The 247,972-nt window shown below is 42.4% G+C and overlaps 3 protein-coding genes, 1 long non-coding RNA gene and 1 pseudogene across 4 annotated transcripts; 2 read left to right on the forward strand and 3 right to left on the reverse strand.

Moving 5' to 3' along the window:
- The first annotated feature begins 13,333 nt into the window (after positions 1–13,333).
- LOC110137287 (antigen WC1.1-like) lies at positions 13,334–82,473 on the forward strand. Its single transcript, XM_070454159.1, is given in 23 exon segments — positions 13,334–13,447; positions 24,020–24,340; positions 36,150–36,470; positions 37,788–37,976; positions 39,830–40,150; positions 44,352–44,672; positions 47,315–47,488; positions 47,573–47,626; positions 52,691–53,011; positions 56,531–56,851; positions 61,943–62,251; positions 62,343–62,660; positions 73,878–73,937; positions 73,940–73,969; positions 74,080–74,394; positions 75,451–75,645; positions 75,648–75,764; positions 76,089–76,130; positions 76,218–76,532; positions 77,702–77,839; positions 78,547–78,666; positions 80,844–80,987; positions 82,202–82,473. Coding segments are annotated over 23 exon segments (4,665 nt in total). The 5' UTR covers positions 13,334–13,374; the 3' UTR covers positions 82,348–82,473.
- On the reverse strand, positions 17,714–17,893 carry LOC139030654 (DNA-directed RNA polymerases I, II, and III subunit RPABC4 pseudogene; annotated as a pseudogene).
- A 2,308-nt stretch (positions 82,474–84,781) lies between the features above and the next one.
- On the reverse strand, positions 84,782–157,232 carry LOC110137274 (antigen WC1.1-like). The gene is given in 29 exon segments (XM_070454160.1): positions 84,782–84,900; positions 86,152–86,232; positions 86,235–86,297; positions 87,266–87,412; positions 88,688–88,771; positions 88,982–89,077; positions 89,483–89,596; positions 90,706–91,025; positions 91,087–91,123; positions 91,479–91,793; positions 92,854–92,940; positions 92,943–93,164; positions 93,241–93,333; positions 108,668–108,710; positions 109,114–109,222; positions 124,412–124,526; positions 125,788–125,934; positions 127,779–127,862; positions 128,072–128,167; positions 128,574–128,711; positions 129,898–130,212; positions 130,299–130,340; positions 133,396–133,710; positions 134,989–135,303; positions 135,375–135,467; positions 141,954–142,262; positions 142,372–142,680; positions 148,342–148,671; positions 157,120–157,232. Coding segments are annotated over 29 exon segments (4,611 nt in total). The 5' UTR covers positions 157,193–157,232.
- A 12,666-nt stretch (positions 157,233–169,898) lies between these two features.
- On the reverse strand, positions 169,899–234,406 carry LOC110126270 (antigen WC1.1-like). Its single transcript, XM_070453075.1, is given in 23 exon segments — positions 169,899–170,198; positions 170,823–170,966; positions 171,480–171,527; positions 171,796–171,888; positions 172,971–173,003; positions 173,355–173,669; positions 173,755–173,796; positions 178,014–178,328; positions 179,410–179,724; positions 179,801–179,893; positions 188,891–189,199; positions 189,281–189,425; positions 189,427–189,590; positions 195,666–195,980; positions 205,255–205,569; positions 206,800–207,114; positions 207,191–207,283; positions 210,287–210,336; positions 210,338–210,420; positions 210,423–210,601; positions 210,682–210,990; positions 229,034–229,354; positions 234,300–234,406. Coding segments are annotated over 23 exon segments (4,215 nt in total). The 5' UTR covers positions 234,373–234,406; the 3' UTR covers positions 169,899–170,052.
- A 5,275-nt stretch (positions 234,407–239,681) lies between these two features.
- Positions 239,682–239,921, forward strand: LOC139030535 (uncharacterized). The gene is made up of 2 exons (XR_011482868.1): positions 239,682–239,744; positions 239,842–239,921. It is a non-coding gene; the product is annotated as an uncharacterized lncRNA (long non-coding RNA).
- The last annotated feature ends 8,051 nt before the right edge of the window (positions 239,922–247,972 follow it).

Consider the following 247,972-nt stretch of genomic DNA (forward strand, 5'->3'; position numbering starts at 1 on the left):
ATATTTGTTCTGGAAATCAAGAAGAAACTGAAGAGGTTTAGAAAGCATGTGCTGCCTTTTCATTAATATAGTATTGGTGGAAGGGTAAGAATAAGATCAAAGATTAACTAACTCAGAAGAAAAGAGAGCTGTTTAATAATGAAGGTCAAGATGCTAAGAGTCAACCTGAGAAAATGGGAGCCTGACTGTCAGCACTGACTGATCTAAAGAGAAAAGGAGGTGTACCAGGTGTGGGTATTCTTAAACAGGACTTAGATCTTGTTGTTGATCAGTCCGAGGTGGCGACTGGGAACCAACCAAGCCCAACAGAGGAAGCAAGATGAGACCTGAGGGAGCAGCTTGGGATGAAGATACAGAAGGAAGAGGAGATCCAGGAAAGTACCTGCTTCATGTGACAGATTCTGTCTTCTTTTAAAGTGTTCTTTCTCCTTTGTATCCACCAGAATAGACTCTGCTCTGCTGCTGGAACAAGTGATCCCCAAATCTCAGTAATATAAACACACACACATATACATACACACACATACACACACATTCATCACATCCTACAGATGTCTGTGGTCAGTGAGGCTCTTGCACCTGCACCATCTGGAACGTGTAGCTTCTGGGGCAGGAAGGAGAGAGACTAGAGTCACACTTGGGCTTTTCATGCCTCCACTTGGAAGTGACACAGGTGACACTACCCACGATTCATTGCTCAGAATGAGTCACTGAGGACTAGAAATGCAACCACTGGATGAGTATTACTGTCTATCCACATCCTTCAGTAGAACTCTTGATAGCAGTGCTGTCAGTTTTTTCTCACCTTGGGGAAGCTTCTGAGGTACAGTTTTGGGCAGAAGTTGAATGTGATCTGGTCCTCCCCGAGTAGGATTTGAAGGCATTTTCTATTTGATTGCTTCATCTGGTGTGTCTTTGACTCCTTACTCCACTTAAGTCTGTGCTGAGTGGGATTAGTCACATCTGTGTCTCCGCTGTCTCCCTCTTCTCCCACAGTTATCACTAACTGCAGGGTTATTTTCAGCCTTTGTTCTTGCATTCATTCTTTAATTATCCAATATTTCTTAAGCGGTTACTATGTGTGTTTACTTGGCCTTAAAGAGATATTGAAGAATAAGACATAGTACTCGCTCCCAAGTACTTGCTCCAAGTACTTCTCACTGTGGAGACAATAAGCAAGTTTTCATAGACTAAATAGACACAGCAGTAATTTTGAGCTAGAATGATCAGAAAGAGCTTCACAGAGGTGACAGCTCTGTGCATTTAAAAACATATGAAGATTTAGAAACACCTATTTGTAGTGGACTTGAAAATGTGTCTTCCAGAATTTACATATGCATAAATGTAGTATTTTCTGTTTTTTATAATTGATTTAATCTTGCTCACCTATAAGGGGTATTTGTATAATTACAATTTTCATTAAAGTTAACAGATTCTCCAATATTGTCAAAATGGCTATCCTACCGAAAGCAATCTATAGATTCCATGCAATCCCTATCAAGCTACCAATGATATTTTTCACAGAACTAGAACAAATAATTTCACAATTTGTATGGAAATACAAAAAACCTCGAATAGCCAAAGTAATCTTGAGAAAGAAGAATGGAACTGGAGGAATGAACCTGCCTGACTTCAGACTATACTAAAAAGCCACAGTCATCAAGACAGTATGGTACTGGCACAAAGACAGAAATATAGATCAATGGAACAGAATAGAAAGCCCAGAGATAAATCCACGAACCTATGGTCACCTTATCTTCGACAAAGGAGGCAAGAATATACAATGGAAAAAAAACAACCTCTTTAACAAGTGGTGCTGGGAAAACTGGTCAACCACTTGTAAAAGAATGAAACTAGAACACTTTCTAACACCATACACAAAAATAAACTCAAAATGGATTAAAGATCTAAATGTAAAACCAGAAACTATAAAACTCCTAGAAGAGAACATAGGCAAAACACTCTCTGACATAAATCACAGCAGGATCCTCTACGACCCACATCCCAGAATATTAGAAACAAAAGCAAAAATAAACAAATGGGACCTAATGAAACTTAAAAGCTTTTGCACAACAAAGGAAACTATAAGCAAGGTGAAAAGACAGCCCTCAGATTGGGAGAAAATAATAGCAAATGAAGCAACAGACAAAGGATTAATCTCAAAAATATACAAGCATCTCCTCCAGCTCAACTCCAGAAAAATAAATGACCCAATCAAAAAATGGGCCAAAGAACTCAACAGACATTTCTCCAAGGAAGACATACAGATGGCTAACAAACACCTGAAAAGATGCTCAACATCACTCATTATCAGAGAAATGCAAATCAAAACCACAATGAAGTACCATTACACGCCAGTCAGGATGGCTGCTATCCAAAAGTCTACAAGCAATAAATGCTGGAGAGGGTGTGGAGAAAAGGGAACCCTCTTACACTGTTGGTGGGAATGCAAACTAGTACAGCCACTATGGAAAACAGTGTGGAGATTTCTTTAAAAACTGGAAATAGAACTGCCATATGACCCAACAATCCCACTTCTGGGCATACACACTGAGGAAACCAGATCTGAAAGAGACACGTGCACCCCAATGTTCATCACAGCACTGTTTATCATAGCCAGGACATGGAAGCAACCTAGATGCCCATCAGCAGATGAATGGATAAGGAAGCTGTGGTACATATATACCATAGAATATTACTCAGCCATTAAAAAGAATTCATTTGAGTCAGTTCTAATGAGATGGATGAAACTGGAGCCCATTATACAGAGTGAAGTAAGCCAGAAAGATAAAGACCAATACAGTATACTAACACATATATATGGAATTTAGAAAGATGGTAATGATAACCCTATATGTAAAACAGAAAAAGAGACACAGATGTATAGAACAGACTTTTGGACTCTGTGGGAGAAGGCAAGGGTGGGATGTTTCAAGAGAACAGCATAGAAACATGTATATTATCTATGGTGAAACAGATCACCAGCCCAGGTTGGATGCATGAGACAAGTGCTCGGACCTGGTGCACTGGGAAGACCCAGAGGGATCGGGTGGAGAGGGAGGTGGGAGGGGGGATCGGGATGGGGAATACATGTATATCCATGGCTGATTCTTGTCAATGTATGACAAAAACCACTACAATATTGTAAGGTAATTAGCCTCCAACTAACAAAAAATAAAAAAAAATTTTTTTTAAAGTTAACAGATTCTCTCATTTAAAATGTGTCCTTCAACTTAATTCAGTAATAATTATCTCGCTGATTCTTGGTTCCCTGCCAAAATTGGTTTTTCCATGGATATCTTCCACAGATATCTGTTTCTCCTCCCAAGATCGTGTCTGGGACAAGGGAGTTTCTTACTCTCCAGTGGCAGTGGGGAAGCATCCTTGGTTTGCAGGTTCTCCATATGGAATCAGCTTGTCTTTGATTTAGTAGCTTTGATCTGTTCTGGTTTCTGGGCATCAGAAGATGGGCCTCTGGAGAAACGAATGAGGCCAATTCAGGGCCAAGCACTTTGTTAGATGTTGCTGATCATAGATGGCAAAGTGCTGAACAATGATGATGGGCTGGACCTCAGCCAGCTCATGACCTTGCTCCTTCCTTCATGCCCTTGTGATGAAGTGGTCATTGATAAATGAGCCTTTACTAAAGCTTGTAATATCCATTCAAGAAACACAGGTGATGAGGTGAGTATCCAGTGCTTTGGTGTGTCAACCCAGACCCTCAGCAGTAAAAGTATGGGGTCCTAACCACTGGACCACCTGCCAATTCTATAATGTTGTATAGATAAATTTTAAGTCAAAACTATTTTGTATTTTAGTCACTCTGACTGGTCCTGAGAAATGTCACTTGTGCAAGGATGTTTAATTATTACCTTCCTCAGAAAACAGATGAACTTAGCCTCTTAAACCTCCTTTTTCTCATGTGTAATTTGGGAATAATAATGCTACATTATAATGCTGCTGTACTGTGCTGAATTGCTTTACAATCCATAAGGCCAATCAAATAGTTATCCTAAGTGAAAGAAGGGAATTCTTTTTGTTCTTTACTTCAGCACTTCTAATTCACTATAGAATCTGTTGAACTTTTTTATAACAAAAATTTTCTTCCTTTTACAGTCATGTGTTGCTTTCACTGAAAACGTGCCAATTGATATATCAACATCCTGCCCACCCCATCATATCTGATTAAGATCAGAGCATGAGACTTCATGATCTTCACTGTCAGTAAGCTGTGGTTTTTCTTCTGTATCTTCAGATACAAGGAAACTTGCAGCATCTATACATTTTTAGAACTGGCTATCTCAACCCTGCTCTGGAAATGGGTTGTGTTCCTTTCTGGATATTGGAATTTACTGCATTCACTGCAGAAAGGTGTTGTTGTGAGCCATGCATAGCTCATATCTTTTAATAGTTTTGAAATACACTTGCATTGTGTTAAGTTCGCACAGCAAGTTGAATTATGTTTGCAAAGAAAAACAGTTCTTTTTGATAGGAATGATCTGTGTAAAACATCTATCAGAGTACCATTCATTCTTTCATTCATTTATTCATTAGACATAGTTTGACATTTTTAATTAACAGGCATTGGGGATACAGAGGTGAATTAGACACAGACTTTTACCAAGTAGATTCCAGCTTATCAAATAAAATTAGCAAGGAAGAAGTTTAATTCATGATGGTAAGGTCAGGCTCATGAGCAGTAGAATGGGGTACAGAGAGAAGGGATGAAGTGTGGAAGACTCACAACTCTGATTGGCACCAAATACAATCACAATATGTGGTTTCTGGGAGACTTCTGACAGTTCCAGTCAAGGCTTCAGGTGAAAAGTGAAAGTGAAAGTCACTCAGTTGTGTCCAACTCTGTGACCCCATGAACTATACAGTCCATGAAATTCTTTAGGCCAGAATACTGGAGTGGGTGGCCTTTCCCTTCAGGGGATCTTTCCAACCCAGGGATTGAACCGGGTTCTCCTGCATTGCAGGCGGATTCTTTACCAACTGAGCTATCAGGGAAGCCTGGGCTCCTGGTAGCAGAATTGAATTCCTGTTCTAGAGTGCTGTGATTCCCAGGATGGGATAGAGAGAGATGCCCTAATACTGCTTCTCTACCACTACTATGTCCTACTGCTAACTAGTGATTATAGTATCACTACTAATGCCAACTCATTTAACCCTCACCAAAATTCTGTCATCTAGGCCCAATCAAAACCCTCCTTTTGTAGAGGAAACTGCTACGCAGAGAGAATGCAAGAACAGTGTTCAAGGTTGCGTGCATGGTGTGTGGCTGAGCTGTGAGTCACGACAGGGCAAACTGGCTCCCAAGTCTGTTCTCCTGACCCCTGCACTGCACTCTCTCAAGTTCATTGCAGACACAGCTGGTTGCAGTCCTCCCTAAAACTTTCTTTCTTCAAATCTTTGATGAGATTGGACACTGACATTTCCTTATGTGTCAGAGAAGATGTACCTTCATCCGAGGGTGAGTTGGTCCATGCTGAGCCTGCACCCCCAGCTCTGGGGTACAGGGAGTTGTGGGGACCACATGTCAGCCCTGTTAACTCCTCCGTGTTTGGGGAAGATCACCTGGAGAAGAATACTCCAGTATTCTCGCCTGCAGAATTCCATGGACAGGGCAAACTGGCGGGCTACAATCCATGGGGACACAAAGAGACGCGACTGAGAGACTAACACTTTCGCCTCACTTTCCAGCCCACCTTTCTCTATAACAGGGTCTGGAGCCTTTAAGAGTGTCTTACCTGTGAGATCTTCATCCTGAGGCGAGACCGTGTGTACCTGGTTCTCTAAACACATCCCTGTGTCATCCTGTGGGAGGGATGACTGGACCCCAGGAAGCACGTCCTGTGTTCTAGGTGTCTGGCCAGTGGTTTCTGGTGATAGTGTGGAGTCCATACTGGGTAAGGAATGATGAATCTGGGCCTAGAGAGAGTAGAGAATCAACTCTAAGTGATTCAGCAGGTCCTGGCCCTATTCCAGCACCTGAGTTTAAATTCTGATACTGACATTTATGATCAGTTTTTATCATTAATGTGTTAAAGGTCCAGATATAGAAGGAAATAGAGCTCCAGTCTTGGGGCCTGGGAGTGAGAGGACCAGATGAAAAGTAAGTGACTCTTGTATGTGTGCTTAGTCGCTCAGTTGTTTCTGACTCATTGCAACCCCATGGACTGAAGGCTATTTACCAGGCTCCTTTGTCCATAGGGATTCTCTAGATAAGAATACTGGACTGGGTTGCCATGCCCTACTCCAGGGATCTTTCCAACCCATGCATAGAACCAAGGTCTCCCACACTGCAGGCGGATTCTTTACTGTCTGAGCCACCAGGAAAACCTGATTCTTATATAAATAATGGGTAAATATTAGCATATTTAGAGAGAGGAAGTTGCTCAGTCATGTCCAAGTCTTTGCTACCCCATGGGCTATACAGTCCATGGAATTCTCCAGGCCAGAATACTGGAGTGGTTAGCCTTTCCCTTCTCAAGGGGAAGGACTAGAGATCTCTTCAAGAAAATTAGAGATACCAAAGGAACACTTCATTCAAAGATGGGCACAATAAAGGACAGAAATGGTATGGACTTAACAGAAGCAGAAGATATTAAGAATATTAAGAAAAGGTGGCAAGAATACATGGAAGAACTATACAAAAAAGATCTTCATTACCCAGATAACCTTGGTGATGTGATCACTCATCTAGAGCAAGACATCCTGGAATGCAAAGTCAAGTGGGCCTTAGGAAGCATCACTATGAACAAAGCTAGTGGAGATGATGGAATTCCAGTTGAGCTATTTCAAATCCTAAAAGATGATGCTGTGAAAGTGCTGCACTCAATATGCCAGCAAATTTGGAAAACCCAGCAGTGGCCACAGGACTGGAAATGGTCAGTTTTCATTCCAATCACAGAGAAAGTCAATGCCAAAGAATGCTCAAACTACCACACAATTGCACTCATCTCACACGCTTGGTGGCTCAGATGGTAAAGCATCTGCCTACAATGCGGGAGACCTGGGTTCAATCCCTGGGTAGGGAAAATCTCCTGGAGAAGGAAATGGCAACCCACTCCAGTATTCTTGCCTGGAAAATCCCATGGACAGAGGAGCCTGGTGGGCTACAGTCCACAGGGTCACAAAGAGTCGGACATGACTGAATGACTTCACTTACACTTTAACACGCTAGCAAAGTAATGCTCAAAATTCTGCTAGCAAGGCTTCAGCCGTACATGAACTGGGAAGTTCCAGATGTTCAAGCTGGATTTAGAAAAGGCAGAAGAACCAGAGATCAAGTTGCCAAAATTTGTTGGACCATAGAAAAAGCAAGAGAGTGAAAGGTTGTTGCTGAACGATTAGACGTGGGATTCTTGGCCTCCGGAGGAGATGAATTCAATCCGGGGCCAGAGACGAGGCTGGATCACTCAGAGCTTTTGTGTAATAAAGTTTTATTAAAGTATAAAGGAGATAGAGAAAGCTTTTGACATAGGCATCAGAAGGGGGCAAAAGAGTACCCCCCTCCTAGTCTTTAGCTGTATGTTATATAGTCACTCACAATCTGTTACTGAAAAGAAAGGCATGTCATAAAATTTAGAATGGCACCATATAATTCATCCCTGGCCATAAAAACGATTCAGAAGGGCAGAATACCAACAAATAGCTTCATTTACATAGATTAGGGGAACAATACCTGAGTAAGTAATTTAGGCTGTTTGAACCAACTTGAAGATAGAGTCTGGGGTTCATTAACATAGCTTAAGACAACATTTCCATACGAAAAAGAAATGTATTGGTTAACTCGAGGTTTGAGAGTAGTTAGCTTCAGGTGAGACCAGGTGTCATGGCCCACACAGCATATTGAGAGAAACCTCCTTTTAAATTTGTATAGAGAAGGAAAGACATATCGCTGGTTTGTTTCTTCCTGCCACTTAAGAGAGATAAAAATGACTGGCACCTGCAGCCTCTTTTCTCCATTTGGAGACCCCTGGCCTTCCTGCCTGTTACCCTCTCAAGAGTTCCAGGAAAACATCTACTTCTGCTTCATAAACTATGCCAAAGCTTTTGACTGTGTGGATCACAACAAACTGTGGAAAATTCTTGAAGAAATGGAAACACCAGACCACCTTACATGCCTCCTAAGACATCTGTAAGTCAAGAAGCAACAGTTAGAACTGGACATAGAACAAAGGACTGGTTCCAAATTGGGAAAGGAGTATGTCAAGGCTGTATATTGTCACTCTGCTTATTTAACTTATATACAGAATACATACTGTGAAATGCCAGGCTGGATGAAGCACAAGCTGGAATCAAGATTGCCAGGAGAAGTATCAATAACCTCAGATATGCAGATGACAATACCTTTATGGCATAAAGCAAGGAAGAACTTAGGAGCCTCTTGAGGAAAGTGAAAGAGGAGAGTGAAAAAGCTGACTTACAACTCAACATTCAAAAAACAAATATCATGGCATCCAGTCCCATCACTTCCTGGCAAATAGATGGGGAAACAATGGAAACAGTGAGACACTTTACTTTTGGGGCTCCAAAATCACTGCAGATGGTGATTGCAGCCATGAAATTAAAAGATGCTTGCTCCTTGGAAGAAAATCTATGACCAACCTAGACAGCATATAAAAAAGAAGAGATTACTTTGCCAACAAATGTCCATCTAGTCAAAGCTACGGTTTTTCCAGTAGTCATGTATGGATGTGAGAGTTGGACCATAAAGAAAACTGAGTGCCAGAGAATTGATGCTTTTGAACTGTGGTGTTGGAGAAGACTCTTGAGAGTCCCTTGGACTGCAAGGAGATCAAATGAGTCAATCCTGAATATTCATCGGAAGGACTGATGCTGAAGCTGAAGCTCCAATACTTTGGCCACCTGATGGGAAGAACTGACTCATTGGAAAAGACCCCGATGCTGGAAAAGGTTGAAGGCAGGAGGAGAAGGAGATGACAGAGGATGAGATGGTTGGATGGCATCACTGACTCGATGGACATGAGTTTGAGCAGGCTCTGGGAGTTGGCGATGGACAGGGAAGCCTAGCGTGCTGCACTCCATGTGGTGGCAAAGAGTTGGACCCAACTGAGCAACTGAACTGAACTGAACTGTGAGGGAGCAATGCAGATGTTCAACTGTCTTTTCTCCCTTTTTATTTACCCGAGTCTCAAGGATGAAGCACGGACAAGGTAGGACAGAGAAGCTGTGGCTGCTGACTGCTTTTAGGGGTCCTTTCAGTGGGGATGTGACAGGGCTGTGGACTGGCCTGCAGCTGTTCTCTGTGTTCGCCCCACTGAGACCTTATGGTGTGGGAGGGGGAGGGTGTGAAACTGTCTCTGGGCTTTGTGGGGTCTCTGGGGTGTGTGTGTCACAGATGGGTCCTCCTCACATCTGTGCTGAAATGATGAGAGTCAGGGTGAGCGGGCCTCAGGGTGGGCTTGTGTGGGCTTCAGGAGTGCATCATGGGAATCTTGAGCCTCAGAGGGTGTGAGGAATGCAGGGTAGCATGTTAGTGACCTTGAATTTTGTCAGTGTCTTATATCCCTTTATGGCCTTTCTCAGTCTCTCTACTCATCCCAGCACTGCACTCTGGGGACCATCTGGGAGCTTCTTCTGATCAGTGGAAACAGAACAAGGCAGCAATGGCCACACTGAACCTCAGTCCCTTCTGCTTGGATCTGTCCCCTCCACCCACCTTCACTTCTATTCTTGCCACCACCATTGCTCTTAAATGCAGAACAGAGGAGGTGGGGTCACTGATGGCTGCAGACAGCATGAATCCTTTCACTTTTCTGATTCACTAGCCTCTTCTTTGCCCCCTGACTTCAGCCACCCACTAGCAGAAGGCTTTCTACTTCCCCTTCTTTGTTTTTTGGATTGCTGCACTTTTATTCTTTGACAAATCACCAGGTAAGACCCATAATTTACCATTTCTTTGAAACAGAGTATATTGACATCTGAAATGTAATTGACATGGACTTTGAAATATTGACTCTGCTTATATTTTATTCTTCAAAAAATTATCTAAAGGAAAATGCACCAGTTTCATAATAATGAATCTGACAAGCGTATGAAAAGCATCAATTTCCAATAAAATAAAAGTCACTGGACAGTCTTGTACTGGGCCTTCAGCTTCATCATTTAGTAGCTTTATGGCCTTGGACAAATAATTTACCCATTGAAGTTTCAGTTTCTTCACTTCTTCTTTTTTTCATTTATTTTTATTAGTTGGAGGCTAATTACTTTATAATATTGTAGTGATTTTTGCCATACATTGACATGAATCAGCCATGGATTTACATGTGTTCCCCATCCTGATCCCCCCTCCCACCTCCCTCCCCATCCAATCCCTCTGGGTCTTCCCAGTGCACCAGCCCTGAGCACTTGTCTCACGCATCCAGCCTGGGCTGGTGATCTGTTACACCCTTGATAGTATACTTGTTTCAATGCTGTTCTCTCAGAACATCCCACCCTCGCCTTCTTCCACAGAGTCCAAAAGTCTGTTCTGTACATCTGTGTCTCTTTTTCTGTTTTGCATATAGGGTTATTGTTACCATATTTTTAAATTCCATATATATGTGTTAGTATACTGTATTGGTCTTTATCTTTCTGGCTTACTTCACTCTGTATAATGGGCTCCAGCTTCATCCATCTCATTAGAACTGATTCAAATGAATTCTTTTTAACGGCTGAGTAATATTCCATGGTGTATATGTACCATAGTTTCCTTATCCATTCGTCTGCTGATGGGCAGCTATGTTGCTTCCATGTCCTGGCAATTATAAACAGTGCTGCGATGAACATTGGGGTGCATGTGTCTCTTTCAGATCTGGTTTCCTCAGTGTGTATGCCCAGGAGTAGGATTGCTGGGTCATATGGCAGTTCTATTTCCAGTTTTTTAAGGAATCACCACACTGTTCTCCATAGTGGCTTCTACTTCCCTTTCTGTCGGGAGCTGTTCCCTTAAGTTATATTTTGCATCTTCTTTAGTTATGGTTTATAATACAATTATGTTCAAAATCCTATCAAACAAAACTTTCAATATACAATGGGGAAAAATGGGAAGTTTAGAAATCTTTCATCTTTCTAAATTATATGTTTTTTTCTTGGGATTCCAAAATACTACCTTGGAGGGTTAGAGTTAAACCATCACTCCTACCTTCTCCTTATTTCCTGTAGCAGCAACCTCTCCCTGAAACCTCATTTGGGGACTAGTTGAAATGCAATAAAGGAAAAGGGATTTAGCATGTCTAAAAAGCCCTTATATATACCTATTGTGTCTCTATATTTACTTATTAATCTATTAGTCCACCACTGCCATCATCGTCAATCCATCATCCAATCTCCTTTATCTATTTCTTTGTTGTTGTTCAGTCACTAAGCCATGTCTAAATTTGTAACCCCATGAACTGCAGTACAGCAGGCTTCCCTGCCCTTCACTATCTCCTGGAGTTTGCTCAAGCTCATGTCCATTGAGTCAATGAGGTTATCTAACAATCTCACCTGCCACCCTCTTCTCCTCTTGCCCTCAAGCTTTCCCAGCATCAGGGACTTTTCCAGGAAGTCGGCTCTTCACGTTAGGTGGCCAAAGTATTGGAGCTTCAGCTTCTGCATCAGTCCTTCCAATGTATATTCAGGGTTGATCTATTTCTTTAGTGTCTATCTACATTTCTATTTTAATTAGTTTCTTTATAGTTCAAACAATGACTCTGTTGTATTCATCAATAGACTATTCTAAGATGTTTAAATATGAAAATAACATTATTGTGATATTTTAAAAAATTAATAACACTCAAGTCTTACTTCACTCTTTTGCTATTGTTGTTACTCACTTGCTTAAGTCATGTCTGACTCTTTGTAACCCCATGGACTGCAGCAGCTAAGGCTTCTCTGTCCTTCACTATCTCCACTGAGTTGGTGATGCTATCTAACCATCTCATCCTCTGTCACCCCTCTCTCCTCTGCCCTCAGTATTTCCCAACATCAGGGTGTTTTCCAGTGAGCAGGTTCTTCACATCAAGTGGCCAAAGTATTGGAGCTTCAGTTTCAGCATCAGTCCTTCCAATGAATATTCAGGGTTGATTTCCTTTAAGATTGACTGGTTTGTCCTCCTTGCAGTCTAAAAGACTCTTAAGATTCTTCTCCAGCACCACAACTCAAAAGCATCCATTCTTCAGCCCCAGATTTCTTTATGCAACTCTCATATCCATACATGACTACTGGAAAAACCATAAGTTTGACTGTATGGACTGTTGTTGGCAAAGTGATGTCTCTACTTTTTAACATGCTGTCTAGGTTTGTCAAAGCTTTCTTTCCAAGGATGAAGTATCCTTTAATTTAAAGGCTGCAGTCACCATCTGCAGTGATTTTGGAGTTCAAGAAAATAAAACCTATGACTCTAGTTTCCAGGTATTTGTCATTCCCAGCTCTATCACCTTGTTGCAGTCCTATAAACTGCACATTTACAAAGTGGAAAATGATGCTATTAGACAAGCAGCATCCATGTAGAAGCTGATACCTTCATGTGTTGGACAAGGACTGCTGCTTCTGGGTGGCTGCACAGAGGGGAAGGGTTGGGTCTCTAAATAGAGAAGACCACATCCCCTCTCACTCTGCAGAAGGTGAAATAGCCCAGGTGAAATGTGCCTGCCAGACAGAGTGGTCTTAGAGGCTAAGAAAGATCCCTGATGGGAAACGTTAGTTTCTGTCAAAGCCCCATGTTATTATGACCCCCATGTGCTCCAGGGTCCCATCTCCAGATCATTCTGAGAAGGGAGGAAAGGCCAGCAATCTCATCCCTGCAACTTGATGGTTTCCACCTCACCCCTCCAAGCTCACCTGTGAGTTCCTGTGCTCCTGTCCTCAGTTTCTGCTGGCCTGACAATTACTCTCATATTTCAAGCCTTCTTGTACTTCTCTGCTTTGGCCTGAACTCAGTCCAGGGGAAGATGAATGCTTGATTCCATCAGAGATATTCTCCACAGGCCAACAAATCCCACATCCTGACCCTGTGAGATAACACAGTCTGTAGTGATCGGCCAGTGTGGTCTGGAGAGAAAAACCACCCATGCTTTCTGAGGCAACTTTTCTGTGCCAACCCCTGTCATGGGGCTCTTAGGGACCACAGAAGCAGAAGGTCAAAGGACCATGTTGCTCATATAAGGAGATTTTGAAGATTCAGAAGCTCATTGGTGTTTGAGCTTCAGAAAGTGGCAGATGCAATCTCCAATAGTGTCTGAAATGGTGAAAGGTGCCGCTATTGGCTCTCAGGAGGGAGGATGTAGGGGGTGGTCTATATAGACCCAGGTCGGCACCCTGACACCTCCTCACAGGCTGATCCTGCAGCTGGGACTGTGACCTTGAGGATGTGGAGTCAGCATGGCTCTGGGCAGACACCTCTCCTTCCAGGGACTCTGTGTCCTCCTCCTTGGCACTGTGGCGGGTGGTCAAGGTAAGGGCTGCCCCTCTGTCCTGGGGACAGGCAGGGGAGTGGACACCTTGATGAAGGGAAAGGTGTCTGAACTTGTGGAACCTGGCCTCAGTGTTTTTTACCAAAAAGGAACCACGGTGACTGAATACTGTTCCCTCTCCAGTGGGGGTTCTACTGGTGGTGGTAGCAGCAGATTTTACAAAGCAGTGAGGTTTGGTCTGGACCGAGCTGGGTCACGCTGAGTCCCTCCAGTATCTCCGTTGTTCTCAGGGAGCTTCTAGGAGTCCCAGTGGCTCCCGGTGTGTGGAAGGTCCAGTGACTGACCTCAGCTGGGACTCTGGGCTGTTCCCACATGCTCCATGTGCCTGGTGTGTGAGCACTGCCCCTGGGTCCCCATGTTTCCTGTGTCTATGCTCCTGTAGGCTCTGTGCTTATGTGTGTATGTGTGGTGTGTCAGGGTGTGTGTTTGTGTGGGGGTGTGTGTGAGGGGATGTGTGTGTGAGGGTGAGTGAGGGTGCACACGCGTGTATGTGTGTGAAGGTGTGTGTGTGTGTGTGTGAGGGTGCATGTGTGTGTGCGTGAGAGAGAGAGAGAGAGAGAGAGAGTATGTGAGGGTGTGTGGAGCCTGTCTGTGTGAGAGGAACAGTGCTGCTGAGCAGGGACTGAGTCTGTTCGTCCGTGAAGCACACAGGGTCTCACAGGGCTGGGTGTCATGTCTGCTGTATGTAACTAGATCAGAGATAATTGTACACCTGCCTGCCTCTCTCTGGCTTCTCTCTCCCCATCCCCTGGGCTCCCCTCTGCTTGTTGATGTGTCTGTGCAGCACTGGGCTCTATGAGAGGCTCAGCCTGCTGGCCTCACCTATTCCCACCAGGTGTCCATTGTGGAGCAGGGGAGTCCACAGCCAGGAGAGGGGACCCCTTGTCTGTAGAGATCAGTTGATGTGCAGCCCCAGGTGTATAAGTTCCCGAGCCCCTGCCCTGGTCCCTGTGATGTCTCCTGATGTGCTGGGGGCCTGGGATGGTCTTTTCCCCTCCCAAGATCTGCTGTGACTCTGTAGGGAGCACTTTCTCTCCCTGGAGAGTTAAAGTTAATTATTATTATTATCCATCGAGTCATGTGTGTTCCTTATATATTTTGGATATTAATCCCTCATGAGATATATGATTTGTAAGTTCTTCTCTATTCTGTACATTGTCTTTTCATTTTGTGTACTGTTTCTTCTGTTCTACAAGAGCTTTTTAGGTTGATGTTAATGTGGTCCCATTGTTTATTTTGATTTTGTTGCTTGTGCTTTAGCTGTCATACCCAAGAATTCATTGCCAATATCCACATCCAGGAGCTTTCCCCTGTGTTTTCTTCTAGGAGTTTGTGGTTTTGGGTCTTAAATAGATTTATGTCTTTGATCTATTTTGAGTCTATTTTTCTGTGGTACTAAGATAGGGATCTTGTTTCACTCTTTTGCATGTAAATATCCAGTTTTCCTAACAGCATTTACTTAAAAGACCATCCTTGCCTCACTGAGTATTCTTGCCTCTCTTGTCAAACATTCATTGACTGTCCATGCATGGGTTTATTTTTGGGATCTCAGTTCTTTTAATTGCTCGGTGTGTTTATTTTCATACCATTGCCATAATGTTTGTTTTTATGTATTTGGCTGCAGCAGATCTTGCCTGCAGTACATGTGATATTTGATCTTTATGCAACATGCGATTCTTCAGTTGCAGCATGCTATGTTACTTATGCCATGTGAACTCCTAGTTGTAACATGTGGCATCTGTTGCAGCGTGGGCTTCTCCACTTGCAGCAGACGGGCTTCTCTCTAGTTGTGGTACACAGGCTCGAGTGCACAGAGGGCTCAGTAGTTGTAGAGCATGGCCTTAGTTGCCCCACATTATGTGAGATCTTAGTTCCCCAACTAGGAATCGAACTCAAGACCCCTGCATTGGAAGGCAGATTCTTTTTTTTTTAACAAAAAATAATATCTTTATATAAGCCATTAATAGATATCTAAATACAGTAAGGTTTTTAAAATGAAATCATATGTATATTGTTGTATTCAAAAGAAGTGAAAGAAGTAAAAGGAATCCAGATAGGAAAAGAAGAAGCAAAACTCTCGCTGTTTGCAGATGACATGATCCTCTACATAGAAAACCCTAAAGACTCTACCAGAAAATTACTAGAGCTAATCAACGAATATAGTAAAGTTGCAGGATATAAAATTAACACACAGAAATCCCTTGCATTCTTATACACTAACAATGAGAAAACAGAAAGAGAAATTAAGGAAACAATACCATTCACCATTGCAACAAAAAGAATAAAATATTTAGGAGTATATCTACCTAAAGAAACAAAAGACCTATACATAGAAAACTATAAAACGCTGATGAAAGAAATCAAAGAGGACACAAACAGATGGAGAAACGTACCGTGTTCATGGATTGGAAGAATCAATATTGTCAAAATGGCTATACTACCCAAAGCAATCTATAGATTCAATGCAATCTATATTAAGCTACCAATGGTATTTTTCACAGAACTAGAACAAATAACTTCACAATTTGTATGAAAATACAAAAAACCTCCAATAGCCAAAGTAATCTTGAGAAAGAAGAATGGAACTGGAGGAATCAACCTGCCTGACTTCAGACTATACTACAAAGCAACAGTCATCAAGACAGTATGGTACTGGCACAAAGACAGAAATATCGATCAATGGAACAGAATAGAAAGCCCAGAGATAAATCCATGAACCTATGGACACCTTATCTTCGACAAAAGAAGCAAGGATATACAATGGAAAAAAGACAACCTCTTTAACAAGTGGTGCTGGGAAAACTGGTCAACCACTTGTAAAAGAATGAAACTAGAACACTTTCTAACACCATACACAAAAATAAACTCAAAATGGATTAAATATCTAAATGTAAGACCAGAAACTATAAAACTCCTAGAGGAGAACATAGGCAAAACACTCTCTGACATGAATCACAGCAGGATCCTCTATGACCCACCTCCCAGAATATTGGAAATTAAAGCAAAAATAAACAAATGGGACCTATTGAAACTTAAAAGCTTTTGCACAACAAAGGAAACTATAAGCAAGGTGAAAAGACAGCCCTCAGATTGGGAGAAACTAATAGCAAATGAAGCAACAGACAAAGGATTAATCTCAAAAATATACAAGCAACTCCTGCAGCTCAATTCCAGAAAAATAAATGACCCAATCAAAAAATGGGCCAAAGAACTAAACAGACATTTCTCCAAGGAAGACATACAGATGGCTAACAAACACATGAAAAGATGCTCAACATCACTCATTATCAGAGAAATGCAAATCAAAACCACAATGAGGTACCATTACACGCCAGTCAGGATGGCTGCTATCCAAAAGTCTACAAGCAATAAATGCTGGAGAGGGTGTGGAGAAAAGGGAACCCTCTTACACTGTTGGTGGGAATGCAAACTAGTACATCCGCTATGGAGAACAGTGTGGAGATTTCTTTAAAAACTGGAAATAGACCTGCCATATGACCCAGCAATCCCACTCCTGGGCATACACACGGAGGAAACCAGATCTGAAAGAGATGCATGCACCCCAATGTTCATTGCAGCACTATTTATAATAGCCAGGACATGGAAGCAACCTAGATGCCCATCAGCAGACGAATGGATGAGGAAGCTGTGGTACATATACACCATGGAATATTACTCAGCTGTTAAAAAGAATTCATTTGAATCAGTTCTAATGAGATGGATGAAACTGGAGCCCATTATACAGAGTGAAGTAAGCCAGAAAGATAAAGACCATTACAGTATACTAACACATATATATATGGAATTTAGAAAGATGGTAATGATATCCCTATATGCAAAACAGAAAAAGAGACACAGATGTACAGAACAGACTTTTGGACTCTGTGGGAGAAGGCGAGGGTGGGATGTTTTGAGAGAATAGCATGGAAACATGTATATTATCTATGGTGAAACAGATCACCAGCCCAGGCTGGATGCATGAGACAAGTGCTCAGGGCTGGTGCACTGGGAAGACTCAGAGGACTCGGGTAGAGAGGGATGTGGGAGGGGGGATCGGGATGGGGAATACATGTAAATCCATGGCTGATTCATGTCAACGTATGACAAAAACCACTACAATATTGTAAGGTAATTAGCCTCCAACTAATAAAAATAATTGAAAAAAAAATAAAGTACACTAATCAAAATCTATACAACATTAACAGCAAATCTAAATCCAAATAAGATATTCCTTTGAACTTCATGTTTCACCAAGCATCTAAAACCACCAGTCTTTTGGTCATCCATAATAATGGATACATTATTCTGTATCCACACTATCTGCATCAGATGGGATCCCTTGATTTTATTTCATTTTCTGTGTGACATTCTCCACAGATATGTATCTTTGGCTGCTGCTTAGGGGGCTGAACATTCTGGGTGTCCATTATTGTCTGTAACACAGAGAAACTTCTCAGCCTTTCCAGACAATTCCAACTTGCCTCTGTGCCACAGTCAACTTCCCCAGAAGGTGGATTCTTAACCACTAGACCACCAGGGAAGTCCCCTGATGATGTGAGCATTTTAAAGTCTCTATTGGATTTGCTACAATATTGCTTCTGTTTTATATTTGCTTTTTTATTATTTATTTTTTTGGCCACAAAGCATTTGGGATCTTAGCTCTCTGACCAGGGATTCAACCTGCACCCCCTGCATTAGAAGGCGAAGTCTTAACCCCTGGACCCCCAGGGAAGTCTCTCCAGCTTTATTTTGTTTGTTTGTTTTTTATTTGATTTTGTTTTATTTTGGTTTTTGCTTAACTGGGTCCTTGTTTCTCCTCACTGGCTTTCTCTAGTTGCAGAAGTTGGGACTGCCCTTTACTGTGGTGCTCAGCCTTCTCACTGTAATCCCTTCTCTTGTTGCGGAGCACAGACTCTAGGTACACGGGCTTTGTTGCTCTGTGGAATGTGGAATCTTCTTGGGCCCAAGATCGAAACTGTGTCCCCTGTATTGGTAGGCAGATTTTTAACTACTGGACCACCAAGCAAGTCACCTCCAGTTTTGGTATTATTTTCTCTTTTTCACTCTAGGATTGCTTTAGCTATTTGAGGTTTTGTGGTTTGACACAAATTTTAAGATTTTTTTCTATTTCTGTGAAAAATGCTATTGGAATTGCTTTGAATCTATAGATGACTTTGGGTAGTATAGACATTTTAGCAGTATTAATTCTTCCAGTCTATGAACATGGGCTCTCTTTCCATTTTATTAGTGTCTTCTTCAATGTCTCTTATTAATCTTATTGATTTGAGTGTATAGCTCTTTCATCTTTTTGGTTAAATTTATTCTTAATATTTTTATGCAGTTTTAATGAGATTGTCTCTTTTTTTCTAGATATTTCCTTGTTAGTGTGTAGAAATGCAACCAATTTCTGTAGATTGATTGTTCTCCTGTGACTTTATTGAATTTATTAGTTCTAGCAGTTGTTTTTATTGGTATACTATTAGAATTTTCCATATATAATATCATGTCTTCTGCAAATGGAGAAAATTTTCTTTTTCTTTTTCTCTTTGGATAATTTTATTTCTTTTTGCTTAATTGTTCTGACTGGGACTTCCAGTACTATGTGGATTAAGATTGGTAACAGAGGAGATGCTTATGTTATTCCTGATCTTAGAGGAACATTGAGTTTGATATTAACTATGGGCTTCTCATATATGATTTATATTATATTGAGAAATGTTCCTTCTATATCCAGTTTTGAGAGTTAAAAAATTTAAGAGTGTTGAATTTTGTCAAACATCTTTTCTGCATCAGTTGAGATTGTCCTATGATTTTTATCTTTCATTGTATTAATGTGGTGTATGACATTTATTGATTTACACATGCTGAACTACTTTGCATCTTAGAGATTAATTCCACTTGCTCACACTATATAATCTTTTTTGTGTGTTTTTGAATGCACTTGGCTAAACTCGTTAAGAATTTTGGCATTTATATTAATCAGGGACATTGGCTTGTAATTTCCCTTTCTTGTAGTGTTTTTACATAGCTCTGGTATCAGGCTAATGCAAAATGATTTGCAGAGTGCTCACTCCTCAATTTTTAGAAGAATTTAAAAAGAACAGATGTTGTTCTTGTATAAACATTTAATAGATTTCACCAGGGAAAATTTCTTAATCATTTTTTCTAGATTATCCAAATTGTTGGCCTATAATTTTCCATAGTAGTCTCTTATGATTTGTATTCTGTTGTATCTGTTTTCACGTCCCCTGTCTCTTATCTGGTTTTATTTATTTGAATCTTCTCATTTATTTTCTTGGTTAGTATAGCCTAAAGTTTGTCATTTTTGGGTTTTTTTTTGTTTTTTTTTTTTTGAGAATGACCTCTGTTAATCTTTTCAATCACTTTCCTATATTCTATTTCATTTATTTATGCTCTAATCTTTGTTTTTTCCTTCCTTGGCTAAATTTTGGTTTACTTTGTTCTCTCTTAATTCTTTGCTGTGTAATATTAGGTTGTGTATTTGAGATCTTTCTTTTTTCCTTAAGAATGCATTTATCACTAAAAAATTCCCTCATAATTGTTTTGGATGCAATCTATAGTGTTGGAATGTGTGTTTCTACTTTTGTTTATCCCAGAATATTTTCAATATGCCTTTGGATTTCTTTTTTATCATTGGCTGTCCAGGAGCTTGTTGTTGAACTTCCACATATTTGTGATTTTGCCAGCTTCCTCCTATTGTTGATTTTTAATTTCAAATAGCTGTACTCAAAAAATATATTTGATAATATTTCTATATTCTTTAATTTGCTAAGACTTGTTTTGTTGCTTAACATGATCTATCCTAGAAAATGTTCTGTGTGTATTTGAGAAGAATATGTACTCTGCTGCTGTTGGATAAAATGTTCTGTATATGTCTGTTAAGTCTATTTGTTTATTAGAGTCTTCAAATCCCCTGTTTCTACCTGATTATCTGTCTGAATGATGTATAATAAATTCAGGTGCTTTGACAACTCTGAGGACTTCGGCAAGCATTGCAGGAGATGTGAAGTGGCTATAAGGATTGTTAGTGTACTCAGCAGTACCCCCAGGTCCAGTGGCTAGGGGCCATGGCAGGCAGTGGCAGTGGCTAGAGTCAGTGCCAGAAGTGTGCACCCAGTTGGCATTGAAGGGCCAGGTACAGGTGCCCATATATGTCAGGGACCAGTTATAGACACACATATGGTATGTATCACAGGCCTGCATTTATTAAAAGGTTCATCTAGGAGTGAACATCGCCCAAACACACTCACCTGGATGTTGGTAGCATTCAGACTTGGTGGACTGTTTAACTGAGAGCACCAGTCCCTTTCTGCCATGAGTTAGAGGTCTCCCTTGATTCCTTATCACGTGGGTCTCTCCATACATAGCTCACAATGTGGCGACTGGCTTCATCAAGACAGAGAAAGCAGGATAGGTCACCAGGAGAAACCAGAATTGTCTTAAAAACTAATCTCTTAAGTGACATCTCATCACTTTTGCCAAATTCCATTCGTTAGACTCATGTTACTAGATACACTCAAGTGTGGAGATTACACAAGGACATGAACACCAGGTGACAGGAAAAACTGGTATACTTTAGAGCCTGTTACCACAGTCCTTTGTTCCTAAGCTGAATGAGATGCTCCCTATGGACAGGGAAGGAGAGGGAGGACTCCTCCCTGGATCCCTGGCCATGAGTTGCAACTGAGATGATGGGGAAGCTGGGCCCTAATAGCCTTGGGCACTTCTACAGGGCAGGCAGCATCCAGAATCTCTGACAGCCCGTCTTCGGTGGTGTCCCTGGAGCTGGTTCTACAGGCTCACAAGAAATACCTGGTGCCTCCCTTCCTGCTCCAGGTTCAGTGGTGACACATTAGGAGCTTAGAGTTGGCCATGGTGGAAATGTTTACCCCACAGACATCAACACTTTCTATTCACAGTGATTTTTTTCCAGAGAATAGAGTATTCATCTTTTAATATTTACCAGCACACCCCTGGTGCAAGTCTGCAAAACCTCTCCTATGTCCTGTGTCTCTCTTGTAGCCCTGGAGGTGAGGCTGAAGGATGGAGCCCACAGCTGTGAGGGGAGAGTGGAAGTGAAGCACCAAGGAGAATGGGGCATAGTGGATGATCTGAGCTGGAGCATGGAAGAGGCAGCTGTGGTGTGCAGACAGATGGGATGTGGAGGTGCCACTGATGCTCCCAAGGGGGCTCATTTTGGACTAGGGATTGGCCCTATTTGGTTTCATTATATTTATTGCAAAGGTTCAGAGTCAGCTATCACAGAGTGTAGTTATCCTTCTGTTAAAGATCATCGCCCTGAGGGCAATTCCCATGACAAGGATGCGGGAGCAGTCTGCTCAGGTAAGCCCTGTGATCTGGGAGGGATTCCCAACAGAAAAAGCCTCAGTCTTATTCACAGAATAGCTATGAGAATATGGATCACAGACTTTAGAACTTACTTGGATGGTGGTCTTTATATTTAACCACTGAACTACCAGGGTGGTCTTTATACTTCATACTTGGATGAAGATTTCAGTCACACAGTGCTTTCTTGAACATTAGGTGCTCAAAGGAACATAAGGTCCAACTTGGCCCTAGACCAAGCTTTCTATAAAGAAAGCTGAGCATTGAAGAATTGATGCTTTTGAACTGTGGTGTTGGAGAAGACTCTTGAGAGTCCCTTGGACTGAAAGGAAATCCAACCAGTCCATCCTGAAGGAAATCAGTCCTGAATATTCATTGGAAGGACTGATGCTGAGCTAAAATTCTAATACTTTGGCCACCTGATGCAAAGAGCTGACTCATTGGAAAAGACCCTGATGCTGGGAAAGATTGAAGGTGGGAGGAGAAGGGGACAACAGAGGATGAGATGGTTAGATGACATCACTGACTCAGTGGACATGAGTTTGAGTAAACTCTGGGAGTTGGTGATGTACAGGGAGGCCTGGCGTGCTGCAGTCCATGGGCTCACAAAGAGTCTGACACAGCTGAGTGACTCAACTGAACTGAACTGGCCCTGGATAGAAAGTCTCCAGATCCATAGTCACTGGTCCTTCCAGTCACTGTGATGTGTCTCATAGGAGGCAGGGAGGTGAGGTCAAATGTTTCATACATGTACAACTGTCAGGTTGGACCTCGATTAATTAGTTTCATCATGGTAGCTTTTTGTATTCTTTCACGAGATGGTCAGACAAGTGCAGCTACCCGATGGTATATAGGAGAGAAGCAGGCAAACAAAGTGTATTATACTCACTGGTCCTAGAGAGACAGAGGCCATAAGATGGGTACATGGGAGAGGGGCCAATAGACCAGGATCCACCTAGCAGTGGGGACCCAATATGGGGTGTGAATACCCATGAAGAAGTGACAATACTGAGGGTCAGGGTGGAGTTATACTAGAAAAAGAGAGATTTCATGGGTGCATTTGAATATCACTAGGTCACAGGGGATGGCAAGAAGGGGGATTTGTGGCAGGGGCTAATCAGACCTGGTCACACAGGAAGAAGTCTCACCTGGATGAAGCAGTAAAGGCTCATGTATAAACCTCCAGCTTGTTCACCTGCTGTTTTCTGACTCTGGAGGGAAGCCCTGCATCAGTTATGTGTTGTTGTGTAACCAATTACTGCTGAATTCGGCAGCTTAACTCAGGAAACACCTAGTATCTCACACTTTCTGTGGGTCAAGAATTGACATGGCTTACCTGGGTCCTCGAAGTCATGATGTCTCACAAGGATGCAATCATCTGAAGGTTCAACCAGGAGTGGTAACTGTCCAAATGTAATCGACTGGGTGTTGGCAGCATTCAGACCTTGGCAGGCTGATGAACTGAGAGTCCTGGTCCATGTTCGCTGTTGGATAGAGGCTTGCCTCCATTCCCTGTCATGCAATTGTTTCCATAAGTAGGTCACAACATGGCAGCTTGTTTTATTAGAGCAAGAGAGAGAGCAAGACAGGTCAAGAAGGGGAAACCAGAATCATCTTGAAATCTAAGTGACATCTCATCACTTTGCCAAATTCCATTTGTTAGATGCCTGTTACTAGGTACATTTGAGTGTGGGCATTATATAAGGGTGTGAACAAAAGGTGACAGGAATAACTTGGACATTTTAGAGGCCGTTACCCAGCCCTCTGTTCCTAAGCTAGATTAGGTGCTCCCTAGGGGACAGGGAAGGAGAGAGAGGATTCCTCCCTGGATCCTGGGCCATGTGTTGTAACTGAGACAGAGAAACTGGGCCCTAGTAGCCTTAGGCACATCTACAGGGAAGGCATAATCCAAAGTCTCTGAAGGCCTATCCTCGGTGGGGTCCCTGGAGCTGATTCTACAGGCTTGTGAGAGATACCTGGTGCTTTCCTTCCTGCTCCAGGTTCAGTGGTGGCACATTGGGAGCTTTGAGTTGGCCACGGAGGGAATATTTATACCACAGAAATCAACAAATGCTATTCATGGAGCTTTCCCCTCAGAGAGAAGATTTTTTTTAATACTTAATAGCACACCACTGCACTGTCTCATAAAACCTCTCCTATGACCTGCGTCTGTGTCTGTCTTGCAGCTCTGGAGCTGAGGCTGATCAATGGAGACCACAGCTGTGAGGGGAGAGTGGAAGTGAAGCACCAAGGAAAATGGGGCACAGTGAATGACCTGAACTGGAGCATGGAGGAGGCACATGTGGTGTGCAAACAGCTGAGGTGTGGAGCTGCTGTTGATGCTCCCAAAGGATCTAAATTTGGACCAGGAATTGGACCCGTTTGGTTTCGTTATATTTACTGCAAAGGGCAGGAGTCAGTTATCACCGAGTGCAGTTATCCTCCTCTTAAAGACCATCGTACCAAGGGCTATTCCCATAACAAGGATGCTGGAGCAATCTGCTCAGGTAAGTCTTCTCTGGTCTGGGAGGAGATTCCCAGTAGGAAACCTTTCAGTTTTATTCCCAGAGAAACTATGAACATGTGGATCACAGTCTTTAGAACATACTTCTTTGAAGACTCCACTCATACACTGATTTCTTGAACATTAGGTGCTCAAAAGAACGTAAAAATTTGCTTGGCCCTGGAGAAAAAAGCTCCAGACCCATAGTCACTGGGCCCTCCAATCTCTGTGGTCTGTCATAGAAGGTGGAAGTGTGAGGTCAAATGTTTCATGCACTGGGGTGGACCTCTATGAATTAGGTTCATTATGGTACCTTGTTGTATTCTTGCATTAGACGTTCAAACAAATGGGACTACAGGAGAGCATATACGAGAGGTAGAAGCAAACTTACTTCACTATACTCACAATTTGTACAGAGAGTATCCTCTTATGAGTATACAGGGTAGATACCAATAGAACAGGCTTAGCCAAGAAGTAGAGACCCAAAATGGGGTGTGAAGATCAATGAACAATTGGCAATAACAAGGTCAGTTATTGACCTTGAAGTTATAGAAAGAAACTATTGAGGGCATTTTACTGGTGCTTTTGAATGTAAATAGGTCACAGAGGAGGACAAGATATGGGATTTGTGGCAATCTCATCACATTGGTACACCTGCTCACCTGGGTGGGGAGATTACATCCTATTTGTGGGGATGTTGAGGCTGCAGGAAAACCTAAGGCTTGAGAATTATAACAGAGTAGCTGAAGCAAAACTAAGGACAGTGAGGTTAAGAAAACTTTGAAATGATAACATAATAACAACTCAGTCCAGTCTAAATGTATTTGACCTGAGCCAAGGGGCAAACTAGAATGTGATTGGGTGGTCACAGTATTTTTCAAAGATATTCCCAGCTTGCTGTGATATTTGATAATATCTTCCTCAATTCCAACTATTGCGGTGGGTTTCTACTCTGGAAAATTCATCAGACATTCTGATAACAACTGGAATATCTTTTCCAATCTTACTGCTAGCAGATCTTTGATGATACTCTTGAGTTGGCTAAGAAAATAATTCTTTTCCTTTTTAAAAATTCCTGTTTGAGGTAAGACTGACATGCAAAAAGCTGTATATTGTTAATATTTACAAAATGATGAATTTGGAGACCCCGTATAATTTTACAGTGGAAGTGACAAAAAGATTCAAGGGAATTGATCTTTGTTGAGGAAGGAGAAGGAAGCTGCTGTCTCCTACATCATCAGTTTCATGATGTCACTTTCCAGGGCTTCATTCTTTTTAAAAAAGGTGATTTTTGAATATAGTTTAAGATTGGCAATTTTTCTTAGCACATTTAGAGTTTTTCTTATGTGACATTGGCTTCTCACGTTCTTAGTGACTTCGGTTTTAGCACAGATGTTTTGCAATTTGAGGTAATATATAAGTCTCTGTCTTAGTATTTTTCTCTTTGTCAATTTCCTTTTACTTCTTATCACTATAGCCAAAGTAAGCTAGGTTTTAATGTATTAATGAGCAGCCAATTTTTTTTTCTTATACGACGCGTTCTATTCAGTTTGCCATGGCAAAAGGGAGAGCAAGATAGATCAACAAGGAGAAACCAGAGTCATCTTGAAATCTAATCTCTTAAATTACATCTCATCCCTGTTGCCAAATTGTTTGTTAGACACGTTACTAGGTACATTTGAGTGTGGGGACTACACAAGGACACAAACACCAGGCAGCTGGAATAATTGGGACACTTCAGAGCCTGTTACCCCAGCCCTCTGTTCCTAAGCTGGATGAGATGCTCCCTATGGACAGGGAAGGAGAGGGATGATTCCTCCCTGGATCCTGGGCCATGAGCTGTAACTGAGACGGGGAAGCTGGGTCCTAGTAGCCTTGGGCACATCTACAGGGAGGGAGCATCCAGAGTCTCTGGAGGCCTGTCTTTGGTGGTGTCCCTGGAGCTGGTTCTACAGGCTCATGAGAAACACCTGGTGCCCCCCTTGCTGCTCCAGGTTCAGTGATGGCACATTGGAAGCTTAGAGTTGGCTATGTGGGAATGTTTATACCATAGAAGTCAAGAAATGCTGAACACAGGATTTTTTTTCAGAAGTCAGAGATTTCATTTTTTAATATTACCACTATACTTCCGCAGCATCTCCTAAAATGTCTCCTGTGTCCTTGTCCCTCTGCAGCTCGGGAGGTGAGGCTGAAGGATGGAGCCCACAGCTGTGAGGGGAGAGTGGAAGTGAAGCACCACGGAGAATGGGGCACAGTGAATGATCAGAATTGGAGCTTGGAGGCAGCAGCTGTAGTGTGCAGAGAACTGGAGTGTGGAGCTGCCATTAATGCTTCCAGAGGGGCTCATTTTGGACCAGGGATTGGCCCCATTTGGTTCCAGTATATTTACTGCAATGGGACAGAATCTTCTCTCATGGAGTGTAGTTATCGTCCTCTTAAAAACTACCTTTCTGAGGGCCTATCCCATGACAGGGATGCTGGAGCAGTTTGCTCAGGTAAGTCCTGTCTGGTCTGGGAGGAGATATTTAGCTGGAAAATCCTCTGTCTCTTTCTGAGAATAGCATGTGAATATGGATCACAGTCTTTAGTACATTCTTGGGTGAGGACTGCAGTCATAGAGCGATTTCTTGAACATTAGGTGCTCAAAGGAACATGAAAACTTGCTTAGCCCTAGAGAGAAAGTCTCATGACCCATAGTCACTGGGCTCTCCAGTTTCTGTGATGTGTCACAGGAGGCAGGAAAAAAAGTAAAAAGTAAAGTAAGTCATTTTCGTCATGTATGACTCTCTATGACCCTATGGACCTGTAGCCCGCCAGACTGCTCTGTCCATCGAATACTCCAGGAAAGAATACTGGAATGGGTTGCCATACCTTTCTTCAGGGGATCTTCCCAACCAAGGCATTGAACCTGAGTCTCCCACACTGCAGGCATATTCTTTATCTTCCCAACCAAGGCATTGAACCTGAGTCTCCCACACTGCAGGCATATTCTTTACCATCTGACCCACCAGGGAAGTCTAGGAGGCAGGAGGCTGAGCTCAAGCACTTTGTTTAGGTACAACTGCTGTGTTGGACCTTATCATGATAGCTTGTATTCTTTCATGAGATGTTCAGACATGTGTGACTACAAGAGGGATTAGAGGAGAGGTTCGGGCAAATACAGTTTATTATGTTCAAAGATACAGAGTATTATCAGGTGGGTACATGGGGGAAGTGACAACAGACAGCCTCAACAAAGCAGCAGTGACACAAAGGAGAGATTGAAGACCCATGGACAAGTGACAATACCCAGGGTCAGGGTGTAGTTACATTACAAAAAAGCATTAGGGGATTTCATTGGTGAATTTTAATATAACTAGGTCACAGGGGAGGACAAGATGGGGGATATGGGCAGGGGACTGTCTCATCACACTGGTGAACCTGCTCACCAGAGTGGGGAGCTCACATCCTATTTGTGGGGATGTTGAGGTTATAGGAAAACCTGAAGTTTGACAATTACAACACAGAAGCTGAAGCGAAACTAAGGGCAGTGAAGAACCTGAAATGATATGTAATAAGGGCTCAATCCTGTCTACATGTATTGGACCTGAGCCAAGGCAGAAAGTGAAGAGGAACTAAAAACCTATTAATGAAACTGAAAGAGGAGAGTGAAAAAGTTGGCTTAAAGCTCAAAATTCAGAAAACTATGATCATGGCATCTGGTCCCATCACTTCATGGGAAATAGATGGGGGAACAGTGGCTGACTTTATTTTTGGGGGCTCCAAAATCACTGCAGATGGTGATTGCAGCCATGAAATGAAAAGATGCTTACTCCTTAGAAGGAAAGCTATGACCAACCTAGGTAGCATATTAAAAAGCAGAGACATTACTTTGCCAACAAAGGTCCATCTGGTCAAGGCTATGGTTTTTCCAGTGGTCATGTGTGGATGTGAGAGTTGGACTGTGAAGAAAGCTGAGCACCGAAGAATTGATGCTTTTGAACTGTGGTGTTGGAGAAGACTCTTGAGAGTCCCTTAGACTGCAAGGAGATCCAACCAGTCCATCCTAAAGGAGATCAGTCCTGGGTGTTCATTGGAAGGACTGATGCTGAAGCTGAAACTCCAGTACTTTGGCCACCTCATGTGAAGAGTTGACTCATTGGAAAAGACCCTGATGCTAGGGGGGATTGGGGACAGGAGGAGAAGGGGACGACAGAGGATGAGATGACTGGATGGCATCACCGACTTGATGAACATGAGTTTGAGTAAACTCCAGGAGTTGGTGATGGACAGGGAGGCCTGGTATGCTGCGATTCATGGGGTCACAAAGAGTCAGACACTACTGAGTGACTGAACTGAACTGAAGGTGGAAATAGGGCTTCCTGGGTTGCTCAGTAGTAAAGAATCTGACTGAAAAGCAGAAGACGCAGGAGATGCCATGCATTCCTGGGTCGGGAAGATACCCTGGAGAAGGGCATGGCAACCCATTCCAGTATTCTTGCCTGGAGAATCCCATGAACAGAGGAGACTGGTGGGCTACAGTCCATAGAGTCACACAGAGTCAGATATGACTGCTGAGCATGAATGCCAGGTGGAAATTAGAATGATTGGGTGGTCACAGTATTTGCCAGAGATGTTTCCAGTTGTTATCAGCATGTTTGATGACCTTTAGCAAACTTTAATGATGCTCTTGAGGTTGCTAAGAAAACAATTCTTTCCTTTGTAAAAACTAATTTATTGAAGTAAAGTTGACCTACAAAAACTGTACATAGTTAGTATTTACCCCTGATGAACTTGATGATCAGTATACATTTGTGAAACCATGAATACAAGCTATGCCATAAACCTGTTCATCTCCTCCAAGGTTTTCTTTCATCCTCTTTTTAACAGTATTACTATCAAAGTAACTATTTTGAAAGGGCATTTGAGCTTCAGTTAGGAATTTTTGTTTTAAGAGAACCCATTTCTTAGCATTTCAAATGACATCCCTTATTGTCACAATGTCTTCATTATGGTTTCAAGTGCAGAAAATCTTGTGGAAACACTGCAGCCTTATTCTGATAAATCAGCATCTGAAATAAAATGGACTGTGTGATGTTGTATTCTGTGTGATACTGGAGCTGCTAATGTTATAATTTCAAGAAAAATAATGTCTTCATATTAATTCCAGTTAAGATATACTTAAAGATAAAAAGATTTGAGAGTGCTATGGGATTTAACACTCATAGTGGTTTATATCCCGTCATTATCTTTGCTCGACTTTTGCTGTTGTTCAGTCACTAGGTCATGTCTAACTCTTTGCGACCCCATGGACTGCAGTAGGCCAGGCTTCCCTGTCCTTCACCATCTCCCAGAGTTTGCTCAGACTCATGTCCATTAAGTTGGTGATGCCATCTAGCCATCTCTTCCTTGCCACTCCCTTCTCCTTTTGCCTTCAATTTTTCCCAGCATCAGGGTCTTTTCCAATGAGTCGGCACTTTGCATCAGGTAACCGAAGTATTGCAGCTTCAACATTAGTCCTTCCAATAAATATTCAGGACTGATTTCATTTAGGATTGACTGGTTTGATCTCCTTGCTATCCAAGGGACTCTCAAGAGTCTTCTTCAACACCACAGCTCAAGAACATCAATTCTTCAGTGCTCAGCCTTCTTTATGATCCATCTCTCACACTCACACATGACTACTGGGAAGAACCATAGCTTGGACTAGATGGACCTTTGTCAGCAAAGTGATGTGTCTGCTTTTTAATATGCTGTGTAGGTTTGTCCTAGCTTTCCTTCCAAGAAGCAAGTATCTTTTAATTTCATGGTTGCAGTCACTGTCCATAGTGATTTGGGAGCACAGGAAAATAAAATTTGTCACTGTTCCCACTTTTTACCCATGTTTTGGCCATGAAGTGATGGGACCGGATGCCATGATCTTAGTTTTTTCGATCTGCTTATCATAATTATTCATGTATCCATATTGTTTAGTGCCCCATCATTTTATTATTAATATGCTACTACTTCACCACAATGCTGCAGGATTTTCTATGGTAGAAAAATATATTGACTCTTAAATATTTCTATGTGGAAGTGACATCATTTGTTCTCACACTTCATTGGATAAGTCAGATCACATGGTTATGTTTCCTTTCAAGTAAGCAAAGAAGTATTAGTATTTCCATGTACTCAGAATAAAAGAATTTTAAATATCACTAAACATTTATGATGTTTACATGCTTGAAGTGTCTGTAATTTAAGTGCTATCTATTTGTGTCCCTGACTTTTTTTCTTTTTGCCACTGGTAGCCCCCTTATCTCACTCTAAGGCTTGATATCTTTCATCAATTCTGGAAAATGCTCAGCCAATGTTTTTCAAATATTTCTTCTGTTCAATTCTTTGTTTTTCTTTGTGTCTCTCTTTCTCTGTCTCTTTCTCTCTCTTTATGCCCATATGTCAGTTTAACTTATTTGAAACATCTTGCTCCATTTTCTATCTCTGATTTTGTCTCTGGATTTTTCATGTTTTGTTGCTGTATGCAGTAGTATTCCTGATGATTTCCTCTGACTTATTATAAAATTCACTAATTCTATGTTTTTCTGAGGTTAATTTGATGCAAATATTGTAATTTTAAGTGTATTTTTCATTCATAGAAGCTCAGTTTAAAATTTTTTTTCTGTGCATTTTTTAGTCCTCTGAAGATCCTTCAACAGTGCTTTTTATTTCTTTAAATATGGTGTATGTGGAAGATAAACAGCCTAGTGTCTGATATTGAACATGAGAAATCTCTGCTTCACCTCAGTTGTTTCTCTTGGTTTGTGTTCATGGACCATTTTCTTGATATACTTTTCTTTTTTTTTGACAATATACTGGTCACTTTCTCTATAAAAATTATTTATAAAGATAATTGAAAACTTGGATGAAGGCAATTTACCATAGAAAGGAATACATAGATACTTTTTCATGGTTTTTTGGTATTATCAATAGTGGGCCACCTTCATACAAGTGCAGAAATGGATATTACCTAGACAATCCAGCGATTCAAACTCTGAATCTAATTCTGTGCAAAATCTGCCTGTTTTAAGTGCCAGCTTATTGTGGAGAATGCCTTCTGCTGGATTCTCATCTGGGTGTGGTTTTCCAATTTGATTTATGTCTCCTTACCACCTTATGTGAATGCGTGCTCAGTTGCTTCAGTTGTGTCTGACTCTTTGTGACCCTATGGACTGTAGCCTGCCAGGCCCCTCTGTCCATGGGATTCTCCAGGCAAGAATACTGGAGTGGGCTTCCACACCCTCCTCCAAGGGATCTTCCCAAATCAGGAATGAAAAGCTCATGTGTTATGTCTCCTACATTGGCAGACAGATTATTTACCACTAGTGCCACCTGGGAAGCCCTTTCTCACACCAAGGACCATAAGAAACACCACACATTTTCCTGAATGCCCTAGAGCCCTCAGAGAAAAAGCAGATTACCCCCTCCATTAATTTCCATTTACTCTTAGATTGCCCTGACCTTTTGTTCTGGTCTTATGAGGTCTTTAGCACTTTTAAAATAATTTTTAGTGAATTTATTCCACTTTATTTATTTTCAGCTGACAAGATACCCTCAATAGCTAAGACAACTGTTACTGAGGTAATCTCCTGGAACTTAACACAGTAATGAAATCACATACTTGCTTGTTTTTGTCATCAACTAGGTAAAAGCTACATGAAAACAGGAACATTTTCTTACTTTTTTCTGCATTTACAGCATAATACCTGCCTCCCAATAGATAATTTTATTATTTTTTGAAATTTTCTTTCATTTTATATTTTAAATTATGAAAGTATGATAACACATTTATAGGAGACTCGGAAAATATACAACAAAATTGCATATAGTTCCACTATATATTACCATTTTTAAAGTAGATGAGTTAAGATTTTCAGTTGAAGTTTGACTATCAAACTCTCAAAAATTTACTGAATGAATAAGCAGAAATGTAGAAGGATATAGTAGACCTGAAAAACACTGTGACCCAATTCAACATAATTAAGATTTGCACAGTTTTCACACAACAACAGGATACAAATTCTATTCAAGTTTCCAGATACTATAAACCAGGAGACACTGGAACATATCCAGGGGCATAAAACAAGGTGCAAAACTTTTCTGATCTAAAAGTATTGGAATCATACAGAGTCTGTTCTCTTATCACAGTGGAATTATTTTTGAAATATTTGAAAATAACCCACATATTTTCAAGTGCAATGTGACATTTACCAGGAGAGAACTTTGATTTAGCCATTGAAATCCTCAAAAAACTTAAAAGACTCAAAAAACACAGAGAATGACTGAAGAGAAGAAAGCCTTTAAATGAGAAAGCAATATCAAAATGAGAAATTAGCATCAATGATACCCTAAAAATCCCATGTAACTGAAGTTACATTAGGGTTACTTATTGGAAATTAAGTGTCCACTTTTAAATAATGGGTGTATCTAAGAAGCCATAACCAGGAAAATTAGAAAATGTTTGTAACAGAAAAAAATAAAAAGAAAATTTATCAGAATTTTTTGCATACAGCTGACAGTGCTCAGTGCAATTAAATATTGAACAATATATGAAAACAAATAGTGGACACTAGCATAAAATTTTATAAAATTTGAACAAATCTGTACTTTGGTTAGTAATATTGTATCATATGTTAATTTTCCTGTTATTTTAAAAACATGGTTAATTTTCTGTTTTTTTAACAACATGGTATCCTCAGAGTGGATTGGAAGTTTCAAGCCTCATTCAAATTTCTTTTAAAAACCACTAAAATAGCTTGCTTTCTAGACTTTTAGTAGTAATACTAGATACCAGAATAAATGGAACTATATCAAACTCTGAGTGAATATAAATTAGAAATCTAGCATTCTATTCATATTTAGTCAAGCAAGTGGAACCAAAATAAATGTTTTAGCTAAGCAAAATTTGAATTTAGCTAATCAAAAATTCAAAAGCTTTCTAAAATATATACAGTACATTATGGGCTTGTGTTCCGTAGCTCAGGCGTGTCCAACTCTTTGTGACCCTATGGAGTGTAGCCTCCCAGGCTCCTCTGTTCATGGGATTTTTCCAGGCAAGAATACTGGAGTGGGTTGCCATTTCATCCTTTAGGGGATCTTCACCACCCAGGGATTTAACCTGTGTCTCCTACACCTCCTGTATTGGCAGGCAGATTCTTTTTACTACATTATACATTATATATGTAAAATTTTCCATTACACTTGATAAAGGCTTGAGACAGAACAACAAAAAAAGAGATGGAAAAATTAACAAACATAAACTAAGTGAAATGAGAGCACTGAACATGAAACAGAAAAAGTGAAACAAACTAGGAAAAGATCATATAGTCCAGTTGTTTTAAACATGGATGGATGTTCATTAGAGTTACATCTGAAGCTTTGGACAAAAAATATACCTGGGCACTTGTATTTTTGAAAAAATTCCAAAATAAATTCTAATGTGCATTGGATTTTAAAGAGTGATTAAGGTTTTTCTCTTAAATGGTAGTTTTAGTGATACAGAATTCCACTACTTTCTGTTGACCAATCATGAAACAGTGGTATTAAAATGAATAATAGCTACATAATCACAATAGTAAAAGATGTTTATCAGTTTTCACAATCAATAGCCAGACAAAAAAATAAAAGATAATTACAATTGCAAGCCATAATAGAAACATGATTAACCTAACAATATGAAATAATTACATACAAATTGGGCAGTTAAATAGAGAGATGTGGTAAATGGAAGTGCATACATGCACATGTTTTCATCCACCCAGCCAGTCTATTTTTAGATATGAACACACGTCCTTCTATGCTGCCATCTTGAACCAATATCCCTAGATAATTTTATTATTAATAAAACTAGCTTCTCATGAACTTTCAGGATCCTATTTCAATCCTTTACTGTCACTTCAGTGTCAGATTCTAAAACATCTGAGTAAGCATCACAGGATATCTCCCTGTGTCTACTGTCTCTTTCATCTCTTCCCCTTCTATTATTATTTCCTTCTGAGAATGAACCTCTGCAAATCTATGGACTGAACTGTGTCCCTCCATAAAGTATATCTTGAAGACCTAACCCCACAGTCACTGAAGGAGATAGGGCCTTTAGGAAGTAATTGAGGTTAATTAGAGTCAGAAGGATGTGGCCTTAATTTAATAGGTGACATTACAGGGAAAGGAAGAGACAGGCCTCCCTCTCTTTCTCTAAGTGCACATGTCCTAGGAAAGGCCAGGTGAGCACACAGTGAGACAGCTATGGCCTGAAAGCCAAAGAAAGAGGTTTTAGGATGAGCATTGCCTTGCCAGCACGCCTGTGCCTTGGACTTACCAGCCTCCAGCACTCTGATAAAATAAATGAATTTCTGCTGTTTAACCAGCCAGTCTGCGCTATTTTGTGGCAGGCACTGTCCTGAGCCATCTACATACCAGGATCTTCTCTAGTTTAACATTTTCCCAGATGTTCCCTCTGTGATGCACCACTTCTGTTTCCAGAGTGAGAGCACATGGGGCAGGGAAGAGACCGGAGCAGTGTGCGTGGTCCCCAGAGACCACATCTTGTTAGATTTTAAGAAAAAATCTCACTTCCTGACCCGAACTCAAAGCTGATGGAGCTGATTCAAGGTCTCAGTAAACTCACTTCTCAATTCCTGACAAGAAGGCAAGAGCCTGGGACACTGGGTGAGATCTTATGTCAGAGAGAGGTGGTTTGTGTCCCAGTTTCAAGTGGGACCAGGCAGTAAACCTGGTCACACAGGAAGAAGTCTCATCTGGATGAAGCAGATAAGGCACATGTATAACCTCCAGCTTGTTCAACCCCTGTCTTCTGACTCTGGAAGGAAGCCCTATATTAGTTATGTGTTGTTGTGCAACAAATTAGTGCTGAATTTGGCAGCTTAAGTCAGCAAACACCTAGTATCTCACAATTTGTGTGGGCCAGGAATGGACATGGCTTACCTGGGTCCTCAGACTCATGTTTTCTCATAATGATGTGATCATCTGAAGGTTTAACCAGTGATGGAGATCATCCAAACATACTCACCTGGATGTAGGCAGCATTCAGAACTTGGTGGACTGTTGAACTGATAACCTCAGTCCCTGGCTGGCTGTTGGCTACAGTCCTGCCTTGTTCCTTGTCATGTGAGTCTCTCCATAAGTTTTCACAAAGTGGCAGCTGGTTTCATTAGAGCAAGAGAGGAAGTAAGATAGGTCAACAATGGAGGAACCAGAGTCATTCTGAAACTTAATCTCTTAAGTGACTTCACTTGGGCAAATTTCTTTTGTTGGACGCATGATACTAGGTACATTCAAGCATGGGGATTACACAAGGATGTGAACACAGGTAACAGAAACATCCAGGACACTTTGGAGCCTGTTACTACAGCCCTCTGTTCCTAAGCTGGATGAGATGCTCCCTATGGACAGGGAAGGAGAGGGACGATTCCTCCCTGGATCCCAGCCATGAGCTGTAACTGAGACACAGAAACTGGGCCCTAGTAGCCTTGGGCACATCTACAGGGAGGGCAGCATCCAGAGTCTCTGGAGGCCTGTCCTCGGTGGTGTCCCTGCAGCTGGTTCTATAGGCTTGTGAGAAATACTTGGTCCCTCCCTTCCTGCTCCAGGTTCAGTGATGGAACATTGGGAGCTTTGTGTTGGCCATGGTGGTAGTATTTATATCACAGAAGTAAAATAGTGCTGTTTAACAAGTGTTTGTTTTCAGACATCAGAATCTTCTTTTTTAAAATACTTGTCAGCATACAACTACATAGTCTCCTAAAATCTCTCCTGTTTCCTGTGTCTGTTCTCTCTTGCAGCTCTGGAGGTGAGGCTGAAGGATGGAGCCCACCGCTGCGAGGGGAGAGTGGAAGTGAAGCACCAAGGAGAATGGGGCACAGTGAATGATCACAACTGGAGCTTGGAGGAGGCACAGGTGGTGTGCAGACAGCTGGGGTGTGGAGCTGCCATTGATGCTCCCAGAGGGGCTCACTTTGGACCAGGGATTGGCCCCATTTGGTTTCATTCTACTAACTGCAAAGGGAAAGAGTCAGTGCTCACAGTGTGCAGTTATCCTACTGTTAAAGACTATCGTCCTGAGGGCCTTTCCCATGATCAGGATGCTGGAACAGTCTGCTCAGGTAAGTCCTGTCTGGTCTGGGAGGGCATCCCCAGTAGGAAAAGCCCTACTCTCATTCCCAGAGTAGCTATGAGACTATGGATCATAGCCTTTAGAATGTACTTGGGTGAAGATTCCACTCAAACAATGATTCCTTGAACATTAGGTGCTCAAAGCAACAGAAGGATGTGCTTGTCCCTGGAGAGAAAGGCTCCAGATCCGTAGTAACTGGTCCCTCCGGTCTTTCTGATGTGTCATAAGAGTCAGAGGGGTGAGCTTAAATGTTTCATGCAGGTACAACTTCCAGGTTGGACCTCTAAGAATTCATCAATTTTTGTTTTCTTTTTGAGATGGTCAGTGAAGTGCAGCTATAAGAAGGGATGCAAGAGAGGTGCAGGCAAACATAGTTTGTTATACTCACAGATCCTAGAGTGACAGATATCATCTTATGGGTAATGAGGCAGGTACCAATAGACAAGGGTCAACCTAGAAGTGAGGACCACAAGAAGGGAGTGGACACCCATGAACAAGTGACAGTGCTGGAGGTCAGGGTGGAGTTACACAAGGAAAAGGTGAGAGGGGATTTCACTGGTGCATCTGAATGTCACTAGGTCACAGGGGAGGCAAGATGGGGAGGTTTGTGTCAGGGGATCGTCTCATCACACTAGTGTAGCCGATCACCTGGGTGGGGAGCTCACATCTTATTTGTGGGGATGTTGATGCTGCAGGAAAACCTCAGGTTTGACAATTACAACAGCTAGAACAAACTAAGGACCCTGAAGTTAAGATAACTTGAAATGATACATAATAAGGTCTCAATCCTATCTATGTGTATTTGACCTGAGGCAAGGTTAAACTAGAATATAACTGGGTGGTCACAGTGTTTGCCAGAGATGTTCCCAGTTCTTTTTAGAATGTTTGATGAACTGTCCAGGACATAAATTCCATCACAATGGCTGGAACTGAGGAAGTTATTATCAGATATCTCAGCAAAGTCACTACTAGAGGTGGTTGGGTCTTAGGAATGGGACCCCCCAGCTGCTAGGAAGCAAACTGGTGATGGGATGAAGATGCAAGAATTGCATGAAGGAAGACTGGGGATCAAAGTTCAGGTCAAGTCCCACATTCACCAGTTTCTGTGTTATACTTCCTTCATGCTCGCATCCTTCCTGATTTGTCTTCTATGTCTTTATGCGGGAGTCACTTCTGAGCTCTGGAAGTTCTGGCCTTTCAAGTTTGTAGAATAGACTATGAGAAACTTTTATAATATGGAATCTATTTCTTTAGCAAATATAAGACCATGTAGAGATCTCTCTCTTTTTTTTTTTTTTCATACCAGAGTTAGCCTATGTGGGGGAAGTGCCAGTTACAGATACACATGTAGTGGTGGGCCCCCAAGAAGGCAGCAAGGGCCTGGGCCATGGAGGGGCTCCCTGGCAGCCGGGGGGCTCTAGCTCTCCATGTGCTCTCCCACAGCTGCAGTCTGATCCTCCGGGCGCGCACACTGCAGTGGAGCCTGCTGACAGGTGTCAGGCTGGGGGGATTCGAGTGCATAGTTGGAGGGTCTAGCCATGAGCACATGTATGGTGCTGGGCTCACACCTTGACTTTAGAGTAGTGTCTTGCCAGAGAACCGAGCTGATTGCCAGTGCTATTCCTGGGCTCTGGAGGAAGTGAAGGTAGAGATACTCTTGGTCTGATGTCAGTGAATGTGCATACAAGGTGGGTAATCTGGTGAAATCTCCAGGAGGTCTGCAGCATTAGTTTCTTCAGGGGTGTGATCTGCTGAATTTGTCTACAGAGCAGGACACTGTGAACTGCAGTTGTTCCTGTTGTGTGGCAGCTTCTGTAGCCCCTTCTTTTCTTTCTTATTCCAGGTCTTTATATGTGTTTCAGCTTTGCAGGTCTGGGTGAGGTGAAATGGAAGAACTACCTTCACATGTTGCCCCACAAGGCCAGGACCCTGTTTACTTGGCCTGCTCTGACGTTCCTGGCAAGGGGAAACTCTCTTGGCATTGAATAATTCTGGCTTGAGGGATGGAATGCTGGCAAAATGATGATATCTTTGTGTTGCTAAAATTTCTGAGGAAGACTACTGTTCACTCTAGAACTGTATTTGTTGGCAGATAACTGTCTAATTGTTGAGGTTTCTATGGGGATAAAGTCTGCTGTTTACTACATCATTTTCATGATGTCACTTTCCAGGGTTTTATTCTTTAAAAGAGAGGTTGTGAGTATAGAGTTTCAAATTTGCATTTTTACACCACGTCTAAGTCTTCAGTCTACTTAATATTGGCTCCTCATATTGTGAGCAATTTAGTGTAGATGTTTTTCAATTTTAGGTAATGCACACTAAGTCTCTATGTTAATATTTTTCTCTGTCAATTTCCTGATATTTCATATCATTTTAGAAAGAATAAGCTAGGTTGTAAAGTATTAACAAATAATCCAAATTTATCTGCACAGGATGTGATCTATTCAGTTTGGCAGGCCCTCTGCTTATGATAATTTTTTAAGCACCCAGGTTGACGAATTCCCCATTATCTTATTATTGTACCACTTCAACACAACCCCGCAAGAAAAATACACTGGCTCGTAAATGTTTCTCTGTGGAAATGGCATCATTGTTTATCATACTTAATTGTATAAGTCAGATCATGTGGTTATGCTTCCTTTCAAATAGACAAGAAAGCATTAGTTATCCCATGTGCTCAGGAAAAGAGAATTTTACTTATCACTAAACTGAGTAGTGTTTACAACAGTGATGTGACTACAAATTAATAGCTTTTCATATGTGTTCCCTTAGTTTTATTGTACTTATTCACTCTAAGGCTTGGTATCTGTCATCAATTCTGCAAAATTCTCAGCCAATATTTTTCAAATATGGTATTGGATTACACAAGGACACGAACACCAGGTGGCATGAATAACCGGGACACTTTAGAGCCTGTTACCCCAGCCCTCTGTTCCTAAGCTGGATGAGATGCTCCCTATGGACAGGGAAGGAGAGGGACGATTCCTCCCTGGATCCTGGGCCATGAGCTGCAACTCATGGGACAGATGGGAAATCTGGGCCCTAGCAGCCTTGAGCAGCATCCAGAGTCTCTGAAGGCCTGTCCTCAGTGGTGTCCCTGGAGCTGGTTCTACAGGCTCATGGCTCATGAGAAATACCTGGTGCCTCCCTTCCTGCTCCAGGTTCAGTGATGGCACATTGGGAGCTTTGAGTTGGCCATGGTGGGAATATTTATATCACAGAAGTCAACAAATGCTGTTCACCAGGACTTTTTTTCCCCCTCAGAGAGATTTTTAAATATTTAATTGCATACCACTGCATTGTCTCCTAAAATCTCCCCTGTGTCCTGTGTCTGTGTCTCTCTTGCAGCTCTGGAACTGAGGCTGATGGATGGAGACCACCCCTGTGAGGGGAGAGTGGAAGTGAAGCACCAAGGAGCATGGGGCACAGTGAATGATTACAATTGGAACATGGAGGAGGCACGTGTGGTGTGCAGACAGTTGAGGTGTGGAACTGCAGTTGATGCTCCCAAAGGGTCTAAATTTGGACCAGGAATTGGACCCATTTGGTTTCACTATATTTACTGCAAAGGGCAGGAGTCAGCTATCACTGAGTGTAGTTATCCTGTTGTTATGGACCATCATCCTGAGGGCCATTCCCATAACAAGGATGCTGGAGCAGTCTGCTCAGGTAAGTCCTTTCTGGTCTGGGAGGGGCTTCCCTTCAGGAAACCTTTCAGTTTTATTCCCAGATTAACTACAAGCATATGGATTATAGCCTTTAGAACATACTTGGGTGAAGATTTCACTCACACTGTGATTTCATGAATGTTAGATGCTCAAAAAAACAAAAGGACTTGCTTGGCTCTGGAGAGAAAAGCTCCAGACCCATAGTCACTGGTCCCTCCAGTCTTTGTGGTATGTCATAGAAGTCAGGAGGAAGAAAGTGAAAGTTTTACTTGCTCAGTTGTGTCCGACTCTTTGCCACCCCCTGGACTGCAGACCACCAAGCTCCTCTGTCCATGGGATTTTCTAGACAAGAATACTGAAGTGGGTTGCCACTCCCTTCTACAGGGGACCTTTGTGATGCAGGGTTCGAACCCAGGTCTGCAGGAGGGTGAGCTCAAATGTTTCATGCATGTATAACTTTTGGATTGGACCTGTATGCATTTGGTTCATCATGGTAGCTTATTGTGTTCTTTCATGAGATGGCCAGACAAGTGTGACTAAAAGAAAGGATACAGAAGAGGTGCAGGCAGACATAGTTTATTCTACTCACAGATCCTAGAGAGAGTATCATCAGGTTGTTATATGGGGGAGGTACCAATAGAACTAGCTCAGCCCAGAAGCAGTGACCCAAAATGGGTGTTAAGACCCATGAACCAGTGACAGTGCTGAGAGTCAGGGTGAAGCTACAGAAAGAAAATGGTGAGGGTTTTCACTGGTGCATTTGAAGGTCACTAGGTCACAGAGGAGGACAGGATGTGGGATTTGTGGCAGGAGCTAGGCTCATCACACTGTGCACCTGCTCACCTGAATGAAGAGCTTGCATCCTATCTGCGGGGATGCTGAGGGAAAAGGAAAACCCGAGGTTTGACAATTACAACACAAAAGCTCAAGCAAAGCTAATGTCAGTTAAGGTTAGGTAAACTTGAAATGATACAGAAGGTCCCAGTGTTGTCTACATGTAATTGACCTGAGTCAAGGTGGCAACTAGAATGTGAGTGGTCACAGTGTTTGCCAGAGATGTTGCCAGGTGTTATCAGAATGTTTGATGAATTTTCCAGGGCATAAATCTCACCACAATAGCTGGAATAAGGAAGATAATATCAGATATCATGGCAAAGTCCTTATAGAGGTGGTTGGATCTCAGGAAAGGATCCTCCCAGCAGCTGAGGTGGTGGGACTGGGGAGCTCTGAGGACATCTGCAGTAGGTCCTTAGCAGGCACAGCCAATCAGTTCTCTGTGTTTTGTTGGGGAAGATCATTGGAAAAGTGATCTTTTCCAACCTCACCTTTAGCAGATCTTTGATAATACTCTTGAGGCTCCTGGCTTCCCTAGTGGCTCAGGTGGTAAAGAAACTGCCTGTAAGGCAGGAGACCCCAGTTCGATCCCTGAGTTTGGAAGATCCCCTGCAGAAGAAAATAGCTACCCACTCCAGTATTCTTGCCTGAAGAATCCCATGGACAGAGGAGCCTGGTGGGTTACAGTCTGTGGTGTCACAAAGAGTTTAGACACAGCTGAGCAAATAACACTTTCACCTGAGGGTGCTAAAAAAGCAATTCTTTTCCTTTGTTAAAATCTCCTTTATTGAGATATGACTAACGTACAAAGAGCTGTACCTAGTTACTATTTGGAGAAGGCAATGGCAACCCACTCCAGTACTCTTGCCTGGAAAATCCCATGGACGGAGGAGCCTGGCGGGCTGCAGTCCATGGGATAGCTGAGAGTCAGATACAACTGAGCGACTTCACTGTCACTTTTCACTTTCATGCATTGGAGAAGGAAATGGCAACCCACTCTAGTGTTCTTACCTGGAGAATCCCAGGGACGGGGAAGCCTGGTGGGCTGCCGTCTATGGGATCACACAGAGTTGGACATGACAGAAGCGACTTAGCAACAGCAGCAGTTACTATTCACAACTTGATGAGTTTGGAGATCTGTATACATCTGTGAAACAATTATCACAACCTATGCCATAAACCTGTTAATCTACTCATAAGTTTTCTTCATCCTCTTTTATTACAGTGTTACCACTAAAAACAAATTTTGAAAGGGCATTTGAGTTTCAGTAGTAATTTTTGTTTTCATAAAACTGGTTTTCTAGCATTTCAAGTATGATGAAACCATTTCTAACAAAATGGTGAAGGGGTGAGAATATAAGGACTGCAGGAGGGAAGACTGGGATCATGATCCAGGTCAGCTCCCACGTTCACCACAGCCTGTGTTACACTTCCTCCCTGTCCTTATTCCTTCCTGCCCTCTCTTCCTTTATCTTGATGTAGAGTTGTTCCAGAGCTCTGTGGAAGTGCTGACCCTTGAAAGCTGCAGTTTTTTTGTGTGGGAAATTTTTATATGAAATCTATTTCTTTCGCAAATTCTTCTACTCAGATTTGTTTTCTGTTTTGGTTTTTTGGGGTACCAAATTCTGCCTGTATAGGGGAGGTGCCAGTTATAGACACACATGTAGTGGTGGGGACCCAAGAAGGCAGCTAGGGCCTGGGCCATCGCAGGGCTCCCTGGCAGCCTGCGGGACTCTGGCTCTCCATGTGCTCTCCCACGGCTGCACTCTCTTCCCCGGGTCTGCACACTGCAGTGGAGCCTGCTGATGGGTGCCAGGCTGGTGGGATTCAAGCGCACAGTTGGAGGGTCTAGCCATGAGCACATCCATGGTATTGGGGTCAGCACCTTGTGTTTAGACTAGTGCCTTGCAGATGATGCAAGGGCCATGAGCTTGGGCAAACTTCGGGACATGGTGAGGAACAGGGATGCCTGGTTTGCTGCAGTCCATGGGGTCACAAAGAGGCAGACATGACTGGGCGACTGAACAAAAACTTGCACTTGTTCAGCCAGAAAACTGAGCTTGTTGCCAGTGCTGTTGCTGGGCTCTGGAGGAAGTGAAGCTGGAGATACTCTGGATCTGACATCAGTGAATGTGTTACCGGGGTGGGTGATCTGGTGAAATCTGCAGGAGGTTTGCAGCATTGGTTTCTTCAGGGGCAGAATCTGCTGAATTTGTTTACAGAGCAGGACACTGTGAACTGCAGTTGTTCCTGTTGTGTGGCAGCTGCTGTAGCCCCTTCTTTTCTTCCTTATTCCAGGTCTTTATATGTGTCTCAGCTTTGTGGGTCTGGGTGAGGTGAAACTCAAACACAACCTTCACGTGTTGCCCCACAAGGCCAGAACTCTGGTTTATCAGCCTGCTCTGATATTCCTGGCAAGGGGAACTCTCTTGGCATCGAATGATGCTGGCTTGGGGGATGGAATGATACTGGAAAAATGATGATATCTTTGTGTTGCTAAAATTTATTAAGAGGATTCCAGATCTGTCCAGAGTTGCTTCTGTCTATAGATAACTGCTTAATTGTTGATCTTTTTTGGGGGGGATGAAAGTGCCTGTCTCCTACACCATCAATTTGGTGAAGTCACTTTCCAGGGCTTTATTCTTTAAAAGAGTGTTTTTTGATTATAGAGTTTGAGATTGGCAAGATTTCTTAGTATATTTGAGGCTTCAGTTTACTTGTTATTTGTTTCTCATGTTCTTAGGGACTTAGGTTTTAGTGTAACTGCTTTGCAATTTGAGGTAATATATGCTAAGTCTCTATCTTAATATTTTCTTTTTCTTAATTTTCTTCTATTTCTTATAACTATAGCCAAAGTAAGCCAGGTTATAATGTACTAATAGCTATTATTTTTCTCATATGATGTATTGTATTCAGTTTTCCAGGGTCTCTGTTTATTATAATTTATCAAGCACCAGGTTGTTGAATGTCCTACCATATTGTTATGCTACCATCTTAACAAAACGCTGCAAGATTTTCCTTAGTAGAAAATATATTGACTGTTAAATGTTTCTTTGTAAAAGTGACATTATTTGTTCTCACACTTCATGGGATAAGTCAGATTACATGGTTATGCTTCATTTCAAATAAGCAAGAAACTATTAGTATTCCCATGTGCCTAGTTATTGTTGTTCAGTCGGTAAGTCATTTCCAACTCTCTGTGACCCCATGGACTACAAAAGGCCAGGCTTCCCTCTTCTTCACTATCTTATGGAGTTTGCTCAAACTCATGTCCATTTTCAGAAATCAGATATTCCATTTTTTAATACTTACCAGTAGACCACTTCATGGCCTCCTAAAATTTCTTCTGTGTCCTTGTCCCTCTGCAGCTCTGGAGGTGAGGCTGAAGGATGGAGCCCACCACTGTGAGGGGAGAGTGGAAGTGAAGCACCAAGGAGAGTGGGGCACAGTGAATGATCAGAACTGGAGTATGGAGGAGGCACAGGTGGTGTGCAGACAGCTGAAGTGTGGAGCTGCCACTGATGCTCCCAGAGGGGCTTATTTGGGATCAGGGACTGGCCCCATTTGGTTTCAGTATATTTACTGCAATGGGACAGAGTCACTGCCCACTCAGTGTAGTTATCCTCCTCTTAAAGACCATCGTCCTGAGGGCCTTTCCCATGACGGGGATGCTGGAGCAGTGTGCTCAGGTAAGTCCTGTCCGGTCTGGAAGGGAATTTCTAGCAGGAAAAGCCTCAATCTCTTTCTGGAAATAACATGAGAATACAGGTCGCACCCATTAGTACATACTTGGTTGAGAATCCCAGTGATTTCTCAAACATTAGGTGCTCAAAGAAACATCAGGAGTTACTTGGCCATGGAGAAAAAGTCTCCAGATCTATAGTCACTGGTCCCTCCAGTCTCTGTGACATATCACAGGAGGCATGAAAGTGAGCTCAAATGTTTCATACGTGTGCTGCTGCTGGGTTGGACCTCTATGATTTAGGTTCACCATGGTAGCCTGTTGTATTCTTCCATGAGATGGTCAGAAAAGTATGGTTATAACAAGGGATAGAAGAGAGGTGCATAAACAAAGTTTATGATATTCACAGATCCTGGAGAGACATCCTAGAAAGTTTTATTAGGTGGCTACATGGGGAGGTGCCAAGAGATCAGGCTCTACGAAGCAGCAGAGACACAAAAGAGAGAGTGAAGACCCATGGAGAAGTGACAATACTCGGGGTCCAGGTGTAGCTATACTATGACATGATGTGAGAGGATTTCATGGGTGCGTTTGAAGGTCACTGCGTCACAGGGGAGGACAAGATGGGGGATTTGTGTCAGGGGCTAGTCTCATCACACTCATCACTCTCCCCACCTGCTCACCTGGGTGAGGAGCTCACATCCTATTTGTGGGGATGTTGAGGCTGCAGGAAAACCTGAAGTTTGACAATTGCAACACAGTAGCTGCAGCAAAACTAAGGGCAGTGAGGTTACAAGACCCTGACATGATACATAACACGGGCTCAATCCAGTCTAAATGTATTTGAACTGAGCCAAGGTAGAAATTAGAATGTGACTGGGTGATCACAGTGTTTGCCAGAGGTATTCCCAGTTGTTATCAAAATGTTTGATGAATTGTCCAGGACATTAATCCTATCAGAATAGCTGAAACTGAGGAAGAAATGATCAGACATCACAACAAATTCCCTAATAGAGCTGATTGGTCTTAACAAAGGGCCATGCCAGATGCTGGCATGTGGGACAGGGGAGGATATTAGGACACCTGCATCAGGTCTTGGCAGCCATGGACAAGCAGCTCCTGGGGGCTAAACTGGGGAAGGTTGTTGGAAAAGTGATCTTCCCAATCTTCAGAAATCTGATAAAATAAATGCGTTCCTGTTATTTAACCAGCCAGTCTGTGGTATCTTGTGGTAGGCACCAGCTGGAGACTTCTAACGCATGAGGATCTTTTCCAGTTCAGTATTTCTCCACATGTTCCTCTCTTTGATTCACTACTGCTGGTTTTAGAGTGAAGCATATGGGGCCAGGCGAGACCTGAGCAGTGTGAATGGTGTCCCCAGGGACCACATCTCATTAGGTTATAAGAAAATTTCTCATTTTCTTACATGAATTCAAAGCTAATGAAGATGATTCAAGGTCTCAATAAACTCACTTTTCAGTTTCCGACAGGAAGGCAGGAGCCTGGGACACTGGGTGAGACCTGATGTGATAGAGAGAGGTGGTTTGGGTCCCAGTTCCAGGTGGGACCAGGCAGCAGACCTGGTTACACAGGAAGAAGTCTTGTCTGGATGAAGTAGTGAAGATTGATGTATAACCTTCCAACTTGTTCACCCCCTGTCTTCTGACTCTGGAGGGAAACCCTATATTAGTTATGTGTTACTGTACAGCAAATTATTGCTGAACTTGGCAGCTTAAGTCAGCAAACACCTAGTATCTCACACTTTCTGTGGGTCAGGAATTGACATGACTTAATGGGGTCCTTGGACTCAGGATGTCTCACAAGGATGCAATCAGCTGAAGGTTCAGTCAGGGGAGGATATCGTCCAACATACTCACCTGAATGTTGGCAGCATTCAGACCTTGGTGGACTGTTGAACTGAGAGTCACAGTCCCTGGCTGGCTGTTGATTAGAGGCCTGCCTCCCTTTCTTGTCATAGATGTCTCTCCAAATTAGATCACAATGTGGCAGCTGGCTTCATCAGAGCAGGAGAGAGAGCAAGAAAGGTCAGCAAGGGAGAAACCATACTCATTTTGAAACCTAATCTAATTGACATCTCATCACTTTTGCCAAATTCCATTTGTTAGATACACATTACTAGGTACTTTCGAGTGTGGGGATTATACAAGGACAGGAACACCAGGCGGCAGGAATAATCAGGACACTTTAGAGCCTGTTACCCCAGCCCTCTGTTCCTAAGCTGGATGAGATGCTCCCTATGGACAGGAACGGAGAGGGAGGATTCCTCTCTGAATCCCGGGCTATCAGCTGTAACTGAGATGGGGAAGCTGGGCCCTAGTAGACTTGGGCACATCTACAGGGAGGGCAGCATCCAGAGTGTCTGAAGGCCTGTCCTCCGTGGTGTCCTTGGAGCTGGTTCTACAGGCTCATGAGAAATACCTGGAGCCTCCTTTCCTGCTCCATATTCAGTGATGGCACATTGGGAGCTTAGAGTTGGCCATGATGGCAACATTTCTACCACAAAGGTCAAGAAATGCTATTCACAGGGCTTTGTTTTCAGACACCAGAATTTTCCTTTTTTTAGTACTTACCAGTATACTACCACATGGTCTCCTAAAATTTCTGCTCTGTTCTGTGTCTGTCTTGCAGCTCTGGAGGTGAGGCTGAAGGATGGAGCCCACAGCTGTGAGGGAAGAGTGGAAGTGAAGCACCAAGGGAAATGGGGCACAGTGAATGATCTGAATTGGAGCTTGGAGGAAGCAACTGTGGTGTGCAGACAGCTGGGGTGTGGAGCTGCCATTAATGGGGCTCATTTTGGACCAGGTATTGGCCCCATTTGGTTCCAGTATATTTACTGCAAAGGGACAGAGTCAGTGCTCACAGACTGCACTTATCCTGTTCTTAAAGACTATCGTCCTGAGGGCCTTTCCCATGACCAAGATGCTGGAGCAATCTGCTCAGGTAAGTCCTGCCTGGTCTGGGATGGTATCCCCTGTAGGAAAAACCCTAGGTCTCATTTCCACAGTAAATTTGAGACTGTGGATCACAGCCTTTAGAACACACTTGGGTGAAAATTCCCCTCACACAGTAATACCTTGAATATTAGGTACTCAAAGGAACATAAAGACTTGCTTGTCCCTGGAGAGAAAGTCTCCAGACCCATAGTCACTGGTCCCTCAAGTCTCTGTGATGTGTCATAGGAGACAGGGAGGTGAGCTCAAGTGTTTCATACATGTACAAGTGCCAGGTTGGACCTGTATGAATTAATTTCATCATGGTAGCTTTTTCTATTCTTTCATGAGATGGTCAGACAAGAAGGAATACATGGGAGATTCAGGCAGCATATTTCATTATATTCACAGATCCTAGAGAGACAGATATCATTAGGTGGGTTATGAGGGAGGTACCAATTGACAAAGATAAATCTAGAAGTGAGGACCAAAGAAGGGAGTGGATACCCATGAACAAGTGACATTACTGGGGGTCTGGGTGGTGTCACACAAGGAAAAGGCAAGGGAGGACTTCACTGGTGCATTTGAATGTCATTAGGTCACGGGGAAGGATGAGAAGAGGAATTTGTAGCAGGGAATAGGCTCACCACTCTGGTGCACCTGATTGTCTGGGTGGGACGCTCACATCCTATTTGTAGGGATGTTGAGGGCTGCAGGAAAACCTGAAATTCAACAATTATGATACAGAAACTGGACAGTGGGGTTAAAAGAACTTGAAATGATATATAATAAGGGATCGATTTTTTTCTGTGTTATTTGATCTGAGCCAAGGTGGAAACTAGAACGTGATTGGGTGGTCACAGTATTTGAGAGAAATGTTCCCAGTTGTTTCAGAGTGTTTGACGCACTTTCCAGGGTATACGTGTGTGAGTGCTCATTCACTTCAGTTGTCATGTTTGATTTTGCAACCCAGTGGACTATAGCCCACAAAACTCCTCAGTCCATGGGATTCTCCAGGCAAAAATATAGGAGGGCTTCCAGGCCCTCCTCTAGGGGATCTTCCCAATCCAGGGACTCAAACTTTGTCTCCTGCATTGCAGGCAGATTCTTAACCACTGAGTCATCAGAGATGTCCTTCCAGGGTATAAACCCACCGCAATAGCTGGAATGAGGAAAATAATATCAAATATCACGGCAAAGTCCCTAATAGAGACTGTTGGGTCTCAAGAAAGTATTCTCCCAGCAGCTGAGGTGGTGGGACTGGGGAGCTCTGAGGACATCAGCAGTAGGTCCTTAGCAGGCACAGCCAATCAGCTCTCTGTGTTTTATTGGGGAAGATCATTGGAAAAGTGATCTTTTTCGATCTCACCTTTAACAGATCTTTTACTGAGGTATGATTAACATACCAAAAGCCATACATAGTTAATATTTACAACTTTTGAGTTTGGACATCAGTATATATCTGTGTAATCATTACCAAAGTCTATGCCATAAGCCTGAACATCTCCTCAAAAAGTTTTTCTTCATCCTCTTTATTACCGCGTTATGATTAAAAAGAATTATTTTCAAAGGGCGCTTGATTTCAGTTAAGAATTATTGGTTTAAGAAAGTTTTCTTCTAACATTTCAAATAACTGTCCTTATGGTCACAATGTCATAATCATGGTTCCAACTGTGGATCAACTTGTGGAAACATTACAAGCAGCCCTGCCTTATTTTGAATAGTCAGCCAATAAATAGAAATAGACTGAGTTGTTGAAATTTTGAATCATATTGGAGCTTCTAATATTGAAGTTTTAAGAAAAGTTATGTTTTGATATTAACTCCAGGTAGGATATACTTTAAAATGTAAGGATTTGAGAGTGCTCTGGCATTTAAACCCTGACTGTGGTTTTTACTCCCTGATGATGTTGCTATAACTTAGGCTCCGACATTTTTATGAACTGTTGCAATTTCCTTCTATTAATTTTAGTCACCAGTTTCCTCTTACTGGTTTGTATTTTCTGTATTTTCAGGAACAATGGTTAGCGATGTGATGGTAGGTGAATGTGGTGGTGATGCAGCAGAGATAAGATTAGAACAGAATGACTTTTCATTATTTTAATTGAAATTCAACTTTTGGAACTTCTTTCTCTTAATCATAGGAGTTGGGTATGGAAGAGAAATTTTATCCTCTGCAGTGGATTTTTAGAAGTGATGAATTGTGTTTAGAAGAAATTCCACTGTGGAAACAATGATGTGCTGTAGTCCATTTGGTCCCAAAATGTTGGCCGTGAGTGAGCGACTGAATGACAACAATAATGTAGAGGAGCTTGTATGAATTAAGGAGTAGATTTCAGGCAGTTCAGGAGACAGATTTGGGAGGAGGTTCACTAGCTGAAAAAGACTGAGGTGCTAAAGTGCTGAATGGGGAAAGGATGAAGATGCACGAAATGCAGGAGGGAAGACTGGGAGCCATGATCCAGTTCAACTCCCACATTCACCACAGCCTCTCTATTTCTTTTTTTTTTTTTTTTTTTCTCCAATTTTTTTTTTTTATTTTTTATTTTTTTAAATTTTTATTAGTTGGAGGCTAATTACTTTACATCATTACAGTAGTTTTTGTTATACATTGATATGAATTAGCCATGGATTTACATGTATTCCCCATCCCAGTCCCCCCTCCCACCTCCCTCTCCACCCGATCCCTCTGGGTCTTCCCAGTGCACCAGGCCCAAGCACTTGTCTCATGTACCCAACCTGAGCTGGTTATCCGTTTCACCCTAGATAATACACATGTTTCAATGCTGTTCTCCTGAAACATCCCACCCTCGCCTTCTCCCAGAGTCCACAAGTCTGTTCCATACATCTGAGTCTCTTTTTCTGTTTTGCATATAGGGTTATCGTTACCATCTTTCTAAAGTCCATATATATGTGTTAGTATACTGTAATGGTCTTTATCTTTCTGGCTTACTTCGCTCTGTATAATGGGCTCCAGTTTCATCCATCTCATTAGAAGTGATTCAAATGAATTCTTTTTAATGGCTGAGTAATATTCCATGGTGTATATGTACCACAGCTTCCTCATCCATTCGTCTGCTGATGGGCATCTGGGTTGCTTCCATGACCTGGCTATTATAAACAGTGCTGCGATGAACATTGGGGTGCATGTGGCTCTTTCAGATCTGGTTTCCTTGGTGTGTATGCCCAGAAGTGGGATTGCTGGGTCATATGGCAGTTCTATTTCCAGCTTTTTAAGAAATCTCCACACTGTTTTCCATAGTGGCTGTACTAATTTGCATTCCCACCAACAGTGTAAGAGGGTTCCCTTTTCTCCACACCCTCTCCAGCATTTATTGCTTGTAGACTTTTGGATAGCAGCCATCCTGACTGGCGTATAATGGTACCTCATTGTGGTTTTGATTTGCATTTCTCTGATAATGAGTGATGTTGAGCATCTTTTCATGTGTTTGTTAGCCATCTGTATGTCTTCCTTGGAGAAATGTCTGTTTAGTTCTTTGGCCCATTTTTTGATTGGGTCATTTATTTTTCTGGAGTTGAGCTGGAGGAGTTGCTTGTATATTTTTGAGATTAATCCTTTGTCTGTTGCTTCATTTGCTATTATTTTCTCCCAATCTGAGGGCTGTCTTTTCACCTTGCTTATAGTTTCCTTTGTTGTGCAAAAGCTTTTAAGTTTCATTAGGTCCCATTTGTTTATTTTTGCTTTTATTTCTGAAATTCTGGGATGTGGGTCATAGAGGATCCTGCTGTGATTTATGTCGGAGAGTGTTTTGCCTATGTTCTCCTCTAGGAGTTTGATAGTTTCTGGTCTTACATTTAGATCTTTAATCCATTTTGAGTTTATTTTTGTGTATGGTGTTAGAAAGTGTTCTAGTTTCATTCTTTTACAGGTGGTTGACCAGTTTTCCCAGCACCACTTGTTAAAGAGGTTATCTTTTTTCCATTGTATATCCTTGCCTCCTTTGTCGAAGATAAGGTGACCATAGGTTCGTGGACTTATCTCTGGGCTTTCTATTCTGTTCCATTGATCTATATTTCTGTCTTTGTGCCAGTACCATACTGTCTTGATGACTGTCAGCCTCTCTATTTCACTTGCTTCTTGCCCTCATTCCTTCCTGCCCTCTCTTCCTTTATGCTGATATGGGAGTCATTTCTGAGTTCTGTGGAAATGCTGGCCATTGAAAGCAGCAGTTTTCTTTGTGTGATATTCTTATAATCTAGAATTTATCTCTTCAGATGTCTCACAAGGTGCAATCATCTGAAGGTTCAACCAGGGACGGATATCGTGCAAATGTTCTCACCTGGATGTTGGCAGCGTTCAGACCTTTGGTTAGCTCTTTGACTGAGAGTCTCAGTCCCTTGCCAGTTGTTGATAGACGCCTGCCTCCATTCCTTGTCATGAGGGTCTTTTCATACACAGCTCACAGAATGGCAGCTGGCATCATGAAAGCAAGAGAGAGAATATGATAAGTCACCAAGGGGAAACCAGAGTCGTCTTGAAACCTAATCTAACTGACATCTCACCACTTTGCAAATTGCTTTTGTAGATATATGATACTAGGTACATTTTTTGTCTGGGGATTAGTCAAGGGGATTAGATGAACACCAGGTGACAGGAATAACCTGGACACTTTAGAGCCTGTTACCCCAGCCCTCTGTTCCTAAGCTGGATGAGATGCTATGGACGGGGAATGAGAGGGAGGATTCCTCCCTGGATCCTGGGCCATGAGCAGGAACTGAGATGGGGAAGTTGGGCCCTAGTACCCTTGGGCACATCTACAGAGAGGGCAGCATCCAGAGTCTCTGAAGGCCTGTCCTCTGTGGTGTCCCTGGAGCTGGTGCTACAGGCTTGTGAGAAATACCTGGTGCCTTCCTTCCTGCTCCCTGTTCAGTGATGGCACATTGGGAGTTTAGACCTAGCTATGGTGGGAATGTTTCTACCACAAAGGTCAAGAACTGCTATTCACAGGCATTTGTTTACAGACATCAGAGTATTCGTATTTTAATAATTACCAGCATTCCACTGCATGGTCTGCTAAAATCTCTTGTGTCCTGTGTCTGTGTCTGTCTTGCAGATCTGGAGCTGAGGCTGAAGGATGGAGGTCACCGCTGTGAGGGGAGAGTGGAAGTGAAGCACCAAGGAGAATGGGGCACAGTGAATGATCACAAGTGGAGCTTAGAAGAGGCAGCTGTGGTGTGTAGACAGCTGGGGTGTGGAGCTGCTGTTGATGCTCCCAAAGGGGCTAAATTTGGGTCAGGAATTGGACCCATTTGGTTTCATTATATTTACTGCAAAGGGCCAGAGTCAGCTATCACCAAGTGTAGTTATCCTCCTGTGAAAGACCATCGTCCAGAGGGCCATTCCCATGACAAGGATGCTGGAGCAGTCTGCTCAGGTAAGTGCTGTCTGATCCAAAAGGGAATTCCCAACAGGAGAAGCTTCAGTCTCATTCCCAGAATAACTATGAGAATATGGATCACAGCCTTTACAATATTCTTGGGTGAAGAGTCCAGTGATCCAGTGACTCCTTGAATGTTAGGTACTCAAGGGAACAGAAGGGCTTGCTTGTCACAGGAGAGAAAGTCTCCACACCTATTGCTACTGAGCACTTCCAGGCTCTGTGGTCTTCATAGGAGGCAGGGAGGTGAGGTCAAATGCTTCATGCAGGTACAGCTGCCAGGCTGGACTTCTATGAATTAGGTTTATCATGGTAGCTTGCTGTATTCTTTCATGGGATGGTCAGACAATTGCAACTCCAAGAGGGGATGTAGGAGAGGTGCAGGCAAACAAAGTGTATTATACTCCCAAGTCCTAGAGAGACAGAGTGCCAGCAGGTGGGTACATGGGAGAGGGACCAACAGGAAAGTGGTAAAACAGGAGTGGTGACCAAAAATGGGGGATGAAGACCTGTGAACAAGATACAGTATGGGGGGTTGGGTGGCATTACAGAAGGAAGAGACATGAGGGTATTTCACTGATGCATTTGAATGTCACTAGGCCACAGGGAGGACAAGAAGAGGGGATTTGTGTCAGGTGGTAATATCGTCCTGGTGCACCTGGTCACCTGAGTAGGGAGCTCACTTCCTATTTGCGGGGATATTGAGGCTGCAAGAAAACCTGAAGCTTGACAATTACAACACAGAAACTGAAGCAAACCTAAGGGTAGTGAGGTTAAGAGAGCATGAAGGGACACATAAGGATTCAGTCCTGTCTAAGTGCATTTGACCTGAGAAAAGGAGGAAATTAGAATGCGATTGGATGGCTAGAGTATTTTGGCAGACACTTCCAGTTGTCATAGGAATGTTTGGTGAATTGTCCAGGACGTTAACCCAATGAAAATAGCCTGATGAGTAAGATATTATCATATATAATCGCAAATTCTCTAATACTGCTGGTTGGTCTTAGGAAAGTGTCATGCCATCTGATGAGACAGTGACACAGAGGAGCTCTGAGGACATTGTCACTAAGTATTTAGCAGCCACAGTAGGTCAACTCTTTGGTGTTATGTTGGGGAAGATCACTGGAAAGGTAATGTTTTTCCAACCGCACCTTTAGCAGATGTTTGATGATACTCTTGAGGTCTCTAAGGAAACAATTCTTTCTTTTTAAAAAAATTCCGTCATTTTTAAGTATTTTAAGTATGACTGACACAAAAACTGTACATAGTTAATATTTACAACTTTTGAGTTTGGAGATCAATATACATATGTGTAATCATTCCCACAATTTATGTCATAAGCCTTTTCCACTCCTCAAAAGTTTCCTTCATCCTCTTTATTAACATGTTATGATTAAAAAGAGTTATTTTCAAAGGGCATTTGATTTCAGTTAGGAATTATCGGTTTAGGAAAACTTGTTTTCTAGCATTTCAAGTAACCATCCTTTTTGTCACAATGTCATAATCATGTTTCCAACTGTAGATAGACTTGTGGAGGCACTACAGGTGGCCTTGCCTTATTTTGATAAATCAGCCAGTATATAATAGTGGACTGAACTTTTGAAATTTTGAGCCATATTGGAGCTTTTAATGTTGCAATTTAAGAAAATTTATGTCTTGATATTAACTCCAACTAGAATATACTTTATCTTTTATACTATCCCCACTTATCTTTATTACCATCATAGATGAGACTCACAGGTCTATGAACTGAACTGTGTCCCTCCAAAGTTCATACATTGAAGTCCTACTTCCCACTGTGACTGCACCAGAGATAGAGCCTGTAGGAATTAACTGAAGTTAAATAAGACCATAAGGATGTAGCCCTAATCCAATACATGACATTATAAGAAGAGGATGAGACACATCTTCCTCCCTCTCTCTGGGTGCCCATAACCTAGAAAAGGCCAGGTGAACACACAGTGAGAGAGCTGCGGCCTGCACATCCAGAGAAGAGGACTCAGAATGAGACCTTGCCAGCCCTGTGACCATGGACTTACCAGACTCCAGAACTGTAATCAGATAAATGCATTTCTGTTGTTTAACCAGTTAGTCTGTGATATTTTGTCATGGTGACCTGCCTGATCTGACTACACATCAGGATCTTCTCCAGTTCATTTCCCCAGATGTTCCCTCTGTGATGCACCTCTTTTGTTTCCAGAGTAAAAGGACAGGGGGCAGGGCGTAGACTTAAGCAGTGTGAATGGTGCTCCAGGGACCACATCTCATTAGATTATAAGAAAAATTCTCACTTTCTGACCTGAATTCAAAGCTAATGAAGCTGATTCAAGGTCTCAGGAAGCTCACTTCTCAGTTTCCGACAGGAAGGCAGGAGCCTGGGACACTGGGTGAGACCCGATGTGACAGAGAGAAGTGGTTTGGGTCCCAGTTCTGCTTGGGATCAAGCAGCAGACCTGGTCACACAGAATTCTTCCTGTGTAGTGAAGGCTCGTGTATAACCCTCCAGCTTGTTCACCCTCTGTCTTCCGACTCTGGAGGGAAGTCATGCATTAGTTACGTGTTGTTGTGCAGCAAATTACTGCTGAACTTGGCAGCTTAAGTCAGCAAACACCTAGTATCTCACACTTTGTGTGGGCCAGGAACGGACATGGCTTACCTGGGTCCTCTGACTCAGGATGTCTACAAGGATGCAGTCATCTGAAGGTTCAAGCAGGGGTGGATATCATCCAACATACTCACCTGAATGCTGGAAGCTATTTAACTGTTTAACTGAGAGCCTCTGTCCCTAGGTGACTGTTGGCTAGAGGCCTGCCTCCATTTCTTGTCATGAGAGTCTCCCCATAAGTTTTCACAACGTGGCAGCTGGCTTCAACAGAGCAAGAGAGAGAGCAGGAAGGTCAACAAGGGAGAAACCAGAGTCATCTTGAAACCTAATCTAACTGACGTTTCAACACTTTTGTCAAATTCCATTTGTTAGATGCAAGTTTCTAGGTACATTTGAGCATGGGAATTACACAAGGATGTGAACACAGATGGCAGGAATAACCAGGACACTTCAGAGCCTGTTACCCCAGCCCTCTGTTCCTAAGCTGGATGAGATGCTCCCTATGGACAGGGAAGGAGAGGGAGGATTCCTCCCCGGATCCTCGGCCATGCTCTGTAACTGAGATGGGAAAGCTGGGCCCTAGTAGCCTTGGGCACATCTACAGGGAGGGCAGCATCAAGAGTCTCTGGAGGCCTGTCCCCGGTGGTATCCCTGAAGCTGGTTCTACAGGCTCCTGAGAAATACTTGGTGCCTCCCTTCCTGCTCCAGGTTCAGTGATGGCACATTGGGAGCTTAGAGTTGGGTCAGCAGAAAAATTTATACCACAGAGGTCAACTAATGCTATTCACAGTGATTTTTTTCCCCCCAGAGATTAGAATATTCATTTTTTTAATACTTAACCAGCATACTATTTCATGCTCTTCTAAAATTTCTTCTGTGAACCATTTCCTGTGTCTGTGTCTGCCTTGCAGCTCTGGAACTGAGACTGAAGGATGGAGCCCACCGCTGTGAGGGGAGAGTGGAAGTGAAGCACCAAGGAGAATGGGGCACAGTGAATGATCTAAATTGGAGCTTGGAGGAGGCATCTGTGGTATGCAGACAGTTAGGGTGTGGAACTGCTGTTGATGCTCCCAAAGGGGCTAAGTTTGGACCAGGAGTTGGACCCATTTGGTTTCATTATATTTACTGCAAAGGGCCAGAGTCAGCTATTACCAAGTGTAGTTACCCTACTGTGAAAGACCATCATCCAGAGGGCCATTCCCATGACAAGGATGCTGGAGCAGTCTGCTCAGGTAAGTGCTGTCTGGTCCAAAAGGGAATCCCCTACACGAGAAGCCGCCCAGTCTCATTCCCAGACTAACTATGAGAATATGGATCACAGCCTTTAGGACAGTCTTGGCTGAAGATTCCAATGATCCAATGACTCCTTGGGCTTGCCTGTCCCTGGAGAGAAAGCAAGCCATACTCATTGGTCACTGAGCCTTTCCAGTCATGTGGTCTTCATAGGAGGAAGAGAGATGAGGTCAAATGCTTCATACATGTACAACTGCCAGGCTGAACTTCTAGGATTTAAGTTCATCATGGTAGCTTGTATTCTTTCATGGGATGGTCAGACAAGTGCAGTTACATGAGGGGGGCATAGGAGAGGTGCGGGCAAACCAAGTGTATTATACTCCCAAGTCCTAGAGAGACAGAGTGCCAGCAGGTGGGTACATGGGAGAGGGACCAATAGAAAAGCCTTAAAACAGGAGTGGTAACCCAAAATGGGGTGTGAAGACCCATGAACAAGTTACAGTATTCAGGGTCAGGGTTTAGTTACACTATAAATGTTTGAGGTGATATCGTTGATGCATTTGAAGGTCACTAGGTTGCAGGGAAGAAGAAGATGGAGGGTTTGTGTCAGGGGATTGTCTGACAGTGGTGTACCTCCTCACCTAGGTGGGGAGCTCACATCCTATTTGTGGGGATGTTGAAGCTGCAGGAAAGCCTGAAGTTTGATAATTACAACACAGAAGCTGGAGCAAAACTAAAGGCAGTGAGGTTAAGAGAGTATTACTGATACATAATAAGGGCTCTATCCTATCTAAGTGTATTTGACCTGAGCCAAGGTGGAAATTAGAATGTGATTGGGTGGTCACAGTTTTTGTCAGAGATATTTCCAGTTGTTATAGAAATGTTTGATGAATTGTTCAGGACATTAATCCCATGCTAATAGCCAGAATTAAGGTAATATTATCACATATCCCTTCAAATTCTCCAATACTGGTGGTTGGGTCTCAGGAATATGTTACCCCACCTGATGAGAAGGTGAGACAAGGGACCCCTGAGGAATCTGTAGTGGGTCCTTAGCAGCCACATTCAATCAACTCTCTGTGTTATGTTGGGAAGATCATTGGAAAAATGATCTTTTCCAATTTCACCTTCAGCAAATTTTTGATGATATTAGTTGAGGACTCTAAGAAAATAAAAGGCAATGATCTAGAAGAAGCAGGTAAGATCGAGAAGATGTGGCAAGAATACTCAGAGAACCAGTACAAAAAAGGTCTTAATAACCTGGATAACCGTGATGGTGTGGTCACTCAACTAGAGCCAGACATCCTGAAGTCTGAAGTCAAGTGGACCTTAGGAAGCGTAGGTGATGGAATTTCAGCTGAAGTTCTTAAAATCCTAAAAGATGATATTAAAGTGCTACACTCAATATGTCAGCAATTTGGAAAACTCAGGAATGGCCGTAAGACTGAAAAGGTTAGTTTTAATTCCAGTCCCCAAAAAGTGCAAGGCCAGAGAACATTCAAGTGAAAGTGAAAGTGAAGTCACTCAGTCGTGTCTGACTCTTTGCGACCCCATGGACTGTAGCCCACCAGGCTCCTCCATCCATGGAATTTTCTAGGCAGGAGTACTGAAGTGGGTTGCCATTTCCTTCTCCAGGGGATCTTCCCAATCTGGGGATCGGACCCGGGTCTCCTGCACTGCAGGCAGATGCTTTACCATCTGAGCCACCAGGGAATCCCTGAGAACATTCAAACTACTGCACAATTTTCCTCATTTCACATGCTAGTAAGGTTATGCTCAAAATCCTTCAAGGTAGGCTTTAGCAGTATGTGAATGAAGAACTTCCAGATGTACAGGTTGGGCATAGAAAAGGCAGAGAAACCAGAGATCAAACTGTCAACATTCATTTGATCATAGAGAAAGCAAGGGAATTACAGAAAAACATCCATATCTGCTTCATTGACTATGGGAAAGCCTTTGATGTATGGGTCACAATGAACTGTGGAATACTGGACCACCTTACCTGCCTCCTGAGAAATCTGTATGCAAGACAAGAAGTGACAGTTAAAACCAGATATGGAACAATGGACTGGTTCAAAATTGGGAAAGGAGTATATCAAGGTTGTATATTGTCATCCTGCTTAATTAACTTTTATGCAGAGTACAACATGCAAAATGCTGGGCTTGATGAAACTCAAGTTGGAATCAAGATTGCCAGGAGAAATATCAACAACCTCCAATATGCAGATATCACTCTAATGGCAGAACATGAAGAGGAACTTAAGAACCCCTTGATGAGGGTGAAAGAGAAGAGTGAAAAATCTGGCTTAAAACTCAATAGTCAAAAAACTTAAGATCATGGCATCTGCTCCCATCACTTCATGGCAAACAGAAGAGAAAAAAGTAGAAGCAGTGACAGATTTTATTTTATTGGACTCCAAAATCATTGTAGATGGTGACTGCAACCATAAAATTAAAAAAAAAAAAAAAACACCTTGCTCCTTGGAAGAAAAGCTATGATAAACCTAGACAATATATGCCAGAGGCATCACTTTGCCAACAAAGGTCCATGTAGATGAAGCTATGGTTTTTCAAGTAATTATGTATGGATATTCAAGCTGGACCACAAAGAAGGCTGAGCACAGAAGAATGGATACTTTCAAATTGTGGTGCTGGAGAAGACTCTTGAGAGTCCCTTGGACTTCAAGGAGATCAAGCCAGTCAATCCTAAAAGAAATCAACCCTGAATATTCTTTGAAAAGACCAATGCTGAACCTCCAACACTTTGGCCACCTGATGTGAAGAGCCAACTCATTGGAAAAGACCCTGATGCTGGGAAAGATTGAGAGCAGGAGGAGAAAGGGTTGACAGAGCATGAGATGGTTGGATGGCATCATCGACTCAATGGGCTTGAGTTTGAGCAAATTCAAAAGAGTGAGATAGTAAAGGACAGGGAAGCATAATGTGCTGCAGTTCATGGGGTCACAAAGAGTCAGACATGACTTAGACACTGAACAACAAAAATAATCACATTTTACCTTGAGATAACATTTTGTCACAACACACAATGTCAAACCTTTTGTAGTAAACTTCCACTTCCCTGTTCTTGTCATTTGTGTTACTGTTGTCATACATTCTACTTGTAATTACATTATGAATCCTATAAAATGTTGCTATTATTTGCCTTAAATATTCTATTATATTAAAAATGAGAGAAAAATGCTTATATTTATCCACAAAATTACTGTCTAGTGCAGTGTCCATAGCTTTGGGTGGATTCACATTTTCATCTTTTATTGTTTACCTTTATCCTGAAGACATTTTGTAGCAGTTTCGTGTAGCATATGTCTGATCACCTCAAATTCTATCATCATTTATTTATCTGACATCATTTAAATTTTCATTCAGTTTTGAAAAGTAGTTTCATAGGTGACTGAATTCTATGTAACACCTTCCCCAGCCCCAGTGCTTAAAATATGTTTTGACTTTGTTAAGGGACTTACATTGCCAATAAAAAGTCAGGGCAACTTGTCTTAGTTTCCTGTATGTAATGTGTCGAACTTTTTTGAAGGCTTTCAAGACTGTTTCTTTTTGTTTGTTTGTTTGTTTGTTTATCACTGGATTTCAGCAATTGTATTATAGGGTTTTCTAACAACATTTTATTGATTTCATTTGGAATTTGTTTAACCTTCTGGACCAGTGCATTTACAGTTTTCATTAAATTTGGAAGAATTCCATCTGTCATTTCTTAACATTTTCTCCTCCTCATTTCCTATTCTGAATCTTCAAATACACATATTTTATATCATTTAATATTTTCCCACATGCCATTGAGTTTCCATTCATATTTTTATTTTTTCTGTCTCTGCTTCAGCCTGGGTAGTCCCTATTGCTATTTGTTTAACTTCCCAATTCTTTTATTCTGCAATGTTTAACCTCTCATTAAAGTAATCCAAATAATTGTTCATTCCAGATACTGTCTAGAAGTCCCATTTGTTTTTCTTTCTAGTTTATCCTTTCTTTTTATGCTTCATTAAATGTATTAATATTAATGGTTTAAAGATTTTATCAGCCAATTCAGTCATCTCTATAATTTCTGAATCTGTTTTCAATGATTGCTTTTTAAAAAACTTGCTATGGGTCACTTTTTTCTTTTGGGGGGAATTCTAGTAATTTTTTTATTGGATGCTGGAAATTGTTTGGCAATACTTCACCTTTAAGAACTCTAGCAATAAATGATCAGAGCACATTCAGAAACCAGTGAGTTGTACTTGAAAAATTAAATCTTTTTTTCATTGAGTTACCTTCATTCTCTTCAAAATGTATTCCTTTTATGACCAAGTGATGAATTTTTATTTTGGTTTGTGATCCCACCTTACCTGCCACATACCTCATCTACACTCCATTTCTATAGCAATTGCTTCCTTTTTGATTCATTTTTCCATCAATCTGAGTCTTTTAAGATGGTGTTTATTTGTCTGAAGTGGAAGAAATATAAAAGGATGGCAGGATTAGGTGGTAGATGGGAGAAGAAGAGGGTGATGTAATATCTAGAAACTTACTCCACTCATATTTCCCCAAATATTTATATGTTTTGTCCATATTGGATACTTGGAACTCCCCAAATTGGTATATTTGTTCACTGCCTCTTTCCTTTCATTCTCCATCTCCTTCTCCTTTTATAGATTTTTTGGCAGTGTGTCAGCTTCATTTACAATTACAAAATATTTACAAATGAAATTAATAAAGATAAAAATAAATGGAAAGTCATCCTGTATCTAATGCTAAAATATGTGTTCCTTGTATTCAGCCATTCCAATGATCTGTCTTAAGCCCTATAGTTTCCAGGCTCCTAGACCAAGGAATATACTTTTCTAACCAATCTCAAAGTACACACTCTTGGAATTCAGTCATTCCAAATTGACCCTGCTGATTTTCTAAATTTCTCTTCAGAATCTTGCTCGGGGAAATGCAATTGTGAAAACTGTCAAGTTTTCTCTCCATGCTCTATTTCTGGAAAAGAAAAGCTTTCACATCACTGCCTGTGATGTGCTGTTTCCATTTGTCAAAACAGGATCATGAAGACTCACTGGTTTGTTATTTTCCCTTAGGATTTGTTCGTCTGGTTGAAGGGGATGGACCCTGCTTAGGGCAAGTAGAAGTACATTCTGGAGAAGACTGGACCCCCTTGTCTGATGGGAACTTTGTACTCCCCACTGCCCACGTCATCTGTGCAGAGCTGGGATGCGGCACAGCTGGGTCTGTCCTGGGACACGAGCCCTTCAGAGAGTCTGATGGCCGGGTCTGGGCTGAAGAGTTCAGGTGTGAGGGGGCGGAACCTAAGCTCCAGTTCTGCCCCAGAGTGCCCTGTCCAGGGGGCACGTGTCACCACAGTGGAGCTGCTCAGCTTGTCTGTTCAGGTGAGATGCAGGTCAGGACTAACCTCCCTGCACACTCTGCTCAGGTGAGAAATCATGAGATGTTTCTGAAATCCTGTCATCTTGAATCCAGCATACTCAGAAGTCCAGCTCATAACAAATGGCACCTCTCAGTGTGAGGGGCAAGTGAAGATGAACATTTCTGGACGATGGAGAGTGCTCTGTGCCTCCCACTGGAGTCTGGCCAACGCTAATGTTGTCTGTCGTCAACTTGGCTGTGGTGTTGCCATCTCCACCCCCAGAGGACCACACTGGGTAGAAGGAAGTGATCAGATCTCAACAGTCCGATTTCACTGCTCAGGGGCTGAGTCCTTCCTGTGGAGTTGCCCTGTGACTGCCCTGGGTGGGCCTGACTGTTCCCATGGCAACATGGCCTCTGTGATCTGCTCAGGTAAGAGAGAGGGAAGGGCTACTGGTACTCAGGATGCTCCTGGAGTGAAATGTCCCCAAGAGTACAGAGTGAGGGAAAACCGGCTTCAAAATGTAGATGTTTCATGACATTTCTTTATTTTTTATGAAATGAGTCTTCTAATCATTCATCTATTTTCAAGTCAGGGCAGAAATGTTAAGAAGACTAATACAGTTAAAAATAAACATTATTATTTACCTACATATAACCATCAAGAACAATGTGTAAACAATAAGCATATACTTCAGTCAGGGTTTTTTTCCCCTCTGAACCATCTAAAAATTACTTATACATATCAAGTTTCCTTATTCAGCATGCATTTCTTAAGTACAAAGACATCCAATGAAATTCAGAAAATGTTAATTTCACACAATATTATTACTGTTGTTAAAGATTTATTTATTTATTTTCGGCTGGGCTGGATCTTCATTGCTGCTTGTGGGCTTTCTCTTCAGTCATGTCCAAATATTTGCAACCCGATGGATAGTCCATGGAATTCTCCAGGCCAGAATATTGGAGTGGGTAGCTGTTCCTTTCTCCAGGGGATCTTCCCAACCCAGGGATCAAACCCAGGTCTCCCACATTTGCAACCATGGACATCATGGACATCCATGATCTCAACTGCCTCTGTGAATGCTGTAGGCTCCAGTATCAAGTACCAGGGGGCCAGGAGGATACTCACCCACCTGTGCTCCCAATAATAGGATCTAAGTCCTTTGTTATGTCACAGGAGTTAGCAGAAGCCAGTGAACCTGCTCCATGCCCTCTGGGCTATGGGGAAAACCTGGAGAAACCTGGAGAATTCTGACTTGGTCAGAAACCTATGCATGAAGGAAACTTGGCAGAGTCCAGGATTCCTGAAAGCAGCATTCCATTGGAGAAAAAAAGAAAGAAAGATTGCAGATGGTAAGAGTCATTTTCCAGTGCTGCCCTCACCCCTAGGTGAAACACTATAGAGCTGAACTAGCCAGTGGGGCCTTTCTCTTTAGGAGAAAGAGAAGAAATCTGTCAGTGCCCAGGTCCCCAGTTCTGTGGGAGGCACAAAGAAACCCTTTTCTCTCTTATAGCTCCCAGAGTTCTGGGGCCACACCTCATGACTAGGGGCAGAGAAATGATGTGAAAGGTCATTAAGAATGTCAAATGGTATAAGATGGATGCAGTTCTTGCTGACTGTGCTCAAGACTTCAACAGAAAACTTCTACACAAGCCTCTGGGGAAACCCCAAAGGAGGATCCTTCTCTCTGGGCCTGTTGGTGCCCCCAGTGCCCTGAGTACTCAACCCATGCCTACCTCTACACTGTTGACAGCTCCCTGTGTGTATTCCCAAGAGTGCAGTGTGAGAGTAAACTTCAGTAAATGGACTGTTTTAAGGAAAACAGGACAGTCCTGTGGGCAAGGGGGTAACCGCACACTTGAGCTGAAGTAGAACCTTGTGCAAAACAAAAGAGAGTTTTTCAGCAGCCAGCCTGGTGAGTGGTAAAAATCAGAGAAGACAAAAAAGTTTACAATTTTGCTACAGAAGGAGCAAGGAATGTGAAGTGGGTGTATCCATACAAGGTCAGAGAAGAGTATGTATCATCTGAAGGTAATTACTAATGATTTGTGGGGTGAGGGTTGTTTACCACTTCAAATGCAAAAGCACCAGTGCAAAACTCCAAGGACCATCAAGGTGGAAAGATATCATTGTCACAAAGAGTGACAAATATCTTTCAAACTGACAGAGGCACATGTCGATGACATAGAATTTTGTGATCTAACTTAGAAAGAATCCAACATTGTTGTTTTGAGGAATCCCAATGAGCTATAAGAAAATACAAAATGGCAATACAATGAAATCAGAAGAATAATATACTGACACAATAAGAGATTTAATAAACAGAAATTATAACAAAGAACCAACAGAAATTCTGGTCCTGAAGAATTTAATAAATGAAAAGAGAAAAATGTTATACAGAGCATCTAAAATAGAGTAGACCAAATTCAAGATAGAATCTGGTACTACAAGATAGGAACTTTGAAACAACTCTTATCAGTGGAAAATAAAGAAAATTGAATGAAAAAGAACAAAATATCCTACATGATCTATTAATCTCCATTCAACATATAACTATTAGAATAATTAAGGTTCAGGAAGGAGAAGAGAGGAGAAACTGTGAGGAAGTTTATTTAAACAAATAATAGCCAAGAGCTTTCCAAACGTAAGGAAGAGACTTGGACACCCAAGTTCATAAAGGTAATAACCCTATTATCTGAATGCAGAAATACCTTCTCCCAGATACTGTATAATGAAACTGTCAAAAATTTTAAGAGATAATCATATCAGTAGATTTCTCAGCAAAAAATCTATAGGCCTGGAGAATGGCATATTCAATGTGTTGAAAGAAACATATTGCCAGCCATGAATACTCTATCCAGCAATGTTATCCTTCACATAGGAAAGAGAAGGAAAGATTTTCACAAAGAAATAAAAGCTGAGGGTGTTCATCACTGCTAGACCTGACTCACAAGAAATGCTGAAAGGGGTTTTTCAAGCTTAAACAAAATGCTGTTAATTTGTGACATGAAAAAAAATGAATGTATATACAACAGTCTGTGTTAACCACCTCACTTTAGAATAAAGATGAAAGGAAAAGAATAGTAAAAACAAATGTAGATGTTATAACTTGTTAACAAACACACAACATACAAAGAGATAAAATGTGACATTGGAATATATAAGGGAAGGTTAAAAAATAGAGTGTTTGTAGGCATCTTAAGTTGCTATCAGTATAAATGAACTGTTTTATATATAATATGTTCATGTAAAACTCATGGTAACTGCATGGCAAAAATCTGGAGTATACTTATAAAAGATAAAGGGGAATCATAGCACACCATCATGAAAAATTACCAATGTAAAAAAGTAGGCTAAGACAGAAACAAAACAAGACAATGGGACTACAGTCAGAAAGCAATAAGAAGGCATTAGGAATTTTTACATATCCATAATCAGTCAAAATGCAAGTGGATTAAATTCATTACTCAAAAAGTTACTAGCTGCATGGAAATCAAGACCAAACTATATGCTGCCTAAAGGAGAGTCACTCCTGATTTAACAACACACAAAGGCTCAAAGTAAAGGGACTGAAAAAGATGCTCCATGGCAAGTGAAAACATAAGGAGAGCAGTGGTAGCTACATTATGTCAGACAAAATCGTATTTAGGCCAAAAATAGTAATAAGAAAACAAGAAGGCCATTATATCATGATAAAGGGGTCAGTTCATCAAGAAGATTTAATAATCACAAATATATACTTCCCCACTGAAGCCCCTAAGTATATTAAGCAAATACTAACAGGTCTAAAGGGAGAAAGAGACTGATATATGGTAATAGTAGGGAATACTCATACTGCACTTTCAGCAAATCATCCAGAGAGAAAATCCACACAAAATCATGAGGCTTGCACCATACTTCTGAATGAAGGCTCTAACAGACATTTGTGTGGGTGCATGCTCAGTTGCTCAGTCATGTCTGACTCTTTGTGACCCCATGAACTTTAGCCCACCAGGCTCCTCTGTCCATGGGATTTTCCAGGCAAGAATACTGGAGTGGATTGCCATTTCTTACTCCAGGGGTTCTTCCTGACCCATGGATCAAACCCACGTTTCTGTCATCTCCTGCATTAACAGGCAGATACTTTACCACTAGCACCACCTGGGAAGCCCTAAATACTGTACACTGCCATCTAACTTTCATTTTTGTATTACAATACATTGAGAACCAGTGTCCATCAACCCCACTAAAGTTTCTTTACCACCTTCAGGCTGCTGCCTGCTGAGCATTGTGCCAAAACATATTGGCCTACCTGTCACTCAGAGTCATAATCTTCTCCTTTACTTTGCATTAATTTATGTAGTATTGACTCTAAAGGGCCTGTAGATTCATCTCTTGCATAATATTTTAATGATTCATAAAGGTTATGATGAATTAAGTTGTCATGTTTGTTTACAGTTTGAGGAGATATTCCAGGTGATCTGATCATATAATCTCTTATAGAGAATCATTAAAATTTTTAGCAGTTATCCCACCTGTCTCCTCCTCTTTCATGCTATTTTTCAGTCAACTATCTGTATGCTGCTGCTGCTAAGTCGCTTCAGTTGTGTCTGACTCTGTGCGACCCCAGAGATGGCACCCACCAGGTTCCCCCATCCCTGGGATCCTCCAGGCAAAAACACTGGAGTGGGTTGCCATTTCCTTCTCCAATGTGTGAAAGTGAAGTCACTCAGTCATGTCCGATTCCTAGTGACCCCATGGACTGCAGCCTACCAGGCTCTTCTGTCCACAGGATTCGCCAGGCAAGAGTACTGGAGTGGGTTGCCATTGCCTTTTCCAACCATCTGTATACTTTCAGTAATTTTAGATGCCCTCCATTTTTTTGCCATTTTATCTTTGACTCTCATCCTTTTGAAAAACCCCAGTCATTCCCCCATCACTCAGATACATTTACAGTAGCCTTGGAAAGCTATCTGTGACATCTTTCTTGACATCATTTTATCTTCCCAATAATGAAGTCACGTAAGGAGCCCAAGCAGCAGGAACCAGCTTTTGTCTCAGCTGCAACCATCATTTTCATCAAAGTCATAGTTTCAGAGAATTTTAGTATCACCATTAAACGTACCAAAGTTGCTTGTATTTTCATTTCAGCAGGCTCCAAGAGAATATTTCATTTAAGGGTAGACTTGGATAATTCTCTTAATCAGGATATGTGCTAAGTACTCGTGCCTTTATCCAGCCCACCAAGAGGCCATTTGTTCCTCTGTCCATATTTATGTAAAAGCTGTAGCATACTAAGAATTCTGAGTAAGACTGGACATGCCTTTCTATTCAGTACAATTTGAAGTAGTTCTTCGCACTTTTGCACAAATCTACTTCACTAGAGGATTTAAAAGAAAATTGTTTTATACTAACCCACAAAGTGGCTTAATTACTTTAGCTAGTATTCCTGTGTTTTGTTTTTCTTGAACCACTTCCCTGCAGCCTGTGTAATTTTCTTAATGATCGATCACCAGTTGAACAAAGATATCCTTCCAACTCTTTACATTCCTCCCCTTTACAAAATAAATCACCAACTCTGAGGCTATGACATCCTTGGGTCTGCTGAGTCAGCTCTATGCTTATCTTTGCAGATGCCAAATTGTTTGGAACTAGTTCATGGATAGAATAAGAATGAGGTGGAATAACTAAATGATTATAATGTGCTGTTTACGCTTAAATTAAAAAAAATTTTTTTTCCTTGGCCTTACCTCACTGCACACAGAATCTTAGTTCTCCCACCAGGGATCAAACCCATACCCCCTGCGGTGGAAGCATGGAGTCTTCTGGGCTGGACTGCCAGGGAAGTTCCTACTCCTATAATGTGTTGTTTAAAAATTTCTCCCTTGGTAGCACCCAGGAACAGCTTGTTCACATCCTTTAGGACTGTAGATTGATGGCTTATACATTATTTATCCATGCACACAGACTGTCTTGGCTAAAGAGCAGTGAGGTGAATTTATACACCTATTCTAAATATTTGTGTACATATTAAAATGGAAAGGAGCTAAAATGGATAAAACAAATTTGAAAGATAAGAACAAAAATGGAAGTAAACTAACTTCAAGATTCCTACAATGTGTCCATGGCAATATAGCCTTTGAGTAAGGATTGATAAACACATCAACAGGACATAATCGAGTTCAGTAATAGGCCTAAACCTATGTATAATAAGTTGATTTTCTCCAAAGGCATCAAGATATTTCAAAGGGGAAAGTATAATTTTTTATTTTTAAATGATGTACTGGCTGAATATCTTCATGGAAAAAAAAAATGAACCACAACTCTTACTTCACACCTTCTTCGCCTTTCACCTTCAATCTTTCCCAGCATCATGGTCTTTTCCAATGAGTCAATTCTTCCCATCAAATGGCCAAGGTATTGGAGCTTCAGCTTTAGCATCAGTCCTTCCAATGAATATTCAGGGTTGATTTCCTTCAGAAATGACTGGTTTGATCTCTTTGCAGTCCAACGGACTCTCAAGAGTCTTCTCCAGCAGCACAATTTGAAAGTATCAATTCTTTGGTGCTCAGCCTTCTGTATGGTTCAACTTTCACATCCATATATGACTACTGGAAAAACCATAACTTTTCCTAGGTGGACCTTTGTCAGCAAAGTGATGTCTCTGCTTCTTAATATGCTATCTAGATTGGTCATAGCTTTTCTTCCAGTGAGCAAGCATCTTTTAATTTCATGTGTGCAGTCACTGTCTGCAGTGATTTTCGAGCCCAAGAAAATGAAATCTGTCAGTTTCCATTTCTTCTCCATCTGTTTGCCATGAAGTGATGGCACTAGACCCCATCATCTGTTTTTTGAATGTTGAGTTTTAAGTCATCTTTTTCACTCTCCTCTTTCACCTTCATGAAGAGGTTCTGTAGTTTCTCTTCACTCTCTGCCATTAGGGTGGTGTCATCTGCATATCTGAGGTTATTCATATTGCTCCCAGCAATCTTGATTCCAGCTTGAGCTTCATCCAGCCCAGCATTTCACATGATAGAAGTTAATTAAGAAGGATGACAATATACAACCTTGATGTACTTCTTTCCCAATTTGGAAACAGTCTGTTGCTCATGTCCAATTCTAACTCTTGCTTCCTGACCTGCAAACAGGCTTCTCAAGGGGCAGGAAAGGTGGTCTGATATTCCCATCTCTTTAAGAATTCTGTACAGTTTGTTGTGATTCACACAGTCAAAGATGTGTGACTTTGCACAAAGATGTGCAAAGATTTCTTTGCAGCCAAAGATGCAGAAGCTCTATACAGTCAACAAAAACAAGACTGGGAGCTGACTGTGGCTCAGATCATGAACTCCTTATTGCAAAATTCAGACTTAAATTGAAGAAAGTAGGGAAAACCATTAGACCATTCAGATATGACCTAAATCAAATGTCTTACGATTATATAGTGGAAGTGACAAATAGACTCAAGGGATTAGTTCTGATCGACAGAGTACCTGAAGAAATATGGATGGAGGTTCGGGACATTGTATAGGAGACAGAGATCAAGACCATCCCCAAGAAAAAGAAATGCAAAAAGGCAAAATGGTTGTCTGAGGAGGGAGGCCTTACAAACAGCTGAGAAAAGAAGAGAAGCTAAAGTCAAAGAAGAAAAGGAAAGATATACCCATTTGAATGCAGAGTTACAAATAATAGCAAGGAGAGATAAGAAAGCCTTCCTCTTTGATCAGTGCAAAGAAATAGAGGAAAATGGCAGAATGGGAAAGATTAGAGATCTCTTTAAGAAAATTAGAGATACCAAGGGAACATTTCATGCAAAGATGGGCACAATCAAGGACAGAAATGGTATGAACCTAACAGAAGCAGAAGATATTACAAAGAGGTGGCAAGAATACACAGAAGGACTATACAAAAAAGATCTTCTTGACCCAGATAACCACGATGGTGTGATCACTCACCTAGAGCCAAACATCCTGGAATGTGAAATCAAGTGGGCCTTAGGAAGTATCACTATGAACAAAGCTAGTGAAGGTGATGGAATTCCAGCTGAGCTATGTCAAATCCTAAAAGATGATGCTGTGAAAGTGCTGCACTCAATATGCCAGCAAATTTAGAAAACTCAGCAGTGGCCACAGGACTGAAGAAGGTCAGTTTTCATTCTAATCCCTAAGATAGGCCATGCCAAAGAATCCTCAAACTACCACAGAATTGCACTCGTCTCATACACTCGTAAAGTAGTGCTCAAAATTCTCCAAGCCAGGCTGCAATAGTACCTGAACCGAGAACTTCCAGATGTTCAAGTTGGATTTAGGAAAGGCAGAGGAACCAGAGATCAAATTGCCAACATCTTTTGGATCATCGAAAAAGCAAGAGAGTTCCAGAAAAACATCGACTTCTGTTTCATTGACTATGGCAAAGTTTTAACTGTGTGGATCACAACAAAGTGTGGAAAATTCTTAAAGATATGGGAATACCAGACCACCTGACCTGCCTCCTGAGAAATCTGCATGCAGGTCAAGAAGCAACAGTTAGAATTGGACATGGAACAATAGACTGGTTCCAGATAGGGAAACGAGTATGTCAAGGGTGTATATTGGTACCCTGCTTATTTAACTAATATGCAAAGTACATCATGAGACATGCTGGGCTGGATGAAGCATGAGCTAGAATCAAGATTGCCAGGAAAAATATCAATAACCTCAGATATGCATATGACACCACCCTTATGGCAGAAAGCAAAGAAGAATTAAAGAGCCTCTTGATGAAAGAGAGAGTGAAAAAGCTGGCTTAAAACTCAACATTCAGAAAGCTAAGATAATGGCATCTGGTCCTATCACTTTATGGCAAATAGATGGGGAAACAACAGAAACAGTGAGATACTTCTTTATTTTGGGGGGCTCCAAAATCACTGCAGATGGTAACTGAAGCCAAGAAATTAAAAGATGCTTACTCATTGGAAGGAAAGTTATGGCCAGCCTAGACAGCATATGAAAAAACAGAGACATTACTCTGCCAACAAAGGTTTGTCTAGCCAAAGCTATGGTTTTTCTAGTAGTCATTTATGGATGTGAGAGTTGAGCCATAAAGAAAGCTGAGCACCAAAGAATTGATGCTTTTGAACTGTGGTGCTGGAGAAGACTCTTGAGAGTCCCTCGGACTGCAAGGAGATCAAACCAATCCATCCTAAAGGAAATCAGTCCTGAATATTCATTGGAAGGACTGACGTTGGAGCTGAAGCTGAAGCTCCAATACTTTGGCCACTTGATGCATACTCACTGAAAAAGACCCTGATGCTGGGAAAGACAGAAGGCAAGGGCAGAAGAGTCGACAAAGGATGAGATGGTTGGATGGCATCACTGAGTCGATGGACATGAGTTTGAGCAAGTTCTGGGAGCTGGTGATTGACAGGGAAGCCTGACGTGCTGCAGTCCATGGGGTCTCAAAGAGTCGGACACGACTGAGTGACTGAACTGAACTGAACTGACACAGTCAAAGGCTTTAGTGTAGTCAGTGAAGAAGCAGCAGATGCTTTTCTGGAATCCCCTTGCTTTTTCTGTGATCAAACGGATGTTGGCAATTTGATGTCTGGTTCTTCTGCCTTTTCTAAATCGAGCTTGCACATTAGAAAATTTTTTTGTTCACATACTGTTGAAGCCTAGCTTTAAGGATTTTGATCATTACCTTCCTGGCATGTGAAATGAGTGCATCTGTGCAGTAGTTTGAACATTCTTTGGCATTGCCCTTTTTTAGGACTGGAATGAAAACTGACCTTTTCCAGTCCTGTAGCCACTACTGTTTTCTAAATTTGCTGGCATATTGAGTACAGCACATGTACAGCATCATCTTTTTGCATTGAAAGAGCTCAGCAGACATTCCATCACCTCCACTAGCTTTGTTCATAGTGATGCTTCCTAAGGCCTACTTAACTTTGCATTCCAGGGTGTTTGGCTCTGAGTGAATGATCACATGATTGTGGTCATCTGGGTCATTAAGATTTTTTTGTATAGTTCTTCTGTGTCTTCTTCCCTGGAAAAGGAAATGGCAACCTACTCCAGTATTCTTGCCTGGAGAATCCCATGGACAGAGGAACCTGGCAGGATATGGTCCATAGGATCACAAAGAGTCGGACATGACTGAAGTGACTTAGCACTCACTTCTGTGTCTTCTTGCCATCTCTTCTTAGTATCTTCTGCTTCTGTTAGGTCCTTGTCATTTCCTAAAGGTCCTTTCCACTTCCTTTAATTTGCCCATCTTTGCATGAAATATTCCTTTGGTATCTCATTTTCTTGAAGAGATCTCTAGTCTTTCCCATTCTATTGTTTTCCTCTATTTCTTTACATTGTTCACTTAAGAAGGTTTTCTTGTCTCTCCTTGCCCTAAAGCAAAAGTCCTCAGTGATTTCAGAGGAGGCTGAATGGTCCTCAGACCTAATGCGAAGTTTGAGCAGTGATACATATACTCCCTTCTATTGCCTACCGGGAATTCATGAAGGTCAGCCTAGCTTCAAGAGAGGGAGGCATAGACTTCACTTCTCAGTGGATGTAAAGATTTTGTGGATGTTTACAACCCACCAGGGTGTATAAAATGGGAAATTGTTGATTCTAAATTTCTGCCTTACGTTCTGTCAATTTTGGCTTTATGTATCTAGGACTTAGTATATATGAATGCCAGACCTGTTTAGCATTTTTCTGTAAATTTTTATATTTTCCATTTTTTTCTTTCTGTGCTTCATTCTGTCTCCTTTTACTATTGCTATCTTGTGCTGGTCTGATGGAGTATTACACACATCCTCTGAGTTATTTTAAAAATTGACATTTTCAATTCTAGAATTTTTATTAAATTCTTTGTGATCATTTCTCTGCCAAAATTCTATCTTGTCATTTCATTCTTTGAACATTTCATCCATGGTGATTTAAACTTTTGTCAGGTTAACTCCAGTAGCCAGGTATTCTGTACATTTCTTTCTAATGCATTTTTTCTTCATATATTTTTGTCAAATTTTTTATCTTTTGTGACTGGGTATTTGATTGACAGACATTATGGGTGAAAAATTGTAGAACTCCTTCAGAAAGGAGCTTATTTTATAGATTCCTCTAGGCACCCAATTTAGGGTTGATCACCTTACTTGAAAGAGGGTGAAGAAAGTAGAAACTGGGCATCCATTCCTCGGGAAAGGATCAGCTTTTAGTTCACTTTCCTTTTATCATGCCCAGATCCTGGCTAACCTTCTCCCAGGCGGACCCTGAATAGTCCTTCATGTTACCTGAGCTAGTGTGTCTGGCAGAATCTCTGCTGAGCTTTGCAGAGTCTCAGCTCTTACCTCTGAATTGACAAAGGCCTCAGAGAAGTGGCTCACCTCTGCCCTTTATTCTCTCTGAGAGCTTGGCTCCAAAAACTCTCACTGCTTGGGTAGCTCAACAACAATATCAAAAGTATTGATAATTTCTCACTTTTGTAAATTTATTCTTAGTCCAACGCTTGGCTTAAAACAGAAATTTTGGCATTGTCAGACACAGAACTCTCCGTAGAAAAGGTGAACTCTAAATTTACCATAAGGTTACTGCTATGTTACAGCACTTATCTCAGGCTCCACCAGTTAGGTCATTATTTACCTTAATTCAATTTTTTGCTCTTTAACACTCCCAATCTCCTGATCATTGCTGTTTCTGCAGGAAACCAGACCCAGGTGCTGCCCCAGTGCAGCGACTCCGTGTCTGAACCAGCAGGCTCTGCAGCTCAGAGGAGAGCGCCCCCTACTGCTCAGGTGAAGGTCCCACAGGACAGAAGACCCTTCTCAGGTTAAGGTCCCACAGGACAGAAGACCCTTCTCATTCCCCTGTCAACACCCACATTGTCCCATTTCTCTCTCGTCAGACAGCAGACAGCTCCGCCTGGTGGACGGGGGCGGTCCCTGCGCCGGGAGAGTGGAGATCCTGGACCAGGACTCCTGGGGCACCATCTGTGATGACGGCTGGGACTTGGACGATGCCCGCGTGGTGTGCAGGCAGCTGGGCTGTGGAGAAGCCCTCAGTGCCACGAGGTCTGCTCACTTCGGGGCGGGATCAGGACCCATCTGGCTGGCCGACCTGAACTGCGCTGGAAATGAGTCTCACGTGTGGAACTGCCCTTCCCGGGGCTGGGGGCGGCACTACTGCAGACATAAGGAGGACGCAGGGGTCATCTGCTCAGGTCTGCGTGCACACTGTCCACAGGCTGGGGGAGGGGTGGGGCCCTGGAGGACGAGGATCTGAGCACTGATGAGAGATGCTGAAACAACCAGAGTAGGAGGCTTCCTCCCATGGAGCCTGTCTTTCCAGCAGACGTGAAGACGAGGTGCTTTCACTTCCTCCTACAGCAGCTGACATTCTGGTTCTTTCTTCTCAGTAGTGTTTCCTGCCAGAGCTGTTTCTCACAGTTGCCACGTGAAAGCAGGACTCACTCTGCCGTTCCCAGTCATAATACAGTCTGGAGATCCTGGTGATGTTGTAATGAAAGCATAGATTTATTCTGTTCAGTTCTGTTTGCTAGGAGTCTGAAGATGGTCTCGGTGAGCCAACATCCCAGTGTCCACAGGGCTGCGTTCTTCCTGGATGCTGTGCAGACTACTCCTTTCCCAGCCTTTCCTGGTTTCTGTGTGGCCTCATTCCTTGGCTCAGGGCCCCCTTTCTTCTTCAGACAACAGTGCCTATTCCAACTGTTCTTCCTCACTCACATCTCCCTCTAACTGAAGCTATTCAAGGTGATCCATCTAAGGGTATTAGGGCTAAGGAGGTGATTAGACTGAGCTCAGGTGATTAATCCACATTGTTCCAACTTAATCTGACCATCCCATGGTCCTTATTAATCACATCTGTGAAGCCCCTTTCTAAATGTAAGGTAACATCTCACAGGCTCCAGGATTGGGATGTGGACATTTCTGGGGGTCCGTTATACTGTCGACCACCTCGCTGTGCACATCACATCCTTTCACAGTCTTTAGAAGTTTTATCAGGAAGCAGGATTCAGCTCCCCTGCCCTGTAAGTGCCTGGTTGGTCTTTCTCTGTTCATAACCATCCTTGTGGTTGAAATAGAAAGATATTAATGGACAAAGTCAGGTGAAAGTGAGGCAAAAGTTAGTCTTCTCACCCAGTGGGCATCTCCTCTTCTGGGTCAGGGATGTGTGGTCACTATTTCTGGGGAAGAGGAAAACCCAGAGCACTGAGTGCAATGCTCACTGTGTTCCATCCCCTCCATTTCAATCTTAGAGTTCCTGGCCCTCAGGATGGTGAGTGAGGACCAGCAGTGTGCTGGGTGGCTGGAAGTTTTCTACAATGGGACCTGGGGTAGTGTCTGCCGCAGCCCCATGGAAGACATCACCGTGTCCGTGATCTGCAGACAGCTTGGCTGTGGGGACAGTGGAAGTCTCAACTCTTCTGTTGCTCTTAGAGAAGGTTCTAGACCCCGTGGGTAGATGGAATCAAGTGCCGGAGTACTGATACCTCTCTCTGGCAGTGTCCTTCTGACCCTTGGAATTACACTTCCTGCTCTCCAAAGGAGGAAGCCTATGTCTCATGTGCAGGTGACTTACTGTTTCTGTGCCTATCCCAACTCTGTAGGATGTCATTAGTGTGATTTTATAGTTTCCAATCTAAGTGATGAGTTTAGGTTGAATCTACAAAATGTGTGTGTTTGTATTTGTAGTGGAATGTGGAGACAAATATATAAACAGTTACAGTTGTTTCAGCTAGTGGTCACATGCAGTGAATGCTTCAGTCCAATAGATAATGAGCCTGTGTTTATCCTTGTCATTTGGACTCAACCAAGGATGACAGATATTCATGTCTGGGGACAAGACCACGCCCAGCTGTCCCTGATCCAGCACTTCCCATCGTTTCTCCTACAGGAGGGAGACCCCAGAGCTGTCCAGCTGCTGCCCCCTGCACAGGTACGTCAGCCCCGCCCCCTCCCCAGGGCTCCCAGGGGCTCCTTCCTCCCACCAGGGGTGTCACAGGAGGGGCTGCTGCCTTTTCAGACAGAGAGAAGCTCCGGCTCAGGGGAGGAGACAGCGAGTGCTCAGGGCGGGTGGAGGTCTGGCACAACGATTCCTGGGGCACCGTGTGCGATGACTCCTGGAGCCTGGCAGAGGCCGAGGTGGTGTGTCAGCAGCTAGGCTGTGGCCCGGCCCTGGAAGCCGTGCGGGCCGCGGCGTTTGGTCCTGGAAACGGGAGCATCTGGCTGGACGAGGTGCGGTGCGGGGGCCGGGAGTCCTCCCTGTGGGACTGTGCCGCGGGGCCCTGGGGGCAGAGCGACTGCAAGCACGAGGAGGACGCCGGGGTGAGGTGCTCTGGTGAGTGAGGGGCGCGGGTCCGCCCTGGTGAGTGAGGGGCTCGGGATGATGTGCTCTGGTGAGTGAGCCGCGCGGGTCGCCCTGGGTGAGCTGGGGCAGCGCAGCGGCAGTGGGCTGGGCCGGGCGTGGTGGGGAGTTTGTACTCAGACGTGTCCCAGTCCTGGGGCCCTGATCTATGATGCAGAAGCTGGGAGGACTGGACACTGGTGTTGTGGAGACTGAGGGGTGATTTCAGGACTCAGGAGAGAAAATGGGCTGCCCTGCATTTGGTCAATCACCCTGGTCCTAATTCCTGTTTTTTCTCTGGGTGAAAAAATTTCATTGCCTTCCCCAAGCACCCCCCAGTAAGTGGCTCAGACAGTCAAGAATCTGCCTGCAATGCAGGAGACTGGGCTTTGATCCCTTTGTCTGGAAGATCCCCTGGAGGAGGAAATGGCAACCCACTCCAGTATCCTTGCCTGGAGAATTCCAGGGACAGAGGAACCTGCTAAGCTATAGTCCAGGGGGTCACAAAGAGTCGGACACGACTGAGTGACTAACACTTCACTTTCACCTATTTCTGGCCAGTTCCCTTGCTCCAAATTCCTACTTTTTTTGGCTGTAAGAATTACATTGCCAGCCCCGCAACTGCCCCCAGTAAGTACAGTGCCAGGATTCCTGGGCCGGGTAGATATTCAGAGTCTTGGGACCTGTTCTGTGGATTCTCTGACAACAAAAGAGGAAAGAGCTTGAGGAGCCCCTGACTGGTGGAGTGAACCAGAGCATTATGTTGGGGAAGTCCTCTGCCTTGGTTCCCTGGGTCAGAGGTTTCTCATGCCCCGGGGTCCAAGGGAGACTGATTCCCATATTGCAAAGGCTAAGATTCTTCCACCTGCCCTTAAGTGTTTCTCCTCATTAGTGAGATGTGGATCCCAGGACTGTTTGATGCCCAAGGAGAAGGGATGAGCCAGGTCCTCAGAGGCTGTCTTGGCAGAGCATCTCCCTGACAATCCCTGGCTCTGCCTTGGGGCCACACTGGAGTGGAGTTGACTCATCTAAGGAGAGACCCAGGGGAGCCCAGTCACTGTCTGAGGCTGGAACACCATCTTCTGGAGCTCCTGGAAATGCTGGCACAGAGGTTTCTCTGTGCCCAGGACCTTCTCCACACCCTCTTGCTTTATTCTCCTTAGGGACCAGAACAACCTCAAATCCTCTCCCTGGTGCCTTCTCCCTGCCTGGGGTCCTCTGCCTCATCCTGGGGGCCCTTCTCTTCCTGGTCCTCATCATCCTGGTGACTCAGCTGCTCAGATGGAGAGCAGAGCGCAGAGGTGGGCTGCCGGGGGAACTGGGGACCAGGGAGCGTGTGTGCAGGCAGGAGATGGGGCAGGTGTGAGGAGGGGAGCCTGGGCCAGGTCTCTGTTCTGAGTTGCAGACTCCATGTGCTCTGTGCTGAGCTCTAAGGGCTGAGTGTACAGAGGTTCTTAGGACTGGGGTGTGAACTCTCATATGTCGTGGCCTCTTCTGTGAGAGAAGAAAGAGTTGAGGCTCAGCTGTGGATTCAGGTTACATCAGGAGAGAAGGTGCTGTTATAACCATGCTTTCTGGGAAACAAACTCACTCAGAAGGACAATGCAGATAGTGGAGTGCAGTTTATTACACCGGCGGGCCCAAGGCAGAGTCTCCTCCTCTTAGCCAAGGACCCCGACCAGCATTTGTGAAAATCTTTTATACCCCATGTGTACATGTCCAAACCCACCACCCCAAATCCCTTGAGGCTTACAAAGAAAGGGTAAATACAATCACAATAACCCCATCATTCACATGTTATGTGTTCAAACAGTTAATAATCAATAAGCCCATGGTTACATTCCAACCAGTTAATAACCAATAAGCCTGTGGTTACATTCCGATAGATACTGTCCGGAGGCAGGGGTGATTAGTGTCTGTTTTCTCTTAGGTGATGAGTAACCTGGATATGATCTTCAAGGTTCCCCTGTCCGGAGGGGGTCTTATCCTTCCATTGTCATTCCCACAGGCACTAAGCAGAGAGTTCAGAGTCCACTGGAGAAGTGGCCGAGCACGATCAGCATGGACAGGCCTCAGATGAAGTCCAGGCCCTGTGAATTCCTTCTTCAGTGCCAACACAATGCATGGGGTAGGAGACGATGCTGAGGTCCCAGCAGCCTGTGTGAGAGCACTGGGGAGATGAAGGGTGGGCCTGATGGATCGGGGTATCTGGAGCAGCATCTCTGACCTGCTGGGGGATCTCTCAGCCTTATCTAGCTATGAAGATGCTCTTCCTGAAGCTGTGTATGAGGACCTAGATCACTGTGTGATACAGAAAGAGGGTCTTCTGGGCAGCCCAGGCCAGTGTCTCTGCCTGTTCTCCTGGGACCTCTGGTTGTCACCACACACTGGCTGTGCAGGTCTTCTCAGTGTCTGCAGACCTCATGTATGCCCCAGGCTCACAGAGGCGGCTATCCAAAGTGGCAAGATGGCCTCTCAGAGCCCCATGAGCCTTGAGTCTCCATCTACACTGCAGGAGCCAGGCCTGTCTCCTCATTTCTTCTCAGCCTTAACACATGTCCCATGGGTATCAGGAGGGTTGTTTCTGTGTATTCTGTGATGTTTTTCTCTCACTTTACGATCCCTGTCAGATGACTCAGTGAATAAAATGCCATGTTACATGAGGGACGATGAAGACAACAATGACCACAGATCCGCTCCTGGTAATAGAGGTGGACCTGCTGCAACTGGGTGTTGGGGAAGAGAGTTTCCCTCATAGAGACAAGATTCAAGGAAAACAGTATTCCTTTGATGGACCAGAGGGATCCCTTGTGTCCAGATGGGGGTCTGTTCTCCCCCTTCTCTAGCTGTTCTGCGATGTCTCATGCTGGGGCTGGGCTCTCTGTGCCCTTAGTTACTCTCATTCAGTCATAACATGCACATATTTAAAAGAAAACATTATCTGGGAGCATCTTTAAAATTACTGTGGATGATGACTGCAGCCATGAAATTAAAAGACACTCGCTCCTTGGAAGAAAAGCTCTGACAAACCTAAAGAGTGTGTTAAAAAGCAAAGACATCACTTTGCTGACAAAGGTCCATATAGTCAAGGCTATGGTTTTTCCAGTAATCATATACAGTTGTGAGAGCTGGACCATAAAGAAGGTAGAGTGCTGAAGAATTGATGCTTTTGAACTGTGGTGCTGGAGAAGACTCTTGAGAGTCCCTTGGACAGTAAGATCAAATCAGTCAATATTAAATGGAATCAACACTGAATACACATTGGAAGGACTGATGCTGAAGCTGAAGCTCCAATACTTTGGCCACCTGATGGGAACAGCTGACTCACTGGAAAAGACGCTGATGCTGGGAAAGATTGAGGGCAGAAGGAGAAGAGGGTGATAGAGGATGATATGGTTGGATGGTGTCACCGATTCAATGGACATGAACTTGGGAAAACTCCAGCAGATGGTGAGGGACAGGGAAGCCTGTCATTTTGCAGTCCTTGGAGTTGCAAAGAGTCAGACATGACTTGGTGACTGAACAGAAACAACATCTGGAAAACATCATTTGTCAAAATTTTATAGTAATGTTCATTGGTGTAATAGTTGCTTTGAGATATGTAATTTTAATCAGGAAATATTGTTTTGAGTTGCTCAGTTGTGTCTGACTCTTTGTGATCCCATGGACTGCAGCACGCCAGGTTTCCCTGTCCATCACCAGCTCCTGGAGTTTTCTTGAACTCATGTCCATCGAGTCGGTGATCCTACCTAACCATCTCATCCTCTGTCATCTCCTTGTTCTCCTGCCATCAATCTTTCTCAGCATTAGGGTCTTTTCTAATGAGACAGTTCTTCACATCAGGTGGCCAAAGTATTGGAGCTTCAGCTTCAGCATCAGTCCTTCCAGTGACTATCCAGGGTTGATTTCCTTTTGGATTGACAGTTTTGATCTCTCTTTTTAGAGTCCAGGGGACTCTCAAGAATCTTCTCCAACACCACAAATCAAAAGCATCAATTCTTCAACGTTCAGCCTTCTTTATGGTCCAACTCTCATATCCATACATGACTACTGGAAAAACCATAGCTTTGATTATACAGACCTTTGGTGGCAAAGGAAGTATTGAGATGTATAATATCTTTTTTTTTTTAACTTATGGGCACACCAACATGAAATACAACCTTAGAAAAAAGTTCTGTTGCAACAAGGAGTGACTGGTACCTTTGTTTAATGGCTCAGAAACTCTGAGTCGGAAGGGATCTTAGGTATTTCCCAGACCAACCCACTTACTGTGGTTTCATTTGACCCCTGCTCTGCCCTTGGAAGCCCCAGATCAGAGGACTGATGCCCATGGTGAGGATTACGATGACGCTAAAGAGGTACCATTGCCTGGGGCTCCTTCTGCCTCTCAGGGGAGTGAGGAGGAAGTGACCCCAGAAAAGGTGGATACAACGAGGTCCTCTCAGACAGGTGAGTGTAGTTAGCTGATCTCCTGCAGTCTTTGGTCTCTATCCTGGAAATGGTGAATTTGATCTGCTTAGTGTCCATCCCTCCTAGATATTCCAGTTTGGGATGATCTCAAATAGTTGATAGCATCATCTCGATCTTATTCCTTTCTTTAACGCTGTCAGACTCCTGAGAAGAGAGGAAGCACTCTAGTATTAGTATCTGTGTCTGCATGACTTTGTCCTTCATGTTCCTGCATTAAGACTTGTAGATTACTTGAGCATATTTACCTAATACAAAAATAGAATAACTGAATAACATTTTGTGCTGTCTCATATGTGAAATGCAGTTAGAGATTTTAAAGACTATGTTAGTATTGGAATTTGTAAAGCATTTTTATACTTTAAAATGCACTCTGACCATAGGTCAACCCAAATATGTATAAAGTGGATGATATATATGGTCCTAAAAAACAGAAGCATGATGGTGGATTATGGACTCAGAATTTGTGAGCAGGTTCATGTTAATCTGTTCCAGACATTTCAGTGGCCAAGGAAATACACTCATTCTCCATGAAGGGTATTTCTCCATCTGAGGTTTGTGTGTTTCCTGTGGGAGGGGCCACTGCAGAAGGATTCCATGGTTGCTTTTTGTGGGCTTTTGGGAACACAAATCAAGACCACCAAGAGCAGAGTTGGATGGCCAGTGAGGAGCTGAGATTTCTCCAGATGTGAACTCCTATCTCCCTCTTCTTGTTGTTTCAGACTTGTTAATTATGAAAAAAAGAAAATTTTACACCCCTTCTAGAGATTCTTCCCTTCTTGGGTATCTCCTTGCTGATTGTTTAGCCAGGGAACAGATCTCCTGTAATCCAGGATTTCCCATTTAAGTTGAGACCTCAGATAGGCTGAATCCTTTTTATTTGGGAGGTGAAGGAGAGGAGAAATGCTGCAAGATTGCAGGTCTTAGTGCCTGAAACAGAAATTGTACCTGGGGCACAGAAGTGAAAACACCACGTCCTGACCACTGGACCACTAGCCAATTCCCGGGCCCAGATCCTGAGAAGACAGCCCTGATCCATGCTCACTGAAATAAACATGAAATAGCCTGAGCCTCCCTGAGCACACCTGGATCCCAGGGATGCTTTGTCGTCACCACTTACTTGACTCACTTCCACCACAGGGCTCTGTCATGTCTCTCTGTTTCAGTTCTAATCAAACTTTTTGTTCCTACTTCAGGTTCTTCTCTGAATATCTCTAGAGAGGCGACTGATCCTGGGGAAGAAGAAGAGAGCCCCTGGTTGCTCCAGGGGGAAGAAGCAGACACTGAGTACGATGATGTTGAATTAAGTGCCCTGGAAACATCCATAGTTACTTTCCCATGATGTTGTATTAAATACGAGATGATGCCTCAGATATTCTAATGCCCATATTTCAATAGAGTAGTGCTGACCTATCACTCATTGCTCATAATGAAATTGCTCATAATGAAATATTCTCAATAAAGTAACTTTTTGCCTTGTTGACAATAGCAAGATTCATTCCAAATGCTCTTAGAGGATTGGTATTCAATCACAATTTCCTTCTAAGGAAATACCAGATGAGTGAACTGACTTGTCTCACCTCCCCCAAATGCTAATGAAGGCATGACTTCACTCAGGCTCAGAAATTCTCCAGGTCACTCTTCCTTAGACAACAGATTTTAAACTTTGTCCACACTCACACCTTCATTCTTAGCAAGGTGAACTTGTGTGGGGGATGGAAATCCTGAACCTTCCTATATGCTCTTCCTCTTCCCCAAGATGTCACACCATCTGTTTTTATTCAGTTATTAGGCACCAGATTGGGTGTGAGTTTCAACATCGAGGGTAAGAGATTGGCTGGTGGAAGAGAATGCTTACAGCTTTCCTTACCCTAAATTCTCATGGCCAATTAAAAATCTCACTCTACATAACTACATCTTCCTTTTCATCTCCCATTCCCTAGGTTACTTTTTTCTGTTTTTCCCTCAAGTGCATATAGACTCTTTATCTCTCTTCTCCCATGTCTAGTTGGTTATCAAATCCTTTTAAATCCAGTCTTGCCTCTCCATCACTTCCTACTACTTCTTCAGGATATTGTCATTTCTTGTCTGTCCAATTATCTAGCTTTTAAAGTGAATTACATCAGCTCATATCTCCCTCCAAGTTGATGAAGGGCAAATTGGTGCTAACTCACACCCTGTATTCCGGTGGGACAAAGTGAAAGTGTTAGTCGCTCAGTCGTGTCTGACTCTTTGCCACCCTGTGGACTGTAGCCTGCCCGGCTCTTCTGTCCATGAGACTCTCCAGGCAAGAATACTGGAGTGGGTTACCATTCCCTTTTCCATTCCCTTTTCCTGGGTGGGGATCTTCCCCACCCAGGGATCGAACCCAGGTCTCCTGCCCTGCAGGCAGATTCTTTACCATCCGAGCCACCACTGAGGGGCATCAGGTAGAATAAGGGGGCAAGAAATTGGAGAACAAGACAGAGGGGATCTAGAAGAAGGGATATAGACAGAAAGATCAGGAAGTTTTGGCTATTTGAGTTTTATTGATGTCAATAGAGGAGTCTGATACAACTGAACTCTTAGAGGAAGAATTTCAGATCAATAGGCTTCTCTGAAAATATATCGTTTAAAGAGTCCTTTGATCTGGTAACTGTCGAAAATGTAAATGTGATCCTGCTGTGATTCTTCAGGGTAGAGAGAGCTGTCTTGTAGGAGTGACCAAGTAAACAGTATATTTTCACAATACCCCCGCCTCCTGTCCATTACATTGTGGACATGTGGAGAAGCTGCTGAACTAATATAAGACCTAAGAGTGCTGGCCTGATTATGATTTGTGGCCAACCTGTTATTTAGTTGATGGTTCTGGATGATGTCAGGGCTCCAACCTACACTCATGCTTGTAATATCTATAATTTTTTTCTATGCTGGGGATTAGAAGATTCCTAGGGCTCCTCTAAGTGCAGCTCACATGGCCATTTGCCATTGGGAAGTGATGAAATAAGTGACAGAGTAAAGTGTACCCATCAAGAATGTTAAATTTTATTCCTGATCTACGGTATCCATGAAGCCAAAATAGCTGGCTACTATAATTCTGGGTGATAGAAATCATACAAAATTATGGGAGAGGAGAGGAGGACAAGATTTCACACCTAGACTTGGGAGAGTCTCAGGATGAGCCTATTATGGATTGAGTGCTCAAAACTAGCCAGGAGTTGGTGAATAAACTTTTGGACTATTTAGATCAGGGAGATGAGGGCAATCATTCCAAGTTATCCATGTGGCCTGTGAAGGGGCCTTTTGTGAGGGGTGGTTTTGGAGGGTTTCTCATTCCAAGGTCTGTCACAAGAGCCAGAAAACTTCTCTGCAGAGTACTAATTATGACAAGGCAGCCAGAATGTCATGTGGGGAAAGTATTTATAGGAAATTCTTTCCTATCAATAGTGCACTTAGCCTGTTAAGCTTGGAGGCCTGTCCTATGTTATTTGGGAAGACCCAGTGAAAGTCTCTAGATTTTTCTGAAACCTCACAGGCACTTATCACCCATAAATACTTTATTCTGGCAGAGTAGAGTAAGTTACAAAGACATGAAAATATCAGGGATTATGTTTCATGGCAACTTTCAATGTAAAACCCCGTATCGCAGGTAATGATATGATTTCTACAGAGAAAAAAATGTCTTTAACCATAGTTCCACGTCAAAACTATAATTATGAAGAAGACGGGATTATCATTTATTTGAGAAACAATATTACAGAGATGTCTTTCAAGAATTTCTTGCTTCAAAAATGGCACTACATGGTGCTAAGCTCAACATCATCAGATCCATGCTCTTCTTGTCTCAGGACCAATGAGGACTCCTTCTCTTCCACCCCAGAGTCGACAGTTTCTCTCAGAGACTTCAGAGAGATGCCTGAAACAGTAAGGAGAAACTGGTTTTAGTGATGACAAAATGACAAGACACAACCTCTGATGGAAGGATAGTAAAAGGGGCCACAAAGTATCTGAAGTGAGGGGGAGCACCCAGCATCGTCTAAAGTCTAGATTGAGCTACTTCATACTGACTCAGCTACTCCATGTAACATCTTGTCTGGACCTTGGCAGTTGGAAAGAAGATGGACCAATAGTGGCAAGGAGTGGAAAAGAGATGTGCATGCCTCTTCCACACACGGTGGGTCTGATTTCTCAAGAAGTGGAGACAGGAGACGATCTCTATAAAATGCCTCAGATGCCCTCTTCTGAGCACCTCAGCAACAGAACCAGCCTGACCTACAAGCTTCATGAGAACACCCTGGGTCCTCTGTCAGATGCCAGAAAGAGGCAACTCAACCAAACTCCACAACCTCCTGCTCCCCAGGGACCACATCCCCACATATAAGCAGAAAGCCTAGTCCTTGGGAATGAGGGTCTTCATCTGGCAATTGAACCAGTGAGAGAAAATTTTCTCTTGATTTCCTTCTAGTGCTGAGACTTTATGATTCTCTAGTGAAGGCTAGTGCCAATTCTGCTTTAATAATGAGCAATCAACTTTAAATATATGGTTACACAGATCTCTCAAAACAAGTTTTATAGCTCATAAATTTAATTTTACACCTCCATTAAAAACATTTCAGATTAGTTCTCACAATTTGAAAAATCCCCAAATTTATTGCCAAAACATATTTCAATTTGGGGTATGAAAATGGGAACAAAGCCTCTGTACCTCATACAAATGTGTGTTTATCCAATTGATGATGGACATGGACAAGAGAACATAGTATGTTCTCCTCTCAGAAAAGATGAAGTAGCTCCAATATTCCAGAGATAAGGAAAAGTCAGTTATACCTGGTACATGTGGTGCATGCGTGCTCACTTGTGTTCGACTCTTTGCAACCCCATGGACTGTAGCCCACAAGACTCTTCTGTCCACATGATTTTCCAGGCAAGAATACTGGAGTGGGTTGCCATTTCCTTCTCCAGGGAATCTTACTGACTCACGGATCAAATCCAAGTCCCTTTTGTCTCCTACATTGGCAGGCAGAGTCTTTACCACTGCACCACCAGGGAAACCCATCTAGGTATACAAGGCTACCCCAGTTTTGATAGTTAAGAAACAATGACTGTTGGTGAGTCAAACTCATCTTCTCCATGATGATAAAGTCAGGCTAATGAGCTGTCAACTCACCAGTCTGGGAATACCTGGCACCACCTCTATCATCTGGGAAAAAGTTATTCTCATTCATCCCAGGGAATAAAGGATTTACAGAACAGGTAACTCATCAACATCATCATAACCATTTCCTATGGTGTTGATGTTCTGTCCTGGAGGCTGTGAAAACAGACAAGAACTTAGGTGAAAAAGCAAAATATGAGTTGGACTAAGTGATGCTCCAAGTCCCATCTAAGGCAGAGATTCAAATAAATGATAAATATATATTCCATATTCCAGGGCTGTCAAAGGCTTGTATTTGATCTCAGTGTGCTCAGAAATCATTTAAACCTTCTAAATATTCCAATATATCAGGGTCAATTATATTTTTCTACTATGGTCTCTCATATCATAAAGAATCAACAAAATCTATAATGCTATGAGCTTCAGGTACTCTTTTTGAGCATGTGATACAGAGTTGTAATACATACTATGCACATATCAATGACTGGGGAACATGAATCTGAACCAAGAGAACCCAGGTGTCCGTGTGCTCTCTGAAACTCTGGGAGACACAGAGCTGGTAAGAGAGGGATCCTGTACATCTGTTACTCAGAGACAGAATATTCCACCATCCCAGTCATAGGACGCCTGGGTTTCAGTCCCTTCTAGCCTTTGGTTGACCTTAGTATCCCACCTCCAGGGGTTGTCCATCTTTACTAACTGGAGAAGATCCAGGAAGGCATTCTCCTTTCTCTGTGTGTGTGAGCCTGCTCAGTCATGTCCGACTCTTTGTGACCCCATGGACTGTAGCCTGCCAGGCTTCTCTGTCCATGGGATTCTCCAGGCAAGAATACTATAGTGGGTTGCCATGCCTTCCTCCAGGGAATCTTCCCAACCCAGGGATTAAACCCTATCAAGACACAAGACACCCTCTTGTGTCTCCTGCATTAGCAGGTGGAGTCTTTATCACTGCACCACCTGAGAAGCCCGTCTAGGTATAAGAGGCTACCCCAATTCTGACAACAAGAAAAACTGACTATTTTTTTCCATTTATTTTCATTAGTTGGAGGCTAATTACTTTACAATATGGTTTTTGTCAAAACTCATCTCCACATGATGAAGTCAGACTACTGAGCTGTCAACTCACTTGTCTGGGAATAACTGGCACCACCTCTGTCCTCTGGGGAAATGTTATTCTCATTCATCCCAGGGAATAAAGGATTTACAGGAACAGGTAACTCATCAACATCATCATAACCATTTCCTGTGGTGTTGATATGCTGTCTCAGAGGATCTGTAAACAGACACAGACTTAGGTGAATAGCAAAGTATGTGTTGGACTAAGTGATGCCCTAAGTCCCTTCTAATGCAGAAGTTCAAACAACTGATAAATATAGACTCTATATTCCAAGATCATGTCAAAGGCATGTATTTGATCTCAATGTGCTCAGAAACTGTTTAAATCTTTTAACTATTTCAATATATCAGGGTCAATCATATTTTTCTAACAAGGTCTCTCGTATCATAAAGCATCAACAAAAGCTATTATGCTATGAGTTTCAGATACTATATCAAGCATATGGTACAGATTTGTCACACATATTGTGCACATATCAGTGACAGGGGAGGATGAATCTGGACCAAGAGAACCCAGGTGTCCGTGTGACCTCTGAAGCTCTGGGAGATACAGAGCTGGTGGGAGGGGGATCCTGGACATCTGTTATTCAGAGACAGGATATCCCACCATCCCAGTCACAGGACACTGAGGTTTCAGTGCCTTCTAGACCTTGGTTGGCCTTAGGGTCTCACCTCCAGGGGTTGTCCATCTTCACTATCTGGAGAAGATCCAGAGAGGACATTCTCCTTTCTACAGTTCCATGTAAGTAAGAGTTTCTGGTAATTGGTAAGTACCAGCACTGATCACTCCATATATTCCAGGGCTTATCAACAGCAATATTTTTGTCTCAATACATACAAAAATCCATAAAATGATTAAAATATCAGACTGATTCTGGATCCAACTATAGTTTCCAATGTTCTCTTTAGCCACACAATTTTGAGTTTATCAGTTTCAGATTTTTTTAAATGGTCTTAAAATCTTTAATGGTACATTAGATAATAATATACTATTAGATACATGCATGTTCAGTTGCTTCAGTTGTGTCCAACTCTTTGAGACCCCTTGTACTGTAGCCTGCCAGGCTCCTCTGTTCGTGGGGAGTCTCTGGGCAAGACTACTGGAGTCAGTTGCCATGTCCTTCTTCAAAGGGTCTTTCTGACCCAGGGATCAAACCAGCATCTCTTATATCTCCTGCATTGGCAGGCGGGTTCTCTACCACTAGCGCCACCTGTGAAGCACTACATATTCAGTCTGTAACTGGGTAGAAGTGGCTGTGAACACAGAGAACTAGGTCTGATCTTTCCATTTCTGAAGTCATGGAGTGGGCAAGAGAGGGAAAAAGTTGTTGTGAACTAGAGAAAAGAGATCTTTCCCATCTTAATCACAGGAAGAGATTCTCAGACAAGATTCCTCCTCCACATCCCCACCATCCAAGGAAAGACCTGCTACCTGAGGCAGAGTCAGAGCCTCCATCCTCTCCATCGTCCCCTGTGTAATACAGCAGCTTAGCTGCTGAGTCATCAGACAGGTTACCTGGTAGGGAGAAAATCATCATAGAAAAACGGTAACCTTTCCCCTGTCATGGTAGGATGCCTGCTGTCATAGTTTAGAGGAAATATTGAGACCTCAAACTTGTAGAGAGAAGGCTTGAAACTCCATGTGAAGTTGGACTAGTAAGATTCGGTCTCTGCTGAAAATAACATACAGCCAGCTCATGAGCAGACGGGAGGGCATGGGACTTACCTTGGCTGTCTAACAGGTCCTTCTTCCCTGGGTTTATGATGTCATCAATCTCCTGGTACACAGCTTCATCAACAGCATCTTCAAAATCAGATAACTCTGGGAAAGTGGCATGAGTTAGAGACTGACCGTGGAGTTAACCACTTTATCAACAGCCAAAGCCTTCAGTGCTCTCCAACGTTCCCCCTTGGGGAACCACTCTGGGCTGCTCAGGCTCCTTCCTTAGCTACATGGAACAGAACTAGATTTCCTGACCCTGACCTTGATCTCACACTCAATATCCACTGGCACTGTTCACACAGGAAGTCATAATTCTCAAGAAATTTTACATTCACCCGGGACCAAAGATTCCATTCTTTCAAATCCTGTTGTCTACTGTAGAAAAGGTGGGATTCTACCAGATAATGAGCACAGAGACCAATACTTGTGCACTTTCTTTATGTCACAACAGACTCAATTCCTTCCCCACCACTTTCCAGATCATTTGGCATCCCTAAGGCCCACCTTGGCGCTCTGCTCTCCATCTGTGTAGTTGAATCCCCAGAATGATGAGGATCATGAAGAGAAGGGCTCCGAGGATGATGCAGATGATCATGGGAATGGAGAGGATGCCAGGGGCTGGAGATGAGTCAAAGTGGACCATAGGGTTTTAGGAGGGTCATAAGTCCAAAGGAACCCCTCTGTCCTTATACTGGTCCTCTTCTGTGTCTTTAAGACCATGAAGTCACCATTAAGATACAATGGGTTTGCCTCAACCCCAAGATGTGATCAACAGAGGTCTTTCCCTGAGCTATGTCAAGTGTCTTCTCATTCTGGTTCCAGAGGATTTTTACAGGATGAAAGTTGTTAAAGCTCTGGAGGACTCCAGTTGCCACTGAATTGTAACAGAATTGTAAACATGAGATCGTTAAGGTTTTCTGTACTGATACAGGTAGTTCTGTTGAAATATAAAGATATATAGTGCAGGTACCTGAAAATATGGGGATCTCCTCAATCACACTGCTCAGAGCAGCAGAACACTAACTTCCATGGCTGGAGGGAACAGCTGTTCTCTCACTGGGAGAGAAGGAAAAAATAGATTATTGTACTGAGTTGATCGGGAAAAGCCATCAGTTACATCTATCTTTATGGGTATATCATTCTCTCCCAGATCCCAGGAAATCAGATAATAGCTTTTCCTGGAGCCAGGGCACAAAGCAGCAGGTTATCCCAGGAAGTGCTTCTGGATACAAACTCATACTTGTCCTCCACTCACTAGGGCGGACCCGCGCCCCTCACTCACCAGGGCGGACCGCACCCCCCTCACTCACCAGGGCGGACCCGCGCCCCTCACTCACCAGGGCGGACCCCACGCCCCTCACTCACCAGGGCGGACCCGCGCCCCTCACTCACCAGGGCGGACCCCACGCCCCTCACTCACCAGGGCGGACCCCACGCCCCTCACTCACCAGGGCGGACCCCACGCCCCTCACTCACCAGGGCGGACCCGCGCCCCTCACTCACCAGGGCGGACCCGCGCCCCTCACTCACCAGGGCGGACCCACGCCTCTACTCACCCAGGGCGGACCCACGCCCCTCACTCACCCAGGGCGGACCCCGCGCCCCTCACTCACCAGGGCGGACCCCACGCCCCTCACTCACCAGAGCACCTCACCCCGCGCCCCTCACTCACCCAGGGCGGACCCGCGCCCCTCACTCACCAGGGCGGACCCGCGCCCCTCACTCACCAGAGCACCTCACCCCGGCGTCCTCCTCGTGCTTGCAGTCGCTCTGCCCCCAGGGCCCCGCGGCACAGTCCCACAGGGAGGACTCCCGGCCCCCGCACCGCACCTCGTCCAGCCAGACGCTCCCGTTTCCAGGGCCAAACGCCGCGGCCCGCACGGCTTCCAGGGCCTGGCCACAGCCTAGCTGCTGACACATGACCTCGGCCTCTGCCAGGCTCCAGGAGTCATCGCACACGGTGCCCCAGGAGCCGCTGTGCCAGACCTCCACCCGCCTTGAGCACTCGCTGTCTCCTCCCCTGAGCCGGAGCTTCTCTCTGTCTGAAAAGGCAGCAGCCCCTCCTGTGACACCCCTGGTGGGAGGAAGGAGCCCCTGGGAGCCCTGGGGAGGGGGCAGCAGCTGGGCAGCTCTGGTGTCTCCCTCCTGTAGGATCAAAGATGGGAAGTGCTGGATCAGGGACACCTGGGGCTGGTCTGGTCCCCAAAGAAGATTATCAAAGGTCCTTGGCTTAATCCAAACAAGTGAAAACAGAGGCTTCATCATCTAATGGGCTGAGACATTCACTGCGTCTTGCCACAAGCTGAAATTGCTTTATCTCTTTGCTGTTTATCAGGTCCATACCCCACAACGAATACAAATACATGGAAACACAGACAGAAACACAGCCCACCTTTTTCTAGATTCAACCTAAACTCATCACTTAGACTGGAAAACATAAAATCACACTAACAACATCCTACGGGGTTGGGACAGACACAGAAACAGAACAGTAATTTACCTGCACATGAGATATAGGCTTCATCCTTTGAAGAGCATGAGTTGTAATCCCAAGGGTCAGAAGGACACTGCCAGAGAGAAGTGTCAGTTTTCTGACAACGGATTCCATCTACCCAGCGGGGTCTAGAACCTTCCCTAAGAGCAACTAAAGGGTTGAGACTTCCACTGTTCCCACAGCCAAGCTGTCTGCAGATCATGGACACGGTGATGTCTTCCATGGGGCTGTGGCAGACACTGCCCCAGGTCCCATTGTAGAAAACTTCCAGCCACCCAGCACACTGCTGGTCCTCGCTCACCATCCTGAGGGCCAGGAACTCTAAGATTGAAAAGGAGAGGAAACAGGACATGGTGAGCACTCCACTCAGGGCTCTGAGTTTTCCTCTTTCCAAGAATTTGTGACTATACATCCCTGACCTAGTTGAGGAGATGTCCACGAGGTAACAAGAATGACATTAATCTCCCTTTCATTTTACTTTGTCATTTTGTGTCTATTTCTACCACAATGATGTCATGGATATGAAGAGAGAGAAAGACCAATCTGGGCACCTGCAAGGAGTGGGAGCTAGATCCTGCTTCCTGGTAAAATCTAAAATGGATCTGTGAATGGGATGTGATATGGATACTGGGGGTGGGGGGTAGGCAGAATAATGAACCACAAATCTCTACATCATAATCTGTGGAACTTGTGAATATGTTACCTTACATTTGAAAATGGACTTTACAGATGTTATTAAGGTAAGGACTTGGGGGTGGTGAGATTAAGCTGGAATTAACCACCTGAGTCCAGCCTAATCACTTCCTTAGCCCTGGTATCCTTAGCTGGATAATCTAGCAAAGCTCCAGTGAGAGGGAAATGTAAAGAAGAATGCTCAGAAGAGACATAGTTTGCTGTAGGTCTGAAGAAGAGGGCTCTGAGCCAAGGAAGGAGGTCACATAGAAACCAGGAAAGGCTGGTAAAGGAGTCCTCCCCATGCCTCCAGAAAGAACGTGCTCTGTGAACACCAGGATGTTGGCCCTCGGAGACCGTCGGCAGACTCCTAGCAAACAGAACTGAACAGAGTAAATCTGTGCTTTCATTACAGCATCAGCAGGATCTCTAGACTGTACTACCACAGGGAACTGAAGAGAGCCCTGCTGTCGCGTGGAAACTGTAAGAAACGGCTTTGCCAGGAAACACTGGGGAGAAGAAAGGACAAAAATGTCAGGGGCTGCAGGAGGAAGTGAAAGCACCTCGTCTTCATGTCTGCTGGAAACACAAGTTCCATGGGAGGAAGCCTCCTTCTCTGTTCCTTTCAGCATCTCTCCCTCAGGGTTCAGATCCTCGTCCTCCAGAGCCCCACCCCTCCCCCAAACTGTGGACAGTGTGCAGCACAGACCTGAGCAGACGACCCCCGCATCCTGCTTGTGTCTGCAGTCGTGCCGCCCCCAGCCCCGGGAAGGGCACCTCCACACGTGGGACTCAACGTGCAGTTCAGGTTGTCCAGCCAGATGGGCCCTGATCCCGCCCCGAAGTGAGCAGACCTCATGGCATTGAGGGCTTCTCCACAGCCCAGCTGCCTGCACACCACGCGGGCATCGTCCAGGTCCCAGCCGTCATCACAGATGGTGCCCCAGGAGCCCTGGTCAAGGATCTCCACTCTCCCGGCGCAGGGACCGCCCCCGTCCACCAGGCGGAGCTGTCTGCTGTCTGAGGAGAGAGAAATGGGACAATGGGGCAGTGACAAGGGGAATGAGAAGGGTCTTCTGTCCTGTGGGACCTCCACCTGAGCAGTAGGGGGCGCTCTCCTCTGAGGCCGCTGAGGCCGCTGGTTCCGTCACTGGATCCTTGTACTGGGGCAGCGCCTGGGTTTGTTTTCCTGCAGAAACAGCAATGATTAGAGCGCTAGGGGGTTGAAGAACTGGAAACTGATTTAAGCTAAATAATGATCTAGTGGTGGAGCCTGAGATGGGAGCTATAAAATAACAGCAAAGTTAATCTAATTTTAATCTCTATTGAGAGTACCGTGTCTGAGAAAGCCAAAAAATTTTCTTTTACGCTATGAATTGTCCTAAGAATGAGTTACATGTGTATTTCTGAATTATGATTTCCTCGCTGTTTATGCCCAGTAGTGGGATTGCTGGGTCATATGCTAATTTTAGTCCTAGGTTTTAAAGGACTGTGGCTCCACCTGAGGACCGGTGGGAGGAGCAGACAGAGAGGGTCAAACAATTCCCCAAGCAGAAGGGAAGGTTGGATATGGCCTCCCAGGTACCTTTGTTTAAGCAGCTGGCTCACTTCAAGATGCCCTGGACATCTCACAAGGACTCCTGTGAGCAGCGCATTCAGAACCTGAGCTTCAAAATGAGGAGTGGACAGATGCTGGCTGTCATAGGGAGCTCAGGTGAGACCAAAGTTTAAAGAACAGGAATGATTTACCTAAGGACATATATTTAATGCAGACTAAGAACTAGAACTCTGGTCTCCTGGTTCTCAGATGTTTTTTTAAAAATTCAACTGATTAAATTTTAAAGATCTTAAAAAAAAAAGGACTGTGGCTCAGATCCTGAACTCTTATATTGCCAAATTCAGACATAAATTGAAGAAAGTAGGGAAACTACTAGACCATTCAGGTATGACCTAAATCAAATCCCTTATGATTATACAGCGGAAGTGAGAAATAGATTCAAGGGATTAGTTCTGAGAGACAGAGTGTCTGAAGAACTATGGACGGAGGTTCATGATGTTGTACAGGTGACAGGGATCAAAACCATCCCCAAGAAAAAGAAATGCAAAAAAACAAAAAGGCTGTCTGAGGAGGCCTTACAAATAGCTGTGAAAAGAAGAGAAGCAAAAAGCAAAGGAGAAAAGGGAAGATATACCTATGTGAAAGCAGAGTTTCAAAGAATAGCAAGGAGAGATAAGAAAGCCTTCCTCAGTGATCAATGCAAAGAAATAGAGAAAAACAATATAATAGGAAAGACTAGAGATCTCTTCAAGAAAATTAGAGATACCAAGGGAACATTTCATGCAAAGATGGGCACAATAAAAGACAGAAATGGTATGGACCTAACAGAAGCAGAAGATATTAAGAAGAGGTGGCAAGAACACACAGAAGAACTGTACAAAAAAGATCTTCACGACCCAAATAATCACAATGGTGTGATCACTCACCTAGAGCCAGACATCCTGGAATGCGAAGTCAAGTGGGCCTTAGGAAGCATCACTATGAACAAAGCTAGTGGAGGTAATGGAATTCCAGTTGAGCTATGTCAAATCCTAAAAGATGATGCTGTGAAAGTGCTGCACTCAATATGCCAGCAAGTTTGGAAAACTCAGCAGTGGCCACAGGACTGGAAAAGGTCAGCCTTCATTCCAATCCCAAAGAAAGGCAATGCCAAAGAATGCTCAAATGCACAATCACACTCATCTCATATGCTGGCAAAGTAGTGCTCAAAATTCTCCAAGCCAGGCTTCAACAGTACATGAACCGTGAACTTCCACATGTTCAAGCTGGCTTTAGAAAAGGCAGAGGAACCAGAGATCAAATTGACAACATCCACTGGGTCATCGAAAAAGTGAGAGTTCCAGAAAAATATCTATTTCTGCTTTATTGACTATGCCAAAGACTTTGTGTGGATCACAACAAAGTGTGGAAAATTCTCCAAGAAATGGGAATACCAGACACCTGATGTGCCTCTTGAGAAATCTGTATGCACGTCAAGAAACAACACTTAGAAGTGGACATGGAACAACAGACTGATTCCAAATAGGAAAAGTAGTACATCAAGGTTGTATATTGTCACCCTGCTTATTTAGCTTATTTGCAGAGTACATCATGAGAAATGTAGGGCTGGATGAAGAACAAGCTGGAATCAAGATTTCCAGGAGAAATATCAGTAACCTCAGATATGCAGATGACACCACCTTTATGGCAGAGAGTGAAGAAGAACTAAAGAGCCTCTTGATGTAAGTGAAAGAGGAGAGTGAAAAAGTTGGCTTAAAGCTCAACATTCACAAAACTAAGATCATGGCATCTGGTCTCATGTCAGGAAGCATTTAACAAGAGGCTTCCTGTGTGCTGTTTTGGATCTGTCAGGAACCCTCTGGCCCTTATTGATTCCTGAATATTCAGGAATTAAGAGGAGAGGCATGCCTTTCCCGGGGCTGAGGAATCCAGGCATTTCTCATTACAGTGATAAGTACCCTCTTCCTTTTTATGAGCCATACGGTAAAAGGTGATTGTTTGCAACTCTCTCTTCGATAGGGATCATATTATGTTTTGGAGCTCTGGAATTTTAATCTTTATCTTTGCTGAGAATAACTACAGTATATATGCCCACACCATGCTGATTAAAACACCTTTGCTCCATCAGAGCTTTGGTCCCCGTGTCGTGTCTTTCTTTCTTTCTTCTCTCTCTCTCTATTTCTGGCTAATTCCTTGGAGCGCGGAGGCCCGCTGAGCTCACTTTCTTGCCCAGGCTTCTAAGACCCTCTAGAGAAGGCACACTGTGCCTTCACTCACTCGAGAGGGCACCTGGTGCCTACGTGCAGCAGCTCGAGCCCTAAGAACAGGACTGTATTGGCTTTCCGCATAAACCAGGGGGTATCAGGCTCTTTCTCTCTCTTACTCTCTGGACCACCAGGTTCCGGTCCATTAAAGGACCAATAGTCTCATCACTTCATATCAAATTGATGGGGAAACAGTGGCAGACTTTATTTTCTTGGGCTCCAAAATCATTGCACATGGTGACCTCAGCCATGAAATTAAAAAATGCTTACTTCTTAGAAAAAAGTTATGACCAAACCAGACAGCATACTAAAAAGCAGAGACATTACTTTGCCAACAAAGGTCCATCTAGCTAAAGCTATGGTTTTTCCAGTAGTCATGTATAGATGTGAGAGTTGGACTATAAAGAAAGCTGAGTGCCAAATAATTGATTCTTTTGAGCTGTGGTGTTGGAGAAGACTCTTGAGAGTCCTTTGGACTGCAAGGAGATGCAATCAGTCCATCCTAAAGGGATCAGTCCTGAATATTCTTTGGAAGAACTGATGCTGAAGCTGAAACTCCAATACTTTGGCCACCTGATGTGAAGAACTAACTCATTTGAAAAGACTCTGATGCTGGGAAAGACTGAAGATAGGAGGAGAAGGGGACAACAGAGGATGAGATGGTTGGATGGCATCACTGACTCAAGGGACATGAGTTTGGGTAAACTCCGGGTGTTGGTAATGGACAGGGAGGCCTGGCGTGCTACAGTCCATCTGGTCACCAAGAGTCGAATACGACTGAGCCACTGAACTGAACTGATATTGTTCTCCATAGTGGCTGTATTAGTTTACATTTCCACCAACAGTACAAGAGGGTTCCCTTTTCTCCACATCATGTCCGGTATTAATCATTGTAGATACTTCATTGTAGTTTTGATTTGCATTTCAAGAAGGAGGGGATATATGTATACATATAACTGACTCACTCCTTGTACAGCAGAAACTAACACAACATTGTAAAGCAATTACACTCCATTTAAAAAAAAAAAAAGAATGTTACATAAGCTGTTCTAATCCTAAATCTATCTCTAAACAAAAGATGCAAAATAAAAACTTTTCTGAAGGATTTCTATAATGTTCTACATCTATGTCTGTCATTTTAAAAATACTTAGATAAAAGAGATCTCCTGGAAAACCAAGAGGAAAAAGGAGACATTAAAAAGTATTTCCCAAGGTATTCAGCTACTAGAGTCATCTGACAGAGAATTTAAGTAGTTGTGATTACAGTGATTATAGAATTAGTTGTCAAGTTATATCTTGGCAGAAAAATGAGAACAAGAAAACAAATAAAAATTCTAGAGCTGATACTTAATAACTGAAATTAAGAACTAGAGAATGAGTGGATCACCACATTAGATCAGCACAAGGTAGAGACAGTAAAATAGAAGATCAGAGGACAAATATTCCTCTATTTAGAATGCAGGTCACATGGTAAGTGTCCTGGTTATTTTGCTGTGTAACAAAGTTTTCCAAAAATGTTAATAGCAGTAGGAAAAAAAAGCAAAAGAAAACTTCATTTTGCTTAATACTTCCTGAGTCAGTAATTTGGGGCAAACAAACTTGGCAGTTCTGTCTTGGGATTTTCATGTGGCTGCATTTAGATGTCATCTGGGGCTGAAGTTGTCTCAGAACTTTACTGAACTGTGGTTACATAAGAAAATTCTTTGTGGTATTTTAGGGGTAAAGGGACATCATGTCTGCAACCTAATTCAAAAAGATTTTACATATTCATGGAGAAATGGGGCAAGAGGCAAACCGAGAGGAAAAGAGAAAGACAGAGACAGACAGAGAAAGGGAGATTAAAGCAAAATACCATCACTGGGAAATCCAGGTGAAGGTCATCTGGAAAGTTTTATTCTTGCAATTATTCTTGCAACTTTTCTGTAAATCTCAAATTAGGTCAAAATTTAAAAAATTTACAAGGTGAAAACAAGTCAGAGAGAATGCATTGCTCAGAAACTTACACAGAAAAAAAAAACAAAAACTAGTAACATCAAAAAATAAAATGCCTAGGAGAAAAACCTAGTAGAAGATGAGCAAATCCTCTGAGAGAAATTCAAGACCAAATTGAATAGAGGAATATATGGTGCCAATGAGTTGGAAGACTCAAAATTACCATAGTCAATCATCCTCAAATTTATATTTAGATTAAATTTAATCTCAGTCAAAATACCTTACGCTTTTTTGGTGAAAAATGATAAGCTGATTCACAAGTTTATACAAAAGGCAAAGACCAAGAACAACCAATACAGTTGGCAAGACAAGCAATGAAGACTAAGTATAAAGTAATTCCTATAAATTAAAAGTTTTCAGACTTCTTATAAAATTACAATAATTGAGAAATGTAAGAAAAACAAAAGAAAAGAAACAAAAACATACAAGGGTATACAAATGATACAATGGAACAGAGTAGAGAGTCTCAAAAAAGACTCAGACATGCATACCCTTCTGTTTATGACAAAATGGCAGTGCAGTCTGGAAAAGTGTCTTTTCAGAAAGATCTGAGTCAATTGGATGTCTGTATGAAACAGGAAAATTAATGACTACTTAAAAATTAACACACTCTTATTTGAAGATTGCCTTTTCTATTTCCATAAACAATGCCATTGAGAGTTTGATAGGGATTGCATCAAGTCTGTACACCCCTTCGAATAGCATAGATATTTAACGATATTAACTATTCCAATCTGTGAACACAGGATGACTTTCCATTTATTTACATCTTACTTAATTTCATTCACAAATGTTTTGTAATGTTGAAAGAAGCTGGAATGCTGCCAAAACAAAAATAAGAAGAAGGATGAGGAGGAGGTAAAGGAGAAGGAAGAAGAGAATGGGAATGAGAGGAAGGAGGCAGTGAAAACACAAGCCATAATTTGGAGAGTTTCTAGTTGCAAAAGCCTCAGTATGGATAAAATACATAAATATTTTGGAAAATACTAGTTGAATAAGTTTTTTGCATATTATATCACCTTCTGTTTCTCACATCTACCACCTAATCCTACCATCATTTCTCATTTCTTCCACTTCAGACAAGCAAACACCATCTTAAAAGATATGGATGAATAGAAAAGAAAATAAAAAATGGAAACACCTGGTGTAGAATGGAGTGTAAGTGAGGCATGTGGCAGGTAAGGTGGGATCACAGGAAGCTTTGAAACTAAAGGAGGAATACTAAAATAAAAACTTGTCAGTTGGTCATCATAGGAACACATTTTGAAGAAAATGAAGGTAACTCAATTTAAAAAAATTTAATTCATCATGTACTATTCCCTGGTTACTGAGTGTGTTCTGATTACTTGTTTCTAAAGTTCTTTCCAGTAAAGGACTATCTAGCAATTCTCAGTATCCAATCAAAAAAAAATACTATACTAGAATTTCCAAAAAATAAAAATGTAACCCATAACACATTGATCGCTGTTTCAGCAATCATTAGAAACAGATTCAGAATTATAAAAATGATTGAATTGGCTGATAAAAATTTTTAAATCACTAATATAAATATGCTTAATGAAGCATAAAAATAAACAGAAATGAAGCTAGAAAAAATAAATGGAACTTGTAAAATTGAAATTTATACTAACTGAAATAATTATTTGGATTAATTTAACAGGAGATCATGAACTCCTTATTTCAAAATTCAGACTTAAATTTAAGAAAGTAGGGAAAACCACTACACCATTCAGGTATGACCTAAATCAAATCCCTTATGATTATACAATAGAAATGACAAATATCTCAAGGGATTGGATCTGATAGAGTGCTTGAAGAAATGTGGATGGATGTTAGTGACATTGTACAAGAGGCAGTAATCCAAACCATCCCCAAGAAAAAGATATGCAAAAAAGCAAAATGGCTGTCTGAGGAGGCCTTACAAATAGCTGAGTAAGAAGAGAAGCTAAAGGCAAAGGTGAAAAGGAAAGATATACCCATCTGAATGCAGAGTTCCAAAGAACATCCAGCAGAGATAAGAAAGCCTTCCTTGGTGATCATTGCAAAGAAAAAGAGGAAAACAGTGGAATGGGAAAGACTAGAGAAATTTTCCTCAAGAAAATTAAAGATACCAAGGGAGCTTTTCATTCAGAGATGGGCACAAGCAAGGACAGAAATAGTATGGACCTAACAGAAGAAGAAATTAAGAAAAGGTGGCAATAATACACAGAAGAACTGTACAGCCAGATTTCAACAGTATGTGAACCAAGAAATTTCAGATGTTCAAGCTGGATTTAGAAAAGGCAGAGGAACCAGAGATCAAATTGCCAACATCCGCTGGATCATAGAAAAAGCAAAACAGTTTCAAAAAAAAAAAATCTTCTTCTGCTTTATTGACTATACCAAAGTCTTTGGCTGGGTGGATCATAACAAACTGTGGAAAATTCTTAAAGACATGGGAATACCAGACCACCTTATCTGCCTCCTGAGAAATCTGTATGCAGGTAAAGAAGCAACAGTTAGAACTGGATATGGAACAACAGACTGGTTCCAAATCAGGAAAGGAGTATGTCAAGGCTGTATATTGTCAGCCTGCTTATTGCACTTCTATGCAGAGTACATCATGGGAAATGCCAGGCTGGATGAAGCTTGAGGTGGAATCGAGATTGCCAGGAGAAATATCAATAACCACAGATATGCAGATGATACCTGCCTTTTGGCAGAAAATGAAGAACTAAAGAGCCTCTTGATGAAAGTGAAAGAGGACAGTGAAAATGTTGGCTTAAAACTCAACATTCAAAAAACAAAAATCATGGCGTCTGGTCCTAGCACTTCACGGCAAATTAATGGGGAAACAATGGAAAGAGTGACAGACTTTATTTTCTTGGGCTCCAAAATCACTACAGACGGTGACCTCAGCCATGAAATTAAAAGAGGTTGACCCTTGGAAGAAAAGCTATGACCAACCTAGATAGCATTGAAAAGCTAAGACATTACTTTGCTAACAAAGATCCATCCAGTCAAAGCTAAGATTTTTCCAGTAGTTGTGTATGGATGTGAGAGTTGGACTGTAAAGAAAGCTGAGTGCCAAAGAATTGATACTTTTGAACTGTGGTGTTAGAGACAACTCTTGAAAATCCCTTGGATAGCGAGAAGATCGAACCAGTCAGTCCTAAAGGAAATCAGTCCTGAATATTCATTGGAAGGAGTGATGCTGAAGCTGAAACTCCAATACTTTGGCCACCTGATGCAAAGATCTGACTCACTGGAAAAGACTCTGATGCTGGGAAAGATTGAAGCCAGGAGAAGATAAGATAACTAGCTCTGACTTTCTGTTTGAGGCAATGCAAGTCCCATGACCAAGTAAAAACATTTAAGTACTGGAAAAGTGAAAGCGAAGTCCCTCAGTTGTGTCTGACTCTTTGCACTCCATGGACTGTAGCTCACCAGGCTCCTCTGTCCTTGGGCTTTTCCAGGCAAGACTACTGGAGTGGGTTGCCATTCCCTTATCCAGCGGATCTTCCCAACCCAGGAGTTGAACACTGGTCTCCAGCATTGCAAGCAGATTCTTTGCTGTCTGAGCTATTAGGGAAGCCCTGTAAAACCATATGCTGTCTATAAATATGTATGTTTAAATATAAGCACAGAAACAAATTATTAATAAACAGGTAAAAATTATACACCATGTACAAAGTTTTAGTGTTTATATTACGTATCATTCAAAGTAAGACTATAGGGTAAAGAATATATTCAGAGAGAAAGAAAAAATATTTTATGATGATAAAATAGAAAAGAAATTATGTAGTATCAAAATTAGTGGGCTAACATTAAAGTCGTGGCTAGAAAAAAATTTGGAACACTGAAGCTTCCTTGATGCCTACATTAGAATAAAAACCAAAGCTGAATGAAATGATCTAAGATTCCATTTCATGGATCTACAACAATAAGAGCAAATTGTAAGTGAAAAAGAGGAACGAAAACTGAGAACAGAAATCAATTAAATAGAAAGCAAACATACAATGAAAAAATCAACAGAGTCAATTGGTGAATTTAATGATATGATATATGAGCACATTTTACTCAATTTCAAAATTTTAGGTAAAATTGGCCAAGTCCTTGAAAAGCACAACTCACCAGAACCTGACACCAAAAAAAGGAAAATCTGATTGGTCCCATATTTGTTAAAGAAATAGATTCAATATTATAAAAACTTCCCACAAAGAAAATGGCAACCTTCAATGGCCGGCACTTCCAGAGGGCTCAGAAATGACTCCCATATCAAGATAAAGGAAGAGAGGGCAGGAAGGAAGGGTACACATAGGTTGTGGTGAGTGTAGTAGTTGAGCTGAATCATGGACCCACCCTCTCCTCCTGTAATCCCTGCATCTTCACCTGCTCATCATTTTGCACTTCTGTACTGCAGTCCTTCTCAGCTTGTGAAGCCATCCCAAACCTTTGTCTTGAAGCCCTTGAAGTCCACTTTTTAATTCAAACAAACTCCTGTACATTCTTCTCAGGTGATTGTTTCTACTCTGGATTTCTCCTTCTTCACTTCCAACAATCCACTGAAGAGTCTGAGATTTCCCTTCCATATCTGATTGAGAGGAATAAACTAAGACTGATAAGTCTGAGATTTCTCTTCCATACAAGACTGAGAGGAATAAACTCCCAGACTTCAATTCCAGTGAGAAAACTGAACAGATGTGCTATTCTATTCTTATCTCTGGTGCATCACCACCACTTTGACTTACCTTCACATTATTCAAACATGTCTGAAAATAGAGAAAAGACAGATGAGTGGGAGGAAACTGGTGACAAAGACATTAGTAGAAGTAAACTGGAATTGTCCATAAATGTATGAGAGCCAAAGTTAGAGCAATAGCAATCAAGGTTTAAATGCCAGGCTACTCACAAATCTTATTTTAAAATGCATCTTACTGGAATTAATATCAAGACATCAATTTTCTTAAAACGACCACTAGAAGCTCCAGCAGCACACAGTCCATTTTTACTTAGATGCTGATTCATCAAAATAAAGCAAAGCCTCCTGCAGTGTCTCCAGAAGTTTATCTTCAGATGAAACCAAGGCTAGGACGTTGTGCCAGTAAGGAATGTCACTTGAAATGTTGGAAAACATTAAGGCTTTCTTAAAGCAGAAATTTATAACTGAAAGTCAAATCTCTTTGAAAATAATTGTTTTTGAGAGTAATACTGTAAAAAAGAAGGTGAACAAAAACTTTTGAGGAGACGAACAGGTTTATGGCATCGGTGTTGTAATGGTTTCACAGATGTATACTGATTTCCAAACTTATCATATTGAAAACATTAAATATGTATAGTTTTTGTATGTCAATAATTCCCAGATAAAGTCATTTCTAAAAAGAAAAATAATTGTTTTCTTAGAGGTCTTAACTAGTATCATCAAAAATCTGCTCAAGGTGAGATTGGAAAAGATGACTTTTCCATTGATCTTCTCCAATATAACACCAACGAGCTAATTGGCTGAGGCTCCAGTATTCTGGCCTGGAGAATTCCATGGACTGTATAATTCATGGGACCGCAAAGAGTCAGACACGACTGAGCAACTTTCACTTCACTTCACTTAGGGACCCAAGCAGATATCCTCAGGGCTCCCAGGTCCCACCATCCCATCAAATGGGGTGACCCTTTTCTGAGTGAGACTCAATCACCTGCCTTAGGGAATTCACTGTGATTTTGGACTCTTCCAGCTACTCTGATGGATTAACATCCTGGCCATCTCATCCGCCACCGTAATAACAACGGAGATGTTCTCAGTTCCTGAGACCACCCATTCACACTCTAGTTTCACTGCTATCTTTACTGCCTCCAATTTGGCACAAGTCAGTTACACTTAGACAGCACTGAACACTTTTTATGAGTCACTTTAGGTTTTTTTAGCATCACTGCCTTAGCACTTGTTTTGTTCCAGCTACTGCGGTATAAATTTCAAAGCTTCATATTTTTCTGCAGCTTCAACATCCCCACAAAAGGATATGAGCTCCCCACCCAGGTGAGCAGGTGCACCAGTGTAACGAGACTATCCCCTGCCAGAAGTCCCCCTTCTTGCCACCTCTGGCTGACTGTGACCTAGTGATGTTCAAACACACCAGTGAAATCCCCTCAGGTCTTTTCCTTGTGTAACTGCATCTTGACCCACAGTATTGTCACTAGTCCTGAGTCTTCATGCCCCATTTTGGTTAAGACTGCCAGGTTGAGCTTGTTCTATTGGCATCTCCCCATGTACCCACCTGATGGTCCTCTGTCTTTTCATAGGACAGATAATAATTCCTAGGAGCTATGAATACAGTTAACTTCGCTTGCCTGTATCTCTCCTATACACCACCCTGTAGCTGCACTTCTCAAACCATCCTAAGAAAGAATAAAAGCAGCTACCATGATGAAACTAACTCAGACAAGTCCAACCCAGAAGTTGGTCTGGAGCCTTTACTGTTCAAGTCCAAGCAATTCCTTCTGCTCCCTTGAGCACCAATGCTCTAGGAATCACATGGGACTGGAGTCTTCACTCAAGTAGACTCTAAAGGCTGTGATCCATATTCTCACATAGTTATACTGGGAATCAGACCAAAGCTTTTCCTGCTGGGGACCCACACCCACACCAGGCAGGACACACCTGAGCAGACTGCTCCAGCATCCCAGTCATGAAATAAGCCATAATTACCAAAGTCTTTAATAATTGAATGCTGACATTCAGTGAGAGTTGTCTCTGTTCCCTTGCATGAAACATAGCTAAACCAAATGGGGCCAGCTGATGGTCCAAAATAACCATCTCGAGGAGCCCCAATAGCAGCTCCACACCCCAGCTGTCTGCACACCACAGCTGCCTCCTCCAAGTCCCAACCATCATCATTCACTGTGCCTCATTCTCCTTGAAGCTTTACTTCCACTCTCCCCTCACAGTGGTGGGCTCCATCCTTTCTTCAGTCTCAGTTCCAGAGCTGCAAGAGACACAGACATAGGATACAGGGGAGATTTTAGGAGACTAGACAATGGCATAAATATTTTTAAAATGAGCTGAGAGGAAAAATTCCCTATATGTAGTATTTGTTGACTTCTGTGGTATATATATTCCCACCATGGCCAACTCTAAGCTCCCAAAGTGCCATCACTGAACATGGAGCAGGATGGAGGGACACTAGGTACTTCTCACAAGCCTGTAGAACCAGCTCCAGGGACACCACTGAGGACAGGCCTTCAGAGACTCTGGATGCTGCCCTCCCTGTAGATGTGCCCAAGGCTACTAGGGCCCAGCTTCCCCATCTCAGTTACAGCTGATGGAACACAGGTAGGAATCCTCCCCCTCCTTCCCTGTCCATAGGGAGCATCTTATCCAGCTTAGGAACAGAGGGCTGGAGTAACAGGCTCTAAGTGTCCTGATTGTTCCTGCTGCTTGGTGTTCATGTCCTTGTGTAATCCCCCCACTTGTGTGTATCTAGTAACATGAGTCTAAATGGAATTTGGCAAAAATGATGAGATTTCACTTAAGAGATTAGGACTCAAGACAACTCTGGAGCTTTCCTAAAATCTGCTTCCCGGGTTATTAACCAAAGTTTGGGTAGAATAAAATCCCCTGCTTTTCTCCCTAACAAAATTGTTAATTGAATTTTCATTGACATGCCTAACACCGGTGATTAGGAAAGTATGCTGCATTTCAATTATATAATAAAATGATTGTAGGAGGTTAAATTTTCTATGTTATCCCTGGAATATCCTATCTTTTGTAATTCCATCAATACAATGGACTTCCCAAGCAGTGCAAAGAATCTGTGTGCCAGTGCCAGAGACAAAAGAGATGCAGATTAAATCCCTGGGTCTGGAAGATCCCCTCAGGAGGGCATGGCAACCCACTCTAGTATTCCTGCCTGGAGAACCCCATGGGACAGAGAAGCCTGGTGGCTACAGTCCATAGGGTCACAAAGAGTCAGACACAATTGAGTGCACACACACACATCAAAACAATAAAAAAATTTTTACTGTGTAAAAGCAGCATAATTAACAATATTAATATATACAGATGTGCAAAATATATTGTTAACTTTTAAAAACATGTTACAAAAATATTATATATTGAATTATCTAATCTTGGGGGTCTACATTATTGTGTATAATAACATCAATTATACTTCAAGGAATAATTTTTCAGCAATGCCCATCACAGATTTCCTGGTAAAAACTCCTGTAACATCTGCCCAGCTCAGAAATCATCAAATACTCACAAATGCCTAGACTATTGTATTATAAGGAGCAAGTTCAATGTCATATGAAGTAGAAGAAGAAAATTTTAGTAGGAAAACACCGAAGAGTGTTGTTTCAGGAAAAATTTTAAAAGTACTTCCTTTGGCAAAATGGTCTTGTTTCATAAGTAACGTCTCAGGAAACTTCCAACAGTTTTCCTGGTAAATGCTGGGCCTTGCATTAGAACACATGTTGTCTCTCCCCTCAGGGGATCAAAACCCACCTCTGCCCTCCAGAGCCCTCAGGAGAAGACACTTCACCAGCATCTACCCAGCACTCGAGGAGCAGAGACATGGAGGAGGTTTCCCAAGGAGAGCAGTGGACTGGAGGCTAAGGTCTAGGGGATGACAGTGAGCTCTGAGAGGAGACAGGGCTACACTGAGTCTCAGCAGACCAGCACCCACATCTGAGAGAGCCGCCTCCTCCAGGCTGGAGACCATATTCTCTGCAGCCATAGCCCTCACTGGTTGAGAGGATGGCCTCCCCATCCTCACTCAGGGGAAACCAGCTCCAGGGAGGGACAGAAGAGGACATGAGAGAGAAAGAGCTCCCAGAGAGTCACAGCAGATTCTGGGAGGGAAAATGTTAGGTAGTTAGAATAGGAAACAGGAGTCCAAAATGGTGGTGGCTAAAAGACAAGGAAGGGAAAAGCCCACGGAAATAGAACAAAGGAAGGTCCGAGGATGAAAGTGAGGACTTCAGGTAGAACAAACAGCACTCCTGGCTAGCCCAATTTGCATAGGGCAGGCCCAGGGGAGGGAAAAAAACATATAAAAAGAGGAGCCAAAGGGCTGGAGTTCTCTCTCCCTCTCTCCTGCGCACTGGGGCTCTCTTGCCTTCGTGTCTTTGGGTTGACATGTCCTCATGCCTCAAGGATGGATTTTCCTGTTATTATCTAAATAAAATAGAGCTGTAACACGGAGCTATAACACTGATTTGTCTAAGAACATGGTCCATTCGAGACCTGAAAGCTATAACATGGTCTGTCCAAGACCCGAGAACTGTGACACGCTGAGGTCTTTAATGTCTGTCACTCCAAATCTTTGTTGTGATGAGGCAGAACCAAGGAGTATACACTGGCCCGACAGAAAAGGACCATCCCAGGCCCTCATCACATCAGGAAACAAGTCACAGGAACTGGGGAACTTATACACCTGGGGCTGCGCATCAACTGAACTCTACAGGCAAGAGGTCCTCTCTCCTGGCTACAGGCTTCTCTGCTCCACACTGGACACCTGGTGGGAACAGATGAGGCCAGCAGGCAGAGCCTCTCACAGAGCCCAGTGCTGGGCAGACATGGCAACAAACAGAGGGGAGCTGGGGGATGAGGGAGAGGAGCCAGAGAGAGGCAGGCAGGTGCACGATTATCTCTGATCTGGTTATATGCAGCGGCCATGACACCCAGCCCTGTGGGACCCTGTGTGCTTCACAGACCAATGGACTCAGTCCCTGCTCAGCGGCCCCATTCCTCTCACACAGACCAGCTCCACACACCCTCACACTCCATCACACACCCTCACACACAGACACAAGTTCCTCACACACTCCACACATACATACACTCACACTCTCACACAGCCTCACACACACTCATAAACTCTTCACACACTCCACAGATACACACACACACAAACTCCTCACATACTCCTCACTCATCCCCCACACACAAACACAAACTCCTCATACACCCTCACACATCTTCACACACACAAACACACAAACTCCTCACACAATCCACATACAACCTCACACATCCTCTCACACAGATACACACAAGCTCCTCACACACTCCACATACACACACACCCTCACACACTCCTCACACACCCCTGCAAACACACATACCCTTGCACACAAACACAAACTCCTCACACACTCCACACACACACACCACTCTCTTACACACACTGACACACTCATCACACACCCCTGCAAACACACATATCCTTGCACACAAACACAAACTCCTCACACAGACACACCCACATCCACACCCACACACACACAACCTCACACACTCCTCATCTGCACACATACACACACACAAGCACAGAGCCTACAGGAGCATAGACACCGGAAACATGGGGATCCAGGGGCAGTGCTCACACATCAGGCACATGGAGCATGTGGGAACAGCCCAGAGTCCCAGCTGAGCTCAGTCACTGGACCGTCCATACACTGGGAGCCACTGGGCCACCTAGAAGCTACCTGAGAACAAGAGAGACAGTGGAGGGGACTCAGGCTGACCCAGCTTGGTCCAGACCAAACCTCACTGCTCTGTAAAATCTGCCGCTATGACCAGTGGACCCCCCACAGGAGAGGGACCAGTATTCACAGTCTGTGTGGCTCCTTTTTGGTCAAAAACACTGAGGCTCAGCTCCAGAACTCCAGACACTTTTCCCTTCACCAAGGCGTCCCTTCCCAGCTGTGGACCCAGGACAGAGGGCAGCTCTTACCTTGACCACCCACCACGGTGCCGAGGAGGAGGACACAGAGTCCCTGGAAGGAGAGGTGTTGGCTCAGAGCCATCCTGACCCCACGTCCTCAAGGTCACAGTCCCAGCTGCAGGATCAGCCTGTGAGGAGGCGTCAGGGTGCCAACCGGGGTCTATATAGACCATCCCCTACATCCTCCCTCCTGAGAGCCAATAGCGACACCTTTCACCATTTCAGGCACTATTGGAGGCTGCATCTGCCACTTTCTGTAGCTCAGACACCAATGAGCTTCTGAATCTTCAACATCTCCTTATATGAGCAACACGGTCCTTTGACCTCCTGTTTCCATGGTCCTGAGAGCCAGGCCCCATGGCCGGCACTGGTGTAGAAAACTTGTGTCAAGGGATGTGAGTGACTCTTTCTCCCCTGATCACCCTGGCCAGTATTTACAGACTGTGAGATCTCACATGGTCAGGGTCCGGGATCAGTTGGCCCGTGAAGAATAATTTTGGTGGGATCAGGCATTGATACTCCCCAGGGCTGGGCTCAGGGACAAAGAAGAGAACTACAAGCAGGCTGAAAATACAAGAGTAATTATCAGGTCAGCAGAAATGAGGACAGGAGCACAGGGACTCACAGGTGAGCATGGAGGGGGTGAGGTGGGAACCATCGGGTTGGGGGGATGAGATTGCTGGTCATTCCCCCCTTCTCAGAATGATCTGGAGACAAGGTCCTGGAGCACAAGGGTGTCATAACAACACAGGGCTTTGACAGAACCTTCCCTGGTGGCTCATGGTAAAGAATCTTCCCGGAATGCAGGAGACACAGGTTCAATTCCTAGGTTGGGAAGATCTCCTGGAGGAGGAAATGGCAACCCACTCCAATATTCTTGCCTGGAAAATCTCACAGAGGAGTCTGGCAGGCTACAGTCCAAGGGGTCACAAAAAGTCAGACACGACTGAGTAATTAACACTCTCTGACTGAACCTAACATTTCTCGTCATGGATCTTTCTCAGCCCCTAAGATCCCTCTGTCCTGCAGGCCCATGTCACTTGGGCCTCGCTCCCCTTCTGCAGTGAGAAGGGCCGTGGTCTTCTGTGTTTACAGACCTGACCCCTCTTCTCTTTGCAGCCACCCAGGGGCAGCAGTTCTGCCCTGAGAACCACCTGCTGATGCACTTGCACCATGTTTCTTCCTGCAAAACACAGGCTCAGTGCAGCGATTAGAGCGTGTGCAGAACTCCCCTCAGACTCGGTCCAGAGAGGCCCCACCCTGGATGCTGCATGGTACAAGACACTGCCCTGGATGAGAGGGAACACACACACACACAAACTCCTCACATGCTAACAAAACACACTCCTCACACCCTCACGTACACACAAACCCTCACACACTCCTCACTCATCCCCCCACACACAAACACAAAAACTCCTCATACACTTCTCCCTCACCAGGGAGAGGGGTTCCTGAGAGGGCACTCACAGCCAGAGGGGGCCCCTGCCATCCCCCTTCTAGATCCATCAGGGGTCTCAGAACAGGAATTCCTACCCAAATGGAGCCCAGGCTGCTTCAAGAACTGTCAGCTTCTTCTCTACACGTCCACCAGAGAAGGGACAACAGGTGAGCAGCCTTGGTCCTGAGGGTAACTGAGGCCTGCTGTTTGCTGTGGAGGTGGGGGTGCAGCTCACAGTGTGGTCACTCCAGGCAGCACCAGCAAGACCCAGAAGCTTGTTGGAAATGAAAGTTCTCAGGTCACACCCAGGCCTAGCGAATAGCCTCTGTGTGTCTCATCACAGTCCCTCTAGGTTGTTCTTCTACCATCGAGGTTTGAAGATGCAGGTTCAGAGGGAACACAGACACACAGACTGGGCTCAGTGCCTGCTCACAGGCCAGGCCCCTGGCTGTGGGGGAGAAGAGGGGATGCAGGCGAGGGCAGGCCTCAGGCTGACTCTCCCTCGCAAGGCCCCGATCTAACCCCGGCACCTTCCAGGCTCAGGTTTCTCTGAGGGGACAGTTTGAAGATGCTCTGGTCACAATCAGGTCATTTCCAGCCCATCTGGGAACACTTATGGTTCCCAGAGTGAGTTTTTAAAATGTCATTCTTTTTTAAAATTTCAATTGCTTCATGAAAAGTTGCAGTCAGTAGACATTTCATATGCTCTGAGAATAGGACTTATTAACAGCTAGCTTCCTTAACAGTGATAATTTATCAATCATTATCAGAAAGGACAAGGAAGAAATGAACAATAATATGAAGGAATAAAAATTCCATATCCTTATTCTTATGTAATTAATGTTACCATAAAGTTTTTTTCACATACATTTTGTCCACATTTCAGATTATTCACTTGTAACTGATACTCAGAAAAGGAATTATTATATTTTAAGAATAGAAATTCATTATTTTTCAAATGACAAATATATTGCATTTTTTACCATATTGCCATAGAGCACCCAGAAGTCTATCTGTTCTCTGAATCTTTTGACCTTCTTAAAAAAGGAAAAGGAAAAAATAAGCCTCTTTCTTTCACTCCCCTCCAGGTCCAGGTTACTGTTTCTCCCAGGAGCGGTGGGGGTGGGAGTTTTCCAGGTAGGGGCGACGTCTGTACAGATGGCTTCCCCCAATCTGTACCCCCACCCCTTTCCCCAGGCTCTCTACCTGTCTGTGGGTCAGGTAGACACTGAATCTTTACAGAGTCCTTGGTGGTTCTAGCCTTCTGAGTTTCAGATACTTAAATGATCAATTTTTACAATGAATGTCCAAGGCCAGATTGTAATCCACGCACTGTATCCTTGAACTTGTCCCCTACATGAACATTTCAGCTTCTACATGGATGCTGCTGGTCTGATAGCATTGGCCTCCGCTTTGCAAGTGTGCAGTTTACAGGATCACCACAGGGCGACAGAGTTGGGAATAACAAATTCCTGGAAGCTGGAATCAAGTAAAATTGAAGTGCTTGGTATTTTATTTAAAGGTCACAATTAACATTATTTTCATATTAAAACACCTTAGAAGAGTGCATTGATGAAGACATCAGTTTCATTGTTTGAACTATAAATAAATTAATTAACATAGAAATATAGATACTAAAGAAACAGATTCGATAAATGGGCTGACAGATTGATGATATTGATGGCAATAGGTAAATAGAGAGATTGATGCATATATGCATATACACAATATCTATATATAAGGGCTTCTAGACATGCTAAATCCCTTTCCGTTTATCCCATTTCATTTTATGAATTATCCCTTTCTGCTAGTCTCAAAATTAGGCTTCAGGAGAGAAAAAGATTTATCTATAAAGGAAATAAAGAGAAAGTAGGAGTCATCATTCAACTCTAGCCCTCCAAAACAGAAGTTTGGGGTCCTGAGAAGAAAATAGATAGTTTAGAAAGTCTAAGAGTTTCTAAACTTCAATTTTCCCCCTTAGTATATTGAAAGTTTGGTTTGGTAACATTCAGTACACATTTAAAAACTGTAACTGAAAAAGATGCAAAATATAATTTAAGGGAACAGCTCCTGACAGAAGGGGAAATAGAAAGCCTTCTAGAGGGTGGCCCCAGGAGAGGGAGCAAAGAAGAGGCAAGGGAAGCAGAGAAGAGAAAGGGTTCATACTGCCTGCAACCATCAGTGACCCCATCTCCTCTGTTCTGCATTTAAGAGGAAAGGTGGCAGCAAGAACGGAAGCCCAGTGGGCTGAGGGGACAGATCCAAGCAGAAGTGGCTGATGTCCAGTGTGGCCATTGCTGTCCTGTTCTGTTTCCATTGATCAGAGAAGCTCCCAGATGGTCCCCAGAGAGTAGCGCTGGGATGAGTAGAGAGACTGAGAACGGCCTAGGGGAAGCACAATAGAGCTCCCACCTCAAAACTCAGGGTCACCAGCATGCTGCCCCCATTCTTCCTCAAGGCCCCTCAGGCTCAAGGTTCCCATGGTACAGTCCACACAAGCCCACCCTGAGGCCCCCTCACCCTGACTCTCATCATTGCATCTCAGATGTGGAAAGGATGCATCTGGGACACACACACCCCAGAGTCCCCAAAAGCACTCAGAGACAGCTTCACCCCCTCCCTCTCCCACATCTGAAGGTCTCAGTGGAGCCAACACAAGGGCAGCTGTGGGCCAGTCCACAGCCCTATAACATCCACACTGGAAGGACCCCTCATCCCTGTCAACAGACCTAGTTTCTCTGTCCTGCCATGCCCATTTTTCTCCCTGAGCCTCGAGAGAAAAGACAATCAAACACAAGCTTTTCTCCCTCTACTTAAATGTGCTAATATTAACCCACTAATCATAGAAGAATTGCTTACGTGTCATCTATTCCTCCCACTCCCAAGACCCATGATAGAGCCCCATCTCCTTCTATATAGGGATTCTTAACACATTAATGATAATAACTGGTTGTAAATATTAGAACCAAAATGTAAACTCAGGTGGTGGAGTAGGACCAGGAAATGCTCAGTCACTTAGAATTGATGCTCTACTCCCTCTGGGCCCAGATTCATCATTCTTTACCCAGTTATGGACTCCACGCCATCACCAGAAACCACCAGACAGACACCTAGAACACAGGATGTGTCCTGGGGTCCAGTATCCCTCCCACTGGATGACACACGGATGCGTTTAGTAAAACAGGCACACACAGTCTCACCTCGGGATGGAAATCTCACTGGTAAGACACTGTTAGGGGCTCCAGACCCTGTTACAGGGAGTGGTGGGCTGGAAAGGAGGGGTTAATTCAGGGCTGGCAGGCTGCCCCATAGCACCCTCTACCCCAGAACTGGGGATGCAGGTCAGCATGGACCAACTCACTCTAGTATGAAGGCACATCTTCTCTGACACATAAGGAAATCTCATTGTCCTATCTCATCAAAGATTTGAAGGAGAAAATTTTAGGGAGGACTCCAACCAGCTGTGTCCACAGTGAACTTAACAGAGTGCAGCGCAGGGGTCAGGAGAACAGACTCGGGAGTCAGTCTGCCCTGTCCTGATTCAGAGCTCAGCCACATACCATGTGTGTGAACTTGAACAGGGTTCTTACACTCTTTATGTAGTGGCTTCATCTGTAAAATGAAGGTTTTGATTGAGTCTAGATAACAGTTTTGGTGAAGATATGTGAGTTGGCATTAGTAAGCATTAATTGCTATGGGCTTCCCTGGTGGCACCAGTGGTCAAGAACTCACCTGCCAATGCAGGTGACTCGGGTTCGATCCCTGAGTCTGAAATGCCATTTCCTCTATATCCCCTCTAGTAGGAAATTGCAACCTATGCCAGTATTCTTGCCTGAAAAATTCTGTGGACAGAGGAGTCTGGCGGGCTACAGCCCCTGGGACACAATGGAGCACACACAGACACATTATAACTTCTAGCTAACGGTAGTATGTGCTCATACTGGTAAAGAAGCAGTGTTATGGCATCACTCTCCATTCCAGCCAAGGGTTCACAGCACTCTAGAACAGAAATTCAATTCTGTTACCTGGAGCCTTGACTAGAGCTGTCAGAACTCTCCCAGGAACCACATGCTGTGATGGTCATTGGTGCCAATCAGAGTTGTGAGTCTTCCACACATCGCCCCTTCTCTCCATGCTCCCATTCTATGCTCATTAACCTCGACCTTACCAACTGTGAGCTTTTGTGAATTAAGCTATTTACTTGTTCATGTTACCCTATAAGCTGGAAGGTACTTAGTAAAAGTTCTGCATCTAATTCACTTCCATATCCCTAATACCTGGATAATTAAAATGGCCAGACCATGCCTATTGAATAAATAAATGAATGAATGTCACTCTGGTAGGTGATTTATAGAAATTATTCTTATTAAAAATGCTGTTTTTAAAATGTAATTCACCTTTTTGTGAGGGCTTCAGAGCAAGTGCAAGTTGCATCATTTGTTGTAATGATATTTCAACACCACTAAATGGTACAAGCTATGTATGGTTCACTACAACACATTTTTGCAATAAATGCAGTAAATTCCAATATGCAGAAACAAACACAACCCCATTCCAAGAGCGGTGCTGAGACAGCCAGTTCTAAACCGTATAGATGTTGCAAGTATCTATATATCCGAATATACAGTTGGTAAACCACAGCTCACTGATAGGTAAGCACCATGAAGCCTCCTGTTCTGGGCTTAATCAGATATGGCCAAGTGGGCAGGATGTTTATGTATTTATCATTTGGTTCACTTTCAATTCAAACCACACATGACTGCAACAGGAAGAAAATTTTGTTATAAAAAATGTTTATATTGAAAGTGCAGAAGTAAAAGCTTCTATATTGAATTGAAAGTGCAGATGTAAAGAACAGAAAGAATTCTCTTCTTTTACTTGGGGAAACTGCTTAATCAGACTTATGAATTGTAAAGCAATACAATGTGTAGCATTGTTATTCCCAAATTACCATGAGTAAAAGGAGGTTTGAGAGGTTTAGTAATCTCTTTGCTAGGAAAGTTGATAATTAGGCATCCTTGCTTGAGGGACATTTTCAGGACCAAACAGAGTGACCAATATGCAAAATATTTTTGAATTAAAACTATCTATGCAACTTTAAAGAAAATAATAGAGTTGTTACACCAAAGATTTGGAGACCCCTCTCGCTATCTGTGTTCCTTGCCTGAATGGACCCAAGATCAGTAAAGGCTACTTTACCGATGATCACTTCATCACAGGGGCATAAGGGAAAGAGCAAGGTCATGAGCTGGCTGAGGTCCAGCCCATCATCTAAGTTCAGCCCTTTGGAGTCTATGATCAGCAATATCTAACAAAGAGTTTGGCACTGAATTGACCTCATTCATTTCTCCTGGAGGAGGGCATGGCAACCCACTCCAATATTCTAGTCTGGAGAATCCACAGACAGAGGAGCCTGGTGGGCTACCGTCTGTAGGGCTGCACAGAGTCCAACACGACTGAAACAGATTCACACAGCACAGCACACACATTTCTCCACAGGTCCAGCACCAGATGCCCAGAGACCAGAACAAATAAAAGCTACTAAATCAAAGATAAGCTGATTCTAAGTGAGAGCATACAGACCAAAGACCCTTCCTCACTGCCACTGAAGAAGAAGCCCCTTATCCCAGACAACATCTCTGGCAGGAGACAGAGAAGGTGCCTCCTCATGAAAAGGAAAGCCAATCTCAACAGGGACCTGGAACTGAGAATTGACAAGACAATGACTACAGTGAGCCTGAGCTAAGCTGAGGGATGGATTTTAAATGGGAGGCTCTGTGTTACCTTAAAGGGACTTTCAATCTACATGAACACCCCTTGCTAGTGCACAGGATGAAGTCAGTTACAAAAATAGAGAATATTATGCATATTTCAATTCTAGGCAATGCATTTTCAAGGCTTCGTAAATCTCTCCATGTTTATAAATGCACAGAGCTTTCACTTCTGTGAACTCTTTCTAATTCCTCCAGCCTAAAATTACTGCTGTTTCTATTTAGTGTGCAGAAATTTGCTTACAGTCTTTAAAGTGGGAGCTTAACAAGGGCTAAGACTGTGTCTTATTCTTCAGTGTCTTTTTAGGGCCAAGTAAAGACACATAGAAAGAGCTTAAGAAATATTGGATAATTGAAGAAATGATCACACGAACAAACGCTGAAAATAACCCTGTAATTAGTGACTACTTGGGGGAAGGGAGGTGGGGGCAGCAGAGACACAAATCTAACTAATCCCACTCAGCACAGACTGAAGTGAAAAAGGAGTCAGAGACACACCAGCCAAAGGAATCAGATGGAAAATGCCTTCAAATCCCACTCTGGGGAGGATAAAATCACATTCAATTCCTGCACAAAGCTGCCCCTCAGAAGCTTCTCCAAGGTGAGAAAAAAATGACAGCACTGCTATCAAGAGTTCTACTGAAGGATGTGGATAGACAGTAATACTCATCAAATAGTTACTTTTCCAGTCCTCAGTGACTCATTCTGGCCAGTGAATCGTGGGTGGTGTGTCCTGTGTCACCTCCAAGTGGAGGCATGAAAAGCCCAAGTGTGACTCTCTAGTTTCTCTCTTTCTTGTCCCAGAAGCTGCATGTTCCAGATGGTGCATGTGCAAGAGCCTCACTGACCACAGACATCTGTAGGTTATGATAAGTGTGTGCCTGTGTAAATGTGTATGTGTGTGTGTATCAGTTTGTATATGTGTGTATGTGCGTTGAGTGTGTGTATGTGTGTGTGTATATGTATATGGGTATTCACCTGTGAGTGTCTGTATGTGTATATGTGCGTGTCCACCTGTGTATGTGTGTGTGAGTGTGTATGTGTGTGAGTGTCTGTGTATATGTGTGTCCATATGTGTGTGACTGTGTGTATGTGTATATGTGTGTGTCCCTCTGTGTGTGTGTTGTGTGTGTGTATGTGGGTGTCCATATGTGTGTGTGTGTGCGTATGACTGAGATTTGGGGATCACTTGCTGCAGCAGCAGAGCAGAGTCTTTTCTGATGGATCCAAAGGAGAAAGAAGACGAAAAGAAGACAGAATCTGTCACATGAAGCAGGTACGTTCCTGGATCTCCTCTTCCTTCTGTGTCTTCATCCCAAGCTGCTCCCTCTGAGCTCACCTTGCTTTCTCTGTTGGGCTTGGTTGTTTCTCAGTCACCATTCCTGTTGACCAAAATTTAGATCTGGATTCCTGTTTAAGAGCATGCACACCTGGTACATCTCCTTTTACCTTTACTGTGCTGAGAGTCATGCTTCCATTTCTCTGATTTGTCTCCTAGCATCTTGACCTTTATCCTTAAACAGTTCTTATTTCCTCTGAGATGTTATTTTATCTTATTTTTACCCTTCCACCAATCTTGTACTAATGAAAAGGCAACATGTGCTTTCTAAACCTCTTCTGTTTCTTGTTGATTTCCTGAACAAATCTGATTCCTGAATTTTGTGCTCATGCACTTAATTAACTTCTTAGCCTTTGCTGCTGCTGCTGCTGCTGCTGCTGCTGCTGCTGCTAAGTCGCTTCTGTCATGTTCGACTCTGTGTGATCCCATAGACAGCAGCCCACCAGGCTCCCCTGTCCCTGGGATTCTGCAGGCAAGAACACTGGAGTGGGTTGCCATTTCCTTCTCCAATGCATGAAAGTGAAAAGTGAAAGTGAAGTCGCTCAGTCATGTCCAACTCTTAGCGACCCCATAGACTGCAGCCTACCAGGCTCCTCCGTCCATTGGATTTGCCAAGCAAGAGTACTGGAGTGAGTTGCCATTGCCTTCTCCTCTTCACCTTTAGGTAAGAAATAATTTTACTGAATTGCTTCCTTTCCTCAACTCAAGAAAGCAGCTCATTAAAAACCTATTTCCTTGTGAGCACAGCACTAGGGACCCCCATCGGGCCTTGAAAAGAGCTGGTGCAAGGAGAGGCCGTGACGATCTAGCTTCATGAGTTCATGATTAATCTACCTCTGCTCAGAGCTGATGCAATTAGTGACTCCAGAACGATTGAGATCTTGTAAGTGGTGATTCTTAAACCACATAAAGCCAAGGTTAGTGTCACTGGAGTGGCATAGAGTTCAAACCCTGTGTGGTTGCTCAAACTTGAACTTTATTGAACTGATGCTCTATTGCACATGAAGCTTTGGTGCAGCTGAGTCCAGCCTGCACATCAACCTAAAGTGAAAGTGACATTGCTCAGTCGTGTCCGACTCTTTGCAACCCTATGAAGCCTACCAGGCTTCTCCGTCCTTGGGATTTTCCAGGCAAGAGCACCGGAGTGGGTTGCCATTTCCTTCTCCAGGGGCTCTTCCTGACCCAGGGATCGAGCCCAGGTTTCCCACATCGTGGGCAGACGCTCTAGCCTCTGAGCCACCAAGCATGCCAACCTAAGAACCCTGGGAATGCAGCAAAATATGTTCCTCCTTTAACATCAAAAAGCCTGTAACATTCTTTTTACATTATGATCAGATCCTTCCCCATCTGGGCATGCTACCCAACGCTCCTACAGGCTGCAGGCATCTCCTGAGGCCTTGCCAGGGCCCAGGATTGGAGTGAGGCCTATATCTGAGTATAAGCTCTGTGTTTCCACTCTCTGTAAGTTAATAGGTGTTCAGCTAATGTTTATTGAATGACTGAATGGCCCTGTGCTAGACATTTAAGAGAAAATATCTTAAGTAAAAAAAACTACTGTTGAGGCCATCATTTAGCTAATTGATATTTTTGCTTTAAAGGCAAATGTTTTCAGCAATTAGCAGGGCAAAATTTGATTTTCAAAAAGAAGGAGCTTATCACCAACAAATATGTCACAACGAATGCTGCAAATCTCTGTCTCTAAGGATACACAAGACAAACCACAGCATACTAACAGGAGGCCTCTTATTAAGCCTTAATCAGACATAAGAGAGGAGATAGGGTATTCATATGATTTATCATTTGGCAGTTTTTCAATTAAAACCACACAGGCATATAACAGGAAGAAAATTCTCAATTAAAAAGCACAGCTGCACTGTCTGTATGACATAAGGAAGGAGATGAGGTACAGAAAGAGTTCTTTGGCTTAAAATAACAAACAGTTTAATTAGTCTTTCTGACTATGCCAAAAACCTTGACTTGACTATGCCAAAGCCTTTGGCTGTGGGGATCACAATAAACTGTGAAAAATTCTAAAGAGATGGGAATACCAGACCACCTGACCTATCTCTTGAGAAACCTGTATGCAGGTCAGGAAGCAACAATTAGAACTGGACATGGAACAGACTGGTTCCAAATAGGAAAAGGAGTACATCAAGGCTGTATATTGTCACCCTGCTTATTTAACTTAAATACAGAGAACATCATGAGAACAAACGTTTGGCTGGAAGAAGCACGAGCTGGAATCAAGGTTGCCGGGAGAAATATCAATAACTTCAGATATGCAGACGATACCACCCTTATGGCAGAAAGTGAAGAGGAACTAAAAAGCCTCTTGATGAAAGTGAAAGAGGAGAGTGAAAAAGTTGGCTTAGAGCTCAACATTCAGAAAACTAAGATCATGGCATCTAGTCCCATCACTTCATGGGAAACAGATGGGAAACAGTGGAAACAGTGTCAGACTTTATTTTGGGGGGCTCCAAAATCACTGCAGATGGTGATTGCAGCCATGAAATTAAAAGACTCTTACTCCTTGGAAGGAAAGTTATGACCAACCTATATAGCATATATAAAAGCAGAGACATTACTTTGCCAACAAAGGTCCATCTAGTCAAGGCTATGGTTTCTCCAGTTGTCATGTATGGATGTGAGAGTTGGACTATAAAGAAAGCCGAGCACCAAAGAATTGAAGCTTTTAAACTGTGGTGTTGGAGAAGACTCTTGAGAGTCCTTTGGACTGCAAGGAGATCCAACCAGCCCACCCTAAAGAAGATCAGTCCTGGGTGTTCACTAGAAGGACTGATGTTGAACCTGAAACTCCAATACTTTGGCCACCTCGTGGGAAGTGTTGACACATTGGAAAAGACCCTAATACTGGGAAGGATTGGGGGCAGGAGGAGAAGGGGACAAGAGAGGATGAGATTGCTGGATGGCATCACCTACTCAATGAACATCGGTTTGGGTAGACTCCGGGAGCTGGTGATGGACAGGGAGGCCTGGCGTGCTGCGATTCATGGGGCTGCAAAGAATCAGACATGACTGAGTGACTGAACTGAACTAATTAGTCTTTCACTTCAAGAAAAGAGAGTCCTCTTGGGCTAATCTTGAAGGATGCTCTAGAGAGTAGAATAACTCAACTGTTTTGCACAACTCTTAGAATTGTGAACTGATACTCTTTATCTTTTGTGAATTTACTATAGGTTTTTATATTTTTGTTGGCCACAAGGCTCACATAAAACATCTTATACACATAATAATCTATATTACACTGATAACAAATTAATCTCAATCACATACAAAATCTCTACCTTTTTAGCAACCTCCTCCACTTTATGTTTTTGTTGTCAGAATTTACCTCTTTTCATATTGTGTATGCACTAACAAAATATCTTTCTCTATAGTTATTTTTAATACTTCCTTTAGACTAGAGCTAACTGGTTAATACACTACAATATTACTGTGTTAGTATTCTGAACTGGATTAAATACTTACATTTACTAATCTATTTTACATTTTCACTTTTTTCATGTAGTAATTAGCATCCTTCATTTAGCTTGAAGAACTTCTTTCAGCAATCTTATAAGGCAATCCTAGTATTGGTGAACTCCCTCAACTCTTGCATTCTAAACTCTTACGATGAAAAGGACATCTTCTTTTTATTTTGAATTCTTTTTTTTTTTCCATTTATTTTTATTAGTTGGAGGCTAATTACTTTACAAGATTGCAGTGGTTTTTGTCATACATTGAAATGAATTAGCCATGGATTTACATGTATTCCCCATCCTGGTCCCCCCTCCCACCTCCCTCTCCACCCCATCCCTCTGGGTCTTCCCAGTGCACCAGGCCTAAGCACTTGTCTCATGCATCCAACCTGGGCTGGTGATCTGTTTCACCCTAGCTAATGAGATGGATGAAACTGGAGCCCATTATACAGAGCGAAGTAAGCCAGAAAGATATAGACCATTACAGTATACTAACACATATATATGGAATTTAGAAAGATGGTAACGATAACCCTATATGCAAAACAGAAAAAAAGACTCAGATGTATAGAACAGACTTGTGGACTCTGTGGGAGAAGGCGAGGGTGGGATGTTTCAAGAGAACAGCATCGAAACATGAAAAGGACATCTTATTTGGGTGTTAGTTCTGGAAGTTCTTGTAGGTTTTCACAAAAGTGTTACACTTCAGCCTTTTGGGCAACCACAAATAATCATCCCATTTGTGCTCAATAAGAAACCTAAATTAACACTCAATCTACTTTCTCTTTAGTCCCTCTGTTCTTTTACACTATCACATAGTTTTTATAGCCTCTTGTGAAAGCTGTTAGACATTTATTCTTGTATGGTTCTTTTCTTGATTGATAGAGGGTAGGAAGCAAGAATTTCATCCTACAGATCTCCTCTTCATTTTCTTTTATTTAATTTGAATATTGATTTATATTTGTAAATTGTATTTCTACATTTATATCTAAATAGAGCAAATGGATGTAATTGTCTCTATGGTTCCCATTATCCCAGATGGATACCTGACTCTGTCACAGGGATCCCTGTGTTGGTTTAGACCTAGGTTGGAAGAGATGGTGACAGGAATAGAGTCCTCACACAGAAGCTGATACAAAGTCATTCTTTCAAACTTTCTTTAGGGCAAGAGGATCTTCTGGATCACAATTAAACAGTTTCTCTTTGCTTTATGCTGCTGTTATGCTGCAGAGAGCCTGATCCTGATTTAGCAAATAGGTCTTACTCCTCTTTCAATTGTATTGCTTCTCATGGGAACTGAATCTTCTCTAATCTGGGTAGCTTTTCTATATAATGTGGTAAAGACAATTGCTGAGGGAATAAAATTCAGATTTGGTCCAGAGAATTATTACTACTTGGAGCGATCCAGGCAATGTTTTCTAGCAGGATACACAAAAAGGTAAAGATTGATGTGCAAAAAGACCAGGCTCATCAGTTAATGAATTTGTCTTAGTCCTCCTTTGATGGTTGAATGAAACTAGAGATTCCAAAAATCTCTGTGTTGGGTAGCTGGAGAGAATGTCGTTTCTGTCTGTCCCTTGTATTTGAGGCACACTGGGGCAGAATCGCCTCTAGTTTTATTATTCCTTGCAAAAGGAATTGTGAGAACAGGATCAGATAGCATTCATTCAAGACATGCATCTATTAAAATAAATGGAAAAAGCCAAGGGATATATTCGTTGGAATGAGAATTTTATTCATTTTTAAAACTAGCTAATTGTTGTTGTTCAGTCACTTAGTCATGTCCAACTCTTAGTGACACCATGAACTGCAGCAGGTCAGGTTTTCCTGTCCTTTACCATCTCTTGGAGTATGCTCAAGCTCCTGTCTGTTGAGTCGGTGATACCATCCAACCAACTCATCCTCTGTCACCTCCTTCTCCTCTTGCCCTCAATATTTCCCAGAATCAGGGTATTTTCCAAAATGCTAATTATGTAGTATAAAATAAATAATTTCTAGTTATTCTCCAGTAGGATTCTACCTCATTAATTATCTGATGAGTACACTAACTCAATTTAATGCATTGTATTGGTAAGTGATGTGATTAAAAAAAAAAAACCAACAACTTACTCATAATCGGGATAGATGAGAGAAAAGAGTTAGGACCAGAGAGTAAAGAGCACCATTACAGAGAGAAGAAACGCATGCAGGGCACAAAGTTGCAAAAGAATCTGATGTGTTTAGGGAATGCTGCTTAGGTCAATATTGCTTGTTCCTGAAATGATTCTAAGGGTATAGTGAGGCTGAGGATAGAAAGTGAAATTCCAAACGTAGAGCATCAGAGACTTGAGCTAAGGGCTTTAAGCTTCCTAATGTGGTTTGTTGCTTCCCAAATTTTGACTTAAGTTACTGCACGGGGATTTTGCAAAAATACCTGAACATATAGTTTGTGGAGTTTAAAAAATTTTCCATTATTTCATGGATATTTTTAGCAATAATACATGTTCCATTTTTAAAGAAAATACTTAACTTAAAAATATAGTAAATGTAAAGAAAATCTTAGTTAAATAATTGTACGATTAGACTATGGGTGTGAGAACATTGATTCTGCTGGAATGCAAAAAAAACAAAAACAAATTTTGGAAACTTTTCTATACAACTAATTATGAGCCATAATGTTTTTTAAGCATGAAAGGAGCATTGTTTAGCTTACCTGCCCTGTCTTGTCAGCCAGCTCTCTCTTTTGATACAACTCCAAAAAATATGTGAGGATGATTTGGGATGGGCAAGTTTAAAGTTAATCCTAGGTGCCTGCTCAATTGGCAGAGAGTGCCAACTCTCTGTGACCTCATGAACTGTAGCCCACCAGGCTCCTCTGTCCAAGGGATTTTCCAGGCAAGAATACTGGAGTGGGTTGCCCTTCTCCGTGGGATCTTCCTAACCCAGTGGTCGCACTGGCAGGCAGGTTCTTTACCACTACCACCACCTGGGAAGTCCTTAAAGTTAATACAGCCACTTGAAAAAAATCACAAATGAGAAGGTTAAAGCCACTGGGTGTCACCATAAAAACAGCCAGAAAGTGGAACAGAGAACAGATACTCGTGGGAAAGGATGGAGAACAAAAGGATTTATGAAAATTAGAATGTGCAATTTAATGGTGAAGGGGAAGATTAAGGATGTTATGGAATAACTAGGAAAAAGAGAAGGCAGTTAGAGTAAAAGATAGTGTTAGGCAGTAACAGATTTTTGTGGTTAATATTACATAAAAATTTGAGCAAAATCAGAAGAGCTGCAACCATTCCCCTTCCACCTGATCAACCCATTCACCGTGAGTCTCACTTCTCGGTTTTAGTAGATGGAAAGTAGGATATTTTGGAATATTCACTTATGTGCTTCTGAGTTTACCTTTCTAAGAGTAAACACTTTCAGGGCCAGATTTCAGACTTTTATGTTATTTAAGTATAACTTTCTCAGTACCTAAAGAAAGGGAAACGTGTAGTCTCTGGGGAGGTGATAACTCTGAATTTCAATTGAGATTTCATTGGGGAGTGGGGCATATTTTAAAGACTGAATTTTCTAACGTGGCAGTGAATATGTCGAACTTTTTAAAATTATGAATAATTTCCTTTAACTATAGTTCTGTGTAAAAACTGCAGTTATAAAGAAGACAGGATTCTCATTTATTTGAGAAACAACATTACAGAGATGTCTTTCAAGAATTTCTTGTTTCAAAAATGGCACTACATGGTGCTAAGCTCAACATCATCATATCCATGCTCTTCTTGTCTCAGGACCAATGAGGATTCCTTCTCTTCCACCCCAGAGTCGACAGTTTCTCTCGGAGACTTCAGAGAGATGCCTGAAACAGTAAGGAGAAACTGGTTTTAGTGATGACAAAATGACAAGACATAACTTCTGATGGAAGGATAGTAAAAGGGGCCACAAAATATCTGAGTTGGGGGTGGAGCACCCAGCATTGTCTAAAAGGCCAGATGGAGCTACTTCATACTGACTCAGCTACTCCATGCAGTGTCTTGTCTGGACCTCGGCAATGGAAAGGAGATGGACCAATAGTGGCAAGGAGTGGAAAAGAGATGTGCATGCCTCTTCCATACCCGGTGGGTCTGATTTCCCAAGGAGTGGAGACAGGAGAGGACCTCTGTAGAGTGCCTCAGATGCCATCTTCTCAGCAACTCAACAACAGAACCAGCCTGACGACAAGCTTCATAAGAACACTCTGGGTCCTCTGTCAGATGTCAGAATGGGGAAACTCAACCAAATTCCACAACCTCCTGCTCCCCAGGGACCACATCCCCACATAAAAGCAGAAAGCCTAGTCTGTGGGAAGAGGTTCTTCATCTGGCAATTGAACCAGTGAGAGAAAATTTTTTCTTGGTTCCCTTCTAGTTCTGAGATTTTATGATTCTCTAGTTAAGGCTATTGCAGATTCATTATTGCTTTAATAATGAGCAATCAACTTGAAACATTTGGTTACACAAATCTCTCAAAACAAGCTTTACAGCTCATAGATTTAATTTATACCTCCACTAAAAACATTTCAGATTAATTCTCACAATTTGAAAAATCCCCAAATTTATTGTCAGAACATATATTTCAATTTGGGGTATGAAAATGGGAACAAAGCCTGTGTAACAATGTATACAGATGTATCTATATCCAATTGATAATGGACATGAACAAGAGAACACAGTATGTTTTCCTCTCAGAAGAGATGAAGTAGCTCCGATATTCCAGGGATAAGGAAGAGCTGATAATATCTGATACATGTGATGCATGCATGCTCACTTGTATTCGACTCTTTGTGACCCCATGGACTGTAGCCTGCCAAGCTCCACTGTCTACATTATTTCCTGGCAAAAATACTGGAGTGGGTTGCCATTTCCTTCTCCAGGGAATCTTCCTGACCCAGGGATCAAATCCAAGTCTCTTTTGTCTCCTGCATTGGCAGGCAGAGTCTTTTTCACTGTGCCACCTGGAAAGCCCATCTAAGTATATGAGGCTGCCCCAGTTCTGATAGTAAAGAAATACTGACTGTTGAAGTGGGTTAAAACTCATCTTCTCCACCGTGATGAAGTCAGACTACTGAACTGTCAACTCACCTGTCTGGGAATACCTGGCACCACTTCTGTCCTCTGGGGAAAAGTTATTCTCATTCCTCCCAGGGAAGAAAGGATTTATGGGAACAGGTAACTCGTCAACATCATCATAACCATTTTCTGCAGTGTTGATGTTCTGTCCCAGAGGCTCTGAAAACAGACAAGAACTTAGGTGGAATAACAAAGTATGTGTTGGATTAAGTGATGCCCCTTCTGAGGCAGAGATTCAAATAAATGATAAATATGTACTCCATATTCCAGGGCTGTCAAAGGCATGTATTTAATTTCAGTGTGCTCAGAAATCACTTAAACCTTCTAACTATTCCAATATATCAGGGTCAATCATATTTTTCTAACATGGCCTCTCATATCATAAACCACCAACAAAAGCTATTATGCTATGAGTTTCAGGTACTATTTTTGAGCATATGATACAGAGTTTTAACACATACTATGCACTATATATGCATAGTCTATATGTATACATACATAGTATATGTAACACATACTACACACTATACCGTATCAGTGACTGGGGAGCATGAGTCTGAACCAAGAGAACCCAGGCGTCCATGTGCTCTCTGAAACTCTGGGAGACACAGAGCTGGTGGGAGAGGGAGCCTGGACATCTGTTACTCAGAGACAGGATATCCCACCATCCCAGTCACAGGACGCCTGGGTTTCAGTGCCTTCTAGACCTTGGTTGACCTTAGGATCTCACCTCCAGGGGTTGTCCATCTTCACTATCTGGAGAAGACCCTGGAAGGCATTCTCCTTTCTCTGTGTGTGTGCAGAGGTTCAAATAACTATAAATATAGATTCTATATTCCAAGCTTGTGTCAAAGGCATTTGATCTTTTGTGTATTTGATCTTAATGTTCTCAGAAGTCATTTAAACCTTCTAATTATTCCAATATATCAGGGTCAATCATATTTTTCTAACATTATCTCTCATATCATAAAGCATCAACAAAAGCTATTATAAAAGCTATTATAAAAGCTTCAGGTACTATTTTCAAACATATGGTACAGAGTTGTAACATACTATGCACATATCAGTGACTGGGGAGGATGAATCTGAACCAAGAGAACCCAGGTGTCCGTGTGACCTCTGAAGCTCTGGGAGACCCAGAGCGGGTAGGAGGGGGATCCTGGACATCGGTTACTCAGAGACAGGATATCCCACCATCCCAGTCACAGGACACTTCAGTGCCTTCTGGAGTTTGGTTGACCTTGGGATCCCACCTCCAGGGGTTGTCCATCTTTACTATCTGGAGAAGACCCAGAGAGGACATTCTCCTTTCTCCAGTTCCTTAAGTAAGAGTTTCTGGTAATTGATAAGTACCAGCACTGATCTTTCCATATATTCCAGGGCTTATCAATAGCAATATTTTTGTCTCAATACATAAAAAAGCCATGAAATGATTAAAATATCAGACTGCCTCTGGATCCAGCTATAGTTTCCAGTGTTCTCTTTGACCATACAATTTTGAGTTTATCAGTTTCAGATGTTCTTTTTTTTTTCTAACGGTCTTAATCTTTAATACACACATGCTCAGTTAGATACATGCATGCTCAGTTGCTTCAGTCCTGTCTGCCTCCTTGTGATCCCTTGGACTGGCTCCTCTGTTCATGTGGATTCTCTGGGCAAGACTACTGGAGTTGGTTGCCATGCCCTCCTCCAGGAGATCTTCTTGACACGGGGATCAAACCAGCATCTCTTAGGTCTCCTGCATTGGCAGGTGGGTTTTCTACCACTAATACCACCTGGGAAGCCTGATTAGATGCATACTCAGTCTGTAACTGGGTAGAAGTGACTGTGGATACAGAGAACTGGGTCTGATCTTTTCATTTCTGAGGCCATGGAGTGGGCAAGAGAGGGAAAAGATTGTTGTGAACAAGAGAAAAGAGATCCTTCCCATCTTAATCACAGGAAGAGATCCTCAAACAAGATTCCTCCTCCTCATCCCCACCATCCAAGGGAAGACCTGCTACCTGGGGCAGAGTCAGAGCCTCCATCCTCTCCATCATCCCCTGTGTAATACGGCAGCTTAGTTGCTGAGTCATCAGATAGGTTACCTGGTAGGGAGAAAATCATCACAGAAAAATGGAAACCTTTCCCCTGGTAGGAGGCCTGCTGTCATAGTTTAGAGGAAATACTGAGACTTCAGACTTGTAGACAGAAGGCTTGAAGCTCCGTGTGAAGCTGGGTTAGTGAGGTTGGGTCTCTGTTTGCTGAAAACAACACACAGTCAGCTCATGAGCAGAGGGGAGGGCATGGGACTTACCTTGGCTGTCCAACAGGTCGTTCCTCCCTGGTTTTATGAGATCATCAATCTCCTGGTACAAGCCTTCACCAACTACATCTTCGAAAGCAGATAAGGCTGGGAAAGTGGCTTGAGTTAGAGACTCACCCTAGAGATATTCCCTTTACCAATAGACAAAGCCTTTAGTGCTGTCCAATGTTAACCCATGGGAAACCCCTCTGAGCTGCTCAGGCTTCTTTCTTAGCTATATGGAACAGAAGTAGGTTTCCTGACCCTGACCTTGATCCTACACTCAATTTCCACTGACAGTGTTCACACAGGAAGTCATACTTCTTAAGAAATTTTACATTCAAACCAGGACCAAGGATTCAACTCTTTCAAATCCTGATGTCTACTGTAGAAAAGGTGGAATTCTGCCAGATAATGAGGACGGAGACCAATGCTTGTGCACTTTCTTGATGTCACAACAGATTCAATTCCTTTCCCACCACTTTCCAGATCATTTAGCATCCCTAAGGCCCACCTTGGCGCTCTGCTCTCCATCTGTATAGCTGAATCCCCAGGATTATGAGGACTGTGAAGAGAAGGGCTCCCAGAATAATGCAGAGAATCACGGGAAGGGAGAAGATGCCAGGGTCTGGAGCTGAGCCTAAAATGATACCTGAGGAGAGAAGAGGGCCATCGGGTTTTATGAGGTTCATAAGTTCAGAAGAACCCCTCTGTCCTTATCCTGGTCCTCTTCTGAGTCTTCAAGGCCATGAAGTCACCATTAAGATACAATGGGTTTGCCTGAACCCCAAGATGTGATTGACACAGGTCCTTCCCTAAGCTATGTCAGGTGTGTTTTCATTCTGGTTCTAGAGGATTTTTACAGGATGACAGTTGGTAAACCTCTGGAGGACTCCAGCTGCCACAGCTTAATAGGACTGTAAACACATGATCATTAAGCTTTTCTGTACTGAAATGGGTAATTTTGTCAAAAATATAAGGATACATAGTGCATGCTAAGTCGCTTCAGTCTCTGCAACCCCATGAACTGTATCCCACCAGGCTCCTCTGTTCATGGGATTCTCCAGGCAAGAATACTGGAGTGGGTTGCCATTTCCTTCTCCACAGGATTTTCTTGACCCAGGAATGGAACCCACATCTCTTATGTCTCTTGCATTGGCAGGCAAGTTCTTTACCACTAGCACCACTGAAAATACGGGGATCTCCTCTGAAAACAGCTCAGACCAGCAGAACCACTTAATTCCACGGGTGTGAGGAACCGCTGTCCTTTCACCAGGAAAGAAGAAAAAAAGAATGGATTTTTGTACCAAGTTGGCCTGAAAAAGCCACAGGATATGCCTATCATCGGGCTCTCCAGGTGGCGCTAGTGGTAAAGAACTTGCCTGTCAATGCAGGAAACATAAGAGATGCCGGTTCAATCCCTGGATCGGGAAGATCCCCTGGAGGAGGGCATGGTAACCCACTCCAGTAGTCTTGTCTGGAAAGTTGCATGGACAGAGGAGCCTGGTGGGCTACAGTTCATGGGTTTGCAAGAGTCGGATATGATGAAACGACTTAGTATACATGCCTATCATCACAGGCAGGGTGATATCTCCCAGATACCAGGAGATCAGGCAACAGCCTCTCATGGAGCCAGAGCACAAAGCAGCAGGCTGTTCCAAGAAGTGCTTCTGGGTACAAGCTCCACCGCCTTCAGTCCTAGCCCCACACCTGGTCCTCACTCACCAGTGCGGACCCGCGCCGCTCACTCACCCAGGGCGGACCCGCGCCCCTCACTCACCAGAGCACCTCACCCCGCGCCCCTCACTCACCAGGGCGGACCCGCGCCCCTCACTCACCAGAGCACCTCACCCCGGCGTCCTCCTCGTGCTTGCAGTCGCTCTGCCCCCAGGGCCCCGCGGCACAGTCCCACAGGGAGGACTCCCGGCCCCCGCACCGCACCTCGTCCAGCCAGATGCTCCCGTTTCCAGGGCCAAACGCCGCGGCCCGCACGGCTTCCAGGGCCGGGCCACAGCCCAGCTGCTGACACACCACCTCGGCCTCTGCCAGGCTCCAGGAGTCATCGCACACGGTGCCCCAGGAGCCGCTGTGCCAGACCTCCACCCGCCCTGAGCACTCGCTGTCTCCTCCCCTGAGCCGGAGCTTCTCTCTGTCTGAAAAGGCAGCAGCCCCTCCTGTGACGCCCCTGGTGGGAGGAAGGAGCCCCTGCGGCCCTGGGGAGGGGGCGGGGCTGACGTACCTGTGCAGGGGGCAGCAGCTGGGCAGCTCTTGGGTCTTCTTCCTGCAAACAACAGGGAAACAGTGGATCAGGGACAGCTGGGCGTGGTCTTGTCCAAACAAGACTATCTAAGGTCCTTGGCTCAGTCCAACTGATAGGTGTAAACACAGGCTCCTGATCTACTGGACTGAGACATTCACTGCATCTGATCACCAGCTGAAATTACTTCATGTTTTTACTTGTTTATCACTCTCAACAAATCCCACATCCCACAACAAATACATACACAGATATCTGCAAATACATACACACCCCCACAGACACAATCTGAAGGAAAATTCCAGGAAGAACTTTGTATACGTCATTCATTTTTGGCTATTAGGATAGTCTTGGCACATTGTATGCATTCATTCACTATGTATGTATAGAGAACTTTCTCTAAATACTGTGATGGGGCTTGATATTTATTTAATGATTAATAGATGAATAAAATCTGGTGAAATAGAATCTCTCTGAATTCTTACTAACCAGTAATGCAATGCAGGAAATACAAATTAATATTAATTGTTTGATGTAACAGAAAAGAGATATTTTAAAAATAAGTCCAGATTCACAGAAATGATTTGTATTCAATATTACATATATACTTTTTAAAGGGAAATTAAATAGATTCTAAACTTTTTAATCTATTTTTCAGTATGATATATGGACAAGCAAAAAGATTACTATAGGAAGAGGACACTTTTTTTAAAGGAACAGAACAAGTAGAATTTAGAGAAAGATAGATAAGTAGACAAATAGCTGAATAGTCTGTGTCCAGAAAACTCAAGTAAATAAACTGAGAAAAGCTATAAAGAGGACATAGAGGAAAAAGGAAACATAGGACCAAAAGAGACACATGAAAATATTGAAGACAAAGAAAATAAACATAAAATCAAAATAGTGCAAGAAAACCAACAAATACACAGTATTTGACATAAAATATCAGAACCGGCATAGCCTTTTCATATTATATTATCAAACATCCTAACCTAAGCAGTAAGATGTCTCTAAAAATGATATAAAGAACTCTTTTGGATGCTTGCAAGTACAGAACTGGAAACCTCACTACCTCTCAATTCATTGTGCTTGATCATAGAACATTATCATCAAAATAAGTTCTTATAGCTTAATATCCCTTCAACCTTCCATAGGAACAGGAAAAAGAGAAGAGGAGAGAAAGGCAAGGAAGGGAGTGAGCTTCTGTCTTGGAAATATCTATTGCCCCATGCCCCCCAGCTGTGGATTTCAGGCAATTCCTAACATATCATCCAGGGTACGCCCTAATGGTGCGTGCGTGTGTGTGTGTGTGTGTGTGTGTGTGTGTGTGTGTCTGTCTGTCTGTGTGTGTGTGTGTGTCTGTGTGTGTGTGTATGTATATATGAAATGAGGGGACAAAGGGGCAGAGAACAAAAGGTTGAACGAAGGGAAAACACTGTGAAACTGCAAAAGAAGGAAGTAAGAAAATGACAAGGGGAAGGAAGGAAGGTGAAAGAAACCAGGAGCAAAGCAACTGTCACTCATTTTAGACCTGAAATGTTTTAGGATGAGACTTATGAGCTCTTACAAGTTTATTGATCTTGGAGCTTCTCTATGATATAGCTTTAGTTTAATAGTCAAGTTATTGAAACATCCTGGCATTTTCTACCTAGATATGAAAAAAATAGTCCAATACTTTCTAAGTAATTTGACAATATCTATTAAAATATTTGTATGTGTCTATGTACATGTGATAATACCTGCATATCCTTTGATCTAATAATATTACTGGGGAGTAATCCTAATAAACTCAGCAATATATAGAGATATTTGTATGAAATGCTTACTATAAAATTCTTTGTTGTGGAGAAAATAATTAAAAGCAATGGAACTACCTGGAGGAGGAAATGGCAACCCACTCCAGTATTCTTGCCTGGAAAATCCCATGGGCAGAGAAGACTGGTGGGCTACAGTCAGTGGGGTTACAAATAATCAGACAGGACTTAGCAACTGAGCATGTACCCATGCACCAGTAAATAGGCAAATGGTAATATGAACTGGAGTATCAACCTCCCATTAATGAAATATTATGTCATTGTTTTACAAAGAGAGAAACTGGAGGAATATTCATGATATGTTTTTAAGTGATAAAAAGCAAAGTTAACAATAATGTGTATGATATAATCCTAATTGATAAAAATCAATAACAATACAACATTAACATAAACTTTTATGGTACATGTGTTTGGATATAAATATAATGATGGAGGAATCTGAAAAATGACATATATCAGTCCATTAATCTTGCTTACTTCAAGAGGATACAAGTGGACAAGTGGTCATGGGAAGTGGTCATTTATCTTTTTCACAAGTTAGATGTTTGCTTACAAGTAAGCAATGTCTTTGTAATTTAGATGAAAAAGAAAGGAACTGGTCTTTCTCTAAGCATGAAACAAGCCAGTGGATAGGATACATATTCGCTGGTGCCAAGCAGGCTACAAGCCCAACAGGAGCAAGTGTGGCTGATTCAAGGAAGAGACCCAAAGACAGGCAAAAGGGGACAGAAGGAAGGATGACTGGCCATCCTCTGTGCCACCAGTGTTCTTTTACCTGGTAGTATTGTTCTTTTCCTGGGGTATCATCCCAGAGATGAGATTCCCTTACATTACTTTTACTGAGGGTGAGCCCAAACCTTTCTCCATTTATCATCAGTGTCCTGCCCCCTGGAGCAGCTTTGGTGAATCTCCTCCTTCCATGGGAAAGTCCTTCAAAGCCTCAGGTCAAAACTTAGGCTACATCTACTCTGGCATTTCTGCTAATTAGCTTGATTACAGACTTCCTGTGACATGGTTTCCAGTTGTTTTTTGCTTGGACACATGCACCTCATCTCTGTGGTATTTTCCACATAAACTGCCGTCAGCTCAGATTTCTTTACTTTTCCCATTGAAACAATATTGAGATATGTGGATTAAATAACCTTGATCCAAAATTCATTTTATAGACTCAGCTTAAACTCATCAAGTAGATTTGAAAACACAGAATCGCACTAACAACGTCCTACAGAGTTGGGACAGATACATAGAAACAGACAGTAAGTCACCTGCACACGAGATGTAGGCTTCCTCCTTTGGAGAGCATGAACTGTAATTCCAAGGATCAGAAGGACACTGCCAGAGAGAGGTGTCAGTTTTCCGACACTGGATTCCATCTACCCACCGGGGTCTAGAACCTTCCCTGAGACCAACAGAAGTGTTGAGACTTCCACTGTCCCCACAGCCAAGCTGTCTGCAGATGATGGACACGGTGATGTCATCCATGGGGCTGCGGCAGACACTGCCCCAGGTCCCGTTGTAGAAAACTTCCAGCCACCCAGCACACTGCTGGTCCTCGCTCACCATCCTGAGGGCCAGGAACTCTAAGGTCGAAATGGAAAAGACAGGACACAGTGAGCACTGCACTCAGTGCTCTGGGTTTTCCTCTCTCCCAGAAACTGTGACCACACACCACTACCTCAGCTGAGGAAATATCTACAAGGTAGCAAGACAAATGTTTCTCCTTTTAACCCTATTTTGTCCATTTGTGTCTATCTTTCTAAATATTTCTACCACAATGATGTAACTGATATGAACATCAGAGGAAGACCAACCTGGGCACCTACAGGGAGAGGTAGCTGAATCCTGCTTCCTGATAAAAAAAAAAACTGCTAAAACAGTGTGTGAAAGGATGTGATGTGGACAAAGAGGTGGTAGATTGAATAATGAACCCTAGATATGTCCATGTCCTAAATGAATCCCTTGTATTTCAAAGGGAACTCTATAGATGTTATTAACACTAGAATCTTGGAATGGTGAGATTAACCTGCAATATCATGTATTAACCAAGTAAACCCAGTGTAATCACATCCTTAGACCTACCATCTGAACATCGAAATTCTCTTTTTGACTGTATTTAGAGGGAGATGAGACATGGAAGAATGGTTAGAGAAGGGAATGCTGTTTAAAGAAGAAAGAGGGCTCCAAGCCAAGGAATGAGACCGAATAGAAACCAGAAAAGGCTGGGAAAGGAGTCCTCCCCAGAGATTCCAGGAAGAACCCAGCCCTGTGGACACCAAGATGTTAGCCCTCAGAGACTCTCATCAGACTCCTAGCAAACACAACTGAACAGAGTAAATCTGTGCTTTCATTACATCATCACCAGGATCTCCAGACTGTACTACAGCCGGGAACTGAAGAGAGAGCCCTGCTTTCATGTGGAAACTAAGAAACGGCTCTGCCAGGAAACACTGCTGAGAAGAAAGGACCAGAATCTCAGTTGCTGCAGGAGGAAGTGAAAGCACCTCGTTTTCAGCTCTGCTGCAAAGACAGGCTCCATGGGAGGAAGCCTCCTACTCTGGTCCTTTAAGCATCTCTCCATCAGCACTCCTGGTGGCTCAGAGGGTATAGCATCTGCCCACAATGCGGGAGACTCGGGTTCGATCCCTGGCTTGGGAAGATCCCTTAGAGAAGGAAGTGGCAACCCACTCCAGTACTCTGGCCTGGAAAATCCCATGGACAGAGAAGCCGGGTAGACTACAGTCCACGGGGTCGCAAAGAGTCGGACACGACTGAGCGGTTTCACTTTAATCAGCGCTTAGACCTCCGTCCTCCAGGGCCCCACCCCATCCCCCAGCCTGTGGACAGCGTGCAGCACAGACCTGAGCAGACGACCCCCGCGTCCTCCTTGTGTCTGCAGTCATGCCGACCCCAGCCTCGGGAAGGGCACCTCCACACGTGGGACTCCTTTCCTGTGCAGTTCAGGTCGTCCAGCCAAATGCGCCCTGATCCCGCCCCAAAGTGAGCAGACCTCGTGGCGTTGAGGGCTTCTCCACAGCCCAGCTGCCTGCACACCACGTGGGCATCGTCCAGGTCCCAGCTGTCATCACAGATGGTGCCCCAGGAGCCCTGGTCCAGGATCTCCACTCTCCCGGCGCAGGGACCGCCCCCGTCCACCAGGCGGAGCTGTCTGCTGTCTGACGAGAGAGAAATGGGACAATGGGGACCTGCGGAAAGGAAAGGGTCTTCTGCCCTGTGGGACCCTCACCTGAGCAGTAGGGGGCGCTCTCCTCTGAGGATGCAGAGTCTGCTGGTTCTGACAGGGAGTCATTGCACTGGGGCAGCACCTGGGTCTGGTTTCCTGCAGAAACAGCAATGATCAGAGAGTTCTTAGGGTTGGCGGTTTTTAAACATATTCACAAAATCTTTGATGCTACATCCACCAGTATTCTTGCCTGGAGATCCCCATGGACAGAGGAGCCTGTCAGGCTACTGTCCACAGGGTCGCATAGAGTTGGACATAACTGAAGCAACTTAGCACGCTCACAGGCACCAATAAGCAAGGTCTATGCCTCTTTCCCTTGAAGCTCTGCTGACCTTCGTGAATTCCTAGTAAGCAAAAGAAGGGAGTGAAGGTAGCACTGCTTGATTCTCAGCACTGGGTCTGAAAACTCGGACAACCTCCTGTGTAATCGCTTAGGACTTTGCTTTAAGGCAAGTCTGCCCTGTTAAGGCTCTGTCCTGCAGATACTGTCATGTGCAGGTCTCTGGTCATTCAGTTCAACCCAGTTGCCAGGTTTGTTCATGAACCATCCTGGATCTCCAGTTCAGTTGTGTCCCCAGATGCAGTCAGCCCCATCTGATATCGGACCGCGACCTGATAAGACCCCAAGACAGAATGCAAATTTGAGCTCGTCCCAAATTCCTTGCGCAGGAAATCATGAACAGAGATAAAAAGGCGTTTTAATCCAGCCCAGGTTGGATGCATGAGACAAGTGCTCAGGGCTGTGCACTGGGAAGACCCAGAGGGATGGGAGAGACAGCGAGGCGGGAGGGGGGATCGGGAAGGGGGAACACATGTAAATCCATGGCTGATTCATGTCAATGTATGGCAAAAACCACTACAATATATAAAATAAATAAATAAATAAATTTTTTAAAGGCATTTTAAGTTGCTGAATTCTGAGGGACATTTTGTCATGCAGCAATAGTAACCAAACACTTATACTTACCATATTATTAATACCAAGTATTTACTGAAGACAAATGAAGTACTTGTCTTTAAAAGGACTTGTATATGCATATGCATAGCATCTTTATCCATAATGACTCAAATTTGGGATGTCACCTAAAACATGTGACATTGCTTTTGGAACAAAGTAACAGGCAGAATCTAAAAGGGTGGAGGGAATTACTGGCAGAAACCTGATGGGTTTGGGCAATGATGTCAATGAGTACTTAAAAGAAAGTGAGGAAAATATGATTGGAAGCGGAAGGAAAAAATACACAGTGATCTGTGTTATGCAAAATAAAATGTCTCTTTAAGTGACTAGATTTTGAAGTAATTTGTTACAGGGCAACAGTAACCAGAAAACACCTTCTCTCAATCTCAGTTAATTTTAGAGCAAACCAGCAAAACCAGTCACTAAATATTTAGAACATTTGAATGGTGTGATTTAACAAACATGAAAATCGAAACTACGAAATAACACCTTATTCCAAGCACTTACAGGTCATTTACCAAGGCAGATCATATTTTATACAAAAAGTGAGATCCAAAAGTTTTTCAAAATGCTAAAGTCTTTATAAAATATGTTCTGTTTTAGGTTTTGTGTTGTGTTTTTTTTTTTTAAACTAAAGTAGCATTAAGCTAAAACCAAAAGACAAATAGCAAAACCTTCTGTGTGTGAGTGCGTGCTAAGTTGCTTCAGTCATGTCCAACTCTTTGTGACCCTATGGACTGTAGCCTAGCAGGCTTCTCTGTCCATGGGGTTCTCCAGGCAAGAATACTGGAGTGAGTTGCCATGCCCTCCTCCAGGGGAATCTTCCTGAACCAGGGATCGAAACTGTGTCTCCTGAGGCTCCTGCATTGCAGGCGGATTCTCTACTGCTGAACCACTGGGGAAGCCTTTAAAACCTCTGTCAGTTCAGTTTGGTTCAGTTCAGTTGCTCAGTCGTGTCCAACTCTTTGTGACCCCATGAATCGCAGCACGCCAGGCCTCCCTGTCCATCACCAACACCCAGAGTCTACCCAAACCCACGCCCATCAAGTCGGTGATGCCATCTAGCCATCTCATACTCTGTCACCCCCTTCTCCTCCTGCCCCCAATCCCTCCCAGCATCAGGGTCTTTTAGTGAGGTATAATTTTCATGCAATAAAATACATTTATTTTGAGTATGTTTTCATAAGTTTTGACAATTGCATGTACCAGTGTAACCACTAACACAATTAAAATTCAGAATACATAGGATTACCCAAAAAGTTCCTACATGATTTTTGCAATCAATAAAAATTGCAAACCCAGACCCCACAAACCCAGACCCAGGAAATATTTATCTGTCTTCTATCACAGTGGGTTAATCGCATTTTTCTAGAATTTAATAAAACCATAAAATATGGAATCCGTTCTACATGACCTCACTTAGCATGCTTTGAGATTTTATGAGTAGCTTATTCTTTCTATTTTTAAAGTCTTACATTGTATGAATATACCATAGCTTGTTCTCCTTTCTTTTGAAGAAAATTAGAGTGGTTTATAATTATTTGCTCTTTTGAAGAAAGATGTTCTGACTTTCCTTGCCTAAAATTTTGTGGACATACCTTTTCATTCCTCTTAGGTAACAGAAATTTTGATAACATAGTAAGTGTATGTCTACCTTAAAAAAGCTTGATTTTTTGAAAAAAGTTATTTTCTTTTACATTATCATCAGCAATATATGAGAGTTCTAGTGGATCAATGTCCTTCCCCAAACTTGGCATTGTCAGGCTCCTTAACTCTAGCTATTCTAGCTTAAGGATTTATATCTTTTCATACTTTAATTTGAATTTCCTTAATAATAGTGATATTGAGAATCTTTTCATTCACTTACTGGCCATTTTGCATATCAGCTTTGGAGGATTGTCTTTTTTAATCTTTTGCCCATGTAAAAACTGGGTATTTCTTTTTTTACTTTTCTGTTAAAAATTTTTCACTTATTCTGGACATAGGTCCTTTATTAGATATATGTATTGCAATTAATTTCTATTAGTTAAGTGCCTTTTCATTTTTTTAATGTTTTCTTTCAAAAAGCAAAATGTTTTAATTTTGATGATAATTATTTCTCATTTTTTATAGTAAATGCGTTAGGAATTGTTTGCCTACTCCAGGATCATGATAATTTTTCTTATGCTTTCTTCTACAAGTTTGACAATAAACTTTTATATGGGAATGATCATTTACTTGAGCTACTCTGATGGACTGAGGGTTTTCTACAGGGTGAGGATGGAAGAAATGAGGCTTCTGGTGTGAAAAAAAGGATTGTGGTTCATTTTTTCCCATGAAGATATTCAGTTAGCCAATCATCCTTTGAAGAGATTTTATTTTCCACCTAGAAATACCTCTATGCCTTTGTAGACAACTAACTTATTATAGTTGGCTATGGGTCTATTACTAAACTTTATTATGTTCTGTAGATCTATTTAGCTAACTTTATTCAATGACCACATTGCTTTGGATACTTTGTAGGAAACTTGAGGTTAGATTACTTCCATTTTTGCCCTTCTTTTTCAAACTTGTTTTGTCCATTCCAGTTCCTTCCCATTTAAATATATAATTTGGAATTGGCTTATAAAGTTCTACAAAAATATCACTTGGATTTTGATTAGGATTAGATTGATTGTATAGATCAAGTGAAAAGAATTGACAAGACTATTCAGTTTTCTAATCCATGAACATAGTATACTTTTTTTTAAGATGTTCTGTGATTTTTGATGTAAAACCCTTTAGATATTTTCCTAAGTATCTTCCTACATATTTAACAGTCTTCATACTATAATTAGTGGAAATTTTCCAATTTTTCCCTACTTTTTGCTAGCATAAAGAAATACCACTTATATCCAGGTCATGCCTCATTGGTCATTAGTGAAGACAATCAGTGTACATGGATAAACCATATGTAAGTCAACAATCAGCAACCCTAAACAATGTGAACAAGCTGGTCCTGGATATTACCAGTAGAGTTTCAAATTTTAAACAGCACACTATAATCATTTAGTTATCCCACTTCAGTCAATATTTTTTCTGTTACTTTTATGATTCTTTCTTTGATTTCTTTTGCAATTTAATTGCAGCATTGCTGGGGAAAGTTTATTTGCATTCAGATAATGGGAGTGATCTATTAACTTTGTCAACTTGAATTTCCAACTTCTCCCAAGTTTGAAAAGTTTATCACTATAATTCATTTAAATAAACTTTCTCCCACCTTCTCCTTCTTTTCTTCAAAAATCCCAATTATTCTAATATTTGTATGTTAGATGGAGACCCACACATCATGTTGACTATCTTTGTTCCTTTTTACTCATTTCATTGGTTCTCCACTGACTGATTATTTCAAAGATTGTATCCTATAGTCATTTATTCTATCCTGAATTTTATCTACTCTGTTGTAGATGCTGTTTATTGCATTTTTTTCCCATTTTATTTATTAAATTAATTCTTCAGCACCAGAATTTCTGTTTGGTTCTTCTATAGCTTCTCTTTGCTGAATTTCTCATTTTGTTCACCTATTGTTTCCCTGATTTCATTGAATTGCCATTCTCTCTTGTCTTATAGCTCACTCAGTTTCCTCAAAACAGCTATGTTGGGTTCTTTATAAGCTAGATCACAAAGCTTCATGTCATTGACGTGTGTCTTTGTCAGTTTTGCAAAGTTACTGTTACTCTTTGGTGATGATTACTTTAATTCTTCAAGATCCTTGAAATTTTGTATTTCTGCTTTTGCTTAGATGTAGAAGACATTCCATCATATCTACTAGTTACCTTCAGGTGGTATACACACTTCTCTGAGCTTGTATAGACTCACTTGCTCTACATGTTTTGCTCCCTCTTGTAGCAGAAACCTTAGATTTTAGGTCTTCTCTGGTCCTTACAACTCACCCAGTTGCTGGGAACCTCTCTTCTGCTGTGCTACAGCTCAAGTCTGCGGTTACCTCCTTGCCCACTGCCCCTCGTCTGTTTTTTTGAGATCACTCCATTTACTGGAGTTTGTTTTCACCTCCACACTTGGGAATACACAAAAGCAGCAGTTGGGAGGGTGGCAGTGAGTATGAATTTAGTACTCAGGAAACTGGAGTAGCCATAGACCCAGGATGGAAATCTTTGACTGGCATTCCCCTAGAGGCTTAAAGATGGGCTTCTTGCTGAAACCTGAGCATAGTCAGCACATCCCTTTTACACCCTTTGGCATTCTTAATGACCTTTCACATCTTCTCTCTGCAATCATGGAGGTTCAGACCCAGAATTCTGGGTTCTGGTGGAGAGAAATTGATTACCTGGAAGTATAGAGTGGGCAGTAGCTCACTGCTCTCCTTTTTCCCCATTGGAGAAACACCACCAGCTAGTTCAAATTTATGCTTTGTCACCTTAGGGTTGAGCTTCCCTATTAGCTCAAACAGTAAAGAATCTGCCTGCAGTGCAGAAGACCTGCGTTCAATCCCTGGATTGGGAAGATCCCCTGAAGAAGGAAATGGTGACCCACTCCAGTATTCTTGCCTAGAGAATCCCATGGACAGATGAGACTGGCAGGCTACAGTCCATGGGGTCACAAAGAGTCAGACATGACTGAGCGACTAACACACACACGCCTTGGGTTGAGGGGCAGCATCGGCAAAATCCTTTCATCCTCTCCAATCATTCAAACTTTTGGCGGGGACAGGGAGGGGGTTGCTTCAACAGAGTACTGACATTTCCCATCAGGAATCCTGGACATCTAAAAATTTTCATAAGTGTCTAACCTGGTAAGCACTAACCAGGTTTTTCCAGGTTTTCCATGACCACGGCCCAGGTGGCTGGGACAGGTCCACCAGCTCCTACTGGGTCCAAGCTCTACCAATGTCTACATGCCTATTACTGGATACCTAGGTGGGTGACCATCCTCCTGGTCCCATGGTAGAATATTTTGGATCCCACAACTTTCACAGAGGCTCTTTTAATCATGGATATATGGTTAATTAGTTGTTATAAAGAGAAGCAAATAAGAGGGATATCTTATACCACCATGATGCTGACATCACTCCCTCTTTGCCAAGACTTCTAAGCATTTAGCTAAAGTGGAGAAATTCTTTGAATAGCTCCAGTTAAAATGACATCAGAACCAATAGAAAATCTGAATAATTCTGGCTTATTAAAAATACTGAATTTGTAATTAAACTTTTCTACTATAAAGCCAAAACAACTTCAGGTTCAGATGTACTTCAAAAAAAAAAAGCAGTTAATAATAATCTGTGAAATTAAAATTTCCTGAATTTGAATTTGAAAATATTCAAATACATGCTGAGGAACCTAGTAAAGGGATCTGACGTGTATAGTAATTCTCACATGGTTTAGTGGTGAAAAATCCCTGACTGAAGTATACACTTGTTGCTTATATATTATTCTCTTTGATTATACTTAAATAGCTATGTTTACTTAACAGAAGTATTCCCCTTAATGCTTCTCGCCCCAATTTGAAAATTGAATGAATAACGATGGAACCTGCATTTCATCATGAAAGTTCTAACCTTTGAAGCCTGTTTCCCCTCACTCTCTGCCCTTGAGGACATCTTACTCCAGGAACATGCTGAGTACCAGTAACCCTTCCTTCTCTCCTACCTGAGCAGATCACAGAGGCTGTGTTGCCATGGGAACAGTCAGGATCACCCAGGGCAGTCACAGCGCACTCCCACAGGAAGGACTCATCCCCCCAGCAGTGAAATCGGGCTTTCCAGAGCTGATCATTTCCTTCTGCTCCTTCTGGGGTGGAGATGGCGAATCCACAGCCAAGCTGACGACAGACAACATTGGCATTGGCCAGACTCCAGTGGGAGGCACAGAGCGCTCTCCATCGTCCAGAAATATTCATCTCCACCTGCCCCTCACACTGAGAGGAGCTGTTTGTCATGAGCCGAACTTCTGTGTATGCTGGCAGAAAAAAAGAAAAAACAGAACAAAGCAAGATTTCAGCAAAATCTCATGATTTTCTTCCCCCAACAGAGTGTGCAGGGAGGTTAAGTCCTGATCTACATCTCACCTGAACAGACAACCTGAACAGCTCCACTGTGGTGGCACGTGCCCCCTGGACAGGGCACTCTGGGGCAGACCCAGAGCTCAGGCTCCTCCCCCTCACACCCGAACTCTTCAGCCCAGACCCGGCCATCTGACTCTGTAAAGGGCATATGTCCGAGGACAGACACAGCCTTGCCACATCCCAGCTCTGCACAGATGACCTGAGCATTGGAAAGTGTGAAGTTCCCATCAGACACTGGGATCCAGTCTTCTCCAGAACGTACTTCAACTTGCCCTGAGCAGGGTCCATCCCCTCTAGCCAGATGCACAAATCCTAAGAAAAACAAAAAATAAAGCCAGTGGGTATTCATGATCCTGGCTTGAAAACTGGAACCAATATGTCAGAGGCAATGCTGTGAAAGCTTTTATTTTCTAGGAGTGATACATGGAGAAATAACTTGACAGTTAGTGTCATGATTTTTCATGACCAAGTTTCTGAAGAGAAATCCAGAGGGACTTGCAGGGACAGTTTGGAATGACTGAATCCCAACAACGTATACTTGGAGGTTGATTAGAAATGTGAACTTCCTATGTAGGGGATGGGAAACTACAGGACCCAAGACAGATTATCTGAAATGGTTGAACACCAAGAAAGTATATTTTAGCATCGGTTGGAAAAATAATTCCTCCACAGGGCCTCTGTGTGTGTGCTTAGTCACCTAGTCATGTCCAACTCTTTATGACCCTGTGGACTGTAGCCCACCAGGCTCCTCTGTCCATTGGATTCTCCAGGCAAGAATACTGGAGTGGGTAGCCATTCTCTTCTCTAGGGGATCTTCTCAACCCAGGTATTGAACCCAGGTCTCCTGCATTACAGGTGGGTTCTTTACCATCCGAGCCATAAGGGAAGCCCTTTAGGAGCCTAGACCCAAGGAAATAATGCATAATGTGTGAGCACTAAAAGGTGAGTGCAGAGATATGAAGAACAAAACCAACCTAGAGCTAAATGGTTATGAGAGACTAGAGACCTATCATCCAAACAAAGTTAGAAAGCTTTCCTGAGACTTGGGTGGTTAATAGTCTGATTAGTTTACTCCCCCACAAGGCATTCCTCAAAGGGCTTGGGGTAGAGAAAATCATAAAGGCTGGATCTGGCCTCCAGCTCAAGATGAGAGTGTAGAAGGACATCTACTCATCTCCTGCAAGAACACCAAAATTGCAACTAACTGTTGAAAAACCACCAACAGGAGGATGCTGGAACCCACCAAAAAAAAAAAAAAAAGATACCTCATGTCCAAAGACAAAGAAGAAGCCGTAACAAGGTGGTAGGAGAGGTGCAACACAATAAAATCAAATCCCATACCTGCCAGGTGGGTGACCCACAAACTGGAAAACAATAATACCAGAGAAGTTCTCCCAGTGTTGTGAAGGTTCTGAACAACACATCAGGCTTCCCAGCCTGGGCATCCCACAAAGGGATTGGGAATCCCCAGGTAATCTGGCCTTGAAGGTCAATGGGATATGATTATAGGACTTTCACAAGACTGGGGGAAACAGATGCTCCAATCCTGGAGGCACAAACAAAATCTTACATGTGCCAAGACTCAGAGGAAAGAAGCAGTGACCCCACAGGCGACTGAACCAAAACTACCTGCTGGTGTTGAAGGGTCTTCTGTGGAAGTATGGGTCAGCCAGAGCTCACCACAGGGACGGGGGTACTGGAAGGTCCCCCTTGGCATAAATACTCTTGGAGTTCACCATTAACCCTACCATAGAGACAATAGACCCCAGGGCTGGATAGCCTCAGGCCAAACAAATACTAAGGAAAGAGTGCAACACCACCTATCAGCAGATAATTGGATTAAAGCTTTACTAAGCCAGGCCCTACCCACCAGAGCAAGACCCAGTTTTTCCCATTACCAGTCCCTCCTATCAGGAAGTTTACACAGCCTCTTAGCTTCATCCATCAGAGGGCAGACAAAAGAAACAAGAAGAAGCACAGTCTCACAGCAGCTAAAACAAAAACCATATTACAGAAAGTTAATCACAATGAAAACACAGAAAATTATGTCCTAGATGATGGGACAAGCTAAAACCCTGGAAAAACAACTAAATGAAGTGGAGATAGGCAACCTTCCAGAAAAAGAATTCAGAATATTGATAGTAAAGATGATCCAGTATCTTGGGAAAACAACAGAGAAGATGCAAGAAATGTTTACCAAAGACCTACAAGAATTAAAGAACAAACAAACAGAGATCAATAATACTCTAGAAGGAATCAATAGCAGAATAACTGAGGCAGAAGGAAGGATAAGTGACCTGGAGGACAGAATGGTGGAAATCACTGCCACAGAACAGAATATAGAAAAAAGAATGAAAAAAAAAAAAAAAGACAGGCTAAGAGAACAGCAACATTTGCATTATCAGCTTCTCAGAAGGAGAGGAAGGTCCTGAGAAAATATTTGAAGAGATAATAGCTGAAAACTTCTCTATCATGGAAAAGGAAATAGTCAACCAAGTCCAGGAAACACAAAGAGTTCCAGGCATGATAAACCCAAGGAGGAACAGACCAAGACACATAGTAATCAAACTGACAAAAATTAAAGACAGAGATAAAATATTAAAAGCAACAAGGAAAAAACAACAAATACCAAACAAGGAGACTCCCATCAGGCTATCAGCTGATTTCTCAACAGAAACTCTACAAGCCAGAAAGGAACAACACAGTCTATTTAAGGTGATGAAAGGGAAGAACCTACAACCAAGAATACTCTACCCAGAAAGACTCTCATTCAGATATGATAAAGAAATCAAAAGCTTTCCAGACAAGCATGAGTTAAGAGAATTCAGCACCACCAAACCAGCTTTACAACTAATGTAAACTAACTTCTCTAGGCAGAAAACACAAGAGAAGGAAAAGACCCACAGAAAATAAACCTACAGAGAAACAGTAAAGAAAATGGTAATAGGATCATACACACTGATAACTACTTTAACTGTAAATTAATTAAATGCATCAACCAAAAGACATAGACTGTCTCAGTAGATGAAAACATGTGCATGCATGCACTTCCACTTACCACATCACTCTGCTTGACCCTCCCAAATTGTATTTAATTATTTTATATTATTAAGTTAATCATGTTCCAATTATGATTTTTAAAGTAAATAAATAAAGACTGGATCCATGTGTGTATGCCAAACTATTGATGGATGAGAACCCAAGAGAAGAAATATTGACATTATAACTAATCCACTTTCATGATATCAAATTTTTTTTATAATTTTTGATGGCAAAAAACTCCAAGAATTTCTTAGGTGACCTAAATAGTGAAAAAAGGTGTCTGTTACATTAAGTAAGTTCAAAGAGTCACAGGAGAGAGAAGTGGTGGTCCTAGACATTTCTCTTTAAAAACTTGGGATTTGTCAACAAACCCAGGAGAGAGTGAGTTCTGAGTGGAAGTTACCAGATAGTCAGTCTGCCAAAGTGTTCCTACTATAGGTTTTTCTTCTGAGACAGGAATCTTAGAAAATTCTAAGGGGTGATATTAAGTGATTTTAATTCTATCATTGTGCTAATTCTGTATTTGTATCTGACATCAACAAGATTACAGAAAAGGAGATTCCCCAACTCACAGAAACAGTATGCTCCCAGCAACATGCCTGCAAACGTCAAACAGACCTGTGAACACCAAAGCTACTCCCTGATGTGGCATCAACTCTGCATCACCATAGTCCTGGGCAGTCCTGTCTGCCCAGACATCCAAATACCACACCATTTGGTATCCCTGACAACAGGATTGTCAACTGTGGACATGAGTGTGAGTGCAGATTCTAGTGCACTCTGACCTAGGCTCAGCCTCACTTTACCACACTAGGGAGGCAATCCTCAGCACCCAGAAAAAGCCACACCTATCCACGCACCTGCAAACAGACCTGCTGATCAGAGACACAACAGGACCCCCAGCAGCAGCCACATAACCTGACTCCACCTTTGCTGGACCACAAGACCAGAGGCAGTCCTATCAGTTCGAGGACAGGGCAGTAGATCTTTATTTGTTGAAACCAGCCTGTAAATTCTGGAAGAAATGTCTGCTCCTTCAAATGCACATTTATCAATGCAAGCCTACACAGATCATGAAGAACCTGGAAGATATGATACCACTTAAGGAAACCAGTAAAGCTCCAGCAACCTACCCTGAAAAAATGAAGATTTATGAATTGCTTGAAAAAAAATTCAAAATAATTGTTCTAAAACCAATGACTACGAGAGAACACAAACAGATAGCTAAACACCATCAGGAAAATAGTACATGAACTAAATGAAAAGCTTAATTAAAAAATAAAAGACGCTAAAAGAAACCAGACAGAACTTCTGGAACACAAGAATACAATACAACTGAAAAATCCAATAGAGTGCTTCAAGCAAACTGTACTATGCAAAACAAAGAATCAGAAAACTTGAGAACAGGTTATTTTAAAGTATCTTGTTAGAGGAATAAAAAGAAAAAAAGAATAAATTATACATATGCAATATATGAGAAACCATAAAGAAAAATTATGCATGAATTGTGAGAGTCCTAGTAGAAAAAAAAGAACAAGGCAGAAAGCTTATTTAAAGAAATCATGACTGAGAACTTCCCAAATCTAGGGAGAGAAAAAGACATCTTGATTTATGAAGCCAAAAAGGTCACAAATAGATAGAACCCAAAGAGATCTACACCAAGATACACTGTAATTAAATTATCAAAATTCCAGCACAAAGATATTTTGAAAGCATGAAAAGTAACTTGTCATATACAAGGGAGCCCCTGTCAAGCTAAAGCAGATTCCTCAACAGAAATCTTGCAGACCAGAGACAGCAGGGTAACATATGCAAAGTACTTAGAGGAAAAAACCTCCCAATCATCAACTCTTTATCTAGCAAGCTGTCCTTTTAAGAATTAAGAAGAGATTTTTTAAGGGTTTTTTTTAAAAAAGCAAAAACTGAGGAGTTTCATTGCCACTAGTCTTGCCTCACATTGATAAAGATAAATATGAAGAGAAATACAGAATATAGAAAAGTGTGTTTACGGCACATAATTTGCTTTTACCCCTAGTTTATAAATTGAAAGTTAAACATAAAAGAATAACTAGAACCACAGAAATTTGCTGATTGAAATACAATATGTAAAGAAGTAAAATAAGACGTCTATCTCATAAAGTGTGTGGGAATAGTAATATGTAGAATTTCTGTGTGCCATTAAAGTTGTGTTACTGTAAAGTTACTGTAACTGTACTTAACTTCAATTATAGACTGCTATAGCTGTCAATTGTTTGCTGCAAGTTCCCAGGTAACCACAATTAAAAGTATAGGAGATACACAAGATGAAGAGAAAAGAGTCAAAGCCTACCACTATGAAAAATCACTTCACAAAGACAGCAACTAAGAAAGGAACAAGGGAACTACAAAACAGACAGAAAACAATTAACAAAGTGGCAACAGTAAGTCCTGACATTTCAATTATGATTTTAAATGTAAATGTACTAAACTTTCCAATCAAAACCACTGAGGGCCTTAATGGATTAAAAGAGCAAGACCCAACTACACACTTTAGATTTCATACACATAGGCTGAAAGCGAAGAGGTGGAGTCGGAGACGTCATGCAAATAGTAACCAAAAGAGAGCAAAGTTAGGCAAAAGAGATGTAAAGTCAAAACCAACACAAAAAACATAATGATTTAATAGCTAATTCATTTGACCTCGCCTCCCTACCCCTTATGAGACATCACTGAGATCTGAAGGGTCCAACTGTCCACAGGTCTGGAGCCTTTACAGGGCCAAGCAAGCCGTTACACCCCCTTGAGCACATAATGCTCTAAAATCATTGTGTGCCTGGAGTCTTCCCCCAAGGATGCTCTGAAGTCTGTGATCTGGTTTTCCCATGGTCATTCTGGAAATGAGACTGAGGTCTTTCCTGCTGGGGATCCCTTCCCAAGGCAGACAAGCCTTACCTGAACAGACTGCTCCAACATCCTCATCATGAGAGAAGGTATCATTATAGTTTTTAAAATCAGATTGAACACATTTATTGATCGCCAAAGATAATTCTGCTTCTGTAATGTTGCAGAAATAATAGAAATGCCAAATGGGACCAACTCGTGGTCCAAAATAAGACCCTCTGGGAGCATCAACAGCAGGTCCACATTCCAGGTGTCTGCACAACATATCTGCAGATATCAGGTGCCAATACTCAGTATATGCCGAGCCCCATTCTCCTTGATACTTCGCTTCCACTCTCCCCTCACAGTGATGGGCTCCATCCTTCAGCCTCAGCTCCAGAGCTGCAAGAGAGACCAGACACAGGACAGATTTTAGGAGACTGTGTAGTGGTGTGGTGGTAAGAGTTAAAAAATCTCCTCTTCAAGGGAAAATTAATTCTCTGTGTATAGCATTTGCTGACTTCTATGGTATAAACATTCCCACCATGGCCAACTCAAAGCTCCTAATGTGCCATCACTGAACATGGTGCAAGAAGGGAGGCACCACGTTTCTCACAAGCCTATAGTACCAGCTTCAATGATACCACAGAGGACAGGCCTTCAGAGACTCTTGATGCTGCCCTCCCTGTAGGTGTACCCAAGGCTACTAGAGCCCTGCTTCCCCATCTTAGTTACAGCTCATGGCTCAGGATTCTCCCTCTCCTTCCCTGTCCATAGGGAGCATCTCATCCAGCTTAGAAACAGAGGGATGGGATAAGAGACTCTAAAGTATCCTGATTATTCCTGCCTCCTGGTGTTCACATCTTTGTGTAATCCCCATACACTTGACTATACTTAATAACATGCATCTAACAAATGGAATTTGGCAAAAGTGATGAGATTTCACTTAAGAGATAGGATTCAAGACAACTCTGCTTCCCCTTGGTGACTTATTTTGCTCTCTCTCTTGCTCTGATAAAGCCAGCTGCCATGTTGTGAGCTGTATATGAAGAGACCATCATGACAAGGGATGGAGGCAGGGCTCTCGCCAACAGTGATACCCACTCCCTCTTAAACCTTCAGATGATTGAAGCTGTGAGACGTCATGGGTCAGAGGACCCAGGTTGCTGCCGTTGCTTAGTCACTCAGTTGTGTCCAACTCTTTTGTGACCCCATGGACTGTAGCCTACCCGGCTTCTCTGCCCATGGGATTATTCAGGAAAGAATACTAGTGTGGGTTGACATTTTCTTCTCCATGGGATCTTCTAGACCCAGGGATCAAACCCAGGTCTCCTGCCTTGCAGGTAGATTCTTTACCACTGAGTCACTGGGGAAGCTCACAACTCCTAGTCCACAGAAATTATGAGATGCTAGATGTTTGCTGCTTTAAGCTGTCAAGTTTTGTTTATTTATTTATTCATTATTTTTGGCTACACTGGGCCTTCATGGCTGCATACAGACTTTCTCTAGTTGCAGTGAGTTGGGGCTTCTCTTCATTGTGGTGCATGGGCTTCTCATTGCCATAACTTCTCTTGTTGCAGAGCACAGGCTCCAGTCACACTGGCCAAGCTGCCAAGTTTTGCAGGAATGTAGCACAGCAACATATAACTAATGTAGGAGGGCATTATGCTAAATGAAATAAGACAGAGAACAACAAATACGGTTTGATCTTATTTATACATGGAATCTGAAAAAAAACAAATTAATAGAAACAGAATAAATTTGTGGTTGCTGGGCAGGGGTGGGGGTGGGAGGAATGAAAGATAGTACAAACAATACCAGCTTCTATTTACAATATGGATAAGCTCTGGGGATAGAATATATGTGTGACTGTAGTCCATAATACTGACTGTACTGTTGTTGTTCAGTTGTGCCCGATTCTTTATGACCCCATGGATGGCAGCATGCTTGGCTTCGCTGTCCTTCACTATCCCTTGGAGTTTGCTCAAACTCATATCCATTGGGTTGATGGTGCCATCCAGCCATCTCATCCTCTGTCACTCCCTTCTCCTACTGCCCTCAATCTTTCCCAGTGAGTCGGCTCTTCGAATCAGGTGGCCAAAGTACTGGAGCTTCAGCTTCAGCATTAGTCCCTTCCATGAATATTCAGGGTTGATTTCCTTTAGGATGGACTGGTTTGAGCTCCCTGCTGTCCAAGGGCTGCAGTCCTTGCAGTCCAAGTATACTGACTCTACTTGATCATTACTAACTAATAAAACCAGTCTTAAAAGTTCTCAAAACACACACTCACAGAGAGTAACCAGTGATAGAGGTGATGGACATATTAACTAAAATTATGGTAATCATTTCATAATATATATATGCATTTATTTTTAAATATTTTAACTATATTGGAATATAGTTTATTTACAATGTTGTGTTAGTTTCAGGTGTACAATAAAGTGAGTCAGTTATATATACATATGTGTACATGTGAGATCAGACACTTCAGTTGTATCCTACTCTTTGCGACCCCATGGACTGTAGCCTGTCAGGTTCTTCTGTCCATGGAATTCTCCAGGCAAGAATACTGGTATGGATTGCCATGCTCTCCTCCAGGGGATCTTCCCAACCCAGGGATCAAACCCATATCTCCTGGGTCTCCTGCATTGCAGATGGATTCTTTACCCAATGAACCACCTGGGAAGCCCATATATACATACACTCATTCTTTTTTAGATTCTTTTCCCATCTAGGTTATCATACAATATTGATTAGCGTTCCCTGTGCTATACATGAGGTCCGTGTTAGTTGTCTACGTTATATATAGTAGGGTGTATGTGTGTATTAATCCCAAACTCCTGATTTATGCCTCTCCCCAACTCCCTACATTTCCCCTTTTGTAAAAACAGGTTTATTTGTTTGTTTGGTATCTGTAATTCTGTTTCTGTTTTGTAAATAAATTCATTTGTATCTTTTAAAAATTAATTTTTGGGGGGGAGTGTAGTTGCTTTACAATGTTGTGTTTCTACTATGCAGCAAAGTTATATGTATAAAGGCCCCTGGATGGCAAGGAGATAGAACTAGTCAATCCTAAAGGAAATCAACCCTGAATACTCATTGGAGGGACTGATGCTGAAGCTGAAGCTCCAGTACTTTGGCCACCTGTTTCGAAGAGCTGACTCATTGGAAAAGACCCTAATTCTGGGAAGGATTGAGGGCAGGAGGAGAAGGGAGTGACAGAGGATGAGATGGTTGGATGGCATCATCAGTCCAATGGATATGAGCTTAAACAAACTCTGGGAGTTAGTGAAGGACAGCAAAGCCAGGCATGCTGCAGTTCACCGGGTTGCAAAGAGTCAGACATGACTGAGTGACTGAACAACAATACATATATCCCCATTTTTTATTTCCTTCCCATTTAGATCACCACAAAGCAGGAGTAGAGTTCCCTGAGCTATATAGTAGGTTCTCACTGGTTATCCATTTTATACAGAGTATTGGTAGTATATACACATTAGTTCCAATCTCCCAATTCATCCCACTCCTTATTTTCCCCTTAGTGTACATGCATTCATTCTCTATGTCTGTGTCTCTATTTTTGTTTTGGAAATAAGATCATCCATTCCATTTTTCTAGATCCCACATATATGCATTAATATACAAAATCTGTATTTCTCTTTCTGACTTACTTCACCTCTATGATAGTCTCCAGGTCCATCCACATCTCTACAGATGACCCAGTTTCATTCCTTTTTATGGCAGAGTAATATACTGTTGTATATATGTGATATTTGATTTTCTCTGTCTGATGTACTTCACTTAGGTCCATCCATGTTTCTGTGAAATGGAATTATTTCATTCATTGCTAAGGAGTAATATTCCGTTCGGGAGCCAGCACATGAGATCCCACTCATGACAAGGTTGTGAGGAGGAGACCTGACAAGCAAGGCAGATCAGGACTTCAGGGATTTTGAAAAGCTGCCCCAGCACTCACCTTAAAGATGATCTCTGTCTTTCTGATGCTTGCTATATTAGACTACTCCCTAATTTCTGTGACACGGGTAGAAGGCCTTCCCCGATCTCTTTCCAAACAGAATCAACTTAGAACTTTAATTAATATGTCTGCCAGATGGTGGTATTCTATAAGATTATCCAGGATGAAAGGAGTGTTTCAATTTAGACCCCTTTGCTGGCATTCTAGCCTGCTTGGCAAATGCATACTAATGCACATGACTGCTCACAACACCTTAATCATAAACAGCATAAGGAACCTGATCACACAAAAGGCCCTAATAGGTACAGAGCCCTTCAGGGTGAGGAAGCCCTATTAGAGAACATAAAATATTATTCTAAAAGTGGTTATAGTTAAAGATTTAGAAAAATAAGAGTTTAGAATTGTTCATTTTAACCAGGAATGCTAAACAGGGGCTGCCTCACTGGAGCTGCAGAGTCTTTGTGTGGTAAAGCTTTTAGATAAACTAAACTGATAACTTCTGCAAAAGGACTGACCTTTGTGTTCATTAAAGAATAGATTACGGAAAACAGCTTTGCATTCACCTAGGTCATAAAGTGTCAATAGGCCCCAAGGCCAGAAGATAATGTACAAGACCCTCATAAACAAAGAAGCATGCAGAAAACACCCTGGTTTCGTGAAGAACAAACTGATGTAATGTTAAACTATCTTCCCCTTAGAAATGTACTAATTTAGGATATAAAAGCCATGGTAAAAAATAAAGCATTGCCAGACTCTGCCAGACCCTGCTGCACCCCCGGTCTGGTCACTCTCTCTCTCTCTCTTTCTCTCTCTCTCCCTCGCAGACTTGGCCTTATCAAGGCTGGTCTCATGTCTCTCTCTCGCTGACGCCGATCATCCTGAGAGTATCCCCTGGATCCTGCCAAGGCTGGACCCCGGCACATTCATTGCTAAGGAGTAATATTCCACTGTATATAAGTTTCAATATCAAATACTACATCTTCTTAATCCGTTCCTCTGTTGATGTACATTTAGTTTGCTTCCATGTCTTGGCTATTGCAAATAATGCTGCAATGAACACTAGGGTGCATGTATACTTTCAGATCATGGTTTTTCCTGGATATATGCCCAGAAGTGCGATTAGACCATTTGATAGCTCTATTCTTAAGTTTTTGAGCGAATCTTCATATGTTCTCCATAGTGCTTGAACCAATTTACATTCCCACCAACAGTGTAGGAAGGTTCCCTTTTCTCCACACCCTCGCCAGCATTTATTTCTTGTTGATTTTTGATGATGGCCATTCTGACCAGCATGAGGTGATGCCTCATTGTAGTTTTGGTTTGCATTCCTCTGATAATTAGTGATGTTGAGCATCTTTTCATGTGTTTTTTGGCCACTTGTATATATCTTTGCAGAATATATCTATGTATTTCAAATCATCACAGTGTATACCTTACACTTATACCCTATTATATGACAATTACATCCCAATAAAGCTGGAAAAACACAGGAAAAAAAGTGTATATATATAGACTAAACTTTTGCAAAAGCAAGGAAAACTTGACGGACGAGTAATAACAATGGGAGCTTGGAATATACTTCTAAGTCTTTAAAACTTGAAATAAACTATATAAATAAATGATATTATATAAATTTGACATATACTAAGCATGTATGTATACAATAGTTTATATATAAGGGTTCACTGTCAGTACTGTAAATTCTAAACAATAAATAACTTCATTTCTAAAACCCATGGGCTCAGCTTAAATTTTCACTCCTTAGGGACACCTTCTCTGCTTCTCCCAGCTAGATCAGGTAACCCTACTGGGGTCTTACTGATGGCACTTATCGAAGTTTATTATAAATTCCTGTTTTGGTGCCCAGCTGCACTAGACTATGAGCCGCGGAACTTCATTCATCACCATGAGGACCTCAGCATCTGGTGAACTGCAAAGGGAATGGATTTACTACCACACAAGCCCATCTTTAAATTAATAAACACTTGTAGAATGAAAGTTTAAATAAAATCCAAAAGGCAGATATGGAAATATGCAATTTAGCACATTTCTATGTGACATTCAAATCAGTGAGAAAAGAAAAAGATATAATTCAGGAATGATATTGGAAAAAATAGAATAAAATTTGATGGAACTTCATGTTTTATTTTATTTTTATTTTATACAAAATAACTTAGCTATTTAGTATTGACAATGTTTAAATATACTCATAAAATTACAAGAGAAAATAAAAAATAATTTACTTAAGCTTGAAGTGGGGAAGAACATTCTTAACAAGGCTCTGAAAGTGGAAACAAGAAAGAAATTTTAATAGGTGGTTAACATCATTAGAAACTTCCATGAAGGACTTTTCCACTAGAGAGGGCACAGCTTCAATCTCTGATCCAGGAACTAATATCCCCATGCCAAATTGTATGATCAAAAAAGGAAAAGAAACGTCCATGAAACTAAAACTAGAGGTAAAATTAAAACAACAAACTGAAGGAAACATCTTCAGACTGTAAATGGAATTATTCAACAAGGATAAGGACTTGCACCCAAACTACTTGGGTTCAAGCCTTGCTTCTGCTTCTTACACCTGACTCACTTTGGACAAGTGACTTTGCTTTGCCTCAGTGACATATTTTGGGGGATAAAAATTACATTCTGCCTTATAGGATTATTGTGGGGCTTCCTGGGTAGCTCAGTTGGTAAAGAATCCACCTACATTGCAGGAAAACCCAGTTTGATTCCTGGGTCGAGAAGTTCCCCTGGAGAAGGGATAGGCTACCCATACCAGTATTCTTGGGCTTCTCAACAGTAAAACAATCTGCCTGTAATGTGGAAGACCTGGGTTCGATCCCTGGATCGGAAAGACCCCCTGAAGGAGGGCATAGAAACCCACTCCAGTATTCTTGCCTGGAGAGGAGGAGCCTGGTGGGCTATAGTCCATAGGGTCGCAAAGAGTTGGACACGAGTGAGTGACTAAGCATAACACAGCACAGCATAGAATTATTGTGCACTCAAATGAGTTCATACAAGTGAATGTAGTATAGGTATCTGATGGTGTAGTTGTAGTAAGACAGTAGTAACAGTAGTAGTAGTATAAAGAGCTTCAATATAAATCATGACAAAATGATAAACATCACAAGTTTAAAAGGATAAATGTCATGAGCAAGTAATCCACAAATGAAGGATTAAAGTAGCTAATATATGCTAGTATTTGTCTATAAAATTGGCTACATTTTAAAAACTTCATAAGATGACAAAGTTGGTGAGGCTACGTGGAAACTAACATCCTCACACACTTGTGGAACTAAAGTTTATGCAGCTAATTCTCGCAGGGGTTTATCAGATGGCTAAGTGGTAAAAAAAAAAAAAAAAAAAAATTTGCCTGTCAAGCAGGAAATGTAGGTTTGATCCCTGGATCAGGAAGATCTCCTGGAAATGGAAATGGCAACCCACTCCAGTATTCTTGCTTGGAGCATCCTATGGGTAGAGGAGCCTAGAGGGCTACAGTCCATGGGGTCGCAAAGAGTCAGACACGACTGAATGACTAAACAGCAACAATTTCTAGCAGGCATTAATCTCTACATACCAAAAACCTTAAAGGTATTCATAACCTACAAAACAGTAACTTTCCATCTTTTTTTTTTTTAGTATTTGTTTGGCTGTGTTTGGTCTTAGTTGCAGCATGTGGGATCTAGTTCCCTGACCAGGGATTGAAACCTAGTTCTCTGAACTGGGAACACAGAGTCTTAGCCGCTGGACCCACTACTGAAGCACCCATATCTAAAGCCTGCGCTTCACAACAAAAGAAGACACCAAAATGGGAAATGTGCACACCAAACTAGAGAGAAGCCTTTGCTAGCCACAACTAGAGAAAAGCCCATGCAGCAATGAAGACACAGCACAGCCAAAAATAAATAAATAAATAATTTTTTGAAAAATTCTACCTAAAGTGTCACAGCAGATCCTGGGAGGGGGAAAGGGCCATCCCAAACTCCCAGCACATCAGGAAGCAAGTCATTGGGACTAGAGCAGGGACTCAGGAATTTATACACCTGGGGCTGCGCATCAACTGATCTCAACAGACAAGAGGTCCCCTCTCCTAGCTGTGGGCTCCTCTGCTCCACAAGGAACACCTGGTGGGAACAGGCAAGGCCAGCAGGCAGAGCCTCTCACAGAGCCCAGTGCTGGGCAGACCCGGCAACAAGCAGAGGGGAGCCCGGGGGATGGGCGAGAGGAGCCAGAGAGAGGCAGGCAGGTGCACGATTGTCTCTGATCTGGTTACATGCAGCCACCCAGCCCTGTGGGACCCTGTGTGCCTCACAGACCAACAGACTCAGTCTCTGCTCAGCAGCCCCATTCCTCTCACACAGACGGGCTTCACACACCCTCACACACACCCCACACACACTCTCACCCACCCTCACACAAACACACCCTTACACACTCCTCACTCACCCTCACATACACTCATACAAGCACAGAGCCTACAGGAGCATAGACAGGAAACATGGGGACCCAGGGGCAGTGCTCACACACCAGGCACATGGAGCGTGTGGGAACAGCCCAGAGTCCCAGCTGAGCTCAGTCGCTGGACCTTCCACACACTGGGAGCCACTGGGACTCCTAGAAGCTCCCTGAGAACAAGGGAGACAGTGGAGGGGACTCAGGCTGACCCAGCTCGGTCCAGACCAAACCTCACTGCTCTGTAAAATCTGCCTATATGACCAGTGGACCCCCCACAGGAGAGGAACCAGTATTCACAGTCAGCGTGGCTCCTTTTTGGCTAAAAACACTGAGGCTCGGCTCCAGAACCCCAGACAGCTTTCCCTTCACCAAGGCGTCCACTCCCTGCTGTGGACCCAGGACAGAGGGGCAGCTCTTACCTTGACCACCCACCATGGTGCCGAGGAGGAGGACACAGAGTCCCTGGAGGGAGAGGTGTTGGCTCAGAGCCATCCTGACCCTATGTCCTCAAGGTCACAGTCCCAGCTGCAGGATCAGCCTGTGAGGAGGCGTCAGGGTGCCGACCGGGGTCTTTATAGACCATCCCCTACATCCTCCCTCCTGAGAGCCAATAGCGACACCTTTCACCATTTCAGGCACTATCGGAGGCTGCATCTGCCACTTTCTGAAGTTCAAATACCAATGAGCTTCAGAATCTTCAACATCTCCTTATATGAGCAACACAGTCCTTTGACCTCCTGCTTCCGTGGTCCTGAGAGCTGGGCCCCATAATCGGGGCTGGCGTGGAAAACTGTGAGTACCTTTTTTTCCTCTGATCACCCTGGCCAATCCCCAAGGACTGTGAGATCTTGCAGGGTCAGGTTGTGGAATCAATTGGCCCATGGGGAATAACTCTAGTAGAATCAAGCACTGATCTTCCCAGTACTGAGCTCAGGGTGAAAGCCGAGTACTTAGAAGAAGGCTTGAAATACAAGAATATTTGTCAGGCCAGCAGAAAATGAGGACAAGGATTGCAGGAAATCACAGACCATGGAGAGGGTGAGAAGGAAACCATTAAGTTGAAGGGATGAGATTGTAGGTCTTCTCTTCTCAGAATGATCTGGAGACTGGGTCCTAGAGAAGGTGCATGTGTGCTTAATTGTGTCCTACTTTTTGTGACCCCCTGGACTGTAACCCACCAGGCTCTTCTGTCCATAGGCTTTCACAGGCAAGAATACTGGAGTGTGTTGCCATTTCCTTCTCGAGGGTATCTTCCCAACCCAGCGATCGAACCCATATCTCCTGTGTCTCCTGCATTAGCAGGCGGGTTCTTTATTGCTGAACCACCTGGGAAGCCCTATAATGGATTTTCAGACATGCTGAATCCCTTTCCATTTATTGCATTTCATTTTATGTGAAGTACCCCTTTCAGCTCGTCAACAAATGATGCTTCAGGAGAGAAAGAGATTGCTGTTACAGGAAACAAAGAGAAAGTAGTAATCATTATTCAACCCTGGCCCTCCAAAATAGGAGTGGGAAACTCTAGAAGAAAATACATAGCTTAGAAAGATTAACATTCTCTAAACTTCACATTTTCCCCCTTTGCATATTGAGAGTCTGGTTTGATAGGATTCATAATCCACTTGTTTCATAAGCCATAACTAAAGAAGATGCAAAATAAGGAAGCCTGGCGTGCTACAGTCCATGGGGTCACAAGAGTTGGATACACTCAGCAACTGAACTGAACTGACTGAACTTCTTGGTTAATAAATGTGTTCTTTGATTTTCATTTAAAAAAAAGATACAAAATATTGTTTAAGGGAACTTCCCCCAAACAAAAGGATAAATAGAAAGTATTCCACTGCACAGTGGCTGCAGACAAGGGGCAAAGAAAAGGCAAATGAAGCAGAAAAGAGAAGAGTGTTCATTCATTTTCAGTTTAAGAGGAAAGCTGGCGGCAAGAATGGAAGCCCAGGTGGACTGAAGGCACGGAGCCAAGCAGAAGGGACTGATGTCCAGTGTGGCCATTGCTGCCTTGTTTTGTCCCACTGATCAGAGAAGCTCCCATATACTCCTCAGAAAGAAAGTAGCCCAGGGATGAGTGTAGAGACTGAGAAGGGCCCTAATGGTGCAAGATAGCGCTCCCCCATCAAAATTCAAGGTCACTGACATACTGCCTCATTCATCATACTCCCTCAGGCTAAAGATTCCCATGATGCACCCCTGTGGTCCACACAAGCCCACACTGAGCCCCCTCACCCTGAGTCTCATCATTTCAGCACAAACTTGGGAAGGACCTATCTGTGACACACACCACACACGCCTCAGAGTCCCCACCAGAACTCAGAGACAGCTTCACACCCTTCCCCTCGCACACCTGAAGGTCTCGGTGAAGCCAACAATGTAGGCACCTGTGGACCAGTCTACAGCCCTGTCACATCCCCCACTGGAAGGACCCCTCATCCCGGTCAGCAGACACAGCTTCTCTGTCCTGCCATGCCCATCCTTCCTACTTGAGATTCAGGTAAATGAAAAGGGAGAAAAGTCAATTGAACACATGCTTTTCTCTCTCTAAATATGCTGATATTAACCCATTATTTTTTAACACTTACCTGTGTTCCTCTGACTTCCAAGCCCCCATCTGTACATGAACCCCATCTCCTTCTGGATGCTTAACACAGTAGTGATAATAACTAATTAGAAATGTCAGAACCAGAATATAAACTCAGGCACTGGAGTAGGAACAGGATCTGCTCAGTCACTAGAGTTGATGCTCTACTCCCCCTGGTACCCAGAGTCATCACTCCTTACCCAGTTATGGACTCCACTCCACACCATCACCAGAAACCACCAGACAAACACCTAGAATATAGAATGTGCTTCCTGGAGTCCAGTCATTCCTCCTACAGGGTGACACAGGGATGCATTTAGTGAACCAGGTACACATGATCTCACCTCAGGATTGAGATCTCACAGGTAGCATACAGTTAGGGACTCCATACCCTGTTATAAGGATGGAGTGAGCTGGAAGGAAGGGTTAACCCAGGGCTGGCAGGCTGTGCCCAGGCAGCATCCTCTACCCCAGAGCTGGGGATGCAGGGTCAACATGGACCAACTCACCCTTTGATGAAGATTCGTCTTCTCTGACACATAAGGAAATCTAAGTGTCCAATCTCATCCAAGATTTGAAGGAGGAAAGCTTTAGGAAGGACACTAACCCAGCTGTGTCCATGTGAACTTCAGGGGTCAGGAGAACAGGCTCAGGAACCAGTCTGCCCTGGCCTGACTCAGAGCACAGCCACATACCATGTGTGTGACCTTAAACAGGGTCCTTACACTCTCTGTATAGTGGCTTTGTCTGTAAAAGAAGAGTTATACTTGTGTATAGATGACAGAGTTTTGGTTAGAAAAAAATGAGTTGGCATTAGTAAAAGATATAACCACTAGTCAATAGTAGTACATTGTCTTGCCAGAGAAAAAATACTAGGGCTCCTCTCTCCATCCCATCCCAGGAAGCCCAGGACTCTAGAATGGGAATTCAATTCTGTTACCTGGAGCCTTGACTGGAAATGTCAAAACTCTCCCAGGAACTACATACTGTGATGGTGATTGGGGCCAGAATTGTGAGTCTTCCACACATCACCCCTTCTCTCTGTGCCCCAGAGAGAGGTTCTACTGCTCATGAACCTCGACCTTACCAACTGTGAACCTCATGAATTAAGTTGTTTACTTGCTAATTTACTTTATACATGGACTTGGTAAAGGTTCTGTGTCTAATTCACCTCCTTATCCCCAAAGCCTGCTAATTAAAAACCCTAAATGATGTCTATTGTATACCTGAATGAATGAAAGTCAGCCAGGTATTTTACACAAATCATTTCAACCCAAAGAAATCTTTTGAGATATAATTTAACTTGATGTGAGGACTTAACAGCACAATGCAAGTTGTGTCACTTCTTGTAATGATATTTCAATATGATTAAATGGTATAAGCTATGTATGGTTCACTTCTACACTTCTTTGCAATGAATACAATCAATTGAAACAAGGCTGGCCCCATTCCAAGAGCAGTGCTGAGAGAGCCAGTTCTAAACATGTATAAATGTTGCGTCTTTGTATATCCAAAGATAAAGAAGACAGAGCTCAGCACACTGACAGGTGAACACCATGAAGCCTCCTCTTCTGGTCCTCATCAGATATGGCCAAGTGGTCCGGATGTTTATACACTTATCATTTGGCATATTTTCAATTCAAACCACAAACTGTAACAGGAAGAAATTTTGTTATAAAAAAAATTTAGTTTAACACCTTTTGTATTGAATCAGAAATGCAGAAGTAAAGACCAGGAAGAATCCTTTTCTTTAATTTAGACTGTTTATTTCGTCTTATGGACTGTAAAGCAATGCAATATGTAGCATTATTATCCCCAAATCACCATGAAAATATGGAGGTTTCAGAGGTTAAGTAATCTCTTTGCTAGAAAAGTAAATAATTAAATATGCTTGGTAGACAGACATTTTCAGGACCAATCAGAGTCACTAATATACAAAATCAGTTCAGTTCAGTTCATTTCGGTCACTCAGTCATGTCCAACTCTTTGTGACCCCATGAACCGCAGCACACCAGGCCTTCCCTGTCCATCACCAACTCCCAGAATCCACCCAAACCCATGTCCATTGAGTCGATGATACCATCCAACCATCTCATCCTCTGTCGTCCTCTTCTCCTGCCCTCAATCTTTCCCAGCATCAGGGTCCTTTCCAGTGAGTCAGCTCTTCGCATCAGATGGCCAAAGTATTGGAGTTTCAGCCTCAGCATCAGTCCTTCCAATGACACCCAGGACTGATCTCCTTTAGGGTGGACTGGTTGGATTTCCTTGCAGTCCAAGGGACTCTCAAGAGTCTTCTCCAATACCACAGTTCAAAAGCATCAATTCTTCAGTGCTCAGCTTTCTTTATAGTCCAACTCTCACATCCATACATGACCACTGGGTATATGTGTATATACAAAAAATATACAAAATACTTTTGAATTAAAAAATAAGTATACAACTTTAAAAGGAAACAAGTGACTTGTTATACCAGGGTGTTAGAGATGCACCTCACCATCGGTGTTGCCTGTATGGATGAGACCAAGTTGGTAAAGACTTCTTTACCAAAGACCAGTTCATCACAAGGACATGTGATGAGCTTGGTCATGAACTGGTCATGAGCTGCCTGAGGTCCAGCCCATCATCTCTCTTCAGCCCTTTACAGTCTATAACCAGCAACATCGAACAGAGAGTGTGGCACTGAATTGGCCTCATTCATTCCTCCATAGTGCAGCATCAGATACCCAGAGACCAGAGCAATCAAAGCTACTAAATCAAAGACAAGCAGATTCTAAGTGGAGAGCATGCAGACCAAGGACCCTTTCCCACTGCTCTTGGAAAGTAAGAAACCCTCTCACCCCAGACACCATCTGTAGGAGGAGAGACAAGAAGACACCTTCTTGAATAGATGAAAACCAGTCTCAGCAGGGAGCTTGAACTAAAGTTGACAAGATAATTATTAAATAAACCCAAGCTAACTTGGGGGACAAATTTTAAATGGGAGAGTCTGTGATTTTGAATTGGAGAGTTTGTGTTAACTTTGTGGAACTTTCAATCCATGCAAACACCCCGTGCTACTGCACAAGAGGAAATCAGTTATAAAAATAGCAAATATTACATTTATGCATATTTGAATTCTAGAGGACACATTTTTAAGCCCACTACAGAAAGAAAATGTGTATATCTTTCTTTGTTTTTAAAAGCACAGAGTTGTCATCTCTGTGAACTCTTTCTAATTCCTCCAGCTCAAAACTACTGCTGTGTGCCTTCAATCTGTAAAAATGAAAACTTTCTTATTGTCTCTAAAGAGGGGGCTTCTTGAGAGCAAGTATTGTGTCTTATTCTTCAATGTCTCTATAAGCTCAAGTAAAGACACATAGAGAGAGCTTAACAAACATTGGATAAGAAATGAACGCATGAACAAATGCTAAAAAATCACCCTGCAGTTAGTGATACTAAGTGGGGAAGGGAGGTGGAGGCAGGGGAGACACATACCTGACTAATCCCCCTGGGCACAGACTGAGGTGGAGTAAGGAGTCAGAGACACACCAGCCAAAGGAGCCAAATACAAAATGCCTTCAAATCCCACTCTGGGAGGGTCAGATCACGTTCAATCTCTGCACAAAGCTGTACCTCAGAAGCTTCTTCAAGGTGAGAAAAAACTGACAGCAATGCTCTCAAGAGTTCTACTGAAGGACGTGAATACGTGACGTGACGTGATGTGACGTGACGTGACGTGAATACGTGACGTGAATACGAGTAATACTCGTCAAATAGCTGTATTTCCAGTCCTCAGGGACTCATTCTGGGCAACGAAATGTGGGTGGTGTCACCTGTGTCACTTCTGAGTGGAGGCAGGAAAAGCCCGAGTGACTCTGTAGTCTCTCTCTTTTTCCTGTCACAGAAGCTGCCTGTTCCACAAGCACATACTAGAGCCTCACTGACCACAGACATCTGTAGGTTGTGATGAGTGTGTGTGTGTCTGTATATGAACGTATGTGTATGTATGCATTTCTGTGTGTGTGTGTGTATGTGTGTGTGTGTGTGACTGAGATTTGCGGGTCACTTTTTCCAGCGGCAGAACAGTCTCTCCTGATGGATACAAAGGAAAAAGAAGACTTGAAAAGAAGACACAATCTATCACATGAAGCAGAAACTTTCCTGGATCTCCCCATCCTTCTGTTTCTTCATCCCAAGCTGCTCCCTCAGGTCTCACCTTGTTTCATCTGTTGGACTTGGTTGTTTCTCCATCCCTATTTCTGACTGACCAACAACTAGATCTAAATCCCGTCTAACAGCACCCACCCCGGTGCATCTCCTGTTCCCTTTACATCACTCTACTGACAGTCAGGCTCAGTTTCCCAAATTTGTCTCTTAGCATTTTGACCTTCATCCTTAAACAGCTCTCCTTTCCTCTGAGTTAGCCAGTCCATCATCTTTGATCCTGTTTTACCTTTCACCAATCCTGTACTAATGAAAAGGCAGCATGTATTTTCTAAGCCCCCTCAGTTTTCTCTTGATTTCCTGAACAAACCTGATTCCTGGATTTACTGTTCCATAGTCAAGAAGTAAATTGGTTAAGAAATGATTTTGCTGAATATTTTTTTCCTCATCTCAAGAAAATGGCTGTTTCAAAACCTATATCCTTGTGAGCACAGCCCTGGGGCTCTCCTCACAGGACTTGGAAGGGGCTGGTGTAAGGAGAGGATGTGAGGTTGAAGCTTCATCAGCTTCATGATTAATCCACCTCTGTTCAGAGTTGATGTAATGACCAACTCCAGAACTATTGAGTTCTTGTAGGTGGTCATTCTTAAACCTCTTAAACCCAAGATTAATGTCAGTGGGATGGCCCTCGTAGTTCAAAGACTGAGTGGTTGCTCAAACTTGAACTCTATGAACTGATGCTTTATTGCACATGGAGATTTGGTGCAGCTGAGTCCAGCCTGCAGACTAGCCTAAGATCTCTGGAAACATGGGGAAATGTGTTCCTGTTTAACATCTAAAAGTCTGTGAACAGATTCTCTTTTCCTTATCATCAAATCTTTCCACATCTGGGTATGCTACCCAAGGCTCTTGAAGGCTGCAAGTATCTGCTAAGGCTCTTCCAGGGCCCAGGATCGGAGTGAGACTAAACCTGTGTGTAAGTTCTGTATTTCCACTCTCCATAATTTAATACATGTTCAGCTAATGTTTATTGAATGACTGAATGGTACTATGCTAGACATTTAAGAGAAATTATCTTAAATATAAAGAACTATTTTTGAGGACGTCATTTAGCTAATTGACATTTTTGTTTTAAAGGCAAATGTTTTCAGCAATTAACAGGGCAAAATTTGATTTTCAAAAAGAAGGCGTACTTCACCACCAGATACAGCACAACGAACTCTGCAAATCTCTGTCTCTAAGGATACACAAGACAAACCACAATGCACTCACATGTGGCTTCTTATTAAGTCTTAATCAGACCCAACAGAGGAGACAGGATATTGGGATGATTTATCATTTGGCAATTTTTCAATTAAAACCACATAGGAATATCACCAGAAGAAAATTTTCAATTAAAAAAGTACAGCTGCACCATCTGTATGATATAAGGAAGGAGATGAGGTGCAGAAAGAGTTCTTTGGCTTTTCATAACAAACAGACTAATTAGTCTTTTATTTTGTGAAAGGAGAGTCCTCTGGGGCTGATCTTGAAGGATGCTGTAGAGACCAAGACAATTCGACTGTTGTGTCCAACAGTTAGAACTGTGAACTGATGATTTTGGATAATGATGTGCTTTGATTTTTTTCTCTTTACTTTTTGTGAATCTACTGTAGGTTTTCACATTTTTGTTGCCACAATGGCTCACATAAAACATCTTATAGACACAAGAGTCTATATTACACTGATAACAAATTAATTTCAATCACATACAAAAGCTCTACCTTTTGATCTCCTCCTGTACTTTGTTTCTGATGTCAGAATTTGCCTTTCTTTATACTGTATATCACTAACAAAATATTTTTCTCTGTAGTTATTTTAATACTTCCCTTAGATTAGAGCTAACTGGTTGTTAGCACACTACCATATTCAGTATTAGAGAATTCTGTATTAGATTACATATTTACATTTACAAGTCTATTGTCTGTTTTCACTTCTTTCATATAATAATTACCATCCTTCATTTAGCTTGAAGAACTCCCCTCAGCAATCTTGTGAGACAAACCTGTGTTGGTGAACTCCCTCAACTGTTGTTTGTTTGGGAAAGTCTTTATCTCATCTTCATTTCTGAAAGACAACCTTCCTGAGAAAAGTATTCTTGGCTGGCAGGTTTACTTTCATCATTTTTAATATATCATCCCTTTCTCTCCTGGCTGGCCAGTTTTCTTCTGAGAAATCCACCGATATTCTTAAGGGAATGTCCTTTTTTGTGAGCATTTACTTTTCTCTTGATGCTTCTAAAATTCTCTCTTTGTCTTGATTATAAACAAAGTGTCTTGGAGACGATCATTTTGAATGAACTCTGAGGGGCGACTTATCAGCAGTGTTAGGTAGTTAGAATAGGAAAAAGCAGTCCAGAATGGCAGTGGCTAAAAGACAAGGAAGGGAAAAGCCCATGAAAATAGAACAAAGGAAGATCCGAGGACCAAAGTGAGCACCTCAGGTAGAACAAACAGCCCAGGGGGAGGAAAAAAAATAAATAAAAAGAGGAGCCAAGGGGCCGGGGTCTTTCTCTGGCTCTCTCTCTCTTGCTCTCTCTTCTTGCTTGCTCCCCCCCTCTCTCTCACTCTCTCTCTTCTCTTCATGTCTTTTGGGTCGTCATGCCCTCACACATCGAGGATGTATTTTCCTTTATTTTCTAAATAAAACTGAGCTGCAACACAGAGCTGTGACACCGATCTGTCTGAGAGCTGTGACACGGTCTGTCTGAGAGCTGTGACACGGATCTGTCTGAGAGCTGTGACACTGATCAGTCTGAGAGCTGTGACACTGATCTGTCTGAGAGCTGTGACACTGATCTGTCTGAGAGCTGTGACACGGTCTGTCTGAGAGCTGTGACACTGATCTGTCTGAGAGCTTAGACACTGATCTGTCTGAGAGCTGTGATACTATCTGTCTGAGAGCTGTGACATGGTCTGTCCGAGAGCTGTGACAATGATCTGTCTGAGAGCTGTGACACTGATCAGTCTGAGAGCTGTGACACTGATCTGTCTGAGAGCTGTGACACTGATCTGTCTGAGAGCTGTGACACGGTCTGTCTGAGAGCTGTGACACTGATCTGTCTGAGAGCTGTGATACTATCTGTCTGAGAGCTGTGACATGGTCTGTCCGAGAGCTGTGACAATGATCTGTCTGAGAGCTGTGACACTGATCTGAGAGCTGTGACACGGTCTGTCTGAGAGCTGTGACACTGATCTGTCTGAGAGCTGTGACACGGTCTGTCTGAGAGCTGTGACACTGATCTGTCTGAGAGCTGTGACACTGATCTGTCTGAGAGCTGTGACACGGTCTGTCTGAGAGCTGTGACACTGATCTGTCTGAGAGCTGTGATACTATCTGTCTGAGAGCTGTGACATGGTCTGTCCGAGAGCTGTGACAATGATCTGTCTGAGAGCTGTGACACTGATCTGAGAGCTGTGACACAGTCTGTCTGAGAGCTGTGACACTGATCTGAGAGCTGTGACACGGTCTGTCTGAGAGCTGTGACACTGATCTGTCTGAGAGCTGTGATACTATCTGTCTGAGAGCTGTGACATGATCTGTCTGAGAGCTGTGACATGGTCTGTCTGAGAGCTGTGACACGGTCTGTCTGAGAGCTGTGACACGGTCTGTCTGAGAGCTGTGACACTGATCTGTCTGAGAGCTGTGACATGGTCTGTCTGAGAGCTGTGACACTGATCAGTCTGAGAGTTGTGACACTGATCTGTCTGAGAGCTGTGACAGTTTGTCCAAGGGCTTTAACACTGGCACGCTGCTTCAAATTTTTGTTGTGAAAAAACAGAACCGAGGAAATTACACACTCCCCTGACAGCTACATGAATTTGGATGTCTAAATGTCATCAGATTTGAAACTTTTCTGGTATTATTTCTTTAAGTACAATCTCTGTCCTTTCTCCCTCTCTTCTACTTCTGGGATTCCAGTAATGTGCAGGTTGTTTCTGTGAATGTTATCCCATATTTCACACAGATTCTTTCACACCTTTTCATTCTTTTTTTCTCTTCTTTGTCCCCTGGCTAGGTAATTACAATTGTCTTTTCTTCTGCCTCAAATATTCTTCTGCTGTTGCTGATGCTCTCTGTAGCATTTTTTATTTTGTTGCATTTCATTCACTGTAATCTTAAGCAACAGAATTTCTATTTGGTCCCTACTCTTTTTCTGCCTATTGCACAGCTTGAAGGATCTCAGTTCCCTGATCAGAATAGAATTCATGCACATCAGTGAAAGCATCGAATCCTAATCACTAAACCATCAGCAAATTCCCTGTTTGCTTCCTTTTTTATGATTTTGGTCTCTGTACAAAAAAAAAAAAAAACAAAACTGAATTTATTCTGCAGAGCAATGCAAGAGTCTGTGCCCAACAACTACTGAGTCCATGCTCTATGTCCCACAAACTGTAAATAGGAGCAGGCACGATGCAACTACTGAAGTCTTTGTGCTTAGAGCCTGTGCTCTGAAACAAGAGAAGCCCCTGCATAGAGAAGCCTGCTGTCCACAAAGATAAGTAGTGCCTGCTTGCCACAACTAAAGAAAGCCCACATGCATCAACAAAAAACCAGTGAAACCAAAAATTAAAAACAATAATGATAATGATAATAAATAACTTTTTAATCTTATTTTGTTCACATATTCTTTTCCTGAATGCCATTATCTGCATTTTTTTGAGTTCCCTGCTTCTTGGTGGGTATTCTTTATTTCTTTCATCATGTGTCATTTATTTCATCACTTCCCAATGGTGAATAGCCATGTAAGCTGCCCTGGGAGAAGTCCTGGGCACCTTCCCATCCCCAAGCACAGCCTAGAACTATGAAGACTCCAAGCGTGACTGTAGGTCAGAGGCCTGGACACCACGCAGAGCCATCAGCCAGGAACTGGGTGGGTTCAACTCACAACCAGGCCATCACTCTCAGGTCTTATATTAGTTCAGCAACCTCTCCACATGTCCACAATGAAATTTGAGGGGGAGGGGTGGTGTTGTGAAATGTAATCTTTACTTGGCCACTCCTACATGACAGCTCTCTCTACCCTGAAGAATCACAGCAGGATCACATTTACATTTTCAGTAGTAACCAGATTAAAGCAATCTTGAAACAGTACATCTTCAGAGGAGCCCATCGGACTGAAATTCTTCCTTTAAGAAATATCAGACCCCTCCATCCACATCTTTGAAACGTAAATAGACAAACATACCTGATTTTCCCATCTATCCCTTCTTCTGGATCCCATCTGCCTAAGTCTCCACTTTCTTGCCCTCTTGTCCCACGTGGATGCAGGGTGTGGGTAAGCACCAATTTGCCATCCATCAACTCAGAGAGAGATATGAGCTGATATAATTTGCTCAGAAGGCTAGATAATTGAACAGACAAGAAATGGCAACGTTCTGAAGAAATAGTAGGCAGGGATGGAAAGAATGGATTCATAAGGGTTTGATAACAACTAGACATGGGAGAAGAGCAAGCAGGAATCTATATCTGCCTGAGGAATAAACAGATAAAGTAACCTTGGGAATGAGAGATGAAAAGGCAGAGGTAGTTTCCTAGAGTTAGAGTTTTAATTGACCCATGAACTCTTAAGCAGGATAAGGAAAACTGTATCCATTCTCTCCCACCAGCAAACTCCTACTTTGAAACTCACATCCAAGTCTGGTGCCCAAGAATAGGTTAAAAACAGGTGATGTGACATCTCAGAGAAGAACATACAGGATTGGGTTTTTACCATGAGTTTGTGAAATGAAAATATCTCCTGCCATATCAATAAACAAGAAATGTAACAACCATCAGCGATTTCTGGCCTCCAAACATGAATGAGGGATCCCAAGACTATGATCCAGGGGATGCTCCCACTCCCCATGGTGATTGCTGAGGAGCTGGGGAAATGCAAGAAGCAGCCATCTGCCACTCCTTGAGGTGAACAAGGAAACAGTGTTGGCCCCAGATAGCTAAGCTGCATATGAAAGGAATGAATTCAGTGAGACCAGAGGCTTGCATCTTCCCATACATAGCATGCTAAATTCCTTAACTTGATACCTGATTTTTTATGTTCAGACTTCCTGCTCCCTTTGTTGCAAACTTGTATACAGCCTGACTTCCCTTCCTGCCTCTTTGGAGCAATTTTCTCAGAACTACTGAGATGTTGTCTCCAGGGCTTAGAGTCCTAAGCATTCCCACCAAATAAAATAACTCTACCAGGTTCTGACTATATATTCTGGTCAACAATTCATCTTGCTAGGAAGGAGAGTGTGAATGTGGACCAAGTTTAGGTGCTTTTTATTAGTAAGAATGACCTGGAGTATCTGTGTTCCTGGGCTAAGTCATGGCCTCATTAGCCTTTGAAGGAGGTGAGAAAACAGGGCAGTGCACTCATCTTGTATTTCCTTTGAGGAAAATGGTGTTTGAGAGCCAATCCTCTAAAAACATTTGACATGGAACTTGGTAATAATTAATAAAGCAAAAAAAATTTTTACTTTATTCAGAATATTTCATTTTGAGCAATTTCCATATAACACAATCACAGATCAGCACTATTCTATTGAGATACAGGCAATTAGAATATCTGTGGCATAATCTTATATTTAATACAACATCATGGCAAAGTCACTGTGGATGTTCCCGGGGCACTTAGTTCAACATCATCGTACCCAGGGTCCCCAGTCTCCCCCTGGAGCAGCCAGGGGCTCTCTTCTCCTTCCCCAGGATCAGCTTCCTCTCTAGAGACATTTAGAGAAGAGCCTGAAAGAGGAAAGAGAGGTATGATTTAGAACAGAGACAAGGGGGCCAGACAGTGAGGAAGAAGCAAGTTAAGCAAGTGGTGTTGACAAAGCATCCCTGGGATCCAGGGGTGGGCAGGGAGGCTCAGACTATTTCATATCAGTTACAGTGAGGATGGATCCCAGCTGTCCTCTCAGATCCAGTCCATGTACTCTCTGGGGCCTCAGCTCATGTGGAAACCCTGCATCACAGGAGACCTGTGCTCACACAGGAGCTCTGGGAAGACCTGCCTCCAGGCAGTGAAGGGCTAGGTATTCAGCTGTGTCTGACTCTTAGCAACCCTATGAACTATAGCCCGCCAGGCTCCTCTATCCATAGGATTCTCCAGGCAAGAACACTGGTGAGGATAGCCATTCCCTTCTCCAGGAGATCTTCCTGATCCAGGGATCAAACCCAGGTCTCCTGCATTGCAGGCAGATTCCTTACCATCTGAGCCACCAGGGAAGCCCATCAAATGCATGCAATTACCCATGCATGAGATTCTCAAATGCATGAGAAACTGTACAGAGGCTGGACATTGAGCTCAAATTCACCCTTTCCAGGACAGAGACCAAAGATTACAGGGGATCAGCTAACTCCACTCACCTGTCTGAGACGTCATCCCATCTTCCTTCTTTGGGAGCACTTCCTCCTCACTCCCCTGAGAGGCAGGAGGAGCCCCAGGTACTGGTACCTCTTCAGCATCATCATAATCCTCACCAAGGGCATAGGTCTTCTGATCTGGGGCTTCTGAGGGCAGAGCAGGGGTCAGATGAAACCACACTAAGTGGGTTGGTCTGGGAAATACCTAAGATCCCTTCTGAACCAGCAGTTTCTGAGCTGCTAAATAGAGGCACCTGTCACTCCTTGTTTCAAAAGATTTTTTTCTCTAAGACCATGTTTCAATTTGATGTGTCCATAAACCAAAACATGACCTTACATATCTTAATATTTCCTGATTGAAAACATATATCTCAAAGCAACTCTCCCACCACTGAGCATTACTAAAGTATTTTGACAAACTGTGCTTTACAGATGTTATTTTTAAAGCCGGTGTGTGTCTCTTGTGATTCTGGACACAGAGAGCCCAGCCCCAATGTGAGACATCACAGAACAGCCAGAGAAGGAGAAGGACAGACCCTATCTGGACACAAGGGATCCCTCTGGTCCATCAAAGGAAGACTGTTCCCCTTACATCTCCTCTCTATGAGGAGGGAAACTCTCCTCCCCAACACTCAGCTGAATCAGGTCCACCTCTATTACCTGGAGCAGATCTGGAGTCATTGTTGTCCTCACCATCTGACAGGAAGCCTAAAGTGGAGAAAAACATCACACAACACACAGAATGACCCTCCCACACCCACGGGACCAATGTTAAAGCTGAGAAGGGATGGGACTGACTCTTGCAGTGTAGACAGAGGCTAGGGGCTCACGGGGCTGTGAGAGGCCATCCTGCCACTTTGGAGAGCCGCCTCTGTGAACCTGGGGAATGTGTCGGGTCTGCAGATGCTGAGAAAATGTGCACAGCCAGTGGGTGGTGACAACCAGAGGTCCCAGGAGGGCAGACAGAGACACCCACCTGGGCTGCCCAGAAGACCCTCCTTCTGAGTCACAAGGTAATCGAGCTCCTCATACACAGCTTCAGCAAGAGCATCTTCATAGCTGGATAAGGCTGAGAGATCCCCCAGCAGGTCAGAGATGCCACCCCAGACACACCAGTCCAACCGGCCCACTTTCATCTCCCCGATGCTCACACGGAGGCTGCCTGGACCTTGGCATCATCTCCCACCCCTTGGACCGTGTCAGCACCTTCTCCCCTCCTCTGACCTGAATCCACAGGTCAGCCCTTTCTGGTCTCCTAGGAGAGGCCATGACTTATGAGAGTTCACACCCCAGTCCTAAGAACCTCTGTCTACTCAGCCCTTAGAGCTCAGCATGGAGCACATGGAGTCTGCAACTCAGAGCAGAGACCTGGCCCAGGCTCCCCTCCTCACACCTGCCCCATCTCCTGCCTGCACACATGCTCCCTGGTCCCCAGTTCCCCTTGCAGCCCACCTCTGCGCTCTGCTCTCCATCTGAGCACCTGAGTCACCAGGATGATGAGGACCAGGAAGAGAAGGGCCCCCAGGATGAGGCAGAGGACCCCAGGCAGGGAGAAGATGCCAGGGAGAGGACTTGAGGCTGGTCTGGTCCCTAAAGAGAACAAGGCAACAGGGTGTGGAGAAGGTCCTGGGCACAGAGAAACCCCCTGTGCCAGCATTTACAGGGGCTCCAGACGATGGCGTTCAGCCTCAGACACAAGTGCACTGACAGTGACCTGGCTCCCCCAGGTCTCATCTTGAGATGAGTCAACTCCACTCCGGCCAGTGTGGCCCCGAGGCAGAGCCAGGGATTGTCAGGGAGCTGCCTGCCGGGACAGCCTCTGAGGACCCGGCTCATCTCTTCTCCTTGGGCTTCAGGAGACAGAGCGTCAAACAGTCCTGGGACCCGCACCTCACTGATGAGGAGCAACACTCAGGGCAGGTGGGAGAACCTTAGATTCTGCAACACAGGAACCCATCTCCCTAGTATCCCAGTCGTGAGAAAAATGTGGCCCCAGCAACCAAGGCAGAGGAGTTCCCCAACATGTCGCCCTGGGCTCCTCCCCACCAGCCAGGGCTCCTCAGGCTCTTTCCTCTCCTGAGCTGTCAGAGGGCCCACAGAACAGGCCCCCAGACCTGAGTATTCTCTCCTGCCCGTGGGTGTTCACAGTACCTGCTGCAGTCGGGGGCACTGTTTTCCTTACACCTAAAGAGAAAAACAGCAGTGTGAGGAAAGGGAATTGGCCAGGATGCAGGGCAAAGCCATTTTTCTCTCCTGAGCCTGAACTCACCCCCCAGTCTCCACAACATCAGTGTCCAGTCCTCCCAGCTCCCCCGGCGGACCCGCGCCCCTCACTCACCAGGGCGGACTCGCGCCCCTCACTCACCAGGGCGGACCCTCGCCCCTCACTCACCAGGGCGGACCCGCGCCCCTCACTCACCAGAGCACCTCACCCCGCGCCCCTCACTCACCAGGGCGGACCCGCGCCCCTCACTCACCAGAGCACATCACCCCGAGCCCCTCACTCACCAGGGCGGACCCGCGCCCCTCACTCACCAGAGCACCTCACCCCGGCGTCCTCCTCGTGCTTGCAGTCGCTCTGCCCCCAGGGCCCCGCGGCACAGTCCCACAGGGAGGACTCCCGGCCCCCGCACCGCACCTCGTCCAGCCAGATGCTCCCGTTTCCAGGGCCAAACGCCGCGGCCCGCACGGCTTCCAGGGCCGGGCCACAGCCCAGCTGCTGACACACCACCTCGGCCTCTGCCAGGCTCCAGGAGTCATCGCACACGGTGCCCCAGGAGCCGCTGTGCCAGACCTCCACCCGCCCTGAGCACTCGCGGTCTCCTCCCCTGAGCCGGAGCTTCTCTCTGTCTGAAAAGGCAGCAGCCCCTCCTGTGACTCCCCTGGTGGGAGGAAGGAGCCCCTGCGGCCCTGGGGAGGGGGCGGGCTGACGTACCTGTGCAGGGGGCAGCAGCTGGACAGCTCTTGGGTCTTCTTCCTGCAAACAACAGGGAAACAGTGGATCAGGAACAGCTGGGCGTGGTCTTGTCCCCAAAAAAGATTATCTAAGGTCTGACTCAGTGCAAAGCACACATGAAAACACAGGCTTACTATCTCCTGGGCTGAAACTCACTGCATCTGATCACCAGCTGAAATTACTTTAAATATTTACTTGTTTATCAGTCTTCACATTCCCACAGCAAATATAAACACAGACATCTACAAATGTACACACACACACCCCTCTGAATGAAAGTTCCATTAGAAGAAGGACCTTGTATATCTTATATATGCCATGTTTCTGCTGTTAGGACAGTGCCTGCACATTGTAGGCACTCATTCACCAAATATCTACAGAAAACCTTTGCTAAATACCTAGATAGGGGCTTGATAAATATTTATTGAACGAATGAATAGATGAATAAAATTCAGTAAAATAAAACTTTAAATTCACACTAATCAGTGAAATAGTAAACCAAATACAAATGAATGGAAATAGTCTATGATAATAGCTCATATTAAAATAATCAGCCCAGAAGAACAGAGTTAATTTATATTCAAAATCTCACATATGTAATTTTAATGGAAAATTATTAGATAGATTATAAGCTACTCTAACCTACTATTCAGGGTAACAAGTGGGCAAGTAAAGACTACTGTTGTAAAAGGAAACTCTTTTTAAATTTATTTTAATTGGAAGATAATTGATCTACAATGCAGTGTTGGTTATGTGTGTGTGTGTTAGTTACTCAGTCGTGTCTGACTGTTTGTGACCTATGGAACGCAGCCCACCAGGCTACACTGTCCATAGGATTTTCCAGGCGAGAATACTGGAGTAGATTGCTATTCCTTTCTCCGCTGGATCTCCCCTACCCAGGAATCGAACTCAGGTCTCCTGCACTGCAGGCAGTTTCTTTGCTGTCTGAGCCACCAGAAAAGCCCATAGTATTGGTTAGGAATCTCTTAAAAAGGAAATATACAGGAAAGACTTAGTAGAATTCTAAGAAGATATATGTACACACGTATGTACATAGAGTAAGGCAAAAATTTTGCAATAGAGTAAAAAGTACACCTACTGAGAAAAATTTGTATTGAGAAGATGCAGAAATAACAAACAAAAGACTAAAAAGTATATATAAAAGAATTGAAGCTGAGAGAAATCAATACAAATTCAAAGCAACACAAAAAACCAGAAGGGTAAATAGTACCTGTCATAAAGTATCAAAATTTGTATATTCTTTCCAGATCATCCTATCAAACCTCCTACCCACTCTTGGCAGAGAACCTCTGAGAAAATGATGGTGGGACCTTTGTGAGGGTGTTGCTCATTTTCATGGTCAAAGACTTTACCACCTCTCAATTCTCAGTGTTTAATTGTAGGAAAAAATATCATCAATAAAAGGTCTAATAGTTTAATGCCTCTTTGGCTTTCAAATGGAAAAGACAAAGAGATGAAAAAGAGAGGCAAGGAAGGGAGTGAGCTTCTGCTTTTGAAGTATCTGTCCCCACATTCTCTTAGCTATGGGTTTCAGGGAACATCCAGCAATATTCAGGCAACATTCAAGGTGTACCTGAATAGGGTGTGTGTGTTTGACTATATGGAGGGGGAGGGAAGGAGAGAGAGAAACAGAGAGATGTGTTGAAGGAAGTAAGGTGCTATGGTTTGACTATTTGTTGCCCTCCCCAACACTTATTTACTTCATTCAACATTTATTTTCAAAATCCCAATTCCCAATGTAACAGTATTTAGTGGTGGAGCCTTCTCAAACTCTTCCAAAAACAGAAGAAAGAAACACTTCCAAACTCATTTTATGAGGCCAACATTATTCTGATACCAAAATGAGATAAGGACAGCACAAGAAAAGAAAATTACGGGCTAATACTCTGATAAATATAGGTGCAAGAATCCTCAACAAAATACTAGAAAACTGAATTTGACAGCACACTAAAAGAATCATACACCATAATCAAGTGATGTTTGTTCCAAGGATACAAGGATAGTTCAACATTCACAAACTAATCAATGTGATACACGAAATAAGCAAATTGAAGGTAAAAATCCTATTTTTATATTTGTTCAGTTGCTAGGTTGTGTCTGACTCTTTGCAACCCCATGGACTGCAGCATGCCAGGTTCCTCTGTCCTTCACTATCTCCCAAAGTTTGCTCAAATTCATGTCCACTGAATTGGTGATGCTATCTAACTATCTCATCCTCTGTGGCCCCGCTTCTCCTTTTGCCTTCAGTCTTTCTCAGCATCAGGGTATTTTCCAACAAGTCAGCTCTTCTCATCAGGTGGCCGAAGTATTGGAGCTTCAGCTTCAGCATCAGTCCTTCCAATGAATATTCCAAGTTGATTTCCTTTAGGATAGACTGGTTGGATCTCCTTGCTGCCCAAGAGACTCTCAATTCAATTGTGGCATCCAAGCACAACTCAAAAGTATCAACTCTTGGGCACTCAGCTCCTTTATAATCAAACTCTCATATCCATACATGACTAGTGAAATAAACATCACTTTGACTATATGGGCCTTTGTCTGCAAAGTGATGTCTCTGCTTTTTAATACTCTGTCTAGGTGTGTCATAGCTTTCCTTCCAAGGAGCAAGCCTCTTTTAATCTCACGGCTGCGGTCACCATTGGCAGTGACTTTGGAGCCCAAGAAAAGAAAATCTGTTTCCACTTTCTCCCTTTTTATTTGCCATGAAGTGATGGGGCCAGATGCCATGATCTTAATTTTTAGAATGTTGAGTGTTGAGCTTTAAACCAGCTTTTTCACTCTCCTCTTTCACCCTCGAGAAGAAGCTCTTTAGTTCCTCTTCTCTTTCTGCCAATAAAGTGGTATCATCTGCATATCTGAGGTTGTTGATATCTCTCACAGCAATCTTGATTTCAGCTTGTGATTCATTCAGCCTGGCAGTTCCCATGATGTACTCTACATATAAGTTAAGTAAACAGGGTGACAATATACAGCCTTGACGAATTCCTTTCCCAGTTTTGAACCAGTCGGTTGTTTATGTCCAGTTCCAACTGTTGCTTCTTGACCTGCATACAGGTTTCTCAGGAGGCAGGTAAGGTGCTCTGGTATACTCCTCTCTTTAAGAATTTTCCACAGTTCATTGTGATCCACATAGTCAAGGGTTTCAGCTAGTCAATGAAGCAGACGTTTTCCTGAAATTCTCTGGCTTACTCTATGATTCAGCAAATGTTGGCAATTTGATCTCTGGTTTCTCTGCCTTTTCTAAACCCAGCTTGTACATCTTGGAAGTTCTCAATTCACTTACTGCTGAAGCCTAGCTTGAAAGACTTTGAGCATAACCTTTCTAGCATGTGAAATGAACACAATTGTGCAATAGTTTGAACATTCATTGGCATTGCCTTTCTTCAGGATTGGAATGAAAACTGACCTCCTCCAGTCCTGTGGCCACTGCTGAATTTTCCAAATTTGCTGATATATTGACTGCAGCGTTTTAACAACATTACTTTTTAGTATTTTATAGCAATATATACAAGAGCCAAACAAGGTAAGTCTTCACTGATGGATGAATGGATAAAGAAAATGCAATATAGACATATATCCACCCACAAAAAAGAAGAAAATTTTGCCAGTTTCAACAAGGATGGACCTTCAGGGCATTATGCTAAGTGAAACAAATCAGACAGAGAAAGAAAAATACCATAAAATATCATTTATATGTGTAATCTTAAAACAAAAAGCAAGTTCAGAGATGCTGAGTCATTGGTGGCTGCCAGAGATGGGGGACTTGGTGTGGGCAAATGTAGTCAAAAGGTATAAACTTGAGTTATAAAATTAATAGGTGAAGAGATATAACATACAGCATGGTGACTATAGTGAATACCATACTGTCTATTTGAAAGATGATGAGAAAATACATCTTAAACATCCTCATCATATAAGAAAAATATTTAACTATATATATGGTTATGGATATAACTAGACTTACTGTGGTGATCATTTATCAATATACACAAATATATAAGCATTATGTTGTACACAGCAAGCAATATAATGTTATGTCAATTATATCAATTAAAAACTTTTAGTAAAGCAAGTTTGGAACATGTGGATTAAATTAGCTCCATCCAAACTTCATTTTATAAACTCAACTTAAATGCATCACTTAGATTTTAAAAGACCAAATCTCACTAATAACACCCTACAGGGTTGGGACAGACACAGAAGCAGACATGAGTCACCTGCACATGAGATGTAGGCTTCCTCCTTTGGAGAGCATGAACTGTATTTCCATGGGCCAGAAGGACACTGCCAGAAAGAGGTATCAGTTTTCCGACATTGGATTAAATCTACCCACTGGGGTCTAGAACCTTCCCTGAGACCAACAGAAGTGTTGAGACTTCCACTGTCCCCACAGCCAAGCTGTCTGCAGATGATGGACACGGTGATGTCGTCCATGGGGCTGCGGCAGACACTGCCCCAGGTCCCGTTGTAGAAAACTTCCAGCCACCCAGCACACTGCTGGTCCTCGCTCACCATCCTGAGGGCCAGGAACTCTAAGATCGAAATGGAAAAGACAGGACACAGTGAGCACTGCACTCAGTGCTCCAGGTTTTCCTCTCTCCCCAAATTTGTGAACACACATCTGTGACCCAGCTGAGGAAGCAAATCCATTAGATAACCAGAGTGTAACCTGTCTCCTTTTTATCTGACTTTGTACATCTGTGTCTGTCTTTCTAAATATTTCTACCACCATGATGTAGTGTACATGAACTGGGAGGAAGACCAGCCTGGACACCTGCAGGGAGAGGGAGCTGACTCCTGCTTCCTGACAAAACATCTAAAAGAGTGTATAAAGGGATGTGATGTGGACAATGTGGAGGCAGATAGAAAATGGACCTGTGACTGTTTCCTTATCTGGCAAAGGGGACTTTACAGATGTGATTCAGGTAAGGACCTTGAGATTAACCTGAAATATGGTGGATTAACCAATGAGCACAGTCTAATCACATTCTTAGACTCACTATCCTTTACAATGGAATACTTTTCTTCATTCTGGCTAGAGGGAGATGTGAATATGTATAACGGTTAGAGAGGTGGAGCATTGCTGGCCTGATGATGAACAGAAGGGGGTTATGAACAAAGGCAGGCAGGCAGTTTTTAGAAGCTTGAAAAGACAAGAAACAGATTCCTTCCCAGAGACTAGAATTGATCTGACCCTACTGAAACCTTGAACCCGTCCAGTGAGATTCCTGCTGGTCATCTAAGCTACAGAAGTGTAAGGAAACAAATGTGTTGTTTTAAACCATTAACTATGCGGTAATTTGTTACAAAACAAAAAAACTAGCACCTTGGCTTTAAGACTTCTCTACCATATGTACCAGAAGAGTGAGCCCTGATTTCAAGGAAAACTGAGAAAACCTTCTGCCAGGAAACACTACTGAGAAGAAAGGACCAGAATTTCAGCTGCTGCAGGAGGAAGTGAAAGCACCTCGTCTTCATGTCTGCTGGAAACACAGCCTCCATGGGGGGAAGCCTCCTTCTCAGGTCCTTTCAGCATCTCTCCCTCAGGGTTCAGACTCCCGTCCTCCAGGGCCCCACCCTTCCCCTAGCCTGTGGACAGTGTTGAGTGCTGACCTGAGCAGATGACCCCCGCGTCCTCCTTGTGTCTGCAGTAGTGCCGCCCCCAGCCCCGGGAAGGGCACCTCCACACGTGGGACTCATTTCCTGTGCAGTTCAGGTCGTCCAGCCAGATGGGCCCTGATCCTGCCCCAAAGTGAGCAGACCCCGTGGCATTGAGGGCTTCTCCACAGCCCAGCTGCCTGCACACCACGTGGGCATCGTCCAGGTCCCAGCCGTCATCACAGATGGTGCCCCAGGAGCCCTGGTCCAGGATCTCCACTCTCCCGGCGCAGGGACCGCCCCCGTCCACCAGGCGGAGCTGTCTGCTGTCTGAGGAGAGAGAAATGGGACAATGGGGCGTTGACCTGGGGGATGAGAAGGGTCTTCTGTCCTGTGGGACCCTCACCTGAGCAGTAGGGGGCGCTCTCCTCTGAGGCTGCAGACCCTGCTGGTTCAGACACGGAGTCATTGCACTGGGGCAGCACCTGGGTCTGGTTTCCTAAAGAAACAGCAATGATTAGAGGGTTGGTTGAAGATCAGGAAACTCAGTTAAGCTAAATAATTTTTAGGAGAGGAGGGGAGTTTGGGGGGAAATGGATACATGTATATGTATGGCTGAGTCCCTGGCTATTCACCTGAAACTATAACAACATTGTTAATCAGCTAAACCCAATACAAAGTAAAAAGTTCAAAAAAAAAAAAAAAACAATAATAATAATGACCTAGTGATGGAGCTGAGATGAAAGCTGTAACATACCAGTAAAGTTACCATAATCTTAGTGTTCCCTTTCTCTATGAACAGCCCTGGTCCTGACAATACCATGATTCCTGTTTTAAGCCAAGCTTTGCCCTAAGAATGATTTCAATAAGTTGCTCTATCCTTAATCTACCCCTAAATAGAAGAAGCAAAACAAAATCCTTTCTGAAGGATTTGTACAATTTTTTATCTACAGTGTTTGTGATTTTAAAAACACTTATATATAAGAGATCTCATGGAAAACAAGAGGGAAAAGAAACATTAAAAAAATTTCCCAGGGTATTTGGCTCTTAGAGTTACCTGACAGAGAATTTATTTTATTTATTTTTATTAATTTTTATTTGAGCATAATTGCTTTACAGTCTTGTGGTAGCTTCTGCTGTACAGCAAATTTAATAAGTTATATATACATGTATGGGTTTCCTAGGTGACTCGGTGGTAAAAAATCTGCCTGCCAAATAGGAGACTGGGCTTCCATCCCTGGTTGGGAAGACCCTCTGGGGAAAGAAATAGCAACCCACTCCAGTATTCTTACCTGGGAAATCCTATGGACAAAGGAGTGTGGCAGGCTACAGTCCATGGGGTCACAAAAGAGTCAGAAGCAACTCAGCGACCAAAAAACAACAACAACACGTATATATATCTCCCCTCTTTCTTGGATTTACTTCCTACTTAGGTCACCACAGAGCACTGAGTAGAGTTCCCTGTGCTATACAATAGGTTATTATTTATCTATTGTATGTGCTCAGTTCAGTTGCTCAGTCCTGTCCAACTCTTTGCGACCCCATGAACCACAGCAGGCCAGGCCTCCCTGTCCATCACCAACTCCCAGAGTCCACCCAAACCCATGCCCATCGAGTCGATGATGCCATCCAACCATCTCATCCTCTGTCGTCCCCTCCTCCTCCTGCTCTCAATCTTTCCCAGCATCAGGGTCTTTTCCAATGAGTCACCTCTTCGCATCAGGTGGCCAAAGTATTGGCATTTCAGCTTCAACATCAGTCTTTCCAATGAACATCCAGGACTGATCTCCTTTAGGATGGGCTGGTTGGATCTCCTTGCAGTCCAAGGAACTCTCAAGAGTCTTCTCCAACCCTCACAGTTCAAAAGCATCAATTCTTCAGTGCTCAGCTTTCTTTATAGTCCAACTCTCACATCCATACATGACCACTGGAAAAACCATAGCCTTGACTAGAAGGACATTTGTTGGCAAAGTTTATCTGTGCGTGTATGCCAAGTCACTTCAATCATGTCTGACTCTGTGACACTATGGATTGTAGCCCATCAGGCTCCATGTCTACGGGATTCTCCAGGCAACATCTATTTTATACTTAGTATCAATACTGCAGGGCTTCTGAGTCTGATGGCTCAGGCAGTAATGAATCTGCCTGCAATGTGAGAGACCTGGGTTTGATCCTTGGGTTGGGAAGATCCCCTGGAGGAGGGTATGGCAACCCACTCCACAATTCTTTCCTGGAGAATCCCCATGGACAGAGGAGCCTGGCAGGCTACAGTCCATGGGGTTGCAAAGAGTTGGTTATGACTCACCAGCTAAGTGCACAGCACAGTACATCAATAGTATATATATGTCAATCTCAATGTCCCAGTTTATCCCACTCTTCATTTCCCCTCTTAGTATCCTTATGATGTTCTCTATTTTGCAGTAAGTTCATCTCTACCATTTTTCTAGATTTCATATATAAGTGATGTTACAGTATTTGTTTTTCTTCTTCTGATTTACTTCATTCTACATAACAATCCTATTTCAAATCCTAAAAGATGATGCTCTGAAACTGCTGCACTCAATATGCCAGCAAATTTGGAAAACTCAGCAGTGGCCACAGAACTGGAAAAGGTCAGTTTTCATTCCAATCCCAAAGAAGGACAATGCCAAAGAATGCTTAAACTACTATACAACTGCACTCATCTCACACACTAGCAAAGTAATGCTCAAAATTCTCCAAGCCAGGCTTCAACAACATGTGAACCATGAATTCCCAGATGTTCAAGCTGGTTTTAGAAAAGGCAGAGGAACAAGAGATCAAATTGCCAACATCCACTGGATCATCAAAAGAGCAAGAGAGTTCCAGAAAAAAACATCTATTTCTGCTTTGTTGGCTATGCCAAAGACTTTGACTGTGTGCATTACAATAAACTGGAAAATTCTAAAAGAGATGGGAATACCAGACCACCTGACCTGCCTCTTGAGAAATCTGTGTGCAGGTCAGGAAGCAACAGTTAGAACTGGACATGGAACAACAGCCTGGTTCCAAACAGGAAAAGGAGTACGTCAAGGCTGTATATTTTCACCCTGCTTATCTAACTTATATGCAGAGTACATCATGAGAAGTGCCAGGATGGATGCAGCACAAGCTGGAACCAAGAGTGCTGGGAGAAATATCAGTAACCTCAGATATGCAGATGACACCACCCTTATGGAAGAAAGTGAAAAAGAACTAAAGAGCCGCTTGATGAAAGTGAAAGAGGAGAGTGAGAAAGTTGGCTTAAAGCTCAACACTCAGAAAACAAAGATCATGGCATCCGGTCCCATCATTTCATGGCAAAGAGATGGGGAAACAGTGGAAACAGTGGCTGACTTTAATTTTTTGAACCCCAAAATCACTGTAGATGTTGACTGCAGCCATGAAATTAAAAGAAGGCTTACTCCTTGGAAGAAAAGTTATGAACAACCTAGATAGCATATTAAAAAGCAGAGACATTACTTTGCCAACAAAGGTCTATCTAGTCAAGGCTGTGGTTTTTCCAGTGGTCATGTATGGATATGAGAGTTGGACTATAAAGAAAACTGAGCATCAAAGAATTGATGCTTTTGAACTGTGGGGGTTGGAGAAGACTCTTGAGAGTCCCTTGGACTGCAAGGAGATCCAACCAGTCCATCCTAAAGGAGATCAGTCCTGAATGTTCATTGGAAGGACTGATGCTAAAGCTGAAGCTCCAGTACTTTGGCCACCTGATGTGAAGAACTGACTCATTGGAAAAGACCCTGATGCTGGGAAAGATTGAGAGCAGGAAGAGAAGGCGACAACAGAGGATGAGATTGCTGGATGGCATCACCAACTCAGTGGACATGAGTAATCTCCAGGAGTTGGTGATGGACAGGGAGGCCTCTTGTGCTGCAGTCAATGGGATCACAAAGAGTCGGACACGACCGAGTGACTGAACTGAACTGAACCGAGCATAACAATCTCTAGGTCTATCCATGTCTCTGCAAATGACACAACTTTATTCTTTTATGACTGAGTAATATTCCATTTTATATATGTACAACATCTTCTCTATCCATTCCTCCTGTGAGGGACATTTAGGTTGCTTCCGTGTCCTGGCTGTTGTAAATAGTGCTGCAGTGAACATCAGGATGAATGTGTCTTTTTGAATGATGATTTTCTCCAGGTATGTGCCCAGGAGTGGGACTGCTGAGTCATACGATAGTTTTATTTTTAGTTTTTTGAGGAACCTCCATACTGTTCTCCATTGTAATTGTGCCAATTTACACACGCATATGTAGGAGGAGTCCCTTTTCTGCACATTCTCTCCAGCATTTATTGTTTGTAGATTTTTTAATGATAGACATTCTGAATGGTGTGAAATAATACCTGACTGCAGTTTTGCATCTCTCTGAAACTCCAGTACTTTGGCCATCTCATGCTATGAGTTGACTCATTGGAAAAGACCCTGATGCTGGGAGGGATTGGGGGCAGGAGGAGAAGGGGACGACAGAGGATGAGATGGCTGGATGGCATCGCCAACTCGATGGGCATGAGTTTGAGTAAACTCCGGGAGTTGGTGATGTACAGGGGGGTCTGGTGTGCTGCAGTTTATGGGGTCGCAAAGAGTCAGACATGACTGAGCGACTGAACTGAATATTTAGTGATGTTGAACATCTTTTCATGTATTTATTAGCCATCTGTATGTCTGGAGAAATGTCTGCTTAGGTCTTTTTCCCATTTTTTAATTGGGTTTTTTGGTTTGTTGATATTGAGTTGTTTGTGCATTTTCAAGATTAGTCGCTTGTTAGTTGCTTCATTTTAGTGGCAAATATTTTCTCCCATTCTGACAGTTGTCTTTTTGTTCTGTTCATGATTTCCTTTGCTATGCAAAAGCTTTTAAGTTTAACTGGGTCCTCTTTGTTTATTTTTGTTTTTATTTTCTTTACTCTAGAAAGTTGGTCAAAAAAGATCTTGTTGCAATTTATGTCAAAGAATCTTCTGCCTATGTTTTCCTCTAAGAGTTTTATAGTCTGACAGAGTATTTAAATAGCCATGATTAAAGTCCTCCAAGAATTAATTAACAAGATGTGTGTCTTGGCAGAGAAATGATAACAAAAGCAAATGAAAATTCAACAGCTGAAAAAGTTGACAGCTGAAATTAAGAACTAGAGAATGAGTCTATCAGCACATTAGATCAATATAAAGTAGAAATAGTAAAATGGAGATGAGAGGAGAAGTGTTCCTCTATATAGAAAAGCTGATCACATGGTAAGTGCCTGGTTAACAATACTGTATAACAAAGTTTCCCCCCACACTTAGCAGTTGAAGAATTTTTTTTTTTAATTTTAATCATGATGTTCTGGTCAGTAATTTGGGAAAGACTCAACTTGGCAATTTTATCTTTGGAATTTCTCATGTGGTTGCACTTAGATTTTATCTGGGGCTGATATCTCTAAAGGTTTGATTGAACTGTGATTATGTAAGGAAAGTCCCTGAAGTATTTTTTTGTTGTTGGGGAAGGGGAGAGATAAAGGAGCATCCTGTCTGCAACTTAATCCAGAAAGATTTTACATGCTCAGGGGGAAAATGGGGCAGGAGAGAAACAAAGGAGGAGAAACAGGGAAAGCTAGAGCAAGACAGAGAAAGAGAGAGAAAACTAGAGTGGGTGGGGGGAGGAAAGAAAGAAAGAAGGATTAAAGCAAAATACTAACCTAACATTTGGGGAATCCAGATAAAGTTCAGAGACAATTCATTCCTAGAAAACCTTCACTAAAGGAAATACTAGTAACATCAAACCCATAAAATGCCTAGGAGAAAACCTAGGTAAAGATGTGCAAAACATCTGAGAGAAATTCAAGACCTAACTGAATGAAAGGATATATTTTGCCAATGAATTGGGAAACTCAGTGTTGTCAAAATAAATCATTCTCAAATTTATATACAGATTAAAGCTAACCTCAATAAAATTCCCTGATGCTTTTGTGTGTGTGAAACATGACAAGATGATTCAAAATTTATGTTGTTGTTCAGTCACTCAGTCACATCTGACTCTTTGCAACCCCATGGACTGCAGCATGCCAGGCTTCCCTGTCCATCACCAACTCCCAGAGGTTACCCAAACTCGTGTCCATTGAGTCAGTGATGCCATCCAACCATCTCATCTTCTGTTGTCCCCTTCTCCTCCTGCCTTCAGTCTTTCCCAGCATCAGGGTCTTTTCTAGTGAGTCAGCTCTTCACATCAGGTGGCAAAATATTGGAGCTCAGCTCAAAAATGTATACAAAATACAAAAACCAAGAATGACCAAGGCAGTTAGCAAGAACAACAACAACATAACTTCTTTAAATTAAAGTTACCCAGATTTACTATGTGTGCTCACTCAGTCATTTCCGATTCTTTGTGACCCAGTGGACTATAGCCTGCCAAGCTCCTCTCTCCATGGGGACTCTTCAGGCAAGAATACTGGAGTCGGTTGCCATACCCTTTTCCAGGGGATCTTCCCAACCCAGGGATCAAACCCAGGTCTCCCGCCTTACAGACAGATTCTTTACCATCTGAGCCACCAGGGAAGGTTCAAGATTTACTATGAAGTTACAGTAATTAAGAAAACATGGGGGGAAAAAAGAAAACATGGGACAGGTGCAAGGATAGACAAATGACACAGTGGAACAGAATGGAGAGTCTAAAAGAAGTACTCAGACATATGTGCCCTTTCATTCATCACAAAGGTGGCACTGCAGTAGGGAATAGTCTTTCCAGAAAAAGATTTTTAGTCAACTGGATGCCCAAATGAAAGCATGACACTTGACCCTTATCCTACACAGTTATCAATCCTAGAAGCAGTGTATAATTATATGCAAAAGAAAAGTAATTACACTTCTGTGAGATACTCTCAGAGAACATTTTTGTGATTTTAGAGTAGACAAAGTTCTTTTTAGAAGGATATAAGGAGCTCTGTGGACTGCAACAATGGACTGGTTCAAACTGAGACAGAAGTACATCCAGGTTGTATACCGTCACTCTGCTCATTTAACTTCTATGCAGAGTACGTCACGCGAAATGACGGGATGGATACAGCACAAGCTGGAGTCAAGATTGCTGGGAGAAATATCAATAACCTCAGATATGCAGATGACACCACCCTTATGGTAGAAAGCGAAGAGGAATTAAAGAGCCTCTTGATGAAAGTGAAAGAGGTGAGTGAAAATGTTGGCTTAAAACTCAACATTCAGAAAATGAAGATCATGGCATCTGGTCCCATCACTTCATGGCAAATAGATGGGGAAACAATGAAAACAGTGACAGATTTTATTTTCTTGGACTCCAAAATCACTGCAAATGGTGAGTGCAGCCATGAAATTAAAAGATGCTTGCTTCTTGGAAGAAAAGCTATGACAAACCTAGATAGCATATTAAAAAGCAGAGATGTTACTTTGCCAACAAAGGTCCAACAAAGCTATAGTTTTTCCAGTAGTTATATATGGATGTGAGAGTTGGACCATAAAGAAAGTTGAGCGCTGAAGAATTGATGCTTGTGAACTGTGGTGTTGGAGAAGACTCTTGAGAGTCCCTTGAACTTCAAGGATATTAAACCAGTCAATCCTAAAGGAAATCAGTCCTGAATATTCATTGGAAGGTCTGATGCTGAAATTGAAGCTCTAATACTTTGGCCACATGATGGGAAGAACTGACTCATTGGAAAAGACCCTGATGCTGAAAAATATTGAAGGCAGAAGGAGAAGGAGATGACAGAAGATGAGATGATTGGGTGGTATCCCCAACTCAATGGATATGAGCTTGAGCAAGCTGCGGGAGATAATGAAGGACAGGGAAGCCTGATGTGCTGCAGTCCATGGGGTGGCAAAGAGTCAGACATGACTGAGCAATTGAACTGAACTGACTGACTGAAGGAGCACTACATGTACAGTAAAAAAGGTGATAAGTCAAACTTAAGATTAGTAACTTGGCTCACTGAAGTACAGCATACCATTAAGAAAATAAAAATATAAGACAGAATCAAACACACAAAAAACATGATAAATATTTGTTCCAAAAGTCATCATCATGGTAATTTGCACCATTGTATTTGTAATAGTCAAAACCTGGTGACAAACTCAAATCTCTGCCATTAGTTGAATGGATCAACGCATGGTCACGTGATCATTCAAAGGAATACTCTATCATAATAAAAATGAATACAATGTTGCCATAAACAACATCATGAGTGAATTTCAAACACAGTTTGAAATCAAAGAAATTAGACATGAAAGAAAACATTCTGTATGGTTATACATAAAGTTCAAAAACTGACAGATTATTCTATGGCAGTACAAGTCTTAGGTAAGCAATCTTCCCTGGAGAGGAGGAGGACACAGCTGTTGGGAGGCAATAGTGATTCTGTGATGCTGTGAATGTTCTCTTTGTAGATCTGGGTTGGGGAACATGACCTAGGTATACACTTACTGTTTGTACTTTGTTCTCTATTATTATCCTTAAATATAATAATGTTTCATAAAAATATTATTCATCTAAGCATTTCTTTCCCTGACATAGCACTTCTTAGCATTTCTTAGCACTTCTTTCCCTTGAAAAAAATGAGTGAACAATGAGAAGGTTATGGAGCAGGACCTACGAAGCCTTCTCAGGACAGACCACCCTCATGTCCTCCACTTGCTTCTGTCTGTAGAAAATCCTTAGCCAAAGAATCAATTTAATCACAGAAATGAAAAAATTTCGGAAACAAAGGAAAACCGTCGAATAGGATAAAATAATAATAGTTTAACCCTAAACAAAGTCAAGCATTTTTAGTTCCTCCTCATGGGCTATAGCTAACATTCTGAGCCATATGCTTTGAGCTGTTGTGCAGATACTGAAATCCCAACCAGGTGGTAGAAGTAAATTACATGATGACCAGACTAGTGGGGTGCCATTTCCTTCTCCAGAGGATCTTCCCAACCCAGGGATCAAACCTGAGTCTCTTGCATTGCAAGCAGATTCTTTACCATCTGAGTCAACAGGGAAGCCCATAATCTTCTTCATCTTGCACAATTCCAAGACCGGCCTCAAGGAAATGGGAACAGACCGACACTAGAACTGATGATTAACTGTATTCCAAACAATAAAGGTGACACTTATCAGATCTATTTCAAGATGACTGTCGGAGCTAGCTGGGCTATTCTGCAGGTAATTTGTCCCCTACCTCCACCTGTGCACTCCTGAAATTTCCATTTAAAAACTCTCGCCTCTGATCAGCAAGGGGGAGCTGGTTCTTTGTTACATTAGTCCTCTGTCTCCCAGAACTGCTGGTTTCCTCAATAAAGCTGTCTTTAATTTTACCCCACATTTGTCTCTTAGATTCTTGAGTAATGAGCAGCTGAAACCTGAGTTCAGTAACAAGAATAAATATTTCACTACAGAATATCTTCCTTTTCAAGCCTGTTTTCCCTTAGTCTCTGCTCTGGGGACATTTCACCCCAGGAGCATCCTAAGTACAGTAGCCCTTCCCTGTCTTACCTGAGCAGATCACAGAGGCCGTGTTGCCATGGGAACAGTCAGGAACACCCAGGGCAGTCACAGGGCATTGCCACAGGAAGGACTCAGTCCCTGAGCAGTGGAATCGGGCTTTCCAGAGTTGATCACTTCCTTCTGCTCCGTCTGGGGTGGAGATGGCGACGCCACAGCCGAGCTGATGACAGACAACGTTGGCATTGGCCAGACTCCAGTGGGAGGCACAGAGAGCTCTCCATTGTCCAGAAATATTCATCTCCACCTGCCCCTCACACCTAGAGGTGCCGTTTTTCATGAGCCGGATGTCTGTGTACACTGATAGAAAAAGACAGGATTTCAGCAAAATCTGATTTCTTTTTTAGCTTGAACTGAGTTAAGTCCTGCCGTGCATCTCACCTGAACAGACAACCTGAGCAGCTCCACTGTGGTGACACCTGCCCCCTGGACAGGGCACTCTGGGGCAGACCCGGAGCTCAGGCTCCTCCCCCTCACATCTGAACTCTTCAGCCTGGACCCGGTCATTGGACTCTCTGAAGGGCATCATGTCCCAGGACAGACACAGCCTTGCCACACCCCAGCTCTGCACAGATGACCTGGGCAGTGGGGAGTGTGAAGTTCCCATCAGACACTGGGGTCCAGTCTTCTCCAGAATGAACTTCTACTCGCCCTGAGCAGGGTCCATCTCCTCCAGCCAGACGCACAAATCCTAAGAGAAACAAACAAACAAACCCAGTGAGTGTTCATGAACCTGGCTTGACAATTCAAAACATCATCTCACAAGCAATGGTGTGAAAGCATTTTTTACAGCTGTGGAATAAGAGGGGATAAGAACAGAGAATTTGCCTGTCATTGTCAAACTGCATTTTCATGAGCAAGTTTCTGAAGAGATATCCAGAAGGATTGAAGGATCAGTTTGGAATGGCTGAATCCCAAGAATATATATTTTGGTTAGGAATGTTAATTCCTATCTGGGGGCCTGGAAACTACAGTGCCCAAAGAAACTGCACAGTAGTAGACATTCAAATTTGGAAACAGAGCTGAACAGAGAGTTAAAAAGGTCAATGGGATTCAAGAGGTTAGAGGCCTAAGAGCCAGAGAAGTTTAGAAGTTTAGAGGACCATCTTGAGATTTCTGAGGCTAAAATTCTAGCCAGTTTTCTCTCAGAGCCAATATTCAAGTCACTGAGGACAGGGAAAATCACGTGGGCTGGATCTGAGTGCAGGCATTATAATCTAATTGTGAAAGAAGTTGTCCACAGGTAAGTTTAAAAGTGACAAAAGCTCAGAGAGTCTTAGGAAAGGGAGGGAATGGTCAGAGCCATCTTTCTTAAAAACCTAGGATTTATCAAGACGCCTGGGAGAAAGTGAGGTCTCAGTGGGATTATGCAAGACAATTTAGTTAGTTGATTACTTCATACTAGACATGAGATTCTCAGCAAATGTGAAAGAGTATTGCTAATTTAATGTATTCTAACCTTAGCTAACTGCATATGCTTTTCCTATTTGGATTTCTGAGATAAGAAGCCAGCAAGCTACAAAAAAGGAGAATGAGAGGAAGAGAGCAGACAGAAAACAAGCCATATACACTTTAGAGATTTCTAAATTGCAAAAGCTTCAATAGGAATGAAACATAGAAAGATCTGGGGGAAAAAAGACTTGTTCAACAAGATTTTAACACTTTTTAATCCCCTGTGCTCCTCCCATTTGCCACATAACCCTGCTACCCTTTCCCATTTCTCCCAATGCAGAAAAGAAAAAACAAGCTTAAGAGCTACAAATAGATGGAAAGGAGACTCCAAAAGGAAAGAACTTCTATAGGGAGTGAGGTGGAGTGAGTGGTAGGTTAAACAGGGAGTGGATGGAGTATGAGAGAGAGACCAAAGAAAAGACTGATGAAAATGTTTCATCCTTCAGAGACCGTATTTTGGATGGAGAAAAGGTAATCCAATAGGAAAAAACCTGCACATCATAAAGAACAACTTTTAAAATAATTTTCCTGGTTTCTGAGTGTGCTCATGATTATTCATGTACATGGTGGAATTTGTTCTGGTGAAGGACTCTGATTGCATAAGTCTGTGAACTTTGAAGTCTCAAAAAGAATGATGTAACAGAATAAAAATCTACTATAGAAAGTAAAAGGAATCCAGATAGGAAAAGAAGAAGTGAAACTCTCTCTGTTTGCAGATGACATGATCCTCTACATAGAAAACCCTAAAGACTCTACCAGAAAATTACTAGAGCTAATCAACAAATACAGTAAAGTTGCAGGATATAAAATTAACACACAGAAATCTCTTGCATTCCTATACACTAACAATGAGAAAACAGAAAGAGAAATTAAGGAAATGATACCATTCACCATTGCAACAAAAAGAATAAAATACTTAGGAGTATATCTACCTAAAGAAACAAAAGACCTATACATAGAAAACTATAAAACACTGATGAAAGAAATCAAAGAGGACACAAACAGATGGAGAAATATACCGTGTTCATGGATTGGAAGAATCAATATTGTCAAAATGGCTATACTACCCAAAGCAATCTATAGATTCAATGCAATCCCTATCAAACTACCAACGGTATTTTTCACAGAACTAGAACAAATAATTTCACAATTTGTATGGAGATACAAAAAACCTCGAGTAGCCAAAGTAGCCTTGAGAAAGAAGAATGGAACTGGAGGAATCAACCTGCCTGACTTTAGACTATACTACAAAGCCACAGTCATCAAGACAGTATGGTACTGGCACAAAGACAGAAATATAGATCAATGGAACAGAATAGAAAGCCCAGAGATAAATCCATGAACCTATGGTCACCTTATCTTCGACAAAGGAGGCAAGGACATACAATGGAAAAAAGACAACCTCTTTAACAAGTGGTGCTGGGAAAACTGGTCAACCACCTGTAAAAGAATGAAACTAGAACACTTTCTAACACCATACACAAAAATAAACTCAAAATGGATTAAAGATCTAAATGTAAGACGAGAAACTATAAAACTCCTAGAGGACAACATAGGCAAAACACTCTCTGACATAAATCACAGCAGGATCCTCTATGACCCACATCCCAGAATTTTAGAAACAAAAGCAAAAATAAACAAATGGGACCTAATGAAACTTAAAAGCTTTTGCACAACAAAGGAAACTATAAGCAAGGTGAAAAGACAGCCCTCAGATTGGGAGAAAATAATAGCAAATGAAGCAACAGACAAAGGATTAATCTCAAAAATATACAAGCAACTCCTCCAGCTCAATTCCAGAAAAATAAATGACCCAATCAAAAAATGGGCCAAAGAACTAAACAGACATTTCTCCAAGGAAGACATACAGATGGCGAAAAAACACATGAAAAGATGCTCAACATCACTCATTATCAGAGAAATGCAAATCAAAACCACAGTGAGGTACCATTTCACACCAGTCAGGATGGCTGCTATCCAAAAGTCTACAAGCAATAAATGCTGGAGAGGGTGTGGAGAAAAGGGAACCCTCTTACACTGTTGGTGGGAATGCAAATTAGTATAGCCGCTATGGAAAACAGTGTGGAGATTTCTTAAAAAACTGGAAATAGAACTGCCATATGACCCAGCAATCCCACTTCTGGGCATACACACTGAGGAAACCAGATCCGAAAGAGACACGTGCACCCCGATGTTCATCGCAGCACTGTTTATCATAGCCAGGACATGGAAGCAACCTAGATGCCCATCAGCAGACGAATGGATGAGGAAGCTGTGGTACATATACACCATGGAATATTACTCAGCCATTAAAAAGAATTCATTTGAATCAGTTCTAATGAGATGGGTGAAACTGGAGCCCATTATACAGAGCAAAGTAAGCCAGAAAGATAAAGACCATCACAGTATACTAACACATATATATGGAATTTAGAAAGATGGTAACGATAACCCTATATGCAAAAAAAGAAAAAGAGACTCAGATGTATAGAACAGACTTGTGGACTCTGTGGGAGAAGGCAAGGGTGGGATGTTTCAAGAGAACAGCATTGAAACATGTATATCTAGGGTGAAACAGATCACCAGCCCGGGTTGGATGCATGAGACAAGTGCTCGGGCCTGGTGCACTGGGAAGACCCAGAGGGATGGGGTGGAAGGGAGGTGGGAGGGGGGACCGGGATGGGGAATACATGTAAATCCATGGCTAATTCATTTCAATGTATGACAAAAACCACTGCAATGTTGTGAAGTGATTGGCCTCCAACTAATAAAAATAAATGGAAAAAAAGAAAAAAAAATCTACTATAGAGAGCAGGTGGAGAAGGCAATGGCGATCCACTCCAGTGTTCTTGCCTGGAGAATCCCAGGGAGCCTGGTGGGCTTCCGTCTTTGGGGTCGCACAGAGTCGGACACGATAGAAGTGACTCAGCAGCAGCAGCAGCAGCATAGAAAGCAGGAGAGAACGGAAAAGGCACTGCAGAAATTAAAGAATTGAAGGATTAGCTTGACCACTCATACAAGAATGAATGATGAGAGAGAGGATGATCTGCTTGCCTTTTATTATTTATCCATTTCCATTTCCCCAGAGAGGCCCAGGTTAGGACCCCTAATCTATTCTGGCTGGGAGTTTGGTCACAGGCTACACATCCTAGATAAAGCATTTTTATTTAACTGGTTCTTGCTGTTGTTGCTCAGTCACTCAGTCATGTCCGACTCTTTGCTACCTCAAGGGCTGCGGAATGACAGGCTTCCCTGTCCTTCACTATCTCCCTGAGTTTGCTCAAACTCATGTCCATCGAGTCGGTGATGCCATCTAACCATCTCATCTTCTGTCTCCCCCTTCCCCACCAGCCTCCAATCTTTCCCACCATCAGGGTCTTTTCCAATGAATCAGTTCTTCATATCAGGTGGCCAAAGTATTGGAGCTTCAGCTTCAGCATCAGTCCTTTCAGTGAATATTCAGGGTTGATTTCCTTTAGGATTGACTGGTTTGATCTCCTTGCAGTCCAAGGGACTCTCAAGAGTCTTCTCCAACACCACAGTTCAAAAGCATCAGTTTTTCAGTGTTCAGCCTTCTTTATGGTCTAACTCTCACATCCATACATGACTATTGAAAAAACCGTAGCTTTGACTAGATGGACCTTTGTCTCAAAGTAATGTCTCTGTTTTTTAATATACTGTCTAGGTTTGCCATAGCTTTTCTTCCAAGGAACAAGCATCTTTTAATTTCATGACTGCAGTCACTGTCCAGAGTGATTTTGGAGCCCAAGAAAATAAAGTCTGTCACAGTTTTCATTTTTTTCCCCATCTTTTTGCCATGAAGTGATGGGACAGGATCCATAATCTTAGTTTTTTGAATGTTGAGTTTCAAGTCAGCTTTTTCACTCTCCTCTTTCACTTTCATCAAGAAGCTATTTAGTTCCTCTTCACTTTCTGCCATTTAGGGTGATGTCATCTGCATATCCAAGGTTGTTGCTATTGTTATATTAATTGCACGAGATTAAAAATTTAGAAAGACAAAGAGAGAAGTGTTTATCGTATTGTTTTATATACCCTGATAAAAGTTAAATATTCAGACATGTGCTGGATAATCAATAAAGTCTTAGGATATATTAGGATAGAGAATTTTGAGACACATTATTTCTTTTTTATTTTCTACTTGATTTTAAAATTTACATGGAAGAATAAGTGTGTTAAAATTCCAAGAAAATTATTAAATAGAAGGCTGATGTGAATGAGTAAAGATATTAAATATAATAAAGATATATCTCTGTCTGGTCTCTTGCTGTGTAGACATCTTGTGTCCTTAGGCACACACAGCATCCTCCACACCACACCTGGACCCTCAGTGCTGCTCAGAGAACCTCACAGTTGCCTTCATCAGTTCCCATTGCCATTCCCCTTCCTCCCAGCTACTGTAAAACTTGCTCCACCTTCTTAAAAAACTATGTTTGTCCTCTTGCTCCAAATAAGCCTCCAAACACAAGTCTCTTATATCTTTGAAATCATCAAATATAAACTACATAATCTCTTATCATAAAACACAGAAATTCATGTTTTATTACCTCCACCTTTGACTTGCCAGTGCATGGCTAAGTGGTCCTCCAAAGTTTGCATTTATACAGATATCTTAAAGGAAAAATTGGAGAGAGAGACTTTTCTAGTAACAATGAAAGAATATATGACTCAGAGCACTTCATTCACAGCTCTCTAGTTCTACCATCAAAGAACTATGAACAGTTACATCTAAATATGCAAAGGAAACTTGAAATCTGGCACAAATCCATAAGAATCTTTGATTTGTTAAATGATATCCCTTTAGGGATCACCTCTATATATGTAAATGATATCCTCCTATAGTAAGAGTAGCCTCCACTCCTACTAGCCTAGTGCAAAATAATGTCTCACATTGTTTGTACGGAAACAACTCCACCCAGGAAAGTACATCCTCATTTTTGTCCCTCCTTCTCATAGCCTCCCTGTGCAAAGAGAATGTGTATGTGGCAATTAGCAAATGTTTCACTCTTACAAAAAGTGAATTATGAAAAAAAAATTATGAGGATTTATTTTAATTGGGAGAATAAATAAAGCTACTTCAGCGTCAGGTAAGTCCACTGGAGAAGAAAAGAATAGCAGAGATTTATAAGAGGAAAGTAAATGAAGCAAATCACTCACAGCCACAGTGCACTCAGGGAGGATGGGGAGGTGCCTCAGTCCTCTCTAGCCCACCTATCTCCTATTGCCCTGCTGATCAGACACCAGCTCTCTTGGAACTTTCCATTTTCTCAGGCGGTGGACAAAGAACTGACCATACCTGAGCAGATGACTCCCACATCTTCTTGATGATTGCAGTTGTGTTGCTGCCATCCCCAGGAAGGGCACCTCCACACTTGGGACTCCTCTCCTCTGCAGCTCACTTCATCCAGCCAGATGGGCCCTGATCCTGCCCCGAAGTAAGAAGAGCCAGTGGCCTCCAAGGCTTCTCCACAGCTCAGCTGCCTACACACCACGTGGGCATCGTCCAGGTCCCAGCTGTCATCACAGATGGTGCCCCAGGAGCCCTGGTCAAGGATCTCCACTCTCCCGGCGCAGGAACCGCCCCCGTCCACCAGGCGGAGCTGTCTGCTGTCTGAGCAGAGAGAAATGGGACGATGGGTGATAACACCAGGGGTTGAGAAGGGTCTTCTGTCCTGTGGAACCCCCACCTGAGCAGTAGGAGGCGCTCTCCTCTGAGGCTGCCGACCCTGATGCTTCAGACACGGAGTCGTTGCACTGGGGCAGCAGCTGGGTCTGGTTTTTTATACCAGTGGCAAGAGAATAATAAGGTTGAAAAAACAGGAAGAAAATAAAACAGGAAATATTAAGTTTGAAAACACTCTAGTGAGCAGTCTGAGACAGAAGGTGGTATGAGGTCCTATCAGAGTTAACATTCTGATCTGTAGTTCTGCACAGCATCAGAGAAAGATTTACAGAAAATGTTAGTGTCTCTACCCAGAGCAGTTAAATGAGTTCAGAGTCACTGCAATAAGCTGGCAGCTGGATGGATTCCTTTCAAAGCACACACATTTTGATGCCATTGACCTAAGAGTTAAAGGGGTTGATTAAAGGGAGTGGAGTCAGGAACTGGCCTCGGATGCCTCAGATAGCAATCATGAATCCTCTACCATTAGAATCCTTCTCCCTGGTACAGTCAGTCAGAACTGAAAAACAAATGGATTCTGTGATATCTTGGTTTACCTCCAGAATATTTCATTTGCGGTTCTAAGCTTCAGACTTCAGCTATGGATACTTACTTTCAAACAATGTGACCTCTTTGAGTAGACTGAACAACTTTGCATGAGAGATGATGTCAGGTAACATTGACACTGGCCAGATTCCACTGGGAATCATAGAATGTTGCTTCTTCTCCCAAAAAAATATAATCCCTCCTTGGACTTTGTGTCAAGAATCTTTATTATTCAAATTTTGGAGTTATGTGATCTTTAGGGGGAAATAGTGTATGTGTTTGCTTAGTCACTTCAGTCATGTCCTACTCTTTAAGAACTGATGAACTATATAGCCCACCAGGCTCCTCTGCCCATGGGATTCTCCAGGCAAGAATACTGAAGTGGGTTGCCATGCCCTCCTCCAAGGGGATCTTCCTGGCCCAGCGATCTAACCAGTGTCTCCTGCTTTGCAGGTGGATTCTTCACAGCTGAGCCACCAGCGAAGTCCTTCTAGTTCTATCACTGAGCAGAAATAGGTTACATTCCTGCAAGCCCTTGAACAAATAACATTAACAGGCTCACTGTATTCTCCTCTCCTTTTATACATAAAAATGATGTAAAGAAAGGTTAAATAATGTCTATCAGTGCTGCACTTTAAGTAAATGATGAAGTAGAGAATTAAACCTAAAATTTTCCACTTCCAGGGAGAATGGAGGAGTTCACAGCAGGCCAATGTGTCTTGCTGGGTCTTGCTGGATACAAATTTAAAAGCTGGAAAATGTTTTTTAAGAAACAGTAAATGTATTCAACATTTGTTAACACAACATGGACTAAATATGCTAAAATTCTAAAGAGTGGAGACTATTTCAATGTTAGCCAAGGATCTATAGCTTCTTTTTCTCTGGGAATTTGCCGATTCATTGCATAATTCAATGATTCAGAATCTGGGCTTGGGCAAGCAGAGGACTGTTGTTGTGACAGGAAGCCAGCATAATTTGGGAGTTACCTGGTGCTGGAGTGACAAAATTAGAGTCTTGAGAGCCTCTCTCACACAGCACGTTTTCTCCTCAAAGATCTGCCCAGTATATAAGCTGTGAAGGGCAGGAAGCTAAAGAACTATATAAAAAGACTTGGAAAGTAGAGCCTTTCTCATTCTCTTGGGTAATGAGCTCCAAAGAATTCAGCCTCTGAACTGAAATCTCTGAAAGTCCATGTCATAAGGACAGAGAAATCAGACGTGGACTGAGTGCTACCAAAACTGCAACCCACACTTGTTACAGCTCAGTTGACGTTGTATTTAGATGTTTGAGTGATATACACCCCTTCCCCCCACCTGTCCAGCAAAACAAAGGGTAAATCCTTTTAGGTGTTACAAAATGTATCAGAAGTATCTTACTTTTTCACATATAATTTATAGCATTCAATAAAAAAATGACATGACATTTGACAAGTTAGGATAACATGACAAATGACCAAAGTGAAAAAAAGAGATAAGAGAATGCAGAGACACACATGATAGAAATGCATAAGAATTTTAACTATGATTAATTTATTTAGGGAAAAAGAGAGAAGGAGAGAATATACAGGTAAAAAGATGAAAAAATTAACAAACAATCATAAACAAATAAAAATAGCAATGGAACCATTGCCAACCTAAAGTAAAATATCTCAGATTAAAAGGTGAATGAATAAGTTAAATGAATTTTAGATAGAACTTAGGATATAGTGATTTAGAGGAGTCCTAAAGATGAGAGATGAGGAGGAAAAGAAAAAGTAGGAGAGAGAGAAGAGATACAGAGACAGAGAGACAGAACTACAGAAGTCATATTTGAAGATATAATGATAGAGAATTTTTAAAACTATAAATGGAAGAGTATGAAAGCCCCCACTCCTAGTAAAGCTGCTGAAAATCAAAGGGAAAAAGGGAAATCTGGAATAATAACACATTTATTAATACTACAGGAAGAGAAAAAGGGGGGAGAAAAAGAAACATAAAGCATGTGGATCAATTAAAAGCAAATGGCAGATACCAACACATCAATATTAGTAATTACATTTACAGTAAATGGATTAAGATAAAACAAAACTGACACAAATGTTACTTGCAAAATGATCACCTTATATTATGAAAACAAAGAAAGGTTGAAAGTAAAATGATGGGGAAATGTACTAGCTGTAAGAAAACTGGAGTAGCTTTATCAGTGTCCCAGGAAGCAGACTCTAGAAAAGATACACGACTTGAGAGTAATGCTGAGCGAGGGCGTCGGGGCAGACTGACCGAAACCACAACCACAGACAACCAGCCGATCTGATCACAGGACTGCAGCCTGTCTAACACAATGAAACTAGGCCATGCTGTGTGGGGCCACCCAAGACGGATGGGCCATGGTGGAGAGGTCAGACAGAATGTGGTCCACGGGAGAAGGGAATGGTGGAATGGCGAACCGCTGCAGTATTCTTGCCTTGAGAACCCCATGAGCAGAATGAAAAGGCAAAATGATAGGACACTGAAAGATGAACTCCCCGGGTCAGTAGGTGCCCAATATGGTACTGGAGATCAGTGGAGAAATAACTCCAGAAAGAATGAAGGTACAAAGCCAAGGCAAAAACAATACCCACTTCTGGATGTGACTGGTGATAGAAGCAAGGTCCAATGGTGTAAAGAGCAATATTGCATAGGAATGTGGAATGTTAGGTCCAAGAATGAAGGGAAATTGGAAGTGGTCAAACAGGATATGGCAAGAGTGAATGTCAACATTCTAGGAATCAGTGAACTAAAATGGACTAGAATGGGTGAATTTAACTCAGATGGCCATTATATCTACTACTGTGGCAAGAATCCCTTAGAAAAATGGAGTAGCCCTCAAAGTCAACAAAAGAGTCCAAAATGCAGTACTTGGATGCAATCTCAAAAACAACAGAATGATCTGTGTTCATTTCCAAGGCAAACCATTCAATATCACGGTAACCCAAGTCTATGCCCCAACCAGTAACGCTGAAGAAGCTGAAGTTAAATGGTTCTATGAAGACCTACATGACCTTTTAGAACTAACACCCAAAAAAGATGTCTTTTTAATTATAGGGGACTGCAATGCAAAAGTACAAAGTCAAGAAACACCTGGAGTAACAGGCAAATTTGACCTTGGAGTACAGAATGAAGTAGGGCAAAGGCTAATAGACTTTTGCCAAGAGACCACACTGATCATAGAAAACACCCTCTTCCAACAACACAAGAGAAGACTCTACACATGGACATCACCAGATGGCCGACACCAAAATCAGATAGATTATATTCTTTGCAGCCAAAGATGGAGACGCTCTATACAGTCAGCAAAAACAACACCAGGAGCTGACTGTGGCTTGGATCATGAACTCCTTATTGCCAAATTCAGACTTAAATTGAAGAAAGTGGTGGAAACCACTAGACCATTCAGGTATGACCTAAATCAAATCCCTTATGACTATACAGTGGAAGTGAGAAACAGATTTAAGGGACTAGATCTGATAGAGTACCTGATGAACTATGGACGGAGGTTCATGACATTGTACAGGAGACAGGAATCAAGACCATCCAAGAAAAAGAAATGCAAAAAAGCAAAATGGCTGTGAGAAGAGGCCTTAGAAATAGCTGTGAAAGGAAGAGAAGCAAAAAGCAAAGGAGAAAAGGAAAGATATACCTATTTGAATTCAGAGTTCCAAAGATAGCAAGGAGAGATAAGAAAACCTTCCTCAGTGATCAGTGCAAAGAAATAGAGGAAAACAATAGAATGGGAAAGACTAGAGATCTCTTCAAGAAAATTAGAGATACCAAGGGAACATTTCATGCAAAGATGGGCTCAATAAAGGACAGAAATGCTATGGACCTAACAGAAGCAGAAGATATTAGAAGAGGTGGCAAGAATACACAGAAGAACTGTACAAAAAAGATCTTCATGACCCAGACAATCACAATGGTGTGATCACTCACCTAGAGCCAGACATCCTGGAATGTGAAGTCAAGTGGGCCTTAGGAAGCATCACTATAAAGAAAGCTGGTAGACATGATCGAAATGCAGTTGAGCTATTTCAAATCCTAAAAGATGATGCTGTGAAAGTGCTGCACGCAATATGCCAGCAAATGTGGGAAATCTCAGCAGTGGCCACAGGACTGGAAAAGGTCAGTTTTCATTCCAATCCCAAAGAAAGGCAATGCCAAAGAATGCTCAAACTACCACACAATTGCACTCATCTCACATGCTAGTAAAGTAACGCTCAAAATTCTCCAAAGCAGGCTTCAGCAATATGTGAACTATGAACTTTAAGCTGGTTTTAGAAAAGGCAGAGGAAGCAGAGATCAAATTGCCAACATCCACTGATCATCGAAAAACCAAGAGAGTTCCAGAAAAGCATCTATTTCTGCTTTATTGACCATGCCAAAGCCTTTGACTGTGTGGTTCACAATAAACTGTGGAAAATTCTGAAAGAGATGGGCATACCAGACCACCTGACCTGCCTCTTGAGAAACCTGTATGCAGGTCAAGAAGCAACAGTTAGAACTGGACATGGAACAACAGACTAGTTTCAAATAAGAAAAGGAGTACATCAAGGCTGTATATTGTCATCTTGCTTATTTAACTTATGTAAAGAGTACCTCATGAGAAACGCTGGGCTGGATGAAGTACAAACTGGAATCAAGATTGCCAGGAGAAATTTCAGTAACCTCATATATGCAGATGACACCACCCTTATGGCAGAAAGTGAAAAAGAACTAAAAAGCCTCTTGATGAAAGTGAAAGAGGAGAGTGAAAAAGTTGACTTAAAGCTCAACATTCAGAAAACTAAGACCATGGTATCCAGTCCCATCACTTCATGGCAAATGATGGGGAAACATTGGCTAACTTTATTTTGGGGGGCTCCAAAATCACTGCAGATGGTGACCGCAGCCATGAAATTAAAACATGCTTGCTCCTTGGAAGGAAAGTTATGACCAACCTAGACAGCATATTAAAAAGCCGAGACATTACTTTGCCAACAAAGGTTCATCCAGGCAAGGCTATGGTTTTTCCAGTAGTCATGTATAGATGTGAGAGTTGGACTGTAAAGAAAGCTGAGCACTGAAGAATTGATGCTTTTTAACTGTGGTGTTGGAGAAGACTCTTGAGAGTCCCTTGGACTGCAAGGAGATCCAACCAATCCATCCTAAAGGAGATCAGTCCTGAGTGTTCACTGGAAGGACTGATGTTGAAGCTGAAACTCCAATATTTTGTCCACCTGATGTGAAGAGCTGACTCATTTCAAAAGACCCCGATGCTGAGAAAGATTGGGGACAGGAGGAAAAGGGGCCGACAGAGGATAAGATGGCTGGATGTCATCACCGACTCAATGGACATGAGTTTGGGTAAACTCTGGGAGTTGGTGATGGACAGGGTGGCCTGGGGTGCTGCAGTCCACAGCATCGCAAAGAGTCAGACACGACTGATCAACTGAACTGAACTGAACTGAACACTAATTGAATTAAAGAGGGACTTTTCATGATTATAATGATATGCACCCCCTTAATAAAGATATAGACATCAAAATTCAAGAAAGGTTAACAGAACATAGCTTTGAAATATACTTGAAAGAATGATAAGAAGAAATAGGCAAAATCACAATTAAAATGGAGGATTATTACTGTATCTTTTTCAATAGCATACAGACCAAACATACAAAAAACAAAGAATACAGTAGATGTACAACAAAATAATCAGCACATTTAACTAAGTAACACATAGAGCAATGCACCCAACAATGTAAGAGTTCACATTATTGTAAATGCACTAGGAACATTTATCAAAATGACCACATAATAGGACAAAATCTTTCACTCTTTGAATTCATACAGAGTATTTACTCTGACCACAGTGGAATAGAATTAAGAATTAATAAGAAAATATTGTTAGCCATCCCTATTTGGGGAAATTCAGCAACACCCTTCCAAAAAAACACCTGAATCTGGGAATAAATTTACAACTTACAAAATATTGTGAAATAATGATAATAAAGATTGATAATAATGATAATAAACACAAAATAATGATATGATAATAAATTCTTCTAATGAAACCCAAGTAGTGCCTAAGGGAAATTTATACCCCAGATTTAGAGAAGAGGAAAGACTGAAGGTGAAAAAAATGTAAGCTTCCAATTAAGAAACTAGGAGATGAGAAAGTCTAAAGGATGTAGAATGTTGGGGTTAATTTAAAAAGGAACAAAAATTAATGGAAAAGAAGGTAAGCATAAGATAGAAAACCCTTTAAACATGGCTCATTGAAAATTGATGAACACTGAGCAATACTAAGAAGAGCAGAGAGAAAATGAAGTTAACAATACCAAGAATGAAAAGGGACATCACTGTAAATCATACAGAGTTTTTGGTCATAGTTTTTGTGTTGTTGTTTGTTTGTTTTTTGGCTGTGTTGTGGCTCGTGGGATCTTAGTTCCCAGGTCAGGGATTGAACTTGGACCCATGACAGTGAAAGTCCAGAGATTTAACCCCTGGATTGCACAGCTTTATTAATACAATTTATACATTTAATGTGGGTAAGTACACAGAAAGTGTCAATTTCTCCACAGCCTTGCCAACACTTAAGTGTCTTTAAAAAAAAAAGTCATTCTGATATCTGTGAGATGATATCTCTTTGTGGTTTTGATTTACATTTCCCTGATGATTGACAATGTCAAGCATTTTTCATATACCCATTGGCCATTTGTATGTCTTCTTTAGAGAAATGTCTATTCAAGCCCTTGGCCAATTTTTTAATTGAGTTATTAGGTTTTGGATATTTTTTTCTTGAGTTGCAGGAGTTCCTTATGTGTTTGGAAAATAATACCTTATATAATTAGTGCTAGCTTGCTTTTTCACTCTGTTGATGTTTCCTTTGGCTTGAAGAAGCTTTTTAAGTTTGATATATTCCCACTTGTCTACTTTTGCTTTGTTACCTGTACTTTTGACATCATATCCATGAAATCATGAAGCAATGTGTTTTTATTTTGTGATGAAGTTATCACATATCTAAAATATAATTGTAATCTGGTGATGATGTTACACAATCACACATAGTAAAATAAATTCAGATAAATAAATGAATTCAAAATTAGGTTTAAAAAAATTAGGTTTTGAATATTCTTTAATGGAACTGTAAAATTATTTGCAGAAAATAAAACTTGATTCAATGTTATTTTGGGATTAAGAATGGCCTATGAAACATTTCATTAAAGGCAGAAGTCAAAAAAGTAAACCATTATAGATTTGATAACATAATCCCCCATTCACAAATATAACCTTTAAAATATATGCAAAAAATGGGGGAAATATTTACAAAAATATTTAAGGAAGAGTAAGTGGTATTTCTTTATAAGACTATAAAGAAAGCTGAGTGCCGAGGAATTGATGCTTTTGAACTGTGGTGTTGGAGAAGACTCTTGAGAGTCCCTTGGACTGCAGGGAGATCCAACCAGTCCATTTTAAAGAAGATCAGTCCTGGGTGTTCATTGGAAGGACTGATGTTGCAGCTGACACAACTGAGCAACTGAACTGAAGTGATGTTTGTTTATAGAGAGTTTCTACAAATAAAAAATTTTAAAGCATTCTAGAGAAAAAAATATTGTCATGAAAGATATCTTAAAACTGTAATATAGGAAAGAAGATAATATTTTTGTATATAGTGTTTGTGAAAGTCACTCTGCTACTGCTAAGTCACTTCAGTCGTGTCCAACTCTGTGCGACCCCATAGATGGCAGCCCACCAGGCTCCCCCATCCCTGGGATTCTCCAGGCAAGAACACTGGAGTGGGTAGCCTTTCCCTTCTCCAGGCGTCTTCCCAAGCCAGGGATTGCACCTAGGTCTCCCACATTGCAGGCAGATTCTTTACCGTCTGAGTCATCAGGGAAGCCCAAGAATATTGGGGTGAGTAGCCTATCCCTTCTCCAGTGGATCTTCCCAACTCAGGATTCAAACCAGGGTCTCTTGCATTGTAGGTGGATTCTTTACCAGCTTAGTTACCAGGGAAGCCCTATGTGGATTAAAAAAAAAAAAAAAAACATGATGCATGTTCTTATGTCAAGACTATGAAGAGAATAATACTCTTTTAAAATTAATTATTTGTTTGGTTGTGCTGGGTCTTAGTTGCAGCATGCAAATTCTTATTTGTGGGATCATAAGATAAAAAATTGTAACTACATGTGGTGATGGATATTACTGTACATGTGGTGATGATTTACCAATATGTACAAAAATATAAACACTATGTTTTACACTTAGAACTAATATAATGTTATAAGAATTACATCTCAATTAAAAATTTTAACAAACAAGGTTGGAATATGTGGATAAAATCAGTTCCATCCTTACCTCATTTAGGCTTCTCTGGTGGCTCAGACAGTAAAGAATCTGACTGCAGTGCGGGAGACTCAATTGTGATACCTAGGTTGGGATGATCCCCTGGAGAAGGGAATGGAAACCCATTCCTGTATTCTTGCCTGGAGAATTCTGTGGACAGAGCAGCCTGGCAGGCTATAGTCCATGCAGGCACAAAGAGTCGGACATGATTGAGCAACTAACAATTTCACTTAATGTCATTTTGTGGACCCAAATTAAACTCACCACTTAGATTTTAAAATATCAAATCTCACTGCATCCTACAGGGTTGGGACAGACACACAGAAACAGTAAATCACCTGCACACGAGATGTAGGCTTCCTCCTCTGGAGAACATGAAGTGTAATTCCAAGGGTCAGAAGGACACTGCCAGAGAGAGGTGTCAGTTTTCCGACACCGGATTCCATCCACCCACTGGGGTCTAGAACCTTTTCTAAGAGCAAGAGAAGAGTTTAGGATTCCACTGTCCCCACAGCCAAGCTGTCTGCAGATCATGGACACGGTGATGTCTTCCATGGGGTTGCGGCAGACACTGCCCCAGGTCCCGTTGTAGAAAACTTCCAGCCACCCAGCACACTGGTGGTCCTCACTCACCATCCTGAGGGCCAGGAACTCTAAGATTGAAAGGGGAGGATACAGGACACAATGAAAACTTTGCTGGATGTTTTAGGTTTTCCTTTCTTCTAGAAATGGTGAACATTCATCTCTGACCTTGTTCAAGAGATACCCACTAGATGGCAAGACTGACATTGCCTCCCTTTTAACTGACTTTGTCCATTTGTGTCTGTCCTTCTATTTCTACCACAATGGTGTAGTGGATATGAACTGAGAGGAAGACCAAACTGTTTGGGTGCTCGTCAGGGAGGGGCAGCTGAATTCAGCTTCCTGACCAAATCTTTGAAGAGTATGTCACGGGATGTGATGTGGATATTAGGGAGATAGGCAGAATAATTAACCCCAAAATGTCCACATCCCAATCTCTGCAACCTGTGAATATGTTACCATACCTGACAAAAGGGATTTACAGATGTGATTAAGAAGAGGACCTTGGGATGGTGAGATTAAGCTAGAATATTATATTAACAATGTGAGCCCAGTCTAAGCACATCCTTAGACCCACTGTCCTTAAACACGGTATACATTTCTTAGCTCTGCCTAGAGAAAGAAATGTGACTCTCAATAATATTTGGAGGCCTGCAGCATTGCTGGTCTGATAATGGATGAAGGGAGCTGTGAACCAAGGGATGTAGGTGGTTTGTAGAAGCTTGAGAATTCCATGGACAGAGAGGCAGGGCAGGATACAGTCCATGGTATCGCAAAGAGTCAGACACGACTGTGCGAAGAACTTTCTTTTTTTTTTTTAATCTAGAAGATTGAAAAGACAAGAAATAGATTCTCCCCCAGAGCCACGGAAGTGATGCAGCCCCGCTGAAGCCTTGATCCCAGCCCAGTGAGAGCCTTGCTGGACATCTAAGCTACAGAAGAGTAAGGAAACAAATATATGCTGTTTTAAACCACTAATTGGTAAATAGTTAGGGAAGCAAATCGAATTTTAAACCGTGGGTTTAAAATTCTTTTATGTAACTGGAGAGAGAGCCTTGCTTTCAACAAAAACTGTAAAAAAAACGGCTCTGCCAGGAAACACTGGGGAGAAGAAAGGACCAGATCCTCAGCGGCTGCAAGAGGAAGTGAAAACACCCCGTCTTCACGTCTGCTGGAAACACAGGCTCCATGGGGGGAAGCCTCCTTCTCAGGTCCTTTCAGCATCTCTCCCTCAGAGCTCAGACCCCATCCTCCAGGGCCCCACCCCCTCCCCCAGCCTGTGGACAGTGCGCAGCGCAGACCTGAGCAGATGACCCCCGCGTCCTGCTTGTGTCTGCAGTCGTGCTGCCCCCAGCCCCGGGAAGGGCACCTCCACACGTGAGACTCCTTTCCTGTGCAGTTCAGGTCGTCCAGCCAGATGGGCCCTGATCCCGCCCCAAAGTGAGCAGACCTCGTGGCATTGAGGGCTTCTCCACAGCCCAGCTGCCTGCACACCACGTGGGCATCGTCCAAGTCCCAGCCGTCATCACAGATGGTGCCCCAGGAGCCTTGGTCAAAGATCTCCACTCTCCCGGCGCAGGGACCGCCCCCGTCCACCAGGCGGAGCTGTCTGCTGTCTGAGGAGAGAGAAAAGAGACAATGTGGCCTTGACCTGGGGAATGAATAGGGTCTTCTGTCCTGTGGGACCCTCACCTGAACAGTAGGGGGAGCTCTCCTCTGAGGCCGCAGCGCCTGCTGGTTTAGACAGGGAGTTGTTGCACTGGGGCAGCACCTGGGTCTGGTTTCCTGAAGAAACAACAATGATCAGAAGTCTGGAAGGGCTGAAGAACAGGAAACTGAATTAAGGGAAATAATGACCTAGTGATAGAGGCTAAGATGAAAGCTCTGTTCGGTTCACTTCAGTTCAGTCGCTCAATAGTGTCCTACTCTTTGCGACCCCATGAACCGCAGCACGTGAAGTCTCCCGGTCCATCACCAACTCCTGGAGTCCACCCAAACCCATGCCCATCGAGTCGGTGATACCATCCAACGATCTCATCCTCTGTCGTCCCCTTCTCCACCCTCCCTCAATCTTTCCCAGCATCAGGGTCTTTTCAAATGGTCAGCTCTTTACATCAGGTGGCCAAAGTATTGGAGTTTCAGCTTCATCAGTCCTTCCAATGAACACCCAGGACTGATTTCCTTTAGGGTGGACTGGTTGGCTCTCCTTGCAGTCCAAGGGACTCTCAAGAGTCTTCTCCAACACCACAGTTCAAAAGCACCAGTTCTTCAGTGCTCAGCTTTCTTTACAGTCCAACTCTCACATCCATACACGACTACTGGAAAAACCATAGCCTTGACTGGACAGACCTTTGTTGGCAAAGTAACGTCTCTGCTTTTTAATATGCTGTCTAGGTTGGGTCATAACTTTCCTTCCAAGGAGTAAGTGTCTTTTAATTTCTTGGCTGCAGTCACCATCTGCAGTGATTTGGAAGCCCCAAAAAATGAAGTCAGCCACTGTTTCCACTGTTTCCCCATCTATTTGCCATGAAGTGATGGGACTGGATGCCTTGATCTTAGTTTTTTGAATGTTGAGTTTTAAGCCAACTTTTTCACTCTCCTCTTTCACTTTCATCAAGAGGCTCTTCAGTTCCTCTTTGCTTTCTGCCATAAAGGTGGTGTCAACAGCATATCTGAGATTACTGATATTTCTCCCGGCAATCTTGATTCCAGCTCGTGCTTCATCCAGACTAGCATTTCACATGATGTACTCTGCATGTAAGTTAAACAAGCAGGATGACAACATACAGCCTTGACATACTCCTTTCCCAGTTTGGAACCAGTCTGTTTTTCCATGTCCAGTTCTAACTAATGCTTCTTGATCTGCATGCAGGAGGCAGGTAAGGTGGTCTGGTATTCCCATCTCTTTAAGAATTTTCTACAGTTTGTTACGATCCACAGAGTCAAAGGTTTGGCATAGTCAATAAAGCAGAAGATGTTTTTCTGGAACTCTCTTGCTTTTTCTGTGATTCAATGGATATTAGCAATTTGATCAATATGAAAAGGCAAAACTTTTAGCTGAAGAAAAAGAATATATAATTCATTTTGCTTATGATTTTGAGTCATTGATCAGGAAAAAAACTCAGTTTGGCAGTCTTTCAGTGGGGTCTTTCAGTGCTGCAATTAGATGTCACCTGGAGCTGAAGTCATTTAAAGATTTGACTGAACTCTGGTTCTGTAAAGAAACTCCTAGAAGTGTTCTAAGGGTAAAGGAACATCATTTCTTCAACTTAATTCAGAAAGATTTTACATATTCAGGAAGAAATGGGGCAGAAGGGGAATCAAGAAGGAAAGACACTCACACATACACACAGATTAAAGCAAAATATTGATACTAACATTTAGAAACCCAGGTAAAGGTCAGAAGGGAATTTTTATATTACTTTCCCAACATTGTAATGTCTCAAATGACATCAAAATTTTAAAAATTAAAAGATGAAAACAACTCAAAGAGAATTCTTTGCCAGGATACTTTCACAAAAATACTCATAACATCAAAAATAAAATAGCTAGGAGAAATCCTAGTAGAAGATGGGCAAAATCTCTGAGAGAAATTCAAGATCTAACTGAACGGAGGGATGTATTATGTCAATGATTTGGAAAACTCAACATTGTCAAAGTCAATCACCTTCAAATTTCTTTGTCTCCTCTCAAATTTTCAAATATAATCTCAATGAAAATACCCTTCAGCTTTTCTTTTGGTGAAAAGGATAAGCTGATTTCTAAATTCATACAAAATACAAGCAACCAAGAATGATCATCACAGTTGGTAAGAAAAGCAACAAAGTTAGAGGAGTTAATATAAAGCAATTCTTGTAAATTAAAATTATTAAGACTTACTACAAAGTTTGAAACTCTGGGAGATAGTGAAGGACATGGAAGCCTGATGAACTGTAGTTCATGAGGTCACAAAGAGTCAGACATGACTTAGTGATTGAACAACAACAACGACAAAGTTATGATAATTAAGAAAATACAGTATTGGTGCGAGGATAGACAAATGATAACATGGAACAGAATAGAGAGTCTTAAAAAGGACAGACATACTTGCCCTTCTGCTTATGACGAAGGCGTCTCTGAAGTGGGGAAAAGAATCTTTTCAGAAAAAGATTGAGTCAATTGGATGTCCATATGAAACCTGACCCTTATCTTACACCGATATCAATCCCAGAAGGAATGCACAATTATATGCGAGAGAAAAATAATAAAATTTCCATAAGATACACTTGGAGAATGTTTTTATGATCTTGGAGTAGGCAAAAATTCTGTTTTACAACATCATGAGTGAATCCCAAACATAATTTTGAATCTAAGAAATTAGATACAAAAGATGCAACATACTGCATCATTTTATATAAAGTTCAAAAATTGATAAAACACTATGTTAGAAGAAGTTAGGTAAGCGGTTTTCCCTGTAGAGGAGGGAGGACACAATTACTGGGGACAACAGTGACTGTGGTGCTGGGGACATTCTCTTTGTTGCTCTGGATTGGGGTTCATACTGAGGTCTACACTTACTGCTTCTACACTGTCTTCTATGATTGTATGTAAGCAACAATGTTGCTTAAAAATATATTATTCCCCTTCACACTTCTTACCCTGACCTGAAAAATGAATGAACAATGAGAAGATCCATATTTCACCACGAGATATCTGACTTTGAAGTCCATTTTCCCTCACTCTCTGCTCTTGGGGACATTTCACTCCAGGAGCATCCTGAGTACCAGTAGCCCTTCCCCCCTCTCTTACCTGAGCAGATCACATAGGCCGTGTTGCCATGGGAACAGTCAGACCACCCAGGCAGTCACAGGACAACTCCACAGGAAGGACTCAGCCCCTGAGCAGTGAAATCGGACTGTTGAGATCTGATCACCTTCTTCCACCAAGTGTGGTCCTCTGGGGTGGAGATGGCAACTCCACAGCCGAGCTGACGACAGACAACATTGGCATTGGCCAGACTCCAGTGGGAGGCACAGAGCGCTCTCCATCGTCCAGAAATGTTCATCTCCACCTGCCCCTCACACTGAGAGGAGCCGTTTGTCATGAGCCGGACTTCTGAGTATGCTGGTAGAAGAAGACAGAGTTTCAGCAAAATCACATGAACAGGGTGTCCACAGAAATGAAAGGCCTGACCTGCATCTCACCTGAACAGACAACCTGAGCAGCTCCACTGTGGTGACACCTGCCCCCTGGACAGGGCACTCTGGGGCAGACCCGGAGCTCAGGCTCCTCCCCCTCACACCTGAACTCTTCAGCCCAGACCCGGCCATCAGACTCTCTGAAGGGCACGTGTCCCAGGACAGACACAGCCTTGCCGCATCCCAGCTCTGCACAGATGACCTGGGCAGTGGGGAGTGTGAAGTTCCCATCAGACACTGGGGTCCAGGCTTCTCCAGAATACACTTCTACTTGCCCTGAGCAAGGTCCATCCCCTCCAGCCAGACGTGCAAATCCTAAGAGCAAACAACAACAAAACCAGTGAATGTTCGTGGTACTGACTTGAAATTGCACATTACAGGCCGTGGTGTGAAAGTTTTTCTTTTTAGAAGTGGAGCATGTAGAGAGTCTTTGACAGTTAGTGTCATAATTGAATTTTCTTGAGCAGGTTTCTAAAGAAAAATCCAGGAGGATTACAATGTCAGTTTGGAATGGCTGAATCCCAAGAACATATACTTTGAGACTGGTTAGAAATCTGAATTCCTTGGTCTAGGAACCTAGAAACTACAGAGCCCAGTTCAGATCATTGGAATGGCTGAATACTGGAAACACATCTTTTAGCATTGGTTGAAGAAGTGAATTTCTCATTTAGCAACCTAGGACCTACAGATCCAAGGATAATGTATAATATGCAGGCACTTGAAAGTAGGCATATGCAGAACAGAACCCACCCAGAAGGATGTGGGCTATGAGATTAGAGACCTAGCATCCAGACAAGCTTAGAAAGCTTTCCTGGGACTTGTGGGGCTAATATTCTGATCAGTTTTCTCTCCCAGGAGCTAGTCTTCAAGTGACTTGGATGAGGGAAAGTCTTGAGGCTGGATCCATGACGGGATGCTAACCTGTAGACGGGTGACAGCTCCAGAGAAGAAATAATAGATGCTATCACTAATTCATGTTTATGTCATCACATCTTGTCTTTTCAATAGCAAAAATTCTATGAATTTCTTCAGTGACCTCAGTGGGAAAGAAGATGAATTAAGAAAACTCAGAGAGTCGTAGAGAAAGAGTCCCAGCCATCTCTCTTGAAATCCTAGGATTAGTCAAAGAACCTGGTAGATGTCTTTTCTCAGTGGGAGCTTACCAGACAGCTGAGTTGCCAGATCATCTCCTATTAAAGGTTTTTCTTCTGAAACAGGACTCATAGAAAATGCTAATTGATTTTAATACTATCATTGTACTAATTCTAACCACAGAAAAATATGCATTCTTCTCAAGTATAAATGGAATATTCTCCAGGCTAGGTTACAGATAACTCTTAACAAATTCAAAAATATTAAAATAATTCCAAGTATCCTTCAAGACCATAATGGAATGGAACTAAAACTCAGTAGTGATAAGGAAACAGGAAATTCATGAATATACAAAAATTAAACCACACACTGCTATTTTAAGATTGTTTTCTCTTTTTCTATTAAGAATGTCATTGGGATTTAGATAGGAATTGCATTAAATCTGTAGATCACTTTGACAAGTACAGGCATTTTAACAATGTTAATTCTCCCAGGCCAGAAGCACAGAATGACTTTCCATTGATCGTATTGTCTTTCATTTCTTTCATAGATGTTTTACAATTCTAAAAGAAGATGGCATGTTGAATGTTTTACAATTCTAAAAGGAGGAAGAAGAAGGAGAAGGAGGAGGAAGTGAGCAAACAAGCCATAATTTGCAGAGTTCCAAGTTGAAAAAGCATCAATATGAACAAAATATGTAAATATTTGTTGGAAACACTTGTTGAATAGGTTGTTAGCATATTACATCACCCTCTGCTCCTCCCATCTACCACTTAAGCTGCTATCCTTTTTCATTTCTCCCACTTCAGACAAGCAAACACCATTTTAAAAGATACAGATGAGGAGAAGAACCAAATTAACAAAATTAGAAATGAAAATGGAGAGATCACAACAGACAACACTGAAATACAAAGGATCATAAGAGACTACTACCAGCAGCTCTTTGCCAATAAAATGGACAACTTGGAAGAAATGGACAAGTTCTTAGAGAAGTATAACTTTCCAAAACTGAACCAGGAAGAAATAGAAGATCTTAACAAAACAATCACAAGCAAGGAAATCGAAACTGTAATCAGAAATCTTCCAGCAAACAAAAGCCCAGGACCAGATGGCTTCACAGCTGAATTCTACCAAACATTTAGAGAAGAGCTAACACCTATCTTACTCAAACTCTTCCAGAAAATTGCACAAGAAGGTAAACTTCCAAACTCATTCTATGAGGCCACCATCACCCTAATTCCAAAACCAGACAAAGATGCCACAAAAAAAGAAAACTACAGGCCGATATCACTGATGAATATAGATGCAAAAATCCTTAACAAAATTCTAGCAAACAGAATCCAACAACATATTAAAAAAATCATTCATCATGACCAAGTGGGCTTTATCCCAGGAATGCAAGGATTGTTTAATATCCGCAAGTCAATCAATGTAATACACCACATTAACAAATTGAAAGATAAAAACCATATGATTATCTCAATAGATGCAGAAAAAGCCTTTGACAAAATTCAACATCCATTTATGATTAAAACTCTCCAGAAAGCAGGAATAGAAGGAACATACCTCAACATAATAAAAGCTATATATGACAAACCCACAGCAAGCATCACCCTCAATGGTGAAAAATTGAAAGCATTTCCCCTGAAATCAGGAACAAGACAAGGGTGCCCACTCTCACCACTACTATTCAACATAGTTTTGGAAGTTTTGGCCACAGCAATCAGGGCAGAAAAAGAGGTAAAAGGAATCCAGATAGGAAAAGAAGAAGTGAAACTCTCTCTGTTTGCAGATGACATGATCCTCTACATAGAAAACCCTAAAGACTCTACCAGAAAATTACTAGAGCTAATCAATGAATACAGTCAAGTTGCAGGATATAAAATTAACACACAGAAATCTCTTGCATTCCTATACACTAACAATGAGAAAACAGAAAGAGAAATTAAGGAAACGATACCATTCACCATTGCAACAAAAAGAATAAAATACTTAGGAGTATATCTACCTAAAGAAACAAAAGACCTATACATAGAAAACTATAAAACACTGATGAAAGAAATCAAAGAGGACACAAACAGATGGAGAAATATACCGTGTTCATGGATTGGAAGAATCAATATTGTCAAAATGGCTATACTACCCAAAGTAATCTATAGATTCAATGCAATCCCTATCAAACTACCAACGGTATTTTTCACAGAACTAGAACAAATAATTTCACAATTTGTATGGAAATACAAAAAACCTCGAATAGCCAAAGTAATCCTGAGAAAGAAGAATGGAACTGGAGGAATCAACCTGCCTGACTTCAGACTCTACTACAAAGCCACAGTCATCAAGACAGTATGGTACTGGCACAAAGACAGAAATATAGATCAATGGAACAGAATAGAAAGCCCAGAGATAAATCCACAAACCTATGGTCACCTTATCTTTGACAAAGGAGGCAAGGATATACAATGGAAAAAAGACAACCTCTTTAACAAGTGGTGCTGGGAAAACTGGTCAACCACCTGTAAAAGAATGAAACTAGAACACTTTCTAACACCATACACAAAAATAAACTCAAAATGGATTAAAGATCTAAATGTAAGACCAGAAACTATAAAACTCCTAGAGGAGAACATAGGCAAAACACTCTCCGACATAAATCACAGCAGGATCCTCTATGACCCACATCCCAGAATTTTAGAAATAAAAGCAAAAATAAACAAATGGGACCTAATGAAACTTAAAAGCTTTTGCACAACAAAGGAAACTATAAGCAAGGTGAAAAGACAGCCCTCAGATTGGGAGAAAATAATAGCAAATGAAGCAACAGACAAAGGATTAATCTCAAAAATATACAAGCAACTCCTCCAGCTCAACTCCAGAAAAATAAATGACCCAATCAAAAAATGGGCCAAAGAACTCAACAGACATTTCTCCAAGGAAGACATACAGATGGCTAGCAAACACATGAAAAGATGCTCAACATCACTCATTATCAGAGAAATGCAAATCAAAACCACAATGAGGTACCATTATATGCCAGTCAGGATGGCTGCTATCCAAAAGTCTACAAGCAATAAATGCTGGAGAGGGTGTGGAGAAAAGGGAACCCTCTTACACTGTTGGTGGGAATGCAAATTAGTACAGCCACTATGGAAAACAGTCTGGAGATTTCTTAAAAAGCTGGAAATAGAACTGCCATATGACCCAGCAATCCCACTTCTGGGCATACACACCAAGGAAACCAGATCTGAAAGAGACACATGCACCCCAATGTTCATCGCAGCACTGTTTATAATAGCCAGGACATGGAAGCAACCCAGATGCCCATCAGCAGACGAATGGATGAGGAAGCTGTGGTATATATACACCATGGAATATTATTCAGCCATTAAAAAGAATTCATTTGAATCAGTTCTAATGAGATGGATGAAACTGGAGCCCATTATACAGAGTGAAGTAAGCCAGAAAGATAAAGACCATTACAGTATACTAACACATATATATGGACTTTAGAAAGATGGTAACGAGAACCCTATATGCAAAACAGAAAAAGAGACTCAGATGTATAGAACAGACTTGTGGACTCTGGGAGAAGGCGAGGGTGGGATGTTTCAAGAGAACAGCATTGAAACATGTATATTATCTAGGGTGAAACAGATCACCAGCCCAGGTTGGGTACATGAGACAAGTGCTCGGGCCTGGTGCACTGGGAAGACCCAGAGGGATCGGGTATAGAGGGAGGTGGGAGGGGGGACTGGGATGGGGAATACATGTAAATCCATGGCTAATTCATTTCAATGTATAACAAAAACTACTGTAATGATGTAATGTAATTAGCCTCCAACTAATAAAAATAAATGGAAAAATAAAAAAGTAAAAAAAAATAAAAAATAAAAAATAAAAAAAAGATACAGATGAATGGAAAAGAAAATCAGAAAGGATAGCTACTGCTGAGGAAGTAGGGTGTAGGTGGAGCATATGGCAGGCAAGGTGGGATCAAGGAAGTTTTAAAACTAAAGGAGACAAACCAAAATAAAAGTTCATTATTTGGTCATCAAAGGAACACATTTTGAACAGAATGAAGATAACCCAATGAAAAAACTTTATTTGATTCATCAAGTACAATTCCCTGATTTTTAGATGTGTTCTGATTATTTATTTCTAAAGTTCTTACTGGTAAAGGACTGCTTAGTGATGCCCAACATCCAACCAAAAAAATTATTAGAATTTCCAAAGGGGAAAAATGTAACCCATAACACATTTTTTAAAAATAATCATTTAAATCAGCTTCAGAAATTATAGAAATGATTGAATTGGCTGAAGAGATCTTTAAACCACTAATATCAATATGCTTAATGAAGAATAAAAATAAACAGGGAGGAAAACTAGGAAAAATAAACAAATGAGACTTCTAAAACTGAAAAAATATAGTATTGGAATGAACAATTATTTGGATTAATTACACAAGAGACTAGACATTGCAGAATGAAAGAATTGGGAAGTAAAACACAGCAATAGAGACTATCTAAACTGAACCAAAGAGAGCAAAAAGGCAGAAAAATATGAATTAAAACACAGTGACATGTAGTGGATAAGATAAAAATATATAAAATATGTGTATTTGGAGATTCAAAATAAGGGCTGTGTGGAAAAATACTAAGAAAAGATAAATGAAGTTTTTCCAAATTTTTTGAAAACTGTAAATCCACTGATTCGAAAAGCTAAACAAACCCCAAACAAGGTAATGAAATAATTCTCAGAAAACATGACAATGTAAATACTGAAATTCAGTGGTAAACAAATAAACAAAAATATCTTAAGATCAGCCAGGGAAATTTGACACATAATATACAGGGAACAAAAGGATAAGTGTTATTTACTGACTTTTTGTTGGAGGCAATGAAAGTCAGATGACAATATAAAAACATATTTAAAGTATTGGAGTTGGGCATTTGTTACCCTAGAACTGAATCAGCTATGAAAATACTTTTTAAAACTGAATGAAAATTAAAATGATTTCAGGTCAGTGAAAGATGATAGACTTGGAGGCCACCAGGCACACACTACACAAAACTGCCTCAGAAAGTTCCTCAAGCTAAAGGGAGATGACAGCAGATGAAAACAAGGATCCTCTCAAAGCTGCAGAGACTGTGCTAAATGCTGATTCTCTATGAGAAGATTTAAGGCAAAATATTAGCAACAAACTATAAGCTTCATAATAAATTTATAAGTAGAATGTATGACAATGATAGCACCAAAGACAAGAACAGGTAAGTGGAAGAAAACTATAGTGACTGACATTGCATGTTGTGACATAATATCATTTCGAGGTAGAATGTAATCAAAGATTAATAATTCAACATGGGCTTCCCCAGTGGTTCAGTGGTGAACAATCCATCTGCCAACGCAGGAGATGCGGTTTCGATCCCAGGTCTAGGAAAATCCCACATACCACGGAGTAACTAAGCCCATGCACCACAACTAGGGAGCCTGTGCTCTAGAGCCCAGGGGCCACGACTACTGAAGCTTGTGCACCCTAGAACTTGTGCTCCAAAACAAGAGAGGCCACCGCAATGAGAACCTCGTGCACTGCAGCTAGAGTGTAGCCTCTGATCTCTGCAACTAGAGAAAAACCCATGCATCAGTGAAGACCCAGCACAGCCAAAAATAAATAAAAATTATTTAAAATTTAAAAAAATAATTCAACATTATTATCACCTAAAAATCTGATATGATTAATAAGCCAATAGAATTTTAAGATAAAATAATAAAATATACTCAAAGATTAAAATAGGAACAAAGATATAACAAATAGCAGACAAGTACACTTAAACCCAATTATATCAATAGTTACATTAAATGTAAATAATTTAAGTACTCCAAATAAACAAGATGATAAGACCAGATAAAATAAGACAAAACAATATACTATCTATAAATTTATATATGTTTAAATATAAACACAGAAACATATTAAAAAGGTGAAAAATTATATACTATGCAAACACAAATCAGAGAAAGCTGTATACAGCATCTATATTAATATCCTACAAAGTCAGACTATAAGACAAAGAATACATTCAGAGAAAAAGAAATATTTTATGGTAATAAAATACAAAAGAAATTATATACTATCAAAACTGGTGGCTTAAAAATATAAAGTGATGCTTAGAAGAAAATTTAGAACCTTGATGCTTCCTTGATGCCTACATTAGAATAAAAATAGAAACAGAAGAAAATGATCCGAGACCCAAGAATCTATAAAAGCAACAACAATCATAATTGAAAAGCGAGAGTCATTCAGTCATGTCTGACTCTTTGTGACCCCATGGTCTATACAATCCATGAAATTCTCCAGGCCAAAATACTGGAGTGGGTAGCCTTCCCTTCTCCAGGGGATCTTCCCAACCCAAGGATCAAACCCAGGTGGCCCGCATTGCAGGTAGATTCTTTACCAGCTGAGCCACAAGGGAAGCCCAGGAATACTGAAGCCTATCCCTTCTCCAGGGGATTCTTCCCAATCCAGGAATCAAACAGGGGTCTCCTGCATTGCAGGCAGACTCTAGCAACTGAGCTATCAGAGAAGATCATAACTGAAAAAGAGGAGTGAAAACTGAGTACAGAAATCAATTAAGTAGAAAGCAAATACAAATCAAAAAAATCAACAGGGTTCATTAGTGATTCTCTTAAAAAGAACATTAACACTGATAATCTTCTAGCAAAACCACTTAAGCAAAAAGAAGGAACAAATTAACAACACCAGTAACAAAAGGAGGAATATCATTATAGATCTTTCCAACATCTAAAGATAAGAGATATGAACCAGCGTTATTCTAATTTGAAAATTTTTTTTGTAAAGTGGGCCTTGTCCTTGAAAACACATTACTTGTGAAACACAACTCACTGAAATCTGATACAAAAAAAAGAGAGAAAAATATGAGTAAACTTATATTTGTTAAATAAACAGAATCTGTATTATAAAAACTTTCCTCTAAGAAAACTGCAACCTCCTAGCACTTCCACAGAGATCAGAAATGACTGGAGGGAGGAGCCAAGATGGCGGAGGAATAGGACGGAGAGACCACTTTCTCTCCTACAAATTCATCCAAAGAACATTTGAACGCTGAGCAAATTTCACAAAACAACTTCTGATCGCTAGCAGAGGACATCAGGCGCCCAGAAAAGCAGCCCATTGTCTTCGAAGGGAGGTAGGACAAAATATATACGATAATAAGGGAGTCAAAAGAGCTACGGACGGAGACCCGTCCCGGGAAGGGAGTCTTAATAGAGGAAGTTTCCAATCACCAGGAAACCCTCTCACTGGCGGGACTGGGGGAAGTTTTCTGCATTCTAACTGGGAGGAAAAATTAAACAAGGCCCACAGATTACGGGCCTAAAAGCAACTCCCAGCAGAAAAGTACCCCAGACGCCCGTACCCGCCAGCAACAAGCGGGGCGGAACGGAGAGGAGCGGGCGGCATTGCTTAGGGTGAGGACCGGCCCGAAGACCCTGAGAGCAATCGGAGGAAGCTTTTTTAAACTGTGGGATAGCAAGGGACAAAATTAACTGGCCCGAACACACTGCCGGCGGTTCGCAAAACAAAGGGACTGAGAATCTCCAGAGAAGAGCCGGCCCATTCCCGCTGGAGGTAGGAGGCAGGGGGGAGGGGAAAAGGGCAAACTCAGCCCCTGAGAAGCCACCCCCTCCCACACTGCAAACAGGCCCCGGTTCCTATCTAAAGACTTCCTGAGACCCGACTGGCGGTGCGCGCTGGGGCCGCGGAGGGAAAAAGCACGCCGTACCCAGGGAGAGTGCGCCCAAGCCTCTGGCTGCGTGAACCGCTCAGGCCGGGGAAGGCACAAAACGCAGGAGCAACCGAATCTGCGCTTTTGTGGAGTACCCGAAAACTGGAACCGCACTCAACGCAGAGCCCGCTCCATATAGAGCAGCCGGGAGTCTGAGCAGTGTAGACGGCGAAAGCACAGACACCCGTGAGCGGGGCAAACCCAGTGTGGCCAGAACACGGTGAGTGCTATCCACACAGAGCGATATCTGTCTGCAGCGCCCCGCCCTCCCCGTAGCAGGACTGAACTGAACTAGAGAACCTAAATAAGAGATCACCTCCGCCCTCCTGTGTCAGGGCGGAAATTAGACACCAAAGAGACGGCAAACAGAAGCCAAATAAACAAAGGGAATCGCTTCAGAAAGGACCGGTGCAACAGATTAAAATCCCTGAAGGTAACACCGACTACACGGGAAGGGGCCTACAGATATCGAGAAGTGTAAGCTGGAAAGAGGAGCTATCTGAAATTGAACTGAACCTACGCTGACCGCAACAACCTCAGAGAAATTCCTTGATATATATGTACATATTTTTTTTAATTAAAAAAAAAATTTTTTTTTCTTTCTTTTTTTTAATTTTTTATTTTTTCTCTTTTATTTTCTTTTATAATTCCCTATTACTCCCCCATTACTCCTCAACTTTCATTTTCATATATTTTTACGATTTTTTTAATTAGGGAAAAAAAATTTTTTTTCTTTTTTTTTTTTTCTTTTCCTTGTTTTTCCCTCCTATTTCCTTTTAGAGTCCTCTAATACTCCTCTATTATTCCTTAACTTTCATTTTCATTTCACTATAACCTTGCCAAAAAAAAAAAAACGAGAGAGAGAAACCCTATTTTTAAACTGAACTTCATATACAGTTCTAAATTTTTTTGTGTGTTTTTGTTTTTAAATATTGTATTTCAAAGAGTCTAACCTCTACACTAGATTTTCAATCTTTGTTTTTCAGTAGTATGTGATATAAATTTTGGTCATTTAAGAATCCAATATTCAGTTCCCATTTCTATTCAGGAGTGTGGTGATACTCTCCCACTTTTGACTCTCTGTTTTCTACCTCAGAACACCTCTATTTCCTCCATTCCCCTTCTCTTCCCAATCCAACTCTGTGAATCTTTGTGGGTGTCTGGGCTACGGAGAACACTTTGGGAACAGATAACTGCGTAGATCTGTCTCTCTCCTCTTGAGTCCCCTTTTTCTCCTCCTGCTCACCTCTATCTCCTTCCTCCCTCTCCTATTCTTCATGTAACTCTGTGAACCTCTCTGGTTGTCTCTCACGGTGGAGAATCTTTTCACCATTAACCTAGAAGTTTTATTATCAGTGCTGTATAGTTGGAGAAGCCTTGAGAATATTGGAAGAATAAAACTGAAATCCAGAGGCAGGAGACTTGAGCCCAAATCCTGAGAAAACCAGAAAACTCCTGACTACATGGAACATTAAGGAATAAGAGACCATCCAAAAGCTTCCATACCTACACCAAAACCAACCACCACCCAAGAGCCAATAAGCTCCAGTACAAGACATACCACGCAAATTCTTTAGCAACGCAGGGACATAGACCTGAGTGTCAACATACAGGCTCTCCAAAGTCACACCTAACACAGAGACCCATCGCAAAACTCATTACTGGACACTCCATTGCACTCCAGAGAGAAGAAATCCAATTCCATGCACCAGAACGCTGACATAAGCTTCCCTAACCAGGAAACCTTGACAAACCAATCGTCCAACCCCACCCACTGGGTGAAACCTCCACAATAAAAAGGAATCTCAGACCACAAGAATACAGAAAGCCCACTCCAGACACAGCAATCTAAACATGATGAAAAGGCAGAGAAATACCCAACAGCTAAAGGAACATGAAAAAAGCCCACCAAGTCAAACAAAAGAGGAGGAAATAGGGAATCTACCTGAAAAAGAATTTAGAATAATGATAATAAAAATGATCCAAAATCTTGAAAACAAAATGGAGTTACAAATAAATAGCCTGGAGACAAAGATTGAGAAGATGCAAGAAAGGTTTAACAAGGACCTAGAAGAAGTAAAAAAAAGTCAATTAAAAATTAATAATGAAATAAATGAGATCAAAAACACTCTGGAGGGAACCATGAGTAGAATAACAGAGACAGAAGATAGGATAAGTGAGTTAGAAGATAAAATGGTGGAAATAAATGAAGCAGAGAGGAAAAAAAAAAAGAATCAAAAAAAATGAGGACAACCTCAGGGACCTCTGGGACAATCTGAAGCGCCCCAACATTCAAATCATAGGAGTCCCAGAAGAAGAAGACAAAAAGAAAGGCCATGAGAAGATACTCGAGGAGATAATAGCTGAAAACTTCCCTAAAATGGGGAAGGAAATAGCCACCCAAGTCCAAGAAACCCAGAGAGTCCCAAACAGGATAAACCCAAGGCGAAACACCCCAAGACACATATTAATCAAATTAACAAAGATCAAACACAAAGAACAAATATTAAAAGCAGCAAGGGAGAAACAACAAATAACACACAAAGGGATTCCCATAAGGATAACAGCTGATCTATCAATAGAAACCCTTCAGGCCAGAAGGGAATGGCAGGACATACTTAAAGTAATGAAAGAGAATAACCTACAACCTAGATTACTCTACCCAGCAAGGATCTCATTCAGATATGAAGGAGAACTCAAAAGCTTTACAGACAAGCAAAAGCTGAGAGAATTCAGCACCACCAAACCAGCTCTTCAACAAATACTAAAGGATCTTCTCTAGACAGGAAACACAGAAAGGTGGTATAAACGTGAACCCCAAACAACAAAATAAATGGCAACGGGACCATACCTATCAATAATTACCTTAAATGTAAATGGGTTGAATGCCCCAACCAAAAGACAAAGTCTGGCTGAATGGATACAAAAGCAAGACCCCTATATATGCTGTCTACAAGAGACCCACCTCAAAGCAAGGGACACATACAGACTAAAAGTGAAGGGCTGGAAAAAAATATTCCACGCAAACGGAGACCAAAAGAAAGCAGGAGTCACAATACTCATATCAGATAAAATAGACTTTCAAATTAAGTCTGTGTAAAGAGACAAAGATGGACACTACATAATGATCAAAGGATCAATCCAAGAAGAAGATATAACAATTATAAATATATATGCACCCAACATAGGAGCACCGCAATATGTAAGGCAAACACTAACGAGTATGAAAGAGGAAATTAATAGTAACACAATAATAGTAGGAGACTTTAATACCCCACTCACAACTATGGATAGATCAACTAAACAGAAAATGAACAAGGAAACACAAACTTTAACGGACACAATGGACCAGCTAGACCTAATTGACATCTATAGGACGTTTCACCCCAAAACAATCAACTTCACCTTTTTCTCAAGTGCACACGGAACCTTCTCCAGAATAGATCACATCCTGGGCCGTAAATCTAGTCTTGGTAAATTCAAAAAGATTGAAATCATTCCAGTCATCTTTTCTGACCACAGTGCAGTAAGATTAGATCTCAATTACAGGAAAAAAATTATTAAAAATTCAAACATATGGAGGCTAAACAACACGCTTCTGAATAACCAATAAATCATAGAAGAAATCAAAAAAGAAATCAAAATATGCATAGAAATGAATGAAAATGAAAATACAACAACCCAAAACCTATGGGACACTGTAAAAGCAGTGCTAAGGGGAAGATTCATAGCATTACAGGCCTACCTCAAGAAACAAGAAAAACGTCAAATAAATAACCTAACTCTACACCTAAAGCAACTAGAGGAAGAAGAAATGAAGAACCCCAGGGTTAGTAGAAGGAAAGAAATCTTAAAAATTAGGGCAGAAATAAATGCAAAAGAAACTAAAGAGATCATAGGAAAAATTAACAAAGCTAAAAGCTGGTTTTTTGAAAAAATAAACAAAATTGACAAACCATTAGCAAAACTCATTAAGAAACAAAGGGAGAAGAACCAAATTAACAAAATTAGAAATGAAAATGGAGAGATCACAACAGACAACACTGAAATACAAAGGATCATAAGAGACTACTACCAGCAGCTCTATGCCAATAAAATGGACAACTTGGAAGAAATGGACAAGTTCTTAGAGAAGTATAACTTTCCAAAACTGAACCAGGAAGAAATAGAAGATCTTAACAAAACAATCACAAGCAAGGAAATCGAAACTGTAATCAGAAATCTTCCAGCAAACAAAAGCCCAGGACCAGATGGCTTCACAGCTGAATTCTACCAAAAATTTAGAGAAGAGCTAACACCTATCTTACTCAAACTCTTCCAGAAAATTGCACAAGAAGGTAAACTTCCAAACTCATTCTATGAGGCCACCATCACCCTAATTCCAAAACCAGACAAAGATGCCACAAAAAAAGAAAACTACAGGCCGATATCACTGATGAATATAGATGCAAAAATCCTTAACAAAATTCTAGCAAACAGAATCCAACAACATATTAAAAAAATCATTCATCATGACCAAGTGGGCTTTATCCCAGGAATGCAAGGATTGTTTAATATCCGCAAGTCAATCAATGTAATACACCACATTAACAAATTGAAAGATAAAAACCATATGATTATCTCAATAGATGCAGAAAAAGCCTTTGACAAAATTCAACATCCATTTATGATTAAAACTCTCCAGAAAGCAGGAATAGAAGGAACATACCTCAACATAATAAAAGCTATATATGACAAACCCACAGCAAGCATCACCCTCAATGGTGAAAAATTGAAAGCATTTCCCCTGAAATCAGGAACAAGACAAGGGTGCCCACTCTCACCACTACTATTCAACATAGTTTTGGAAGCTTTGGCCACAGCAATCAGGGCAGAAAAAGAAGTAAAAGGAATCCAGATAGGAAAAGAAGAAGTGAAACTCTCTCTGTTTGCAGATGACATGATCCTCTACATAGAAAACCCTAAAGACTCTACCAGAAAATTACTAGAGCTAATCAATGAATACAGTCAAGTTGCAGGATATAAAATTAACACACAGAAATCTCTTGCATTCCTATACACTAACAATGAGAAAACAGAAAGAGAAATTAAGGAAACAATACCATTCACCATTGCAACAAAAAAAATAAAATACTTAGGAGTATATCTACCTAAAGAAACAAAAGACCTATACATAGAAAACTATAAAACACTGATGAAAGAAATCAAAGAGGACACAAACAGATGGAGAAATATACCGTGTTCATGGATTGGAAGAATCAATATTGTCAAAATGGCTATACTACCCAAAGTAATCTATAGATTCAATGCAATCCCTATCAAACTACCAACGGTATTTTTCACAGAACTAGAACAAATAATTTCACAATTTGTATGGAAATACAAAAAACCTCGAATAGCCAAAGTAATCCTGAGAAAGAAGAATGGAACTGGAGGAATCAATCTGCCTGACTTCAGTCTCTACTACAAAGCCACAGTCATCAAGAGAGTATGGTACTGGCACAAAGACAGAAATATAGATCAATGGAACAGAATAGAAAGCCCAGAGATAAATCCACGAACCTATGGTCACCTTATCTTCGACAAAGGAGGCAAGGATATACAATGGAAAAAAGATAACCTCTTTAACAGGTGGTGCTGGGAAAACTGGTCAACCACCTGCAAAAGAATGAAACTAGAACACTTTCTAACACCATACACAAAAATAAACTCAAAATGGATTAAAGATCTAAATGTAAGACCAGAAACTATCAAACTCCTAGAGGAGAACATAGGCAAAACACTCTCCGACATAAATCACAGCAAGATCCTCTATGACCTACATCCCAGAATTTCAGAAATAAAAGCAAAAATAAACAAATGGGACCTAATGAAACTTAAAAGCTTTTGCACAACAAAGGAAACTATAAGCAAGGTGAAAAGACAGCCCTCAGATTGGGAGAAAATAATAGCAAACGAAGCAACAGACAAAGGATTAATCTCAAAAATATACAAGCAACTCCTCCAGCTCAACTCCAGAAAAAAAATGACCCAATCAAAAAATGGGCCAAAGAACTAAACAGACATTTCTCCAAGGAAGACATACAGATGGCTAACAAACACATGAAAAGATGCTCAACATCACTCATTATCAGAGAAATGCAAATCAAAACCACAATGAGGTACCATTATATGCCAGTCAGGACGGCTGCTATCCAAAAGTCTACAAGCAATAAATGCTGGAGAGGGTGTGGAGAAAAGGGAACCCTCTTACACTGTTGGTGGGAATGCAAATTAGTACAGTCACTATGAAAAACAGTGTGGAGATTTCTTAAAAAGCTGGAAATAGAACTGCCATATGACCCAGCAATCCCACTTCTGGGCATACACACCAAGGAAACCAGATCTGAAAGAGACACGTGCACCCCAATGTTCATCGCAGCACTGTTTATAATAGCTAGGACATGGAAGCAACCCAGATGCCCATCAGCAGACGAATGGATGAGGAAGCTGTGGTATATATACACCATGGAATATTACTCAGCCATTAAAAAGAATTCATTTGAATCAGCTCTAATGAGATGGATGAAACTGGAGCCCATTATACAGAGTGAAGTAAGCCAGAAAGATAAAGACCATTACAGTATACTAACACATATATATGGACTTTAGAAAGATGGTAACGAGAACCCTATATGCAAAACAGAAAAAGAGACTCAGATGTATAGAACAGACTTGTGGACTCTGGGAGAAGGCGAGGGTGGGATGTTTCAAGAGAACAGCATTGAAACATGTGTATTATCTAGGGTGAAACAGATCACCAGCCCAGGTTGGGTACATGAGACAAGTGCTCGGGCCTGGTGCACTGGGAAGACCCAGAGGGATCGGGTGGAGAGGGAGGTGGGAGGGGGGACTGGGATGGGGAATACATGTAAATCCATGGCTAATTCATTTCAATGTATAACAAAAACTACTGTAATGATGTAAAGTAATTAGCCTCCAACTAATAAAAATAAATGGGAGAAAAAAAAAAGAAATGACTCCCACAGCAGGATAAAGGAAGAGAGGGAGGGAAGGGATGAGGGCAGGAAGGAAGTGTAACACAGAGGCTCTGGTGAATGTAGGAGTTGACCTGCATCTTTCCAACCCTCCCCTCCTGCAATCCTTGCATCTTCATCCCCTCAGCAGTTTGTACTTCAGTACTGTAGTTCCTGGTGGCTCAGAAGATAATCAAGACTCTGCCTGCAATGCAGGAGACCCAGGTTTGATCCCTGGGTGAGAAAGATCCCCTGGAGAAGGAAATGGCAACCCACTCCAGTATTCTTGCCTGGAGAATCCCATGGACAGAGGAGCTTAGTGGGCTGCGGTCCATGGTGTCACAAAGAATAGGACAGGACTGAAGCAGCTTAGCACACTTGCACCACAGTCCTGCTCAATTTGTTTAGCCCCTCATTGAAGTCCCCTCGTTATTTCAAACAAGCTTCTCGACATTCTTCTCTGGTCATTGTTTCCACTCTAGATTTCTCCTAAACACAGTACTTCACTTCCAACAATCCACCACTGAGGCTGAAATTTCTCTCCCATACCTGACTCCTAAGATTAACCAGAAGAAACTCCAAGAGTTCAATTTCGATGAAGAAAATGAAAAAACAAGCTATTCTAATCGTATCTCTACTACATCACCACCACTTTAACTTATCTTTGCATCGTTAAAACATGTCTGAAAATACAGAAAAAACAGACCAAGGGGAGGAAACTAATGACAAAAAGAGAAATAGAAGGAACCTGGAACCATTCATAAAAATGTGAGAGCCTAAGTTAGAGCAATGGTGGTCAGGGAATACAAACCACAATCGGGGTTTAAATATCAGAACACTCTCCAATTCTTTACTTTTAAGTGTAACTTAACTGGAATTAATATCAAGACATGAATCTTCTTAGGATGATAACATTGGGAGTTCTAATTTCACAGAAAGTTCAAACCTCACACACTCCATTTTCATTCAGATAGTGATTTATCAAAATATGGTAGACACACCTGTAGTGTTTTCACAAATTTATCTGCAGTTAGAACCATGATTAGGACATTGTGACAATGAGGAAGGTTACTTGAGATGCCAGAAAACAGGTTTGCTTAAACAAAAATTTCTAACTAAAATTTAAAAGCTCCTTGAAAATAATTACTTTTAATAAGAATAATAGAGAGAATGGAAGGAAATGTTTTGAAGAGATGAATAGATTTATGACATAAGTGCTGTAATGGTTTCACAAATGCATACTTATCAAGCAGTTTTGTATGTCAGTCATACCTCAATAAAGTACCTTTCAAAAAGGGAAAGAATTGTTTTCTTAAGGGCTTCAACTAGAATCATTAAAGGTCTGCTGAAGGTGAGATTAGAAAAGATCACTTTTCCAATGATCTCCCTCAATATAAACACCCAAGACCTGACTGGCTGTGGCTGCTAAGGACCTACTGCAGGTGTCCTCAGGGCTCCCTTGTCCCACAATCACATCAGGTGGGGTGATTCTTGCCTAAGACCAGCTCCCTATTTGAGGGAATTTACTGTGATAACTGACAATATCTTCCTCCAGTCCAGCTGCTCTGATGGGATTAATATCCTGGACATCCAATCCATAATTATGATAACAACTAGAAGCATCTCTGTAAAATACTGTGACCACCCACTCACACCGTAGGTTCACTGTTGTATTTACTGCATCCACCTTGGCACAGGTCAAACACATTGACATTACTGAGCACTTCATAGGAGTCACTTCAGATCCTCTTAGCGTCACTGCCTCTTACACGTGATGCACTTCAGCTACTGTGTTGTAAACTTCAAGACTTCACTTTCTTGGTCCCTCAACATCCCTGCAAATGTGATGTGAGCTCCCCACTCGGTTGATCAGGTGCACCAGTGTGATGAGACTGTTTTCTGCCACAAGTTCCACTTCTGGCTTCCTCTGACTGTGATCTAGGGACATTTAAATGCACCAGTGAAATCCCCTCACACCTTTTCCTTGTGTAACTGCACCCTGACCCCCGGTATGGTCACTTGCCCATAGGTCTTAACAGTGCCCTTTTGGGTCACCATTGCTTGGTTGAGCCTATTCTATTGACACATCCCCCACATACCAACCTGATGGAGTGTGGTGACTGAGTTTTAGGACCTATGAGTATGATAAACCTTGTTGCCTACAACTCTTCTGTGACCCCCACCACCACCATGTAGCCACACCCTACTGACCATTATATCAAAGAATACAGAACAATTACCATGATAAGACTATGTCACAGAGGTCAAACACAACAGGTATATCTGTATGAAAATTTTGACCTGACTTCTCTACCTTCTGTGACACATCACACAGACCCCTCACCCAAGCATGTTCTAAAGGCTATAATCCATAATCTCGAGTCATTCTGGTGATAAGACAGATGCTTTTCCTGCTAGAGATCCCCACACAGACCAGACAGGACTTACCTGAGCAGACTACTCCAGTATCCTGGTCATGGGAATAGCTTTTATTACGATAGTCTTCAATATCAGAATGCCTACAGTCACTGACAGTTGACTCTGTCCCTTCACATGAAGTATACAAAAGCCATATGGGGCCAAGTCCTGGCCCAAAATAAGCCCCTCCAGGAAAACCAATGGCAGCTCCACAATCCAGCTGTCTACACACTACAGACGCATCCTTCAAGCTCCAGTAGTCATCATCCACTGTGCCCCATTCTCCGTGGTGCTTCACTTCCACTCTCCCCTCACAGCGGTGGGCTCCATCCTTCAGCCTCAGCTCCAGATCTGCAAGAGAGAACAGATACAGGACACAGGAGAGACATTAGGAGACTTGCAGTGATATAATATTTAAAATATAAGCTCTCTGAGGAGTAAAAGAGCACATAGGATATAGCATTTGTTGACCTCTGTGGTATAAACATTCCCACAAGGCCAACTTGAAGCCCCCAATGTGCCATCACTGAACCTGGAACAGGAAGGAAGGCACCAGATGTTTCTCACAAGCCTGTGGAGCCAGCTCCAGGGACACCACTGAGGACAGGCCTTCAAAAACTCTGGATGCTGCCCTCCCTGTAGATGTGCCCAAGGTTACTAGGGCCCAGCTTCCCCGTCTCAGTTACAGCTCGTGGCCCGGGATCCAGGGAGGAATCCTCTCTCTCCTTCCCTGTCCACAGGGAACGTCTCATCCAACTTAGGAACAGAGGGCTGGGGTAACAGGCTCTAAAGTGTCCTGGTTATTCCTGACACCTGTGTTCATGTCCGTGTGTAATCCACACTCGAATGTGCCTAGTAACATGCATCTAACAAATGGAATTTGACAAAAGTGATCAGGTGTCATTTTAGCGATTAAGTTTTAAGACGACTCTGGTTTCTGCATTAAAAAGAAGTTCATTTGCAGGAACATTATAGATGGAGACATTAGTAGTGTTCAGCAACATTTAAAATTCTCTTTTGATGAGCTTGTGGAAATAGTAATACTTCCTTGCCTATTTGAAGTTAAGCATAACCATGTGATCTGGCTCATCCAACAAAGTGGCAGAACAAATGATGTCACTTCCGCATAGAAACACTTAAGAGCCAATATGTTTTTCTACCACAGCAAATCCTGCAGCCTTGTATTGCAGTGGGAGCATAATACATGGTGAAGAATAAAACAACCTGAGTGCTTGAAGAATTATGATAGCAGAAGTCCTGTCAAAGTGAACAGAACATGTTATATAAGGATACATTTTGTATTTTTACTATACCATACCTAGCTTACTTTTACTAAAATGGGAAATAACAGCAGAAAATTGACAGGAAGAAAAATACTAAGATAAAGACTAGGTGTATAAAATTCAGAAACATCTATACTAACATCTAAAACCCCAAGAACAAAAAGAGATGTCAGGGTAGATTAGACTTAAGCCTTAGATTTACTGAAAGAAAAAAAAAATGCCAATCTCAAACTCTACACTCAAAACCATTCTCTCAAAGAATAAAAACCTTAAATGTGTCATTACCAAAATGCTGATGTAGGAGACAGCAGCCTCCATCCTCTTAAAAAAGACCAAACCTAGACAGCGATCAGTAACAAAAACAACTCCAGAAAGATCTGGAGTACCCTAAGAAGTTTGACCATGCCAAGATGCTGTCATTTTGGAGGCATCATTACATCCTCCAAACCAGAATCGCTCAGTGTCAAGGGTGCCAGGAGAGTTCCTCTCGACCAGGAGGGTAAGAGCAGGCTGAGTAACCAGTGTCCCTAGCCTTTGGGGGCACCATACGAAAATCCTGCTTCAGGTTCACTTCCCGCAGACCTGCAAAGCTGAGCCAGTCTTATAGAGATGGCTAGGCAAAAGAAAGAAGAGCAAAGGACCAATAGCAACCACATGGCAGGAGCAATCACAGTTCACAGTGACCCTACTCTGCAGACAGATGCAGCAGATTTTTCACCTGAAAGAATTAATAACAAGCACAGATGATGGTTTTCCAGTAGTCAAGTATGGATGTGAGAGTTGGACCATAAAGAAGGCTGAGCCCTGAAGAGTTGATGCTTTTGATCTGTGGTGCTTGAGATGACTCTTGAGAGTTCTTTGGATGGCAAGGAGATCAAACCAGTCAATCCTAAAGGAAATCAACCCTGAATATTTATTGAAAGGACTGATACTGGAGCTGAAGCTCCAATACTTCGGCCACCTGATGCAAAGAGCTGACTCATTGGGAAAGACCCTGATGCTGGGAAAGACTGAAGGAAAAGGAGAAGGACAGCACAGGATGAGATGGTTAGATAGCATCACCAGCTCAATGGACATGAGTTTGAGTAATGAGCCATTGTTGGTCTTGGCCTTTGCTGCCTTCCTAGGCCTTCCCACAACATGAGCATCTGCAACCATCATCTCCCCTACAGAGGCACCTGCAACAGGCCCCCAAAGCCAAGTGTGTGCACACCATTGGCTCTGGCCACCGCCACTGCTGGTCATGATCCCTAGGCTTTGAAACCGGAGGCACTGCTGAGGACACAACTACCATTCCAGTGACAGCAGACCCCCTGCAACACTAGCCAAACACCACACAATCCTGTGGACGTAAGCAGGCTGAGCCAAACAGCCTCATGTTCTCCCAGACCCAGTGCCACCTTATGCCTCTGCACTTGGCACCCTGCAATAAATACATTCCAGTGTGCCCCTACCCAGAGGTGAAAGGCTTTCTCTACTGAAATCAGGACTTAGTGTCTGGCAGAGGTGACAGCTTTTTTAAATGTGCAGACATCTACAAGAGAATAAGACCTCAAGAAGAATCGGGGAAACAAAATCCCACCAAAGGAATACAGTAAACCTCCTGTAACCAGTTCAAATTAATAATGGAGATCCAAGAATTGCCTGACAAAGAATTCAAAATAATACTTCAAAAGATGCTCAGAGAGTTACAAGAGAATTCAAATATTTTTTGACACCAGGAAAATAATACAAATAAAATAAGAGCAATAAAGACATATAAAATTTTTTTAAAAAACTAACCAGATATTTTGAAGCTGAATAATAAATGAATGGGCTTCCCAGGTGGTGCTAGTGGTAAAGAACCCATCTGCCAGTGCAGGAGATGTAAGAGACTTATGTTCGATCCCCGGGTCTGGAAGATCCCCTGGAGGAGTACATAGCAACCCACTCCAGTATTCTTGCTTGGTGAATCTCATGGACAGAGGACCCTGGTGGGCTACAGTCCATGGAGTCACAAAGAGTCACATGAAGGAGGCAATTTAGCATGAACATACAACAATGAGTAAATTGAAGAATTCAGTACAAAGATTCAACAACAAACTTGACCAAGGAAAAGAAAAAAATAAAAGAATAAGTTAGAAGAAAGATCAGTTGAAAGTATCCAATTAGAGGAACAAAAAGAGAATGAAAGGAATATAGAAAGCAATGGGAACTGTGTACACGGTAAAGAGAAACAATGTATTGAATGGAGTCACAGGAGAAGTGAAGGAGAAAAGAAATAATGGCTGAGGACTTCCCTGGTGGTGAAGTGGATAAGAATACACCTGCCAATGCAGGGGACATGAGTTCAATCCCTGGTCCAGGAAGATTCCACATGCCGCAGAGCAACTAAGCCGGTGTGTCACAACTACTGAAACCTGTGCACCTAGAGCCTGTGGTCTGCACCAAGAGAAGCCACCGCAGTGAGAAGTCTGTGCACTGCAGCGAGGAGTAGCCCCTGCTTACCACAACTAGAGAAAGCCCGCATGCAGCAAGGAGACCTAGCAAAGAAAGAAAGACAGGCTGAGAATTTCCCAAACGGGGGGAAATCTGGACATCTAAGTTCTAAGCTAATAAATAACCCCAAAACTTCAATCCAAAACAACCATCTCCAAGACGCACAGAGTAAAGTGTCTGAATGCAAAGACAAAGAGAGAATTCAAAAAGTCTAAGGAGAAGAAAAAAATTCTGTCACTCAGGAAGACTCCCCTAAGCAGATCAGCGGATTTGTCCAAAGAAACCTTGCAGACCAAGATAGAAGGATTGATGACATACTCCACTCTCACTCAGAGGGAAGCAGCTCCCAGGGAGGGGCAGGAAAGGGCATGAGAGAAAGAGCTCCCTAGGAGTCACGGCAGCTCCTGGGAGGGGAAAGGACCTTCCCAGGCCCCCAGCACGACAGGAAATGAGTCACAGGGACCAGGGCAGGGACTTAGGAGCTTATACACAGAGGCTATGCATCAACTGATCTCTACAGACAAGAGGTCCTCTCTCCTGGATGCGGGCTTCTCTGCTCCATAATGGACACCCAGTGGGAACAGGCGAGGCCAGCAGACAGAGCCTCTCACAGAGCCCAGTGCTGGGCAGACACATCAACAAGCAGAGGGGAGCCCAGGGTATAGGCGAGAGGAGCCAGAGAGAGGCAGGCAGGTGCACGATTGTCTCTGATCCAGTTACAAGGAGCGGCCATGACACCCAGCACTGTGAGACCCTGTGTGCTTCACAGACCAACGGACTCAGTCCCTGCTCAGCGGCCCCGTTCCTCTCACAGAGACAGGATCCATCCCCCTTACACACACATACACACACACACACACACAGCCTCACACACACACATACATATTCTCACACAAATACACACACACTCACACGCTACTCAAACACTCCTCACACACCCTCACTCACCCTCACATACTCCTCACACACCCTCATACACCACTCAGACATTCCTCACATAGTCCCCACATACACACACTCTTCACACCCTCACACACACAAATACATAAACTCCTCACACACACACACCCTCACACACTCCTCACCTGCACACATCCACACACACACACACACACACACACACACAGCACAAAGCCTACAGGAGCACAGACACAGGAAACACGGGGATCTAAAGGCAGTGCTCACACACCAGGCATGTGGAGCACGTGGGAACAGCCCAGATCCAAGCTGAGGTCAGTCGCTGGAATTTGCACACACTGGGAGTCACTGGGACCCCTAGAAACTCCCTGAGAACAAGGGAGACAGCAAGGGGAGTCAGATTGACCCACCTCGGTCCAGATCAAACCTCACTGGTCTGTAAAATCTGCCTCTATGACCAATGGACTCCCCACGGGATAGCGACCAGTATTCACAGTCGGAGTGCTTTGTTTTTGGCCAAAAACACTAAGAATGCGGCTCCACAACTCCATACCCCTTTCCCTTTATCAAGGTGTCCACTACCTGGTGTAGACCCAGGACAGAGGGGCAGCTCTTACCTTGACCACCCACCACGGTGCCGAGGAGGAGGACACAGAGTCCCTGGAGGGAGAGGTGTCGGCTCAGAGCCATCCTGACCCCACGTCCTCAAGGTCACAGTCCCAGCTGCAGGATCAGCCTGTGAGGAGGCGTCAGGGTGCCGACTGGGGTCTATATAGACCATCCCCTACATCCTCCCTCCTGAGAGCCAATAGCGACACCTTTCACCATTTCAGGCACTATCGGAGGCTGCATCTGCCACTTTCTGAAGCTCAAACACCAATGAGCTTCTGAATCTTCAACATCTCCTTATATGAGCAACACGGTCCTTTGACCTCCTGCTCCCGTGGTCCTGAATGCTAGGCCCCATGACCGTGGCTGGTGTAGAAAGCTATGAGTACCTTTTTTTCCTCTGATCACCCTGGCCAATCCCCAAGAACTGTGAGGTCTCGCAGGGTCAAGTTGTGGAATCAATTGGCCTGTGGAGAATAACTTTAGTGGAATCAAATATTGATCTCCCCAGTACTGACCTCAGGCCAGAAGCAGAGTACTACAAGAAGGCTTGAAACATAAGAATATTTATTGGGCCAGCAGAAAATGAGGACAAGAGTTGCAGGAATTCACAGGTGACCATAGAGGGGGTGAGGTGGAAACCATTAAGTTGAGGGGTGGAGATTGCAGGTCTTTCTTCTCTTCTCAGAATGATCTGGACACTGGGTCCTGGAGAAGGTGTATTTATGCTCAGTTGTGTCCTAGTCTTTGCGATCCCTGGGCTGTAACCCTCCAGGCTCCTCTATCCATAGGCTTTCCCAAGCAAGAATACTAAGGTGGGTTGCCATCTCCTTCTCGAGGGGTTCTTCTTGACCCAGGGATCAAACCCACGTCTCCTGTGTCTCCTGCATTGACAGGCAGGTTCTTTATTGCTGAACCACCTGGGAAGCCCTATAAGGGATTTTCAGACATGCTAAGTCCCTTTCCCTTTATTGCATTTCATTTTATGTGAAATACCCCTTTCAGCTAGTCAACAAATGATGCTTCAGGAGAGAAAGAGATTGCTGTTACAGGAAACAAAGAGAAAGTAGTAGTCACCATTCAACCCTGGCCCTCCAAAATAGCAGTGGGGATCTCTAGAAGAAAATACGTAGCTTAGAAAGACTGACATTCTCTAAACTTCACATTTTCCCCCTTTGCATATAGCAAGTTTTGTTTGATAGGATTCAGAACACCCTTGTATTATAAGCCATAACTAAAGAAGATGTAAAATATAATTTAATGCAACTGCTCCCAGACAGAGGGATAAATAGAAAGTATTCCACTGCACAATGGCTGCAGGCAAGGGGCAAAGAAGAGGCAAATGAAGCAGAAAAGAGAAGAGGGTTCATTCATTCTAAGTTTAAGAGGAAAGTTAGTGGCAAGAATGGAAGCCAGGTGGGTTGAGGGCACAGAGCCAAGCAGAAGGGACTGATGTCCAGTGTGGCCATTGCTGCCTTGTTGTGTTCCACTGATCAGAGAAGCTCCCAGATGCTCTCCAGAAAGTAGACGAGGGATGAGTATAGAGACTGAGAAGGGCAGTAATTGTGCAAGACAGAGCTCCCCCATCGAAATTCAAGGTCACTAACATACTGCCCTCATTCCTCATCCTCCCTTGGGCTAAAGATTCCCATGATGCACCTTTGTGGTCCACAAAAACCCACCCTGAAGCCCACTCACCCTGACTCTCATCATTTCAGCACAAACGGGGAAAGGACCCATCTGTGACACACACGCCTCAGAGTCCCCACCAGAGCTCAGGGATGGCTTCACACCCTCCCCCACCACACCTGAAGGACTTGGTGAAGCCAACACGGAGGGCAGCTGTGGACCAGGCTACATCCCTGTCACATCCCCCACTGGAAGGACCCCTCATCCCGGTCAGCAGACACAGCTTCTCTGTCCTGCCATGCCCGTCCTTCCTACTTGAGACTCATGCAAATGAAAAGGGAGGAAAAGTCAATTGAACACATGCTTTTCTCCTTCTAAATATGTTAATATTAACCTGTTATTTTATAACACTTACTTGTCTTGTGTTCCTCTGACTTCCAGGCCCCCATCTGTACATGAACTCCCATCTCCTTCTGGATGCTTAACACAGTACTGATAATAACTGATTATAAATGTCAGAACCAGAGTATAAACTCAGGCGCTGGAGTAGGAACAGGATCTGCTCAGTCACTAGAGTCAATGCTCTACTCCCTCTGGGCTGCGAGTCACCGTTCTTTACCCAGTTATGGACTCCACTCCACACCATCACCAGAAACCACCAGACAAACACCTAGAATACAGGATGTGCTTCCTGGAGTCCAGTCATTCCTCCTACAGGGTGACACAGGGATGCATTTAGTGAACCAGGTACACATGGTCTCACCTCAGGATTGAGATTCTGCAGGTAACATACAGTTAGGGACTCCATACCCTGTTATAAGGATGGAGTGGGCAGGAAGGAGGGGCTAACCCAGGGCTGGCAGACTGTGCCCAGGCAGCATCCTCTACCCCAGAGCTGGGGATGCAGGGTCAGCATGGACCAACTCACCCTCTGATGAAGTTTCGTCTTTTCTGACACATAAGGAAATCTCAGTGTCCAATCTCATCCAAGATTTGAAGGAAGAAAGCTTTAGGGAGGACACTAACCCAGCTATGTCAACAATGAACTTCAGGGATCAGGAGGACAGGCTCAGGAGCCAGTCTGCCCTGGCCTGACTGAGAGCTCTGCCACATACCATGTGTGTGCCCTTGAACAGGGTCCTTACACTCTCTGTGCAGTGTCTTTGTCTATAAACAAATGGTTATGTTTGTGTATAGATGACAGTTTTGGTTAGAATTAAATGAGTTGGATTAGTAAGAGATATAACCACTAGTTAATAGTAGTACATAGTAGTGATAGAGAAGCAATATTAGGGCCCCTCTCTCCATCCCATCCCAGGAATCACAGCACTCTAGAACAGGAATTAAATTCTGTTACCTGGAGCCTTGACTGGAACTGTCAAAACTCTCCCAGAACCACATGCTGTGATGGTGATTGGGGTCAGAGTTGTGTCTTCCACACATCACCCCTTCTCTCTGTACCCCAGAGAGAGGTTCTACTGCGCAAGAACCTTGACCTTACCAACTGTGAACCTCATGAATTAAGTTGTTTACTTGCTAATTTTACTTTATAAATGGACTTGATAAATGTTCTATGTCTAATTCACCTCCTTATCCCCAGTGCCTGCTAATTAAATATCATAAATGATGTCTATTGTATACCTAAATGAATGACTGTCAGCCAGGTATTTTGCACGAATCATTTCAATCAAAAGAAATCTTTTGAGATATAATTTAACTTGATATTTGGACTTAACAGCACAATGCAAGTTGTGTCACTTGTTGTAATGATATTTCAATATGATTAAATGGTAAAAGCTATGTATGGTTCACTTCAACACTTTGCTGCAAGGAATGCAGTAAATTGCAACACCAGAAACAAGGCTAGCCCCATTCCAAGAGCAGTGCTGAGAGAGCCAGTTCTAAACATGTATAAATGCTGCGTCTTTGTATATCCGAAGATAAAGAAGACAGAGCTCAGCACACTGACAGGTGAACTCTGTGAAGCCTCCTGTTCTGGTCTTAATCAGATATGGCCGTGTGGTTCGGATGTTTATATACTTATCATTTGGCATATTTTCAATTCAAACCACACATAACTGTAACAGGAAGAAATTTTGTTATAAAAAAATTTAGTTTAACAGCTTCCGTATTGAATTAGAAGTGCAGAAGTAAAGAGCAGGAAGAATCCTGTTCTTTAACTTAGACTGTTCTTTTCATCTTATAGATTGTAAAGCAATACAATATGTAGCATTATTGTGCCCAAATCACCATGAAAATATGGAGGTTTCAGAAGGTAAGGAATCTCTTTGCTGGGAAAATTAATAATTAAATATCCTTGGTAAAGGGACATTTTCAGGACCAATCAGAGTGACTAATATACAAAATATTTTAGCATTAAAAAATAACTATACAACTTTAAAAGGAAACAATTAATTGATTTGTTACACCAAAGTGTTGGAGACCCACCTCACCATCTGTGTTCCTTGTACGGATGGGACCAAGGTTGGTAAAGGCTTCTTTACCAAAAACCACTTCTTCACAAGGGCATGTGATGAGCTTGGTCATGAGCTGGCTGAGGTCCAGACCATCATCTCTCTTCAGCCCTTTACAATCTATAACCAACAACATCTAACAGAGAATGTAGCACTGAATTGGCTTCATTCATTCCTCCATAGTGCAGCTTCAGATACCCAGAGACCAGAGCAATCAAAGCTACTAAATCAAAGACAAGCAGATTCTAAGTGGAGAGCATGCAGACCAAGGACCCTTCCCCACTGCTGTTGGAAAGGAAGGAGCCCTCCCACCCCAGACACCATCTGTAGGAGAGACAAGATGTCTCCTTAAATATAGGAAAACCAGTCTCAGCAGGGAGCTTCAACTAGAGTCGACAAGATAATTATTACCATAAACCCGAGCTAACTTGGGGGACAAATTTTAAATGGGAGAGTCTGCAAGTTTAAATGGGAGAGTCTGTGTTAACTTTGTGGAACTTTCAATCCATGCAAACACCACTTGCTACTGCACAAGAGTGAAATCAGTTATAAAAATAGCGAATATTACATTTATGCATATTTGAATTCTCTAGGACATATTTTCAAACCCAATACAGAAAGAAAATATGTATATCTTTCCCTGCTTTTAAATGCACAGAGTTGTCACCTCTGTGAACTCTTTCTAATTCCTCCAGCTCAAAATTACTGCTGTGTTTCTTCAATCTAAAAATTTTCTTATTGTCTCTAAAGTGGGGGCTTCTTGAGAGCAAGCATTGTGTGTTGCTCTTCAATATCTCTATAGAGTCAAGTAAAGGCACATAGAAGGAATTTAACAAATATTGGATGAGAAATGAACGCATGAACAAATGCTGAAAATCACTACGCAGTTAGTGATACTGAGTGGGGAAGGGTGGTGGAGGCAGGGAAGACACAAATCTGACTAATCCCACTCAGCACAGGCTTCGGTGGAGTAACGAGTCAGAGACACACCAGCCAAAGGATCCAAACAGAAAATGCCTTCAAGCCCACTCCAGAGGGTCAGATCACGTTCAATCTCTGCACAGAGCTGTACCTCAGAAGCTTCTCCAAGGTGAGAAAAAACTGACAGCACTGCTCTCAAGAGTTCTACTGAAGGATGTGGATAGACAGTAATACTCATCAAATAGCTGTATTTCTACTCCCCAGTGACTCATTCTGGGCAATGAAACATGGGTGGTGTCACCTGTGTCACTTCCGAGTGGAGGCATGAAAAGCCCAAGTGTGACTCTGTAGTCTCTCTCTTTTTCCTGTCACAGAAGCTGCGTGTTCCAGATGGTGCACGTGCAAGAGCCTCACTGATCACAAACATCTGTAGGTTGTGATGAGTGTGTCTGTATGTATGCATTTGTGTCTGTGTGTGTATATATATGTTTGTATGTGACTGAGATTTGGAGGTCACTTTTTCCAGCAGCAGAACAGAGTCTCTTCTGATGGATACAAAGGAGAAAGAAGACTTGAAAAGAAGACAGAATCTGTCACATGAAGCAGGTACGTTCCTGGATCTCCTCTTCCTTCTGTGTCTTCAAACCAAGCTGCTCCCTCAGGTCTCACCTTGTTTCCTCCGTTGGATTTGGGTGTTTCTCAGTCACCATTTCTGACTGACCAACAACAAGATGTAAGTTCTGTCTAAGTGCACCCGCCCTGGTACATTTCCTGTTCCCTTTACTTCACTCTGTCCTGACAGTCAGGTTCAGTTTCCCGAATTTCTCTCTTAGCATCTTGACCTTCATCCTTAAACAGCTCTTCTTTCCTCTGAGTTAACCAATCCATCATCTTTGATCCTTTTTACCTTCCACCAATCCTGTACTAATGAAAAGGTAGCATGTATTTCTAAGCCCCCTAAGTTTTTTCTTGATTTCCTGAACAAATCTGATTCCTGGATTTAGTGCTCCATGCACTTAATTAACTACTTCACATTTGGTTAAGAAATGATTTTGCTGAAAATTGTTTTCCTCATCTCAAGAACATGGCTGTTTCAAAACCTATATCCTTGTGAGCACAGCCCTAGGGCTTCCCTCATAGGACTTGGAAGGGGCTGGTATAAGGACAGGCTGTGAAAGTGAATCTTCATTAGCTTCATGATTAATCCACCTCTGCTCAGAGTTGATGTAATGACCAACTCCAGAGCTATTGAGCTCCTGTGGGTGGTCATTCTTAAGCCTCTTAAACCCAAGATTAGTGCCACTGGAGTGGCTCTCATAGTTCAAAGTCTGAGTGGTTGCTCAGACTTGAACTCTATGAACTGATGCTCTATTGCACATGGAACTTTGGTGCAGCTGAGTCCAGGCTGCAGACCAGCTTAAGAACACTGGAAACACAGCAACATGTATTCCTCCTTTAACATCTAAAAGTCTGTGAACAGATTCCCTTTTCCTTATCATTGAATCCTTCCGCATCTGGGCATGCTATCCAAGGCTCCTACAGGATGCAGGCATCTGCTGAGGCCCTGCCAGGGCCCAGGATTGAAGTGAGGCCTATTCCTGTGTATAAGCTCTGTATTTCCACTTTCTATAAGTTAATAGATGCTCAGCTAATGTTTATTGAATGATTGAATGGCACTATGCTAGACTTTTAAAAGAAAGTATCTTAAATATAAAGAACTAGTTTTGAGGACATTATTTAGCTAATTGATATTTTTGTTTTAAAGGCAAATGCTTTCAGCAATTAACAAGGCAAAATTTGATTTTCAAAAAGAAGGCACACATCACCACCAGACATATCACAACGAACTCTGCAAATCTCTATCTCTAAGGATACACAAGACAAACCACAACGCACTCACATGTGGCTTCTTATTAAGGGTATCAGAACCAACAGAAGAGACAGGGTATTGGGATGATTTATCATTTGGCAGTTTTTCAATTAAAACCACACAGGAATGTCACAGGATGAAAATTTGCAATTAAAAAAGTACAGCTGCACCATCTATATGATATAAGGAAGAAGATGAGGTGCAGAAAGAGTTCTTTGGCTTGTCATAACAAACAGACTAATTAGTCTTTTATTTTGTGAAAGGAGAGTCCTCTGGAGCTGATCTTGAAGGATGCTGTAGAGACCAAGACAATTCGACTGTTGTGTCCAACAGTTAGAACTGTGAACTGATGATTTTGGATAATGATGTGCTTTGATTTTTTTCTCTTTACTTTTTGTGAATCTACTGTAGGTTTTTAAATTTTTGTTGCCACATGGCTCACATATAACATCTTATAGACATAGTAGTCTCTATTACACTGATAACAAATTAATTTCAATCACATACAAAAGCTCTACCTTTTGATCCCCTCCTACACTTTCTGTTTTTGATGTCAGAATTTGCCTCTCTTTATATTGTATATCACTAACAAAATATTTTTCTCCATAGTTATTTTAATACTTCCCTTAGACTAGAGCTAACTGGTTGTTAGCACACTACCATATTCAGTATTAGAGAATTCTGTATTAGATTACATATTTACATTTACAAGCCTGTTATCTGTTTTCATTTCTTTCATATAATAATTACCATCCTTCGTTTAGCTTGAAGAACTCCCCTCAGCAATCTTGTGAGACAAACCTGTGTTGGTGAACTCCCTCAACTGTTGTTTGTTTGGGAAAGTCTTTATCTCATCTTCATTTCTGAAAGACAACCTTCCTGAGAAAAGTATTCTTGGCTGGCAGGTTTACTTTCATCAGTTTGAATATATCATCCCTTTCTCTCCTGGTTTAATAGCTTTCTTCTGAGAAATCCACTGATATTCATAAGGGAATTTCTTTTTTGTGAGCATTTGCTTTTCTCTTGATGCTTCTAAAATTGTCTCTTTGTCTTGATTATAAACAGTGTGTCTTGGAGAGGATAGTTTTGAATGAACTCTGAGGGGTGACCTATTAGCTACATGAACTTGGATGCCTAAGTCTCATCAGATGTGTAACTTACTGGTATTATTTCTTTAAGTACAATCTCTGTCCCTTCCTCCCTCTCTTCTCCTTCTGGGACCCCAATAGAGTGCAGGTTGTTACTGTAAATGTCATCCCAAAGTTCGCACAGGTTCTTTCACAGTTTTTCATTCTTTTTTCTTCTTTGTCCTCTGGCTGGCTAATTTCAATTTTCTTGTCTTGTGCCTCAAAGATTCTTCTGCTGTTGCTGATGCTCTCTGTAGCATTTTTTATTTTGTTGCATTTCATTCATTGTAACCTTAAGCAACAGAATTTCTGTTTGGTTCCTTCTCTTTTTTTGCCTCATTGCACAGCTTGAGGAATCTCTTTTTTTTTGCCTCATTGAACAGTTGTCTGACCAGGATAGAATACAGGCACAGCAGTGAAAGCATTGAATCTTAACCACTAAACCATCAGCAAACTCCCTTTTTGCTTCCATTTTTATGATTTCAGTCTCCGTACAGAAAAAAAAAAAAAAACTGAATTGATTCTGCGGAGCAACTCAGAGCCTGTGCACAACTACTCTGTGCTCTAGGACCGGCAAACTGCTAATAAGAGTTGGCATGTCACAGCTACTGAAGCCTGTGTACCTAGAGCCTATGCTCCACAAGAGAAGCCCCCACATAGTGAGGCCTGCCGTCCACAAAGAAGAGTAGTGCCTGCTTGCTGCAACTAGAGAAAGCCCATGTGTGTCAACAAAGACCCAGTGAGACCAAAAATTGAAAACAATAATAATAATAAATAATAATTTTCAAATCTTATTTTGTTCACATATTCTTTCCCTGAATTTGATTGTTTATCTGCATTTTTTGGAGTTCCCTGAACTTCTTTGTAGGTATACTTTATTTCTTTCATCATATGTCATTTACTTCATCACTTCCCAATGGTGAATAGCCATGTGAGCTGCCCTGGGAGAAGTCCTGGGCATCTTTCCATCCCCAAGCACAGTCTAGAACTATGAAGACTGCAAGCATGACTGTAGGTCAGAGCCCTGGACACCATGCAGAGCCATCAGCCAGGAATTGGGAGGGTTCAACTCACAACCAGGCCATCAGGCTAACAAACACATGAAAAGATGCTCAACATCACTCATTATCAGAGAAATGCAAATCAAAACCACAATGAGGTACCATTACACACCAGTCAGAATGGCTGCTATCCAAAAGTCTACAAGCAACAAATGCTGGAGAGGGTGTGGAGAAAAGGGAACCCTCTTACACTGTTGGTGGGAATGCAAACTAGTACAGCCACTATGGAGAACAGTGTGGAGATTCTTTTAAAAACTGGAAATAGAACTGCCATATGACCCACCAATCCCACTCCTGGGCATACACACCGAGGAAAACAGAACTTAAAGAGACACATGTACCCCAATGTTCATCGCAGCACTGTTTATAATAGCCAGGACATGGAAGCAACCTAGATGTCCACCAGCAGACGAATGGATAAGAAAGCTATGGTACATATACACAATGGAATATTACTCAGCCATTAAAAATAATACATTTGAATCAGTTCTCATGAGATGGGTAAAACTGGAGCCCATTATAAAGAGTGAAGTAAGCCAGAAAGATAAACACCAATACAGTATACTAACACATATATATGGAATTTACAAAGATGGTAATGATAACCCTATATGCAAGACAGAAAAAGAGACACAGATGTATAGAACAGACTTTTGGACTCTGTGGGAGAAGGCAAAGGTGGGATGACCTGAGAGAACAGCATCGAAACATGTATATTATCAAGTGTGAAATACATTGCCAGTCCAGGTTGGATGCACGAGACAAGTGCTCGGGGCTGGTGCACTGGGATGACCCAGAGGGATGGGATGGGGAGGGAGGTGGGAGGGGGGTTCAGGATGGGGAACACATGTAAATCCATGGCTAATTCATGTCAATGTATGGCAAAAACCACTACAATATTGTAAAGTATTTACCCTCCAACTAATAAAAATAAATGAAAAAAAAAAAAAAAAAACCAGGCCATCACTCTCAGGTCTTATATTAGTTCAACAGCCTCTCCACATGTCCACAATGGAATTGGGGGGTGGGGGGGGCGGTGGTGTTGTGAAATGTAATCTTTACTTGGCCACTCCTACATGACAGCTCTCTCTACCCTGAAGAATCACAGCAGGATCATGTTTACATTTTCAGTAGTAACCAGATTAAAGCAATCTTGAAACAGTATCTTTTCAGAGGAGCCCATTAGTCTAAACTTCTTCCTTTAAGAATTCAATCATATCAGTCCCCTCCATCCACATCTTTGAAATGTAAATAGACAAACGCACCTGATTTTCCCATCTATCCCTTCTCCTGGATCCCCTCTGCCTAAGTCTCCACTTTCTTGCCCTCTTGTCCCACGTGGATGCAGGGTATGGGTGAACACCAATTTGCCATCCATCAACTCAGAGAGATATGAGCTGATATAATTTGCTCAGAAGGATAGATAATTGAACAGACAAGAAATGGCAAGGTCCTGAAGAAACAGTAGGAAGGGATGGAAAGAATGGATTCATAAGGATTTGATAACCAACTAGACAATGGGAGAAGAGCAAAAAGAAATCTATATCTGCTTGAGGAATAAACAGATAAAGTAACCTAGGGAATGAGTAATGAAAAAGGGAGATGCAGTTACCTAGAGTTAGATTTTTAACTGACCCATGAAAATTTAGGCAGGATAAGGAAAGCTGTATTCAATCTCTCCTACCAGCAAACTCCCACTTTGAAACCCACGCCCAAGTCTGGTGCCCAAGAACAGGTTAAAAACAGGTGACGTGACATCTCAGGGAAGAACATACAGGAATGTTCAGGATTGGGTTTTTTCCCTGAGTTTGTGAAATGAGAATATCTCCTGCCATATCAACAAAGAAATGTCCCAGCCATCAATGATTTCTGGTCTCCAATTGTGAATGAGGGCTCCCAAAACTGATCCAGGGGATGCTGCCACTCCCCATGGTGATTGCTGAGGAGCTGGGGGAATGCAAGAAGCAGCCATCTGCCACTCCTTAAGGTGAACAAGGAAACAGGATTGGCCCCAGATAGCTGGTATGCATATGAAAGAATTGAATTCAGTGAGTCCAGAGGCTTGCATCTTCGCATACATAGAATGCTAAATTCCTTAACTTGATACCTGATCTTTGATGTTCAGACTGCCTCCTCCCTTTGTTGCAAACTTGTATACAGCCTGACTTCCCCTGTGCCTCTTTGGAGCAGTTTTTTCAGAGCTACTGAGATGCTGTATCTCTAGGGCTTGAAGTCTTAAGCATTCCCACCAAATAAAATAACTCGACCAGGTTCTGACTATACTTTTTGGTCAACAAAATTTTTTAAAGTCATCTTGCTAGGAAGGAGGGTGTGAATGTGGACCAATTTTAGATGCTTTTTCTAAGAGTGACCTGGAGCATCTGTGATCCCAGGCAAATTCATGCCCTCATTAGCCTTTGAAGAAGGTTAGAAAACAGTGCAGTGCACTCATCTTGTATTTCCTTTGAGGAAAATAGTGTTTGAGGACCAACCCTCTAAAAGCATTTGACATGGAACTTGGTGACTATTAACAAAGCAAAAAAAGTTACTTTATTCAGAATATTTCATTTTGAGCAATTTCCATATAACACAATCACAGGTCAGCACTACTCCATTGAAATACAGGCAATTAGAATATCTGAGGCATCATCTTGTATTTAATACAAGTCACAGGAAAGTCACTCTGGAAGTTCCAGGGCACTGAGTTTAAAATCATTGTATCCAGGGTCCGTTTTCTCCCCCTGGAGCAGCCAGGGGCTCTCTTATCCTTCCCCAGGATCAGCTTCCTCTCTAAAGACATTCAGAGAAGAGCCTGAAATAGTAAAAAAAACTATGATTAGAACTGAGACAAGGGGACCAAACAGTGCGGAGGAAGTGAGTTAAGCAAGTTGTGATAACAAACCATCCCTGGGACCCAGGTGTGGGCAGGGATGCTCAGACTACATCACGTCAGTTACAGTGAGGATGGATCCCAGCTGTCCTCTCAGATCCAGTCCATGTGGTCTCTGGGGCCTCAGCTCATGTGGAAACCCTGCATCACAGGAGACCTGTGCTCACACAGGAGCTCTGGGAAGACCTGCCTCCAGGCTACACAATCAGCAAGGAAATGCCCAGGAATGGTAAGAGCATAACAATGAATTTATCACCATTGCAACAAAAAGAATAAAATACTTAGGAGTATACTACCTAAAGAAACAAAAGACCTATACATAGAAAACTATAAAACACTGATGAAAGAAATCAAAGAGGACACAAACAGATGGAGAAATATACCGTGTTCATGGATTGGAAGGATCAATATTGTCAAAATGGCTATACTACCCAAAGCAATCTATAGATTCAATGCAATCCCTATCAAACTATCAACGGTATTTTTCACAGAACTAGAACAAATAATTTCACAATTTATATGGAAATACAAAAAACCTCGAATAGCCAAAGTAACCTTGAGAAAGAAGAATGGAACTGGAGGAATCAACCTGCCTGACTTCAGACTATACTACAAAGCCACAGTCATCAAGACAGTATGGTACTGGCACAAAGACAGAAATATAGATCAATGGAACAGAATAGAAAGCCCAGAGATAAATCCACGAACCTATGGGCACCTTATCTTTGACAAAGGAGGCAAGGATATACAATGGAAAAAAGACAACCTCTTTAACAAGTGGTGCTGGGAAAACTGGTCAACCACCTGTAAAAGAATGAAACTAGAACACTTTCTAACACCATACACAAAAATAAACTCAAAATGGATTAAAGATCTAAATGTAAGACCAGAAACTATCAAACTCCTAGAGGAGAACATAGGCAAAACACTCTCCGACATAAATCACAGCAGGATCCTCTATGACCCACATCCCAGAATTTTAGAAACAAAAGCAAAAATAAACAAATGGGACCTAATGAAACTTAAAAGCTTTTGCACAACAAAGGAAACTATAAGCAAGGTGAAAAGACAGCTCTCAGATTGGGAGAAAATAATAGCAAACGAAGCAACAGACAAAGGATTAATCTCAAAAATATACAAGCAACTCCTCCAGCTCAACTCCAGAAAAATAAATGACCCAATCAAAAAATGGGCCAAAGAACTAAACAGACATTTCTCCAAGGAAGACATACAGATGGCACAAAAACACATGAAAAGATGCTCAACATCACTCATTATCAGAGAAATGCAAATCAAAACCACAATGAGGTACCATTACACACCAGTCAGGATGGCTGCTATCCAAAAGTCTACAAGCAATAAATGCTGGAGAGGGTGTGGAGAAAAGGGAACCCTCTTACACTGTTGGTGGGAATGCAAATTAGTATAGCCACTATGGAAAACAGCGTGGAGATTTCTTAAAAAGCTGGAAATAGAACTGCCATATGACCCAGCAATCCCACTTCTGGGCATACACACCAAGGAAACCAGATCTGAAAGAGACACGTGCACCCCAATGTTCATCGCATCACTGTTTATCATAGCCAGGACATGGAAGCAACCTAGATGCCCATCAGCAGATGAATGGATGAGGAAGCTGTGGTACATATACACCATGGAATATTACTCAGCCATTAAAAAGAATTCATTTGAATCAGTTCTAATGAGAT

This window comes from Odocoileus virginianus, chromosome 23 (genome assembly GCF_023699985.2).
Source record: "Odocoileus virginianus isolate 20LAN1187 ecotype Illinois chromosome 23, Ovbor_1.2, whole genome shotgun sequence".
NCBI lineage: Eukaryota > Metazoa > Chordata > Mammalia > Artiodactyla > Cervidae > Odocoileus > Odocoileus virginianus.